Below are 279,971 nucleotides of genomic sequence, written 5' to 3' on the forward strand. Positions count from 1 at the left end.
TTTTTAAGAACATTGAAGTTAGGCAACGTACATTGTGTATCATGGAGCTTTTTAAAATATATTTTGATATGTTCTGCATGTTAAAGCTCTCTGAGATAATGTTCAAGTTCGTAAAGCGCTTAGACATAATCCTTAGGGACGGAAACTTCTACTGAGTAGCTCTATCTGTCTTAGCGTTTAAAAAAAAATATTAGCAGTGATACGTACATTATCAGAACATGAACTCAGCTTTAAATCGTGCCGGCTTAAATTTTTGCTATTTTATTTCAAACTCAGTACTGTCTTTTACAGCGCAGCTGCTGGGCGCCCGTTTCCGTGTTTCACGGCGTCGCCGTCGGCATAACCGCGCTAAATTTAGCGGAAAATTGACGTCACGTGATCACAACACAAATCCCACTCCCCGCTAAATTTAGCGGGGAATAAAATTAATGTTGAGGTCACGTGGCGTCAGTTTTCCCGTTAAATCTAGCGGAGAAACCGAATTTGTTCACAGGTGATCTGACACGAAGTCATGTGACGTAATTTTCCCCGCTATATTTAGCGGGGAAATTGAATTGGTGTTTGAGGTCACGCGGCGTCAGGTTTCCAGCTAAATTTAGCTAGAGGAGGAGGGGGAGAGGTGAGGGTACGGAGGAGGGGCATACCCTCCCCCCCGCACACTCCCATCTTCCTCCTCAAGAGCTGCGCTCGAATTTCGCGATTTGTAAACGTCTTTCATTTTTTTTTTATTCGTCTTTTAGATTTCTCATGCATTGTAGCTAATGATATAACACAACCGATTGTGTGTTTTACGGCTAGGAATGGTTAAAGAGTGTAATTACCTCAGATATGTTCTTGTAAATAATTTATCAAATAACATCACACACTCTTACGAAACGTTAAAACACGCTGGAAGTTTTTAAATTGGATTTGCTTCGTTATATAAATAAGCAAGAACAGTATTTGCCCAAACGTCATGTTTAATTGAAGAAATTGTAGTATCGTTTTCTTTACACAAAGCGATTATAACTAAAATATGTTGATCAAGTAACTATACATTAAGATATGCATATGTAAATAAGAATATCAATATCAGAGGATAAAATTAAAAAAAAAAAAATTAGGCAGATAAAGCTTATTGAAAACACTTTAGAAAGTTAGACGACTTATACCCGTGCCACGCGGGCAACTCGATTACCATTTACAACGAATAACATTTGTGTGATCGGCGAATCAGCTCGCAATCTGCCGCGCGTGGATTGCGCTACGCCCGGAGTGTCGCGCGCTGATTGGCCGTTCGCTCAAATGTCATTCGTTGTAAATGGCATTCGAGTTGCCCGTGTGGCACGGGTATTAAACTCATCCTGATTAAGCTAAGCCAACGTCGGTACTGACTGATGAGTACAATATAATAGATATTTGTCACTGAGCAGTTTGTTTCGTTTTAAGGCTAGAGAAACATATTCTCTCGCTGGGCGTTGGATGCCTAGACTTCCAACGCCCACCGATGTAGCAGTATCTAGTTCTACATAGTTGATCTGGGAAAACACTTAAGGAGGGCACGTACCCTAGCCTATAGGCCGTTTTATTGTGGGTAGCGCCATTTTGAGGGCGAGAGATAAAAGGGGCAAGGACTACCGGCGCTTTCCCCCTTTCTGATTGTGTAGAAAGAGTGAAAGTCCCGGATGAGAGGCTTCGCCGGTGTTGGGTGTCTGCATTGCCCGAACTTAGTTCGAGCTTTCTTCCCTGTTTTAAACTCCCAAACTTCATTAGTACCACGGGCTTCGATGGCTACAGTACTCCGGTCATCGGGACACCATTGCTTGGTTACAGGGTGCTCGAATAACGACAGAAAGCGTCGAATAATGTGGGAGGACCTATGTCGCTTGCACGGAATCCGGCAAGGCGGGCGCGACTGTTTCCTCATAACCCCTATCTCCGGCAGCATCGGGTTGCGCCCGTAAACCGAAAAAACTTTCTTCCAACGCCATCCTCTCGACTGTGCTCGGAGCATTTCGTGAATGGAGCGCGCACCGAACTTAACGCTGTACTGTTGATGAACATTGGGTACGCTCGCAAGGTGCGTGCAAGTTTTCTGGTGCTGTTTCAGCTTGTAACTTTTTGTAACTAAATTTATCTCAATATTGATATTTTGAAGTGTTGCCAATGACTAAATTTTATCAAGTACAACACTTAGTTGAAGGATAATTCCCGCCACCGGGTGTGGCTGGAACTTGCCGAAAAGTTAGTTCTATCTGTTTTCCTAAATCGTGATCTTTTGCGCGATAACAGAGAGCCGTGAACTTATGTTGACCGTCACAACGCGACTAGATTCTTCTTGTTTTTAAAACCAGTACATAATGTAGCCGAAAATAAACCATCGATTTCTGTTGCTGAAAGTTAAAACATGCTCATGCATCGATTTCGAATCGTTGAATCATTGATCGACTGGCTCCGGCAATAGGCCCATGTCGACATTGCTGTTTTCAGTTCTCGACAAAAGACACACTCGTCGGCACAGGATCCTCAAATAAAATGTTTAAAGGAATACTGAACCAAAGATTTAGTGTCCATAATAAGTGGAGCACGTTCTTTCCACGAGCCAGCAGCCGCCGGTGTGCGCGAGCACACGCAACGAAAATGACGTCAAAAACCTCCATTCGCGTTTAAGAGGACAGTGAACTGCATGGGCTTCGTGCCAAAGGAGAATAAAGACAAGCTTTTCGTCTCTACAAGTGAAAGCTACGTGCTTGTTAGACAATTTAATCGCTTACCTTTAACACCAGACTCCACTGTGTAGATGAAAACTTGAAAAACGCCAGCCGCACTTTAACACGCGAAGAACCTCATGCGGCTCGCGAGCCGCATGAGGCTCTTCGCGTGTTAAAGTGCGGCTCGCGGCTTCCCCCTTAGCCCCCCCCCCCCCCCCCCCCCCTCCACTCCCCACCTCCCTCCAGGTTACACGAGAACGCGTTTTAAATCAAAAGACAGGTTGCGGTTTGGTAGTTTTGTGCTACTGCTACCTTACGTACAGTTGGACTGCTTTTGACTCGGATAGATTGAAAGTAGTTCGAGTTTTGTTTATTGCCCTAGACAAAAGTTCCACCCCCCCCCCCCCCCCCCCCGCGGCTCTTGGCAGTTTCGTGGTTTGGTTTGCGGCTCTAAGGTCGGGCCAGCCTGGCCACCCCTGGTCTAGGCTCTACAAAAATGGTAACTCGGGTGTGATGGCCGGCTCTGAGCCATCCAGACAAGCGTTCTGCACGTCCGGGGCAACAGCAGCGGCTCGACCTTATGGACAAATATGTGAAGATGAATACTGCCCTTCACGTCAACGCCTTCCGCATACGTAGCCTCTGCCACTGCCACTGCCCGTCGCATCTGCAGGACACCGGCATTGACCATCTTTCTCACCCACCTGCTCGGGGTGAGCGTGGTGGTCGGGGTGACCGAGGATGAACATCGGCCAGATTTGCATCGTCTGGTGTCTTCCTGACTGACGGGTCTCTATGTGTGCGGCACGGTTACGTGTACCCACAAGATACCGCACGAGTTTACTCTATGAGCAAGGCAAGTGGCAGTGCACCATACTGTCCTCAATAAGGCACGTCGCGAATGGACCAGAGCCTACTCTCTGCTACGTCAGATGTCTCATCCTGGCTCTCTGCTTAATGCCTGAGGTCCCGGAATGACTCAGGTCCCGCTACTGGCGGGCATCTCCCATCCATACCGAGGCCACTCGCTCCGAGTTTGCAGACTTTGCCAGAAATCGGTTGCAAGTAACGGATTACTTGTAATCAATGGCCCACTGACGTAAGGGGGGGAGGGGGGTTACCCCCCCCCCCCCCCCCCCATTCCAAAGCTTTTTTTTTTTCCTTGACGCTGAAAGTTGATAGGGTGAGAGAAATAATGAGATTTCTGCGTGAGGGCTGGAAGCTTTCCGAAATTCAGTCCGCTCACTTCACTCGCTATCATCATCGGAGTGTTGGACATTTGTGAGAACATGCTATGCCTCCTTATTGCTAGCAGAAGAGAAGGATAGAGAAATTTCGGTGCCCTGTATTAAGGTTGCTTCTTGGGGCCTCCATGATGATGATGATGATGACGACAACACCGACGATGATGAGTGGTTAACACAATAAATTTTGGAAAACCTAAGTTTTTTTTTTTTTTTTTTTGCATCTGGACTTTTTTGAGTTATTTTTAGGGCAATGTTATAGCTCAAAAAAAGGGTAAATTTTTAAATCGATTTAATTAAATTTCTATTTCAGGGTGAACGGAACGCGGCCATCTAATCACTACCGCAACTCTTTTCAATAAGCGCTCTGGGTCAGGAGCTAAACTAACTCTCGGCCAACGTAGTAGTAGTCCTAGCAGTAGAGTGAGCTGGCCATACAATAAACATATTTCGATTGTCTACGTTCTCTTCATCGGCTATCTTTTCTTCCGTCCGCTTTAAAGCCCAAAATCCATGTTTTGCAAAAAAGCACTCAGACTGTTTTGAACCGCAACGATTTGCACACGAAACAAAGCACAGACACCTTGGACCATGCAGTGTTGTTCGAACGGCTTCACACTATAGTCAGACAGAACATAAAAAAGGGGTAAAAGGGTGCTCATGTACGACAACCGAAGTGGAAGTGGGCGACCTCATTTTCAGAACAGATTTTCTCGTGTGCGTCCTTTCCCCCCTCGCCCTGTCTTTCTCATGTTGTATCTGACTAAGTGGCTTTTCTTACAAAGATTTGTGTCTAATCTCTTTCAGGACTAGAAAAATATTCCCATCGATTTTGAAAGTATCACTATACTTTCTTAATACTTCGAAAGTTATCGGATACAGCGGCAGGGCACCTTCGGTATCGTTTTAATCGCAGATGGTCCTACCTTGAGCGGTCAAGTAGACAATTCCAGGCACTTGTCGAATTCTGCAGAAGGAAATGCAAGTGTTTCTGAGACCATCCCTAGTTTCATGAACAGAAACCGGCTGAGCTTCAGTTGAGTGAAGGAAGTTCCCGATGCCTGAAGAACACTGTTGCGCACGCTGCTGGAGGTGCTCCTTGAGACGGTTCTCTGCGGTTATGACCGCGGAATGCTTGGTGGCCCGGGGCAGGCGCTCACTCGTAGCAGTGAGCGGGCGGAAAAGAGAGCAGACGAACCCTGGACAGCCTCTGTGGCAATATCTACTCGGTGTTTAGACTTCTCGATGATCCAGATGGCAGTCTTCTTTAAATATCTCGGACAGCAGGTTACATATGTAGTGAACTTCGGTAGCCTTTCTTAACTTTTTTTTACTCTACCTTTTAGGTAGACGCCCTAATTAGATGCTTGTGATCTGATATTTTGACTGCGAATTTAGAGGAATTGTGCTACCCGAAGAACAAGGCCTCGTCCGAATTGCCAGTTTTCGTGACTCCAACCAAGGCACTAAAGTAGGCCTGGGGCAGACGAACAAGTGATCTGGTCAGCTACCTTCTACGTTCATTTTCTGATTCAACAAAATCGGTCACTCCGAGACAAAAACACAAAACCCAGTAACTAAAAATAGCGTCCATCTTTTTTTTTTTCAGCGCAGTGTTGTTTTTTTTTGTTTTTTTTTAGTCCTAACAATTGATCTTATATGTAACTTCTTTTGGAAGGCTGAAGGCACTTCTTTTGGTTTGCAATAAACACGGATACCTCAAACCCATTGTCATATGAAAAATATTTATGTTTCATTTTTAATTAAAAATATATATATATTTTTTACGACTCACAGGATGGGGCTTCGGGGGTCGGGCCTCCGAAGGTCAGGGCCCCTGGGCTGCAGCCCCCTTAACCGGTACCTACCTTAATACAGCCCTCGCTAGCAGCATACATTTGGAGTACTTCGTTCTGTAGCACTGAAAGCGGGTGCAGAAGGAAATTGTCTCATAACAACTAATCGCAAGTGCAAGTATATAAAAAAAAAAAATTACGATTGCAGTTTGCGAAACGGTTGCCGAAACGGTTTCCGAAACGGTTTCCGAACGATTTCCGAAACGGGGAGATCCTTTTGTCCTTACGCCGATGCCTAAGGCACGCGACGACACGACCCGTTTGGGGAATTAAACAAAAGGCTCTCGCCGACTTTGCTCTGCGCTTTCTGTTTTTGCATTGACGGTGTCCCTCGTATGGAGCTTTGTGTGGACAACATAGCGGAAGAAGTATTCACCGATGGTCGAAGCCTGCCCTCAAGGTCATGGCGCGATTGTGGGAAAGCGTAGAAGAATGCCATTGTCGGTTCCTTTGCTGCTTATCTTTTTTTAGCTGTTTCTGATTAATTATCTGCGCAGAACTCTACCGACAACGTAAAAAAAAAGGCCGAGAAATGGGCTCCTAACAAAGAGGGGGAGACTTTCACTGTGATAGCTCCCTTAACTAAAACAAATGGTGTATGACTTTGGAACACGTCCGCATTGCATATTCGCGCCGCGAACCGGCGTGCCCTTTAACTTGTCGGGAAACATCATTGAAAGAAACCTGAGACTCCTTCCTTTTTTCCTGTTTTCGTGTGGAGGGGTAGTTATTGGCGTCCTCCTATGGATAAACTCAGCTGCGTTTGAGTTTGTGTGACGTGTTGTCCGTTATTTTATTTGTCCCAGTCTCAGGTTTTCTTTCAATGATGTGACCTTTAGACATTATAAAAATCGGGAGTTTTTAGGGCGTGTGTGGTTCCTGCGGTCGGGCTGATGATGATGATAATACTGCGGCTGCTCCCTTTATAACGGGCGGGCTCGATGAATTGTGCCCAAGCCTCGGGGTGAATTCACCACTCCCCCGTGTTGTGTTTGATGCCACGAATCCTACAGTCGCCTTTTCATCTGCTTGATGGTCTTCCAAAAGGCTCCAGTAGTGCTGGCTCTGTCGTTTGTTGTCGAGAAGCCCAGCGCTGTCGCTAGAGGCGGGACACCTTCGTGTAGTCAGTTCGCCTCTTTGGTGTGAGAAGTGACAGATGGTCGGATTCCGCCACAATGGAGTATGATCTGCTCCATGGTTTCGCTCTCAACCTCGCATACTCGGCATACAGTCGACTGCACATTATTGTCGAAGCGCTGTTTGTACACCAGTGTGCGCAGGGAACCCGCACGAGCCTTGAACAATAGGCGGCTGCCCAAGTCGCGTACAGCCGCGTCTCTGCCGTGATTTGCGGTTTTAATTCAGCATGCATTGTACGGGTTGACTTTGACCGGACAGCCTCTAGCCATTGCACATTCTCCCTTTCGCGAACCCTCTTGCACACCACAGACTCCCATTCTTTCTCTGTGGTCGCCTCCACAGGTTCTCTGAAGAAGCCGAACTTTTTCTCAAGATGGTAAAGGCGCTTTTGCCAACGGCTCTGCAGAGAAGCCATGTGTATTCATAGGAACAGCCTCTTGGTCCAGTGGCACCGGTTCATGAGTCGAAGCCGCCCGCCGTAGGAAACCTTGCTTGTCGCTTCCCTCGCTTCGAAAGACGACCAGCCCAGGTCCCCCTGCGCTGCCTCATTCGCCACCGTGCCATGGCAGCACAGCGCTTGACGTCCCACTTCTCGTTGTCTGCGCTCCAAGGTAGTTCCTATGTCATCTGGTACACACACCACTGCGTCGGCGAACGCCAAACCTGGCACCACCTCCGCCTACCATAATTCGCGGCTCACTACGAATCTGTAAAGGCCGGTTCAGACACTTGCGTTTGAGTGCGTTTGACTGCGTTGCGTCGAGTGCGGAAAGCTAGTCACCGGCACATCTGTGCTTTGTATGAAGCGTGGAATCCAATTGAAGGAATCATCTTGGCACGCGACATAAGCAGCAGGGACCTCCTGGTTTCTCGCGGCCGCAACGCAGTCAAACGCAGTCAAACGCAACTGTCTGAACCAGGCTTTACAGCTCCATAGGCTGCGCTTACGGAGGATGTTAGCTCCCCGTGTGGCGGACTGACGGAGGTGGACGTAATGATCTTTCAGATAGTCTGCCTCGTTGGACAACTCGACACCTAGGTACTTATACTTGTTCAGTACCGGTAATACGTCAAGGCCCAATCTGAGGCTATCGAGCTTTTCTTTCCCAGTGCCCGCGAATTGTATCACGGCGGACTTAGATGTGTTGTACTTGAGACCAAGCACGGCAGCCTCATCAGCACATATGTCGAGAAGTTGCTGCATCTCCGTTACACAGCCCGCCGTCAGCAGAATGTCGTCCGCAAAGGTCAGACCCGGCAGCACCCAGTTCACGGCCTCTTCGTTTTCCACGTGCAGTGGCGAGAAGCCCAGTCCCGATTCTGTCAACCGCGCCTATAGTCGCGCGACATACAGCATGTAGAGAAGCGGCGAGAGTGGGCATCCTTGGCGGCAATCCACGTGTTACAACGATTTCTTCTGATCCGACCTGTCCCACCTGGGTTGTCATCGTGTTGCCTCTGTATAAGCGATTAATAAGCTCGGTCCACAGTGTCAGCATATCGAGCTACTCCAGCCTTGATAGAAGCTTGTCGCGTGTAACGCTGTTGTAAGCTTTGGCGACGTCTAAGAAGGTGCATATCAGTCTTCTCTCCTCTTTCGAGCCACTTCAATCCAGTGTGTAAGTGTATACACGTTGTCTTCCAGTCGCCGGCCACGACGAAACCCTCCTTGGAGCTCGGTGAGAAGACCTTCCTTCTCCGCCCATATTGTCATGCGCTTACTCAGGATGCATGCGAAAACCCTGTACACAATGCTGGTGACTGTAAAGGCTCGTTCCCACACTTGTAACTTAGAAGGATCGAGAAAGACAAGATCGGTTTTTAAGCCTCTTGCGACGTCTTGGAACCGAGTGCGCTGCTGCGGAGCTCGTCCTAAGACGTCGTAGGAGGCTTAAAAACCGGTGTGGTTTCTCTCGGGCTTACTCGGTCGCAGGAGTGTGAACGGCGCTTTACGGTCGTTCACACATTTACAACCGAGTACGACCGAGAGAGACAAGACAGGTTTTTAAGCCTCTTACGACGTCTTAGGACGAGCTCCGCAGCAGCGCACCCGGTCCTAAGACGTCGCAAAAGGCTTAACACCCGGCCTTGTCTCTCTGGTCGTATTCGGTTGCAGATGTGTGAACGAGCCTTTAAAGGGATGCTGAACCGAAATCTGGATTCTCAAAAACACGCAGCAAAAGCATGCAACGAGATGCTGCGAACACCAAAACATCACTCGTACAGTGATATCTCGAATGGATGACCTTATTTTTCTAAAAAAAGAGGCGCATTTGGCAGGAATGTTGACCTCATGTTTTTTTGAGAAGTAGAGGAAACGGCCTCGCGCCTTCTCCGTCTCGCGGCCCTGAGGGAGCGAATCGAAGAGAGGAGGAAACTAGGTATCTTGACGGTCACGCGCCTTGTCGGCCTGGTTCAATCTCGACTTCTTTTTCCAAAAATACGGCCGTCCATTTGTAGATATCGCCTTACTAGTAGTGTTGTCGGGAATGTAGCGTCCCGCCTACATCTCCAGCATTGTTTTTTTTAAATCCAAATTAACCATAATTTGGAAATCCAAATTATGGTTCAATTACGGTTTAAGGGGCGTGTAGTTCCGGAGGTAGCGCCGATCTCCTCCTTTCTTTGGCACAAGGACAACCTTACCTCGCCTTCAGTCTCTAGATACAGCCTGTCTTCCGATGAGAATGTCCGTGAAGATCTCAGCTATCCCGCGACAAAGATGCCGCCTGTTAGTCCGACGTCGCTCTGAAAGCCAAAGACCGCCCGGCAAGCACGGTAATAGCTCTTTTTTTGTCAAACGCAAGCTCGGACGCTGGCTCGCAGACACCATCTGGAATGTCGCTCTCCTCAAACTTTGGCAAAAAAAAAAAAAAAAAAAACAGTTTGGAAAAGGCTTTTTTTTTTTTTTTTTTTCCGGCTAGGAAGAGGGATTAGCCCATTGAAGTTGCACATAGCGGGGGCAGCTATGATTGGGTAGACAAGCAGCCTCTGAATTCGCTGAGATTTTAACGGCCCCTATAAAAAAAAACCAAAGCTACTGCGTGTAGATATTGTTGACTTTCTTCTTCCATCTCTGTCTTGTTTCTTATCGCTATCTTGTTTTCTACTTCCCTCTCCGTATCTCTCTCGCTTTTTTTCCCCCTTTATTTTCGATTGTTCTCTGGATCGTTCTTTCAGAGCCATCAGAGCGCTAAAACGTGTTGCGCAACCATGTCGTGCACTCGCTGCAACTTTTTTCCCAGCGGGATTCCTGCGTCGGAAATCCGAGAGCCCAGGATGAGTTACACAACCTAAAGCTGCCTGCTTCTCAAGAAAAGAGTCGAGATTTGGATTCAACGGACTTTGCATCAACACCGGAATGTGGAACTTCAAGTATCCGCGAACCGGCGATTCAGCACACGCTATCGTCTCCAGCAGAAACATTTATCAATCCGTCAGTGCCGAGCCTTTCCCAATCCCTTAAGCCACTCATCCGAATGACCTCGGGATATGCGGACTATTTCGGAATGTTTACCCTTCCGTTGCCCAAAGTTGTGTGCTGAATTCATCAGATTAGACTACAATTGGGTATTTAGGTTGATGATGTTATTAATCTTCAGGTAATTATATTACCGAATTTTTTTTTAGAGACTATTTAAATTATTTTTGCTTCTTAGTAGCCGAGTTTCCTTCTCATACACGATGGCCATGGGAGGCGCGGCCATGCGGCAATACAGCTCCGGGAGGACACGTGGTTGGCTCTGGCAGCTCGCATTGGGTCTCAGGAGCCGTAGCTTTTGTCGTCTGCGAAGTTACGTGGAACGGAGAATGCGGTAAACAACTTGGTTTACATAAAGATCTACGTTTCGCCAATTTCGTGATTTCAAAATATTCACGAAAAAATTAGTCCCGTGGTATCTAACGACTAAAACACGGATCATGAAAATTTGTACCGGCGAAATATTTCCGAAACTGGTTGATTTCCGAGTTGCACGTGTAGCACCGCAATCTCAACACGGCACGTCGAAGTTCGTTTAATCGCAAGCTATAGGGTGTTTTCACTGACGTAATTTCGTCCACCATTTTGTTGTTGTGAACAGTCTTGCGTGTGCCGAAGGTGAGCATTCCAAGGATTTACATGACTCCTCAAATGCGTAGAGCACATAAGCTTTTAAATCTTACTAGGTTGACATACCCTCAACAGATTGCAATGTAATCCTTTAAATTAGTAATTAAAAAAAAAAAACAACTAAGAACCAAATGGCGGATTGACGTCATGTGAAAACACCTCATAACTCGGACTCTCCTCCCCAGACGAAACGAAAATTTTGGGTGCGCATATGCTTGTAACTTTTTCAAGTTTTGTAATTGCCACATTACTTTTTTCCGGCAGTAATATGTAACGTAGTTTCGTTACAAATATTGGTAACGAATTGCATTAATAACTCCTCACTTAAAAAACATATTACCATAATACAGCAACTGCAGCAATATGGCAGGCAATTCCGCAGCATAAATATAGCAAGTCGAACAGAATAGAAAACATCGTGAAGAGAAAAATAATAAAAAATAACACGATTTTCTTGTATGGTTGGTCATTAGCATCACTAGAAAAACTTTTGAGGCATATACAAATACGCGTAAAACAGAGATGAAGTAGACAACGCCGAGTAGAAGTTGTCTTCTTTTGATCTCCTAGCGGAGTTAGACGCTTGAGCACGCGCACCGCTAGCTTTGTCTGCAGAATTCCGGAGATTATTGCCGCTCGCCGTAAGCTAGCGGGTATAGCAGGTGTGGTTGCAGATTTCGCTGCCTTGTCAGCTTACAATTGAACGGAGTGCACCTACATTCTTTCACTTAAATACAATATTTAATTTTTACAAGGACTATCATAATGCAAGCGTATGAGAAATGCACAGTATAGTGATGCAGAACATTCTTGAAAACATCAAAATATATTTTATTGCTTTCTTGATAAGTGTAGGGGAAAAGTAACGCTAAAGTAATTTGTAACGCAACAAGTAAAGTAATCCGTTACTTTTCAGCGAAGGTAACTTGTGACGGTAATCCATTACATTTTAGGCTTGGTAATTCTTAATTGTAATCCATTACATTCTTCAAGTAACGGGCGCAAGTCTGCCAGTTCGTATCGATACGGTGCCCAAAAACGCGTCTTCCGACTTGTGTCTTTACCGTCCTCTCCCATCAACCTATAGAAGGTAGCCCCCAAGTGACAAGATATTGCGTCCCAAAAGCCGAAGTGTCTTGTTATAGAATTTTGCGATCCTGTTGGCTGGTCGTAGAAATGCTGACAAAAAATGCGAGCGAGGGAAATGTCGCCGCCGTCACGGCGTTCCACCTCGCGTCTGCTCCGATTTCCGTCGACAATCTAGCTACAGAGCGCCGTGTACAGAAGAACAGGCGTGTGCCGCTTACAGCCGTGCTGCTGGCACACCGCAAGGATCGCGGCAGGCTACAGCGTGATACGTGTATGACGTCATCAGGCGAAAATCGAGGGTATACACTTTTGAGGACTCGGTAAACAGCCCAGTCGGAGACGCGCTCCAGGCACGTGCACAGTACCGAGTCTATGCCTTTTTGAAACCGCAGCGTGACCGGATAACAACAATACGCCCGTTGTTTTGCCTGGAACCTCGTAACTCCATTCCACCCGAGCTCCTCCTCAACTATCCTGCACGGCTCCCGAACGCTCCCTTTTTTATTTCCAGCTCTCCTCTGTCACGTCTGGCCGCTCGCCGCACAAGCCGACGGCAACACCGATCTCTCCGTGGAGTTGCAACAGCTGCAGCTACATCGGAATCGCTCCACCTCCCGCAGCCTGCACCGTGAAAGCGACGGCGGCACGAGCCTATACTGCGTTTACATGCAAATGTGAGTGTAGCAAAAGCTACAAAAGCGAGCTTTGGGCTTTCAGCGTCCCTGACAAGCAAACGTTCTCGTGCAGTGGAATCGTCGTTCTGGCATAGCCTCTTATGCTGACGACATGAGCGACCAAAAGTGTCGCTGTGGTCGACTTTCCACGATTGGCAAAACGCTCACGACGACGTTTTGAGTAATTTTAATTATTTTCTTATAATTGAGATACAAGGGATTCCAGACTGTCAACTTTGATGTTTTTGTTGAAATTTTGTCGAAATTGTCGCTGGCAATTAATAATCTTGGTCGTGACGTCATAGACAGGCGCCCTAAGAAAGAGCTACCGAAATATTTCATCGCCAATACTTGGAAACCCCTCTTGGCAGCCGGGAGAGAGAACGAGACAAACCTAGCAGCGGACTTCTCGACGGTGGTCTGCGCGGGGCCGCCATGGGCTGTTGACTTTTAGCGGGCCAGTCTCGAGCGCCTGGCTAGGACTCCCTGCCTACTCCTTGCAGACGAGCTGGCCGAATTCCCGGCGACGCAGGAAGTCCAACACACCCCGTGGTGGGCTGCAGGAGTTGACGCCGGTGTTGGTTGGGCGACTGTCTTCGCGAAAGCGGGCCTTGAAGTCTCTCAGCTTACGGTCGAGCTTGTAACCGAGCAGCCTGAGCACCCTGTCGATCGAAGACATGGTGTATGCTACTGGTGCGGCTGACTCTCTGACGATGGAAGGGACACGTCTTACGCCTAGCTGGCTTCCCCTTCCGTTCTCCTCTTTCGACTCAGCGCCCAGAGTCGGGCCCACCATCTTTCCCGCCCCATAATATCCAACGCAGTACACGTGGTTATTAAACAGGCAACACAATATTGAAGAGAATCAAGTTGTGAAGCGATTCAGGTGTTGAAAAGCTGTGTGATGCTGCCCCTCTAGCGTCGGGTTCCGCTTTTTTCAGGGTTGATGGGTGAACTTGAATATTAACATGGAGGAGCGCAGGCTCCCTAACATTTCACTGACTGGTCAACATCTCAATTTATTTTGTTTTATTATACAGCGAATAAAAGCCCGTTCACACTTTTACGACCTCTTAAAGAGGACACACTGTCGCCATCTATTGGGTAGCAGTGCAAACTTGCCGGTCCGGCATATTTTCTATTTCCCTCGCGCATTATTCTGTCTTTCTTGGCTCGAAAACCTTTTGTCAACATTATAAATGAGCCTTTCGTATAGGTATTACGCACATTTGACTTTGGAAATCCCGCAGAACCAGCGCTCTTGTGAAATGCAGTTCCAGGGTCACCGCATAGATGGCGCCAGCGTGCCAGTGTGTTCTCTCGTCCTAAGAAATTTTAAGAGGTTTTAACAAGTCTCGTTTCTCTCGGTCGTACTCGGTTGCAAGAGTGTGAACGGGCCTTGAGACGCAATTTCTCGAATCATTGTTTCACAAGCTTTGGACTCTGAAGGCACCATTTTTTTAACACCATTGGGAACACGCACCTACCAGTCTTAAAGGAGTCAAGGTAAGTATAGCCACCTGTATTAACTATTCTTACAAGCGTATTTTGAGTTTATAGTATTGCTTAGCCAGGGTTAGACCAATTATCAGGTTTTGCTTTCACTAAAGATTTCAGAACAAGGAATGTTTACGTTACGGCTCTAAACTGATTCTATAGGAAAACCGAGGGCTCAGGTGAGGTTCCAAATACTTATTTAAAAATATACAATGAATGGTCTTGAACCAATTTTGTTATTATTATATTTAATACAATTTAACTGACCGGACCGCAGGTGTAGGGATAACATACTTTTATACAAAAATAAGGTCGCTCGTCTGGTGTATCAAACTGTCGACCAATATCTCCAACACACACCAGCTATAAGCCACTTCAAAAAGTTAAATGTCTCCGTTCCTTCTATAAAAAGTACAGCATATTAAAAAAAAATAATCTCCAACATGAGTTTGAAAAGGGCTTTACAATGGCACAGCTGGTAGTGAAACAGCTTTTCAGAAATGTTAGAGAAACCTAATCACACAGACGTCGTTTTTTTTGGGGCCAATTTTTATTGTTAGAGCACGGAAAGATATTTAATTAGTACGCCGTGAAAGAGAAGCGATTTGTCAGCAATTATAAGCACTATATCAGTCAGGTAAATGTAGCGTAAGGTCAAGGGTTTCACAAATGTCTTTTCTGGTCCACTTCTGTTTACTTCTAAAATTAATTTGAAAACAAAAAAAAAAAAAACACAATATACCTGTGTGAAGAAGGTTATGGTATAAAAAAAGTTTTTTTCCCCAATATATGCCACAAAATTGCGACTGAATACCTGTTTATATGAAATTAGAGGTTGGTGTCTCAAATAGCAATGAGCAGGCCTAAATACTGAAGAAATTGCGTCCATACTCAAGTAACATTGATACGTTGTGGGCATGCTGTCAGAGTGCTCCAAACAATGCCCATATATATGCTGACAATGTTCGCGAAACGGCCACAAGCCTGTTTTCATGCCCCAGTGACTGATTCACCAAACCCCTAGCGTCACGTAACTGTTAAGACCTGAATGCTCTCTGTAGTAATGCTTATTAATTACTGAGATATGGACGCGTCCATTCCTTGACATGAAAAAAAGCATTTGAAGAAGAAATCAATCAGGCATATAGTACATAAAGTTGACAGATTGGGTAAAAAAGAAAACAAGCTACACTCAGGAGTTAGGATTACAACCATAAGGCCAAACGAAGTTGTCAGCGGGGACATAAACATAAGGAGTTCAATCACCGAAAAGATATGACAAAAATAGCGGTGTGTTGCTGTGAACTTACATCTAAAAGATAATGGAAAATACAAGTAAAATAAACACACTTCACTCAAAAGTAGGTACTGTACAAGATGTGAAATGATATTGCATGAATTGACATCTGGAGCAGCGTTTCCGATAAAGCATGTCTGGTATGTTCCCGGAACTTTGTTCCAGATATTTGAAGCCATTATTGTGAACCGTCATAGAATGTCATTCTATACATTAGATGAAAACAAAAATTTTTAACTAAAATACTTCTGGCTACACGATTTTTTTTTTTCGGTTGCTATGGTATTTGCTTTTTGTTAGAGCAAATCGGAAGAAATCTAGAGGTCACGGTATATTACAAAATTAGAGCGACTACAGCCCTAATTTCTACCGGATAATGTTTTAGGACAAGTCTAAAATTACACAATCACAAACTATTGCGGCAATGACAGGCTTCTAAAATGTGCCATTGCTACATATATATGATTCTAACAGTGCATGTTTGAATTTGATACAACAAAACGATAGAAATGATGGTTATACAGTTCTTCTACTTGGTTAAAGAATTATGACAGCTCTGGATTTGTTTCTTCCTGGACTAACAGAAAGTAAAGATGACAGCAGCACAAACATTGATGTAAAAAAAAGTGTTTCCTTGCGGCTTTTTTGTTTGTACATGATGTCTGCAGCGACATTCTTGATGGTCTGCAAGTCCGGCTTAAAGACATCCAGAATAATACCTTGCCTCCTTTTGGTCACTGACAACTTCCCTGTTCCAAACTCACGCTAAGATTCGCGCTATTGTCAGACAGGTAAAAGACGTCCCCGTCGTTCCTGTATTTCTTCCGAACTGATGAGTGTGCGGAGGTTTTAAAATATTCAGCAAGCTTTAGTCATGTGCTTAAATCCGATAGAACTTCGAAGCATGCGGTAATCAGACCAGGGGAGTTCATTTCGTCTATTGTGTACTGATGTTTTTCTAGACTCCCTTCAAACCTTTCCTTGTCCCTCATTTACGCGACAGAAACCTTTTGAGTCAATCTGATTACCCAGCAGTTCTGTTTGGCTAGGGACAGGTAATCAGTGCAACCATTGTAACAACAACGTGCAGTCACGCCCACTTCCAACTTCCAAGCAAAACACGCGATTTTAGCTAAGCAGTTTTTAACGTATATGTTCATTTCTTCTCTGTAGAAGTTTACTTCACCAAAGGCATCGTTCAGGACTGTTTTGACAGTAACACTATACATGTGAACATGGCATTCAAAAAGGGATTTGATGACTAGTGCTTCAAAGAAACTTGTATTTTTTTCTTTGCAAGTCCCCATTGAAAGGTGCGACCGTACTGTTCCGGTTTGTGTATCCGAAGCAATTCCAAGTCACAAGCTGCGAGAGAAGGTCTCCATTGTACCAATAAATGATATATTAACACATGGAATTAATTCTCTTTACAATTTAAGGTTTCTGACGAATCAGGCATGGCCAGTGCCTAGATGCTAGTATAGGTGCTTCAAAGATGTCAATCGGCGGAAGATATTGGTCCTATTCATCTGGAAGCGAAACCCGTTTGTAAAACCAGCCCTCGAATGTTCCAGGTATATTTCCAGTGCTTTCAGTGTATTAATGAGCCTAGTTCATTGTTTCTAATGCAGAGTAGTCTCAGGTGATAGGCTATCTTTCTGTTACAGTGATGTTTCTTTAATATAAACACCTCCGTTCCCCCAAAAGTCGTCCATAAAACGAGACAAAAATGCATGTATTTGCCCAGTTTGTCCCTGAACCCTGAAAATGGTATCCATATTAACGGCGTCCATATTTACGAGACATGACTGCACTATGTGTGAACCGCACTTAGATGATTTAGTGTGCCCAATGAGTAGAAGTCGCTTGTTAGTTGATGCACAGATGGCTCATAACTTACGAAGGACTTGCGTCATTCTGATAATTTATTTCAAGTATTCTGTAAGCCTCCAGTAAATGTGATTTTATCACTCGATGAAATCATTCCGCGTTTCAATCCTGGAACTATTAATGTCTGTCAAAACATCTTTCTTATTTGTTGGTTTGTTGTGGTTCTTTATTAATATTTGGTGTTCGTTAGAGGTATTGCCATTTGTTACTAATTCCTGAGCTTTCCATCACATATGTCTTCTCGGCAATTCAGAATCAAGGGTGTTGTGAGATTAACATGATGCAGAGAGAGGGGGTGAATTAAGATCATCTTATTATTCATTCCATATACTATAAGTGTCTGCCACTGTAACACTGGAGCATGGGGAAAACATCACAAATGCAAACCTTCAAAGGGGTGTTCAGAGTTATGTCTGTGCTGACCCTCCCTGTCCTTCAGGACAGGGTTATAATGTCTGTTCTCAACCAGCTTTTCTGCGTACTCGCTTTGACTGTATATCTTCAGTTCTTGAATCAAAATGTATACTTTGCCTTAATCTCAAACTCATTTTCTTCCAAAGGTGACACTTTAAGTCTACAGTGAAGACCCACAATCAGAGATAAGCAAACAGAAGGACGGGAAACACAGAGGTCTCAAAACACAGCAAACAGCCATTGGGCTTCTCTGAAGATGTCCAGCTTTCCTTCACTTCACCTGACGTCATTGAGTAAAATATGGAAAACTAATTTGCTTGATGACACAATAATTTGTGTACACAATCGCATGTTGTGCAAGAAATGCACCTGGACCGAGGGGCAGTGCCGGAGAGGGAGCGAAAATGCAAAGTTTGGAGATGTCAAAATAAACGCAGCATATCTTGATCAAATTATAAACAATCGTGCAGTTAGTGGACAGTTTCAGCGCAAGGAAAGGAACATTACCTTGAACGTTATTATATAGAAAATCATCGAAACGTTTGCACGGTCTCTTAGAATAAGCAGGAGTCTACTTGCTACTCACACTATATGCGCCGGAAATCTTGGATATTGTGAAACCAAATTAAAAAGGATCTTTTGTTGAATAAGTCACCACGCAGTCGAGGAGCTGTCAGCTGACGAAGATTGATGCGGACAGTTTGAATTTCAACAACCGAAGCGCTGCGTTTCTGTCACATGCCACACCGCGAACATTGCAGCCCTTCGTCGTACGATTGAATAGCAATGTTGCAGCAAACAGAGGGAAACATTACACCACTATGCGGATTGACGAATCCGACGCACCGCTGTCGACGGAGAACAAATCCTGGCTTGTAATAGCGCTTTATAATCAATACAATAGCTCTTATCGCCTTTAAAGCACTTCCCATGGTTTGAAATACTTTTTCGTCTTTCAGCCACATCACAGAAACAGTTTGAGCACGTTTTCGACAGATGAGCACGCAAAGTGTGGACCTCGAGGAGCAGCTCACGTCTTGCGCGACCAAAACAACGGCGGGGAATTCAAAATACGCTGTTGCCAGTGTTGTCCGGCGCTCTCTCGGTTCAAACAAAACCAAAGCAACAAAAACAAACGTTCGCAGCTCAACGGTAGGCAGCGGGCGTTATTAAAAACAAGCGCATGGGGCTCGACTTTCCCGTCAACTCTAACCTAAAAAGCTACAGCAACATCTGTTTCCGTCTTTATTATGGCCGCCATCACAGAGCAACACAAAAGGGGAAGGAACGCAGAGAAAAAAAACAAAAAACAGCACGCCCCCCCCCCCCTCCCCCCCCCCCCCCCCCTGCTTCTGCCGCGCACGCCGAGTTCCGCGCCGTGCCGTGATCATCAGCTCCGTCCCTGAATCATATCACTTCCGACAATATTTGCTGTTACGATACTTTCTAGATACCTTCCCCAATCTTTCGTTATAGTAAGTGCTTTTCTGGCGCTGACCATCTGCAGCAATACGGCGAACTCCGCCATCTCATCAGCTTACTGAGGTGGGCCAGCTCAATCGAACCCAACGGTCCTTAGCGGTTCAATGCCAGTTGGTGTCGCCATGTAACTCCGGCCGATCGTGGTTGAGTAAACTGTCGTTGGTTCAATGACAGTTAAGAGCGCTCGTGTAACTTGTGTATACGAAAAGAATCACTTAATAGGTTATTATGTGACTTTATCGACAGGAATGGTATTCGTTGATACTACTCGGCACACCTCGTTGTGAGGTGTGCCGACGAGTAAACGTGCTACCTCCTCTGGGATTTCAAAGACTGACCTCTACTTGCGAAAGCACATTACTAATTTCGCTTTTCAATTTAAGAGGGCAGCACCGTCTAGGCACTTTGATGGAACAGTTAGGTGAGACGCGTGGATCACCGGTGAGTCATGGCACTTCTGTTCTGCGTAGAACTTGGCCATGACTAATGGAATCTGATGCGAAGGATTGTTTTCTCCTGCGTTCATTTTCCACCAAAAATATAGCTCCCATCCGCCGCTAAAAGACTGAATATTCGAAGCAGCACAGCTGGCAGATGCCCGACGTGGTGCACCGATGACAAACAACGCAATAATCGTGTAAAAAAAAGAGGTGTGGCACATTTGACGTCAACGTTTATCCACTCCTGCTCTGAAATATGGCGGTTATTGAATGGTTTTTGTCGCACTCATTCGTCAACGACGCGAAAGTTCAAACAAATGCCGTGGATTATAAGATCGGTTACAGGATATCAGCAGAATTGTAAAACATATTCCGTACTTCTGTAGAAATACTTACTCCACCAGATTTTTGTTTTATTAAACATTCAGCATGATTTTGATTAAAACAACTCGAGTACTTTATTTTTTAATTTTTTTTTTAATTTGAGATTGAGTTTTAATTGTTTACAACGTCCGGTTGTATGTGGGACGTCTTCTGCGAAAACCATAAACACTAGCCTGTCAGCCAGTCATGATGAACGAGGTAGTGAACGTGAAAAATATAACTGGACCATTTTTCCAAGGGTATGAAGTTTAGACAGACGAACAGATTAGAGCTCGCAGGACGTCACGTCGGGGGAATGATTTTTTTTTTTGTAACTTTATGTCTCGCTTTAACATATATTATAGCTTTATGCATTTCAATATTTCTACTTTATTCGTATAATATGCACGAACGTAATCTCATTGGCATTATTAGTGTCACTTCCATTTTGCCTATCGAAAATGACATTCTTCTAGGTTGCATAAGCGGTGCACAAAAGTAATCAATATAATAGCCGCTTTAGTAACACAACGGAAAGATCGTACGCAATGAACCCCCACCCCCCTTTTTTTTCTCCTGCCAAACCTAAGAAGCAGGCACCATATTCAAAAGCTTAAAAAAAACTCAGTAAAAGACAAAAACAATGAAATTTTTCCTTTAATTGATACGCAGAATTTTTCGATTTCTTCCAGAATAGACCTTGTATGACTACGTCCATATTTTTAAATGAAGTTACAGTCCTGAGTGTGATTTCAGTCACAATCCCTATTGTGATTGTAAACGGAACCGCCCAAGTGGCTGGGAGTAAAGATGTTCTTGCTTCGAGATTGCGCTGGAACCCGACGACGGAGGCAGCTGATGGTCGCTGACAAAAAAGAAAAACAGCCAGGTCTCCGCGGATAGGGGAAAAGAAAACACGTATATTATTTACATGCGACGCTATTTTCCGAATTCATACCAAAAGGTCATCCTCGTGCTGTCCTTTCCTCTTCTCCTTTCCCATAAAAATCTCTTGCGGCAACCCGCAGAAGCGCCGTCAGTCCCCCCCCCCCCCCCCCCCCACACACACACACACACACAAGGGCACACGTGCAAAGGAGAACACGCACAAAAAAGAAAACGAAAGTCAGTTGCTCCCCTGCGCCCTCCCACGGCGATGACGGGGCCGATTCTGACAGTGGGGTCATGCGATCGTTCCACTTTAGCAGAGGGAACACGGCAGAGGAGGCGAGTGGACTCTCACCTTCTCTCTTGCCTCCTCTCCAGCGTTCGCTCTGCTACAGTGGAGAGAGTGGAGGGCCTTGAGCAAGGAGCTTGTCATGCTTGTCTTAACCCTTAACGGAATATAGTAGTTTATGGCTAGATAATAAATATAGGAAAGACATTCGATAGTGACGCCGATCCTCTCCGATAAACTCCTACAGTCACTGAGAGTTTAAGAAACTCAGAGCGCTGCTTGTTACGTGATTCGGACTTTGTGATTGGTTCTTCGTCATTCTTCTCGGTCGATGTCGTGACCTTATTGGCTGGGGAGCGATGATGAGATGCTTTAGACTTGCTACGCCCCAAGTTTTTAAACTGCCAGTTACTGTAACGATCCTCAGATGTATCCGTGAAGCGGTAGTTACTACCTCAACACCGATTTCATCGGTTGTACGAGTTGCACGGAGCTAAATCGGGCATTGTCTTCTTACAGCAACATATGACGTTTTATAGCAGGTTGGTTTTTATTTCTCGAGTACTTTTTGAATTCATTTCGGTCTCCACAACATTCATTAATGATATCCGTATTTCTCTCTCTCTCTCTCTCTCTAATTAGGCGATCAGTCATAGCGGCTTCGTAATAAAAATAAAAAGCAATGTCTCCATATAATAGATTTGAGAGATTGCTGAGTGCCGGACTTCGCGAGTCTGAAGCTTCGGAGTCAAGGTGAGTATGTGGTGTGCCAACATAGAGGGGGTGTGCAAATAAGGGGATGATGAGGAACTTCGTCAACTGAGCCGTCTCATTTTTTCTCTCACACGTTCTCTACAATTTGCAAACTTCCTGACATCTAACTTTGTACATCCTTGTCGGCAAGGGTCCCGTTCTGGCCTTGACTTACAAGGTGCTCTCCCTAGAACTGTCGTAGGTACTGTAAATGTTTAGCGATATCCGCCTTAAACGATCATTTCCAATTCTGGCTTTCTCTATGTATCTGCTTTTCCCACAGAAACGAGATATATCGCCTCAAATACAAACCGTCTCTGCAACGTCCTTAACTATTCATAAAATATTAAAGAAAAACCGATAAGCAGCAGAGGTGTGGAAATATTCGGGAGATGGGGAAGGGGAGGGGGGGGGGGTGATTGCGCCTTTTAAATTCCTGATCCTACGTCACTGATAACCAGACAACGTCTAACGAACGATTACGAAGCATACGAAGTGTCGTTTAATCAATTTTCTTACCAGGACAAAACCGTCGGCCGATACAACTGATAGGGACCACCAGGCGTGAACGCAGACGCCAGTGCGCAGGTGGAGAATTCGTGGTAAAGTCGGTCAGTCCTCGCGGACGTTCCAACCGGCGAGGTCAGCGGGGTCCTGGCACGATGACGCCGCCCAATGGCGAACCGCGTGACCAGAACCAGCGCTGACCTCGCCTCCGCGCTCAAGCAGATCACGCCGGTCCCGTCATGCGTCCAAGGACACCTCTCGCATTCGGATGTCTACCATTGAAGCAATTTCCAGGATGGCACATTGGGAGAAAAAGGAAGTAGAGCATTGTATAAGACAAAAGCGTTAAAAAGCCGACGGGCAAGTCAGAATGACGAATTCCACGACGCGCTCTTTGCGATGCTCATTATTTTTCTAGTTGTATACGTCGTTTCCCGTGATTGTATCCTCTACAATGAATCATCAAATAGCCCATGTACATATCTTCTAACAGTGGAGGAATCTATGCGAACTTCAAGAGAGGTGCCATTATTCGGGATTTCTGTCGATCTTATTTAGCGTATACTTCTGGACCTAAACTACTGTAACAAAACATCGAGTCTGCTGACTTGGGTCCCAAATCACAGGGCTTGATCTAAAATGGACTGTAAAAATCGACGCCAGCACGTAGCAATCTAAACTTTTCGTCAAAGGTGTCTTTCACGGGTCGGTTTTTTCTTGTAAAATTACGAGGCGTAGCTCCCTTTCTGAAAAACATAAAGCCAAAAAAACTTGCCAGGATCAACGGCGGACGGCGACGCAGACGACTGAATCGTGTTGCGGGGTGCGCTTGGCGCATGTATTGATAGATGGCGTCGGGAGCAGCGTCCGAAGGTGCAGCCGACCGGCGAAAGAAAGCAGACGACACGCAGACGAAATCCGCTGGCAGCAACGTTACTAAAACACTCAGTTGGGAAACTCCCATAGAGACAGCTTTAAAAAAATGGCCCCAATCTTTCTCCGAGCACCGAGCTAATCACGAACACAACGCCATCATATCTCCCGCAGCGGCCACTCGAGGAACTGCACGTGACTTCTATTTTGGCTTTAAGAACAGATACAGCGGTAGAGGTTGCAGGGGTGCCACCCCCGTCTCCCCGGCGGACGCGCCGCGTACAAATACTGAAGTTAAAATGCACCTAGGGCGGGACGCGCTACCTGAAAGGCCCGCTGAGGCATGGTTGTATGAAAACAATACTAATTGTTCCGCAAAACCCTGCGAACTAAAGATGATAAAAACATCACGCGCCCATCATTTGGTACTCAACTCCAATAAATTTCATACAAAAAGAGTCTTTTCCGTTTGTTTTTACGCAAAAACAGGCTTTCAAAAAGCTCGAGGTGACCATAGTACAGACAAACGAAAAAGAGTGGCGCTGTTGTCGCATTTAGCTCTGATTTTGCTCGGTCTCGGTGGACGCCAGCGGCCCAGGTTTCGACGGCGAGTTTCCCAACTGAGTGTTTTAGTAACGTTGGCTGGCAGCAAAAGCGCCGTCGTTATGCAAACACGTTTCTTTTTCCTTTAAGTTTTGCTTTTATTGTTCGCATTTATTTCTTAACCTAAGGTACCTGAAAAAAAAATATGTTAATTAATTAAGAAACCACGGTGGTCGCAAGCAGTCTCGACAAGGAGGTAGCGCCATCTATCAATACGAGCGCCAAACCCGTCCCGCTACTCGCCTTGGTCGTCTGCGTCTCCGCCCGACGTTGACCCTAACAAGATTCTTGGCCCCATTTTCTTACAGACAGAGAGCTACGCTTTGTACAAGAAAAAACCTACCACTGAAATACGCCTTTGACGAAAAGTTTAGATTGCTACGTGCAGGCGTCGATTTTTACGGTCCATTTTAGATCGAGCCTGGTGACTTGGGACACCCTATATTTTGTTGTGTCCCTCTCTTTCTCTCTTCATCTCTCTCCGTTCGGGTTTCCAGCCACAGTCACACTACTTATACATAATACAGCAGGCACGAACTTTCTCCGCAGGCATGATGGCCGAATTATCCGTGGAGACGCCTGAAGCATTTTGAAAGCATGTTCGTCTCATACGTATGTATACTTCGGACACGTCTGCGGACAATTTTGTATTACCAAAGCAACATCACCCATTATACAAGAAAGAAACAGGCCTCAGGCGGCGTCTGCTGACTCTATTAAGTATGATGTATAAGCAGCATGACCGAATTGATGATGCCAAGTATGCCCGATCAAGAATCTGATATATAGATTAGCGAAAAGGGTCGGAGGCCCCGTGTTGCAAATGCTGCGCGTGTGAGGCAATGAAATAGGACGTTTGATTAAAACAAAACAACTGTATTGAGCATCGTTACAAAAAGGTCCGTTCGTTTTAGCAGTTCTGTCGGCGTCTGTCTTGGTCCCGTTCCCCCCGTTTCTTTCTCGGTCTTTTTCTCCCCCGATTCTCCGAATTCTTCTCCCTCGTTCTCCAGTCTCGACTCCTGGCCTGTCCCCCGCTTTCCTCCTCCCCTCTTGCCCTCTTCCCAGTTCCCATCTTCGTGCTCGGGCTACTGGGGATGTCGGCTCGGGCCTCACCCGGCACCTGCTTCGGAGGACGCGAGCGGGGGCGGAAATGGCGTTCTTCACAATACGCAACATCCTCCCCCCTCCCCCAGCGATGAGCAGAATTCGTTCACTCGGATAGTTCAAGGGGGAAGAGGAGCTGGACGGGGCGCCGAAGTGTAGCCCCTCCAGGCAGGCGCACCAAACACGAACGCACGTGGTTGTCCCGACCCCGCTGAACTTGTTCTATCCGCCCCATCCTCCACATGAGCCGTGGCGTTTTGTCTTCATGGACGAGGACGAGATCCCCGTCCCGCAGGTCGTTCGTGCGTGTCTCTGTTGTCCGGTGTGCTGAGCGGAGCTGGAGGAGGTACTCTTTTTGCCACCTCCCCCAGAACTGATTCAGTAGTCTTTGTCGGTGCCGCCACCGTCTGGTGACGTCCCCCCTTGTCGAAGCTGGCACGTTTTCCAGACTGGTCGATGGGAGAGCCGTCAACCGCCCCCCCGACAAAAAGTGCGCAGGCGTCAACGCCTCCTGCTCGTGTGGAGCGTCGTGAACGGGAGCCAGGGGTCGAGAATTTACGACGGCTTCAACTTCCTGTAGGATGGTCGTCATTTATTCGAATCCAAACTTGTTCCTTCCGAGTATCACTCGTAGGCTCCGCTTCACTGTCTGTACCATCCTCTCCCAGAAGCCGCCCCACCACGCTGCTCTTTCGGCAATAAACCTCCACTTGATACGGTTTTGTGAGCAGTGGTCCAGGAAGTGTGGGTTCCTTAGCACGTCCCACATGCCGCACAGGTCCTTTGCTGCCCTCTTAAAGGTGAGGGCGTTGTCCGTGTACACGACGCTCGGTAGTCCCCGACGTGCAGTGAACCGCTGAAAGGCCATAATGAAGGCCTCAGTCGTCAGGTTGGAAACGAGTTCCAAGTGCACGGCTCGTGTAACGGCGCAGGTAAACAGAGCGATGTAGGCCTTTTGATCCGACGGGAAAGCCCTCACCAGTAGTGGTCCAGCAAAGTCAATTCCCACCACCTCGAAGGGGGCGGCCCGGTTGACGCGCTCTTCCGGCAGCGGAGCGGTCGGTGCGAAGCTGGCCTCAGTCTTGCTCGCCGGCAGGCGTTGCAACGGTTTATTACTTTCCTGGCGAGTTGACGCACACGTGGTACCCAGTAGCGTTCACGTACTTCGTTTAAGGTATCTTGGACACCACCGTGCATCGTCCTTCGGTGCGCGTCGTTTACAATAAGTTCAGTGAGGGGGTGAGAGGGCGGTAATAACAGCGGATGTCTGACTGTCACATCGGTCTGTGCATTCTGAAGCCTCCCACCGACCCTCACTCGTCCATCCGCATCCACAAAGGGCTTCAGTAACGCGGTTTCGCTGTTCGTGCTTCGGGTTCCACCCGCTGAGCCCATTTCCGCTCTGTATGCTTCTTGAGCCTTCACAATCCAGTAATTCTCGGCCTGCTCGAGCTCCTCTGCAGTAAGTGGACCTCCGGCCCGTTCTTGCCTGTTTCGAATATTCTTGATGAAGCGAAACATCCAAGCGGTAACCCTGAGGGGTCTCATTATGCGACTGTAACTGCTCAGATTTAGGAGCTCCGGCCGCTTCTCCTCCGCTGTGTGCAGCACGTGGTGTTCTTTCTTTCGTTCCTCTTGTACCTCGGGGACGCTGTCGTAGAATGCCTGACCCTTAGGCCAGTTGCAAGGTTCCGTTGAAAGCCACTCAGGCCCTTGCCACCACTGTTCGCTTTCCATCAATGTCTCGGCGCTAATTCTCCTCGTCAGCATGTCCGCTGGGTTCTGACTTCCAGGACAGTGGTTCCAGCTTGCGGGGTCGCTTGCGGACTGAATCTCATTCACCCTGTTTCCTACAAACGGCTTCCACTTTGAGGCTTGGCCTCTAATCCAGTGTAGTGCAAATAGTCGAATCCATCGAATAGAACGTCTTCATCTGGAGGTTCATTGTGTCGTTCAGATAGCGGGCAAGACGTGTCCCAATCACCGTTCCCATTAGTTCTAGACGAGGGAGTGTCAGTCGCTTGAGCGGCGCTACTCGTGACTTCGCGAGCACGAGGCAAGCAGACGTGTCTCCGTCTTCGCCCTCCACTCGAAGGTAGGCGCACGACCCGTAGGCGAGTAAGCTTGCATCGCAAAACACGTGAAGTTGAACCGACCTGGCGCCTTCTGCTGGGCACCGCATGGTGCAGCGGCCGACGGCCAGAGCCTTCAAGAGTGGCAGTTCCATGCACCACCGCTGCCACAGCTCAGAAAGGTCGTCAGGCAGCTCCGCATCCCAGCCGATTTCACGTTCCCACAGCTGCTGGAATATGATCTTGACCCGAATCATGTACGGAGCGATAAGGCCCAGGGGGTCGAAAACTCGAGCTGATGCCTGTAGCACAAAACGCTTGGTGTTTGCTGCAGCGCTGACGAAATGCAATACTCCTTCCATGGGAATCAGCAATTTGTCTTGGTTGTGCTGCCACACGAGTCCGAGAATCTTCCTTCGTTCTTAAGATGCTTGTGGTTCCTCGGTCTCATCAAATCCACACTGTAGTTCCGCAGCATTGGACGTCCACTTGCGGAGTCGCATTCCGGCTTCAGCCATGATTGCGTTGGCCTCATCGTGAATCTGTCTGGCTTCACCAACGTCGGAGGCTCCGATTAGTAAGTCGTCCACGTAAAAGGCATTCCGCAAACGATCAGCTGTCTCCCTGTGTTGGTCCTTCACGTTATCCAGGTGGTGCATTAGAGTCGCGGTCAATAGAAAGGGGCTTGAGGTGGTCCCGAACGGCACTCTGGTCATTCTCCATTCTTCGATATTTGCTGCTGCTCCTGATGTTGGCTTCGTTTCGAACCACAAGAATCGGAGAGCATCTCTGTCCTCTGTGCGAACGCCTATCTGCAGGAACGCCTTCTCAATGTCAGCTGTGATGGCGACCTGAAATAGCCTGAATCGCACCAAGATTCCCACCAGGTCGGCGTTGAGCTTGGGGCCCTTTTCCAGATGTTCATTCAGTGGGCTGCATCCCGGCCTATGCGATGACGCATCGAACACGATCCGGAGTCTCGTGGTGCTGGAGCAGCTGCGTACTACTGCCTGGTGCGGCATGTAGTAAACTCGTTGAGTGTCAGCTTGAGGTGCCCGCTCGGGCACCTTTTCCGCATGCCCTGCCGTCATGTAGTTCCTGATGGATCGGTCGTACTCATCAAGAAGCTGCTCGTTGCGGGATAGTCGTTTGAGGAGCCCCTCCAGTCGTTTCTGAGCCATGACTCGATTGTCTTGGAGGTCTTGTCCAGTCTCCTTCCACGGCAATGCAACTTCATAACGTCCGTCTACCTTCGTGATTGTGCGTTCAAACTGGCCTTTTACAACCTCCAGTTCCTCGCTGTCGGTTTTCGGCTCGTCCGTAATTCCGAGGCTATCGAGCTCCCAAAAGCGACGGAGTGTCGCCTCATTTTCGTCGTGCTCCCGCGTGCTGATCTTTAGGACGCAGACCATCGTGTTTGTACTACCCGACAGGGTGCTGTGCAAGGAAATTGGACCCTGGAAGGTCCAACCGAAAATTGTGTTGATGGCAACCATGCTCTCATTCTCTCTGAACCGACGAACCTCGCCTCGGGTGACCTTCCAAAGCTGGTCCGATCCAAGAAGAAAACTGATGCCACGTCGAGGCTCCGTACCTTGGGTCAGTGTCATGTCCGCGATGGGTCCTCCGTCAGCCTCGATGCTCCTCACGAAGTCGTGGTCCACCGGCACTTGCAGGATGTCGTTGCAAATGAAAGGTACCTCGATGGCCTCGAGGACACACTCTTTTCCGTCATGCTGACTACGAAGGCGCACCTCAACCAGCCTGCGTCGTTGGGCGCGAGTCGATGTTTCCCCGAAGGTGTTCAACTCAAGGTTCGTCGTGCCGATCACTCGGAGATTTAGCTTTCTTGAGACGTCCGTGTGTATGAAAGTTCGCTGGCTTCCTCCGTCGATGACGCCCCGCAAGTGGCTGGTTGCACGATCTCCTACGGCGGAAGCTCGGAACGTCTGCAGAAGCACCCCCGAGTCCATCGTAGCGTTGGAGTTAACGACGCTTGCGGTGTTGACATTGGTGCCAACGCTTTTCGGTGGGGTCCAGTTGGGGTCACACATCGAGCTTGCATGCCTTCCCCCACATGACGCACACTTCAACTTCCGTCGGCAGTCTTTGGCGCGGTGTCCTCTGGTTGTGCATCGGAAGCACCTCATGTCTTCTGCCAACCGCCTTTTCTTCTGTTCGAGTACGAGGTCGCCAGAGCAGGACTCAGTTTGATGTTGTGCAGATCGGCAGAAAAAGCAGCCGGCTGCTTTTGCGCTCAGTACAGTTGCGGTTGGCAACGTCGGGTGTCCCCGCCGTTCGATGTAGCCTTCACGCGCTGGGGTCTGCCTCGGGTGGCGAGTCTCCGCGGCAATTCCGGCTCTCTCCCTGCCTTCCACCTCGCTTCGCAGGAACTCTAAGATCTCAGTGAGCTCACCATCGGCTGCTTCAGATGAGAGTGACTGGAGCTCCGTCCGCTCTGTCTCAGATGTCCGGCCGTAGTTGCTGGTTTGCCGATGGTATTCCAGCACTAGATCTCTTGGTAGAGCCCTGCGAAGGATGTCGGACATCATCGTAGAGTAGGTTGCCGATCCAACTCCCAGGCCCCTCAGTCCACGGATGTTTGCCTGGATGTGATCGTACATCCTGCGCAGTCCTCTCGTGTCGCTCGATGAGCCGACGGTTGGCAGTGCTCGCAACCTCGCCAGGTGATCCTGTTCGATCCGTCGTTTGTCGCCGAACCGCTGCGTCAGTATTTGGATGGCGTCGTCGTAGCAGGCTTCCGTTGCCTGCAGTCCGGCGATTGCAGCCGCCGCCGGTCCGGTGACGAGATTTCGCAGGTATTGGAACTTCTGGCATCTCGTGACGCTGTCGTTATCATGAATCGCGCCACTGAATTGCTCCCAGAAACTCTGCCATCCGCAGACGTCGCCGTTGAAGGTTTCTAGCTTGAGTTTCGGGAGCTTCACTCCGATCCGGTGACCGGGGTTGGTACGAGTCTGTCCCACCTCCGTCGGGGCTGTTCCAGATGTTGTCGCAGGTGCGGTCGCAGATGTGGTCATCTGGGTGGTCTCGATCATTTTTTCCTTTTGTTTCAGCATGTCTGCCTTGCAGCCCAGCAGCGCAATTACTCGGATGGCCTCGTCGTCGTACTCGGTGACTGTAGTGTATTCCGCAACGAGGTCTTGTTCCGATACACGTTCTTCTATCTCCTGATTCAGTGCTTGAAGTGCGCTGTTGTTGACCTTCAGCCTCTCCAGCCAGGCCGTCAGCGTGGCTCGGTCTGCTGTTTCCATCCCCGCCGTCGCCTCGTTGATGATCTTCGTGTTTTGCGCACGTTTCACGCCACGCTTCGTCTTTATACGGTCCATCTTGTTCGTTCACCAACACACACACAACTTTTGCACAGCGTTCCAGGCGGTCGATAATGTTGAAAGTTCCGCTCACCTCTTTTGATGTTCTGCGTTCCCGGGTTTCGGCACAATAAGTTTCTGTTGCAAATGCTGCGCGTGTGAGGCAATGAAATAGGACGTTTGATTAAAACAAAACAACTGTATTGAGCATCGTTACAAAAAGGTCCGTTCGTTTTAGCAGTTCTGTCGGCGTCTGTCTTGGTCCCGTTCCCCCCGTTTCTTTCTCGGTCTTTTTCTCCCCCGATTCTCCGAATTCTTCTCCCTCGTTCTCCAGTCTCGACTCCTGGCCTGTCCCCCGCTTTCCTCCTCCCCTCTTGCCCTCTCCCCAGTCCCCATCTTCGTGCTCGGGCTACTGGGGATGTCGGCTCGGGCCTCACCCGGCACCTGCTTCGGAGGACGCGAGCGGGGGCGGAAATGGCGTTCTTCACAATACGCAACACCCCGTTTTGTATCGGCGAAGCACGTAGCAGGTAACCCGAGGGTGTCTCGCGTCTCCCTTATCTCGATATGTGGGCGCCCTGGATTCTGCCTTATCGTTCCCCGTACCCGGAGTGTATACAATGCCCCACCAGCCTGCGCACCTCGCATTTCCTCCATTAGCATCGGTCTCCGCGGTCGGAGGATGTTCAACTCGAAGTAATGGCACGAGAGGAATGCCGGACTGGAGTACGTAGTCGAGCAGATGGATAGTTCACGTCTTGATACCAGGGTAGAAACACAAAAGAAAACGAAAAAAAAAAAAATTGGCAGTGATTTTTATTACCAAAGTGATATAATGTACGGAAATGCATGCGAGTGAATAACATTGTATTGTTTATCAATTGACATCATCCTTCTCTACAATATCATCATACACTACGAATACTATCGGCATGCAGTAATTGCATAGGAGAGGTAGGGCACACTCCTCAGCTGCTGCACGTGGAAAGCTGCCCACCTGGCGCAGAGCGAGATATATATATATATATATATATATATATATATAAATGGGAGCATTTGGTTGCAAACAGAAAGGTTCTGGGCTCGATTCCTGGGGGGGGGGGGGGGGGGGGGGGCGAGTGGGTAGAATTAGTATGTAATTGTCTAATTCTGAGAAACTGCTTGTGTGTATCGGCTAGCTTATAGACGCTTTGCAGCAGCTGTGCATGGGCGCCGCCATAACTGACCTTCAGTTTTTGTTTCCTCTTATTTCGTTTATTTCACTTCATCATTACCATAGCAGGCCAGGTTATTGCCACATTATATTCAAAGCTGGGTCCTTTTCTAAATCATCGGCCTTTGTAGAGGATCGGCAACTAAAGTTTCAGTTGTTCGGCATCTCGGTGAGACAAAAGAAGGTCAGCAATGGCGGCTGTAATTTGGCGCGTGTGTAAAGCGTCTATATGCTGTCATTGTAACCGCACCGATTGTACTGACATGAGAATCAATTGGGGGGCTAGTTGGTTGAACATCTAGACGGTGGTTTTAAAAGCGCAAAGGACTAAGAAGAGAAAGGAGGAGACAGGGCAGAGCGCTTACTTACAACTGTCAAATTTAATAATAGAGCATCTAGAGAACGACAAGGTAGAAGTGAAAAAGAAGAAAAGAAAAAGAAAATTAAATTAAAGCCACTGCTGCTACAAAGAACATATCTGGTTTTAGAAATCGAAACAAAAATATTTTAACTTCAGCTAAAGGCAAAGTACTTGTCACGTAAAAAAAACGTTCTGCACAACAAAAAGAAAAAAAAGAAAAATTGAAAAGAAGACAAAAAGAAGGAAAAACATTACGCAGAGCAACCGGGTAAAAAGTCTCCAGGAAAACACCGCTAGAACTGAAGTTCTTTTGTGTTTCAAGTCTTTAGGGGAAACACCGAAGGAACTGAAGTTCTTTCTGTGTTAGGGTCACTGATGGCGTGCTCATACACTTGTCGCCACTGGTGAGGATGACTTGAGCCTCGTAGAGCTCTCTAATGTTTTTGTCACGGAACCGCTTCAGAACTTTGGTGTTGCTGAATGTTGGTGAGCATTTGCAGTCTCTAACATGCACCGCAAGATGTCCCGATGGTGCTGAGTTCAATGTTTGGGCATGTTCTCTTAATCTCGTATTAATACATCGCCCCGACTGACCTACATACACTTTGCCGCAAGTAAATGGTATTTGATATACCACTCCACTTTACCACTCCCCTCCTTCTCTTCTTAGTCCTTTGCGCTTTTAAAACCACCGTCTAGATGCACTGACATGCCCTGCCATGGGACATGCGTGAACGCGCTGACGGACGAACATGCTTCTGGGAGTAGGGAGCTATAGTATAAGGGAAAGGGGGGGGGGGGGGGCATTCTAAATGCGACGAACGCGAACGAGCGCATGAAGACAAACTTCGTTAGTGACCGTTCTTGCTTATGCCACGAGATTCAAGTTTAAGACGCAGGAAAATGTAAGAAAAATGAAGTAATATTAACCTGGCATTGATACGTTGCATTGGATGAGTGCTAGGTGTCCAGGTAAACTAAAACATGAATGCCCTGATTCAACTACACAATGGCATACAGAGCTGGGATCACGGTTCGCATGTGAACGTTTCGAGCGAAATTTTCAAGAAAGTTTTCAATTTTCACTTACGACTGCTCATGCCTGAGTACATTACGACCTCTAACGATATCTTACGGTAAGTGAACACACACTGGCACGCTGGCGCCATCTATGAGATGGCCCTGGAACTGCGTTTCACTAGAGTGAACGTTTTTCACTGTTTGCGAGATCAAATGTGCGTGCTATCTATGATAAATGGTCGTTAATAACACTGTCAAAAGTTTCTAGAGTCAAAAATAAAGGACGATGCAAGAAAAAAATAGGTGGCACCAGTGTGCTTTCTTGTCGTAAGAGGTCACAAGAGGTCGTAACGCACCGAGTTGTGAGCTCTCGCAAGTGCGTGAACAAACCTTAAATGGCAGACAATGAAACCTCCTTGGGTTAGCATCCATCCCATGATCCATGTCCTGGCGTTTTTCACCACTTGTTTTCGCACTTCCTTTAATGGCATTGCCTTTATTCCGCCAGGCGATGTGAATATCAGTAGAGTAGATTGTTGGGCCAGTTGGTTTTAGATCTTGGAATGCATTTTAGCGCTCAAGACACAAGGACACAAAGACGAGGGTCAGACACCACACTGCGCTACTAACAACTGATTTTATTACATAAAACGTCACTTATATACCATCAGTGTGTCTGATATCACCCCATCACTAGCCAACCCGATGCCAGGCCACATAATTAGGGAGTTTTAGAATAACGTACGCAATTTCAGCGTGTTGTCCCAAAGACAACACGCCGAAACCAACACATCTCGTCGTGCTTGCATGCGGGCGAGAACTCATTGCCCAGAAGATTTTTCTGTCGATCCATAACGAATGCCTAATTTAGTAAAAGAACGGCACCGACGCCCCCGTGTTAAGCCCGGGCTGCAGAGATCGACGTACAACCTATACTTTATATATGGGAAGCGTTCTTTTTCGCGTGAAGATGACCTGATCGGACTGACAGCGATATCAGACCCATAACTTTTTTTTACCCGACAGGGTGCACTGAAGGTGCCTGATTTATTTTCGATCACAATCAATCCACAGATGTTATCTCGTTGCTAAAGTGTAATGCCTGTAAGTATCAGAATGCTGTTTACTGGGATGAAATTATTTTTGCAATTACGACATGGCTATTGTTCGTATATTCAGAAAGATATTACGTACACAAACTGTGATAATGCAACTGAGAAAAAAAAATCATTTATAATGACTGATTTTTAGCTCGGAGCACGTGGAGCGAAAGCTCGCGCTGCAGAACGCAAGGATCCTGCTCACTAAAAAAGGGGGTGTAGCCCTCACACCCTTTGTCACATATTTGATACCCCTAAACTGCAGTTGGACGTACAGCGCACTGACGTTCAACCGACGCTACGAACTTTCGCGAGCGGCTTGATAGCCGAGTTGTGCAACTTGTAAAAAAAGAAATCGGGGTGTTCTTGGCCCTACTGAAAAACCTCAGTTTTTTTTAACTTTTTGATGCGTACTTTAGCATTTTAATATCTTATATCGCACCGTCATCAAGCCCCTCGTAAAAGTTGGGGCCGTTAGTTTGAGATATCAGTGTGCTGTACGGCAAACTGAAGTTTTGGGGTATCTTATATTTGACAAGAACTGTAAGGGGATACGCCCTTCTTTTTAAAGAAGTGGTTCTCAACCATTCATCCTCTGCAGACCCCTTGTGGATTGTCGCAGATGATAGAGGACCCCGCTCTTGGTGATTGGAATGGAAAGGTGTAGGTTAATTCTCATTGTGATTTAATAAATTTATGTAACTAAGGGTTAGTGTGAAGTAGATTTGTCTTATTGACATATTCGCGAGAAAACTTACCCGAACATTGGAACGTTTCCTTCCAATCTGAGAAAATACCTTTATTACCGTGTTTGAGTGATGAAGCTGGGCTTCGCGCACCCCTAGAGTGCCTTCGCGGAGGCCAATAGGTCCGCGGACACCTCATTAGAGAACCACTGTTTTAGAGGATGGGTTCAGTATCCTCCCCTGCCCGTTTCGGTCTGGATGAGCATCGTACCGGCGTGCGGTCGTGTATCACTACTGCGTGATGCACGATAAAGACACCAGGCTAGCGGTTCTACTGCACTGGCTAAATTAGACGAAAATGATCCCTGGAGATGGGGAACAAGAGGGACCAAGGACAAATGCAAATCTCCAAACACAGCAAGGTGACTCGTGCGCGACCGAAAATATCCGCCTGGTCCGGGTATCGAACCCGGGACCACTCCATTTCTAGTGAAGCGCTCTACCAACTGAGCTAACTAGATGTCAGTAAAGCAAACATGTTTGATCAGCTGCCAACACTCTAACACCAACAAGGGTGAAAGCCTTGCAATTTAAGGTTATGATAACAATGCAATTAAATGCAAAGGTGCCAGCGAGCTGGACAGAATGATGTAAATAATCCCTGGAGAAGGGGAACAAGAGCGGCAAAGGACACATTCACTCTAAAAAATGCCTGCGCGTCTGCTTACCCGACTGTGGAGAGCTGTTAAGAGAGTATGCCGGCTGCCAGGCACGTAGCCAGGATTTTGGTTCGGGGTGGGGTGGGCGCACATGACAAAATACTGTCTGAGGGGGAGGGGAAAAAGGATGTTCCAGCAAAATGAAAGATTTCGGGGTGGGGGCGGGCCCCATGGGCCTCCCCTTTGGCTACGTGCCTGCCTGCTACACTACAAACTCCCAAACATCCTACTGTTAAAGCTGCGAATTATCTTCCATCAGGCTTTTTCTGGACGATTCTCTTATTTAGCGTTGTATTGCTAACCCCTATGAATTTATTATAGCAGGATTGAAATATACTTTCACAGTGGTGCGATACAAGGCAAATGAACTTATACGTGAAAACGTGTAAGCTATTAACATTCAGCTGTCAACGTAATCCAGCAATGCGTAACTACTTCATACTAACGCTGCCCCTTAAGGATGTATAACTATAAATATCTCGGCGCAGCGGTTTCTGACGACCTCACTTGGAATACTCATATTAATGCTATAGTGGCAAGTGCTTATAAATCCTTGCGATATATTAAACGTGCCTTGTACCTTACCCCGCCTTATGTTTAACTGCCTACAAAACTTTTGCAAGATCTAAATTGGACTATGCTAGCTTTATCTGGTGGCCTCGTCAATCCTAGCTTAATAACAAAGTAGAATCGGTGCAAAAGAAGGCGAGTCGTTTCATATCACATGATTACTCTCGAAAATCTAGCATATCGGCACTAAAATCTGCTCTCGACGTGTGCCCTATGTCTGAAAAAAACTAATCTCTCCAGTCTTGTCATCTTTAATAAAATATTGTTTTCCCCTTCCTCTTTTCGTGACCCATACAACCTCCATTTCACATTTCCATGCGCCCTGACCAGAACCTAAATATTAAGCCATTACTCGGGACGACTAAAAAAATTGAAGAGCTCCAGGCTGGCTCTTAACATTAATAACTGGAATTCTCTTCCTCAATTCATTGTAAATGATACTGATCACGATCATTTTAAAGATCTTTGCAAGGCACACATCCAAACTGTTAATAATTACCATGTTTAGTTACCACCACCTATTGTTCCTTCTTGTTTAGCATTTTTTTTTCATTTTTGTTGACTTGATTTGTACACACCATGTTCCTAATTAATCAACTTTTTTTTCGGATTTACCTGTTCGAATTTGTCTTTCGTCCCTCCCCCCCCCCCCTCCTCATGTAATGTACTTTCCATGTACCTTTGAGGGATAATAAAATGAAATGAAATGAAATGAAATTCACCAGTTCATTCGTGTGTCGCTAGAAACGAACTACAGCTGTGGTGTTTGCGCGCGCAGCGCGTGGTGCTCATGTTGAATGCAAAGAATCTCAAGAACCACTGAGCTCAGGGATGTGCGGAATCTGTCTTCTGCCTTTTACAGTTTATCGAAAATAAAAGGTTGAAATCTGCTCCTCCTTCTTGAAACGCACTTTCAGTCAATCAATCGGAGCGCACAGGCGCAGGCGGATGAAAGAGGCACCTGCAGCTAGCTACCCGTTGAACCGACAGCTAGCGCAATCTATGATCCGCGGTGTCAAGTAGCAGGCCTACACGTGCCGGCGGCGGAGGCAGTGGTCGTTCATGCAAATCCAATTTTGGCCTCGGAGTGACGTATTAGACTGAAACCTTTACCTTTCACATCCTGCTTTTAGCACTGGCACTGCCTTCCGGTGACGCGTCGACGTCTGCGATGCTAAATTCAATAATGACCTGCGAAAAAAAGAAATCATTAACAGTTTAAACGGTTAAAGTGCAGGCGAGCTGGTGTAAGTTATGCATGATGATTGAATACCTGAGACTGTCGTTTGAAAAACGGAAACTCGTGAAGTAGAAGTTTCCGTTTTTCAAACCACCGTCTCAGGTTTTCAATCATCATGAACAGTTTCTTTGGCAGAGCAGGTGCACACTGACAGACATGCGAACTACACTCCATTTTGCCCCTACGTCGATGGACCTGAAAGGACGCGACGCGCCATCGAAGCCACGCCGTGCGAGTGTTACGTGGCCCTCGGGAGGGGCTCGGCGACGCGAAGAGAACGCAGTCACGTGATGCTATTACAGCGTTTTATTGGCTGGTATGGCTCGTAGTGTTCGCTGAGGTCCATCGCAAGGTGAAACTGAGTATCGAAATTCTGCGACACCTGCGAGGAAGCTGATGGGACGACGTGCCGACTATTCATGCCGAATACGTTGAATAGTCTACAGTGAACAGCAGTTACAGAAACGCCTTTTCTTGCTTTGAATTATTATAAACATTATTTTTTTTAAAAAAGGAAAGGCGATCGTGGCTCTGATGCATGTAGTAATAGGATCTGCGGAGAAGGCTATAAATGGGTAGAGCGAGTTGGTGCAAGCTTTTACAATGTGTTTTTATTTACATCTTTAATGTATACATAGAATAGCCAGCCGGCTATGCTTCTACGGCGGCCAATAAGGCCATCAATCATTATACAATATATTTAAGCAAAAGAGGGAGAATCATTACGCTAGATCATATTCGCGTATGTTTGACACTGTCCGTCACACGTATGCAACGGTATTCCATTCGGACTTTGCCCGGTGGTGGTGACATATTGGGTCCCAGCTAATCGTTATTTGCAGTATACCTTCTTTGCAGTCATGTCTTGTTCGATACACGACGCTTATATATATCACGAGTCCTCCTTCCCTCGACAGTTTAAAGTAAAAATGTCGCATAATCGTCGAGTTTGACTTTTGCGAACCTTTAACTCAAAGTTCAATGAAAGTTTGATTTTAGTGGGTATGCGAAAAAAATTGCCCACTTTCTTTACCACTTGGTGAAGGAAATGGGCAACATTTACTGTGTATATTTGTTTCACACTCCTGCGGTATAGGGTATTTAATGGGAGTGCAAAAACAGCGTACTGAAACTCCTGATAAGTTATCGGGGAGCCATAGCCTATATATATACATATATATATTTTTTTTTTTTTTTTTGCGTTTAAATAACGGTACGCGATAATGATACCGTATTTTAGTATTTCAAATAAATGAACCGAGGCTTGGCGAATGATCGAGACCTGTTACTGAAGTTATCGGAACGGTCTGCTAAGAATGCCACCAACTTACGAGCTTTCCGTGTCAGGAAAGATAACTTTAAAAGTCACCCAATCTTTCCGGGGAAGAGAGGAGAAAAAAAAAAGTTGGGGCTCGATTCAACCCACGTTGTGATGGTGGTTGGACAGCGAAGCTGTGGTGTCACCTGCAACGATTGCCCACTGCACTTTAGACCCTTTTTATGGCAAACGCCACCAGGTGGTGGCGTTTGCCATGAAGACAACTTCCGGTTTTTAAAACAAAAATGAACAAAAACCACCTTAAAGGCGCATTCACACTGAACACAAAACGCGCGTTGCGGTCCACGTCGACGCCGCCGTCGGAAAAAAAAAACGATGCAGTCGCGCAGGGCCACCCGGCGTCGGCGTCTTCTCGGGGAACCTCGCGTTTGTCGAGAGAACGCGGAATTTTTTTATTCGTCTGCTTCGTACGATTGTTGCTGACGTGGCTTCCCTATTGCATATGCGCTAGGAGACAACCGTCTTCACTGAATAGACAACGGCGACGATTATACATACGTTTACACTCCAGTTGTATGCAGCATATGTGAGAGACGCACGAACTCGAGCGCGCAGCTTGAGAAGGTGCCCTTTTGACGCGTTTTTGTGCAAATAAAGCTTAGCACAGTGCTACGCCCACGCGTCCGTAGTTTTGATAGCACTGCACGCAGCTTGTGCGATAGTGTTTTCGAAGGAGACCTGCTGTGTTCCGTAGTGGTGGGTGCACACAAGAGTGCGGAAAACACACTGGGAGTGATCGCTCCCGCAGAGTCGGAGGTCGGCACACACTGCGAAGTTCGGTAGCGGCTTTCGCGCAAACGATAAAAAGTACACGGCGTCGTACACGCACATAAAACACTGCCCACAGACGTTCCGATCGGCATGCTTTTTTACACGCTGGAATGCTTCCAGCCACGTTTGGAAACTGCGTGCGTCCCTCGAACCCTCTACCTTTTGGACTTTCTTCTGGATCGGATATAAAAACAGCGAAAACATGTCCTAACCGGAAAAGGGCGACACGTCACATCCAGTCGCTCGCTGATTGGCTCAAGCGTGGCTCAAGTGTGCGCGTCAAGGGAAAAACTGGGTCCGGAGACGTCGTACCCCTGCGTCGTCCTGGGCGGCGCGCGACTTTTTTTAATACAAAAATAAAATTAAAAAAAAAAAAAAAAAACTTACCCCACGACGCGTGCTTTTCAGCGGTGTGAATGCGCCTTAACACGACCGCTGCTTGAAATGTAGATGAAACGCATAACCACCGATTCTCGAGGTGAACGACAAAAAACGATGGAGTGCGAGATCTGTTAAAATGTTTCGAGTATTCTTATAAACCAACCTGCCTCCGCCAAGATGTAATATTGTACAGCCGAAGGCCCTCGTTAAATCTCCAACTTCGTTGTCCGTGCAGCATTTATGCTTTCTAGCACTGGTGACATAAGCAAGCTCAACAGGTTTGCAAAGACGGTGCGACAAGAAGTTGCTTGGGACGCAAGCGGCAGTTCATGTTTGTAAACAGCAAAATGGTCTATACCAGGGGTGGCCAAACCGCGGCTCGCGAGCCGCATGCGGCTCTTTGCTGGTAACGGTGCGGCTCGCGGATCCCTCGTAAGAGCACCCCCCCCCTCCCCCCCCCCCCCCCCCCGCCCCTTTCTGCGTTTCCCCAGGAAAGAAGAAAAGGATTTCAGAATAAAGAACTGCTTGCAGTTTGACAGCCTTGTGCCCCATACGTACAGTTGAACCGCTTTTCACTCACATGTTTCAACAGATCCTGTTTCTTTCATTGTTCGAGAGAGTTTGCCGGACTCCATGCTCTGTTTCATACTTAGCGTGCAACGCTGTCAAAGCTACTGGAGCGAGCGCGTGGCTTCATCTCTGGTTTTGTTTGCACGAGAACGCGTGCAAATTATCAATGAGATCAAGCCCCATGCTCGCGCCACTAGCGTTGACAGCGTTGCACGCTAAGTATGAAACTGAGTATAGGGGGAAAGTCATCAAGGACAGGGATTCTCAAAACATGTATGCACTTTGGCTTCGGGTCGAGGAAATGTTCTTTCTTGCGGCCTTTGGCACTCGCCGGTGATACTAGTCCCATTTAGGTAACGGATGTTCCCTCCATATCGTCTCTTGTTGGCGGTCGCGAAAGCCCGGGTTTACCTCATTCATAGCCTCCACTAGTCACAGACGTTATGTTCAAGTTCACAAAAGACCAGGAACATTCTCATTGCTATTTTTACTGGCTTGCAGTTGTGACCCGCAAGCTGCTTTTTTATGCTTTGGGGGTAGGGGGGCTAATTAGGTAGCGGTTTTTGTTTCCCCCCCCCCCCCCCCCCCCCCTTTTCGCCGGCTCTTAGAAGTTTCCTGGTTTCCTTTGCGGCTCTTAGGCCGGGTCAGCCTGGCCATTCCTGGTCTATACTAAGTGACTGGCTGAAGAAAAGTAAATTCACTGTACCAAAACTTTTTTATATGTGAAAGATTGCGTGATCTGCAACTGCCGCGGCATCTTAAGCAACCGCACTCACTCTTTACCGAAAAACGCATGCGGGGTGTGCTACGTGCCTCGCATTTTTAGCGGGGTTAGTGACGTCAGTCCCCACTTCGTAGGCTGCCGTTGCCGCGGCAGCCTACGCATTGTTCGCACACTCTTTTTCATCTATCTTGTGGTTTTGACACCTGTTTTGTAGTTTTCTTATTGAAACAAGTGTCAAAACAACAACATAGATGATAAGGCGCGCGCGAACGCTGATAAGGCGCGCGCGATGGTTTTTTGTCGACTATTCTGTTGACTGCTATTCTGTCGACGGACACGAAACAAACCGACGAACAAGTTGCTTATAGCAACCGTGTAAAAAAAAAGAGTAATCTCCTTTTTTCTGTATCTTACAGCGAAAATGGCATTTCCAAATCCTTGCCACTCGTGTGCTACGTCCCCTGTGTCCCACCGGGCAAGCATACAGTCAGTAAAATTCGCAATTCTTATCGTTTTAAGTAAATGATAAAAAAACACGCTGTTCATTGCAGACATGACGACAAAACTATCTGCAGTCACGCCTCAAGCGTGTTCAAAACATGTTTCTTTCACACATACGTATGCTTTAAACATGCTTGCGGAAAGTGTTTTTTTTTTTGTTACCAATGTGACCGTCATACAAGGAACAAACGTGCCTCAGACCAGGCCTCCTCTTACCCTTCCCCCTCATACAGCATTGTGTCATGCCCCCCCCCCCCCCCCCCCCCCCCGAAACGAAATCCTGGCTACGTGCCTGCCTCAGACAGTGTCTCTAAAGACTGTCTTTTGAATGACGTGTTAGGCAGTGTGACCGCGATTCTAAAGTCCCTTTAGTTTTGCAAAAAAAAAAATTTGCCGTACCCAATTTTTTTTTTTTTTTTTTTTCAGTATCTGTTTCGGTTAGAAAAAAAAAAATGACGGTTTGATTCCGGAGTACAGAAAAAAAGCGATTTATACCGATTCGAGCCGGTTCCTAGATATCCATCTTAACGAAAGAAGTGAAGACGGTAAGAGAGATTTTTATTTCTATCAAAATGTAACAAGCTCAAAACTGTTCGTGCATCGTGGACGGTCAAGCCGTCCACGATGCACGTTCATACTGCTCATAAGTCACACTAAAGACAGTCTGCAAACACGAGCCACCTCAATATCCGTGGTTCGAATGTCGTGTGCTGAGATTTCTCTTCGAACGCAATGCCACGCGGCATTCGAAGCACAAATCTCGCAGTGACTCACGTTCGGATCTGAGTGCAGATTGTCTTTTGCGTGATGTATAAGCAGTGTGACTCCGGCTTAAAAGACTTCAGGCGAAGAACGCTGACCTTTTGTTTGAGTGTGCAGAAGATTCAACGGTTCTTATGTTATCTAATTGGTGTAGGGTGTGCTTGCCGGCTTTGCAGGTGTGAGCTGGATAAACTTAATAAATCAAAGTCGCCTTTAAAAAAAGAAACAATGCACACGCTATCAATATTGGCTAATTAAGAAGTAATTTTTTCACATCTGGAAAAGCTGCCCCGAAGGCTAGGCTTGTCGGAGGTAATTTGTTGCTTGCCTCACTGGAAGCCTTCGATGGCGCAACGTTTGTTGCGGCTACAAAACATTGCCTGCCGATGAACAAGTATGCTTTTTTTTTTTTTTTCATTTTTATCACCAGCTAAGGTTTCGGAAAAAAACAGACTGCGGTAGCAAAAAACAAAACTCTTCGAAAAAAAAAAAAAAACAGAGAGAGAGAGAAAAAAAAGAAGAAATGTTTGCTTCCAGCTGCGAGTTCGTTCACTTGGTATGACGTCTGGACATCTGGGGTACAAACGATTGTTCTGGAACGCCGGGAAACCGCCACCATCTGCAACGCCGTGTCAAAAGGTATTTAATAGTTGAAAATGCAACAGCTTTTTGTGTTATCCTGTGGCTGGCGTTATTTTTGCGCTCAGGACAATATACAGAAAAAACATATCGCGGTATATGTCCGTACAATGTTTTGTGTTTCCTCCACGGAAGTGCAGCGCCACCTGGGGTGCGCAGAAACGTCGGCTTGACGTTGTTGTCCTTCTAAGTCAAATATGGAGGTTTTACGTGCCAAACCTACGACGGGTATCAGCACGCCCCAGCGGAGGGCTGAGGATTAATTTCGACCACCTGGGGATCTTTTGACGTGCAATCGAAAGCTCGGTTACACGGCGCCTCCTCCGCAATAGGCCTCCGTTAGATTGCGGGCACCTCGGCCGGGATTCGAACCCGCCACATGGGGATCCGTAGGCCAGCGCTCTCGCCTCGGAGTCACCGAGGCGGCTGTTGTTGTCGTTCTGACCCGTGCGGCGGCAAGAACATTTACTGTATACCGATATCATTTTCGCCCTTCTTACTTATGACGGCGTTTCCTCGGAGTCACGTAGAATTAACAAGCCCGTTCATTCTTGCTTTAATATGATAACAAGCTAAAGAAAAGCACAGATACCGGTAATGGACCCCTTCATCAAACAACAATGGCTGTCGGCATTTTTTTTTTTTTTTTTGGGGGGGGGGGGGGGGGGAGAGGGAGGCAGGGGGCGACACGAAGCTCGTAATTGGATTGTAGTTTTCTCTGAACGCTGGCGCTGCATTCGTTTTGGATACGAGCTAAGCCGGGCCTCACACCGAACGCTGAGGCCGTCTTCGTATCCGATACATAGCCAGAGGACGGGCCCAAAGCAACGGCTTACTCGAATAATTGGCGCAGCAATTACTAGATGGTGCTCACTTTTAAAGCAGGGACTATCGGAGAATCAAGAGCCCTCCACTACAAGGCATTTTTTTTTCAGTGCAGTCTACTGTACGGAGCAGCATTTTTGCTACCGGAACATTAAGCTGCCACTTCGAAGTGTGCTCTCAATGTACGCGCCAGGAGCCGTATACTGTGCCCGCCGTAACCTTCACGGAGCGAAAGTTCGTCTGCTTGTTTTGCAGGCCTAGGGGTTGTGGCGACGTCAGAACGCCGGGCTCTCATTGGCTCTGATTGAAGGATAGTGGGTAGACCTCAAGACACGCTGCCCTGAGGTCTACCCATTATCCTTCAGTCAGAGCCAATGAGAGCTCGGCGTTCTGACGTCGCCACAACCCCTGCAAAACAAGCAGACGAAATTGCGCTCCACATAGCGGTAACGCATTGCTAAATCACCTTAGTAACAGTTATTTGAAAGTTTTAGCGTTAGAGTCACCGAAAAACACTATAACCGTCACCGCAATAGCACTATTAGAGAATTTTAGTGGACCGTACGCTAGAGCTTTGCGTTTCTCAGAGGGAATTCAAGCCGCCACTTTGAAACATGGATCGAGCAAGCGCCGTCTGGGCGCGCAATCCGCAGAGTACGGTATACTAAGATGTTCTATTGTCACTGCTACTCCAGAGAAAGTCGAAATGGTAACCCCTCCCCGGGGAACGTCTTAACCCACGTGCTGCCGGATTGATATGCTTCGCTTAGCCTCACGTCCGAGCACGGTCAAAGCCTAAAAGACGAGCGAGTGTATACACGCAGACTAAGCGCAAAGTCACGGCGCGCGCTCTGCGCTCGATACGATTGTTGCACAGTTCGCGACAAGACTGCACCGAAGTGTCACGCGTCGTAAACGCCGAATTCCGCATTTCTAAATATGACGGAATTGCGCCAACATTGGGCCGAGGGTTCATTTCACTTTCTCGTTGCGAAGCCTAATAGCTCGGGCCCTGCTGCACTGCCAGATTGCTAACATAGAAGTTTGTGCGAATTTTACAAACTTTCGGTTATTGCTCGGAATAAGTAACTATATCGATTTGATATTCGCATGGAACACTGATGGTACCGACAAGTTCCGCCACATTTCTCATTGTTCGTGGTCTGGTCCGTCCCGTTGAGTGCGCCACCCACCGCGCATTGGTGCGCTGTGGTGAAGCGACACCCCGCGAAGTAGGCGAAACGATTGAAAGTTGCTCGCTTCACCACAACGCATCCGCGCGCGTAGGGGATACGCACTTGTCAATACACTGTTTCACCTCGCACAGACCGCGGAGGACGTTCTTACTACGTAGGGTTTTAAAGCCCTTCCAATGCCATGTGAGCGTCACATGACATTCGAAAGGGTCATGCGGTGCGCAAACATCTTACATATCATTTCAACGCACCATATATATTATTTACGTGCAGTAAATAGACCGGTTTCTCAAAGATAGCCTACAAAATATTTTTTAATGTTTCAAATTCCCGAGCGATGTTTGGCTTATTTTTTGCGCATGTGGTTTTTTATTCTTTTTTTGTTTGTTCATTATTGAAGAATAAATGCGCAGCTCCTCCTGGGAATTATTTTCGGATGCACGTTGCATTACGAAAGGAATCGGCAATTTTGCGGCACACCAGATCTATTAGTAATAAATTCCACTCTAATATAGTACTTAAAAAAAGTGGTATGTAAAAACATCTGTTTTTGCGGCATTTTCGCAAACTTTGCAGAACTGATCTTTTCGTGGGAAGGTATAATTTGTTGGCTGTAAGAACGATGAAGCAGAAATTCTCGTCTGTTTAGGATTAAAAAAAAAACAAAAAAACATCAAAGAAAGCTTGAGTCGGAGACGTCTACGGCGCTCCTCCCAAGAATTCCGGTCCAACACTCGCTTCATTTCTGTTGTGCTTAAGAAGCAGTCATACCTCCCCGGGACAAACCAAACAGCGGAAAATTAAATGCGCTCAAGTATACTGACATGAATGCGGTAAAGCTGGACCAACACAGAGCAAGCATATTCTAGAATCGGCTTAACGTGTGCTTAATATGCGGCTTTTTTCACCTCGCTACTGACATATTTGAGGTTAAGCCGCAAAAAAGCAAAGCGACCTGCCCGCCTTCCCAATGACGTTATTTACTTGCGTTCACCATAAACACTCTTTAGAAACTATTACGTCTGAGTATTTGTATGTTGATTTTGTTATCATTGGTTCACTGTCAAGGAGGTACACTGAAAAGTTTATTTTATTTAATTTTTTGCGAAGCTTACGCGAGTGCGCTTGCCAACACTTAGGGACATTCTAGTACACACACCGGGTCTCAGTGCATCCAAAGTCACGGAATCCGTTTCGATAGACACTCTTCGATACAGTACGTAATCGTTCGCGAACAAACGTATTTTAAATTGAATTTGAGTAAAAATATAATTAATAAAAATAACAAAAAAGAATTGGTCACAGGAGGGACAATTGTGCCCCTCCAGTTTTCAATACATTTACTTGCAGTTTTCTTAAAGTCAAGTAGTCCCTAATCCCGTTCATCATAGTGAATATTTAAACCTTCATGTTTTTGCAGTAAGTGAAATGGAGTTTCAAACGCGTTTCAAATCTAAAACTTAGGGGTGTGTGAAATAGGGGTTCGTGGTACGATAATTCTGGATTCACTAAGCCCAAACATAAATGAAAGTAAATCAATTGCACTTTTGCACTCTGTAAAAAACAATTATTTAGAAAAGATGTGAACCGTGAAGTTATTTTAATTTTATTTGTGTGGCACTATCATACATGCCAGGTAAAACCCGCATCCCTTATTTATGTGCCTACGTATGGATCCAGAACTAGCCACAATTGCTAAGGATCCAGACGCAATATACAGTGCTGGTATAGCCTACTGAGTATGAATCAATATTGACTTTATTTATTTATTTATTTACTTATTATATTTTGATTTTCGAATTCGATTCGAATTTTGATTGTTCAAATAATCCGATTCGAGTTTTGGATTTATAGTATTCGAGTTTTCGAATAATTCGATTAATCGTATTTCAGTACCGTTGGCAAAACCTCGGGTTTATTCGGGAATGCTGTTAAAATGGGCAAATAGTCCCTACAGATTTAGAATTAGCGCAGAGATGTAGGCGAGTTGGTTCATAATGACACAAGAGAAAACAGCGCGCAAACTCAGAATAAAAACAAAATCGGTAACAACGACCACGTCGGTCATGGGACGGTCGATCAAACGTGTTTAAAGAGGCAATGCTTCTGATGTGTAAATGTAGCGACGTGTGACTCGCATTTTGCATCCCCCTCTTTTTTATTGGAAAGGCTTCTAAAATTTCGCTAGTCATTCGGTCTCTACCCTTGCCCATCATTTGTACATTTTGACGTGAAACGTTCTTTGGCTAGCTGTCCTCAGCATTTCGTGACGCCTGATAAGTGAAGACTTTTCAGCGTGGCCGCGAAGCTCGATGCTGGTTGGTTAACTAGGGAGGTCACGTGATCGGAGGGCAAGGCGAGGATGAGCCCGACCCTCTGTGCGCACTAAGTTAGAGCAGTTCGAGAGTGTGGAACACTGTGGAAGATCGCCAGGTTGATCAGGCCAGCATACGTGAGACTCGTACTGTTAAACGTTTGGAATGCTTGAGCGTTTCACGGATGCAACACAATAGACCTTGCGCAAAATTACTTGGTGGTCTGACAACACTGAGAGCTGCGCCATTTTATTGCGTTCAAGCGTCGTCGGTAGGAGAGCACGATGGAGGCATTGGAGACAATCGTACGGGCCGTGTTCGATGGCGCGGCAGCTGTATTTTCCGCCTTACAACCATGGAATGTGGACGAGCAGTTTAAACAACGTACCGCAATTGTCTGACGAAACTCTTGGAGGCCTCTCCGAGCCAACAAACTCGTCCGAGCGAGCTACAAAATGAACGCAGAGCGCTCGTGCAACACGGGCACAATACACCCGCACCCATTCGAATACCAACTATTAAGCACAGCGCGTATTTCCGATTTTAAACAAAAAGGCCACAGTTTACGTACCTTGAATCGCAGACGTTCGTCCGCGTCGAAGAAGGCAGTGCGTAAGCTTCCACAGCGAAGGCATGACTTGGTCCGCTGCTTCGACGAGGTTGTCGCCAGCGTGCACAGGCCTCCCAGAGTTTCGTCAGACAGCTGAGGTGGGCAGAGGTAGCCCCATGGTTTTAAGCCATGACGACTTTCGACGTTCTGCAATAGAACAGCACCGTTGTACACACTTTCTCGGTTCTAGAGAATATGTCTTTGGAGCTGACGTCATGCGGTCAAAGGCCCCATAACGAGGACAAGCTAGCTCGATTTGAGTGAAGGTTTGTTGCCGCTTTTCACAATTGGAGTTCATATACTGCTCAATATTTCGCAATCACAAGTTATTTCAAGTTACTGCAAGAAGATGAGGACAGTTTAGAATAAATAAGAGATGAAGTTTTTCTTCTTTTTTTTTTAATATTCACGTGCAATTTTGCTACTTTCAGAGAAATGACTTACGTTTCTGAATATATAAAAAAACTATAATAATGACTATGCAAATATATTTTATATATTCATAAGCTGTATTTCAAGAAGCACATTATGATATATTTTGCGACGTTTTGATGGAAGTTGTTTCTTTGTAAATAATTTGAGAAATGTCTCTAAAACGTGTTTTTTTTCGAAAGTGTTTCGTCATTTATAATGCATAGAAAAATATCATTGTGATCTTCAATATTTGGTGTGCACGCTGTAAATTATGTATAAAATAAACAAAAAATGAACTGCGTGCCTGCTTTGGTGTGCCTTGGCGGCTGTGAAAATTACTAGCTTCTCAATGGTATATGTCTGGGGAAAAAATAGCTCCTGAGCTCGGATATAGCTGAATTTTCCTCTGAAGAACATGACTTTAACATAACATATAACATAAATATTGAAAATATGACCCGGACAGTCATTGTACGATCTGACGTGGAAACAAACACCCTACTCTTGACAAAATTTCCCAAGGACGCAGAGGCTTTCGATTTATCAATATTGTCAAGCAGCTTGGCAATATTATTAACAGAGATGTTAACTTTGCTCCATTGTAGCATGTTGGTTGCTTACAACTTCTGGGGCTACAGGTTCACCAGGAAGAAATACTGACTGGAAAATATAATTAGAGTAGCTTTATCAGAATCATTTGCCACTCATGTCCCATCACGCAGCAAGTTGGGGAGCCCTATTTTATTTTTGGGGGATCGGTGGCCGAGTGGGCTAGCGCACCTCAGATCGCAGCACGGTAACGAGTAGCAAAAGCTCGCGCTGCTGTATCCAGGGATCCTAGATTCAATCCCCACCCCTGCCTGTTTCGATTTGGATGAGCATCGTTGCGGTGTGCGGTCCTGCATCACTACTGCGTGGTACCCGTTAAAGACCCCAGGCTAGCGGGCGGCACTGGCTAAATTTCTCATCTACGGCTGCGACACCTCACTCCTGTAAAGACGGATTAACTTCCGGCTATATAAACATACATACAACGTTATTATTTTGTTTTAGCACACCCGCTCAAGTACCGCCAAAGCTCTTTTTTTTTGTAAGTCCTAGGTTAAACCTTGAAGAAAAAATATTTTAGAGCGCAGCTCTTAGGCGCCCGTTTCTGGCTTGAGCGGCGTCGCCGTCGCCGTCGGCGTAACCAAGGTCACCCCAAGGTCACGTGACCCCCATGTCACGTGACCTCCCAGGTCACGTGACGCCTCCCAAGGCCATCCCAAGGTCACGTGACCCCTCCCAAGGTCATGTGACCCCCAGGTAACGTGACCCCTTCCAACGGTCAGCTCATGGTCACGTGACCCCCCAAGGTCACGTGGCCCCCTCCCCGAGGTCACGTGACCCCCCTCCCCCCCCCCGAGGTCAGGTGACCCCCCCGGAGCATATTAAAGAATGAGGGGAAGAGGAGAAGGAGGAGGAGGGATCTACCCGCCCCTCAGTACCCTTCCCTCCTCCTCCTCAAGAGCTGCGCTCCAATTCGGCGTTACAGGGAGTTGTAAACGGCTTTCACTTTTTTTGGCAGAAGTTTGGCTTATTTTTGACAATTATTTTAATGTATACAGAGACGCTAAATTTCTTAACTTACGGAAATTTTCCGCCGATTTATTTCGACCGTACTGCCCACATGCTCTCGATCACTTACGAATCATGCGACTAAGATCGCCAATGACCGTTTGCTTGTCCCTCAGTTTCGTTTAGAGTTTAATATACTCCGTATTCGTGAGTCAGTGAGGCCGAGGACATTTTCCTTAAACACTAGCCATAACTAATTAACTCGTAAGTACTCGGTTAAACACTCGAATGACTGAAAACGTTTATGCAGTTTAATGCATATTTTAGTTGCTCGTGCGACGAAAAAAGCGTGGTGGAAGCTGCGGCGCCCGACGTCGCAGCCACGAATTCGCAAGCAAAATCGCAACATGCGAATTGAACTTTACAAGAGTGCCGGAGGAACAGCATGTAACAACCACGGCTTGATCCAGCAAGACTGCGGTGTGAACGGCCTGACCGCACGGTTTGCGGTAAAACAATGGACTTTTTTTTATACGTTAGCAATAAACGTTTGTCATTTGACGAAAACACGGCGGTGTCTGTCAGTCTGTCAGCGTCGGGGAGAGAGGGAGGAGGGGGAGAAGGTGAGGCATGCGACACTCCCATTGGTTCTAAGCGCAGACGTCAGCACGCGTCACTCTCTCCCTTTCTCCTCGGCGCTGAGAAACTGACAGACACCGCCGGGTTTTCGTCAAAACTAGCTTTTCGTTTTTGTCAAAGGAGCGTCACATAGGTGACGCGGAGGCAGAGAGGAGGCGGCGCGACGCAACACCTCCTATATATGAAAGCCGTAGTGCTGATTGAAATATCGTCATCAGAGAAGGTCACAGCTGGACACAGATAGGAAGCGAGTGCTGCGTCAGCACTCGGCTTGGAGTCAGGTTTCAGCCGATCGTTGACGCAATCGGCGTGTCACATCTGTACTGTGCCGAGAGTTGGCCTTCTCTGATGACGTCATCTCATCCAGCACTACGGCTTTGTTATCTAGGTGGTGTAGCGGTTCCTCCCACGAGTGGTATGGATGTAGTTCTTTCCACGAAACTAATGGATAACCTATCCAAGGGCGTCGACGTACTCTGACAGGCAGAGTACAGAACAGGGGTTAAAAGATTACAGGAAGATCCATCGGTGAATTCTTAGGGAATGCGTCAGCGTGACTCTTGGGAAACGCCACGCACATCCCCCTTTGGGAAACGCTAACACCGACCCCGCAACAAGGCCGAAGAGCGGCAGCAAAAAAATAGAGGAAGCGAAAGGGCAAGTCAAAACCGAAAAGTAAAGGGGTCAGCTTTGACGTTTCCCAAAGGGGGACGTGTGCGGCGTTTCCCAAGGGTCATGCTAACACATTTCCTAAGAATGTCCACCAATTGATCTTCCTGTATTTTTTTACCTTTTTCCTCAGACTCCTGCGTCCACGGTAGCGCCGCCTGGATCGCTCCGAAATAGTAGGTGACTTTCTCAAGTTGGAGTCAAAGCGCAGTCAAAGGCTAAAAGAGGCGAACATATACGTAGACTAAAAACCCACTGCCACGGTGTACATTTCATTTCATTTCATTTATTGTCCTCAAAGGCATCTGGCGATGCATTACATGAGGGGGGACAGCAAAAAAATGGGGAAAAGTCGCGATATACACATTACATGAGTAAAGAATGATCTTGGACTAGTGTTTACATAAAAAAAACGCAGCAAACGCCATACACACAGAATGTAAACCAACAGTTGAACATAAGCGAATTTCATACTCTAAAATACGACAAAAATAAGAATGGGATAGAAGGCGATTATTATGAATACAAAAGGATATCAGGGAGCAACAAATTAACAAAACAGTTCTTCACACCTCTGCTTAAATCGATTCGGGTCAGATAAAATTACAACGTCGTTAGGAAGACTATTCCAGTCTTTTATAGATCATACGAGTGGAGAAAACACGAACAAGTTGGTGCGTGATTTGATGGGTTCCACTTTGCACGAGTGATCAAGCCTAGCAGACGTAAACTGTGCGGGCGAACATAAGAATTTGTTAAATAGTGTTTCGTCGTAATATATTTGATGAAAAAAACATAAACGAGCAATTTTTCGCCGCGTTTATAACGGGTATAAACCCAAATTTCTTTTTAGACCAGTGGCACTTGTTACGGGCGAATACTCATGACTGATAAAGCGTGCAGCTTTATTCTGTAGACCGTACAATTCGATGAGCCGCGAAGAGTACGCTCAGAGAAAGAAGATGAAAGCTGTGATGTTCCGCTTTCGACATTACTTGATTGGTGACATGGGCTCATGGCGTCCACTGCGCTCGACAGCAGGCATTTCTCCTCTCTCCTCGTAAGACCTGCCCTGCGTGCACTCTTTCATCTTTTTTATTTGCCCTTTCGCTCTCGCACGCCGGCGGTAACACCGACTGGATCGCTCCAAGACAGCTGGTGGCGTTCTTCAAAGAATGTCATTACTTTTTCGTATAGAGTGGCACTATTTGTTTTCTGAAATCTCTCGATACTAGAAAGTTTCAGTGTTGTGTATGGGAGCAAACGCAATCACGTGCGTAACGGCTCGAGCTTTACGTACCTACGCTCGCTATCCATTTTTGCGTGAGTACGCAGGGTCCCCTGCATTCACGTCTCGTTGCTTTCGCCGCGAGTAGGCCAACGCGAGACTCAGATTGGCTTGGCTATGGTGCCTGAAACGCGTTCCTGACTGCTGTGCTTACCGCGTCCAAAAAAGTGGTCCCTCAATTTCCGCCTGAAGACGCCATAGAAGTGTCATGATGTTACCAGTCGTGATCCTGGCAGCGTCCCGACAGCTGTGGTATATGTGGCAGACGCCTGTTCTGCTGCAGGTCACTCTCCAGTGTGGCAGTCCACGGAATCTTCGGCAGCCAGAAGTTGGGGCGCCATGACGGCAGCGACACTCGCGTTCGGTTGTGCTACTCCCAGCTTCTCGTTAGCGTTTCTACGACCAGCCGCCATGATCGCGACATGCAGCAGCATAACACTTCGACCTCTGTGACGTCATTTGTTGCCACTGCGGGACAACTTTTTATGTATGGGTAGCATAGGACGCTAAACGCGCCAGTCGAAGACGCGCTCCAGGCACCATATTATAGCTTCGCCGAATACCGGCCTTAGAAGTTAGATTGCTTGGAGCGATTCCCATGGTCACATCTAGATGGCAGTGCAACCGCTTTTGCTTTAAAGTCCCTTGATACTTCATTTACAAGTAACGACAACCGATACAAATGACAAAGCACGTTCCGCTGGAACAAAATGGAGTCATGCAGTTCATTCTGCTGTTGTACGCCGCCATTCGCTTCCTAAAAGCTACACTTACGCAGTCGGTGATTCAAAGAATGACGTTACTTTTAGAAAGGACAACGTGCAACTCTTATCGGGGAACTTCAGCTTTTCGAGTAACGAGCGCCGTCTGGGGAGTTGTTTGCAAACTACAATTCCGGGGCGGCTCAGCGTGCCTCCACCCGTCAGAACACAGCAGACATGTACAAGTTACTCAAAAAAAGTAATTAAGTTAAGTTACTGAGTATTGACGTCAAAAGTAATTTGAGTAGAGTAGAAGTTACTCAGAGAGAAAGTAGTTGAGTAAATTGCTAACTACCGTGACAAAGTAGCGAATTACTTTTAAAGTTACTTTTACATGTTTTTTTGTGGTAAAAAAGTACAGACGTTTTGATACGTTAGCGAAATGGTGTTAGCCAAATATGAATTGGCTTTTTTTTGTTTTTTCACGGATATGCTTTAATAGCTGGTTCTGCTTCTGCGTGCCTAATTGTTTTGTACCTTCTTGTTTGTTTGGTCAGTGATGTACTGCGAATGTGTCATTTCTACATGGAGGTTTAGCACTGCCTGAGCTTAAATTGTGTTGCGTAAAGTACATCTTTAAAGTACTTGAAGTAAAGTACAAAGTAAATGCGACGTTATGTACTTAAAGTAAAGCAGTAAGTACGCCGGGTGCAATGTACTTGAAGTAACCTACTATAAATACAATATATTTCAAGGTAAAGTACAAGCAGTTTTAACACAATCTTTCATGATGCCCTTTCATTCCCTATACAGTGTTTGTTTAGCAGGTATGCATTGCTCCAGGGGTAATCGGAGGTGCAACAGTTTTTTACGGAAATGGCAGCAAATATTGTATAAGGTCAAGTCGCCGCAGAGTAGTTGTTTTACTCTCGCTGACGAGCTATTTGACACAATCAACTTGTAAGGCACTTATTTCCATCGGTCTTACAGCCGCCATTACTTCACTCAGAGGAATGACCAAATGACGTCTCGAAAGAGCGCGTTTTCACACGACGGTTCCGCCATTTTTTTTTTTGTTTTCAAAGACGGGGAATGTGAATTGAAGTCAAGAGTTTTACTTTCCTCGGAAAATATCAAGTACATGTTCAAAGTATTCACTTCAAGTAAAGTAAAAATTTTCTAAACAGTAGTACTTTAAGTACCACGTACTTCGAGTACTTCCCAACACTGCTTGTTTATTATTTTTATATAAAAACGTTCGGGGAATTGCTACAGGTTTCTCAAACGATCTTTAAATCTTTGAAGATATGCATATTCTGATTTTTGGGAGGAAAGGCAACGGCAAAAAGGTAATCTTTGCGTTGCCCTTTAGCACGCGATTCATCGAGTACAGCCCAAACTACGGATGGGTTTCAGAGCAGGTGCTACATTTTGTTACTTCCTTTGAGTGAGGATGCAGTGTGTGCACCTCCTGTAGTGGGCGAGAGTTTCTACGTTAGGGTAGAAGCGGGGACCAGCCATTTCTTTAATTGGGTCAAGTCTCCTTGAGCTTCGAGACACAGAGACAGTCTTCGGCACTGATCCCGCAGTTACTCGGCCTCTCTCCCCGCGCCTCGTAGCAGTGTTGTGTCGGGAGGAAGGGGGGGGGGGGGGGGGGGGGAGGTCTTGTGAAAAGTTTGGGGGTTTCGGATTCTCCAAACCATTTTCTTCCCGTCCCCCCCCCCCCCCCTTCCTATGTCGCATGCTTCCCCCTCTTTGCAAATGCCAGCTGATCTTCCAACATCTTATCTCCTTTGTGCAGGAATGTTTGTAGATAGGCAAGACAATTACTAAAATTCGAAAGTAACTTGTAACTTGAGTAAAAGTTACTCAAAAAAGTCATTAAAGTAAACTACTAATTACCGAATTGAAAATGTAATTGAACGTTACTAAACTACTCAGAAGAGCAGTTAAACTACAGTAACTTGAGTAGAGTAGTTGAACTAAGTACAAGTCTGGAACGCAGTGACACCGGGATGTTGTGTAATCTTTCACCGCTTTTCCACCCAAACCCACGCTGCCAAAAAAAAGAAAAGCAAAAAAAACGATATACGCGTTTTTACGATAATGGCAATAATCACGGCAACTTCTCCAGACCTTTTGCGACCTAGAACGACCCCTCAGGCCACCCAAAGCTAGGCTCCAAGAGTCAGCCTGGCTGTTAGAGGAGCGCTTTGTCTGCTTTCTATCTGCTCCTCAATCTCAGGAATTTTGTATTTATGAATTGTCACCAGCTTCCTTGTTTTCAAGTATAATTACCGTTCTCTTGTTGGCAAGTGGACCCCTTTGTTAATTCAAGTGGAACTATATAGGCTTTGAAAACATATGGGAGAAAGTAGTATTAGAAAATAGAATATGTTGGTGCCTGTGACGTCTAACACGTGCCAATGAAATGCGAGTCTAAACGTTTCCGACGTCGCGAAACAAATGGGAAACATTCACGTTTGAGAATGTGCGTCGAAATGTGTCCTCGATTTCCCATTTGAAGCTTCGTGTGATTACCCTTATTGTAAAATATAAATTAAACATTTTCGCGTTATTACCGCATTTCCGAACGCCGCTTATCCGGGCAACTGGTGAAGCGACGAACGGCGGCGATGGGTTTAGATATTGCCGAGAGATGGCACCACGTCCCCGGCAATTTTGATCCATCGCATTTCGAGCACCACCACGCGCATTTTTTAATCTTTTGTAGGTACCATTGACAGCACTCAGTGTTTCCGTCAAAGAATACAGTAGACACACAGTGAATGACGCTTATAGTAAAAACTAACGAAAACAAAATGTATACATATACAACTCACAGATTTATAACGGGGCCAGCAGTTCTTGTTTACTCGTTGAATTATATTTTCAGGGGTGATGTCTGCTTTCTGTCTCCAATCGGGTACGCACTTTGGCACTTTGATCAGGTTCCCGGTGCTTCTAGTTGACCTCCTGAAGACGCCAACGCAGCAGACATTGTTCACTAGGAGGAGCCGCTGCAAGCTGTTGTTTTCTGCCATTATATATACTGCAGTCTCCAAACGTGACCGACCGAGTCGAAATCTGTGTTGTAAGTTTTTGTCTCTTCTTTGTTCATACGGACTCATTCCACCAACGCGCCATTCCCCTAAATTTCACGTAAAGATTCGCGTTTTTGGTGTTAATTTTTTTTCTTTCGAAATAGGCGGTCGATTTTCGGTTTTCATTTGCAATATTTAGCACGTTTAGTTCTCTAACAAAAAGCAGATTTATACAATTTCTCTCTCTAGTCAACGTACGCATCGTATCCGCTTTAACGCAATCCGTGGCACCACTAAGAAAAATAAAAAGAACGTAATTTATTTTGTTATACGTTGTTGCAAAAGAGGCGCCAGTATATATTTCCTAAATCTCGTGACCCGGCTGGCTTCGCTTTTTTTTTTTCTTTTCATTATATCATAATCAAAACTGTACAAAACGTAGTACTCTCGGCACCTCTCACTGAAGGCTATGCAGAGAACAAATCGTCTGCTGCTTGCACAGGAGTTGCGGTGACGTCAGGCTGATGCCGAGCTCTGATTGGCTTTGAGTGGAAGGACAGTGAGTAGACCCCAATGCTAAATGCCTTGAGGTCTACCCACTATTTTTATTTTCAATCAGCCAATAAGTGCTCGACGTTTTGACATCCAGCAACCCTCGTGGAAGAAGCAGACGATCTTGCGCTCCGCATAGGTAGAGCCCCGATGCTGCTCAGTATACCGCGTGTAACGAACCTGACCAATCGAACCAATGAAGCAGCTCAGAAAGTGCAACGTCACAGTTCTAATCACGATTTTGCGATTTCTATCACCGACTGAGCCAATCATGCACGGTAAACGCGCCGCAATCCTGCGTTTTTTTTTTTTATCAGTTAAGGTGGAGAAAGTGAATTTACGGAGACACGAGCGTCGTGACGATGCACTTTTTGGCACTGCTTGATTGTCTCTATAGAGTCGTAGGGTCGGCTGGGGTCAGACTTGAAAAGGAGTACATAGAACATACCAGCAAACTTACGTTTTTCTGATTTCGAGTACGTTACCGCCGCGGACGTCTGCGTGCAGAAAAGCGAGAATACAAATTAAAAGTTCCTTTTACACTAGATTTCGATGGTCTTATTTCGGAATGCTCCCTCTATACCGAAAAGAGCTTGGATGAACGTTGGAAGTGCATCTCGCGTGGCAGATTCTAAGCCAGATTGCCATTTGTTAATCAACCTCTATCGGCACACAACAAAAGAACCGCGTTCCTAATCTGCACACTTGACGAACAAAAAGTCACCGAGAAATATTGCGGCCGTCATTGGCCGCCGCCGCCGCCCCACTTGACCTTGGTTTTCGCTGGCCGACGTGTTCGCCGAGTGTCCAGATGGCGCTGCGGCTCAAGGATGCCTGCGTCATGACTCAGAAGATGCTCTAAACGAAACACTAGGAGGCCATTTTGCGTCAGGAAACAAGAGTTGTATTACACTAATAAAAGCGAATAAATGTTGCTTGCGAAAACAGCAGAAGCGCGAAGAGCCCCGCATCTATCTGGCGCGCATTATTCATCCTGATGCCATCAAATCGCTATAATCAAAACAAACCCCTTTTCTTTCTTGCTTTGTGGCAGATTTGCCGTCATGTTGATGAGAATGTTAAACTCTTCTGTGTTCTCGCTCATTTTTTTCTGCTTTCGAAAATATTTTAATGTGACTGCTTCAATTGGTACTTCAATACAGCTAGCTGCTGTTGCTTTTTCTTTTTTTTTGTGTGTGTGTGTGTGAACACCCCCACCCATCTTTTCCTGTTTTTAATGTCAAAAGGGTGCCGTCCCCCCCCCCCCCCCCCCTCCCCCAGCAGTGGTGACAAAAAAATACACTTCAAAACACCTATTTTTCTTTATTTAAGGCGTCAGATGTTCGTCACCTCGGTGCCTTTCGGTAAAAGTCGAAATTAAAAAAAATAATAATAAAAATAAAAAAATACATTCGCTGGAAACGTTCTTTTTTCTTTGTCGGTAAATGTTTTTTTTTTTTTAATTTGAATTTTTTTGCACGTAGCTGAAGAGGAGTAATTACACACGTTTACTCGTAACACGCTCAAATAGTAATGAAAGACGTTACGGGTACCAATTTTCAAAAGGACGACTAATTTTCACGTGCTGCGTTCTTTTAAACTTTTCAGGTGGAACGTGAGGTGGCCACAGTGAAGCTAGAAAAATAAAATGTTGTACAAAGGGGAAAAAAAAAACGATGACTGAAAGGTGAGCGAAACAAATACGCTTAGGCTTACGTACTGCATTTCTGGCTTGCAAAGGGTAGTTATGAGGAATGGTTTAAAAAGTAGCACCCAAACAGCACGCCAGAGCAAAACCTGACCTTGCCCAAGTTTAGCAATCCTAGGAGCAGGCACGTAGCCAGGATTTTGTTTCGGGGGGGGGGGCGCCCATGACAAAATGCTGTATGAGGGGGAGGGGGAGAGGAGGCCCCAGTAAAATGGAAGATTTGGGGGGGGCCAAGCCTTATGGGACCCCAACCCCCTGGCTACGTGCCTGTCTAAGGGCCTAATTAAATTGTGCCTAATAAGGTTTGGCTTCAAAACCTTAGTTAGGGGCAAGTTGTTTTCTTTTGGGACTATACTCGGCGACAACTTTTCTTGGCAATGCAGTGGAAGGTACAGGAGCGCGTCCCCTCTCCCATTTTGAGTGTGCGCGGGCTCTCCTCCTCTCCCCGGAAATGGGGGAGGAGGAGAGCCTGCGTACACTCAAAATGGGAGAGGGGACGCGGGCCTGTACCTTCCACTGCATTGCCAAGAAAAGTTGTCGCGGAGTATAACTAGCCAGCCAAGAGTGGAGCCTAATTCTAGCATTTGCTTAGGAACTGAGGCCTCTTATGAATGGCCCCCGGACCACGTTCACAATGTCTACATCGGGCCGTTTGTTTTCGTCGAGCGCCTCCCGCGGGTTCAAGGTCATCTGAATCAGCGAGCCTGGCGCAAGCATCGCTTCGAAAGCACGCCTGCCCCGCGGACGCACCAGACGGGCGCCGTGATATAGCCAGACTTTACCGTGTACAGGTCTGGATATAGCATCCGAAGAGGGAAAACAACATCTCAGGTTTCACACCAGGGCACGATCCGGGGCGATGAAATCATCGGGACGCCTTCATTCAACGCGTAGACACGAAAAGTCGAATGTTGGCACGTCACGTCTCGGCCCCGGATGGTGTTTTGACCAGCTGCGTGAATTACAACAAGCCGGTGTTTTGGTGAGACTCTCGGCGCCGTCTAGACCGACGGTGAAGTGTTTACGGCGGCTCAGTGTGCGTAATAATGGAATGTGGGGCGGGGTTTGAACTGGACACCTTTCTGTGATTGGCCGACTATCCGCCGATGTAGGGGTCCCTACCTAGGGACCTGGGGAGAACCAAGTGCTTAAAATGAGCGAACTTTGACAAGCAAAGATCTTCTCTGGTCTTGAACCAACTGTACATCATGTAAATAAACAGTGTACTTTTCCAGAGAGATCGCGGCTCATCGTTGTTCCCGCTGAGCTCCAGCCCAGTGCCTGGCTCGAGTCGCCCCTCCACCACCACGGACCCCGCTCGATCAAAACAGGCCCTAAGGTATCAAATCAGAGCCGACGAAACAGGCAATGAAGCCTGATTCTGGCACTTGTTTGACGATTTAGGAGCAAAATTTCCAGATTCTGGCCAAAGAATATCAAACTTGGTCATACCTTGGCGACTCCGGGTTGTGAAGGGCCTAATGTTCAAAAAAAAAAAAAAAGCTTTTGGCCAGAAGAGTTGTGCCACTTAGGTATACCGCGCGACTTTATGAATACATTTCCTCGTAATATTCTTGATTTTTCTGAATTGTGAGCCAAGCAGGGTACGGTCGTGGAACTGAACGCACGGCTGGTGTTGTACACGATCCTTGGAGTTTCTGGAACTTCATGTTATTCTGCGCTACTGAGGTTATTCCTACTTACTGCTCACTTCATGAAAGTATTTCTACAGCGAGAAATTAACGAGGCAGACGAAAATCTCGAAGCAGTTACCCGCATAGCATGGCAGACCAACTTGCCTAAGTGCGGGCACCGGGTAGTGTACATTTTTACTCGTTACTCAGTAAAAATGAACTAAACTTCGCTAATTGGTTCTTCACGCAAAAAATAAATAAATAAATAAAGAATGAATATTTTATTTTGAACCTATAGAGTCAAGTGAAAGTCTGACCTTCAAACCCTGGGATGTGCGACACCAAGTATTAGACGAGTGCGCTTTGTAATTTCGAAACCAAGGATGACCAAAAAATGGAGAAAAAAAAAAGTTTTTTTAGAAATGCTTCGAACCTCAAAATGATTTTTTTTACATGTTGCATATATAATTGTGCTTACCCTTACGTTGACACATTGTGTACATGTTTTCATGTCGAAATTAATTGGATTCCTGGTAGGCAAGTACAGCATCATGCGCAAAAGTTAGAAAAAAGATTCACACTAAATCGCACTTAAAGTCCGGCATTTATTCTATGAGTAGGATTTGCGTCTATGAAAGCAATTTGTACCACCTCCTCGCCCTGTTTACGGTACTTGAAAATGACTTCCGATACTCTTCGCTCTCCGATGAGAATGTAAGGAATACTACCCGGATTCAATTTTTTTTCTTTCTTCGCTGCTTTTATTCAGACGCACTTAATCTCAAACGTAACGGTTAAAAACTTTTTTTGTTAGTAAGGTTAGCAGACAGCACGTGGTCCGTCCACAAGGCCCTAGGCAGATAATACGTTGAAGATCTCATGAGTCAATATATTTTGTATAATGTTTATAAGTCTTCCTAATAGACGACGGTCGTCAGTAATCGAACATTAAAGTGTCTCCTGTGACGCTCGAGAGTATCTGTGCGCTTGAATACCGTGATCCCGTGTGCCCTGGTCGTCGTCGTCTTTATGCACTGCGCGATCCAAACCGAAACCAGACCCACGAAACATCTCCCCTCTTTAGCGACAGTCACCGTATCGTTCAAGAGGCTGACTCGGGCGTCGAGATCTGCATAATCTAGGAACGCTGCGTGGAAGATTTTTCTGGGGAAGAGAGGTGTCCATATTATTGAGGCATGACAGTCACTTGAACGTGGGAGCTCAAATAAAACAAACTGCTTCGTCTTCCCCCTTCGTAGGTATTAAACGAGTCAGTTTTGAACTACGTTAATTGGAGTTTGCTTTTCAGCATGGTCCTAGCTAGCTGTTATATTCTTTCCGAAAAAAAAATATATGAAAAAGTTATACCGGGAACATACTTGTAAGCTTCAAATGCGTGACGCACGTCACTTCAACCGGATAGCAGAAAAGCAAAACACAAACGCAGTGAAAATTTCAGTGAATATGTATAAATTTTATGACATTTTCCTGCAGTCAAACTTATGTTCTTGAAAAACAAACTAGCACACATAGAACTGAAGAAAAAAAATAGCCAGGAAAGTGACGACACCGACACAAGGTTCATTTGGCGTTAGTATTATGCGGGCATTTATTACTTCGTTGTGACACTGCCTGTTCTCCCGTCAAGCATTTATTTATTTATTTATTTATTTATTTACCCTAAAGGCCCAAACAGGCATTACATAGTTGCAGCCTGCACTTGCAGCCTGCAGGTGTTTCCCGCTCAAATAAAATAATTATGCTTTATTGAAGGTTTAATATATAATTTACTTTAAACTACTTTAGTAATGCAGAAGAGAAAGTTATTCCTAATCCCGTTCAGTTTTTTTTTAATTAAGGCGATTATGATTTTTTTTTTGTGTCTACGTTTGATTGCTGACTGACCCCACATCAAGATTGTTGTACTGGGGCAGAAAACTAACCAGTCCTTGCGGCCTTTTGCACCTGTTTCTCTTTCAAATGTACGATCAAGAAAATGTTCAATAAATTTTAAATTCATATATAAAAAAGTAAAACTGAATACCCCTGAGCCCTAAGATATTCAATTGAGAAGCTGACGTCAATAAGCATTAGATTAAACAGTCTTTGCAGAGATCAAAAAACGACCCCCCCCCCCCCCCCCCCCCCCTTGACAAGTTGCTACGAGTACGAATTGATCATTTGAAGTAATATGCACCCAGCGTTTTAGATTATTGAAGACGATAATTTATTCCTCAAAACCAACTATTGAAAGCCACTCGGTAGAAGCATACTGCAACATCATAATATAATGTTGCGGGTGACCAGGCAGAGATATTAAAAACATCGCCTACCTTTCTAAGAACTGTTGGGTTGAATGCAATTCCAAACCCGATTCTTTTTGTTTCATCCGTGAAGCTTGCAGTTGGTATTTCCAATACGCGGCACAAAGTGTCCAAAACTAAAATTGTCAAAACAGCCTAAACCACAATTGACGAGTTCCATTTCAAATGCTTAAGATTCATTCAGAGTTCGAGATTCATCACCGTTACGAAGGAATGTAAAAAATTAAGAATGACTGAATGCCTAAAATTTATATTTTTTTTAATTACGAGTGTTGGTGGTATTAAAGTAATCTCTAATACTAAAGTAATGACAGTGAGCAGGGAAAAGTCGTAGGGACTGGATTTTTATTATTATTTTATTAGTCTCGTTTTTTTTATTAGACCTAAGGTCAATGACAGCGAGTAGGTTACACCATCTTATTGTAAACCTTTCTGACACATAATTTTTACCTTAAACATATCTAGCAGCTCCATAGAAGTGCCAAACATCCTTAATCGATCACTGCAAAGATATAAACCATTGGCCACGATTTCAACAATCAATAATGTGTAAAAGTGTATTTTCTTTATCCACAGTTCCTTGTAGTCACTCTGGTAATTATCTCGTTCTGGCACAGCGGGGAAAGATGATGCATCATTACAAGTATGAAAAATTTCTCTGATGCTAGAGGCGCCTGCGGGCGCAGAATACGGAAGAAAATTTCAGCGCACCAGTGAACTGAGCTATCAAGGCACCATGTGACCAAAGCACGGAGCTGTCAAAGTAGGTACGTATGTTTATTCGTGATCAACTGAAATCTTCCGAGCACCTGATGGTGAAAACAAAAGACTGTGAAAGGCTGACAAAATATGCTTTTCTGGCTTCGCCAACCCTACAAGTTCATCGCTATCAAAATCACCAGCGTACGAGCGTAGCTCTGCGCAATGCTTTGTTTGCGGAAGCATTTGACAAAAAGCGCGCTCTAAAGCTATATGCGTTCAAGCTCGTGCCTTCCTCAACATTGCACAGAACTTAGACGAAAAACTGACCATTTCTGTGCAAGTTCGTACTTTTACAGCTTCGTGGTTTGGTCGCAAGGTGCTCTGAACGTTCCGTAGTGTCACAAATTGTCGACAGTACTTATTTTGAAACCTTCGTGATTTGGCGCGATGACACGGAAGTAGATACAGGCAGCAAGTTAGTCACAGCAATGCAAAATTTTCACAGCGCCTAGTGGTCAAAAGACGGAGCTATTAGGAACGTAAGTTGTATAACTGTTTAACTGCAACCGCCAATAATTGCGTGCTACAACACATTCCATCATTATTCCGAGAAACATGAGACGGGCCACCGAACTTACCAGGCGCCATTACTATACTCCGTTCACGATTAAGCTGGCGTCACGGTGGAACCTACGTGCTCGTTGGATCAGCCATCCATCGATGCCTCACATGATCACGCTTCCGCCCATAACCACGCGAAGATCGATGGTCAGGCAATGAGAGGCGTGCTGTTGATTGGTCCGGCCAACTCCTTCCACTGTTCTGACAGCTTGGCGGTGAACAGATTTTACAAAAGATAGCAGTACGGAGAAGTAATGTTAAGAATGCCACGCTATTTCTTCAGAGCAAACAGAGCACTAGGAAGTAATGGAAAGACCAACGCGCAGCAGAGGCTAACGAAGGAAGCATACGATGACATAAAGACATATACGACCATAAATACATTTGAAACGTAATAACCTATGAGTCAATAAAACAAAGCGATGGAAGCGTCCAATAACGATTCGAGGGTACATTAACTTTTTTCTTTGTTTTGGAATCTGTTCAAAACAGTGCGGAATTTTTGCTTCCCTTGCCTAATTGGCCCACCGTTGAATGGGAGGGTACCTTTAACGAACACGAGAACCACAGATACGTGCCACAGTACAATGTCGGTCATTGTGGAGAAAGAACAGGTGGAAGCGCTGCGTTTTAGAACCCGCGTCTCAGGTACACACCGGACAAAAGTGCAGAAACGCCTACACTGAACAGGACTCATAGCCGAAGACGACCATAGTGACTCCAAAATGCAACACTTGTTTCACAAACACATCAACCACGTATGACCACTCACTATGCTAGCACGACCAGTTGGGTCGAGCGCTAAACACTGTAGACCACCCACGGCGGCAACCACCGTCACCAGAAGAAAGCATCCGCACGTCACAACAATCGTAATGAACTTGGGTAAACTGTAGTCAGTAACTTATTTCATGGCCTCCTTTATACCGGCCAAGCCTGGCCGATCGGCAAAACAGGTCACCAAATATGAAAGGGAGACTTTGGCGCTTCTTCAATTCCACCCAGAAGAAAGACTTGGGGAGGGGGATCTGGGATCTACTACCGATGATATTTTGCGCAAGCCTGGTCTTCCAGTTTGTATTGGCTTATTGCGCCATGCCACGGCAGGGGACCCTCTCCGGATCACGTTTGTTAGAAACACGTTTCGCGACGTCGTTACACGGAAAATGGACGCACGCTATGGCACGGCGCGAAACGCCAAGGCACTCGTTTAACGTCCTCTCTTCCTCACTTGTTTACGGCAGCTACAATCTACTGATGTGGGTGGCGGCGAAGTGCAGGGCCCTTTCCGTGTAGAGGAGGCCATGTTCTCCTCTACACGCTTAATTACTCGTTCCGCAGACTGCAACAAGCTTCAGATGTTGTGGGTGTGTCCTGGGTCTCATTATCGAGGTACTGATTTCTAAAACAATAACGTCATGACGTGCAGGAATGACTAACACTGGATGACTGGGGTAATGCCAGCACTGCGCTGTCGGGTGGATCGAGTGACTAGGCGTTGGGAACCTAGTCCAACTGAGACTCTGGAAAGCTGTCTTCAGCAGTGCATTCAGCAAGCTACCTCGAAGCGAGCTATTCGGGCTACATCAGATGACGAACCCCAAAAAATATTCAGAGTGAAACAGGGATAATCTCTGCTGCCCAGTATCGGATATGATATCCCCGGCCTGCACCCTATGCATTCTTGATTGGCTGATGGCGCTCGTGTGGTGTTCGCACGAGGTATGGTGCTTTAGCTTAACCTGCCTTGCAGTGGGAGCTGTTTACGGGCGCAGGCATGCTGCGTTTCACCATCGGGTGCCGCGGTATCTCGTTTCAACGCCAGTACCGTGGTAATTCGCTTGAGCCAGAGAACGAAATCCCGGGAATCTCGATTTTCGGCACATATTCAGCAACATGCAGACATGTGTGCACGAGCGTGTTGGTAAGTAGCCGTGACCGCGAAAGAGCAAGACACAGACTAAAAGAAAGAGGGTAAGGGTGCTCGAAATACCATCATCAGACACACCGTCGTCCATTTGTTCAGAAACCAGAAATGCGGTATATACATTTTTTTTTCACCCATGAAAAGTGTATGCTGACACAAGTGTGCGTGACTAGGACGATTTATCGCGAGCCCTTCAATGTGAAAGGTGATGTTAGCATTCCATCGTTTGATTTTACGGTGGTACAATCCAGCACCGTACTGGCTGCTGCAATGCGCTGTCGAATGCCCAGAGCATGCGACTGCTGGGCGTCCTCGCACTTAACAAAAATCTGATCAGTGCGCACACGGGGCGCGCATTTTGCTGTCAACACATCCAAACAGCGCACTGCAAGGCTACGGTTGGCCTTACGCCCCTGTCAGACGGACTTCCAAACTGCTTTAGAGGAAAGGACCGCCAAAGCAGGAGGATGACCTGCCACACTGTAATAAATGTATACTACGCCTATGAGGTCATTTTTGAGAAAGGAGCTTGCTAACGGCCTTTACGAAAAAGAGTACTGTCGACAATAGGCACTAACGGCATTGCTAGTATATAAGCAATATGCATCTGTATAGATAACGCGCACCAACTCCGAGAAGATGCATATTTTCTTTTTCTTTAATGTTTTTTAGGTCTTCAGAAACAGGAGGAATTTTAGTATATTCTCATCAAGGCTCCCAGTGTTACGTTTTCGTATGTTATGCAATTAAATCTACATTATGAGAGAAGGCTTCCACTCTCGTATTTTAATTATACGCGCTTTTTTTTAATTGTTAGTAGGATTAAGATTACAAACCCATCATATTTTAAACGGTTATAAAACTGTTTTGGTTTCTTGAACGCAAAGGGGCAACAACGGACAAACAGAAAACACGACAGAAACGAGTCCATATGTGCATGCCGTGTTTACTGTTTGTCAGTTGTATCCCCTTTGCGTTCCAGAAACAAAAACAAAAAAAAAATTCTAATCCACATGCTCTCCTGCTTTTATCTATAAAATTGTGTCGATAAATATCTTCCCTTTAAGTTTCATTTGCTAGCGGTCTCCCGGTCAACATCAGAGGACGGGGCATCTTGTCGGCCGTATGACGCAGCTCTTTTAGCGGAAAGGACATTTACTAACAAGGTCGTTTAGGTTGTCGTCTGACAGGGGCATTTCACAGGCCAATGAGAAGGTAGGGACACAACCACCCGATGGGGACGTCGCGGAGCAGCGGAGCTGGCCTACAAGAGGGCACACATAAAGGCCGCGTCCTGCATCATGTTCTGCAGCGGCAGTTGTGTGTCCATAGGAAGCAGTTCTACGGTAAGCGGCCTCTCGGAGCGTGCCTGCTGGCACTTGCGACAGTCACAGGGCAGCCTGTCTTCAGCGATCGAAGACAGCGTATCGTCGTCGTCCTCATTCACAACCCCGGGGATGGTGGTCGCTGTTCGGTGCGTGCTGCCGTGAACGCTAGGCAGCTGCTGGTCGGCGGTCGACTGTTGCTGCGCTTGCTGCTCTCGCCGCTTGGCCTCCAGGGCGGCCAGGAGATGCGGATTGCACTGGGGGCAGTTGGGGTCCAGCTGGACAGGTTGGGACTTCTTCTTGCCGAACAGCCGGAACTTCTGCGCAAGGTGTTAAGTGGAATATGATGGACATCACTTGTAAGACGCGTGAACGCGTCACTCGCAAGGGAGCTACCATCACAAGAAGCAAGTGTCACAAGCTGGTTCGACCGCATGGTCTTAGGTGAGAGCATCGGGTAATTTTGTGGCATTATGCCTCTTTTTCACTTTGTTCTGGAGGGCGTGAAAGACCTTCTCCGGGCTCAAGACTATAGCTTGCGCGTTGGCACTATTTTTATAACACTACTTAGAATTATTATTGCAACAAACAATGTGTTACAAGGCTGAGAAAAGGGACACGTCTCGCTCGAACGAGACGCATGTGAAGGTCATGTAAGCGATTTATCCCCGTAGGAGCTCTATTGCTGTATCATCTGGGCTCTTGCACGACAAACACGGTGCCCAACTATAGACCCCTTTAAAAAAGTTTGCGCCCACTAGTGACTACTTCGCCAGTCAACCAAATCCGCCATTGCTTGGGCACGCACTCTGACCATCTCTTGGACACGAGGGGTGCCTTAGCGTTTGCGTGAACTCGGCTGAGCTCGTCAGGAGAACGAGCGCTGCGAAAGCATTCGGCGAGGACTCGGGTCCAATCACGTGCTTCGTGCCCCAGAAATAGCGAGCGCCAGAGTTGCTTGGTCGGGTTTTGAACATTTTTTTTCCATTCCACAAACAAAGTTCAACGCACACGTCATTTGGTATGTTGGTTTCGCGCTTCCATTCTCACTTTATTTCGAACATTGTCATTTCGCACGTGCCTACACGTGCGAAATAACAAGTCGACCAGATGTAGTTAGCCAATTTGGCGACAGAAAACAGGAATCTACAATCGGTCGAAGATAAATATGTGGAAGAAAGATGCTGCCCCGTCCCCCGCTGCGGAGAAGAGCGGAACCAAGATCCCTTTTACCCTAAAGCTCCAAACGCACTAAATAGTCTGTAAACGACGTGAAAGCTTTGGAACGCTCCGGACCTGGAGAATAGCTGGAGAGAGGAAGCAGCTTTCAAGGATAAGAGCTTGCGCTTCCAACCTGTTCTGTGCTATGTTTCAGCGTGCATGTCTGGTCTTCCCTCGTAACCAGCGAACAAGTAATGACCACATGGCCCATAGCTTAGAGTGTACGTGTTCTCACAGATCTGACGAAATCCAAGGCCAATCATATATAAACATTTTCACCATATTCATCTGTTCAACAAAACTCCGATCGACGGAATCCTGGCTCCAAATGAATGATTTCTTGTCGAATTATTTCCATCTCTAAGCATCACCTTGATGTGCGTCGTTACAATAAAGAGACAATTGCAATGATTTGGCGCAAGGAGATCACCCCATCCAATGACGAAAAGCTGGTTACGACAAATCACACGTTTTTATTAGAGAATATATAGATGGGAGGTAATTACATTCAGAATCGCGGACCTATGAATCCAGAGTTTGCAAATCCGAGCTTTCGGAACCAAAATACTCAAGAAAACTAAGTGTAGACGACACCAAAATAGCACAAACATAGCTTTAAATACTACTGATTAATTTCTTATCGACGTGCTAATTTTGTTTAGAGGAAGAAGTTTTTTTTATTCCGAACTTTAAAAATACGTGTAATACATCAGCACTGGCAGGCCCCCGCGGTGTGGGTCGCCAATATGGTGATCTATTACTGGATTACACATTAATATGAGCCCTTCCCTAATGAGCAGAAAAATGTTTTGATATGATGTGTCCATTAAACATATCAGAACTTATACAACGTACAAGTGGTATACAAGATTTTATACCATCTTGTGTGTTCTTGTATGTTTTTGAACATATTTATATAATGTTCTTCACTAGTTTGCTTTGTTTAATTGCTACATTGTAGTTTTTTTACACGCACTAATTGGCAGAAAAAAGGATAATATCCTCCAACTCAAGAATTTTAGGGACAAGAGTCTCGTGCGCCACGAAAAAGAGGTGCGTCGTATTTGGTGTTAATTGTCCGTTAAAGTTGCAACAAGGCGGGTTGAGACACTTGTGCGCGAAAAAAACCGAGCGAATACGAACGAAACGCGAGAAGAAAAGGGTAAACTATAGCATGAATACGGCTTCAAAAAACTCTCCGGCTTCTGTATCCTCTTCTTGTACAACGCAAGATTGGAGCGTTATACGAACTTCGCAAGATCGATAAAGGAGCGAATACAAACAGTTGCAGGATTATTTGGAAGTGAAAGCTTTATATAAATATTTTATTTTGCTGACTTTTTTTTTCGGCAAATAAAGCAGGTTTCCAAAGTCGACGAGAGGAAATGTGAAGGAACTCCCGCTTCGGTATGCAAACATATGGGCACATTTTGTGTGCTCAAGCCGCACTGAAAATGAATAAGGCGGCGATTTCATTGGACTGTACGTACCTTCGTGCGTATTGACAGACGAAATCTACGAACATATACAACAAACCGGTGAGAGTGTCGTGCAAATCTGAACAATGAGGAACAGTGGAATGATATTGGGCTCCCTGCACGTGGATGTAGAAGCATATTATTGATTCGAGAGCAATAGGATTATTCGCAGCGGTTACGTACCGCGGATTTGGGAGAGATTACTTTTAAAATCTGTTGTTGACGCCAAGGCAGCACGTCCTGGTCCCCATTTCATTATTACCGTAGGCAGACGAAGAGTTTTGATATCAAAGAGATTGGATGAGTGGGCGCTATTAATCCTACTGATATCATACACTCCTGTGACAAATGCCTTCCAAGAAACAAGAGCAGAAATGCAACCCGAATGCATGCTGTATCACATCCGATGCCCGTTTTGTGTCACCTGTCTCTAAAATACCCCCCCAGATGGAGCCATCTGGTTTCCCGGCACTCAGACGCACGGTTTGCTGACATCGTCAACGATGGAGGGGGAAGCCCAGCGTCCAGGCAGCGCTCCTAACTTCCAGGCTGTGCATCCCTGATGTTTGAAAACTGCTAACAATTTGCGTTGTGCTCGAACAAAGGCCAAAACTGATTTCGCCGTATCAATAACTCATGAGGCACCAATGCATCCTGTATCAGATATAATACACAGATTATTTCTTTGTTTTTGGGTCAAAAATTTAATAAACTTTTTTAAATCATTTTTAGAATCATGTGTTATAATAGCAAGCATTCCTAAATAATTTCGTGTAAAAATACGCAATGTAAACTTAACGCTCCCCCTTTATTATATTTATTTTATGCTCCAGCCCCAACCACACACACACACACAAACACGCACGCACGCACACGCACGCACAGTGGTGATGTGGACTTTGGGGAGTGACCGCGAAGTGGAGAGTAGTTGGTGGACTTAAACCGAACAACAAGGGAGATGTGTGAGTGAAGGCACGAGACCAAGAGAATGAAATGACACCGGCGGATTAGCCAGCTGAGGCACGATTCCGGACAGTCGTTAAGGGCTGTAGGGACGACGCTCAGGCAGGTCAAGATCACCGTTACTGCCACAGAGACACCAGCAAAAGCATGGACATGATGGCTGCGCCCAAGGAGCCTTCTAAATATATTTTCTTTTGCCAGTCAGGCTCTTCTTGTTTCACATACACTGTTTCCAGAATTCGGACTCCTCAACATTTACCATCCTCCTCCCAATTCTGGCATCCGCGACAGGACACTCTCTAACATCCAGAGAGGTGAACTCTAAGGCGAGGTTGTGTGGACATGGAGCTAGAGAAGGTAATTAATTGCCTTAGGAAATGACTAGAGACTTCAGAATGCAAGTCGTAAGGAATGGCTGGCAAGACGTCTAAAGTTTTCCAAAGGTGAGCTGTAGGAAGTCCAAGAGTGGTACAAAGTCGAGCGCGAGCGGCCTCTTATAACTTGTAGGGCAGAGGAGAAACCACTAGAAGTTGAAATGGAAGTAGGGGGAGCCACAGACGTTGCAAAGCTTGAGAAACAGTGCAGGGAACTGCAAAGAACGATTAGGCGAAATTCAAGAGGACCAGGATAGGTCAAGCTACGGATGAGATGGGAATGAAAGGGATTGCAGGACTCGCAGCTATATAGAAAAAGAAATCAAGGGAAAACAAGGAGGGATCACTGATCCAGTGATCCCTCCTTGGACCAGTGATCTTTGCCATGGAAAAAAAGCTAGAGTGTCAGGAAACTGAAAGGTGCCTTCTAGAGAAAGAGAAAGAGGTAATGACGGATGGAAAAGTAAGGGAAAGGCTATGTTGGTGGCCAGTTGTGATTTTCAAGAGATGGCAAGTCATAGAAGCCCAGAAGGTAGCGGCGGCACGCACGCCGGTGTAAAGATGAAGACGCGTAGAAGGAACAAAGTCGCTGGAAGTAGATCTGTAACGAAAACAAGTTTACTGAGAAACTTGTTCAACAACATTATGAACGGAAAACTACGACGAAGAGGTGGCTCCCAGCGTAGCCGGTATCTGAGAAAGAGCCGAGTCTTTCACAACGCAGCTCTTATGAAGCGGTCCTAATTGGCCCAGCCATATTGTACGGCAAGCACAACGAACAATTGATCATAGCGCCCACATGGTCAAGTCCTCAGCGCTAAGAAGTTAGAGATTATATGCTCAACGCCACAGCGGAAAGCCTGTTTGCGTCAAGAGGAGCATCCTTTGAAGACGCAGCCTGTTGACAAGGACGTACAGAGCTTCAAAGACAGGGTGCACAGGTCGAGAAGCGAAGTGCCTGTTGCTGTTGATCCGATGCAGCGTCAGCAGGACAGTCATAAACACGACCATGAATCACTTGATGTGGAAAGGCCTTCGATGTGCCATGCGTGTTATTTTTGGTTGAGTGTTATTTTTGGTTTTTGGTTGTGCGAATATTCGAAATTTCGAATAGTATCTCCGAATAATACAGTATTTGATATTCGCTTCGAAAAGAACTGCACTATTCGCGTTTTTCGAAACGTTGATTGCGCCGGGTTAGCCCCGTTAAGTGCGCTTCTTACCAAGCACCAGTGCGCTGCGGAGAAGCAAAACCCGCGGAAGTGAGCTCCGCGGGTGTTGCTTCTGCGCATTACACTGGTGCTCGGTAAGAAGCGCACTTAACAGGGCAACCCGCCGCGATAACCAAAGTCGTAATTGCGTGATTGGAAGAAACGCATACATTAAAAGCGGGAAGGTGCACCCGTGCCGACTGTATCTGAAAATATACGGAAACTTTGTGAATGTGCATATCTACATTGTAATAGATGTTTCAACATTAAACTTTTATGCAAGAGTATACTATGTTAGGCAGAGATGCTTTTCCAACCTGTGTTCATTATGCACGATTTTAACTTGAGATTAAATAGAGAATATTTTATATTGCAAGATTTGTAAATTCATTCAATTGGTATAGTTGGCCATCTCTATAGGATTCATTTCATGTCAAATGCGTCGTTTGCTTGCCATCCCAAAACACCAGACCTTCTGAGGTCACAGTTTTCTCTTGATAATGCTTTTCAAGATATCCTAAAATTGTGTGGTTGTTACGTAATTTGAGTGTGAACATTGTTGCTTCTCTTTATTCTGTTTATCTCGCTTTTTCTGTTAATGCTGTAGTCTGTATGGTATGTTGATAATTTTCTTTTTAGTGCTGCAAATGCCAATGTGGGGGCCTGTGGCTTTGTCAAGCTGGTCTTGTGACCGCTTTTTCCACAAGCCTCCAGTATCATGTACCCTGTATTTGATGCAAATAAAAACCAACAACAACAAAAAAAAATAGATAGATTAAGGTTAGCTTATAAATGAACAAGTGAAATAACCTTCACAGGTTTAGTTGGGTTTTCGTCTAAGCATTATGCAATGGTAGTGAAAGGCGTGGAAAAACTATTCGATATTCGAATCGAAAATATTCGGCCAAAACCACTATTTGCTTCGAATTCGCTTCGAGCTCAAAATCCACTATTCGCACAAGACTATTGAACATACGAAACGAACATTGCCTTGGAAACTGAATGAGCTTTCTCCGTGTATTATGTCGAAGGAATGTATGTGGGTGCGTTTTCTTTTAATGTTAACTGTGTTTTCTCGTATTGCGTCCTTTGCTGCAGCTATGGTGTTCTTTATTTTTTGGGGGTCGGTTTGACAATACGCGAGAGCATACTCTAGAGATTCGATTGGACAGGAAATAACTAAAGTCCTCCGGGGGTTCGCTTTTAAAAGAATTTGCTTGTAAACTGGTTTGAAGTTCAAAATGCAAAGGTTTTGAGACGAGTTGAAAAGCGCGTATTGTAAAACGTACTGGAAGAGTCCTGAAATGTTTTGCACTACGAAGTTAATTTTAAGGTTTGAGTACCCTGAGTGCCGATATAGTTTGAATGTGTATGTGTTCGCAGTCAATATTTGTGTGCCGCAAATTTTACGCGATAGCTTTAAGCAGCTCGTGTCACAGAAAAGCCGTGTGCGTGTGTTGTGTGCGGAGCGGGCTCCTACACCCGTCTGTCACTGCGCCGTGAGAAAAGTCGGCAAGTCGGCGTCGGCGGCGTTTTGATGGGAAACTCCTAATTGGTCGATTGGGTCATGAGGTCACAGCACATAACCTCGCGCGGGAATTTCAAACAAGCCACAACGCTCGCGTGGAACATGACGTTACGCGTGGAATGAAAGGGATGAGAAAATATCACATGTAATGCGAATTAAAGGCCGCCGCATGTCTGCAATAATTGAACTTTTTAAAGTCATGTTTGAAGAATTTTAGGCGGGATTCGAACCCACGACCCTTCGGTTGCGAGCAAGACACGCTACTATCTATACTCTCTTTCACGATAACGTAGCGAACTGTGGAGGCTAGGGCCCCGCGACCCAATAAGAGCGTAACACCTACCCTTTCACCTAAGTACACGCATACAAAACGGACGCACACACACGATTACCGAGGGAGATTGCAATTAACTGATTTATAACAAATATATGCTTGTTTTGGAACGAAGAAACATTTTTATTTATTTGTATGACAAGGTTTACTTGTTTTGCTTGGCTACGTTACTCTTACTACTTGGCATGCAGATACTTGGCAGAAGGATCATACACTATATGTACCTATCATGTCGTTTAACACCTGAGTCTGTGGTGCACAAAAAAAACTTTTAGTCGAAGGAACAGACATAGAAGGGGCGGGACGTTCCCTTCTTTGTTCCCTTCTGTGTCTGTTCTTTCGACTAAAAGTTTTTCATTTTCTGCACTACAGTTTCAAGTGTTAAACGACATGATTAGCTCTCACCAGCTCGCCTGCGCGCTCAGTGTTTTCACTAAATGTATATTCATACAGCAATTTTTATGAAGCTAACGCATTTTTCGGAAAATAAACTGAAGCATTTTTAGAATTTAGTTACTATATATTACAAATGGTAGTTGAATGTATAAAGTTTTTCGAATGTGCCGCTTAAGAAAAGAGAAAGAAGAAATTCACGGGAAGTTTATTAAATGTGTACATTCATAGCCTCCTCCGTATTGACAAAGCCTGGAAGATTGCCATGTGACGGGGCCGCCGAAAGTGAAAAGGTAGAGCGGCAGACAAGAGTAATGTAACGGGCGCCCCGCTGCGGCGAGACGCCGAAACACACTTGTCCCGAGCGATGGAATGTCCGCTCGTGCTACTTGCGTTCCTCGGGCTACCGCTTCTTTTTTCGTCGGGTTTGAAAACCATGTTTCCGGTCCTCGCCGCTGCAAAAGCTGTGCACTGAATACCAGACTCCCCGAGAAATGCTCTGCGCTACAAGATCCTGGCGCTCCAAATCTGCCACCGGGCACTCTATGGGTCCGTCATTGAACTGCCAGGCTTTGTGAGTATAGAGGAGGCTATGGTGCATCAGACAGATGTTGCAACTGTACTGCCGTACAATCGTTCCCTTTAATTTATAAACGTGCAGTCAGTAAACCATATTATGCTCTTTAAATCTTAATGTTTGAAGGCCTAGGCCCGACAGGCGCACGTGTAGTGATGCCTGCGCTGATCAAAATAATTAGCAATAAAAATAAAACCCCTCTTTTAATGCGTAAGCATTAACTGTCCCATGGAGCGGGCTGACGTCATCAGTTTGAAGCTCGAAAACGGCACCTAGTTTCCGCGATTTCGCCTTCGGTTTCATTGGCTGGCTCGCGTCGACGGGGCTCCATCGGCCGCTGCGCTCGTCCGTTTCCACGAACGCTCACCCCATGGCGCTGCGTGTCCATCAGCACGCCGTTAACACGCAGCGTCCAAGGTCACCAGGGGAGCACGCGCGCTGACCGGCGACGAAAAGTATGCAGCCGACGAAAAAGGGAGCGGACAAGCGGACGAGCGGACGAGCGGCATGCATGCTTTTGCATTCTCGACTCATAAGAAGTGCTTAGGTGTACCACAAACTAAACGGAACATTATGGTTATTTGATAAGCTAAAATTTTAAAGCGGTGGCTTTAAGGAGCTCGTGTGGCAGAAAAGCCGGCGTTGGTGGGCCGGGAAAATCCTGATTGGTTGAGAAGTAATTCATTTGCCTTCAACAAAACATTCGAAGATTTTTAGACGAAGCGGGATCGAACATACGACCCTTCATTTACGAGCCAGACACGCTGCCGACTAGGCCACGCAGACGTTTTTTCTTTTGTGTTTTTTTTTTATTTATTCAGTGCTTAAAAACAGACTACCCAGATCTTTTGGGTAGCTGTAGAATTAAAATTCCTACATACACAACAGCACACGCAACAGGCTTGCCCAATCAGGCGTTGCCTCCGTACACTGAAAAACACTCTTCACCTGAGTAACAAGTTTCGTGAAACACTCTGGAGCAGATTTTGGTTTCTCTACAGCATGGTGCACATCCATACGAGATTTCCCCAGAGCAAACAAACCAAACTCCATGAGGATATCGAGTGGGACCCTCTCTTGTTTGTCTACAAGAAGGAACCAAATAGAATTTGATGTTATCTCTTTGTCTTTTTTACAGTGCGCTTTAGGACGTTTCAGAACATGATTGCGTCCCAGCAGTCTATGAATATATAGTTAGCACCCCAAGGTAAAAACATACCTCTCTCAGCCAACCATACTTTAACGGGGAATGTGGCACTATGCAGCCGGAAAAAGAAGGATTTCAAGGCTGGGGGGATCCACATCTTCTTTAGGCGAACCAAGAAATCATCCCCAGGCATGTTAATGAACAAAATTCTGTACAACGGGGCGGGAAGAACACTATCAATAAGATGTTAGGTCAACTTTTTTCTGGTGACAGCTAACAAAATACCCCCGAGAGTAACGCGCCATTAAGAAGTCTAAAGCATTCACCACCTCCTTCACAAAACCGACCTTCCCAACGGGAGGGCCAATGGTAGAAGAGACCAGAAAGGAAGGCAAGCGAGAAGTTACTTTTGTTTTAAATATTGCTTGTAAAAGGGGATGTTTTTTTGTTTGTTTGTTTTTTGTTTCTCAAGAAAAGGCAACGTGAAACAATTTGTCGGACAAATAAGTGGAACCGGCCGAGTCCTCCGTTTGTCACTGGACAAAAAAGGTTACCGCGTCTCATTGGTTCCCCCGTGCTTTTCGATATGAAAACAGCAAACACTCTGTGCATTTTTTTTTTGTATACTAGTTCGTGTACAGTCTAGGACTTGTATTACATACCACAGCTTGGCAATTAGAAAAACATGGCAGACAGTGGCTCTAGTGAATATTGACATGTCACGGGCACACCATTTGGTTGCCCGCTCTCTTCAATCCTCAACAACGTTGTTCCAATATTCTGAATTAGTTTGCATATATTGTAGCGGGGTTCCTAGGTACTTGCTCGGCCCGCAGCTTCAATTAAAACATCTCTGAAATATTGAGGGGTGCATCCCACTCACCGTACTAGGTACCATTACATTTGCCAACATTAACAACGGCACGTGTTGCTTTGCAAAATTGTGTAAACAGTTCTAAAACACGATCAACACTCTCTTTGTTACTACAGAACGCAGCAATGTCATCTGTATACGCTAGAACCTTAGTTTCTACGTCACCCATCCGAAAACCTTGAACTTGTTTCGACCGAATAATACTTAAACACAGTGGTTCCAAATAAAGAGAAAACAATAAAGGCGACATTGGGCAGCCCTGACGTACCGAGGAAAAAACATTTATAGCGGGCGACAGTGAATTATTTAAAATTGGTTTCGTCGTGTACCCTTATAGGCTATTTTAACACCTTCGATTATAATCTCTCCCTCATTAGCCCGACCCAAAACCTCCCAAAGAACGTCATGAGACACCTTGTCGAATACCTTTGCTAAATCAATTTGCAGCATTGCAACTGAACTTCCTTCAGCTAAAGAGCTTCCAAAATAGTCCGCGTCACGTGAATGTTTGTCTGGATAGACCTGCCTTTGATTCCAGAGGTCTGGTGTGTTCCGACCAGCCAGTAAATCACATGCTGAAGTCGTCTCGCTAGAATTCTCGAAAAAAAGTTTATAGTCAACATTAGAAAGTGCTATAGGTCTATAACCAGTTACACGCTGTCGCACACTTATAGCATCGGATTTAGGAATGAGCACTGTGTGCGACCGAAGGAACGATGGAGGCAAAGTTTGATACGCTTTATGTACTACCCCAAGGAGAAAGTTCGTTCTTAAATTTCTGGTAAGACTCTCCTCCAAGACCATCCGGGCCAGGTGTCTTGTGTAACGCTAAGCCGTCAATCGCGCTTTCTACTTCACTCAACGTGATAGGTCCCTCGAGCCACTCGTTTTGCTGGTTTGATAACTCGGGCGCTTTCAATAGCGTCGTCCTAACATCTGTCATACTCGTCGGCATATCGTGGCCTCCAAAAAGTTGCTCGTAATACTTGACGAAAGCGAGTTCAATTATATCTTTATCATTGCTGATAATACCGCGATTCTCAACGGCAATGTTTTGTTTATCTAAAGCGTACTTCCTTTCATCAGCCAAGGCGCGGCTCGTGGGCTGTTCTCCTAAGAGAAATTTGCGTGCTCTTGCTCGAATTATCGCACCGCGATAGCGCTCTTGGTGAAAGCCGTCAAGCCTTCCTTGTGCTTCTTTAATCGCCGAGTAATGCAAACCGGGATGTTTTTGTTCGTTCTGCAGTAGGTTAATCAAATATTTGCTCATCATTTTTTCTTTGTTTTTAGCGTGGAACTTTAAAAAAGACGACCTTTCTATAGCCAGTGATTTAACTTTTTGCTTAATGTTTTCCCACATTTTCATGCAACTGATGGTATCATCTGCGAACACCGCCTCAAAAGCTTCTTTTATTCCTTTACAGAAAGTCTCGTCATTCAACAAATCGACATTTAATTTCCATGGCTCGTATTTGAAATTCGGTGCCCTCTTCATTCCGCACCCCAACGTAACTGTGACAAGAGTGTGATCGCTAAAAAAAAAAAAAGCGGTTTCAAGTGATAGCCTGAGACGACATTGCTTATCTCTGCCGAAATATGAATCCTATCCAAACGCGCGTGGGACGACCGCTGGAGATATGTAAAACGAAATTCTTTCCCCGAGTTGTCGAGATGGGCTACGTCTTCCAATTTATATTAATTTATGAGTTCATTCAAAACTCTAGCACTCCAATCGAAATTTTTCTTGGCACATACCCTGTCCTCGTCGCTACATACACAATTAAAATCTCCCCAAAACACAATAACCTTGTCACTTTGTAGATACTGCTCCAAAAACAGAAAAAGTAGGAATCTTTCGCTGACATTATTAGGCGCGTATAAACACATTACAAGTACTCCTTGGTTTAGACACTTGAAATCACAGATAATGAGTCTGCCTTGATCATCTGTAATAACGCTGGAAACGATGAGCTGTTTGGACTTTTTAAGAAATCAGAAACACCCAGCGGACGCTCCAACGGAGTGACTTACGCAAAACTCGTAGCAGCGAAGGAAAGGTTTCAGTGCTTGTTCAATGTGATCGCGATTTTTCATTTTTGTATCCTGCAATGCCAGAATATCTAGCTTTTGCTCCTGTACTAGACGCTGCAGTTGGTCCTGTTTATTTGTCGAGTTAAGTCTACGCACGTTGAAAGTCGCAAAACTGAGAGGCTCAAGAGGTGCAAACATACTTCTACACGTTTGTTTTTAAACTAATAGACAAGCGTTTCCCTCTACAAGGATCAAAAAACGTTGTACTTTCTCATGAGCAATTCGTTTCGCGTCACTCAGTGAGTTTTTCTTACTGCGATCGTCTGTGGGCATCCGAGGGTTGAGCACAAAGCGAGCTTTCTTATAGGTCCTTGAGTTGCCCATGACGTTGAACTTTGCTCCTCTTCGCCAGGCGCGTCCGGGACGGGAGGTCGGTCCGGCTGGCTTTTCCCTGTCGCGTTGGTCTCGTTCATAGGCTCATGTTGCCCGGTGATTGGATAGAACTGTTGCCGCTGGTCGCCCTCGGCCGCTGTACAGATGTAGGTTTCCTTCGGCGCTGTCTTTTCTGCGTGAGGGTATTCACGGATGTCGTCGTTCTCAATCCAGTGCTTTGTGAACTCGGAGGTTCCGTCGTGAGACGCCTCTGCTCCATCGTCGTTCCCCGCTCCAGTGTCCGGCCTTTTCGGCGTGTCCTTTGGCGCCTCCGGTGCAGCGGTCTGTACAGCTTCCTCTGCCGCGGTTGCGTCCATGAACATCTCTGACTCATCCTGTTCCTTGCAGTCCCGAGCGATGGAAGCATACGTGGTCACACATTCCTCCGTCGCATGTCCGAAACGGTTGCAGTCGGTGCATCGGGGAACGCGACATTCTAGCCGGATGTGCCCGGTTCGTCTCCAGCGCAGGCACAGAAGTGCTCTCCCTGGCACCAGGACCAGGACTCTGCATCCCTTCAGTCGCACTTCGTGGGGAATTTAGTCGACCCTCATACCCTCATTGCGGGTCATTTGCACGAGACGCGTGTTGGACTCGACATTTTCAAAACCTTGTTCTCTGAAGCGCTCCCTGGTTGTTCAGGACACGTTCCTGAACTTTTCCAGCTCCTTTCGCACTTTGAAGTTCGGTACATCACATGGCACCCAGTGAAGTTTCAGCTAGAATTCATTGCTCGCCGGGTCTATCACGAGGCACCGCCCTTCCTTCACCACAAGTTCTTTCGCGTTCACCAGCTTTTGCTTCGCAGCTAAAGAATGCAGTCTCAACATCCACACATGGTTCACCTGGTACGCACCTGCTGATGCCAAGTCTTTCATGATGTCCAGTTTTTCCAGCTCGTGTCTGAAGTCCTGTATGCGGTAAGGGCGTTTCTTCACATCGCAGTGTAAAAACACCACGTTCGTCGCGATGTGTCCAGCGGGCAGGCATGGCAGCATAATCTGATAATATTTTACAGTTTCCTTCGCGTTATCTGCAGAAGTACCACGGCCAGAAATGGCCGATGTAACCGCCCCTGCGGAGCGCATGACTCGACGTCCGTCTGCTATCGCTGCCGGAAGAAGAATCCGACTAAGCCACGCAGACACTTATTTTTCTTTATTGCTTTACTTTGACAGTGAACAAAAAACCACAATCCACGATACACTGTACTTGAACATGCAAAATAATGTATTGAGCAGAGATGACGATAAAACGCCGCCTTCGAGGTATTGAGGGGCGGTGAGAATCGTTAAAATTTTCTTATCATCGACAGCTTCAAAAGGCCATCAACCACTCCAGTTTCCGACATATCTTCTGGTACACAGCTGCTATCAAGTTCGCATTTTCAATAAAATAATACCTTACTGGACGGGCATCCAGATCCGCGTGAGGAACTGCAATTCTACACATCTAAATAGCACGGAGACCAAGTAAAAATACGAGGTTATATCGGAAAGGCGTCTCCTCCACAGACTAGAAACGTATTCCACGAGCCTTGAACGGTAGGCCTTTTTTTTTTTTTTTTTTTTTTTAAGGTGCGTTGGAGCACATCTCAGAACAGGATAGCATCTTAGAAGTCCAAGAACTCGTGCTCCACAGTGTACAGCCTCTTGCAAAAAAAAAAAAAAAAAAAAAAAACTCGCCCCATGGTACAAACATGCCCTTTTTCGCTACCATGTCTTTACCAGCAACGTGTTCGTAAGCAGTTAAAAAAAATTCTATAGATTTGGAAACTAGTATTCTTTTCACGGGGTAAAGCACATCACGGTAAGTACTGCCGAGACCAAAGAGCGATACAGTGTGACAGGAAACAGGCATCCAACAGGATCTCGCGTCAGACGCTTTCGTGTGCTTGTACTCTCATCGAAATCGCACATTAAAAAATTGGTTTGCAGAAACAAGCTTTTGAAGGAAGCCCGTTACTTTGCCTTCAGATGTGTCACATATCGAAACAATGAACTTGGGTCGCTCTCTGAACAATCGTGCTTGGATGACAGTTCTCAGAAAAAATCAACCTGGTCTCTCAAAAAGAAAAACAAAAACGCAAAACAAGCTGTCGTATGAACAAAGGCGACGAAGTAAGTCCACCCGACTTCACGCGGCGAAAAAGATTATCTCGTCTCGTTCTTTCCCACGAATACTTCCATATGTACACGGCCATCACACGGTACATACGCGGAAAATGCACACGAGAGCATTGCAAAAACTGTAAGAGGTACCAAAGCTTTGCAACAAAGAATAAATTACACAACACTGCCCTTGCAAAGATTGAAAAATCCTGGCCACCCCACTTTGCGGCTTTAGAACCCATCTCCTCTGTTTTGTTACACCAGAGCACGTTGTTTTCACGGTAGTTGTTCAAAGGTACTCCCATGTGTACACCGGGCTCTGTGAACCACTGAACAGCTTCAAACACATGCGGAGTCACGTGCACCAGCCGTTTGGGCGCAGAATACTTTAGTGAGCTGAACAGCCGCTGAGGCGTCCTCTCTATAAATCGCAACATCATCTGCGTACGCTAATATATTTTAACATCAAATTAAAACTCCGTTACACTTTTTGTTCGTCCATCAGTGGGACTAGAGAAATCTAGCGAACGACAGTGGGGAAAGTGGGTACCCCTTCCGGACAGACGATAACACGGAAACGCGCTTGGTTATTTGTTCGTTAATCACAAGACTGTTCGTGCAGATACTATAGGCCATGTTTACTCCATCAAAATAGTTTTACCCACGCCAACATGGTTTAGAATGCCAAAAATAACATATGGGACACTCGATCAAGAGCTTTTTCAAGATCGACTTGCAAAAGAGCAACTTTCCAGAAATCAGCATCACATAGTTCCAACACGCTACGCGCAACATGAAGGTTACTCATAATCGTACGCCCCTTGATACCGCACGTTGGATGTTCTCCACCACATCCCCAATCACCGATGGCATTTTTTTCGCAAGGATTTTTATTATAATCTTATTGTCAGTATTAGTTAGAGTAATCGGCCGGTAATTTGCCAGATTACGTAGTTTAATAGAATCTTCATTTTTGGAAATAGGGACTGTGTGGGTAAACAAAAACGAAGGCGGAAAAACTTCATCTTTATAACACTCGCGATACAATTGTAGCAAAATACAAGCTAAATATTTTTTATACCTTTTCATAAAAGGCAGCATCCAAACCACTAGGGCCCGGTGATTTTCTCCTTTGCAAACCATCAATGGCTCTTTCTACTTGGGACATACCTATCGGTTGTTCTAACCATTCTTTTATTTCACAACTTATCGTTGGCAGAAGGGGCAAAAAATTATCTGTGAACCAATTCTCTTCTTGGGCTTTGTGACTCAGTAAGCTTTCGTGGAATTCAACAAATGCACGCTCAATCATGCTAGGTTCACACGTCGTGGTATACTGATAAGTAATTTCAGTTATTTCGTTGCCGCGTGCGTATTTCTTTCCTGTGGCGTTTTGCTGGTGCTTCGCCCGCGAGAAACGTTTCTACCCGGGCACGTATTATTGCGCCTCTGTGGTGCTCAGCATCTATAAGCTTTAGCTTGCTCTTGATTTTATCAATTCCATCTAGAAATAACCTTGGGGGTTTGCACTCTTCCTGAACAAGCTCATTCAAAGTCGAGCGCAGTTGTTTTTCCTCTTTTTCCTTCTCGTACTTAAGAGTGATTGATTTTTCTATGGCGTCCATTTTAACTACTCGCTTAAATTCTTCCCCTTCTCCGCTCGTCTCACTCCCGCAAATGTTCCCTAAATTTTTAATTCGTGTATTTATCTTGTCGTTAAACACCTCGCCATCAAGGAGCTTATTGTTCGTTTTCCAGTTGTGCCAATTACTCTTAAATTAGTGTCGGTCTTTTCTTTTTGATCCTAACCAGGCAGTGGTCGGTCGCTAAAGTACACCTTCTCGACAATACAGTGCTCACACAGCGACAGAAGCTCAACCGACACGTATGCTCTGTCTAGCCGTGCGTGGCTGCTTCCCTGAAAATGGGTGAACGGCGCGCCCTTGTGCCCTTTCCGCAATGTGCCACGTCCTGCAAGTAATGCTCATTTACCAGTTCATTTCAAACATCGCCACTGCTATCCCTCCGGTGACCATGAGGGGTCCTGTTTTCTACAGTATATGTACTGTTAAAATCCCCCACCACTACATGCAGTCGTTCACACTTTGAATATTTCGATATACTTAAAAAAAAAAAAATTGGCATTGCTCCGTTTCTACGGTCGGTCGTAAATACCGATTTTACAAAATTTCTGACCTGACAAGAAAATATCAAAATACACGACTCTCACATCTTCACGCGAAGCAACATTGTCAACAATAATACCTGCAGAATTAAAAAAAAATGCATGCACCTCTTAAACTTTTAGACCGCATGGCTGACGCATACATCGTATCGCGACTCAATTGGCGCACCATCTGCTCCGTCTGCTCCTAGCTCTCAATTTTGGTTTCCTGTACCGCTATCACCGTCGAGGTCGTTTTCCAAGAACAACCGCCTGAGCTGGCACTGCCTTCGCCTTGGAGACAGTCCTTTTACGTTTAGAGTAGCTATATACACAATGCGACCTTGAACTATTTCATGATCTCGAAAAATTAAGACATTATGACCCAGCATCAACAATCAGACAATCGCCACTCAGGGAGGTAGCGGGGGAACCACCTTACTCTGACAGCCGGTTTTCACGAGCCGTGGAAGGCGATCGGCTGCATGTCGTATAGCGTCCTTTTTTCTAGGCCAGCTTCCACTGATATTCCAGGCGTCGCAGTGCCAGCCCGCTGGCGGCAGCACTGCTTGCACCCAGGTCTTCCAGTCGCCACTTCGACGTCATCGCGTCCAGGGTCATTTTCTCGCTTGGGCTGTTTCTAGGCGCCACTTCCCTTTTCTTGAAGGTAGACTCTAGAAGGTAGACATCTTCTCCGCTGCCTCTACTGTAACTGCATCCGAACCTGTCGAGTGTTCAAAATACCCCGTGGTGTCCTAGAGCTTTGCGGTCAGCGCCTCGGCGGCCGCTGTGACCACAGAAGGCCCTTCTTTTTTCATTAGGTTACCCTGAGCATTCCTTGCTAGAGGTTACTGTTGCTGTCGAAGACACAGACGCCACAGACGCTAGCGTTGAGGGCGCCGCCTCCTGTTTCGCCTCTTGTTCGTCCATCACAAGCTTGTACGTGTCTTCCTCAACCTGGCGTCCCCCTGCGACGCGAACGTAGCATCGATTGTATTCTTCGCGTTCGTGACCACAGCCACGGCACACCCTACAGCGAGCGGCACCCTGCAACCACGGTGAATGTGTCCAGACCGTTTGCACCGGAGGCAGAGTGGTGCACGTCCGGGAACAACCACAAGTACAGGGCCTCCGGTGAACTGAAGCTGGTGAGGCAGGCCTTCCAGCGTCATGTGTACCTTCAGCGACAGGCGTGACACCCGGGTCGACGACTCGACGCCGTCAAATACGTCGATGTGTCATTTTTTCCGGATTAGACTGGAAGAGTTCACCGTGGCGAACTCTTCCAGTGCCCTTTTCAGGGTGTCATTGGGCACGTCGAAGGGTATCCAGTGAAACTTGCGTCGGACCTCTCGCCGATCAGGGTCCATTGGCACACACCAACATCTTTTCACCTTGAGCATGCCAGACATCATCGGTTTCTCCTTGGCAGCAGTCGACTTGAGGCGGACGATCCAAACGTGCCCCATATGGAACACCCCCTACCGGTCGCGTCGCTCAGGACACCAAGTTGCCGCAGAGGTTCAAGAAATCTTCAATGCGGTACGGCCGCACTCCGATGTCAGCGTGCAGAAAGGCCGTACATTTTGAAGAGTCACTCGCCGGTAGTGTCGGCAGAATAAACTGCTAACCAGCGGGAAGATCCAAAAACCTATCCCTGCGGCCAAGCATGGCCGCTTTTTCAGCTCCAACGGAGCCCATGATTCCGCGTTCGATATCGACGACGTTCGAAATTGGAATCGGCCATGCAGACACGCTTGCATGGCCGGGGGACGAGCGGAGGTTTATATTTGGCCATCGCAATTCACTCTTGAAGGCGAAGCTTAAATGTCCTCTAATAATTTTTTCTTCAGAAGAAAAATACACACACACATGCCTTGATTTCGTACTCAAAAATAAAATCAGGAAAACGCGCAGCTTCTTTTCGGACTTGAAGTCAGAACAGAAATTCCAAGGATAACAGGCGAGGATCCCAACGTTTTATAGGGAATGGCTCAATTATCGTTATTTATCCCAGCCTTTTTTTTATTATTATTAATATAGTGAGAATCTTCTTGGAGTGAATTTATCTTTCATAGATTCATCTTTCATAGGCGTCAGACGCGAGAAACGTGCAAAGGTGTACCCGTATACCTAAAAAAGAATTTCGGATTACAGTCACGAGGTTTACGTCCTTAAAGGGACCATGAAATGATTTTAAAATCGAATTTCATCCACCGCACGTCGTAAAAGGTGTGAAAAGGAACACAAAAACACAAGACTAGGGAGCCAAAAAAAATTATTTGCTATAGAACTTTTAAAAGAAAACTGGACTCTTTTGCGACTTCTTTCCTTCGAAAGCTCTGCCTTTTCACTACGATGCATACGCAGAATCGGTGCACGTCAGCCGAATCCACATCGCCTATTGGGTAAGAGCCTACCTCACCAGCACCGCGATCGTAAACAATAAATAGCCGGCGAATGTTTCCTAAAAGTTTTGTTAAATAATATTCAGATCAGAGTTCGAACCGATATTTTTATCGGTTCGGTTCGGGTTCGGGTTCACGGCTTTCGGTTCAGTTCCGGTTCAGTTCCGGGGCGCAAAAAATAACGGTTCAAACCGGTTCGAACCGGTTCGAACCGGTTTGAACCGCTAAATTGAGAGTATATTTTCCGCGTTGTTCTGTCAATAGGCAATATCTAGGCCGTGAAACTAACTGCTGTAAACGATCTGATTTTTGCGAGGACCTATTCTTGAGATTTTCGCAAATCGCCTAAAATTCGCGAAAAATGGGTCCTGCGAACAATTTCGGTAAAATGTAAACGCATTGAAATTTATATTGAGATTCCACCGCGGTCGAGAAAATTACAACCCGCGAATGATTCCAAAACTTCAGCTTTGACCTAAATCGCGAAATATTGAGCCCACGAAAAATAAGTCGTTTACAGTAAATAGTTTTCTTTTTCTTTTTTATCGTTTGTTCAATCCAGTTTTATTTTCAGGTACCAAAATTATAAAATTCTGTTATTTATTCCTACACAACAAGAAAAAAAATCTACATTAACATACAAAACGTCGAGTTTATACGACTCAACATCCCTTCGTTTACCAGGGTCACATGCATTGTACCTGAATCGAAATGTTTTCGCGAAGTGAAGTTGGTTGCCTAAAATACCCGTGATTGGTACAAATTTGTATCGAAGTACCAGATGTTGAATCGTGGTTTTGCCCTTGAACTAAGGAATTAATTACAGTGAATAAAATCATGAAATGGGAACCTCGTCGCCATATATACCATAAAATGTGTTTTACGGAATACGTTTCACAATATATATATAATGACGAGACGACTGAGCTTAAGGCAATATATCTTTCAAAATGTCACGAAAGTCACGGGACAAGTCCTTCCAGTCTATATTTTATAGAAACACTAAGCGACTATCGCAATGCTTGTTTTTCTAACTAGCATTGTTTGCTCTCAGCACCATGACGCGGGCGACGAATCATGCGAAAAGGAGTGGCTGAAATTGTTCATTCTAATCTATGAGCACCTTCGTACTGATATCGAATCTGACCTAAAACAGTGCTTACCCATGTGTACATTTTCTTATATTGGATAAAATGGCATAGCCTGGATGTTGAGGTTTGCTCGTGACAAAATGCCGGTCAATTTAATTTGCAAATGAGCATCGCCCTCGCTAATTGATGATTTTTGTTAAATAGAACAAAGTGGTATTTCGTGCTCTACTCAATTCGGAAGCTACTTAATCGGACACTTTCTGAGAGTTTAAGTGTGCAATCGTCATAGTTCCACCATTCGGTCCAGTAAAAAAACGCGATAATAGAAACGCATAAAAAAGGCGATACTAAACTTCTATATATTTAAGAAGTTATATATGCGTGAGTTACATATAGGTATTTAAATTAGCTTCAAAATAAAAAAAAATATTTAAAGCTTTTCCAAATCACCTATAACGTGTCTGTAATGATAAAAGCGCCGAAAAAGATTTGCAGAACATCTTTCAGATAATTTAAAGGTGCATTTACTTATATATCTTTGAGGTGAGGATCTTCTATTTATGCTGCCAAATATTCAGACAGGAATTAAGTATATTTTTATTATCATCGATAAATTTGACTTTATGAAGTTCACATAACCGCCTGAGACCGAGACGGAAGGACGATACTCGAAAATACGCCAGCTGTTGAGTCTTCGGCAACGTGTTTTTGTTAGCTGTTTTGCAGTGTAAAATACTGGGTTGCAGGGTATGCCAAAAAGCACTGTGGTCACATGATATATCGGAAGGCAAATACACGAAATGGGCAGAAATAAGGAGATGACACGCAATTTTTTCAAAATAATCCCTAACAAAACGCTGTACTGCAAAAAGAGATGCATAGAAATGCATAAAATGATTTTCCTAATGAAACATAGATTCCGCGCAGGGCAAACGAAGATTTTATAAATCCTAATATAAATCACTTTTGGGCATCAGCTTGCCTCAGCTCGAAACGTCACGAGATACTAACTCGGGAGGCTAATGTTACCTTAGGTTTTACGTGCACTTGTTTTGGGACCTTACTTCACGACTCTATTCTTTATCAGTCATGTGCTCCAACATCTCATTAGGTTGCCGTATATCATCGCGAGACTGCTATAAATACTACACAACTTAACACCTTGGACGTCTACTGCTGGTGTTGCGAACGTCGCACTTCACCAGAAAGCTGAAGTATTTAACATGGTTTGCACGTGACGTAATTGCACTAGATAGTGGTTGTCATTGCGAGTTGTTCTTGCTGAGAATATTAAATCCGGTGGGGCAAAATTCACGCTGCAAAAGTATCGCGCTCAGTGCAAGCTGTGTATTTGAGAGGCACACATTTTTCTTGTTGGTGCATCGTCGTTAGGCACGGCGCGAGTAACTCGCACGACGAAAACGTGCTTTCTGGCAAGAGTGTTTTTACAAATAAAAGTTTTACCAACTACCCATCTGTCACTACCGTTTCCAGGCCACGCTTTCTAGTCTGCGCCGAAAATGCGGGGCAGAGGAATCTTTACGACACAGTGTGCATTAAAACTACCCCCCTCCCCACTCCCTTTTTGTTTTTAGTTGCTCCTCAAGGTACTTTTTATTCCTCAGGGATTGCCTGCTCCGTATTGAGTGGTGTTCACTCGACCATTATATTTGTGTCACTTGTTAACAGTAATTCTTCCTTACTTTTACTTTGCACCACACTGTGAAGTTTAAACAAAATACAGGGCGGTCGAAACTTGGAGAACTTGAGAACGACACTCCTGTGAGACTTAGAGCAGCTGCTATCCCCCTGAGGCCACTAGGATCTTTCTTTTCAGGTATCCCTCCCGTACACACTAAGAGTTCCATGTAACGTCGGACTAATACGTCACATTTAGACCCTTTAACACTTCTATTCTCGGGACAACTTTTTGAGGCAGTTCAGCAATAACGAAAACATGTTTGGGAGCCTCAATGGTGTGCATACATGTAAAATGGGTCGTGCAGCATTTTGTTTTTTACCTTAAGTTCAATAAATACCGCTAAGATGTAATCCCTGACGTTGATAACTTACAAAAGCATCCATTAGTTTGCCCGTCCGCAAAATGGCAGACAGTCGAAAGAAAGAAATGAAACAGCATTCCCCTTCTCAACTCGCAATTAGAACTATCAGCCACGTGATCTGATCCTAATGTACACACCGTCAGTGTTTATCATAGTCATACGCAGGGTTGGCAAAGCAGAGAGCATGGGCTGATCTTCAGATATAGTTTTAGTTGGGCTCCAATGCCCGAGCCCCACTAAAGCGACAAACAGAAACAAACGACAGCGGCTAGCCTTAAACCAGAGTATTTCGCGATGTGACAGGCTTTGTAGAATAAAAAAGGCTATGCTCAAACACGAGTATCATGCACACGATGGTACCATTTGCAGGCTTGTAAACGCTCGTGCGAACTTCGTGAGCACCGAACAACTCAAAGCCGTATAAAGGTACCATCGCGAACATGCTGCATGTGTCTGAGGCTTGTCGCTGTCGTTTGTTTGTTTCTAGTTTTAGTGGGACTCGGGCCCATCATTATCTTTGAGTTGAACACGAGCCGTCACCAGAATGTTTGGCGATACTGGTTGTCATGAACCAGAGCATTCAACTCGGGATCATGACAATGGGGTACATCATGATGTCACGTGACTCGCAGTGCGAAGTTGTGATGTCATGTGACGTCACGGTATCAACAACGTTAACAGATCTAGCGACGTCCTCAATTTGAATCTACGCGGTGAGTCACGTGACGTCACGGGGTCACGTGATGTGACAATACTTGACAGCATGTCTTGACATCATGACGTCACGTGACGATGTGACACATGGCTAATCATAGTGCCAATAAGAAAGCGCCGCAGAAAACCAGGATTTATTATACATTGCAATTCTGTATATGACGGTTTGCTCAATATAGAGATACAGCTGCCAGTTTTTTTATTCCCAAATAATAAATTTGTAATACTAACAAAAAAAAATACCGCGAACCGTTTTGAACCGGTTACCGTTATATTTTTTTTCCGGTTCAGTTCCGGTTCAGTTCCAAGATGGCGGCGAAGATTTCGGTTCGGTTCAGTTCCGGTTCGGCTAAAAATAACGGTTCTGTTCCGGTTTTCGGTTCGGTTCGGTTCCGGTTCGACACCCTGATTCAGATCCACATTTTGTAGCATAATTAGAGATGTGTGGCGAAAATTGCCAAATTTGATAATGCTGAGAGCCAAGCGCCATCTATCGTGTGGTAAACGAAGCAACTACTGCGCGTGCGCAGTAGGGCAGGGCCAAGTTCCTCTCAAAACTCTGACTGACTGAACGTTTATTTTTCTACGTGTTCATCTCGCGCGTGCCGACTTCAAGCAGCAAGAAAGAAATGTACTTAAAACAAACCACGACGAACAAGAACGCTGGATCCACAAACACCCGAGAAGAGCGACAACAGCCGCGAATCCCGCTCCGACGAAACTCTCAGAATATAGGCCTAGCAGGCACTCCGACTCGGCGCAGCGTTGCTTCGTCGCAAGACCGTCTGCCTACGACCGGCTGGCGTACTGAATGGAATATGCCCGCGCTACCCTTGTGGACCCTTCCGTATTATAGTTTGATCGCTGACCTCAATTTTAGGTTAAGAGGTGAGGTCAATCTCTTCCCCTTGTTTTCCGAGGCAGTGTTGACGAACACTCGTCGAAAAGGGACCCTCGTCGATCCTCTCCTTCTTTGTGTGATATAGAGCTGAAATAAACGCTGTATGGATTACCTTCGTAGCACGGTATGTACACTTGGTTATTGGTATGCCATTTTTATTCTGACAGACTGCACGCCACTGTCGAGCTGTAACAGTTCGTGGGAGGTATACGTGCAATACCGGTCCAACCTTTCTTTGCCGAGTGTCGCGTCAGTATCGAGTTGCAATTGTAAAAGATCGGTCCCGAAGCGCTTACCAACAGCGCGAATACAGCACTTCATCAAACGCGCGCGTCCGCTCCGAGTGTGAACAGGTATTTACGTGGCTCTTGCTGACAGTTCAAACGTATCTTTTTTAACGTCGGCTCGCTCCTGCATCTCCGAGACCGCGAAAAACGCCGCGGCAAATTGTTCCCATCTGCACTTCCCAACAGGCATACCGGCGTATGGGACTAGTCCCATGCTGTCGCTGTAGCGCAACGTATCTCATTGAATTTCGTTCAGCTGCGATGCGGCGATGAGAGGCGCCGATTCAGAAAATACGTCGGTGACATCGGCGCAGTAAAACCCACCGGCGCACCCCAACTCGCTAACGCTCCCATCTCCTACTGCAGAGAGAACTTCCGGTTCCGGAAGCATCGTACGTCACGGCTTGTTTTGCGGTCAAGAAAAAGTCGATATTTCATTAATTTTTTGTGTAGAAGTTAATAAACCGAGACGAAAACGGATGCGTGTTCGGCATTCAGTGAACATTGACGGTTTATTGTAAAAGTTATCTGAAAAAAGTAAAAAAGTCATTTCATGGTCCCTTTAAGTTAATAGATTAGCCTTACTAATTTCTTTCGTCAAAAAGAAGCTAAATACCTTCCTCGTTACGTTACAAATCACTTTCACATTACGTTGCCCCGACACTTGCCAAAAATAAATCGACACATAATCAAAGCTTTCAAAAATGTAGTCCATGCAATTGTACTACCAATTTTCCATAGCCCAATATTTGTTCTGGTCGTTGTAACAAATTACATAGACAAAGCGTCAAGGTGATAAATGTGATCTCATTAAATGTGTGCAGTAGTGAAAAAAAATATAAAAAAAGACCTGGGCGCTAGTGCGCAAGTTTGGGATGCTAGCGCACAGCTTCGCGCGGATGCTCGTGCACATTAAAGCACTTCTGAATTGCACACACTCGTGCATCTCCCCGAAATGTGTGAGCCTTCTCACATAGAGTGCATTGCAGTGTTTTAACACGAAATGTGTAGTAGGAGTAGTGGGTTTCTATAGACAAGCGGCACCTTACGGTTGACCGACAAAGAGGTCACATGACATCATGACGTCATGTGACTTGACGTCAAGTTCGGGTGTCTTGTGACGTATCATGATACCATGGCGTCACGGGACGTCACACACTCATACAACATGGGCCCACTTCATTCGCAATATAGTCTTACGTCTCCGAGCTTATCAGTTATGATCAAGCTTACATTTTACGCACGCTTGTTAAACGCGACCTAATGAAGCAGAACGAAATTTATGTTACCAGTTTGAGTCATATGACTATACATTAATTAACGTTGCAAAGATAAGGTGCTTACATGAAGTATATTTTTCAAACCTTGGCTCTCTAAGCAAGTAAATGTTCCGCGCAGCCTTTAAAACGGAAACAAAGTATAGTACGTGTATACCCTGCTGAAGCCATCCAAGAGACAAATAACTATGGTAGGTCGCTCCCCCTTCAGTTTTCTGTCATTTTCTTCTTAATTTAAAGTGCTTCACTTTCGCCTTAAGTTCAACGTGCTTCCTCTACCCCGCGGCTCCTTGAATCGTAATCGATAGCTCAATTTATTGTAAATATACGCAACTCGATCCAGATGAAAAGCAGACTTTGCCTTAGTCCTGTGACAGCAATACGAAGCCAACAAGTTCGTGAGGCTACTACCACCTGTCTTTTTTTTATGTTTGTGGTTTGATTTTATGCCACAGGCTGTACTGCGTTACATAAGGCTTAGTTCAATAACCGAGATACCAACGCTGTTTGACTCAACCCTAGAAAATGCCAAGGTTCGTTTGCATCACATTACTAGAGTACCCTTCTCAGCGATAGTTAACTGCATTCATTTCCTCAGAAACTATAACTTAACCTACAGGCCACTTTTTTCTGACATATATAACGAGCCTTAGAAAAACTATATAGCGTACGCTAACTACACTTAAGAATGCTTACGAGTAGGATTGCGAAAACATTCCTACACGCAGCGCATCCCTACAAGCAGCGCGCCATGGCTTCCTTTTTCACACGGCGCTCCAGCGGTGAAATCACGCTCCCCCACTGCGCAGGCGCGGCGAACCCCGCCGGCTCCACGGCTTCCGTGACGACGCATCTGCGTTGCTGTGCTTTTCTTTGTGTGTTACTTCTGAGGCGCGTCCGCTTTGACCTGGAGCGCCCCGCCGGCTTCCGTCACGAAGCATCTGCGTAGATGTGCCTTTGGCAAATTTGAATTCAACTGCTGTTTCGCTGCTATACGGACAGTTATAGACAACGCCGGCTTCGCTCCATGGGACTGTTAATGTTTCCGCATTAATACGATTTCCGTGTGAGTTTGTAGCCAAGTTTAGAACACTGCCTGTCACATTTTTTTTCTGTAAATTTTACTGCTTTAACTATTTCCAACCCGGGTCTCGGGATTCAGCATCACGTTACAAATATTCAAATTATTTTTTCCTTACAACTGTAATGTTCTTTTTGTGTCCCAGTTTTGGTTAAATACTCGTGGAAACTCTCAAGTGAAATAAATCACGATCATCAACAATAATACCGAATGCTGTTAGTCGGGAAACAAACACGACGTTCCCTGACTCCATTTCTGCGGCTTATTGAATCCAAACCTGATATCGTTATAGGTCTCCACGAGCTGAACCTATAGATGCCGATGGTGGTGCCAAGAAACCCGCTCTGTTCTCGGGTTATATATGGCAACAGCGTGTAACTAGACGAACTAAAGAAATTCCTTAAAAAACCGGGGTTCATGGTCTCCCCAGGGGTCCACGAGGAACAGACAATGATAGTCATGTTAAAAAGAAAAAGGGAAACTAAGAGAGAAGAGAAATACCTTTCTCAAACACAGGCAGTAATTCTGTTCAAAGGGATACTGCAACAAAATTTCGGCGCTCATTTTTTTGGTCTATATGTCTTCAAAGGAGCAGCATCACATCGAACATACCAATATCTTGTTAACAAAGTCACGAAAAGGAATTTAAAACGAACTAAACGATTAGCAAAGAGCACCTGGTGGATGTCACTAACGCCTCGCTTGTAATGCCCGTCTAGGAACCTTGACAGCTAGTGACGGAGGTTGTCTCGCCTCCGGCCACGACGAGAGAAGAGGAGCAGGAGGCATTCTCTTCCCGAGAATGCCTTTTGTGTGTCGCAGAAGTCGCTATTGCCCCCCTACAAGATTACAGAAGATTAACCCGTCACTCAAAATTCGTACAAAGGCAGCCGCTTCGGTGGCTGGGCTATCCTCTCGACGTCAGCCTCGCCGTGGCTTTGCTCGTCCTGAGACGACCTACGTCACGATTGCGTTGGATGTCACGTGGTCTCCGCTGGGCCTTCTCAAAGCGCTTGCCAGGGTGGGCCGTTTATAACGAAAAATACAGCCACCAGGCTCAAAATACAAGCGTGCGATTGTCATTTACGGATATTGTGGATCATATTCAACCTATTTTTGAACACGACGGGAATATTTCAAATTTCGTTGAAGTATCCCTTTAAAGCCCCGGCAATAGAGCATTTCACTAATGGCCTTCTGCGCGCCCCCATCTATGTATAGCGGTCTGTGGAACGCGTTGTGAGCAACCGCAGTAGATCTCTCTTGCGGAATATCAATGCCTCCGCGGCCCAGCAGCAACCCACCAATATGTGCACAAATGATAAGCGGTAGAAAGGTGTATAGGCACGAAACTATGGCATGCTCATGCATGATTGCCGGACAGACTGTACACACAGAGCTCACATCAACCAAATTGAGGGTGCCCCCGTCTCCATCGGCAACAAGTTGAAGCACTGGAATTCGAATTCAGTCGACTCCTTTTCTCAATTCCGGACTCTCTGATTGACGCGCGAAGATATCCGTGGTGTTTGATTTAGTTTATAGAAAAGTGAAGCGCAGTGTTATTGGTCGTTTCTGGAAGCAGACAAACTTTCTATAGAAGGAAGTCGTATATTGCGCAGAAGCACGGCCGTGTGGTCACTGCCCCTACGTTACAATCTGCCCCTTGATCGGGAAGTTTTCCTGGGTTTATCGGTGGAGGCGCGGTGGCAGCTAACATTCATGAGGCTTTAGACACGGATAATACTTTTGCGCTGCTAAGGCCTCACGCCGGTCCCGGTCATTCGCCGAGCTACCAGGACCGCCGTTCAGCGCCACCAGGCTTAATAGAATCACGGAAACGCACTGCGACCGCCAGAAGAGTCCTACACCGGACGGTATGTCCCCTGCCTCCCTCTTTTCTTGTGCTTTTTTTATGGATTTCCTGTGTTTTTACTCCCTGGATATCTTTTATATTTCTCTCTGTCTCTCTTTCTCTCTACCTATAGTCGATCAAAACGTATAAGTATCACTATCAACAAACGGGAATAATTAAACGCTCGTTTCAGAACACTCGTTCTTTTTCCTTACGTCTTCCGTTTTTCATCTAGAGTTTTCTATTTCATTATCCGGTGCTGTCGTGTTGAGTGCAGCGGTCGATCCAATTAGGACTGCGCTTAAAATTAAGAAAACAATAAATAACGGTGATGGCACGATACGTTTTCCTTTATCAACAGAAATCGTCCAGTCGACTCGAGTGCTGTCCAGGGCTAAATTCTTCAAAAAAAGAAGAAGAAAAAAAAGAAAGTGGGGTGAGTGGGGGGAGAGATTGAAAAGGAAGGGGAGAAAATTGCGGATGAAGTCACGACGAAAAGTCAACAGTGAACTGCGGCTCGAAACAGTTTCCTAAATTGATTAAGGACTCTAACGTCGTTTCGCCGCGTCTGCTGAACGAACTTGGTCGATATGGCCTCCCTCGCTTGACCTAGAGACGTGACAAGGTTAAGATCTACACACACACACACACACACACACACACACACACACACACACACACACACACACACACACACACACACACACACACACACACACACACACACACACACACACACACACACACACACACACACACACACACACACACACACACACACACACACACACACACACACACACACACACACACACACACACACACACACACACACACACACACACACACACACACACACACACACACACACACACACACGCATACGTCTCTAGAGAGGCCGATCTGTTGTTGGAGGATACGAAAGCAGATGTGGGGACCAAGTTAAAAGGACGGAGGCTGTATGCGGTTGAATTACGTGTGAACAACGTAACGAAAGCAGCTACACCGCATATATCAATAAAGCAAAGAAAACAAAAAAGAAAACGAAGAAAGCACATACGCTTCCTAAAAGCGCGTATACATATGCATCTCGAGAGCGTAAATTGCATATTCCCTACTTCAAAGCCGTTTTTGTTTCATTCACCTAAAAAACAAAAGGGAAAACGGTTGCCGCCTTTAGAGTGTAAAAAAAAAAAAAAAAAGTAAAAGCGGTTGAATAATTTATTTAGATGGTACGCTAAGTGGTTCTTTAGATTGGTGCTTTGCAATTCTAATCTTGCATAAAAGACGAGGGCCCTTCGTGAGCATGCCCTGCAGATTATGACTACCTTTCGCCAGCTGATTGCCTTTGTTGGCTTTGCCCGAGTGTCACTAGAGCGACAAACAGAAACGAGCGAGAGCGACAAGCGAGAGCGACAACCAGAGTCTTTCGCGATGTGACAGGCTTTGTAGAATAAAGGAGGCTATGCTCAAACACGATGCACGTAAGTGTATCTTTGGCAGGCTTGCAATCACTCGTGCTTACTTCATGAGCACCGAAGGTCTTAACACCTGCCAAAGGTACCATCGTGAGCAGTGGGGACTAGAGCGGGGGGTGGACTCCACCTAAATTGCGCCTAACGTCCTAAATATTACGCAAAAACATAATTTTTTGCAATGAAAATTAAGAAAAAAATATACACGTCCCATTAAAGCCATTAAATATTTTATTATTTTATTTTAGTGATTTTGTTAAGTGGACAAGAAGGCAGTTTACAGGAACATATCTGCATTTAGGAAAGACGAAAGAAAAAGGAAAAAAGACGTTTACAACTTCCTGTAATGCCGATTTAGAGCGCAGCTCTTGGGGAGGAGGAGAGGAGGGTGTGCCCCTCCTCCTCTCCTCCTTTCACGCGGCGTTTCAGCGCGGTGCCGAAACGTCACGTTTACGTTTCGGCCCGTGACTTCCACCGAAACGACACGGTGACGTTTGGTCACGCGGACGTTGCCCCTCAGGCGTTGCCCCTCCGGCAACGCCTGACACGAGAGCGGCGGTCGAGCGCGCACTCTCGTGAAGCAGCCGCCAATGGCAAGCTACAGGAGCCGTTTTGTCAGCCAATGGGAGAATGAACATTTCTTTGGCGTGTCTTTGCGATTACAGACGCTGCCGGGCTCCGCTCCATGGGATAGTTAATGCTTTCGCATTAAAGCTCGACCATCCCACTGAAATCTCGCGCAACCTACGTCCCTTCTAAACTTTTGTGTGGAAGAGGAGGGAAGCGACATTGACTTTTACGCAGGCGTGTAGTCCGGCGTCGAATCCCCAGGAATCGTATATTATACGACAAAAAACGCACCAGCGTACGTTATCGCGAAAGCTAAAGTGAGCGATATATGCACCGAGAGAGTGAGGGAGACGAGAGCGCGCGGGAACGTCAGAAGCCGAGCTCTGATTCGAAGGATTAGAGGGTAGACCTAAAGCTAGAGTTGCCTCGCGCAATTTACGAAAACGAACCACCAAGCTGGAGGTATACGTAACTTCATAGGGAGCAACACACTGTCCGCAAGTAAGCTCGCGTTCGCCCACACGTGGAGTGGGCACTGCGCGTGCACAGAAACCAGACTCGCGTGAGAGGAAGCGTATGCGCATGCGCAGTACCGACTGCAGCGCCACCGCAGCGGAAACACGCCAAAGGGTTGAGTTGATGTACACACGAGATGGTCGCTCTTGTTCAGTTACTCCTGTTATTTGTGTGGTAGTCGAAGCAAGAAAGAAGTAGGGTGCCTTGGTTAGTAACCGTTCGTTTGCACGCCTCCTGTGGTAATTCATGACGGCGCTCGCGCGCTTTTAGTCGTTCTGAAGCCGCAGCTCTGCTCTTTGGATGCAGCGAGTTTGGCCTTTCTGAAGCGACGCGTTCCCGACGGTGTGCGATAAAAGTGTTGTTTTTTTTTTTGTGTTTTTTTTTTGTAATTTCGTTACGGATAACGTTTTCTTGCTCATCTAGGTAAAGCAAATACTTCTGGCGTGGATATATCTGGGGGTAAAACAAGAGTCAGCCTTCATTATGGTGTGCTTTCTTAGCCTCCTCGGACTTCACGTAATAAGACAGGTAAGTCCTTTTACCGCGAAAGTGCCATTACCGTCGCCCTCACGCCTGATGAGTGCGGATAATAAAAACTGAAAGCGGCCGTTGTGGATTCGATTTTGTACGTGCATTCGTGTCTCGTTAATCTGGGCACCTCCGTTTCCCCCCCAAACTCGTACATAATGTGAGTTGTCAGTAATAACGATACAAAATTACAGGCATTTACCCAGCTTTTACCACGATACTTTTGTCGATTTAGCTGGATGTTCGTTTTAACGGGGTTCATATTTATAAAACATTACTGTATTCTTCAACAGTGAAACATTACATAACGTAGTTGGATAAGAACGTGTAAAAGTTATTTTAATGTGCTAATCGTTTGTATAACCTAACGCTTATTGTAATCTATTTAGTTTATAATGCGGAGTACTGAGAGTACTCGCCTTTGAGTGTATATTGTATGTAACTACCTTACCCTCTTATTGCGTCTTAGCGCAATTACTGTAAGCTAATCTTTCTGATTGTTTTACGATGTGCTCTTACGCGGTGCTTGCTTTTGCCGACAACTATGTGTTCTCGAGTGAATGTACAGTGTTTCTTTTCAAATGCAATGTAGGAGGGCACTGCTAAAGGGCAGCCAATGTGTATTTTTATTCTCAGTTCATAAATGAAGAAAAAAAAAAAAGAAAAGCTATTTAGAGAGCACCGTTCACGCACTCTAAGAAATTCCTGCGCGTCTACTTACCCGCAAAACACTCCAAGAGCTAATATCTGCGATCTACGAAATGAACTGAGCGAATGATGAGGCAGAACATCTGTATAGAATTTAAAATTAAGTCTGCGCTGTGGCATTACGCGATGCAAGCATGACGCTTTGCATTGCGTAATGCCACAGCGCAGACTTCACTTCTTGGTCTAAACGAATCTACCTCCTCATCATTCGCTGAGCTGATTTTTATCGATCGCAGAGATCGCAGAGATTAGCTCTTTGAGTGTTGTTTTATTTATTTATTTTTTTGCGGGTAAGATGCGCGCAGGCATTTTAAGAGTGCGGTGGATTGAAACATGGACGCAGAAATATTCTGAGATTTTGACGTTCAATAATCCTGTCGCAAAGGGGTGGCAAAATAAAAGCTAGGTCAGTGCCGCCAGGTTCCAACTGATATGTAGGTTAATGTGTCAGCTTCGGGGCAGCTGAACTATGCGATGATGATCGGTCGCCCAGTGAGTGAAAAGGAGGTCAGACGCTATATAGGACGCCTTTCCATTAAGCTTCGGAAGAGCTGATCTCTATAACGCAAATAAGATGGTGTGCATGGTCTTCAACATTCGTCAAATTGAGCTAAGTGTCAAATAGTGGCACTTTGTAATAAGAATGATGCTTTTGTGAATTGTTAGTGACAAATTAATACAAAAAAATAAGTATTTTGGCAGCATAAAATAGTTTTGTCATATATTGAATACTTGGCAAGTAACATTTTGTATCTTGCTTAATGCAAATTTGCTTTGCTATTTGCTTGGTTTGTGGTGACTCTTGGGACTAAACGCGCGCTTCGTTGTTTTTTTTTTTTACAAGGGGGACGCAGTTCCTTGTTTATTTCAGCTAGATATTTGAAGCAAAATGTACTTCCTATAGAGAGTAGTAAAATATAGAGGGGCATTTTCGGCAGAGATCGTGTCCCTACGAGATTTAAGGGGAGTCTATCTCTCCTAATTTGCGCGGACGATGCCCCTCTGGGAAAGCGACGGTGGTCTTGAGAGACTACCTTCCTTCCACTTTTAGGAGGGGCATTTCTTAAAGAAAGCCCCTCTGAGTCAGAGGAACCAAATTTAGAAAATGGATCCGTTGTCAAAAACCCATATCTAAAAGAAATAAAATAAAAAAAAAAGTATAAATCCCTTTGATTTAATCCAGTTTAAGGGTGTTAGGGTTATTTTCAACAGGTACGATCAAGATTTCTCAACATCGTCTGATGGTAAGCTTTTGTTTCTTGTTCAACATTAATTCATTTTAATCGCTGTTTTTTTACTCCTGCAAGACCTCAACTGAGGTCGCCGTATGTATAAGTAAATATATAAATAAAGAGGCTAGCGGATCACGTACTCCCCTCATGAATTCCATCAGGACGCTAATTAAACTGTACGAAATAAATAAGTAATAAATTATCATATCAAGGTGTCACATGCTCCGCTAGTTTCACGTATGATAAGAACATTACCAGTTGTTCCCCGAAACATATAACAGAGACAGCCCTATGTACAATTTGCGCTGCGATCAAGCGTTCCCTTTGTGTTTTCATTTTGCGGAATATGACTGAAATGGCCCGAGTCGTTTATGCGGTCGCCCTTGAACGGCCCTTTCCGGGTTACAATGGCGCTAACGATTTACTTTAAATGCAATATATCTAAAATCACTGACAGCTTTTAAGAAGCTCAAGGGAGTGGCTTATTACCTTAACGCTTCATGATTCGTTCTTTGACGTTCTTATTGGCCGATGTCGAAATCTAATTGGCCGCAGACGATATAATCATATGCTCCAGACTGCCAACGCCCCACGTTTCTCAAGTTGTCACTGTCACGATATAGGGGGCGTGCAAACGCTGACTCCAAGCGCCATCCCAAACTTCACCACTGCAAAAAGAACCGATATTTGTTCGGCGTGAGGCTTAGCACCGTGAAGGACGCACGAACGACACAGCGGAGCTATTCGATTCTAACCACTATTCGCACTCCCTAAAGTCCCAGGTCACACTCTGCTAATACATCGTATGCAAACGACAGCCTGCAAACACTGTCCGGGGCGTACGTTAACTAGGTGGCACAAAGTGCCGCCCGTTACAAAGGGTATAGCCATTACCATCCATCCATCCATCCATTCGTCCTATCACACTGGTCATGCAAAAACAAAAAACTCTCTTTAGACAGGTTCAAAGCCTACGCGTATCTATGTGAAGCACACGTGGTTCGAGCATGCTTGAGGGCTGTCCGCAGATAAATTCTGTCGTCGTGTTCTGCAGCAAACACCGCCTCTTTCGTGTTACGTATACAGAAATATAACCCTTCACCACGTGCCAAAGCGCTTTGTTCCCGTGGAATCGGCGTATCGTCGCAAACAAACAAACACCGCCACCCGCGGTCGCCCCCAAAACCGGGACCGGTGAGACGAATACTGCCGGCGGCATAGATCCATCCCACGCTTTGATCCGACCCGCGCGATTTCGCCCTCGCTGCGTTTTCGGCCCTTCCGTTCTCCCGCAGAGACCATGCAAGCGGCCCAATTTAGAAGACCCGCTCGAAACGCGGGAGAACGTCTTTGTCGACAGAGACAAAGGAAGTCACCGTAACGGTGAATCTGTAATTACCTATAGTTTAGGTGTATGCATTTATGCTCGGCGTGTGTGTACATATGCAGCGAAGGGAGACAGCCTGGAGGGATGCGGCGTTAACGCTCAGTCAGTTCTTTACGCCGTGCAAACTCTCCTTCGGGGTATGTGCCTACTTATACTGACACGCATAATCAATGGCCCGACTGTCAACCGCTACCCCCCTTCCCCTTCCCCCCGAAAATAAATAAATAAATAAAGGTGGTTTGTCAAAGGCAGTCTTCGACCCTCTTATTCGCCATGTTAACAAAATAAGAAATACTCACTCAGGTAGCTACATCTGCCAGTGACCTTTGCCTTTAAAGTCGTATAATGCACAGAATTCAGTGTTCAAAAAGGGATCCTTCAAATTTGTATAGGAGACATTAAACAGTCGCTTCTGGGAGTGTAGTATATCTTTTTTTTTATATCAATTTGCCCGCTAGACGTAGCAAAAAGCTGACGTCACACGACATCATGGTATCACGTGACACGACAATCTGACAGCGTGACGTCTCTCGATATTATGACGTCACGTGACGTTACCTCCTCCTCTAAATTTAGCGCGAAAATTGACGTTACAGGATCTGACGTCACGCGACGTTAAGTCACGGTGTCAAGTTGCGGTGCAGGTCATACCATGACGTGGCATCACTACCGCGTCATACCATATGACGCGCCTCGTCATACCATAACGTCATGCGACGTCAATTTTCCTGCTAAATTTAGCGGGGTAATGCACGGATGGATGAAGGGAGGGACGGAAGGATACTGTTTTTTTTTTTTGTTTTTGTTTTAGTGAGTTACTTTGAAAAGCCATCCATCGAAATATCCGCGGAGGAATAAGTTATACCCGCACGCAAAATATCTACAGAGGAATAAGTTATGCCCGCACGTCAAAGACGCGCTACTCACGTCTTTGACGTGAGAAGCGCGTGGAGCAATGTACATAGTCGTAGTTTACACTCCTCCGCGCCCCAAGATCACATCATCACCGGACGAGTCGAAGCGTATTCCTACACGTGACGAGCAGAGCCCCGGGCCACATGGCTCGGGATTCTGCTCGTCACGTGACTTCACTGGGCAAATAGCAGCGCCGCGCGTTGGCGGCGCCCGGCGCGCTCCTTCTCCTACTTTCCTGGAAAACATTAGAGGAAGAGGAAAAAGCAGGGGAACATACTCCGGGGCGCGTGCGACGTCGGCAAAGCGGCCGTATACGGTGGCTTTCCTGCACGGCACTTGGATTTTGCTCCTCACGCGATCGGATCTCGGCTAATGCGGAGGGCAAGTTCGTCTGCTTCTTGCGCAGGGGGTAGCGGTGACGTCAGAACGCCGAGCCCTGATTGGCTGATCGCGACCCCCCTATCTGAGCGTCGTCTGCTCCTTTGCAAAGTCGTCTGCTCGCAACTTCGTCTGCGTCTGTCTTACCTTTCCTGCGGCTTTCGGAAGTGCAGAGGCCAGAGGCCAGGTTCACAAAACGATCTTACGTCAAAAATATGCGTAAGACAAAACTTGAGAACAAATTCGTATACACGAAACGAAATTTTCGTAAGTTACGAAAATTTCACAGGTTACGACGAAATCCTACGACAGTTCCGAAGCTGTCTTAAGCTCTTCTTACGACCAAATCAGCATGGCCGACAGCGTAGCGGTCGCGACGACCAACGGACGTTTATTTTTCTACGTGCGCTTCTCACGCGTCCCGACTTCAAGCAGCAAGAAAAAAGTAAAAAGTACTTCAAACAGACCACGACGAACAAGAAAGCTGGATCCACAAACACCCGGGAAAAGCTCCAACGGCCACGATTCCACCGACAATGACCAAGCGAGCACGGCAGATAGGCCTAGCAGGCACTCCGACTCGGCGACCGTCTGCCCACGACCGGCTGGCGTGCTGAATGGAATATGCCCGCGCGACCCTTGTGAACCCTTCCCGTCTTATACTTTAATCGCTGACCTCAATTTTAGATTAAGAGGTAACTCTCTTCCTCCTGTCATCTCCTTGTTTTCCGAGGCAACGGTAACCCTCGCCGGTAAAAAAGGGGTGAATCTCCGACAGACGCAGGAAGGGTAAAGCAGCCACCGCTTTGACTAGCAGACGTAAAGCAGACGACGTTACCTGCGCCAACCTGCCAAAGCCGTTAAAGAGTGAGGAGTCTCGCCGCACACGAAAGAAGGGAAAAAGTATTTGGGAGGGAACTTGCGGACGCTCACTCTCGGTTCTTAGCAAACTAACCTCGGCGCCTCGGGACACCTCGCCAGTGAGTCCTTTGACTTCCCTACATGGTGCGCGTCTGCTAGTTGTTAGACAAAAACAACGTACCGCTCGAGTTATTTCGTCTGCCCTCTCTGAAAGGCAAAGTCGAGCTCGATCGACTTCCGAAAGTCGCAGGAAAGGTAAGACAGACGCAGACGACGTTGCGAGCAGACGACGTTGCAAAGGAGCAGACGACGCTCAGATAGGGGGGTCGCGATCAGCCAATCAGGGCTGGGCGTTCTAACGTCACCGCTAATTCCTTTCTCATGCGCAGAAGACGAAAATGAGCCCACTTGCGAGGCGTATAGCGGCGTGGCGGCACGTTGAAACTAGACGCGCAACTCTGACTCCCGTAGGGAGCCTATTCAGGAACTCTGGTCCTCGCCAATTGGAAGGCCAAGAACGCGTACGGTGGATGCTTATTGTAGGGTATTGCCCTGCCAAGTCCGATGGAACTTTCTTTCGACGTTCTGCCGGCGTTGTCTGCGATCGGCCACCACGATGGAGACCGCGTTCTCGGGTGAAGGAGAGAAGTCAAGTTCAACTAGAGGGGCAATCACGTCAAGGTATCACCGGCAACACCACCAAGATGGAAAACTATATTTTTTTATTGCCTACGTCACCGTCAAAGGGCCAGCGTGGGGCACATACAGGCTGTATCAGTTTAATTAGAACAGATTTAATAACAAAGTGTATGAGAGTTTGACGAGTGCCGTCTTCCCCCTGCATTTACCAGGGCGGACATTAGATGAGGGGATTATATTGTGAAAGTTGGCTAATGAACCAGAATTTATTGATTAACATTTTAAATATTGGTTTTAGTGGCCATATTGCAATTTCATCATTGATGTCAATTACTCTTAGAGGCCAGTTCAATTTAAATAACTTACAAAGAATGACATGGTTTACTAGAACAATTTTGGCGTTTTCGAGCCCGGTTCAAGAACTGCGCTCAGAGAGTGTCCCGCAACACCTGTTCACAATGACGCTTCGGAGGGTGACGTACGCAGTCGTTGCAATCATGTCGTCACTCTCCCGGCAGCGTGTCCTTGAAGGACGCGACGACGACGCAAGTGACGACGTGACCGGAAGCGTCTACGTGACTTCTTCAAGTGTCATTGTGGGCAGAGCTTGAATCGAAATCAAATTGTATGTTTAGTGATTTATACAGGGTGAAAAAACGCCAAATTTCTCACTTTTTTTTTTTTTTCATTTTTTTTTTTTTTTGGGGGGGGGGGGGGGGGGGTGTTACGTGCTAAACCAATGACGGACACTTAGCACGCCTCAGCGGGGATAGGGGATTAATTTCGACCACCTGGGAATATTTTGACGTGCAACCGAAACCTTTGCGTACGCGGCACCTGCTCAGTCAGATGGCGGGTACCTCGGCCGGGATTAGAACTCGCCAACTGGGGATCCGTAGGCCGGCGCTTAGCCTAAGATTCACGAGTTTTCTTTTTTTTTTGTTTTTATTGCCTATTTTATTTGTTTTTTACCGAGACGGCTTCCCTCTGTCCTAGTATGAACGAGACTATAATACTGCGTCTATTATATTATGTCACTGTAGCTACCGAACGATCCGCAGGAAGAGAATGATGCCGAAATCGCTGCCGTGGTATACGCTGATTCTTGACGAAAAGCGTTAGTATTTAGAGTAGGGGATTATACTCAGCAAAAGATAAAAATTTTAACCTTGCAGCGTTTTTTTGTTGTTGTTTTTTTTTTTTTTTTCGCTTGGACGGTTCGCTTACTGTTGTCTATGGAGAGCCCGTCTGTTCTCCCGGGCGTCGGCGGTTTCGAATGGAACCAAATCAAATCAAGTTTTATTTGTTGTCACGTCTCGTTACATGAAAACAGGGGACTTGGGACAAAAAGCTGCTGGGTAGCAGCTTGACGAAGGTCCCAGCCCCCATGCAGTTCGAAACAGCAAAAAGGTAAAAAAAAAAAAAAAAAAAACGAAAAAACAACAACTAACTATTACATAAATGTAGACACATCTTCTACAAATGTTTGGTGTAATGAGCACTTTAGGCAAAAAAAAACAACAACAAAACAACAATACCCGGCAATAAACCACGAGAGCGGTCAGCAAATACACAAAGCAAACAGGATAAAAACAACGCCAGTATTCAAAAAGTCAAAAAGAAAAAAACAAATTTACTAACCTTTATGTGAAAGTGCCTCTAAATTTATACTATTTTTGTACAGAGCGTTTAGTATGGCAAACAAATGAAAATGGAGCGTCTGATCAAGGTAATTTGTGCGGGATGGACGGATTACCCAGGGCTGATTTTGCCTAAGGTCGCGCAGGATGATACGATGTTTTAGGCTAGCTAAGTGAATGTAATGAACGTTGTTTTGCTGAAGAGCCCTACGATGCATTGTTAAAAGTTTAAACGTACATATTTGCTGAATTGTTTTTACTTTTGGGGTCTTAAATAATGATGCAGTAGGATGGAGAGAGGGAACAGAAGATATTGCACCTACAGCCCTTTTTTGTAAAAGGTGCAACTTTGTAAGGTTTGTTTTGATTATGGTGGCCCAAATAAGGTTGCAGTAAATTAAATGGGAACAAACTAACGATTTAAAAATAGTTAATTTAATATGAATAGAAAGTATTGTTTTACACTTTGTTATTAAGCCAACGCTCTTGGATAGCTTTGCTTGGACATAATCTATGAGAGCATTCCAGCTCATGACTTGTGAAAACAACACACCCAGTATTTTAATACAGTTTACAAATTCAATTTGTTCAATATTGATTTTAAGACAATGTGGATCGTTTATCCTTTTATTTCTAGGTTTAAACAAAATATCCTTGGTCTTACTACAATTTAACTTTAATTTGTTGTTGAGTGTCCAGACAGTCATTTGTTCTAAAACCTCTCGCATTGCGGAAATGGAAGTGCAGATATGGCCATGGGAAGAAAAAGTGGTGGTATCGTCCGCGTAAATGACCAGTTTTACATCAGTGTTTTGAGCCACGTTTGCGACGTCGTCGATGTACAAAATGAATAACAATGGGCCTAAGATGCTGCCCTGGGGAACTCCCGATGTTATGGCTAGCCTATCTGAATGAAAATTTGGAAAAGACACGTACTGGTTTCTATTTAATAAGTAAGATTTCAAAATATCATGCGGTATTCCTCTTATTCCATGAAATGGTAATTTTGCAAGTAAAATGTCATGATTAATTTAATCAAATGCTTTTGAGTAATCGAGGAAAACTCCCAATGTTATCTTTTTTGAGTCGAATGCTTTTAAAATGAGTTATTTTTGATTCAGAAATGCTATTTCAGTAGATCGATGCTTACGAAATCCAAATTGTGATTCAGAAATTAAAGCATGTTTATCGAGATGCGTTAGGAGTCTTTGATGTAGAAGTTTCTGGAGTGGTTTAGAAAAGACAGGAAGAATTGAAATGAGCCTATAGTTGCATATGTCGAACATATCACCACCTTTATGTAGGACACTAACTTTTGATACCTGCATTTTAAGTGGGAAAACCCCGGTTTCAAGAGCAAGGTTATATACAGGTTTTTTTTTTTAAGCTTAACAGATTTGTTTAAAAAAAACCGTGAGAGTTACACTTATGCCGCTTGTGGAGGTGAGTTATACGGCCAGGGGGACATATTATAGAGGGCTAATCGTAACGATCGGTCGTCTAATTAATTAAATTTCGTTAATTAACTTTTTAATTGAAGAAAATAGACATATGGTTCCAATTAGAAATTTGCTCAGCATCATCGAAAACTACTAAATTAGTCATTTTCTCAAAGACTTTCGACGCGTGAGAAGCGTAGTAATGTACTAAAGTTACCCCTCGTGGAGCAGGTACAATGCTGGGGCTAGATAAGAGACGGAAAAATCGCGCGGGCGCCTTATCGCAACCACTTGCTTTGTACCTGCTCCACGAGTCGCAACTTTAGTACACTACTACGCTTCTCACGCGCTCAAAGTCTTTCATAAAATTACAGATTTAGTGGTTTTTGATGACGCTGAGCAAGTTTCTAATTGGAACCATATGTCTATGTTAATTAATTAAAAAGTTAACTAACGAATTTTAATTAATTTGTCGACAGATCGTTACGATTATCCCGCTATAATATGTCCCCCTGGCCGTATAACTCACCTCCACAAGCGGCATAAGTGTAACTTTCACGGCTTTTTTTAAACAAATCTGTTAAGCTTAAAAAAAAAAAAAAACATCCTTTATATATACGGTATGTGTCAGATATGGTGTAATTTTATCAATAACATATTTTAGAGGTTATTTATAACCACCACCGCTTCCCTCGATTGCCGCCTACGGTCCGCATACAGTTGTCCTCGAAGAGCCAATCCTTCCTCTCGAATGTCACCGGTTAGGCGTAAACGGCGTCGTCGCTGCGCCTCAGTTTTAGGTTGTCGCGTACGTTGTGCCGCGGCCGTTCGATTTCCTCCTCTTCCGCTCCCGTGGCTCGTCATTGGAAGTGTGCGAGAAGACTCTTTCCCTCTCACGTAAGAGGGGAAGTGGAGGTAATAGGGAGTTTTAGTAGACCGTGTTTCCCCCTCCGCTAAGCCCCTCCGCCACCCGGAACTCTACAGCGAAGGCCATCGGCACGCAGGCGCAGTGGTGGTTTCTTCGTTGCAGAGGGTTAGCGAAGGGGGAAACACGGTCTACTAAAACTTGCTAATAGGGAGTTTTAGTAGACCGTGTTTCCCGCTCCGCTAGCCCTCCGCTACGAAGAAACCGCCACTGCGCCTGCGCGCCGATGGCCTTGGCTGTAGAGTTCCGGGTAGCGGAGGGGCTCAGCGGAGGGGGAAACACGGTCTACTAAAACTTGCTAATGAGCGAACGAACGGAGCGAAAGAGCACGCCGGGAACCGCGCTGCGACCTCTCGAGCCAGTTCACGGTCCAGTCAAAACCACGACCGTCCAAAGCAAAGACGGCTGCATACACGGCGTCCGGGGGGAGGTGCAAAAGGGGAAGGGCAGAACTCTCTTTTCTTGGAATTCCGGATGCATTGGCTACGAGGTATTTCGATGGCTGTGAATTACAATGTGTAAATATTGCTTTTATTATAAATTTAAAGAATAAATAAAAGAGAAAGAGGGATGCAAGACGCATTGTTAGTCACCCATGGAGGGGTCTGGTTCGTCGTCTTGCGGGGATCGGGAGAAAAAGAGGACAGGGTAGGAAGTGACAATGGGGATGGGCGTATTTACAGAAATGAAGGGTATAGCCGCCGATGCGATGGAAGGACAGGTCGCCTCCCACCGCCGCCCCCAAACGCAGCCGGAGCACGCGCTCCCCTGCTGGGCGCTGACTTCGAGAAGCCGAAGCGCCGGGGCACGAGCGCTCCCGCCACGATTAGGACGACGGAACGAAGCACCCGCCGCTTCGACCCATCGGCGACCATAGGATGAAGGCATGTTGTATGCTAGTTCACAGTCTGGATGACAGGTTTGTCTTTTCTAAAAAGTCAATGAGGGCTCTCAGTATATTTGTTCTTCTCGTCCGGGATCCTGATGGGAAGAGGAGAGCGTTGGAATCCCCCGGCGAAACACGGAGAGCCTTCAGTGTTTGCGTTAGTGTGGTTCGCTCTGTCCCTAGCGACTGACACTCCCAAATAATATGGTTTCTGTCTTCGATGATGTTGCATGTGGTGCAGTTGGGAGACTTAATGCGCTTGATGAGGTGAAGTCTCTTGTTGGTTGAAGCGCAGTCGGCTCGCAACCTGTGTAGGAGTGATTGTTGAGGCCTGGAGAACTTTTTTCGCGGAATCAATGCTGGAATGGGTGTTGAATTGGTTTCAATATACGGGTGCATGCTTTCTATTGCCGTTTTTATAAGAGATTTTGCTGCGTTGTACGGGTGGACAAAGATAGTGGGACTTTGGTCTGAGTGGGCCTCTGCTGCCAGCGAATCTGCTCTTTCATTTCCGGGTATACCTACATGTGATGGGATCCATTGAAACCAGATGGTTGTTTCCTGTTCTGCAGCGCGCCTGGTCAAATTTGCGATGGATCTGGCTAGTGGGCACGCTTTTTCGAGGCGTGTTAGTTGCTGTAAGGCGCCTCGAGAGTCCGAGAAGATGGCGATGTTGGATAGGTTGGTGTGTCGTAGAGTTTGGGTAATTGCTAACCAAATGGCAGCAAGCTCTGCAGTGGTGGAATCAACGCAGATATCAATTCGCCCTTTACCGTGGTGTCCATCTTCAGGCAAGACATAGGCTGCAGTGCACGAGCTGTCTTTTATGCTTCCATCGGTATAAATGTGCGTCATGCCGGAGTAGGTATTTTCTATTGTCTCAACGGCGATGCTCCGCGCTACCACTTCAGAAACGTGCTTGCGTCGGGGGAGGTCGGCTATCTCTGTTGAGACGTGGAGTTGACAGTCGTCCCGATAAGGGGGAGGTATCGGGCATACATCTGTTGGGTAGCCGATAGTATCGCGGAATGTTTTTACAGCTTTTCCAACCTGAGAGTGGTGTCGTGTCATGAGACGTTCAAGAAGTGGGTCCGAGGATGGAGCATCTGATAGACGGCTGACATATCTTAATGCTTTCTCCTGTGCTTGGAGCTGCAGTGGAGAATCTCCCGCCTCGGTCAAAGTTGGAATGTTCTGCGCGGATTTAGGTAGCCCAAGGCAGAAACGGAGGGCCTTCCTGTGAAAGGTTTCTAAATATTTCCATTGCGTTTGATTTATATTTAAGAACGGCAAGGCGTAGAGCATACGACTTATTATTAGTCCTCGGTAGACTGTCGTCATCGTCATCTGTCTGGCACCCCAGTTTTTTCCAGATATTCGATGGAGAGCGCCGAGGAGCTTATGGGACTCATTGAGGATACCTTTTACCGCAGGGCGCCAAGTGACGCGGTCGTCAATGATTACGCCTAAGTATCGAACTTGTGGTTCACGTCGAATGACCTTGCCTCCAATTTTAAGTGCAGAGTATTTTCCTTTCATTCTGCCTTTAGGGCGATAGGTGAGAGCTTGTGTCTTAGACGTAGAGAGTGTCAGACCGGCATGGTGGAGGAAGGAGGCCGTGCGATCTAGAGCTCGTTGTAGCACTGCGCGGACGGTAGTGGACAGTCGGGTAGGCCCAGCGCACCATAGCGCGACGTCATCCGCGTATATGGCACAGTGTATGGGATAAGGTCCACCCACAGGAAGAGCAGTCGGTAGTCCAGCCATTACGATGTTAAAAAGCAGAGGACTCAAAACACTGCCCTGTGGTACCCCCTGGGTGCTGCTTCGTATCGTGCTCAGGCGGCCAGCCAGTCGGACAGCGAATGTTCTGTTGTAAAGAAAAGAAGTAATGAAGCGAAGGGCGCGCCCTTCTATTCCTGTGTTCTGTAGTCGTTCTAGGATTACAGAGTGTGGCAGAGCATCAAATGCTCGATGGATGTCGAGAAAAACGGTGTGGATGAACTTTCCTTCTGCCTTTGCTTGCTCTAACGACGATACGATGTCGCCGATGGCATCTGTTGTTGACCGGCTTCTTCGGAATCCTGACAGCTGAGAAGGAAAGGCTTGCGCTCGTTCCAATTGCCAATTTAAACGGCGGTGGATCAGGCGCTCAGTCAGTTTGCATAAGCACGAAGTCAAAGAAATCGGACGGTACGAAGATATGTCAGCTGCAGGCTTGTTAGTTTTTTTGATTGGTACTATTACTGAGTGTCGCCAGGTGTCAGGGACATCCCCAGATTGCCAAATATTGTTTATAAGTTGTAACAGTCCGGGTAGGAATGACTCGTCTAAGTTTTTTAGAGCCTGGTTTGTGATGCGGTCAGGACCCGGAGCTCCACGTCGAGGGCATCGGGAGAGGGCATATCGGAGCTCGGACAAGGTAAAGTCATCGTCTATGTTAATTGTTGAATAGGTTGGAAGGGGGGGCCTTTTGGGAGGCGGATTTCCTTGGGGAGGGCTTATGGGGCGTGAGAACTCGTCTGCAAAATGTTCAGCCAGTTCTTGGAGCGATGTTTGATTTCCCAATGCAATTGCTGCATAGGGGCATTGGGGAGTCACTGGTTCTAAGAGGCATTGCACAGTGGTCCAAGGCCGCCTTGACCCAGTATCTGTCGATAGACTTTCACTGCGTTGGTCCCATTGTAGTCTCCCCAGCCTTATGGTATATCGACGAAGTGCTGCATCGATGCGTCGAGATTTTATCCAATCTTCATCTTGGTGTGTGCGTCGGGCGATTCGCTGTGCTTGTCTGGCATTGGCGCGTATTTGAAGATACGTAAGATCGGGTACGGGCTTACTTATTGGGAGGGTGATTTTTGTTGTAGCTATATTTAAGGACGTTAGTATAGCTTCTTCTAAGCAAGGGGCCTTTGCGCTTTTCATCAGATTTGAGAATACTTCTCTGTACCTGTCCCAGTTGGTAATGTTGTGAGCCCTGGTTTTTGGTTGGGTGCCATAACGTGGGGTTAGTCGGATTGGTAGGTGGTCGCTCCCCCAGGTGTCTGGTTCGATGTCCCATAGGAAGCTTATTTCTTTTGATACAAAAGTGAGGTCAAGTACACTCGCCTTTTGTAGATTCGCGCGAACGAATGTTGGAGCTCCGGAGTTGAGACAACGCAGTCCAAGGTCTCTGGTGACTTCAAGCAGTGCGGTTCCTCGTTCCGTCGTTGTGTCACTTCCCCAGGCGTAATGATTGGCATTAAAATCTCCGCACCAGACTATAGGCCCTGGGCATCGGTCTCGTATTACTCTCAGCAGGTCTGGGTCCCACGATTGGGCTGGTCGGATGTAGGATGATATAACTACGATTGTTTGATCAGCGATCTGTAGTTTGACGGCAACATGTTCGGCAACAGTGGTGTTCAGGTCAGACAGGTCTATTTCTCCATGCAGGAAGTGTCGCTTGACTAAAAGGGAAGCCCTTGATTTTCCATCGGGGTGAGCAGTGACGCTGTGGTACTCCACGTAAGGGGAGATTCGCTGGGAACCCTTCTGGGTGTATGTCTCCTGCAGAGCAAGTACGTCTGTTTTAAGTTCGATGAGTCTACGACGAAGCTCTGGCAGGCGACGGTGGAACGAATTGGTATTCCATTGGATGATAGATGGAAGTTTTTTAAGGTGTTTTGGGGTTTGTGATTGTTTTTTGGGGATCGTTCGGGTATCAAGCATGGTGTTGGTATTAATATCTGTTAAGGCTCTGGCAGTTGCCTGAGTCTACTTGACCCAAGAGTGGACGAGAGGTAATGTGAAGTCAATTAGGGTAATACCTGCTCGTGCGAGCGGGTGCTCCAGTGTGGCCAGAAAGGTACGTAGTAGCGTCGCAAGGGTGTACACCGCGGATCCTAGTCCTTGAGGTTCAGTATTATTGTCGGAGCCTTGGGTACGAGATCGGTACGTTGTGTCGCTAGCCCTTTGAGCAGAAGTTTTTGTCACTCTTGCGAAGTTGTCCTGGCGTTGCCGCGGTGATGTTTCGGGTCCAACGCTAGTTGATGCTGATGTGGACGCAGCTGACTGACGTGGAAGAGCAGGAAAGTGATCGTCGTCTAGTGGCGGCATCATAGCATCCTCCACTTTCTCGTTCTGGCTGTTCCTGGAAGATGGATTCAGAGTTCGAGCAGTTTTGTTCTTGTTGTCGGAGAGGACAGCTGATTTCGCTAGTGGGTAACTGACCTTGTGGGTGTGACGATAGCTCGATACAGCGGCTTCCGTTTTATAAAAGGGACAGCTTCGAGAGGTCGCCTCATGCTTTCTTTTGCAGTTGACGCACTTAGGTTGGTCGGCTTGGCAGTCGACGCGGTCGTGAGTGCCGCCACAGCGGCTGCAACGTTGCACAGGGGGGCATGCGGTCTGAATGTGCCCGAACCGCCGACATTTGTGGCACTGTCGTGGTTTGTCGGTGTACTGCAGTACTCTGAAGCGTATATGCCCCACAACGACGTGTCCTGGCATGGTCTCGGTTGCAAAGACAAGTTTCACCGTTTCTGAAGCGCCTAGCCTTTTGACTAAGATGACTGGCGTAGTTGCGCTTATAGCCTTTTTGAGGTCGCTTTCTGTGATGTCCTTGTCTATGTCACGAATGATTCCTACGGCCGAAGATCGTGGGTGAGCTTCGTAGGTCTGGACTTTGATCCCTAATAGAATTGTTAAAGTAAGGATCGTTTGCATGGAGCTGTTGTCCCGCATGTCAATTGCAAGGAGGTTCAGTCTGTAGTTCGGTCGAATTTGAATCACTCCATGGGGTGTGATGGAATCTAGCTCTTGAGATAGGGTTAGAGGATTAAGCTTCGCGATGAGCTTTGTCGGGTCTTGGGGTTTGACGATGACCGTCCGGTTCTCGCGATGGGCATCAATGATGGTGGCTTGACTTGAAGCAGAGCCCCCGGAGACGTGGCGTCGCTTCCTATAGTTGAGGGTCCAGCCGGAACCTTCTTTTTCTGCGTCATCTATATCGTTGTCATCGAAGCTCTCAGAGCCGGGGGTGGATTCGCTCATGGTTGCGTCGCTCGGAGTTGGGGCTTCGGTCAGGGTGACTGCCCAAGAGGTTTTGCGAACGCTCCCAGGGGGTTGTAGTTTAAATTACCAAAATAATAGTAAAAAACTGATTTACTTGCAGAGGTGAGGAATCAAGCATCCGTTTAGGTGCGTCGTCGTCGTCGTCCTCCTGTGAATTACAAGTTCAGATGTGAATTGCAAGTTCGGTGGTGAGTGTAACAAGCACGGTGGAAGCTTCAAGTCACTGTTTGACGTTACTCTTATTTCCGTAATTGTCAACGTGAGTGATCGAAAGTGTCGCTGTGGTCGGCCTGCCATGATTGGCCGAATGCTGACTATGAAGTCAGCAAAGGATTTTTCATCGACGGAACTAAGAGGAATGCGAGCATTTTAGCTTTGACGGTGATGGCAGTCTTGCTTTAAGAGCGCAATGATTTCAAGCTTCCACCATGCTCATTACAAACACCGTCGAACTTGTTGTTCGCAAGGTAATGACGTCACGAGAGGAAACCATAGGAGGGTGCCCTCAAAGCATCTCGCCGCTAATAGGGAGTATTAGGGTGCCTCAATGTCCTTTTGTTTAGGATGATGCCACCCTTTGTAGTACCCGATGCCGACAGCACGCGCTAACGGGTAAAATTAAAAGAAATCGAAGAAAACAAAATGTGCGCCATAGCACGGTTAGCGCCAGAAACGTGTGCAGGGACACGCTTTTTCACGCGCATCTGAACAAAAAAGAACAATCAATGTGTGGGACGAAATGGCGAAATGCCACTACCTATAGGGTGCCTTTATGTGCGCTTTGCTTGGGGTGATGACATCTGGCCATTTTGTTTCGTACGCTTATTTTTATTTTTTGTTCTCAAGCGCGTGAAAGAGCGTGTCCCTGCACGCGCTCGTGGCGCTGACTGTGCTACAGCGACTTTTTGTTTCCTGCGTTTTCTTTGTTTTTCTCTGCGAGCGCGTGCAGTCGGCATCGGGTACTACAAAGGGTGGCATCATCCTTTGCAGTAGGACATTGAGGCACCTAGGGTGCCTTCATGTGCGCTTTGCTTAGGGTGGAGACATCTGGCCATTTTGTTCTGACTTTTACATTTATTCTTTGTTCAGAAGCGCGTGAAAGAGCGTGTCCCTGCACGAGTCTGTGGCGCTGACTGTGCTATGGCGACATTTTGTTTTCCTCGATTTCTCTGTATTTTCCCCGTGAACGCGTGCTGTCGGCATCGGGTACTATAAAGGGTGGCATCACTTTAAACAGAAGGTCATTGAGGCACCCTAGAGGCACCCTAACACTACCCTAAGAAAGGCGCACATGAGGGCTCCATTCACTGGACGCTATATTTCTGGGTGCTGTTTAGAGCGCGTGCTCAGAACGAGCTCACATCAATAGGCTGCTAAGACCGGCACTTTTGATGGTGCGGAATGCACGATGGAAAAGAACTGTGGAAGCTCGCCGTCAGCACGCGCTCAGCATTCGTGCACACAGCTATGGCCGCTAGTGGGTACTCCCTAAAAGGAGTATTCACTGGGCGCCATATTTGAGGGCGATGTCTAGAGCGCATGCTCTGAACGAGCCCGCATTAATAGGCTGCTAAGACTGGCCATCTTGAAAGTGCGAAATGCACGTTACAAAAGAACCGTGGAAGCTCGCCATCAGCACGCGCTCAGCAGTCGTGCACACAGCTATGGTCGCCAGTGAATACTTCCTATAGACCTTTTCTGCAAGTGCGCCGCCATCTTGAATTGACGTCACTTCCAGTATGGGCGAAAACATTGTTTTGCTTTTGCCACGCCAATAGAAGGAATTTAAGATATAAGCGTAACCGTCACACTTTCTCTTTTTGCCTCCCCTTTATTTTTTTGCTAGTTACAGGTCGAAACGTTTTAGTGTTTTTTCGTCGCCCATACCGGATACGCCTAGTAGGTGGCTGGGGACGAGAGTACACAGAAAAGGTCTATAAGGACTCAGATCCTACTAAATTAATATAATCGTAGCTTTCACAATGACGCTTTTGCCCCGTCATTACAAAATTGCTCCCGTATAGAAACGAAATTGCCCCCCCCCTTTTACCACCACCACCTCCTCCTCCTCCTCCTCCTCTCCTCCTCCTCCTCCTCCTCCTCCTCTCCCCCCCCCCCCCCTTTAGGGTGTTATAGGGCATGCCCCGCTTCGAAAAAGCCCTACGGACGCCTATGATCAGGCCCCAGGGCAATAAAAGCTTACGCATTTAAGAACTGCTTGGCCAACGAAGGCGCGGAACAGTTCCTCGGAAAACGGGCCCGCTGTCCTTCTGTTTAAAAGTTGCTTCTTTATTATTCACGGTATCCATTAAAGCACAAAGAAACAAGCGCTTAAAGCGCGGACCACAAATCCCCGGGACATTGATTACACAGCGGCCCGCTTACGTAAACACATCCCGCAGGGCTGGTGCAATGCGAGAAGCTGTACTCCTCTTCACTTTCCGATGGACCGCAGAGGACGCTACGGGCCGTCTAAGCCAATCGGACGCCATGCTAGTGCCACGGGATTCGTCGAAGCAGCGCAGTGACGGGAGGGCGCGTAGGCACGTGCTATGCTTACAGCGCTGGATCGGCTGGCATACCTCGTAGCGTCCAGTGTGGTTCATCTTGAGGTGAAACGTAGTGTACCAGCATATATGCTTGAACAGACCTGCCCGAAGTTCGACAAGCACGATGAACGTGCAGCAGTCGGCGTCCTCGCAAAAAGCCCGTTTATTTCAGGAAACACGGGCTTGCGGTGACATTAGTTCGTGCCAGGGCCGCACACTAAGCGCAGCGCGTACCGTGCGAGACCCTGAATAAATAACCGCGAGTTCGGCGAGGTATACGTGGCGTCTGTTTGTTCGCACTGGATCGGTCCGATGAGGAGGGTCCTAGCCCGCTCGCCTGATACGGAACTCGGGGGTTTCCCTCGCGATTCACAAAATCGCTGTTCCTGGCCGGCTTCCTACCTCGTTGAAAGAAAGGGCTCGTTGTAGTTTAGGGTTATACGCTTGAGCGATTCTTTCTATGGCAGGGTTTGTGTACGGTCCTAAGGGTATGTATAGGGTTTTTGTTTTCTTCTAAAGGAACCCTGTTTTGAACGCAGTCACGTACGCGCGTTTGCCGCTTGGCGAAAATGAAGGCACCAGTAGGGTGATAAACTCTGCAACAAACAACGTGAAAAAAATTAATGTCGGGTGTTTTTGTTTAAAATAAGACTAAAGCAACCTGGACTAACTTTCCTGCAAAACACCCAGAGATCTGATTCCTGCGATCTAGAGAGTGACTGAATAGCTCCGTAAATCAAATTCTTTAAAAAAAAATAATAATATTAAGCATGGGACATTGAGCATTACGATAGAATGTCAAACGCCATTATCGTGGACACACTTCAATCTTTGTCTATTTATGATGAAAACAGCTCAAACGACGAAATGAAAAAAACATACACGGGAGGAAGCTGCACTCGCAACTAAAGTTTTATTAGTGAAAAATATTTAAAAAAAAAAAAAAAGCTAGCCAAAACAAAGCAACCGATGAGGCGTACCCCAGCTGGAGTACGCCTCATCGGTTTGGAATCCCCATCAGTTATTCTTAGAAGAGATGTTAGAGGCCGTCCAAAACAGAGCGGTAGGTTTATTCATAGAAATTATAATTTCACGGCTAGTGTCAGTAATCTTAAAACTCAACTTGGCCTCCCCTCTCTTAAAAAACGTAGGACGATATCCGCCTTAACCATCCCACTTAAATTTTACTATCATCTTCCTTTGCAGAGATCTTTATACTGCATACCTGCACCTCACACCTCCCGTCGCTTAGATAACTCCTGCAATTAAGCTTCTTTAATCCATTCCTAGGACAAATGTATTTAAATTTTCGTCTCTGCAGCTTTTTATTAATAATTGGAATAAATTACCAGACTCAATAGTAACAATATCGGATATGTCAAAATTTAGAGAACCACGTACTTGCCACCTTTTACGGCCTGTAGCCCGCTTGTGTATTATCTTTTGTTCGTTTTTTTTTTTTTCTTCTCTTTTTGTTTGTACTGTGTACCTGAAGTGTATAAAGGCTGGCTGCCCCCCCCGCCCCCCCTTATGTAAAGCCCCCAGTGGACATTTATAATAAATGAAATGAATGAATAACATCAACAGTCACCTACTCATCCGTCAAGCACCACGCTAGCTTTGGAACTGAAACTTTGAGCAACGCTGTTCATATTAGCTTGCAAAAAGCAAACCACTTTATCTGACAGAGCCACCGACGGAGCGCTGACGCATAGGTCCACCCGAGTGGAAATAAAAAAATGCTTAAATTATATTTCTCGTTATTTCTTTGTGTTTGCCCAGGACAGCATCTTTACCGAAATCGGGCACAGACTCGCACCTATCGCAATGTGGAGGGTTCTGATCCGATTCCCCCGTCCCTTATCTCTGGATGAACGTGACACAGCAACGCATAGCTCTTGGCAAAAATGATTGATTCCCCTCACACTCTGCTGGGGGGTTTCGGGATCGGGAGAAGTCATCGAGAAAGCCTGCGAGGGGTGCGCCACCATTATTTGCTATATGCCGATCAACCCGGTGGTGCTAGTCCACACCCCATCCTCGGGACGTCGCCGGGGTCTAAGTCCGGACCATATCACCGGGCCGTCGCTCGACTCGACGTCGCGGTCGCCACCACCGCGAACGTCCCTTGTGGCCCGTTTCCCGCACAAGCGTTTCTTTCAATCTTCCGTCTCCCGCCCTGCCAACTTCCCTGGTTGTTCCCGCGGTCGCCGAGCACCAGACAGGCGGGAGCCTCTGTCTCCCATCGTGGGTGGTCCGCCGCTGGAGCTCGCCGTCCGGCTCTGCCGCAGCATGTGCAAACTCCCGGGCGCCGACGCTCTCAGGGAAGGGGGTCCAAATTAAGATGTCTACCGCCGCCGTCGCCATTGTCTTCCAGATGAGCCCCGAGGGAGGAGGCACTTGGGCACCAAACTGTGAGCTCTTCGCCACTGAGGCGGCCGACAAGTCCTCAGTCGCGACGGGTGCAGGCACCGCATATAAACATGATGACTGGGATAACTTTCTTTTAGCGGTGCAAAAATGTCCGAAATGCTTCGAGATCATCCCCATGTTCTTTAACGCTCGCGGTCTTTCCTGGGTTTGGCAGGCCTAGCAAACCCAGTGAGCCGAATCTGACGAAGTTTATTTAGTGGTATTAATAAAGCAGATTGTCTCTTCGCACTCTGCGTACTTCATATCATTTTGATGCGAAACTCTTGATATTCCCGGTTTAGATGACAACGTTCGGCGAAATTCTCGTGAGCCAATACCTCACAGGTTTCGCGCGTCAAACTCCACATGTGAACAGGCCGATTTCGTGAAAATCTAGGTTTCGCTAAACCGTGGCGCGTTGAAAAGATGTAACTCGACTACCGCCTTTGACTTGAACACCCGGTAAGGATCTCCGATGTCTAAGGGCGATAGTTGCTTCTGGAGATACGATACCATCTGACGCTGCCAAGTGCCCCTCTAGGTAACAATGGTCCTAAATGGGCACGGGTCCTTATGGGTCTTGGCACTGAAAAACATGTAGAGAAGCAGGCCTTCGGATTTTTTTTATCCTCCCTTCCAGCTGCTTCAGAGCAAGGCTGTCAAGGAGTTTCATTGCCCGCTCTTTTACCTTCTTCAACACAACGTTTACTTGCTTAAAGCTTTTGTTGACGGTAGCACTGGCTTTTTCACTGAAAACTCCCCCTGGCACAACGACAAACGAACCTTCCTTGTCAGACACCAAAACCGCAACTTAATGTCCACCAAGTAATTAACTAAAGGCCTCAGCCCCACCTGTCCACGGGGCTTGCGACAGTCTAGAGAGCCCGTGCACTTGGAGATACATCGTAACCGGTCGAATCTAATTTGTTTCATCTTTCTTTTCTCGAAGGTGTGTGTGTGTGTGTGTGGGGGGGGGGGGGGGGGGGGGGGGGGGGGTAGCCAGTTCTAGAGCTAGATAGTAGTGAATGCATTTCTAAGTGATGTGCGGGAATGTACACTCTTAGAAAAAAGGGTACGTATAGTCCTCCCTTACGGGAGGAACGGTCTTGTAACCTATGTTCCTTTAGAAAGGGAGAAACCTTCGTCCCTGAAGCAGGGGAGCAAAGCTCCTCCGTCGCTTGCATCTCAATATGGCGGCCCCGAATCGAGCAAATCGAGCCCACTAAGGCTTAGCGAGGACGCTACGTCTCTTGTACAGGACGAGAGCAGCAGCAAATAAAAGCGTAACACGAGCTTTCCGCAAACTGTGTTTATTTCCGAAGCCAGATTCCCACCACAGGTACAGAAACTTGCGTTTCGAAAGCAGTTACTCAGTCTGCTCGTCGACAGCACTGCGATGTTAAACGGAGACAACCGACACCCAGTTACTTCGCGCACTTCGCGTATTACCTTTGGTGTTCCTCGAGTCACAATTCCTTCGTCAACCACACATCACAAGGAAGGGCAACTCAATCCGCGAAACCAAAAGCCGCTCTCGGAAGAACGAACTCGAAGCCGCTGTTTATCGCGTAGCGTGAAAGAAGGTTAAATCGCTAGCCACCAGATGGCGGGGTCAAGCAGAGTAATTGCAAGTAGCTAGGCTAGGTGGCGCTAGGTACCGCCCAATTCATGTTCTACAAAAAATTATTTGCTTTTTTTAGGCCACTACTGCGCTTGAGGACCCTCTACTATACACACTTGACACCCATACACTTATTACAAGCATCAGGTGAACATACATTAAGCACATGCACTGCACACACAAATATCAATACAACGGAACACCACACTAACCCGAACACTACATCCGTGCTCTGCGTTTCCGTCTTTTATACTGGTCGTTTTGAACGTGCGGAACTTTTCGGTGACTCCCTAAGCAATAAAAAATATTCCCAGCATGTTGATTTTTTCCCTGCAATGTCATACCTCTGAAAGTATTTTGAATGGCTCAGGGGTTGAATCTCTTATTAAAAAGTAAACGCTCAATCATGCCGTAATTATTTGAAAGCCAATAAATCAAGCCGCTCCAATGCGGTTCGAAGCCATGAGTTTGTTTCCCCACACGGCATGTCGTAGCTTGTATTTCTATTTGTTTTTCTATTTGTGCTGTTCGCGCAAAGCTGCAATTGCCGTTTGAATCAATCTCTGTAGAGCGGATATTCAGTCAGCTGGAAGTGATGCTTCACGGACTGAGAAATTGCTTTTCGATCAACTTGAATGTAGTCAAAGCCGCGACTTGCGGCAGGTTTAAGTGTACGGAACTACGCCGTGGCGAGCCCGAAAACTTCTAGCGCTCATCCCAGCGCGCCACGGAGGGCAGTTTCTCCAGCAACCGTAGTATAATTAAACAGCAAAATAAAGGGCAGCTTTTTTTTTCGATTTTACCTACTATTGTTTTTAATGCCGAAATTCCATACTGTAAATATACGTACTTTACGTCACGATTTCGTACTGTTCAGTCCTTGCCCCAGAGCGCAATCGCTGTCGGGGACGAGACCATTCCGACAGTCACATTTGCCACTGTACGATAGGAGCTTCTACTGTTCAGACCAGCGTTCCAACATGACTATCCGCACGTTGATCGATTGCACGTAATCCCTCAAGTGGTATTAAACTTTTTAATGTAAAGCGGAATGTCAGCCTGCGACACCCCGCACCCTCCGATCACAGCCCGACCAGCGGCATCAATGCCCAACAGTTTACGATCTCATCTTCTTGTTACACCACTGATACGCGAACACAGGGTCACATCGGCGATAATTCCAGTCTTCTGTTCACAACCCAACACTGTCATCACGATGTTGCAGCTATGTTGCTGACACGCACAAACACAAAACCACGTTGAACGCCGGTTGCACTCGGCATCGGAAAACAGAACCGAACTCAGGGGGGAAGGCACCCAGGCAGCCGGCAGCAAAACCTGCCTGTCTTGGACGCAGTTCCTGCGGTTTCCATAACGTCGAAAACGTCGACACAGTTCCACGTGCTTTCGCTACTGTATGTAGTCTGTAGTGCTGCAGCCTGCAGTGACTGTAGTTCCGTGCCGCGCAGGGGGGGGAAGGTGCCGCCGCTTCCAATGCACCCTCCTCAGAATTTACGGCGCTCCGTGGGGGCCGCCATGTTAAAACTTGAGACCAGTGTTGCTGCATCTGTAGGTCGTCTTTAAGTTAGAGCTGACGGAGAAAATCTGGCCACGGCGCAACGCCGATGTACGCTGGAAGCTAGATCCGGTTTGCTTTCGTTGTTTTTGTTTGGTCGGAGAAAATCTAGCAACAACGCACGTTCAAGTTTCAACATGGCGCCGGTATTGCTTCGGCGCTTCAGTTTGACCACGTTTGACGCGGTTTGCCAGCACCTGTAGCGAAGACGTGACCGGAGAAGTGCCCCTGTGATGGTCCCGGAAGACGGAAAGTATCATTCGTAATCGTCGTGCGTGCTTTGAAAGCGAAGGGAGTCACAGGGTCCACGAGTGCGCAACCACAAGCCAAGGTTCACGACAGCGCTCCGTTGACTTCGGCGATCTTGTTCTGTTTGGTGCAACACGGCGATGCGACAAAGAGTTGAAACGTTCGTGGTGTGTCGTGTGGTGCTTGGAGGTAGAATCCCATAGTAACACGAAGCGCAAATTGGTTATTGTGGCGTTAAAATTCAACGGGTTCAGTTCCGTCGTTGTCGTCAGCTGATCCGGTCCAACTGGTCCGGGAGGACGCAGCGAGCACTTTTAAAAGTAAATCTTCCTTCGTTCCGTTTCAAAATGTGGAAGATTCGCGACGCATACCGTGAGTAAAAAGCTGCGGGCGTTTTCAACAAAATTACGTCGTTTTAATTGAACAATGGACTACGGATTCTTGACCTAGACCTGCCGTTGTTATGCTTCGTGTTGTTGGCGTTTGCACAGCGACGCACACCGCCCGAGTAGATGATTCGGTCCTGCAAACGACCGGTCATACAGAATTTCAGAGAAACATAAGTCACCACTGATATTTTCTTGTAAATCTCGTGTGAATTTGTTGCGCTCGTCATGCGGTGTGAATAAATTAAAGCAACATTTCCTACCTGCCTGCGGATGCATAAACCATTTTTTCCGTAGTGAACATAGCGTTTTTTCTTTATTTTGGAAAATGGTGTTGGTGAGTTTGTTATGGTACAATCACTTGAGAGTTCAGAAATTGGAGAGAGCGAGCATGCTTTCTCAACATTGTCACTTTTCTCTCTGGCATTGCCCCTAGTTTCAAGTTGCAGTTTCACTAAACATATACCTACTAGCAGGTACAAACTGCTCTAAAGCAAATAAAAGACTGGTAAGTCAGGGCGGTGCGGACTCCGTGTTTCGCGCTTTTTGCAAGGTTACTGGGTAAGTGCTTTTGCGAGGTATGCGGAATACGCAAACGATTTTGTTATGCCCGTCGGTTGCGTCTCTCCAGCAAAACGAATAAGATGATCTACAAAGGCGCAATCACAAGCTAATATTTACGATAACAGTGCATTTGATTCGGTGGTACGTGTAGTTGTATTTTACCCTGCTTTCTGCAACAGCGTGTCATGACGAAGAGCTGGAACGTTCACGCGGTTTGTGCTGGGCTACCGGTTGACCCAGGGGCGGATCCAGAACTCCGTTTCTTTTTTTTCTTTTTTTTTTTTTTTGGGGGGGGGGGGGGGGGGAGGGAAAATCTAAACTTTAAAGCAAGATAAACAGGACTCCGGTTGCGCCTTTTGTTTTAACCGCCGCAGAACCACACTGCGCCGACGGCCCCTAGATGTGCGCCGCTGCGCCGACTTTTGGTTCTAACTTCTGCCGTGCTTTGAAACCGCCGCCGCGGACTTCAGTCTAAGCGACGGAGTGGTTCTCCAAGTGTGTGCGCCTGCTAGGGTGCGGCCTGCCCTATTTCGAACCCTCGACCTTGAGTACCGATCCTTCCTACCACCTGGCAGGACGGGAGTTGGTTTTATTTCGAGGAATCCACCCATGTCAAATCGCCCTCCAAGAAGGGGGCAGGGGGGGGGGGGGGGGGGGGGTCGACTGTTTGGAGGGTAGGCGGCCGCTCCCGTCGCCTCCCGCCTCCCCCTTGGGTCTGCCCCTGGATTGACAGAAGCCCGCGTCGCCCGCATCGTGACTCGTGAGTGCACTTGGGCTGTTGTAGTGGCTCTAGGCTGTTGATGCTCAAGCCTTTCATCCGCGGCTTGCCGTCAGCTGATCCGGCTGCTCGACGATGAGGAAGCGGCGAAAGTGACCTCTGAAGCAAATCTAAATCCTTGTTCATCTTGTGGGATGCTGCGTCGTGGTGACGAGCGAATCCCAACGTAGAAAAGGAACGGCGGTTTTATTGCCTCGGCGGCGTCGGTCGACGGACGTTCCTCTGTCCCGCGTGAGTGTGTAGCGGGCGGCCGTGCTTCCCTGAAGCAGACGACGACGAGGTTTTATAGCGCCAAAATGCTGGTGATTGCGCGTCGCCACAATCTAGTTATCCGGTGTCAAAGTGTGTAAGGTGTCCAAAGTGTACTGAGGGCGGGAACTACGAGCGTTTTGCCTTCCTTTCGTAACCGAAACCAGAACAGCGAGATAACTGCCTTGCGTACTCCAAAATGTTGGAAGCAATAAGTTGCCGAAACCTGTTTTTAGGGTTTCAAGCCGAGTAAACAAGACAAATATAATTAAACTTCGTTATCTGTATGCAGGAGGACTTATATAACACAACAATACATTATTTCCAAAACGAAAAAGAAAGTAAAACTTCGTCCGCCGTATATGGCAGCAACTTCTCCACTGCGAAACCTATGCTGGCAACGTAAGCGGTTTTAATATGGCAGCCTCCGCTTTGCGCCGCGTTCCCTTTCCCTCCTTCCCCCCCCTGGTGCCGCGCGAGTCACGCAATCCGGAGACGGCCATACCCCAGTGTACGTGGCGCTGCTGGCACTGCTCCGGAACTTCGCTGTTTCTAGCGGCTTCGTTTGCTCGTTTGATAAAATTAGTGATAAAAATGTCAATGCAACCGAAATGTTCTGGACGTTTAAACTGGAAGACGAAATTACAGGCGGCCTTCGCTGCTGCTGAAGCTCAATCAACTCAACATCAATTTATTAAACAACGTGTGCGATGTGCTCGAAAAACGAAACCGAAAGAAGATGAGTCGGGAGGGCGAAAGCTTTCTCCCGTCTGCCTGGAGAAGGAGAAAAACATTTCGTTCCTCCCCTTTTCTCGTGTCCGCTTGGGGGCGCGTCGGTAGAAGGGAGGAAGGCGCGCCGTTGCTACTTTTTTCCTCCATTTTTTCTTAGAGTGTAGGTGCAAGGTGAGTCTTCAAAGCCCATAATTTGTTTCTTTCAGACTCGTAGACGCTCTTGAGCCTATACGCAACACCTTCTAGAAATAAGGCCGTAAAGCTCCGAGTGGTTACGTCACAGTGTCTGAGGAAGGAAGGTTATGGCACAACTACGTGAGAAAATGTCTGCTTACGACACTATCGACGTGAAAAAAAATGCTTCTTCTCGAGCGGCGCGGTGGTGTTCGTGAGCGTTTATCCGACATTAATATACATTTTAAAAGCGCAGTTTTGTACAATTTATTATATATATATATATATATATATATATATATATATAAACTTAATATACAACGCATTACGAGGGTTGAAAGTATCAAATTTGTATTTATGATTATCCTCGTAACCGCGGGACTACGCGCAGTCCCGCAGCTCCCCACACTTTTCGAATGAACCGGGTGCGATGCCACATCTTTCCTTATACGGGCTCTGATTCTCGTAAACTTATATTGTGTGTGAGCTGCTGACCGTCTGAAAAGGAACGCTGCTACATTTCAAAACAGAAGGGAACCGAAAAAAAAAAATCCAGTCATCGCCGCACGGAGCGGACACGAGTAAAGGATGTGTCGACAACGTTAAGCCTCCATTCGTCCTGCTGCCGGTGCCTCCGCCTCGTGTGTGGTTCTTTTGAGACTTGTTTACTTCTTGCCGTCGTTTTTCTGTCGTCATCGCAGTCTCGGGTAGTTTTTTTTTTTTTTTTTTTTTTTTGCTTGACATTACGGCTTTTACATGGATTCGTGGAACAAGTCCTGGTTACAGTTTGAGTGACGTGTGTGGCAACCAGTCAATGATGACACTGGTCGATTATCGATATAGGCCTCTCTCAACAGAGAGAGACTACTTGGAGTTCGGGTTCAAATATTTTCGTCACGGATATTGTGGGACGTATGGATACACTCGACAGGTGGGAAACAACTTATTTACGGGCTTTTTGGTCATATAGGACGCAAATCAAGTGCTGCACTCGTTTCATTTTTTTTTTTTTTTTATCTTGAGATAGATTGTAATTTTGTACGTCGTTATCCGTGTGCTATTGCGTCGACACTTGTAAATATGCGTGGTAATATTCTAGTTTTTACTGGAAGGTGAATAACAAGTTTGTGCGATTATTGAAAGTGCGTTGTTTGTGCTTGTGTTTATTTATACCAATGTTTTTTTTAATTGCCTCTACCACGTTTATAATAGAATTTTAACTGTAATATTCTATACAAAATAAGTTATATTTGGTTCTACTGCAGCTCGAGCCCATAGGGAAAAGTACATTAGTTGACTAAATTGTAAGTTTAGTACCCCTGCCACGTGGAAAAGGTGATACATTTTCATTAAATGATATGGGGTTTAATCAGCTCGCGGACTCGAGTGATTATATGAGCCTCGCAAGCTGATTTGTCAGCCCCATAATGTCATCGATCGAAATTACATTATTTTGTTATTATTATTATTATTGGGGTTTAATGGCGCAAGAGCGACTATGGCCATATTGCGCCAAGAAGGTACATTATTTTGTCAGGTGGCCGGGGTATAATGAAAGAACTTAGTGGCTGCACGGGATAACATCGCTTACATGATCGTGACACTTATCTAGCCGTGTCCGCGTTGGCTACGTCTACCTGATTTTTAACAGTGATCTGTTTGCTGTGTCCGATCACTGCGCCTTTTTGTTGAAGCATTTCTGTATAAAATATGCATTCCTACAGCAATAAATTCGTGATCCAATGTTTTCGACCTAAAGCAATCACATTTTTTTCTGGACGTCTTATGCGCATTATTCGTGCCATTTCGTAACGAATATTTAGCAGTGTAATATTTTGCCCGTGTTATAAAATGTTTACTAGACCCGTTTCTATGTGCAGCTTTCAGTTTAGCTAATAAGACACGCGCGTATGTGACTAAAAGCGCGTTACGACGGTCGATCCAAGCGCGTTGCCTTCGCTTTGACGCGCGCCCCCCGATGGCCTTCCTTTGCGACGTCACGAGAAGAGCGCTACGGCCTTATTTCTAGGAGGTGTGGGCGCATGAGCGGTGTACACCATATATGAGAAACGAGAGTTATTGTGCAAGCTCGGCACGTGATCCACAGTCCAACGAGAATGGCAGTACGCTAAAAGCAATTGCTAGGATGGTTTATACTTCCTCACAAACACGAGCCATCTAAGCTGTTATTGTATGGTGGAGTACAGAACCTTAACCACTGAGTGCTCTCGCCCCTAATAAGAGCAACCACTGAGCATCAGCTTCAACCGACCGTAAGCGCAAGTACTCGTACATGAGTCTTGTCGACCGGCATATTTGTCATCTTTGCGAGTGTGACCACTCAGAATCGCGCACATTTACTTGCTCGCTGGGTTACTTCGGAGCATTGGCGTTATACGCGGACCGTCCGCCAAAATGACTTGCGAATGTCATAAAGTACTTTTACTGACACAAAGTTTCCTCCTATTCGTTGATGTGGCTAGTGTCGGTGCTTACAATTCAGTTGAGTGCCGTTCACGGGCGTCGCGGATGATTCGTGGCATAAATGGGGCACTGAATCATCGTGCGTCCCCGAGACACCCTTCTGAGACTGATGAGGTCGGTTGATACACTCGGAGTTTGTTACAGTATAAACGCCGGATCGCGCTACACCAATGTTATAAATTCATAGGAGAGCTGTCCTGGTATAGGCGAGTTTACAAATTAGCCCGCTTCAACGAGTCTTCGACAAGCTCTGTCCCTTCAAGCTCACCAAAACGCCTGATGGTTTTGCCACAGAGGGTATGGACGCTTACGCGTTGCACGCTCGCTTGCTAAGGTTGCTGTCGATGTAGCTTAGAAAAAGAGTAAATGAATGATGTATCGTCCGTTTATCATAAGAAACGTACGGAACATTTAACACAAGCTGAGCAAACATCACTTCTACTCGAAGCGTAAAATTTAGAAACAATAAAAATAAAAGAAACGGGATATACCGTGTGAAGCCATAAGGGAGCTGGTGAACGAGCAACGTTGCGAAAACCGAAGCCGAAGGCACACAAATAGAGAGAAGAACACAAATACACCTTTGTGGGTGTTTCTCCCATTCGCAGCATTTTGTCGGTCTTCAGCTCTGGCATTTCTGACAGAAAAGTATTCTAACGTATTTAAGGTCTTGACCATGCCCTCTTGCTTATTTTCCTCGAGTGTGCAGTCTCCAGTAGTACAAACGTTGCACCGAGACAGGCGCACTTGCCCTTTTATCGAACTGAGCCCACGTATATTGAGCATTTTTTGCTGCGGCTTTTTGTGCTAACCTAATCCGCTAACTTATCGTATATTTACTAACCTTGGCCTTCTTCTTCTGCAGAGAGGCATCTTCGTGCTCGCTACCCAGGGTCTCCATTCTGCTCCAACTTTCCCCGATTTCCTCCGGTGTTGGAGCCCTGAATAGAGAAAGAGCAAGAACGCACGGTTTACATGGCAACAAATTGTTGAAAATTGCTCCCTGGATATCATCCTCGTCCGACAGCGTGAGCCGGCCGATATCGCTTCGCTCTATACTTAATTTTTAAATCAGAGTGCAGTTAACGGTTACAAGACAGACAAACACAAAAGAGTAGAAGTACAAGGGTGGCGGGGGATGCACTGCGCATAATCGCTTTAGCCCGCTCTAATATATATACGGAGACACGGCGAGCGACGTGACGTTCCGCTTTCGGCACTTCTTGATCAGCCCCATTTGATCGACCCCATCGAGTCGCAGTCTCAACTCGTAGTCTCGACCTTCCTCTGGCTTAAGGTGAGATGGAATATAGAAACGCCAAAGGATTTTGAAAGTTAATAATCTTGCTTGTACCTCAAGTTCAATATCAAGATTTCAAGGGTATAGCGCCGTCCCCGATGGAAACAGGAAAAGCGCTTGATCAGAGGAGATTAGTTGCGTTGCCGATGTTTTCCCCTTGACGGGTCTTTTCCTCGCAGCGTGGTCGAGCTACACATTAGCACAACTAATGGCCATAATAATCGCTAAAAAATAAAAAAAACAAGGGGGGGGGGGGGGGGGCAACTTTGGACGTGAACTTGGTTTTAACTTCAAAGCGATCTCACGGATAATGTCAACTTTATTTTTCCACGAAAATTGAGGTGGTCTTTGTTCTCTTTTGTTCATCTGACGTTTTGAAGGTCGTATCTCGGCTCTTATTTTTGGGGAGGGGGGGGGGGGGGTGGGGGGGTGGAAGCACCTCGTTTCGCAGTATCCGAAGCACACCTCTCGGTGATTTTTTGATAATTGAAACAAGTTAGGCCAAATTCCGCTTTTACCGCAAATGGGCGGAAGTTAGCCTACCACTCACTTTTATATAAGAGGTCGGAGACTGCTTTGACCTTTTCCAATACGCTCCGCCCCAAAGACCTTCCCACACACGTTTTGTTTAGCGTTAGTCAATGAACGATGCTGTCAGACACCCACGCAACTCACGAAATTGGACGTCACTTTCATCGCAATCCATTTCCTTCAGTGCTAGTCGCACTAATCTGGGACACTACCGGCGAATCAGGAAACTCTGCTCTTCATGCCGAAACCAATGAGCAAACCTGTCGCCACGCTGCGCCGGCGTCTATTTAGCGCGTTCCGGTGATGGACAGCAGAGCAACGCGCAAGGATGGGTAGACGTTGAACCTACTTCCTCCAAACTTTCCGACTGTTAACGTCAATGACTGTCTTTGTTTTTACTAAATATGTTGTGTGTGTGCGTGTGTGAGTGTCTGCGCGCGCGTGTGTGCGTGTTTGCATGTGTGTGCGTGCGTGTGCGTGCATGTGCGTGTCCGTAACAGACGGGGCAATATCCTGTGCTTCGTTCACTACAAACTTGATAATAGACGCTTTTCAAAGCCCCATCGAGCAACAGTGGCGGTCGCCATTTCTTGAAGCGCGTGTGATTGGACTCGAATCTTCACCGAACGCTGACGCAGGATTCGTCTTAGATTCGAGCTAAGCCGAGTTTCCGCCGAACACCCAAACAGTGGCGAACTCAGATAAGTCAGTGGCACGCACTTTACATCAGGGTGCATTGGGCGGGAGTTTTATCACTGGATGGATGAATTATTATTCGGGCGGCGTACACTGGGCGAATGCACCCTCCGTGCGTGTATAGACGGAGGACATGATATATAGACAGAGGGCATAACAATGGCGTAAAACTACCAAGTCCGAGCGAGAAAATAACACGCGGTTTTTCGGCACGCTTATAGTATGCTTCGCAGAAAACGGAAACTCAATGAGAACGTGGCGGCAGAGGTGGTAATAAAATGCGAATGTTTTGAGAAATATTACATCACCTGAATCAAAAGATACAGGTATAAAACAATTATCTATGTGCCAACGTCCAGCTAAGCCTAGTACTCGTCAAACCAAAATATTACATTGCCAGCGCCAGTAGCGTTTATTCCAGTGACAAAAGCTTGGCTGTACGAAAGAAAACAATGTCATAGTTCTTGCAGAAAAAAAATATATATATTTTTTTTTTTCACTTAAACAAATGCTGCGTGCGCCCACATTGTTATTTCTTTTTCGGTTTGGTGAATGGCATGGGTGAACATCGGTTCATAAAGAAATTGTGTATATTTCTCGTAACCTCCAGTCCAGGTAACGCCATGCACATTCACCACCGCTAGCATACCATTCTCGCGGGGTTTCAGCTTTCTGCAGTGTGAGCTTTATGCGGAATGAAAAGCCGGGTTTCGTTTCCTCAATTGGACAGGGTAGACGCGGATTGCCAGAGCTGCCGTTTGTCAAGTTTAAAGTTTCCCATAGATACGGGTTCTCGTCGAAATCTGTCGACAGCGTTCTTGGAAAGAAACGTGCTCGAGGCCTTCGATAGAGCCTCACGGCTCGGACAATGATTTCCCAATTCCGAGCTTTATCGACGCGTCGAGGTTTCATTCCCAGAAAACCGATTGAAAACAGCTCGACTGAAATCACGTTTCCCAGCCATTCAACAAAAGTCTAGTAGCGGTTTTCGCACCTAGATGGCGTTCCGTGTCGAGGACTACCATAATCCGGGCGTATGAGAAATAGAAAGTAGCGTTGCGGAACATTTATGAAAACATCAAAGTTGTCTCTATTGTTTTCTTGATAAGTGTACTGAAAAAGTAACGTGAAATTAATTTGTAACGTAATGAGTAAGGTAATCTGTTACTTTTCAGCGAAGGTAGTTCACTACATTTGAGGTTCGGTCATTTATAATTGTAATCTGGTATAGAACAGCGTCGCTTGGGGACGGAGATGAAATGAAACGAGACACCCGCCTGGGAGAGCCTCGACCACCGGCACAAGCGGCCGCCAAGGCCCATAAACCGCAACGGACTGGTGGCGTGAGGCTGAGGAGCGTCAGGCCCCATTTGCCGAAACGTTTGGAGGCGCGCTCTCTTGATTTCCCCCGAGCTCGAATCAGAGCCGCAACTCGCCGAAATGTGTTCGGTCTCGTGTGGAGAGGACCACGAAGCCTCGCTCTATCCCACGGGAACCAATGATCCGGCACGTCCGTTTCGTCTCGTCTCGTATATACAACACGTCAGAGTATTTTTTTTTTCTTCTTAATATGGCGACGCGTCTTTCTCGCCAGCAGTGTGTAAACATATAAATATATATTTTGGTTTTGGTTTTTCATTCCACTTTTATTTATTTTTTTTTTTTTGGGGGGGGGGGGGGGGGGCGAAGCATTTGTTTTAAGGAATGAGCATATTCGTTACTATTTTCCACACGACACACACAGGAACGATCTGTGTTGTAATGAGATAGAAAGTGCCAATGAGAAATAGAAACAAGGAACAAGAAGGCAGGTAGTCCTTCGGCACCAAGGGCTCACAAAAGGGACAACCGGCCTTCTGCGGACAGCTTTCAGCTCCAGTACAAAATACTAGACCACAGTCGTCCTGGCTGAGTCTTTTAATGATTTATAGTGTTTGACTTTCCCATGCAAAAGATGAGTGGCGCCCTAAACCAAATTGTGTATTGAGAAAATTAAAAAAAAGGAAAACGGGCATTACATTAGTTTTTGCGTATTCAACACGCTATGAAGCCCGTGACATGACCGGCTACAGACAAAATTGAATATTCCTTATTGTTGGGGTATTCATCTGTTCATCGGGAATGCAATGATGAAATATTCCGATCGCAGTCCCGCGCCGCGGACCCTCTGGCTTTACTCGATGGCAATCGTTTTATTTATTTAGCAGCCAGAATTTATTCTGAGTACATCTCTCTGCCGCAGTTATAATCAATTTTATAGGAACCGTCGAAAGAGTAGGCATAATCATCATTATAATATTAATGAAGATGAACGGACATTTCAAACTTCGGCTGTCTCCCGAGCTGTCGCCGTTCATTCTGATCATTATACATATTAATGACCAAATGTCGGAAGTAGTGCCTGAAATCCCATCAAAGCTTGCCGCGTTTAATTTTGTTACCTCAATTGTATTTTATAGGATAAATAAAGCGTTATCAAAAAAGTTATTTCTTAAAAAAAAAAAGTTTTCAGATAAAAACATTTTAATTTTTTTATCTATACAACATTGCGTTCCGGGGAACATTAATAAATTCATTTTGAGGGGATTGCTTTGTGACTACACTTTATATATGCATATATTTCTACATAAATATAAAGGCGTTTTCCATTAATAGTTGGTTGAGCACCGTCCGAACGGGAGATTACTTCAATTTACGGTCAAGTTAATTTAAATGAAATTCAGAACCTTAAAAGAAAGTCTTCGCCAGTACTCTTGCCCACACAAGGAGCAGGAACGTATCCATAAAGGAAAAAGGGGGGGGGGGGGGGCTCCCCCGCCCCCCCCCCCCCCCCTTCACAACCCGAATCAAAATCCTGGTTAAGTACCTGACAAGGAATGACGGTCAATAAACGGCGCTAGAGTCACTGACAGTTCAATTAAGAACAGCAGGATGTGGCGTCTCATGTTACACGCTTCTCGCTTCGTGATTGGTTCTTGGGCGCTCTAATCCCTCAAACCGGCAATCTGATTGGCTGCGGAGCAACAATGACACACTCGGGACTCTCGCCACGAATGCGCTGCGGCACTGGGCCTGACGTTTCACCGCGTTCAGTGCCGCACCGCAGACAGTGATTCTATAAGTGTCAAGATGTTTTCAGCCCCGTCACTGGCCGAGCATCCTCCGTAGGGTGCAGAGATTGGCTCTCTCGAGTGTTTTTCGAGAACGTAGACGCCCCAGATTTCACAGAGCGTATACAGCTACGAGTTCTATTTCCTCTTTACTTCCGCGTTTCCGGAAGTATAAGGCGACCGGCACCATGAGCAGTCGGCCGAGGAGTCCATCCATCATATCCCTTAAAAAAGTGGGATCGATTTCGGCGTTACGTATAGACGCGCATCCGGGCCGGGGGAAACCGCGATGGCAGCGAACCAATCCACCCTCCACCCCCCCCCCCCCCCCCCCCTCCTAAAAAAAAAAAAATTGTTTTTTTTTTTGGAGATACAGCGATTACTATTAATCTTGGGCGGCTGAAAGAAAAACAAAAACTGCTAAAAGTTAACGATGGCCTCGACGGTCTTTTAAAGACAGACCCTCCATAAATCCCTTCCGGGTTGTTTATTTTGAAATCCCAACTTGCAAAAGGTTACCGACTATAGTGTTTTTAGTGTTCCCAACTCAGGCGGAGGAAATCCCCAGATGGTTCCACTGAGCTCGTCGTTGTTTCCCGGACCTTTAATGAGCCGCAGCCACACTACTCGTACATCGTATACAAAAAGACACGCTGCCAGCGTCAGACATAATGACGGAAGTGGTGGCGGAGATGACTCAACCATGTTCGAATCACGTTTGCTTGATACACGTTTGCCGTCAGCTTCTGTATGACCAATCATGCATGATCAGAGTGAGCCCGGTCATAAACCGAATAACAATGTATTTGGGTTTACTAAATTCTGCATAGTTGCAGTTACTGGAATCAAAGAGATTTTTATCCGAGAAAAAAATACGCACTTTCAGTTTGCGCATTAGTCGTACAACTTGTTCTTTCCGACTTTTTTCGTGAAGCCTCAGTGCTTCGTCGAGTTCAAGCGTGGAATATTCCTTGTGTTCTCCGAAAGCTCTCCTACGAATGCGTGATATTTATATTTCTTAATTAAAGAAAAAACAAAAACAATATACCTTTTAGATACGACAGTTATAAACAGCTGCTAATTACACGTTTTGCTGGTGCGCCCTCTTCGTTTTCTTACCTAAATTTTGGCCCCTCCACCATTTTCAGTGCGCACAGTTTTATAATGCAAGCACTGGTTTAGCTGTCGTCCCCCTCCCCCTCCCCCTCCCCCCCACGATAAGCAGTCGTTTTCCTTCCATCTTGCGCAACAAGATAGAAAGTACTTTCATGATTGTCTACAGACTGCGCGTCTCGATCTTTTCGTGTTTTTTGTTTGTTTTTTCTTCTCTTTTTTCGACTAGACATAATTGAGTATTTCTACACTTACGTTCGAGCCATTTAAATCATATTAGACCGCCCGCTCCACACCTGTTAAGGGCCGTCTACGTAAACAAGTAAAACGTGGCCCGCTCCACGTCTACGGCAAACTTGATGGTCAGATATGACGTCAAGTTTGCCTTACAGGCGTTACGTGTTTGTGCTACCCTTTAATGAACCTAAATAAACGACTCGGGCAATTCATGGGACGCGCCTCGCTAAATTTTGCTACGCTCATTGCTATTTTATGGCTATGTGTGGCTTCCACATCGACGTCATCGCATGATCTTGGTAGTTATTCCTATTTCTTCTTACTGGGGAGAACGAATTCGGTGGTGAGAAATGCGGGCTTCAGAAGGTATCGCACTCCGCATCAAGACCATCACAATGGCAGCAGATGTGATCCCAATGCAAAGCCATGTTGCGTACTTAAGATATGAAACAAATTGCACTCAAGACATGAACTAGCATCACTATCATTTATTTAGGGTAGACGCTGTTCTCTGAGCGGGCTCTGGCCTTCCGTGGAAAGCGCAGATTTTTGCCGTAGGCTGTCGGTGCGCGTTTAACCCTACATCTTATTAAAAAAAAAAAAAAGCTGCTCTAGGCACTTTAGAACGGCTGTCAAAATCGATTTATAATAAAGTACATATTTCACGTTTGTCACAAATAGTTCGGAGATGACATGTCATTTCCATAGAGGCTGAGAGGTGAAGTATGCTCAATGAGGAGTCAGGGTAGCATTCGCAAGAAAACTCGAAGAATGGCAAAAACTGTCATCTTAAAGTCGGCGTCTAACGCTTATCTGGAATTCCATCAGTGGAATTCAAGTATGAGAAGCGTCGGATTCCAACAGAAACATAACGTTGGAACTCAATGTAATCTCGCCTAGGTCCTACAACGAATCAGCACTTAGACGAATTAATTGAATAAACAAACGATGGGTTGATGGTCGTCCCATTGTAACAAACAGACATAAGTTCATCATTTTGATGATCTGTCTTACTTTGGGACATTGGATAATTTGCGAACAAAAAGTTAGGGCGCAAACAAGCTGGTGAAAGTTTAACATTTTAGACAAAAACCCAGAGACTGGGGGGAGGGGGGGTGGGGGGAAGACAACACAACACAAAGTCTCAAACTGTTGAGACTTTGTGTTGTGTTGACCTTCCCCCCACCTCCTCGCCCCCAAGTCTCGGGGTTTTGTCTAACACCGATAATTTGATAGGTTTAACAGTTCGATGACCTGACGGTTTGATGGCCTAATAGTCTGTGTAATTTCAGAAACTCATTGATTGATTACCTGGACTAAATCCTTAATTGCTAATAAAAAAAAATTTAAATATCTGAATAACTCTGAAAATTCTTAAGCACAAAATTTCAGGGGGTAAAAAAAAAATAAAACCTGAAAGCAAAATTTGTAGCATGTTTATCAAACGCCGTTTTTTTTTTTTTTCTGATGAATGGTTTAGTTTATAAAGCCTCAGATATGAGCAAAACAAAAATTTGTGTCAAATCAACTCATGCAGATTTCGGATCTCAACAACGTTAGATTCTAGCAATGCTTCCTATTTTGTGTGCCCACACCCGGTGCCGTCGTTCATACCGTGCCTGACGGTGGCAAGGGAGAGCATTCGACGCTCGAGGCCCCCAATTCCCTCCAAGACACGCCAGGCCTCGTCCCACCGACGAAAGTTGCGACGTTTACAACGTATTTCTCTCCTCCCGCAGTTAACACTGTGCGCCCATCCATTAAATAAGTTGCCAAAAGGACGTTTTCAGTGATAGTCCAGAGCGAAAGAAGGTTTGCGCAGTTCGAAGCAAGTTCACCTGTAAACGCACGTTATGCTATCTGAATCTTCACGGGGTTGTCCAGGTGATTTCGGTTTTAGGAGTGAACTATCACAGAGTTGATTATTTATTACTGCCCGCTTTCAAGAAAAACGCTAGATATGTGACACCCCCTCGAAACGTTCCCTTAACGACAAAAAGGGCATCAAACTTAAAAAGAAAAAAAAAAGCTGACAAACACCGCCAGAAATTTTGAATAGCGCGGCAGGCTCCATCAGTCTTCTTGGCGTTTTAGGGTCCATCACTCAAATCAAGAAAGCAATAGATAGTACACAAGGAAGCTTTGACGGACCATCAGGCACCACCAAAACGTTTGATGAACGATCAAAACGTGAACTTTTCTATCTGAATTGCTCAACTAACACATGTTACAAGACCTCATATAATCAGGGACTAGGGGACTAGAGGGGAACAAGCAGGTAGTATAAGTTCTGGTTTTTAAAAGCTAATTTCCAGAAGGCTGCTCGTTTCTGAAGCATCCTTTAATTACTACCTTGCCTCAAACCAGTGTTGTACGCGATACCGAAGAAGTAACGAAATATGTTACTCGTTACCTGCAAATAAAAGAAAACGCATTACCGACCTACGTTACGTCAAAATAAAAGGAACACGTTACCGTTACGTACCGCTACGTACCTAACGCATGCTACTCTCGCATTAGTTGTATACACGAATAGAAACGTTTTAGCGTACGTCGCAGGCATTCGTAAGCGCCATTTCTTTTTTCAAAAAGCAATATTGCCATGCAGAAACTTAACATAATCACTCGATGTATCTTACGGTACATAAATTTTGCCTCTCTTGGTCACGCCAAAAGAGGCGAAATTGTGAAGGTATGCAGGATGAGTGCAAGAATTCGTTTAACACCTTGAAACACACAAAAAAAAAAAAAAAAAATAAGCGTTTCTTTTTTTTTTTTAGTTTTAAAAAGTAAGGAGTAACGTAACTTCGTAATACGTTACTGCTTTGAAAAATGTAGCGAGTCCGTTACTGCATTAACGGACTAAAGGCGTTTCTGCTAACGCCTTTAATAAATGTAACGCTTTACGCCAACGCCGCCTTTAACTATAATCGATAAGTTGTAAGTTCGCGAAGCAGAATAAAGATGTCTGGAGTAGCTCGCGAACCGCCTTCGCACAATCGCTTTCACCTGTCAGGAGCACACCATTCAAAAACCGTCATTTAGAAGGGACCGGCCTTAGAAAGAATAAACTCACCAATCGACGATCGATGCAGTATCAATCGATTGCTTCGATCGAATAATTTCGCGCGAGGCATCGACTTGGAATCTCTTTCGTTTCGCATCATCAGGTTTATGAGATAATCCAATTTGCAAGAAAGAGTCCATAAATTATGAGGATCAAGACGAAAGAAAGACACTATAAAAACGGCAAGAGAGGGTAACTCGGATATCGACGCTAAGAAGCGGTGGGTGGGGAAAGTATAAAGACGCCGGCTAAAAGAAAATGAGTGTAGTGGTTAGGGAGAGGAAGCGCCAATCTACTGGGCCGGGGCATTACCAGGGCGCACCGAACAAATGCAAAGAAGCACAGCCTAGTGTTCTATAGAAATCAGGAAACTCCTTGACCAAGCGCGCGTGACACTATATTTTACGGCAACATTCTCCTTGCTGAACATATTGAATAACCCATAGCTGTGCGCGCGACTGCTCAGAGCGTGCTAATGGCGAGCTTTCACAGTTCTTTTGCAACGTGCATTCCACACCATCAGGATTGCCGGTCTCAGCAAACTATTAATGTGAGCTCGTTTTGAGCATGGGCTCTCAATAGCACCAACAAATATTGCGTTCAGTGAATACTCCCTATAGCCAAATGAGGATGCTCCGTATGATAGGACAGAAACAACTCTTCGTCAGTACGGTCACAATGAGCAACTTTTTATACACGCGCACGTTAAATACCGTGAACAACAAAAGAAAGCAATTCTCACTCCAGAGTTCCAACACGGCCATGCTATCTGGAAGACCCTCTGCACTGACCAGGGCTGGAGTTCCTGAAGGACTCTCGAACAAAAACCAAAACATCTTCTGGAAGATTCCATATTAAATTTTATACAATATTTGCTGACTATATCCTGCAAAAAGAAAATAATCATATTCCTGTTCCTCATACTTAGATTACCTGGAAAGGTTACTGTTCCAAATGTCGCTGGACGCTATCGCAATTTGAGCCCCACAACTCATCAACAAATTAATTGTCTTCTTATCGCAAGTGTCGCCAACTGACGGCGCAGAAGAAGGAAAAAAAGGGGGGAGGGGAAGGGGGGGAATCTAGACACTAGTCTACTCGCGAACTAGGACCAAATGCTTCCTTATCTCACTCTACAGCATAGACAGGTCTGCTGCCGGAAGTAACGCCTTCGATTCTTTGGTATCTGGAGCAAACTTTCATCAGCGCCACTAACTCAATGACACAGCTGGTTAAACATACGACCGTAACTGGACGCGGGTGGAATTTGCAAAGAAAAGCTACACCAAAAATATCGTTCGAGTTTACCATACTGTTTATTCGCGGATATGCCATCTTGCTGCTTTTATTATGAACAAAACTGCATGGTAACCGAAATCAGTCATCTACCCATAAAAAACGTACGCGTCGAAATTTTCTTTGGATACATGAGGTAAAACTGCGTTACTTTTCACAACCCATGGCCGCTTTAGCACGTTTCATCTTTCATCGACGTTTAAAAGAAAAATCAAGCTATTCGCCGCAGAAATAAGTTACGCCAACTCCAGTGTTATTGAAGATTATAGCTTCGCAAAGTCCCGAGATATAAGGGGGAAAAAAAAAGGTAAATGGTTATTGCAGGCACGCGGACAATCGTTTATTAAAATTCCTACAAAATTTTTGTCAGTGTTTAGGAAGTATTTCAATAATATATGTTTGAGCGTCGCAATTATGGTTTTTTTACTAATATTTAAAAAAAAAGGTAAGCAACAAGATAGAGGTAATTCTACTCAGATACATAGGGATCGCGCAAAATCCTCAAATACACTAAAGTAATTTGCATCTTAACGGACGGAATTATTTTAAGTTGAGTTCGCCATTCGTTTGGTACGCTCCGTTTGGCATTAAAGGCTGCAAGACTGAGAGCGTGATAACCGGTCTGTAAGCCTCTTGGGACTGCTTACAACCGGCTGCGCTCCGGCACAAACGGTCGTAAGCGATCGCAAAGGGCTTAAAAAACTTTTTTTAGCCTCTCCTTACGTGAGCAGTCGCAAGTATGTGATTCCAAGGAGCCAATCAATCAGCAACAAAAGTACATCGTCACGACGTTCAAGTCTTCGCAGGTTTGCAAACACCGGCTACAAACCAATCACGCGCTAAAACAAGCGCAGCATCGCGGCGTATTTACTGAGCGGGATTGGTTGAGTCGGTTGTAACCGCGAGACTTGTACGCTACTCGTTTAAAGTAATCAAGTTACCCGTTACCAATTCCGTCTCTTACCAATTTTTCAAATCTTTTTAGTACTTTTATTACGAAGTAATTACGAGCGTAATCATATTACTCTTCAAGGTACTAAAATTACTTGTAACTATTTTCCTTCTTCCTTCCTAAAGGTGCCCATCGTTCCTCCAAATTTATTAAGAAAAAAAAAACACGTACAAGGTTTTTCTCAGGAGGATGGTCTACCAAAATGAGTGCATTAATACGATGAGTACTTTGTAATACGGTGATTCTAATTCCATAATGGCTGGTACAAAAAAAAAAAATCTGTTTTCAAAACGGGGGCAAAAAATTGATCCTTTAGCTACCTTGGGTCGCATTCTTGGCTGCGGTCGGACTTATATGGCACCTTTACACAGGAGGATTCGCGGGCGGATTCGCGCAGGCGGAAAGTGGATTATAAGGCGGGTGGCGATATCGACTCGTTGCTGGCGGAAAATCTGGATCCCGGACTTACCCAGATTTTCCGCCAGCGAGGAGTCGATTTCGCCCACCCGCGGCTCCGAAATCCACTGACTTTTCCTCTTGTGCGGATCAGGCCGCGAATCCGCCGGTGTGAATGCGCCGTTAATGTGAACGTAGTACACCTAAATTGCGGAATTCCGTCCGCGGCCTAGATAACTGAAACCGCCGAGGGATATCGTCGTGGTTGGGGATGTCGCGACCCTGTCAAGATTCGACAAGGTTCAACTTTTTCTACTTTAAACGCCAAGTTCGACACTAAAGCCGGACTTTTCAGCGCATGCGCGAAAACTGAAAACAGGCTGACGGGACCTGGCTGATTAAAAGTACAACAAAAATTGGGCACGTCATATCATTACTTCACCATAATAACCCAACTCGCGCATTAAAATAACACATATTTGTTCTCGTACAGTGCGTTTGGTTTTAAAACGATCAGATATATCACGAAAAATTCGTGAAAGGTACACTAATTCGGTTTGTGCAGGGCGACATAGTACGGAGGCTAGTCCTCACGACCAGTAAGATAATTATCTAGAGTCGGTTACAACTCAAGAAGGTAGGAGAAGCTCCTCCCACAAGTGTGATGCGCCCGTTTCAAATCTCTCCGCAGTCGAGAGAAGAGTTCACTGGAAACGCTCCTTGTTCCGCTTCAATGGATTCCCACTTGTCTCCAATCCCACTTTTTAAGAAAGCGACCTTTGTATTCATCGGAGAGGGAACCGAGCCCCTGAAAGCAGTCTTTGTATCCATCGGGGGGGAAGCTAATCCCCGAAAGTCGTAATTGTTTCCGTCGGTGGGGGAGAACTCTAATCTCCCTCTCGTGGCTTCCACAATACTAAGTCAAAGTCGAAAGATAAAACAAATATGTACAGAAAGGCAAGACCCTCCTCGCGCGTTGTCCGCGACGTCACGAAAACGGTGGGACGCTATTGGATGCAAAGGTGGCGGAGGGATATCTGCTTCCCTTTGAGGGGCATTTGCCGCTACCTTCTTAACCTGTGACTGACTATAGTGCTTTGTTTTTTAAATAACTTTTAACCAGCGGAAATAAACATATGGTTCCAATCAGAAACTTGCTGAGCGGAATTGAAAACCACTAAATAAGTATATTTTCTATATCAATTTTATAATGACTTGAGGCATCTGGGAAGCATGGGGTGGGCCAAAATTACCACTAGTGCAAGAGGCGCAAAGCTAGTGGTGGAAAAACGCGGCTAGCTTCTAGCAGAAAGAATAAAACAGAGGACGAGACACAGACGGGCGCATCCTGTCTACACTTTTATCGTATTCCAGAAATCGACCGTCTTATGAACAAAGCCAATGTATTCATCTTTGGTGCTTAAATTTTACTTTTTTATCATGTTTTCTGAATGTCGCCTAGGTGACAAAACCACGAGCGAGTGCTTACTTAGGTGTGCACTCAGTCATGATCCTCGAACGTTTCGGAGTTGCACGCTAGAAGCGAAATCGCTTGCAATCTCATCGGAGTCTGCCTTACCTTGAGCTAGCCTTATCTTAAATTTGCCTTATCTGAAGATATATACGAACACGGTTCCGGCGTCGACAATAGTGTCCGCATGAGGTATGGCTCTAATTGGGCTTTCAATAAGGCCCATCTAGATGAAATTGACCATTCGTCATATGACACGGGCAAGCCGAACATACACATGGTTGATTAATTGAAAGCGTATGTTTGGAAGGATTTCTGCCCAGTGATATGTGATTCAGCGGTAACATAATCACGGGTACTATATTTGTTTTTAAAAAAGTTAGCGACGAACAAATATAAAAAAAAAAATTCGAAAATCTTACATCAAAAGCTGACTGAAAACATTCGATCGAATCTGATTTTGAAATTGGGCGCGAACGCATACCACGTCCCTATCAGGCCTAGACTTTTGTTTGTTTGTTTGTTTGTGGGTGCGTGTGTGTGGGCGCGTGTGTATGTGTTTTCTCATTAAACTTGGAGATTGCTTTTGCCCAATGTAAAATTCCGCGTCAATCGGACCATCGGCACCACGCACTTCGCCGGTCTGTCGCATCGAATTCAGTCTTTCAACTTCGACGAATACAAATACCACCGAAATTACGTGCTCGATACATCATTTTAGAATGACACCGCAAACGTTATCGTGCACATAAACGCGGAACGACGCGCAACAACAACAAAAAAAAACAAATTCTCCAGAATCGTTTATCATGACCTCCCACCCCATTAGAGAAAGGAGCGGGAACTCTCAGCACGAGCGCGGGGTGAGGAAATTCTGACGGCTCAGAGTCCACGCTGGAGAGGAACGAAAGAAAGTGCCGAGTTCCTGGGGCACAGGAGCCGAAATCATTAACCGGAGTTGGAGGACCGAGCACCGTGTTTACGTAGTAAAGCGAGGAAAGCTTTTTTATTCTTTCGTTTTATTCCCCGGAGCAATTCGACTCGGGCCTTCATAGGAATTGTGTTCCCGTGGAAGAACCCTTCATTATTCTAACCGGAACAACTCCAGGCAAACTCTTCCTGCCCTGGATTTTGTCCGGGGACAGAAGCAGCAGGCTTAGTAATCCTTTTTCTTTTTTTCACTTCTCTCTCTGTTTAGATATTTTTTTCGGTAAGACCGCAGATAATTGAAGGCTTACCTAGGCTTACAGAAAAAAGAACATCAACAAAGAAACGTAGAGGTTAGAAATAGAAACGCTGGGGCGCAAGAAAAATACGCACAGCTTTAAATCGTCTGAATTGAAAGGTGTTTTTTTTTTTCATTGAAAATGCAAACTTGAATATAGAAAAATCTCTCTTTTTAATTAGGTTCCTTTCGAAGGAACCGTACCCAGGAAGGTAGATACACAAAAAAGAAAGTATTCATATTTCGAGCAGGCGAAGTTCTGCCCCCTTGAAATTCTCGTGGAGCCAGAAGCTAACCCGAATCACAGTACAAAAAGCTATCATGAATAGACAATGTTCAGCGAATAAAGAAACTGCACAGAATGCACCTGAATTACGCCATGGACACGCGTTCTCTTAGCACGGAGATAAATGACGGTTCCAAATACAATGGCCATTGCGTAAAACGCGCGATTTTTTCAAGCTCAAATTCAAATTATTTTTCCTCAAAAGCATCCGTATGATGTATTACATGAGCAAAGGGGCGGAGATTAACGAATTGTTACATAAAAAAAGTTACAACGAACATGTTTAGGCGCGAATAAACTATTTGATAAGCAGTGCACAAGAAAGCATAAGACAAACAAAACAAAAGCACAGCATGTTTAATGAAAAACCAGTGAGTGCGCCGACGAGCTGGTGGATGTCGATCATGATGTAGATTACCTGAGTCTGTGGTAAAATCTGGGAAGCATGACGGAAGAAAAAGTACAGAGGGAGAAGAACTTCTCAAAACATGTTTAAAACTTTCTGCATTTAGAGCGGAATGGAAGATGATTGGTATCAGTTACAATATTTTCCGTGAAAACGTTCTAATCAGTAATGCACAAAGGAAGTTAGGAACATTTATGTCGATAAGTTCGTGATTGCAATGGTTAAATTTTAAGAATTTTCGTCACACCATTTAGATATGTAAGGAGGATAATTACGATACACAAGAGCTTATACGAGTCAGTTTTAACACTGGTTATGAAGGAAAAATTGTCGAGATAATTGTCTATGTGTTACGAGTGTCGACAGATTTAATTCTGATTTGAGTTGGGATATACTTGTGAGGGGCGAGTAGTTCTGGAGGATGAAACGTGCCGCTTTGTTTTGCAGGGATTCAAGACAGTCTCTCGAATATAGTCTTGATGGGGGCTCCAAATTGTACTTCCATATTTTAACAAAAAAAAAACGATCTCCAATTTCTTATGTACAACGAGGCTTATACTTACATTTCATATATGCACAGTATAGACGCTTTGCAGCAGCTGCCAGCTGTGCATGGGCGCTGCCATAACCGACCTTCGGTTTTTGTTTCCTCTGATTCCGTTTACTTCAATTCATCATTACCCCAGCAGGACAGAGTATTGCCATTTCAGTGCCCACTGTGTCCTTCTCCATAGCACTTGTCCTTCTGGAGGTTCGTGAACGCCCACTTTATTGGCTCGGTATCTTGGAAAGACAATAGATGTTCAGCGATGGCGGCCGTAATCGGGGACGTGTGCAAAGCGTATATAGTCCTCCTTAGTCAATTTCTAAAAGAAATTAAAAAAAGAAAGGTAAGTCCATTTGGGACAAACACACGTAAATGTTAGTAATAGCTGTTTTCATGAATCAATCTAAAAATGTAGTGTCTATATTTTTTTTCAACCGTGTCGGCTTTGTGAGCGAAAAATAAAAAGCTATATCCTTACGTTTCCGACATCGACCACACCCCTTGCGAGAAAAGCCTCCGTCAGCAAACCGAGATACCTTTCTACCTCACTTGAAATCATAAAGCAGTTTAAAATCTGAGAAAGAAATAAGAGTTGATTATTTTGAAGTGTGGCGGAGGTCTATTTCCAATGAACGAAGTTCTGTTTCTGAGGTGCTGTTGTAAAAAACACGCACTGCCTCCTTTTTTTTTACTATTAAACTAAAGCAGAGCTTTTGCACTGCTTTACTTTCTTCGATGAAGGTCACATTCCGCTGATTCAATTGAGACGACACATACAGCGGATAACTAAGCATCGAATGTCCGCAAACTTTCGTTCCATCGTAATGCTTTATTTCTTCACCTTTTTGTTTTACCTCGTTACTGTATCGATTAAAGATAGAGCATAGTCATGGCGACGGTGTATGCCATGCCCCATTCACAAGGCAAACGCTGGTCTCTCGTTTCCGGCGTCTCTATGGCATGACGAACAGGCCGAGCCTCATTGCGTAGCCGCTTCTGTTCAACGACGTCCTCTTTGGTGGATTTTCTTCTCTTGCGAAGCAGTGTGAAGAAAACCGGGGCACTACCAGCGAGTGCCTCGCCTTTATCATAGAGCGGGGTGAACGGCGAGATGCGCTTATCCACCGGGACAAGTGCGTATCCCGCCACTCCTCGTCCGATGGCGCACACGCGGAGCAATACCTCCCCGATAAGAGAGCCTAAGTGCCACATTTTCCTGCGTCACCGAAGAAGGTCACCTTTGGCCAAAGATTGGGCGTGACTAGGGCGTCAGCGCTTGGATCTAACTCGTGTCGAATCAGTGGGAACACAAGTCCCAGCCGAATGCTGACACCGTAGTCGTATCCAATCTCTGGCCAAGGGTGGCCTTGTTTGGTAACCCAGGAAAATTCGGCACTACACTCTAAAAAAAAAGCCCGTGAGTCTGCTTTCCCGCACAACACTCGCAGAGCCACTCACCGCAACTTACGGAGGCAGATCAGCGAATGACAATGCCGAAACATATGTTTAGACCAAAAAACGTAGTCTGAGTTGTGACGTTAAGCAATGCAAGCGTGACGTTTTGCATTGCTTAATGTCACAACTCAGACTGCGTTTTTTGGTCTAAGCATATGTTTCAGCATTGCCATTCGCTGAGCTGGTTCCGTAAGTTGCGGTGATTGGCTCTCCGAGGGTTGTGCGTGAAAGTAGACGCACAAACTTTTTTTAGTGTGTATAGGCTTCTTATCTAGGAGGTGTTGTGCGGAGCGACCGATGACCCGCACATGCGCGCGATAAGGAGATCAGGATGCGATAAAGAGAGAAGGGAGCGCGATGGAGGAGAGGACACCAAATCATTTCGTGGTAGAGATAAGAATATTCCAGGGCGAAGGAGGGGGGGGGGGGGGGAGGGAGGAGACAAATACTGTCGTTTTGAACAATAAAATGCCATCAGCGCCCAACAGCTAAGAGACCGATTACCCGTTGAGGCGCATCTCCATCAAGGCTGTATAAACATAAAGAGCAAGCCAATTTTTTTTTTTTTTAAGAGTATTATTGCTGGAAAGTAGTAAAGGTCCACAACCATTTAATAGCTAGGATATAGACCTTCCCAAATATAACCTCCTGCGCGCTGCCATATTTTCCTGCTGGGCTATGGAACGCCTTCTGAGCATGCGCTGCAGCTGTGTTGCGCGTATATCAGACGCTGCGCATGCGTCCACAGCTCAGTGACTCGGCATTTTTCGCGCGGGTGATAAGCCCTGGAAAGGTACTATACATTCTTCACATACACAAAAATAAACTTCGAAAATTTAACGTCATAACTTAGGTCCCGACGTTTCGAAGCAGAAATAAACACAAGTGTGCCAACACTTGTGCAATATCATCGGAACTTGTAATAAAAAGTTGACAAGAATTGCAATAAAATACCGATAACAAAATCCAACACAAGACAAGTAGAAGTCGCACATCCTCCCTCGTGTAAGCAATTTACGCGTGGTTCAGGGAATAAGGGTTTGGAAAGTGCGCTTTGCTAGCAGCTGCTGTTTACGAAACCTCTAGGACGGACAAACAGCCATATGGCCCGTGGGGTAACACGTTGTCTTCAGTGTGTGCGTTATCTGCTTTTTGCTTCTAAGTCACGAGTGTTCAAGACGTGGAAAGTTCCCCAACTCGCCTGCGTATGTTTTTTTTTTTTTTTTTCTAGACTTCCCTATGTCTGCACGATATTTCAGAGCCCCGTGTGACTATTCTGAAGGCAAAGGCAATCGTTTTGCGGTAGTCGCCGACGCCAGCGAAATCGACGCCGCGCAGCGGCAACGCTGAGAAGCTCAGGAGAGGAGGTCGTTTCGACTCTGTCGTCTGCTATCGCTGCTTAGTTCTCGTAGGCAGCATAAAAACAAACATCGTTTCCAGCAACTTTGTGATTCCGCCGTGTCATTCCTACGCACTGACTAGAAGTAAAAGGTTTTACCGTCGAAAAATTGCTTCTGCTTTCACGTGTAACACCGATTTTACGCTGCAGTGCAAAAAATTTGTGGTGATCCGCGTGCTGGACGACGAGAAAGACCTCCTTTCGTCCGCCATTTATTCTGATCAGCGCGCCCCCTATAGTTCGCTGGAGTCGCGAAAATGCGATGGAAACCCCGTCGATCTCTAATCTCATGATCGCGCTTCCGTCCATAATCACGTTCCATCGCCCTGACTGCTTGGGGTTGGAACGGAGAATAGAATTTCTTTCGAAGAGGATATCAAGAAGCGTCAATAGACTTCTTCCAAAATTCGAAGCGCCTCACCGCGGCGAAATGCCACGCAGTGCACTTTGGGAATTAGGCCACTTAGTTTCGGTTTAGACTGAGCAGCTTCAGTTCATGCTATCACGGCGTGACCGAATGCACTGCTTCCGTTTTTGAATATCTGACTTTTCAGGAGTGTACAACACCCTCATTCTCGAGCGACATAAAAGGAAGACTGGGGCACTTGGCTTTCGACATGCCGGATATTGTGCGTGTGTATGCAAACGTAGTAAGACGTGGCTTAGTCACCTCACCTCACGATTGCATCTTTGAGCTCAATTTCAATAATTCTGTCTAGTACTGGTAAGCCACAGCTGAAATTCGGTAGCTTTGAGCCCTACACGTATTTTGTTTGCCAAACGTCCGCTTCTTGTTACTTCATTTAGCGAGAAACAAGCCACATCCTCACGGGAGTTTCAAAGTTGAGCCCAGCGTTGGCGCATTAACTTTTAAGGAAATGCAATGCATTCGACCTCACTACTGCACAAAAACTCCTATGAAATCTTCCTCGTGCCATCGTAAATCCCCCCCTCAAATACAACGCTGAATGGAGACTAAGTTTTCGCAAACGCAGAGATCAGCTAGCTACGACAGAGGCCCTGACAAGCGTCCCCTACTCCTCGCTAGGCCTCTTTGAAAGAGCTTTCACCGACGAATAGTGCGTCTGAAATTATCTCGGCATATTCATTCAGCAAGAAAGCAAACACAAAACAAATCGCATGGCATTAGCATCCGTCGAGTTCGCTTTGAATAATGTAGTTCGTTTGGCGCGCTGCATAAGTGTTCACGCCCGTATACGTGCCGTCCGGCGAACGGTGCGACATTCTTCACGCAAGTGCTTGACTTGCTTTCTTAAAAGCGGTTTGTATGTGCGAATCTGCCTATAGTATTGCAGGATAACTTCATGGGCATACGCGATATTGAATTAGTAGGATGCAAACGGGTGGGGAATTCACTTCGTGCAGTGCTGCGGGTCAGTACAGGTAAGGAGTAAGAAACTGCTTGACTTTAGCTTTTAAATGGCGTCTCCAATTTTTACTTCACGTACTCGGGTGTATTAAGAAAAACACTAATTGCAAAAACGTATATTTCGTCCATGCACTAAACAAGTAAGAAATTTCATGTCCAGCAACAGTAAAGGTGCGAGCTCGGTGTACGCGTTCTTCTTGGTTGTTACAGCGTGTTGACTCGTACACAACAAGATCCCCGAGCTTCGCAGCGTCGAGATTCCCGGCACTGGTTCGTCCGCATATGTCGAAACGCTAACAGAAAGGCTCGAGTACAAAAATACAACAAGCATGTGTCAAAACAAATTTTACGTATGACTCAGGCTTGTGCTATTGTTTCGAGGTCTAGCCATTTATGTTAGTTTAGAGAACGAAAACGATACGCTTAGGACCAGTAAACATGAGATAACGGCTGTTAATAGTCCACGCTGTATGTACGATCTCTTGTCTACGTGTCGATCGAAACCGAAACCATGCCACTCTCCTCCCTGACTAACTCGTTCCCAGAGTGCAACGCGCGCAGTGTTGCATGCAGTGATTCAGGGAAGTAGTGCATTCTTACTGCCTAAAGGGGACCACCGGTTGTGCACATTTTACCGTACTAGTATCTTAGCTCGAAAGGTTATAAGTAAAAAAACCAAGGGGAAAAAAAAACTGGCGATCGCTTGTTTGTTTAAATTGTGTCGAAAACTGTAGGTTGACACAGTGGGAAAAAGGGCCGGTTAAACAAGTGCTAGAAGTCGCTTCGCGCCGGTCACTACCACGGTGGTCAAGACAGCACACAGTACACAGGTTTCAACTCGCGTTCGTGTGGAAGTGTATTCTTCTAGCATGGGGTGCTGCAATCAACTCGGTGAAAGCTTACAACAAAAAACGTGGTTTTAGTCGCATTCGTTCTAACGTTGTTAAAAAATGCACATAACCTCTAGGTGTACATCGCGCATTTTACGGCAGACGTCTACATTGTTTATACGAAACTCAGAAATTGCGTTGGGAAGGCACGGTGCGAAATCAATGCAGATACCTTTTTATAAATTGGTTTGGATAAACATCTATTCTCTTTTTTTACACAGTCTCCGTTGAAGGCTATACGCTCAGGGCAATACGCTTCATATGGGCGTCTGCAGCGCGCTTCATCTTCAGTGCATGCTCGGCCGCGTTTAAACTCATTTATTCAGAAATAAACCATCTCTAAAACTGGCGCAGAGTCTCCATAATTTTCCTCCAGATCGACTTTGACCTGCGCGGCCGTCAGCTTCTTTAAATAAAAATGTTTAATCTCCACACAAATCTTTTCTTTCTTTCTTTGTACAATTGTCGTGTTTTCGGCAACTGCCAGGATGCTCGCTTTAAAACGTCTGCCGAACGTGAACAGCGCGTCGCTTCTGACTCAAACCTAGCCCGAGCTAGTTTCTAGAGTGGCAGTTGCTGCCGCGACGTCACCAAATGAACTCTAGCACACTCTCATATAAATCTACTAAGCGCATTAAATGATCCTTAATAATGTCTACTTTTTAAGACGCGACGTATCGTGACAATCGTATGCGATTCGACGACGCATTCCTCGCTATACTTTACGCAATCTTCCGAAATAGAGTTAAGAGCGATTTCACGGGCGATTCTTTCCGATTCGAATTTGAGCACCTACACAAACGCCCACACAGAGACACACCAACAAGCACAACAAGTATCGGGTTTGTGTTTCGATGGTATAAAACCTTTCGAGATCATTCACCGCATAACGCCCTGGTGCGCGGAGGCCAGGTGCACAAACCCGATACTTAGAGAAGTGCTAAAAATTACACAAAAAACAACAACCCAGAAAAGAAAAAACAAAAAAAAAAAACGAATCTGAAGGCTTGGCCCAAAAAAACTGGCCTCTCCTTTCTGGTTTGTTGCTTCGGGCTAGAGGCATCGGGAAAGCGACAAAATAGGAGCCAAAATTGTCGGTCGACTAAGAGGTCCTTTCTACCCTCCAGTCTTATATATACTAGCTCTGTTTCATACCACGATGCACCGGAGCGGACGCTACGAGTACATCCCAGCCAATTCAGCAGTGTGACTGCACCACGTGACTAAGCGCTCTGCACGTCGCTGCGCCTCTCTCTAAGGTCATGTGACACTCAGACGACGTTGGATAGGCTTCGACGGCTCGTAAAGTCCTCCGCGGTTCATCGTATAAGGTGCAACGGAGTGTAGCACCGGACTCTTGGAGTGGAAGGAGCTCGGTGTACCTGCTGGCGTCAGCGACCCGGAAATTTCCACCCAGAGCCGTAGTCGTAAAATACGCCACTATCCACCGAAAGGGCTCTGCAGGCACCAGTGCGCCTTCTTCTTGCCCGTGAAACGTCGGCAACAATACGCTACAAAAACAAAAATCCACCATACAAAAAAAAAAACGTACAAAAGTGCTTTCTGAACTAAGAGCCGTAAGCATACCCTATGCATTTTGCAACGCCTGTACCAGCGTGCACTCTAAGAAAAAGTGGGTGCACACGGGTACTCTCCTTTGTCCCATACGTAACTCCCCCAAAGCTACATTTCATCGTTCTGTCCACTGACGTCGAGCTGGCGATACCAACGTTTACGAGTGGCTTGATAGTCGACCGATACAACTTATTAAAATAGCTAATGGCTATATTAAGACAATCAATTTTTTTTCGGCGCAGCTGCAAAACCTCAGTAATCATTTTTTTTTTAGTCTTTGATACGCACATTTGCTGTTTTGTACGTTATATCTAACAGCTATCAAGCCGCTTGTAAAATTTGGTATCACCAGCTCGACGTCAGTGGACAGAACGACGAAATGTAGTTTTGGGGAGTTACGTATGGGACAACCCGTGTACACTCCCTTTTTCTTGGGGTGTGCCCTTTTTCTTGGAGTGTGTTCTGTATATCTTTCTAAGTACTCGCCTTCAGCGCGCCGCCATCTTTGCCTACTGGGCTGTGGAAGGCGTTCTGAGCGTCTGCAGTAGCTCCCTTCCATAAACTACGAAACGTCGCGCATGCGTCCACAGCCCGGCGACTCGGCATTCTTCACCCGCTGATAAGCGCCGGAAATGTCTATGCGGAAAAAAAGTCGTCTGCTTCTTGCGCAGGTGCTGCGGTGACGTCAGAACGACGCCGATCTCTGATTGGCTCTGATTGAAACGATAGTGGGTATAAACCTCGAGGCAAGCTGCCTTTACGCCTACCCACTATTCTTCCGTTCGGAGCCAATTAGAGCTCGGCGCCGTTATGACGTCACCTCAACACCCGCGCAAGAAGCAGACGAACGTGCGCTCCCACGGTCACCGGTAGCTTAAGAAAACGCACGGCGTGGCTTGTGACATTCACGATTCTTGATCTGCGATTGGTTCATTCTTGGCATTCTCTCGTACCGAAATCCCATCGGCTGCGAAGCAGTAATAAGAAGTTCCGGACTCGGCACGCCCAGCGTTTCTTAAAAGCTACCAATGGACCTTTTCCGAGAAGCGTTCTGCGCACGCGCGAGCGCCCGATGCCAAGCGGTGGAAGTCGGCACGAAAAAATCGAGGAAATTCGGAATGAAGCTGTAAATCGACGAGTAGAACACGTAATTGCAGCATATATATAATTGTGTTACACAAAAAAAGAAAGTGGACGGAAAGAAAAACACGACGTTTGGGTGGACGCTACGGATTTCCTTCTTTAAAGTCGCGCTAGGCCTACCTCGTTGCATTGGGCACGCGACGCTGCTCAGAGAGCGAAGCAACTGGTAACGTAGCTCCCATTATTGATTGGTAGCGCAGGTCACTTCCTCGATTTTTTAGTTCGCGCACCCACCGCCTGGTGCCGTCGGTATATGGAAAAGGTCCATTATTATAGAAGCACAACTTTGTGAAACACCGTAATGTCATCTGACAGACAAAGAACAACACAGCGGGTCCTTAGCGGACTGCGAGAACCGCATGCAGCGGATTGGCGAATAGAAACCGACACATTCGTGTGGCACTCTTTTCATTTCTGTTCGTATTTTATCCCTCTCATGACGTAGCGGACTGATACGCGGAATTCTAGAGCCATATAACCTTCTAGACTCAGTTTCGCATTACGTCCGACGTCCAAGGCTGCACGATCCGACACTGCCAATCAAGCGGTGCATGAAGTGCACGACGCTCGTTTTCCTTGTGGGGTTTGCTGTTGCTAAATAAACCAATCACGCGAGAAAAAAAAAAAAAAGCTCAGGATGATTATGGCGCCTTCATTGATTGGTTCAGGCGGTGATGGCAAACTTACAAACATGATGATCGCCGTTACGATATTCGATTGACACAATCGAATCGTAGCGTCGACTGCGGTCAACGGACTCAAAGGAGCACTTGCGGGGTATTTATGCTCGCTAAGGCTTTTATTTGTAGCTGACACACGAAAGCCCGACTACCCAAAACCGCAATTTTCGGCTCGAAATTCGTTTTCTTTCCGCCCGAAAAAACGCGCCGATCGAGAACTGGCCGGTTTGAGTCGCGCTCACGCCCTTCTTCGTGGTCACGTGCCGTTCCCTATGGTTTAGACACAATACCACCAAATGTAATCAAAGTTGCGGAACATAGAAGGCACGCACTCGATATTAAAAAAAGAAGAAAAAAAATGCTACCCATTTTTCGTGACTTCTAAAAGAACTGCAGAGACATTGATTGAAAAAGAATAATAAAAGTTGCAGAGTCACTTGATTTCCGGAAACTTTCTCCTCCTTTATCTGTGTTCTGTCTGCCCGGTCCAGCTTTAGTTTCGGTTTCAAGTCAGTATACATTTTGTTTACTTTATGAAAGACATACGTGACGCAGTAGCCAACTATTGATTGGGTAGTCTTCTGACACTATACTTCGTTTCAGCTTCGGTCCGAGCGCGGCCGATGATATGAGCCGAAGGGCCAATCAAACAGCGAAAAAGGCACAACGTTATGGCGTGCTCTCTGAAGTTGATAGGACCAGCCGATATTCGCCGTGTCTCTGTGCGTGCTCCTCCGCCGGCTAGTCCTATCAGGCACAAACAGCACGCCATGACGCTGCGCTTTTTGCGCTGTTTGATTGGCCCTTCGATCATAACATCGGCCGCGCTCGGATCGAAGCTGAAACGGAGTATATAAGAAATCGCCTGGCGAAAATTAAGCAAAAATTGTGTGTGTTTGTGTGTGTGTGGGGGTCCGCAGGCGACCGTCGGCGCGCGCAGTTGGTTCGCGACGAGGCGTTAGCTCCCCACGTGAACTCACATCACAGAGTGAATCGTAACGTACCAAAGGATAGCGCAGCCGGCGTATGACGTCAGAAAACTTCGGACAAAAATAAATTGTTGGAGTAAAGGGCGCTATTTAAACCTCCTCTATCTGGTGATTAACTGCAATTGCCACGAGGGGCTCCTAAAACCCAGGAGTTCCAAGAATTCGGTGCCGTACACGCTCCCATCAAAGAAGCAGAGTTGCCACGGTAAACTTATCATAAAAAAAAGCATGCTTGTGACACACAATAGGCCCGAACAAAATTTACACTTGTCTCGATCATTCCGATAAACGCGGAGATCACGAGAGTGTCGTGTATGCAGCACACCCAAAACCACCCAAAGGTCCTCGCACCACAGCATAACAAATCATAAGGTAGTCATAGTGAGCCAATAGAGCAATTCTTTTTTAATCGAATAACAACGAAAACTATAAATGTTTTGTCAAAAAGGATCACAAAGTGCGAAAACCTTGTCTTTAATAAAAACAAAACAAAAAACAAGGCCTTTTTTATAAGTGACACGGGTTAGAGACCTGACTTGCCGCCTAGAGAAGACACAGCCAGAGAAGAAGAGAGAGAGAGAGAGAAGAGGGGGAGAGAGTAACACAAAATTTGAGGGGGGGGGGGGGGGGGGGGGGGGGGGGGCTTCCGTCGGTTCTGCGGTGGAACGTCTAATCGCGTGTTGCATCAGAGCTGTCTCTCGGGGTTCTGAACCCGAGACATGGCCCTTTCTCATTCAGTTCGCGATATCTACCCCTCCCGGCTGCTTATTTCCTCCGCTGTTTTTGAAACTCTATTTTTGTGGGAGTAAATCGCTTTTAGATGTGGACACTAAGTAACTTGAGCGCTTTCTGTATACGATATATTTTCATTTGCGATGGACGTGACCCTCTCTGTGTGCTGGGGGAGGTCAAAGTGCGACTACCAGGCGACTCTTTCTTTCTGTAATTAGATTAGGGGCGAACGAATGGTTGTGAGGAATGTTCCTTTGTTGCAAAATTCCGGCTCATGGGCCATCGTTATTCGTAGCTCAATGTGAAAGAAACGGGAGCAAGTTAGCTTAATCTACTAAAACTTTCCTTTTTCTTATTTTTGATGCGAATTCGTAAACTATGAAACTGATAATATTTTATTTATATATATATATATATATATATATATATAGAGAGAGAGAGAGAGAGAGAGAGAGGGAGAGAGAGAGAGAGAGAGGCAGGGTGACGGTAGAAAACAAACCAAGAGAATTTTATTCGACGTTTCGACCTGAGGCAGGTCTTCGTCAGGAACTGAACTCATTCCTGACGAAGACCTGCCTGAGGTCGAAACGTCGAATAAAATCCTCCTGGTTTGTTTTCTACCGTCATCCTGCATCTCTGTCTTTTACGCCTTCGGCCTCCAAGCCCAACATGCCTATATATATATATATATAAGATTCATCATGCTGAAAAAGACTGGTGAGCACAAAATGTTTGATAGGCCTTCCAGCGAGGGAGGTGAAAGGCGTTTGAACGGCAGCGATTACCGAAGATTCGCTCCCATTACGGACCCACGCCGTGAGATGGTGCTGCCCGACAGGAAAGGCCGCGAAGCGAGCGGCTGCGCTTCCGCATGCTGAGCGAATTAGTTCGCTATTGCGTGCTTCGACTACCGACCCTGGGAAGCTCAGTTGGCAAAGCACTCGGTTCACAACCTCGAAGTGGTGAGTTCGAATCGTACCGGGGGACTCAAGTCTCTTACAGCGCAGCTGCTAAGGGCCAGTTTCCCCAGGATCGTGTCCGTCAGCAAACAAGTGTTGACACGGAACTCTGGACAGCTACCGCCGTCTATGAGCGACGGCAGTAGTCAGACAACAAACGGCGGCAACCAGACAACCAACCGGCTTGCCGGTTGTCTGGTTGCCGCCGTCGCTCATTGATGGCGGCAACCTTTCCACTCTGGCTTGTCGACTTGCGGCCAGGCATTACTTCTATCCCACCATAGTACAGCTTCGCCGGTCTTCCTACTTCACCAGAGTGGAAAGGCTGAAAGTTTTTATATGGTTCTGTATGTGTGAGCGTAACGTTTTTCGGGTGTCGGTTTTTTGTGGGCCAAACGTTACAGAACTCCATGACTATCAGATGATAAAACACATTCTGTGTTAAGAAATTATCACAATGCTTGCATATGTAGCTTGCAGCCTCATGTAAAGGATCCTAACAAGCAAGTACACATAATGAGTCGTTAGTAAAGCACACCGATTGTTTTCAGACACTTTAGTTAAAAGTCTACGTTCCGTGAACGAAAGAGCCCCAAGGTCCGATATGGTCCCCACGAGAGCGAGATCTTAGTTTTTGGGCGGCTCGTCCACTGCGAAGTGTCACTTGCAGACGGAAATAGAACAATAAAACGCCGTACGTCATCTGCTAACAGACCGGGAAAAAAAAATGGTCGTATGCTACAAACCGCGCGCCGCGGTTAAGCGAGGTTGGGTGTAGTGGGAAATTGTCGTCGTCCGCTACTTCACGCTTGAACCAACTGGCAATCCGTGCTTTCTTTGCAAATCGCGAGTTGTTCCGCTATCATACACACACTGGCATGAACTGGTGGACGAATGAGTACTAGAGACAAGCGAATCGGAGGCCATGAGACCTCTTTCTTTATTTTAACTTTTGCGAGACACTCTCACAAAACATGTTGCGCGATTCAAGGGACTCGCGAACTGGTGAAAGATGTCTCATGGGTCACCTACACCCAAGCTGTGGCACCAAGTCCACAGCCGAGAACGCACTCACTATCACCTTGACCAAAATTGGACCCTTGAGCTATTGTTCCGAACTTCTCATATTCGGTCGTCTTGACAGACCCAAACGACACGACGCGATTTCTTTAAAGTGTCCCTTATTGTTCATGCGTTAGACAGACATGTCCGCTCGTGTATAGATCCCTCATCGCACGCCTTCCAACACAAACAGTAGGACCCCTTTCAGCTTTGCAACACACCCCCTGTCGACTCGATATGACAGCCAAGTATCAATTAAAAAAAAATGTCACAATAAAGAAAAAAAAAAACAAAGAAAATCAATCTTGGCACTAAAATATTCGGAAAGAAAGCTTCCAGTAAAGCCTCGCATTGGAAACCGGTGTTTTTGCTAGAACATTTGGCTTCATTGAGAAACTTAAAATAAACTAGGAGGCTTATTTTCAAGTTCCAGTATAAAAAATTGACAGCCATTCTCTCAGCGACGACCAAAGCTTAAGCTCAAAACACAAATAATAAGCTTTTTTTTTCGGAAAGCAGTGTTTACGCGCGAATCCTCAACCGAACTGTCATAGAAATTGCAGCCACCATCAACATTTCCCTTCCCGTAGGATGAAGTACGGTGAATCTACGTGAGTACGCAGTACACGAATGCCAAAGATGTATTAAGAACTTTCGTGGCTGCGCTCGCCGGTGTAAATCACATCACCTTACGAACCAATAATCCAACAGAATAGAATAGAAGAGATACCAATATAATAGAATATTGTTTACCCACGCGAAATAGTAGATACAAATTGTGTTTGCGCATGAAAACAGAACATGGTTGCCTGTAGAGTCAGACATGCTCTTTTAAGCATCAGTTAAAATTATCTACTAAATTTTTTTGTATCCGCGTTGCTTTATAAACTCAGAAGAGCAGGTTATGTAAAATTAAAGCAGGTTAATTTTAGATCCTCCGCTGATTTAATTATTCGGTGTGACGCTACAAAAAACGGTAACTGCTTAGAGTACGAGATAGAAAGAGAGAGAGAAAAATTGGTTTATTTAAAGTCGAAGAGGTTAATTAAACTTAAATGCTGGTTTGATACTTCGTGCTGAGAAAGGGGGAGGTGGGATAAAGAAGGAAAAGATATGTACAGAGAGAAGTTAAAATGAAGGAATTATAAAGACACGTAAACTAATAGACGTACAATATAAAACGAGTCACACATAAAATCACAGTCATAAAAAAAATTGCTAGAACATGTGCGTCCTATCAAGGAAACAGACAAACAAAAAGACATAGGCACATAATCATTATTCACTTTCTGTACCCTCGTTTTTTTCATATTTAAAGCGTCCTGTTTAGCCCTGTTGCCTTTGAATATTTATTCAGTGCATTGGCTCAGCTTCTCGGCAGGTTTGCCACGGGCCGAGGAGCCATTAAAGGGATAATGGTTGTCCGGAAAGATTTGCTGCTTGAACCATAATAGCACGTTTCTTGTCATGAATGGTGCACTCACATAAGAGATGATGTTCACCTTCAACCGATGAGAACGTTTGGTAACGTGGTGACGATGTCCTGCCGATCATGTGAAGGAACTTCTAGGTGTACACGACATGAAGGCGGATGCGGCGAAGTGTGGTTTCAGGGCATTGGTTGAGTCCTCGCGGTACACGGAACTAGAGTTGAAGATCGATGATGTCATAAAGCCGCTTGCAGTGATATTGTGGCTTAGACGAAAGAGAAAAGCAAATAGTGTCTCCAAGGTGATTTTCTTATCGCCTGAGTACGGAATAGTGATGATAAATTCTTCAAGTTTTCCATTTTGGCTGCCAGGTCTGCAAAATCATTACCGGCGATTCCGTAATGGCTTGGAATCTATTGGAAGATACCTGTATATCCAGAGCAGATCGCCTCATGATGCAGATGGCATACGTGATGTATAATCTGCCAGTTCAAATTTAAAATTTTTTTTTTTTTTTATGCTTGAACTGGATAAATGTTGTAGTGCCGATTTTTAATCTGTAGATATTGCCCAGTGGGCTGGTGTTTCTTAAATGATGATACGTAGAGCTTTCCGAACCCCGGCAAGCTCAGCCGCGGTAGAAGATGTAGCGTGGCTTGGTCATGCTTGAAGGGTCAAATTTCATAGATGGTACGTATAGTCCTATGCCTGTGTCATCTGACGTGGTGAATCCATTCGTAAAGAAATGTCGGTTGCTAGAATAACGCTTTTGTATCACGTGAAGAGTGTGCTTTTGAAAAGTTGATGACGCACACTCTTTCTTTAGCTCATTTTTGGAATGTCGTGATAAATCTCAAATACCAAGTATAACCAAGGTGGCGTCGGAAACAGTCTGATATATTCTAATGCAACAGGTAGCTCACCATTGAGGATGTTTAGGAATTGAGCAAAACAAGGAAAAGTTTTTCGTGCAGCCCATTCTGACGACATGATGAGTCCTATTGCGTGTACAATGTTGCAAGTGTGTACATATTGCTTTCTGAGTCCTAATGACCGTGAGGGGACTGGCTCTGGCTTTTAGTGTACGAGAGGAAACCAGTGCAATTATGGGACATATTGCAAATCACATGTCCTAAGGATTCATTTACGAGAGCACAGAACTTAGAATAAAGACGAGCGTTATAAGCGCACTATCACTTATGGAATTTATAAGAATCTTGCAATTCTAATTAATTATTATAAAACTATTTTGTGTATGAGGAAGGGCCCAAAGAGGGATGGCGATATTAACCATCACCAAGGAACTAATTGCTGTACGAAAGAAATATGAAACTACGTCCCTTTTTTATTTAATAGTTTGGCAGTCCTTCTCTAATTTTTCATTTTTTCGTGTAGCTATATAAAAGTAAAAGAAGGGCATCACGCGCCTGCCTTGTAATCAATGTGGATTACTCATCTCTGACATTCGATTTTTCGGCGTTTATATATATATATATATATATATACTACGGGCATGGTGGCGGGAGGCCGAAGGCGTGGTACCCTTGGTGAAAACAACAAATACGGACGATTTATTCTTAGACGTTTCGGCCGGACTCCGGCCGAAACGTCTAAGAATAAATCGTCCGTATTTGTTGTTTTCACCAAGGGTTTTTTTCTTCTCAGTTATATATATATATATATATATATGACGTCTTACAGATTTTGGTTTTCTCCCTGGTTCAATATACAATCCATATTCGTTTGCGTGGCTGAGGGCGTCCATGTGTGAGTATGTGATAAAATAAAAACACCATGACAATCATTTCTACATTAATCCCATTTTAATGCCTGGTCCAGATTGCGATGTCATCTAGCCTTCCGCACCCGGTGCTCATAACTGTTCGCATTGTTTTCGTTTACTTTTGTTCAGGAAAAAAAAAAGATTAAAGAGAAATCACCCTTCGAGGCTAAGCTTTTTTTCTTCGAGTGAGTTGTTTTGTAGCAAAAAATGTCAACCAAAAAAAAAAAAAAAAAAAAGCAAGCTGAAATAATTAGTCTCTTGCGTGTGTGAGGAAGGGAGCACATTGCATGAATACAAGGCACCCACACGAACACCACACTTCGTTTGAGCTTAAGCACAGACGCAGCCGGTGCTATGAAGTAATGGAACCAATCAAGCGGCGTCAAAAGCGCAACTCACTATAGGCCTTTTCTGCTTAGGACTGGTTCTAGAGATGATAGCAGAAACACGACGAACACCAACCACAATGGTCCTCTTTTTACGATGCCTGATCGATTCCATTAGCTCGTATCATCGGCTGCGTTTGAACATAAGGTGAAACGAAGTATAGTGAGGCAATACCAGAAATGTCTTTTAGTTTAAAGTGAGGCAATACCAGAAATGTCTTTTAGTTTAAAGAAAGTAAAGAACAACTTAGTAGAGCTATTGCACGTCTGGCTACAATGAGAAGACAAAATCGTTACAAGTGCGACATCCGAGTCGCCAACTCGTCGGAGAAAACGATGGCCGAAGAGCCGGCATTTCGTAACAAAAAGAAACATTTTCTCAGCACCATTCGTTCGCCATTTTAATCCAAATAGAAAAAGAGTCGCCAGGAGTCGCGTCTTGACCTCCCCTAGCACACAGGGAGGGTCATGTTCAGCGCCAATGAAAGCAGACCGCGTAAAAGAAAGCTCCGTTTATTTACTCTATTTCCACATCTAAAAGCGATTTACTCGCACAAAAAATAGAGGTCCAAAAACAGCGGAGGAAAAAAAAGAAAGCCGGGAGGGGTAGAGGTCGCGATCTGGAATGAGAAAGGAATATGTCTCGGGTTCAGACACCCCGACGTAAGACGATTAGTCTTTCAACCGCAACCACAGAGTCAACGGAAACAAAGGTAATTCTGTTCCACCCCCTCCGCCCCCCCCCCCCCCCTCCTCCCTCCCCTCTCTCTTTCTGTCTCTCTAACTACGTCTTCCACGGGCGGCAAGTCGCAAGGCCTCTAACCCTCGAAAACTAATCTAAAAAAGTATACAGAAGAAAAAATTGATTTTCGGATTCCCGAGCAGCGTGCAACGCGCCGGATTTCGACGACACTGGGGCTTGCGCCACACGTTATTAAGGATAGGGATGAACCGCTTCTTGTATTTCTGAAATGGCGATTGCGAAAGTGGTTCGGTTTCTTGAAATTCGAGGAATTCATACCAAAGAGGCCCCGCTTACTTTTGAGCCAGCGAACAGATTCTATTAAAAATAATTCTTTTTTTTTTTTTTTAGAAAGAAGGCGGACGCGAAAGATTCGCTATGTACGCTTCGCCTGAGAAATGATTAAAAAGACGCCGTTTCGGTTGTCCGCAAGAGCGAGAATGCAACGACTAAAATTGGGAAAGTTTGCTCTGCTACCAATCGACGTGTAGTTACAAGAAAATGTATTACACTGGAAACCAAGTTGATAATGAACATCTGTTTAGACCTCAAAATTAAATCTGCGCTGTTGCATTATGCAAAGCAAGCACGACGCTTTGCATTGCGTAATGCCACAGCGCACACTTCCTTTTAAGGTCTAAACGGATGTTCCACCTCATCATTCGCTGAGCTGATTTCATAGACCGCAGAGATAGGCTCTTTGAGTGTTTTCCGTGTGAGTAAACGCGCAAGCATTTCTTAGAGTGTAGAGTCACTTTGGTTTCTTATCTCCCCAATGCTTGCGTCCTTATTTATTGTTCGCCGTTCTTATCGGCCGATGCCATAATTTGGTTGGCCGCGCAGTGCTATGGACCTTCGCAAAAATTGCCTTGTGCGCGCTGCCATCTTTGTCTGCTGGGCTGTGGGACGCTCACTGAGCATGCGCTGTTGCTCTGTTATGCGGGATATCGGACGGATCCGCACCCGTCCACGGCTCAGTGACTCAGCATTTTTCGGCCGGGGTGATAAGCGACGCCAAAGGTCTATACATCTAATGCGAATTAATTCCTGTACGGAATGCCATCGACTGCAACAAACACCCAAATAAATTAGAAGAATTGGCCAAAACGTTGTCGTTATTTCATTGCACGTGTGATTCTTCATTTCCAAAGGCCTTTCGAGTTCGCAGCAAAATAAGGGCAATTGTACTGCATATGCAACTAAAACGGTCACTTCATTTCGACCATTTCAACCATTGGGTGAAGTATGTGGTAAACATAGGACAATTTGGTTTAAACTAGAATAGACTCTTGTACGTGAGTATAATATTTATAAACCGTGAGCGTACATTTTGTGTATGGTCACACGCGACCTTTCTACTCGTCGTACCAAATCTCCTCGTTGTCTTCCACACGGAAATGTATTACCCCCCCCCCCCCCTCCCCCAACGTTGCATCAGGCTCTTCTTCACCTGCAGGTATGTTTCTCCGAGGTTTGTTCATTCCTGCAAAATAGCCCGGCCCAAATGCAGCTTCACGGCCTACCTCTATTCTGCCCTTCCCGACGTCATTGTGGACTGGAACGACATCCCGGAGAATATTGTCGCCATACATGTATCAGTTGCGTAGTAACACACAATGTTCTGTGCCGGGCAGCTCAACTGAGCCGGTGTTTATTGCGTTATCGTTTATATACAATGTAGGGGCGTAGTTGCTGAGTCAAATGCCGCGCATTATCATGCCACTTCACACGATGCATCTTCTTGTTTAGAAACATATTACAACTATAAACACGTTAGGACATCAGAAAAACACATTGTAAATTCACGCGCACAGACTACGGCACTTGCTCAAAGTTCCGGTCGTACCCGAGCCGAGAGGGTGGTTGAGTCTGCCGACCGGAACGCCTTGGAGGCACTGTCAGTTACCTTTTCACAGTACTGGGCGATTCCCGATGACGTTGCAGTGGCGTTCGTGGCGCCGGCTCATTGACTTTCGTGGCGCCTGCGCAGTTACACCGCAGGCGTTGATGTCGAGTATACTGAAATCGTCGTCATTTACGTCATCTTGCACCGTGCGGACCTGAGTCCTAGATTTGCAACAAACTGCGAAATGGTTTCTCTTTTTGCAGGCGTTACAAATTCGTTCGAATGCTGGACAGTTCCCCGGCTTGTGCACTCAATTACATTTTCTGCAGGGGTGCATTAGTTGTCGAGTTCCATGTATACCGTGCTTCTGCATTTTTCCTCGTGGCGGAATTCATTCGCGATTCTTGCTTTCCCCATTCCACATTGTGTAGCACACTGGCCTCGGCTGCATGGCATATTTGCTATGCTTTAGCCAAGGTCAAGTTTTTTTTATTTTTTATGCAGCATCGTTTCTTACAGTTTTTTGCTGTTCGTGCCCAAAAACAATCTGGTCGCGAATCAAGGTATCACATAACTCTTCGAAGTGACAATACCTAAATTGTTTTCTGAGGTCCCGAAGAGAATGCTCGACAGGCTCTGATTCGCCCTGCATCCTGGACAGGAAGATGAACCTCTCTTAGTCTTCGTTCTGCTGTTGTGCACAGTTCTCCTCGAACTTGTCTACAACTATGTCATAGTCCTCGCGGTTTTCCTTCTCCAAGAACTTGAAGTTGTTGGATACTTCCAGGGCCCATTCCCCAGCATTACTGAGCAGCAACGCCGACTTAGCAGCTGTGGACGTGACCACTGCCGACGTGGCCGCTTCAGGTGTGGCAGCTGCAGACGTGGATTGCGACTTGCCACCAATCACTGTCGCCTTGAGAAACAGTTCAAACTTCTGCCTAAAAAGGCTCCAGTTTCTTTCAAGGTTTCCCGATAGAACAAGCGGGTCCGGCGGCTTCAGCAGTTCCATAGCGTTCAAAGTACGCCAAAGTACGCCCCACTTCTGACACCACGTATCAGTTGCGTAGGGACGCACAATGTTCTGTGCCGGGCAGCTCAACTGAGCCGGTGTTTATTGCGTTATCGTTCATATACACTGTAGGGGCGTCGCCGTAGTTGCTGAGTCACACGCCGCGTCTTATCATGCCACTTTCACACGATACAATATGTTCCAACTCGAACTCGTAACGTTCAAGTCGGCGCGTACGTTCCAACTGAAACGCAAAGCGCCGGATGCCGGCGTTCCGCGTTTGAACGTGTTTGACGAGTCCGCTGGAGACAAAGGCAGCTTTGCCTCTACTCACTAATCATTACAACCAGAGCACGGCGCACTGGCGTACCCTCGCCCTCTCGCGGTTAGTTATGTTATGGTGCCTGGAACGCGTCTCCGACTGGTGTGTTTACCGCGGCCAAAAAAGTGGTCACTCGATTTCCGCCCGATGACGTCATAGAAGTGTCATGCTGTCGCCAGTCGCGACCCTGGCGGCGTTCCAAAAGTTGTGGTACATATGGCAGACGCCTCTTCTGCTGCAGGACGCGCTCCGCTCGGACAGTTTACGGAAGTTAAAGCAGCCGGAAGTTGAGACGCCTGGGACGCCGTGACGACAGCGACACTCGCTTTGGCTCGTGCTTTTCGCCAGCATTTCTACGGCGAACCGCCAGGATCGCGACAGGCAACAGCATGACACTCCGGCTTCTGTGACGTCATTTGTTGCCACTTGGGGACCACTTTTGATGTATGGGCGGGATAGGACGCTGAACACAGCAGTCGAAGACGCGATCCAGGCACCATAGTTATGTGTTCTTATCGGCTGACGTCGCAATCTTATGCGGAGCGGAGGTTCGTCTGCTTTTTGAGCAGGGGTTGCTGTGACGTCAGAATTCGCCGAGCTCTGATTGGCTGCGATTGGCAGGATAGTGGGTAGATCTCGAGGCAGCTAGCATTGAGGTCTACCCACTACCTCGCTATCAGAGCCAATCAGAGCTCGGCGTTCTGACGTCAGTGGAACCCCTGTGCAAGAAGCAGACGAACTTGCCCTCCGCATCGACTTCGGAGCAATAAGAAAATGCTCGGGGCTCGACACGCAATGCACTTCTTAAGCTATTAGTGACCATAACCAAATACTTTACTAGATGGAATACAGGAAACTCCTCGAGAATGCAATACGGCCTCCGCGGCGTCTGCTTTTTTTACCTTCTTAATCGGTCGGTTACCAACGCCTTCTCTCTGACTATCGGCGGGACTTCGTCCACATAGAATAGATGAACGCTATGTACGCGCAGCTTCAAATCTGTCTTGGGGAGATCGGCGCACACCAGCTCGGAGCACGCGGAGCGAAAGCTCGCGCTGCAGAACCCAGGATCCTGGGATCAATCCCCACCCATGCCCATCTCGCCCATTTTGATCTGGAGTGAGTGAAACGTGTCTTTAATATGCCAAGGAGGATCGCCTGCCTTAGCCGAGAAGGTCTTAAGCAGGAGGGGTAGGCAGGCGTGCGGTCGTGTATCACATCTACAGCTGGAAGACTCGTCGCCCGTTGAGGCAGACCAAGTTCTAGGCTGTATAAACATACACACAACCCAACTTTTTTTTTTTTTTTTTTTTTTTTTAATCCGTTTTCGCATTCGCAACCCCGGCAAACCGCACCGCGTTCCGAGGCGTCGCCCGGTCACGTGTTCTGGCAGTGAGAGGAAGGGGGAAGGGGGGAGAGGCGTCGCTAAATAAACCCCTTTAAGAGGGGGAAGACCCGGCGCGGCCGTCGTTCTGTCTTTTGCAAATGAGGAAAGTGTCCCGTATTCCCTATTGTAAAGTATTTGCTAAAACCCCTTTGATTTTTTTTTTCATACCGCGTGATACTGGTTGATGGATTTATTTGCGTACTTTGTTTAGACTGTTGTAATCGTTTTCAGTGAACGCCAAAGCGTCCAGGTCGTCCTGTTTCCCGCTCATTCACCTTGTCACGCGATTCATTTTCTCAAAGTCGGCGGAAGTTGTCTTCTAGGTGGTTTGGTACGGTCCTCTCGAGTGTGACAATCCATTACCGGGACAAGCGCCCGAGGTGGCGCTGGTGACAAAGTACACTGAAGTACAAGACCGACGGCCGGACGGCATCATCTTTTCTGCGTGAACGCCCCTTCTCCCGCTGACGGCGCTAGCACTACAGGCACTTTTCATGGCACACGCCAACAGGCGGTGCTCCAGTATTTGACGTCCCAGAGAAATTCATGTTCATAAAAAGAAATTAACAAAGCCTACCTGGATACCGATGCTTGAAATGTCGATGAAACGTTTCACCACCAATTCTTCGGGCGAACGCCCAAAAGACGAAGAAGCGGGAGATGTGTTAGGTGGAATTTTTCGAATATTCTTGTAAACCAAGTTGCCTCCTTCCGGTCTACAATTTAACGTCTTGAAGAGAATAATAAAGTTCATTCTCTCCCAGATGTTAAACTGTACAACCGACGGACTATCTACAACTTTGTTGTTCCTGTAGCATTTATGCTTTCTAGCACCGGTGATATGAGCAATTAAGCTCGACAGCCATGCGAAAACTGAGTGACCGGAAGTCGCTTTGGACGCAAGATGCGGTTCATGTTTGGAAACGGCAAGAAAGTATATAGAAGACCGTTTTGGTGCCCCCACGAGCGGTGGCGATTCTCACCGCCGGCAACTTCCCAGATATTGAGAGGACGACATCAACGATGACGACGTGCTAGAATAACCCTCGACAAATAATACCTTCGTCAGAGAGTTTGACGGTTCCAGGCCCTGCACAAAAAAGTTACGATAATCTCAAAAATAAAAACAGCAAAAAAATCCGTTGGTGGAATTTCAGGGAATTCCTTAGCATGATTCTTGGAAACACCACACACGCGCTCCACCTTGGGAAAGGCTAACGCTGACCATTTTCCTTTTCTGTTTTGGCTTTCTCTTTTGCTTCCTCTATTTTTATGTTGCTCCTTTCTGGCATCGCTATGGGGTTAGTGTTTGCGTTTCTTAAGGGGAGACGTGTGCGGTGTTACCAAAGGGTCACGCTGTTCGAGTGTTTGTCAACTTCATTTATTTATTATACAATGCCCGATGCGGTATTTCCCTGCAAAGTACGCTAGAAAATAACTAGGCACAGAGATTGCAGGTGATGCTCCCGCTTCTTTGTGCACAGTATAAAACGTCGCCAGCGATATGGGCCCATCTGAACCATCCACTGCCGCCACCAACGTCCGCGTCTTTGCGAAGCCGCCGGAATGCCAAGAGACCTGTTCCTCTAGGTTAATCTATTAACTCTACGTCGAGAGTGGTCCCGAGGTAGCAACGAATCGCGTCACGATAGCCGGCGTGTCCCGCTGTTTAATGGCACGAATCTGGCGGTTGGCTGCTGTAGAAATGCTGGCAAAAACAAAACAAAAAAAGGGGGGGGGGGGGGGTGCAGACGCAAGGATCGTCGTCTTTGCCTCGTCTCATCTCGTGTCTGCTTCGGTTTCCGTTGACTATTTGGCTGTAGAGCGAGCTGCAGCAGGACGGGCGTCTGCCACAACCACTGCCACTGCTGTGACACCGCCAGGATCGCGGCCAGCGGCAGCGTGACACTTTATTACGTCATCGGGAGGAAACGGAGAGGCCACTTTTTGGGACGCAGTAAAGACGCCAGTCGGAGACGGATTCCAGACACCATACCCGCACTGCACGAGCACGCGTGCTTGGCAGAGACGCTGAAAGCCCGCAGCTTGGTCTTTTAGCGTCTTCTAGCTTCGCACTTAAAATGACACGGAGTAGAGGCTTCGCTCTAGCTGTCCCGCGGGAGTAACTCGGATCCACTTGAGGAACGTTTGGACAACGGTTAACATAACGTAATTAATTAACATTGTAATGAACCGCATCGATATTCATTGTATAACTAAGAAAACATTGCGTACTTTTTTGTGTTGTTAAATTAAGAAAAAAAATGTTCTCTAATATCGGTGATTTTAAAATTTTTATTGGAACATTTTAAATTGTTTGATTTGAATATTGTAAGAAATATTTAGGATTGTTTCAATATGATTGTGTTCCCTGTACATGCAAGGGCACCGGACCCAGTCAAGCTAGCTTCTGTTAGCTTTTTGTCCGGTGTCCTCGGCATAATGTTGCTGAAATAAATTTCAAAGTTCAAAGTATTAAGGTGGCGATGCAGGCGAGATGGTCCTTGACTAAATCGAGAAAACGACGCAAGGAACACAAATGCGAGTGGAAGAAATGGACGGGACGAGTGCTGACTGACGACTTTCAGCTTGTCTTTTAGGTTGTCACTTGCGCTTACTGCCTTGGGGCTTTTATTCTGTTGTTCTTAAGTGTTTTTTTTTTTCAATAATTTTTTTATGGCGGTTGTTGCCAGCTGGTTTTTATGCATTTCTTCCATAAGCTTTGAGTTGTCTGTCAGCTCTCGTCCCGTCCACTTCTTCTAACCGCATTTGTGTTACTAGCGCTATTTTCTAGATTTAATAACGTAGTCAAACGGTGCTGCGCCAAAAGGCCTCAACAAGAGCGAAGTGCTAAAATTTTTTTATAAGCTCACGTGCCGGAGTTTTCAAGCACGCGACGCAGACTGGACAGCGGTTTCTTGTGCCAGCAGTAGACCAGGATGTTTGTATTCGTACAATCAGTGGTGCCACGAGAGCTGCGCCAACGTTCGGCTAAAGCTCGTGACCAATCAGCGAGCAAACGAGTTTCCGCGACGCAGCAGTCGTGTGACGATTTTTCGTCCGTCAAAGAAGTTCGAAACAAAACAAAAACAGTTAGGTGCTAGCCACGTAACACAGTCGGCAATCAAAAAAGAACACCCAGACCTATAACGGGTTTTTAAACTTGCAAACAACGATCCCGTCACAAGACGTCAATTCTTAGATATCGGTCAACCCCTCGACGTAGTAACTAACAGGGAAGCTTTTATTTTCTTTCTATTTTTGTTTTGTTTAATTTGCTATTCCCCCCCTCCAAAAAAAAATAAATAAATAAATAAACGTCTTCAAAGTTCGAGATGAAACAGAAAACATGTGTGGTTCTGGCAGATGGACGAGGCAATGGGAAAACTTTAGCTGATGCCGTTCTGAACCGTTGCTTGAAATCGCAACGGTGCCTAGCAGGAACGCATAGACCAGTTTTTTCTAGACGGAGGTATGTACGAGTTAGGCCTCTCCTTTTATCAGTCGTCCGAGATTCGAAAGGAGTGTGCAGTGCCTTACGAGCAGTGACCCTGTAACACTGACCTCAACCTCCGCTATGATACCAATGAAACGATGCAAGCAGCTTCAATAGCGCATCCTCACGGCGCTAGTTGCATTTTTCGCTTTTTATCATTAACTAAACCAATGAAGCACAGAAAAGAGAAAGACGTTTACAACCCCTGTAACGCCGAATTAGAGCGCAGCTCTTGAAGAGGATGAGGGGAAGGAACGGAGAGGAGGGTATGGCCCTCCTCATCTGTACCCTCCGCTCCTGCTCCTCTCCCATTTGGCGGGAAATTTTCGCAAATTTCCCGCTAAATTTAGCAAAAAAAGGTTTCCCGCTGAATTTAGCGGGAACATTTTTCCGCTAAACTTAGAGGTAAATTTAGAGGGAAATTTTCCGCTAAACTTCGCTGGGAAATTTACCCGAGATGCAACGCGCGGTGACATCACGAGTAACCCTCGTAACGTCACACGTGACGACGCGTGTGACGTCATTATGAGAAACGTCCCATAATGCAACAGGCGGTTACGCCGTCACCGACGCTGCTCAAGCCGGAAACAGGCGCCTAAAAGTTGCCCCCTAAAAAACGAAAGGTCGGAAATAAAGTGAAAGTATAGCTGGACTCCGACCAAATTTCTGTAAGGTATTTGACTTTCTGACCATCGTGGCCTTAATCAATGATGTTTAAGGATAATGTTCAATTAAAACAGATGTCATAAGATAGTGTGTTTTCTTCCTTTTTTTTTTGGGGGGGGGGGGGGGGGTTACTCATAAGTATGGAACCTTATCTACGTCATATAATGATTTTATCATATTTTTATAACCTATTAAATTAGAGGCAATGAATCCGAACTGTCCGCCGTGCAAAGAAAACAACGCACCACCGCCACCCCCACCCTCTTTTTTTTTTCTAAAAATGTTTTACTTTTATTTTCTTCTCGCAATCATGTGCACAGCGAACCGTATCGATCTAACCTAACCGTTAAAGTCGCCACCCGCGTTCTTCCCGCGATTCTTCGTCTCTCGGAACTTCCCACTCGTCGCCGCCTGAACACGACGCTAAAGAGAAAAATTTGGCAGGCGAAAGCAACTGCGACACGGCGCACCGTCCATCCACCGTCGCGCCGGAGGCAGCTAATGAACGACCGCTGTCGCGTCCCTGCAAACAAGCGGTCGGCATTCCCGCATTCAGCCTACACCTGCAGAGAAGCCAACCATCAAGGAACGGACAAGCGAGACGCCTCGTCCGGGAACATTCATTCCGCGAGTGTTTCCCGTCTCTGACACATCGACCCCTCCGTGACCAGGCCAAAAAGAAGTACTTTCGGAACGCCGGGAAGGCGGGGGGAGGGAGGGGAAGGAAAAAAGAAGGGTGGCCTTTTTTTTTTGTTTTCTTATCATCGAAATAGTGTCTCGAAGTTGAGGTGGTGGCGCCACGCGATCGATAGAGAGTGGGGGCAAGAAGGAATGATGCGCTCCGCGGGGCTCCGTGATAATCTCATCTCTTTTCCTTCGAACGAGGTTGTTGAACTGCGCAGCTCGAAGTCACCACGCTCTGCGTAAGCGGTAGGGTGTCGAAACCCGGGGTCGCTTGCTCTGATTAATATGATTGCTCAGTTAGCTCGCACACCAGCGAGCACGGGGTGGAAATATGGCGGCTTAGCGTGTGTGTGTGTGTGTGTGTGTGTGTGTGTGTGTGTGTGTGTGTGTGTGTGTGTGTGTGTGTGTGTGTGTGTGTGTGTGTGTGTGTGTGTGTGTGTGTGTGTGTGTGTGTGTGTGTGTGTGTGTGTGTGTGTGTGTGTGTGTGTGTGTGTGTGTGTGTGTGTGTGTGTGTGTGTGTGTGTGTGTGTGTGTGTGTGTGTGTGTGTGTGTGTGTGTGTGTGTGTGTGTGTGTGTGTGTGTGTGTGTGTGTGTGTGTGTGTGTGTGTGTGTGTGTGTGTGTGTGTGTGTGTGTGTGTGTGTGTGTGTGTGTGTGTGTGTGTGTGTGTGTGTGTGTGTGTGTGTTTTGGGGGGGGTCGTATGGTGATGTAATCCCAACTGGCGCCGTGGTCAATGGGTCGAGGTCTGCGAGTCTTTGCCGACGGTAAGCGCTCGTGCTCCCATCGTCCCGGATACATTTAGCGATACATTCCTACAGAAAAATACAAATTTACCTCCGCGCTATTATAGGACCTAAATGCGCAATAGAGTGCACGTGTATGAGATTCTTATATAGATAATAGAATATACATATACTATACCTCAATAGGAAATTTAAAAACATTTCGGAATCTGAATAGAGCCTGCTATGTGTCGTCACCAGAATGGCGGCGATAAGCGATGTTATACTATGGTGGCACGTCACCTGTCCAAAACTGAGTGAATAAAATATAAATTTTACCTTATTGATTTTGGGCCGCTAATGGAGGGCAGAGATCTCTTAAGAAGTCGTGCCAGATACTTATGTTACTAGAATCCATTACAGATCATTATATGCTTAGTAAATTTGTTTCGTAATCAACGCGCTAGTTTTATTATTCGATTTCTTTACAGCCCCTTATGTTCTACCCATTCAGCACGGCCATCACGTTGGAAAGCGCTGATGAAGTTATCCGCTCTCTACCCGCTAGTGTCTGGTGGCGCCTTCTACTTTTCACTGTGCGATGACCACTCGCCACATTTTTCGCCCAATGAAATGTCTGTATATCTGCGTTTCGAATAGTTTAACGTTAGAAAACGTATAGTTACAACACTACTATAATGAATTGTACATTTAAATCAACACCGTCGCTCTTTTCTTTTTTTTTTTAGTTGTTTTTACAAACGTTTATGCGGAACTTTTCTGCTTGCTGTGAGAAGGCAATACGAGGGTTTTATGTTGTGTTTTGATGGGTTTATTTTTTTTTTTTTTTTGGAAAATGTAAGCGGTGATGTAAATTCGATGGATTACTTACGGTTCGCAGATTTACAAGCTCTTGGTGATAACGTAATTAATGCAAAGGTGCAAGCGAGCTGGACAAGAATGACAATAATATTCCCTGGAGAAGAAGAAGAAGGGAGACAAAGGTCAAAAAGGAGTTTTTCAACACAGTTAAGTGAAATGGTACGCGACCGAAAAAATTCCCCTTGTTCTGGTATCGAACCAAGGTCCTCTCCATTTCCAGGGGAGTGCCCTGGTTCGATACCAGTACCAGGCTGTCTTTTTTTTGTTGTTGTTGTTGTTGTTGTTGGTTGCGCACGAGTCATTTAGTTGTGTTTAGAGTTTTCTTTTAGTGCTTTGTCCTCCTTGTTCTTCTTCTCCATGGATTATTATGGTTATTCTTTTCCAGCTCGCTTGCAAATTTGCAATAACTGCATTATCATCATAACCTTAAAAATGCAGGCCGTTCACCCTTGTTGATGTTAGACTGGTGGCAGCTGATAAAACCCGTTTGCTCTACTGACGTCTAACTCCTAGTCACCTTGTCGTGTTTGGATGTCTGCGCTTGTCCTTTGTCCAGTAGAAGAACTTGTCGTCGGGCTAGTTGGTGAACGCTAGAAAATCATGGTGTAAGGCGCAAAAAACTGCGGACACAAGAGAAAAAACGCCTGTATGTCCGTTTTCTCTGGTTTTTTTTTTTTTTTTTTTTTGCGCCTTACGCCATGATTTTCTTTGTCCACCTTGTTCTCCTCCTTCAGGGATTATTATCGCCCTTCCATGTTTTCTTTTAATGTCAGCCGGAACATAAATGCTTTTATTTGTCATGTATGTCCTATTTGTGCATTTAATTGAGGATTCAAGTGACGTTTTATGAGGTACGTAAACATAAACACAATATTTTTATTTTTATTCAAGGTTTTAGGTTGCGTGTGCGCGAACGTCTTTGACCTACAATTCGCTTAAATGGAGTCTCGCGTTATAGCGCGTGTTTTGATGTCTTTGAGTATGAAACTATGTTATGTGGACCCTATAGGGTAGAGCGAGAAGTTCTTGTGTGAACCAAAAAGAAAGAAATAATCATATGGTTATTAATATCATTACGGTTTTGGATACGCATACTTCCCTCTCCTACACTGTACCTCATTTCACCTTAACTCAGATAACAGCTCTGCGCTGCGAGCCGCTGGAGCAAATCGAGCGGCGACAAAGGCCCAACATCATGGCGTACGTCATGTTTGCGTACGTGCGCAATCGTCGGCTGAGGCAATCAAGCCCAGTGAATAAGTTGTCACCGCGTACCTTTAGTATATGTGTGCGCGTTTGTATGCCTTCTAACCTTTAACGGCGCTCTGATGCCGCGCTCCCTTACATACGATAAGCCAAAGGGAGTGTGCAAACGGAACAGCGCGACACGGCAAGTTGGTTCCTTACGATGAGGTCATGAATTCGCCGGAGTGACAAAATGTGTTAGAAGTAGGGGTCTGCGACTAATGATTTGAATCAAATAGAGTTGCGTCATTTATTCCTTGCTCCGTATAAAGGAACGACAAACGCTTTTCATCGCAGTGTTGTAGTTTGTGATAATGCTGCGCCATTCGATTCGATGCACTATTCGCGCACAACTTTGTCCGAGAACTCGCAACCCAGAAAATGCGCAACTCATATCACGTAGCACTTTGTCGATTGTGTTGAAAGTTATGGGAACATGGCTGTCATAGTTCTTCCATGTAGACCACAATAAGTCGTGGCGAAATTATTTTTTTCCCTAGAAAATAGACCCTACCCGGCAGTGCTAAAGCTCCTTCGTTACTACGCATTTATCATAAAACCGAGAACATGTTTGGGATTACATCCTCAAACAGGATCTGAGCTGATGCAATGACGGGCGGCGTAGATCAATAAACACTAACCTATATTTTTCACCTAGTTTCCGCTCGTGCTTCCAACACCGCTGCGTCCTTACGCAGCAAATCTCGCATCCCCGACACCCTTCGCTGGGTTACTGCACATTCTATTTTCAATTTCTGTTTTCCTCCACGAAGCCCTTGTCTCATCACTTCCGTTGAGCTTGCCCTTCCAAAGTAGGAGCACGGTTGACGCGCGAGCGCATCCTGCAAACTCAAAATAGGATTATCCTCGACAGGTCTTTTGCGCCCTGAAGCCCTGCCCTACATTTATAAGCCCCTGAGAAAACAAGAGATTAGCGTCAAGTCAGCGACGCAACTCAGAAAGTTCGAGAAAGTCCTTCCAGGCCAGCTGCGTGTGACATGAAAGTAGGAGGTAGTCTGAACTCTCGCGAGGTTTTTCGCTGGAAATCATAGTCTTTACGATAAAGTAAAAGGCAAAAATGTGCTAAGATAGACGAAGCACACAAGGAAGAGGTGTACACACACAAAGCGCTGTGTGTTAGCGTCTCTTTTTTGTGTGCATTGTATATTTTAGCGCTGTTTTTCTTTTCTATAATAATTATGTACCAACTATAATGTCTCGGTATAATCTCAACCTCTCCACAACAGCTGGCGTCTTATGTGTACTGACCTCTTTCGCAGTTGCACAAGCTCAGTGCGTTAATGTTTGAACCTTACCCAATGATGAATTCAACCCGAAGCACGTTATCATTTCGCACACTTCCCAGAAAGCGCATTATCAGCCAATCATTGAATTATGTGCATAATAATAATATTAAAATTAAAATAACACATATTAATAATAAAATTGTGGGACTGAGGCTTTCGTCAACTTTCTGTTGAGCAGCTTTTTATCCCAAGTCCCCTGTTGTCATACGCCTTTTGTTACCACGTGACAACAAATACATTGCTTTGATTTTAATGATAATAATATTGTTAATATAAAGACAATGATTATTCATTCTTCCAGAGTGCCTCCTCACGTGTCGTACGCTAAAGTTGCAATTTGTCAAGCAAAATCTATATTAAAAAGCGAATTCACAAAACTATGAATATCTGATACCAATAGAAAAAGATGCAATAAACTAAGCGAGCTCCAGGGCGGAGGTTAACACTTCTCTAAGGCTGCCCTAAATCTCAACAATGATCACTAAAAAACATTTATAAAGTTCATGTAATTTTGTGTTGTTTTTGTTTTTTCAGTCTTTTTTTTTTTTTTTTTTCCTGTTTCGGGGTTTAATTTGTATGGCGATTCGCCAGGTCTTTAAAGGTGGTCCGCATCCCGGGTAATGGTGACACTACACATAAACTTCAGGAGGACAAAAGGCGAGAAGGACAAAAGCTCTGGAAAATCAATAATACAAATTTCTATCTTAATTTTAACATGCCCATGCGATACCTCGTGAAGAAATATGAGGTGAGTCATTCGTGGGATAAGACTGCGCTATAAATTTCCTTAGCAGCGATTCATAATTAAAACGGAATGTCCGATCTATGCAACTGGCACAAATGAACCCTTTATTAGCGCCTGCACATCTTCAACGATTGCGACTCGGCGGATCAAAGACAGCGTTTCACGTAAAGGAACCGAACTCCAAGCCTAGAATGAACAAGGCTAAAAGGTAGGCGTGCCATAGAGTTTGGCGAAGTGAAAGAAGCGTGACCACAACCTTACTAATAACTGCTACAGTCACCGACAGCTCGAGAAACCCAGGGCGGAGAAAGTCCCGAGCATCTTATTATCGCTCGTCGGGCAATCAGAGTGCAGCATTATCTCCTAAGAAACCCAAAGAGCCAATCACGAAGCGATAAGCACGAACACAAAACGCCACGGATTTCTTATGGTACGTTTACACTTGCGGGTCCGCTAGCGAATCCGCCCAGCTTTTGCCGCTGGGGTGAAACGCTGGGCGGAAAACGCGGCGGCGAGCCGTTTTGGTCCAGGACCCATTTCTGCCGCCGAACGAGGCGTTTCGCTGACCGGAAGTGACATTCTTCCGCGGCGCCACGCTGCCTACGTCACGAGTACGCGTTCTTCCGGGAGCAGCAACGCCCGGGAGAGAGAGCCGAGGCGGGAACTCTCGCGCCTTCTCGTAAGATTTGACGAGATGTTACGGGAACCGCTGCCGCATTCGGCGCTGCCGCCGCCGCTCGAAGGAAATAGATGTAAACACAACCCGCTCGTCGCCGTCGCCGCCGGGAGCGGATCCGCTCCCGCGGCAGCGGATTTCTTTTCAGGTGTAAACGCGCGATTAGACCGTCGCTGACTGTAGCGCTGTTTCATAGCAAACGCACGGCGAACCGTTTTTAAGAAGAAAGAAAGAAAAGCAAACAAAAAAGTAATCGCAGCATTCAGCTTAAGTATCTTGGATTGTCGAGTCATCGAGAAAACAAGAATCTGCACCAGCTGGCTCCGCGATTCATCGGATCTTTGCTCAACGGAACCTGAAGTCACGTTCACATCGCATCTTCGAAAGTAAACCTCGCTCCAGAACTCCCTCCTTTCGATTCGCCGCTATCCGCTTTTCCAAGCTACTTTTTTTTTCTTCGAAATCAAAACTTGGCAGAGCAGGAACCATTCGTTGAAAGCATGTCGCCAGTGACATTCTATTTTAATGTCTGCGTAAAAGAAATAAAGAAACGTAAAAAAAAGGTATTGGAAAGAAACTTCCTGGAAGGCTTATCTTGCGTCTTTCAATCCACTCGCGAGCTGGCATTGTTATTCAAAGCAGCGGGCACTCATGCCAGAAATTGAACTCCTTCCGCCCTCTTTTCACATTCTCTTTATTATTTTTTTTTTATTGTGATTGCGATATAACCTCTGGTGAGTTAGAAACCGGGTGCCTCTTCCTGGATTGAGTCACCTCTGGAGGATCGCGTCACATCCGACAGCGCAAAGAAGGTCAAAATAGGATCAGTAAAACGAAATTATAAAGTCAGCGCACGGGTTCTCAATGCAATTGGTATATCACTCGACCATGCACCATAGTCATGGTTCAAACCGCAAGTTTAGTATACTCCTTTTTTACTTAAAGAAACGTATTAAAAAAAAAAGAAAAAAATTCCACCTTTTTAAAGAGCATTAATAAGTTCTTCCTTTACACTCTAAAAAATCCCGTGCGTCTACTTTCCCGCACAACACTCAGAGTGTCAATCACCGCAACTTACGGAGGCAGCTCAGCGAATGACGATGCCGAAACATATGTTTAGACCAAAAAACGCAGTCTGAGTTGTGACATTGAGCAATGCGAAACGTCACGCTTTCATTGCTTAATGTCACAACTCAGACTGCGTTTTTGGTCTAAACATATGTTAACATGTTTCGGTATCGTCATTCGCTGAGCCGCCTCCGTAGGTTGCGCTGATTGGCTCTCCGAGTGTTGTGCGGAAAAGTAGACGCACGGGCTTTTCTTAGAGTGTATGTGTAGAAATAAGATGGGCGTCGTAGGTAACATATATGTTCTGCTTACTACGCCAGGCATCAGCCCTCCTCGATTATCTATACACGCAATGCACTTTGCTTTTCTCAATACTTTCTTCCGGAGTCACCGCGTCGGTCCAATAACAAACTGTAGACAACACGACCACCACGTCCGAACTCGCGCCACGGTCTCTTCGTACACTCAAAGAAAAAATGGAGGAAAAAGGTAGCAACGGTGCGTTTTCCTCCCTTCTACTGACGCACCCCCGAGCGGACACGAGAAGAAGGGAGGAACGAAACGTTTTTCTCCTTCTCCAGGCGGACGGGAGAAAGCTTTCGCCCTCCCGACTCATCTTCTTTCGGTTTCGTTTGTTGAGCACGTCGCGCACGTTGTTTTCTAAATGTTGTTGAGTCGATTGAGTTTCAGCGGCAGCGAGGCCGCCCGTAATTTTGTCTCCTAGTCCAAACGTGCAGAACATTTGGGTTGCATTGACGTTTTTATCACTAATTATATCCAACGAGCAAACGAAGCCGCTGGAAACAGCGAAGTTCCACAGCAGTGCCAGCCCCGCTACGTACACTGGGCTAAGATGGCCCCCCACGCGGAACGAACGCGGTACGATGTCTCGACGTTGAGGATGTTATGGAAATCGCGGTTCGGTTCCGTTTCCCAATGCCAAAATTATAGAGTTTAATACTGATTGAGGGATTACGATGTAATCGATAGGCCTGCGGATAGTTATGTTGTAATGCTGGTCTGAACCGTAGTTCCTATCGTACAGTGGTCAATGTGACTGTCGTCTGCGATGTCCTGTTTTCTCCTCCCCCGAGAGCGATTGCGCTTTGGGGAAAGTGCTGAACAGTTAGGAAATATGACAGAAAGTACGTATATTTACTGTTTGAAATTTTAGCATTAAAGAAAAATAATAGGTAACAAGAAAACTATTCTTTATTTTGATGTATAAATATACTACGGTTCCTGGAGAAACTGCCCTCCAAGTGGCGCGCTTGGATGAACGCTAGAAGTTTTTGGGCTTGTCATGGCGTCTCCGTACACTGAACACCTGCCGCAAGTCGCGGCTTTGACTGCATTCAAGTTGATCGAAAAGCGATTTCTCTATTCGTGAAGCTTCGCTTCCACCTGAGTGAATACCCTCTCAACACAGATTAATACGGCTCGCAAGTGGGCTCATTTTCGTCTTCTGCGCATAAGAAAGGAAGTAGCGGTGACGTCAGAACGCCGAGCCCTGATTGGTGAATCGCGACCCCTTATCTCAGCGTCGTCTACTCCTTTGCAACGTCATCTGCTCGCAACATCGTCTCTGTCTGTCTCACCTTTCCTGCGAATTTCGGAAGTGCAGGTCTTTACGAGCGAGCTCGACTTTGCCTTTCAGAGACGGCGGACGAAATAACTCGAGCGGTACGTTGTTTTTGTCTAACAACTAGCAGACGCGCATCAAGGAGGGAAGTCGAAGGACTCACTGGCGAGGTGTCCTGAGGTGCCGAGGTTTGTTTGCTTAGAACCGAGCGTGTGTCCGCAAGTTCCCTCCCAAATACTTTTTTCCCTCCTTTCGTGTGCGGCGAGAGGTTGGCGCAGTTAGCGTCGTCTGCTTTACGTCTGCTAGTCAAAGCGATGGCTGCTCTACCTTTCCTGTGTCTGTCGGAGATTCACCGCTTTTTCACCGGCGAGAGTCACCGTTGCCTCGGGAAACAAGGAGATAACAAGAGGAAGAAATTGACCTCTTAATCTAAAACTGAGGTCAGCGATCAAAGTATAATACGGGAAGGGTTCAGAAGGGTCGCGCGGGCATATTCCATTCAGCACGCCACCCGGTCGTAGGCAGACGGTCGCCGAGTCGCGGAGTGCCTGCTAGGCCTAACTGCCGAAGCTCGCTTGGTCGCGTTCGGTAGAGTCGTGGCCGTTGGAGCTTTCCCCGGGTGTTTGTAAATCCAGCGTTCTTGTTCGTCGTGGTCTGTTTCAAGTACTTTTTTCTTTTTTTCTTGCTGCTTGAAGTCGGGACGCGTAGAAGCCCACGTAGAAAAATAAACGTCCGTGGGTCGTCGCGACCGCGACACTGTCGGCCATGCTGATTTGATCGTAAGAAGTGCGTAAGACAGCTTCGGAGCTGTCGCAGGATTTCGTCGTAACCTGCGCAAAACTTACGAAAATTTCGTTTCGTAATGCGAATTTGTTTTTAAGTTTTGCCTTACGCACCTTTTCGGCGTAAGATCGTTTCGTGAATCTGGCCTCTGCACTTCCGAAAGTCGCAGGAAAGGCAAGACAGACGGAGACAACGTTGCGAGCAGACGACGTTGCAAAGGAGCAGACGACGCTCAGATAAGGGGTCGCGATCAGCCAATCAGGGCTCGGCGTTCTGACGTCACCGCTACCCCCTGCGCAAGAAGCCGACGACCTTTCCCTCCGCATTCAAGACGACAATTGCAGCCGCACGCGAACAGCACAAGGAGAGAAACAAACACTTCAATAGAAATACTGGTTACGACGTGCCGTGCGGGAAAACAAACACATGGCTTGGAACCGCATTGGAGCGGCTTGATTTATTGCCTTTCAAATAATTGAGGCATGCGCGTTTACGTCTTACTAAGAGATTAATCCCCTGGGCCATTCAATATACTCTCAGGGGTGTGACATTGATGGAAACAAATCAACATGCTGGGAATCTTTTTTATTGCTCATTTAGTCACCGAGAAAATCCGTACCTTCAAAACGACCAGTATAAAAGGCGGAAACGCTGTGCGCAGATGTAGTGGTCGGGTCAGTGTGCTGTTGTATTTTGTTTGTATTTTCCGATGTGCCGTGTATGTGTGTGAACTCATATGCATATATTCAGCCGTTAAGGTTCCCAAAGTTCCCGATGCGCAATCGTGGTGTGAGTAAATAAAAATATTTTTGTAGCACATAAATTTGACGGTACGTAGCTGATCCTCTCGCTCCGCATAATACACTTTTAAGCACTATTGAGCTCGACTTGCTCGATTCGGGGACGCCATAATGAGATGCAGGCGACGGAAGAACTTTGCCACCCTGCTTTCAGGACGAAAGCATTTCCCTTCCTAAAGGAACATAGGTTACAAGAGCGTCCCTCCTTTTATGGAGGAGTATAGATACCATTTTTCTTGAAGAGTGTAGCCGCTCACCCGAAATCCACGAGGTGGCCCCTACTTCGCCAGAAACTGCGAATGGTTTGAGGCGACTCCGTAAATGAATGACGTGCATACGTGCCTGCCGTTCCAGCAGTTCTCGTCGCGATCGTTCAAAAGACGTTTAACATAATGTAACCACAATCCTAAACGACTGGTTTTGAACAGCAATTTAACATGGTATTGCGGTTTCGCAGGACAATACTCGGTTTGTTGAAAAGGAATCGCCATCGCCGCGATAAGGGCCGCCCACACTAGCGAGAAAACGCGCCCGGCGCGCCGATAAATCGGTTAAGCGGGAAGATAAAGGGCGTGTCTCTGCACGCGCTCGTGGCGCTGACTGTGCTTCGGCGACATTTTGTTACTTGCCCCGATCGGCGTGCCACGCGCGTTTTCTCGCTAGTGTGGGCGGCCCTATAGACTGTGAATGTCCAAAGAACAGAAATGCTATGAATCTCGTGCAACGTTCACGCACGTAGCATTCACCAGAATCAAGTTCAGAGCGCAGCCCGTGAACGGGTACTGAAACAGCCACACTTTGCAGTCACGCCGTAACCTACACCGCCCTGACGCTGCTAAACACGGTGCTACAGCGCGGCAAAAATTGCACGCGGAATTCTATAGGATGCTTAGAGCCCGCAGAGTGAGTTATCAACATATACAGGCGATCACAGAAACCTCCTTGGGGAACCTCTAGGGAAGCAGCATGTGGGGCAGCGGTACCTCTCTCTCGAGTTGCAAAGGCCCGGGTTTCGCACGTAATCTTCTTTCAGTATTGCGTGACATCTTGTAACGCAGGTATAAAATCTACAACAAACAATTCCTTTATCTTAAATGCCTGTAAAATCAGAGCACTCTACCGAATCACGCTTGTTTCGTGTTTTTTGTGTGTGTGGGTGTGTGTTTGAAAGCTGTGTTTAACACGGCACGCCGACCGCTCGTCCCAACATTTGACGAGCGTCAGACACGCCATGTTGGGCTTGCCGTTCGACACTGCGGGGAAAGGAAGAGGAAAGGTATGGCCAAGCGTCGTTGTTATTAAAGCCAAAGACCTCACTAGGGAGTATATATATATATATATATATATATATATATATATATATATATATATATATATATATATATATATATATATATTCCACTTCGCTCGTTTGCATCAGACTAGAGAGACTGTATTACAGAGAGTTTCTAGCTGCTCCATAGGGATCACGCGACTTATGGGGCCGCCTTTGCAATACGAGCTCCAAGGAAGTGCCGAAAGTGTTGATCGTCTGCAAACGCATACGCCTTTCCGCCTGCTTTCCCCCTCGCCACGCGAGAACGCAGCACATGCGCACTAGCACCGAATCTCCGCAGAAGGCGTCCGCCATTAAATTGTAAACGCTCTCCATGGTTTGAGATGGACCCTTTCTACAATCTAGGCTCTCCACATCAGACGGCCCACGTATACAGCGCCCAATCCTCATCTAACGGCGTGAAGCAGTTCGCGTCCGAGAGAACGCACGCGCGATGCGCTGTCCACGCTGCCGCGCAGTGTCGCGGTGCCGAAGGAGGGTGCCGCCAGCGCGGCGGCGCACCGAGATACCGAGTTCGCCGAAACAGCGGAGACGGCCGTCTCGACTGGCGCTCGGGTGCCCACGATGACAGAAGGCGTCCGCCACCCGTCCCAATTCGAGGCGAAAAACCCCGAGGCTGCGACGCATCGAGCCGTTCTGTTTTGCGATATATATATATATATATATATATATATATATATATATATATATATATATATATATATATTCGTTGCTCATACTTTTATAACACATTCTATCGTCCGAAAAGAGAAAGTGGAATTTAAAAAAATGCAGTCCCAAGAGTGGTGAATAAAGAAAAGACTGTAGATTGTTCCCGTGCGCGAAGTGTTATCAAGGTGGAGAGAAGTCCTCTCAAGCGTTAAAGTAATGAATATCACGGCAGCTCACTGCGAATACGACGACGCACATTTTGAGTAAACACTTTATTTTAAGAATAATTTACGACGTAATCAATGACGTCAGCTCGACTGCAGCGCGCCCTTTCGAAACTGAGAGATTGCTTCGTGTCTGTGTAATCGTTTAATCTTCTGCCTCTGCGTAATCGTTTAATATTCAAGCCGTTTCCCCACCATCATTGCAGCTTCGTGCGTGTCTTGTCCTCTCTCTGTGTAATCGGTTAATGGTCAAGCTCTTTCACCACCAACATTGACCATGTACCAACTAGCTCCACTCAAACCGATAATTGCTTTGTAGCTTCAGCGCAGATGCGGATGTATACAAACAGCTGCTCCGTGCATGCACGACGCGGTCTGCCTGCGTCGAGTACGACCTTTAGGACGACCTCTAAAAAGATTTCCAAGGGCGACCTCTAGAACGACATCAAAGACGACGTCTAGGACGACATTCAGGGCGATCTCAAGGGCGACCTCTAAGAAGGCCTCTAAGACAACCTCTAGGACGACCTCAAGAACGGCTTGTAGACAGACGTCAAAGACCAGGACGAGAACGACTTCGAGGGCGACGTCAAGGACTTCAGGACCTTCAAAGAGGGTGCGAATGTGAAAGAGTGCGCACTGCCGCTCCGCATACGCGGAGCTCCTGCGCATGCGCGGCGCATACGCGCGCCGCACATACACACGGTGTATGCGAGGCCAGAAGCCGTATCGCGAAAACCGGGCGAGGTAGCTAAGGGATGCTATAGCATCAAAAATTTCAAACCCATTTCTGCGAAGAACGGGATTACAAGACCAATGAATGATGCCTGCAAGTTTTGTTACAAAATAAGATAAGGAAGATATGTATGGCGTTAGTTTCATCCTTTTTAAACAACGGTTTCAACATTTACGCACAAAAATATAGAATCTGAGCAAGATACTTAGCGATATGCGCCGGGTCATCTCGATTTTGCTAAGATTTAGAAGCATAATTGGCGGCGGCTGTAAGCCAGACATACCATTATTCATTTTCCGAAACAAATGCCTCCCCCCCCCCCCCCCCCCCCGTACTTGTGGATGCCGCTGGTGATAGAATATTCATCAGGCGTTTTCCCTATCCCAAAGCAACAGCAATAAATAATGTATGCGGCGTAAAGCCGGTACGAGTCGCAAAACTCGTTGCATTGTAAGTCAGTTGACCTTTTCCTTTTTCATGCACCCCTTCCATTGGCAGCACTCCAAAAAAAAGAAAACAGATTGTTGGGTCGTTAGTTTTTAGACCCATAGAAAACGAATTTTTGATTGGGCTAAAACTCCATTTTCGGATACAAAATCCTCAAGAGTGTTTCGAAAAGAGGAAACGTGATATCTCCTTTGTTCTAGGTAATGAGCCTCCAACAACAAATCAAGCATAAAAAAAGAATGGGAGTAACAAAACTCAAATTTTAAAATGTTGAGAGGAACCTGATCTCATGCGAGAATGCTTTTTTTTATTATTATTATTTTCAGCGAACATCAAATTAACTACAGCTCTGTTCCTCCCTTAATAATATAATGTCATTGGGCATGTCGGAATAAAGTTTCAATGTCATCAATATCGGTATTACAATAAACGAGATACGAACGCTTTCAGAAACGGCATGCTAGGTCATGGGTTTCTTTGTTCCGAATAAGATTATGATTGTTGCACGGAGAAAGGAATAATTGACGAGACGGTGCCATGTTGTCTAGAGCTAGAGAGGTTTCACTTACGTACGAAAAAAAAAAACAGAAAATCCAAGATTATAAAAGGTGAATCTATACAGTATTGCGAGTTTACACATACTACGTACCATGAAAATTGTAATATCACCGGTTCATTATTACGAAAAGTATCGCGTACCAATTTCAATGTTTGTTCTTATCTGGTTTGATAATTTTTCTTTCTGATCATAAGGTTTGTAAAGGCATGCCAACGTACATTTCGCTATACTTTCAAATCGACCGCTGTAACTATTTAAATAATTGTTTCTGATAATTCAATAATTGTAAAAAATAATGATACCAGCACGATTTATAAAACTGGGATCCTAACAAACTGTGGAAACAAACTAAATAAGAAAATAGGAAGCCTGACATGCAAAAAGAATTTGTCTTGACTTAAACAGCGCAAAAAAGTTACGTAAGGAAGAGACAACAAGAAGGAAAGAGCGCTGACTCACAACTGAGGTTTTAATAATAATGTAGTGAAAGAGAAGGAAGGTGTCAAGTGCTGTAATATTATTAAATTAAAGAAAATTATAATTATTAAGGGCCATATTAACGGAATGACAATTTGCAAATCTAAGTAACTCAAGTGAATATATCTACGTACAAATATTCAGATGTGATCTACAAAGTTGTCGGTGACCCAACGGTTACTGGTTGTCACAGCCAGAAAAAAAGGAAGAAGAATCACGATGTCGACGGTGATCCCAAGGGCGTTGGCTTCCACAGAAATGAAAATTGAGAAGAAGGAAAAGGAAGAAGAAAACAGGAAGAAAAATAATTTAGGGACTAAAATTCAAAAATTGGAGCTCTTTCGCCGTCAGAGCAATCGAAGGCGTACTTATGCAGGCTAGGCCCTTATTCGCGATCTTGCACGCCTCGTACACCTCTCTAGTCTTTTGTTCCTTAAAATGTTTAAGCACCTTAGTCTCAGAAAACCTTGGTGTGCACCCGCAATCTCTCACATGCACAGCAAGATGGCCCGCTGGCGTTGAGTTCAGTGAAAGTGCATGTTCCCCAAGTCTCACTTTGATGCACCTTCCAGATTGTCCCAGATACACCTTCCCACATGTCAACGGTATTTCATATATGATGCCGCTCTGACATTCCACGAACTTTCTTGCATGGTTGATTTTACATAGGTCGTGTGTATCCCGCTGCTCGTTGATTTTTAGACATAATCTTTTAAGTTTGTCGGGCGCTGTGAGGAGGATAGGAACCTCAAACTTTGCGGCTACTCTTTTTAGGTTATGGGAGAGACGGTGAAAGTCATTGCCACAGGTCGGATCTTTGTTCAGTTTGGACTTCCTCTTTGACGTTGTTTTAACATGCTCTCCACGATGGTGGAAATAACTGAAGTCAGGTACCCTGAAGCGCGAAGTCTCTGCAGCTGGTTGTTGAAGCTCTCTCCTGCTGTGTGGTCGCAAGACTTCCTCACTACATCATTATTAAAACCTCAGTTGTGAGTCAGCGCTCTTTCCTTCCTGTTGTCTCTTCCTTACGTAACTTTTTTGCGCTGTTTAAGCCAAGATGTCTATCCAACTCGCCCAGCAACTCATTTTGGTAGAATTTATGTCTCTGGAGCAAGCTGCGTTGGACGCTTGCCGTTCTTCGTAAAGCAATCAAGCATATGTCTATTCGGGAGATAATAAAACAGACAAAATGCATAATCTTTTTGGAAAATATCCACTACGCGGCCAACCTCTATCTAATCCGTTTTTTACTAGAATATGCTGACATCTTATGGTACCCTCATTGAAAATCGTATATAGAACAGTTGGAGGGGGTTTAAACAAATCTCTAGGTTCCTTTATAATTCGATCATATCGCAAAAAAGTCACACATTTCACCATGGTAAGCTGCATCTGGACTGCCTTGATTGTCATGTCGAAGTGCAGTACCCCCATAGCACAATACATAACAAAACTAGTTCAAAGTTTGATGACTTCCTTCAGTGTAGCGTGAGCCATGACAAGACAGAAGTACGAGCAACTGATTCGTTAATTCTGTTGAAAAAAAAAGTTTTTAAAATATTCCTCTTTTTTCTTTTTAACGTGTACCGTTTGCGAGTGGAAAGAGTTTCTCCACAGCATTGACGGGTATTGTCTCTTTTGCTATATTTTCTAGCGCAATTAATGAACTTTTCTTCGTTAGAATGGACTCCAAGCACTAAAATGCTTGCTCGTTTTACTGAATGTTTATGTGTATTTATTTGTTTTGCTCACTTATTTTATTGTTCGGCCTACACCATGCCTTGGCTTTGAAGAGTTGGCCAACAGTATCTTCAAAAGAAATTAGAAAAAAAAATCTACAATAGCGTCAATAGCGTCAGCTCAATATTATATTTAAAAACACGGGCAATTAATAATCTTATAGCTTAGCCATATAGCGCGCACGGAACCCAAAAAGGTCCTTACACCTTGGTGTAAGGTTCCATTCTTACTATATACTTAGAAATGTAATTTCACATGCGCAGTGAAGGCAGGAGAAAATTCAAGTTCCACACTTTCGCCCTGAAATTTGATGGTTCATCGAGCGATTTGAGAACTGATAAGATTGCGATATTTGATTGTGGAATGGGGTGCAGAAAGCCGTTAAATCATTTTATGTTAGAACAGCGGATCAGTCATTTCTCCTTATGTTGTTTGCACAAAAGAGGGGCGCTCAGATCGAATAACAGCCCTGGGATTTGAAAGGAAATAGGGGTAAAGGAAAGGTAAAGGGTGAGGAAGCTTTCCCGTCATTGCCAAGTAAAATATTCGTCTTTTTGTATGGTTTTAGTTTTGAGAAAGTATCTATATGAAGTACACTAGGCAGAAAAAAAACAATTATATCGCGACAATTCAGCGCCTGCAACAACAAGAATGCGTACACATGTATCATAAAGACGCGAAGGACAAAGCCCGGTACACATTGATGCATGCTACGTGAGCGTTTAGCACTTGCCCGTCCTGCCCTCCCTCGTCTTTTTTTTTTTTTTTTTTTTGCCGCGTTGATTTTTTTGAAGTAGTGGTATAATGTCACAGGTCTACGCACTGAACTGCGCCGCTCTTACTTTCCATAAACCAGGTTGAGCAAGCACACGCACCAAAGAAACAGGTCGAGAACCGCAAACTATTTCTTGGAAGGGCATTTCGATCACGTCAAATTCCGAAGCAATTGTGAACATGAAGCTGTTTCTGACATCTAAACGTAACTTTCTTTATCTTAACGCAGCATTTTCTAATATTAAAAATGCATCTCTTCATGTCGAAGTCTAAAAAAAAAATACAGGTAAAAACAGACACGCAGGAAAACAAAAATTGCCGCCCTACATTTGCATACATATTGGGAAAATCAGACTTCCAGAACAGCAAATTTTAATCTCGCGGATGGAGTTGAAATTATGTAGATTACATCTCTATTTATATCTCGAGTTCCCTTTATCCCGAATTACGCTTTCATTTCTTCGTAGTTCCGGCTGGTGTAAACAAGCTTATGCGCCGAGAAACTGAGGGAGAGGAGGACACGAGAGGGTACGTCAGAACGCCGAGCTCTGGTTGGTAGGATTAGAGGGTAGATCTAAAGCTACCTCGTCAACAACACTTTTTTTTCTAATCATTGAGAGCTCGAGAAAAAGGTCTGTGCGTATACTTTCCCGCACAGCACTCGGAGAGCCGATCACCGCAACTTACGGAGGCAGCTCAGCGAATCACGATGCGTAAACATATGTTTAGACCAAAAAAACGCAGTCTGAGTTGTGACATTAAGCAATGCAAAACGTCACGCTTGCTTGCTTAATGTCACAACTCGGAGTGCGTTTTTTGGTCTAAGCATATGTTTTGGAATCGTCATTCGCTGAGCTGCCTCCGTGAGTTGCGGTGATTGGCTCTCCGAGTGCTGTGCGGGAAAGTATACGCACAGACCTTTTTTTTTTTTTTTAGAGTATACGTATGGGGTTTTAGGGAATTCAATTTCGCGAAGTAGCGAGAAGAACGAAATAAAAGAGAGCGTGTACAACTTTCAGACACGGTTTCTCAAACATGTCCTCGTTTTCTGAGCGACAAAGACTCTTGGCACCCGGAAATGTCTTTTGGGCTGTTTATATCGATTTTTAGGACGCCGGCTTTTCCTCGCCTGCTGGTTACAATGCCACTGGTGATAAGTGTGCACGTGATGAACGAGCAAAAAAAAGAGAAGCGAAGTTCTGGAAATCAGCCAAACCTTTCACATCGTATTGAAAGCGACTCTAGGAACCCAATAGGGCGTGCAACAATACAGTCTTTTAGGTTTGAAAAAAAAAAAAAGTGTTACTGAAAAAAAATAATAAAAAAAGATTGCCAAGTGTCACGGTAAAAGAAAGTTTGTATGGGTGGTTGGACGTCAACTACATGTTTAACAAAAGCTCGACTCATTTCGTTTACAATCACGTTGGTTTCTAGCAGCACTCCTGTTTAGAAAAACGGCTCTTTGTTTTTACAACAAAAAAAGTCGTTTTTAATATTTCCGTTTTCTCCTTGTCAGTTTACCAAGACAAAGTACAAAAAAAGCTTTCAAATTGCTACGCAATTTGCAAGAAAGCCTAGATTTCTTTTGTGTCTGTCAGTACGAAATAAGACGCGCGAGTTGCAAAAATTCATTGAGCAAATAAAGCATACCGAAAACACGCGCACACAAATAAGCAGTCTACAGTTTTAACTACAAGCTGTCTAAGTTTGTGCTAGTTCACGAACGCCAAGTGAGCTTAGTTTAGTTGCTTAAGCAATTACTTCCGACTAAAAACATACTCCCGAAAAAGAATTTATCCTATTAAAAACGCATTAAGATACGTCGATGCATTCTTCGGGAATGCGTTCGCATGGCCCCTGGAACCGCTACACACGTTCCGCTTTAAGAAACGCTAACGCTGACCACGTCACTTCTGGCTTTTGGCTTTCTCTTTTGCTTCCTTTATTTTTGCTGCCTGTTTTTGGCCTCGTTACGGGGTTAGTGTTAGCGTTTCCCAAAGGGAGACATGTGTGACGTTTCCCGAGCTTCATGTTAACGGATTCCCCAAGAATCCACCAATAAATCTTTCTGTACTTTTCCCTTTTTTTTTTTTTTTTTTTGTACACTGAGTACGTCGACGTCCTTAGATACGGCCATTCATGTCGCTCGTGGAAGGAAACACATCCATACCACTCGTTGAGGGAACCGTATCGATCGTTTTAACTACACACGCACACCATAGCCCACGCAGCACTAGTACGGGAACCCAGAGTCAGGAACAACCTTCGCCAGCAGAACGGCAACTTAGCACGCCTGTATTCCACCGCGGCGCGGCGCAGCACCTCCTAGATAACCAAGCCGTATAGTGCTGAATGCGGCGTTGGCGATGATTGGCCAACGCCGCACTTGACCTTGGCGCCGGCCAATCATAGGCGCCAGATTTCTCGCCGACTTTTCCGCCAAGTGTCCAGATTAGGGCCCTAGAGCGAGAAAGCGAGGTTCGTGCATAATTCCTATCGCCTCGAAAATCATGCGCCCGTTTCAGTAAAAACGATGTCGAGGCGCCGACGCAATCTGTTTCTATCACCCGCCACCAAATCCTTCGTGTAATCGGCGAAATAACGATGTGGCGATGGGCTCACGTGGAACTCGAGTCCGCCAAAATGTTTCCTCTTTTTGATTTCATTTTTTTACTTTCGAGTGAGTCGAAGTCGTCGTGCTCGTTGCGAACCAATTGCTTTCGATCAATGTACCGCTGCTGTTTTTTTTTTTTGTTTTGTTTTTTTTTACGATTATTTTAATTTCGTCTGACGGCGGCAACAGCACGATAGAAATGACCCTACCGTCACCGTGATCATTACGAAACCTTCTGCCGCGGGTATTGTCACGTTTAAAAACGTCGTTTGAAGCAACCAAAAATTCCATTTCGGCTCGCTTCTTTTTTTCTTTTTTTATGCTGGATCGAGGCAAGTTTGGACTAGCGTTGATTTACTTTGTACTTTATTTTTCGCATCCATATCTTCTTTTTCGTATGTTTCTTTTATTTTCTTTGCGAGCGCAGGTAGGTTGTTATTATATTAAACATTACGGCAAATTGTAGAAAAATGTTGCCTGTTCGAACATAAGGATCGATTTTATATATATATATATATATATATTTAAGTCACTCAACATTTATTCAGTTTTTTTTTCATTTTTAATAACAAACATAAATGTGTCTTTACTGATATTTTTCGCAATTTTTCTGAACACTGACAAACCTCATAGAAGCATCCACGCATCGACGCCTTTTTTTTTTCCCCTGTTTTTAGCACAAAACGTTTTTCCCGCGAAAGCCGATAAGCGAACATTAAATTAGTATTCGCGTCGTTACAACACAGACATATTGCAATCATACTCTACGGAACATGGTCCCGACACAAGAAAACAATCCGCGACCAGACTCCGCATTTAGTCTTGAAAGAATCCTCCCCGCAGAACACAAAGCCAGGCCCGCGTACTGTGCGAACGCCTCAATTCGCTCGGATGCAAGCTCGCATCTCGAGCAACCGGCAATTTCTCGCACCAAAATAATTGAACCGGCGCCTTTCCGTAATAATTGGATCCGCGCGAGATCTTCGACGAACATCGGTGGGTGGGCCCGCATTCATTATACGCAGCAGACGGCACCGCAGCCCTCTCTCTCTCTCCCCCCTTCCCTCCCACTTCCCTCACATCAACAAACTCCGCACTCTCCGACAAAAACGCGAACAACGTATGCTAAGTCGGCACGACTGCCGTGATGCGAAACAAGCTCTCGACGATACCGCGTCTCATTCTACGATGGGCCAGAGAGGACGCACCGAGTTGTAAAAGCCAGTCCAATGCCACGTAAACGCACCACGTGACCTATGAGAGGAATTAATAACGACGATTGATACTAAAATAACCGCTGCCTCATATAAAAAAAAACACGTGAAGAGTGGCGAGAAAATAACGCATTATACTTTCAAGCTGAGGTAACGGGTACCATTTAAATCCCAGTAACAAGCAACGTCCTTGGTTACTATTACTTTTCGAGTGAGTAACGAGAAATGGTATTTTGCTGCCTAATTACGGTTATGCGTACACGTTTGATACGTTCCAGGCGTTATTGATTTTATTGGTACGGCTGAAACGCAGTATCCGCAAGCGGTTCATCATAAGGTAGAGTACGCGTCAACCTCTGTTCGAAACCGACTGTTACCCGAGAGAAAGTCTCAATCGGGGCTTACAAATCACCGAGGTCTGGAAGTTTTCTTCACGCAGTGTCTCTCCGCCTCCTCTCGCTTCCCCCCGGCCCCATCGGCTTCCCAACCGTCTGCCCCCGCAATCGTCGCAGTTTGAGCGAGCTCCGTGTAAGAAAGCCCAACTTGAAACGACAGTGAGGCAGCCCAAATTGTCGGTTGGAAGAAATGCCATTCGGCAAACAGAGAGGCGAGAAAGTCTAAAGCAAGCAACGCAGACGCACAAGCCGTCGAATCTCTCCGTCTGTGTTTGTGTGCGGGTATTTGTGCAGAAAAAAAGGTGGGGGAGGGGGGGAGTTAAACGGGGCGAGTTTCTAGAACAAACGAGTGGGTATCGGAAAGCCAATTTAGAGAATACCGGCGGAGCCCGCACGGTGAAGGAAATAAACTAATAGTAGAAACGGCGGGGATTCTTGGCAGAGTAAACTTACTCGACCCTTTCGCCACCGTCTTTCTAGCTGCTTCAACTAAGTTACGGTCACCGCGCTTCTCACCGCCTTCGCCTGTCTCTGTGCGTGTGTTCTTTTCTTTTTCCTTATTTCAGTTCTCGGCATCTTCGCCGTTTGCTTTCCTGATGGGCGAGCATCGCCGGTTTGGCAGTTCCTTCCCGCGACTGCTGCGAGTTGGTCGTTTAGCGAGGTGCGACGCGAAGGATGGGGCACGAAAAACAAACACCCGAGCGACCGCCGGGTGCGGTTACTGTCTTCTTCGATTATTTTTCTCTTTCTTTCTTTCTTCCTTTTTTCGGTTTTTGTAAAAACAAGGAGAGAGAAAAAAACAACATTTATTGGAGCACCAGTCAATGAACGTCATGAGAGAAGTCCATCTCCCCCGTCGCCACTAAGAGCAAAACAATCATGATGTTTTAATCCTGAGATTGGCAAGAAAACTTGAAAATATATTATAAGAAAAAGAAGAAAGGTGGAAGACGAGTACCTGCCACCATTCAATTGAGACGCTTGTCTGCCTGCACGTTTACCTTGTTTGTCTTTTTTTTTGTTTTTTTTTCACAAGTTCGCATCGGAAATTGCGAAAATTTGCTAATGATTGATATATTAAACTCCAGAAAAAATGCTGGAACCTCGATAAGATCAGCACGAGCAGTTAATATAACGAAGCTGTGGAGAAACTCTGAATAAATTTTGGATTATACAAGTAGTGAATATTGGAAGAATATTCGGACATTCTTTTATTATTTTTATTCTCGCGACAAACAAATCTGCAAGATGTCGCATGCGTTCAAACTTAAAAGCCAAAAAAAAAAAAGAAAACATACACGATTTAAGTTAAACACCGAGGAGATGCAAGAAATGGTTTAATTTAAAAAGGGCATAGAAATAACGCATCATATTTGGAAGCATTAACTATGGAGATCCTCAGAATAAGTACATGTCTGAAAATTTCGCTAACACACAGAGACAAAAGTAAACATGCGAAGACACCTCGAAAATGTCGCGTCCAGAAAGTTCGATTTCACTTCTTTTTTTGCTTTACGTTCGTCGGGCGTCGAAGCTATCATTATTTCTTAGTTTTTTCTTGTCGTCTTTTCGCACGCCATCTCGTCCACAAAAGAGTTGACCTCGCTGCTCCGACTGGACTGGTCTTTCCATGACCACGTCCCCGAACCGGTAATCCAACAAAGGGTTAAGTACACATGCGCGTGGATGTACACACACAACAGCATAAGCTTAAAACACATACTATAGACAGGTGCCTACAGGGATATACACCGGGAGGGACGGTGCTGTAAATGCGAAGCCAACGGCAAGTTTAAACGAAGTGAAAAGAACTTTCGCAAACAAGCACTGCGCAGCGAATAGGTAAAGCAGCGCTGACAGTCACACGCTAAGGCACAATAAGTAATGTATGCTTTGCTGTTGTTGTTTGTTGTTGTTGATGTTGATGCAATGCTAGCGACACACCACGCGTTGTGTTTATTTGAAATTGTCAGTGAGGCGTTTCTTGGAAAGCTGTTCAAATATAAGCACGCAAGTGAGGTCGACCGTTTCGTGAGGTGTACGTAAATACGTGTTTTACGTGGTGCCCGTCTCAGCTTCAATCCACGCTGTACTCAAATTGTTTTCCAAACGTGAGGTGCAACTTTTGAAGGCTGTAATTGGGATTTCCTGTTATAGCAAAAAGCATCGATAAATGTGCGCAACAGCTAGACTATTTCCATGTTTTGACAAAAAACTAGAACGCATTACCTCAAACCATGCGCACTATTTATGTGTTTAGTAATTCCTTATGTATATACGTATAATTGCATTCGTGGCATTGTTTGAGCAACCATGTTGACATTGATACGCGCTGTTCAAGTATACTCGAATTTGTGTTCTTCGCGTCTCAACCCTTCCAGAAGAATAGGTAACATACCTACGATCTTGCCAATCACAGATGTTCATCCTTCCTCGTTTGTATTACTTACCCGAACTATGGGGATTGATTATTTACCCAAACGATATTGAAATATTCGAGATTATAGACAAAAGTTTTTTAACGAAAATAATGCTTTCCATGTTAGACAAGACAGTTTCACGTTGAAGCGATGAAGTTCACCATGGGCCACTGGGACCCATCATTCGGCATAACAGAAAATAAGATCATAACAAAAATCAGTCTTTCCTGCTTTCATTTAATAACTAATAAAATGCCCCAAAGACCGACACTTCTTACACCTTTGATGCAAATAGGACAGGCTCTCGTTTTGATATTTACATATGCTATAAATGTGCTGAATGCACTACCTTTAAAGAAACTTACAATGCCGTACTTCGAGGAACAAAAATTTGGCGGCTTATATGAATTTACCTAAAACATATTGTCTTAGTGATGTACCTGGTTTCCCATTTGAGACGCAGTTTGTGATAACCTTTAACTCTATTCATCTTACTTAATGAGTAAAGCGTACTGAGTAAACAAAGTACAATTTCAAGACAGCTTGTAAAAAAACATTTTTATTGTTGGAACGACTTTCTAATGGCACCTTTCGGCTTTTGACTTCAACCCTAACTCGACCGAGATGGGGAAACGTTGAACAAGTCACCAAAACTTTTAAAATCCAGAACTGCTCTTGAACCGGAACGCAACCGTTGTGATTATTAGGGATAATTAGTAGATCGTTGCGATAACTCTGGTAACGCTGCCCGATAACGATACGTTGCATACGCAAAGGAGCCGGCAGAGTATCAGCTATCATTAACCTAATTATCGGAACGATCTACAAAAACTCATTATTAAGGTTCCGTAACCAAAAAGAAACGGTTACCATGTTTGGCCGTGATTCCCTGCTTGCAGAAATTTTGGCAAACCGGATAAAGTTGATTATTTATCTCCTGAGAAATGATCCTTCTCTATAATAAAGGACGTGACTTTCCATTGTGAGAAATAAAACGGGCGTTTGAGCGGGAAAAAACATTTTATACGTGTTTTCGCCTAATAAACAAGAAGTACTTGTTTTGAGAACTCGTTCTCCAAACCAAGCATAAATCGTTTCACGGTGCATTTGACTCGTCGGATGCTTCTGTCCTCTGAGGCGGTCCTTTGATCCCGGTAAGCCAACAACTTGGAAAATGGCTTCGCAACATGCGCTCTCGCCTTAAGGAAAACCGTATCAAGCACGACCGAGAGGTTTCTTTCATTCGCCGACGCGTCGAAACGAAAACGATTTGTCGGTTGTAAACAATATTAACTATTACAACAAAGACGCCGAACGGGGAGTAAGAATTTTCTTTTTCTTTCTTATTTCGATGATATCGTCGTTGTACACGGGCGCGCTAACAAGCTCTCCCATATTGACGCGCAGGCGGAACACAAAAACCAAAAATGGCCGTCCGCGTGAGGCATTGTCGGCAACTGCTACAACGAAATTGTTCGCGTCGCGACACGGTCCGTTCAGGGCGCGAGAAGAATGATAAAGCGAAAAGTTGCCCAAGTCGACGCCTCCAAAGTTGTCCAAACTCTCAACAACTGTCGACGCGAGAAAAAAAAAAGAAAGAAAACGTGTGTGTGTGTGTGTGTGTGAGGGGGGGGGGGGGGGGGGGGGGAGTTTCCGCCGCTGTCCTTGTAACTCGAACGCGGGCATCCAACCCAAATCGTGCCTCGAGGGAAACCGTGCGGCGCGGTCCCGACCCCGGCCGGCATAGCGATTCGATGTAAACCGTCCAGTATTTACCCATGGAAGCGTCAGAATGCCGTTAAGAAGGAAGACTACACACTAAGACATCTGGATCGTCTACTTCCTCGCAACACACCTAAGAGAGGTGATCGGTGTCACTTACAAAGGGATTTCGGCGAATGAGAGAAAATTGAAAATATGTTTAAACATGAAAAAATGAAAACTGTCTGCGTTGTGGAGCGCGGTGAAACATCGTGCTCGGTGCAACAGCGCGTACTGCCTTTTGTTTTTAGGTCTGCACTCCGACACCAGGAGCCAACGCTACGATTCGATGGTACCAATCAATGCAACTCCAAAATGTGCATCGATGCGGCGCACGTCGTCTTTTGTGTGCGATCGCTATCACCGACTAAACAAATCACCCACGGTAAATGCGCCGCGATCCCGCAATTTTGTTTTCTGGATGTGATTGGGTTAGCAGGTGACAGCGAATCCACAAAAAACAAGCGCCGTGATGATGCACTTTTGGCGCTGTTTGATTGGCTCAATCAGACCGAACAGCGTTGGCATGCGGTCAGATCTGAAACTGAATATGAACATTGGTTTATCATCGTCATTGGCCGAGTTCTGATTGGAATGATTAGTAGATACAGCTAAAGCTATAGCTGCCTTTGTTTCCACTGCACTCGACGAGCGCGTGGTGGCGCGGAACGCCGGCGTCCGGTATTTGGCTTTCTCATTCGAATGCGTTCCACGAGTGCAGTGGACATAAAGGCAGCTATAGCTTTAGGTGTACCCACTAATCGGTCCAATCAGAGCTCGGCATTCCGATGTCCCCGCGCGTTCTTTCTCGCCTCCTCCTCTCCCTCAGGTTCTCGCCGCATACACTCCATATTTATTAGACTGTACACCGAATCAGATATGTAGACAGAATGCCAAGATTAAGAGACAAAAAATGAACAGACAAACTTTTGAACCAAGAGTAAGTAAATAGGCGAACTAATTTGTGTTACACATATTTCAAAAAAAAAAAAAAAAGAACGGAGACGACGGACGAAGAAGGCGACAAATACCAAACGTCTCAAACGCAGTTACTAAATGCAGCTTCGTTTGAGAAATTTTGTGTTTGTCCTTTTCTTCGTCCGTCTTCTTCAGTTGTCTTCGAATGTGTGGAATATACTTTTGGCTGGTTTATTTAAACGACATCAATGAAAATGCTGGAGCTATCATATTTCATCAAATTTTTAAACATTCCTTCCCCGATTCATTCAAATCGCCAGTTCTGAGCAATAAAAAAAAAAATAAGACTTTTTTGACAATTAGCGACAACCCTCAAATCAACACATACTCCGGAGCGCATTAACTGTGGAGCCGGTCTCTTCTGCGGGAAAACGCTATAATTTCTGGACAGTATTATCGAAGCAACGCGTATTTAGACAAAATTATTTAGTTATTGTCTAGGCATTCGCGCAAGGCGCCATAGAGTAAAATATATTTGATCCGTTACGGGGTTTGACTTCAATTCGTATCGTTCACGAATCATTTTTCTTTTTTTCATCAACAAACTGATCTCGAGACACTTAACTAAAGCAAAACTCCACCAAGAATCCACTACGAAGCGCTAAAACTAAAAAAGCTTTGCAACATGTTTTACGTATTTTTTTTTTAACCTTCATTCAGTATTGCTCGGAATGAATCCCAGACGCTCAAAACCCAGAAAACGCTCATCTGACCAACGTATGTAATTTGCAAAATGAATACTTACGACTCTGGGAAGATAGCCTGTTACAAAAAGCATCCGGCTACTCAATCAAAAATGAAAAAAAAAAAAAAAAAAAAAGCCAGTGCGGAGTGTTATAGAGGAAACTGGAAGAAGCAAAGTAGCAAAATAAAAATAAAAAGAAGGTTCCTTTTCCTCTGGAGCACTGCCTTTGGCGGGGATTTCTTTCGAGTGATGGTACGCGCAACCATTTTAGCGCCGTCTAAGCATAACTTACGAATGAAGTTCCTCTGTGCAACATCGCCGCGAAGGAACAAGCAGTGCATTTTGTACCGCCCCTTTACGTTCGCCTGATAGGGCGGGAAAATGCTGAATTTCGTTATTTCCTCTTTGTATATGTCCGCTCTTTCGTTCCCCCCTCCTCCTTCCGCTTTTTCATGGCAACTACGAGCATTACTCTGCCTGAATAACATCTTCGTCTTTCCAGGAAACCTGCTTTTTGTTTTTCTATGGAAGCTTAAAGTGATAACTACATTTATACTCGTATTCCACCTCAAAAACGACAATAAAAATATGTATAATTTTTTTTGCTTACATATATTTTTTTCATTTATTTACAATACCACGGACCCTACGGTCTACGCAGGAGAGGCAACATCAAAACACATAACAAATACACACTCACGCACTCTGTGCGAGTAAAGCGTGCGCAGGCAATTCGAAGTGCCTGCACATACCTTTTATATGCAGTACCTATTTAAAAAAAACTCAGTTAATTGGGTTCTAAAAAGCTCAGGGCTGCAACAACTGACAAGTTCCTTCTGGCAGAGCGTTCCAATCAATAAATGTTTTGCAAAAAAATGAATATTTGAACAGATCATTCTTGTATTGATGATACGGTGCAATTGCTTTGGTGTTGCTCGTTCTTGGCATAGAACGGGCTGTCAAACGCAACAAACATTTTTCGGAATCAACTTTTGTCAGTCCGTTTACTCATTTCGAATAATTCTTTCGATCTACAAATTTTTCTTCTGTTCTCCAGGCTATTCAGCCGCGTTTCAGCTCTCATTGCAGTAACAGACGACGTACGCCTATATATTATGAGAAAAAAAAAAAAAAAAGAAAAAAAAATCGTAGGGCAAGGTTTTCAATTCTTATTATTTGAGTGACCCGTTTTGTCCTGTAGGGGTCCCATACGCAACTTGCGTATTCCAATATCGGACGCATATAAGCTTTATATGCAGTTAATCTAACATCTTTATTAGCATATCTCAGGTGCCTTCTAAAAAACGCTAGTTTTTGATAAGCCCTTGCACTTATATAGTCCACGTGACTATTCCCAGTGTAATGTATAACTAAAAATCACACCTAGATACTTACATTCATCTAGTTTTGCAAGTTCTGTGCACTCTATATAGTATAACGAAAATCGAACACTTTTTCCTTGTTGGTAATACTACAAAACACTGTCCTGTTAAAATTATCAGCCATGCCCCATGTAGTACACTATGAACTGATTACCCCCAAAGACGCATTTAGTAACTCTTGATCGCGAACTGTAGTAATTTTAGAAAAGAGCATACAGTCATCTGCGAAACGTTTAACATCTACAGAAGAAGGCAGATTCGAAGCTATGTCATTAATATAAACTAAAAATAAGAGTGGTCCCAAAAACCGAACCTTGAGGTACTCCTGAATAAATTGCTAATGGGGAAGAGCATACATTGGTAAAACTGACAAACTGCGTTCGGTCACTTAAATATTAACGTATCCATATTAACAAACTCCGATTAAGTCCTACTTTGCGTAGATGTATTAAGATATAGGTGGGTAAGTTTTAGATTGGCCAGCCGTTATCTTAGCGAGACGTAGAGGTTTCAAACGCCAAAGGCATCGTTTCTTCTTCCGACAACCAAATCTTGTAAGGACTACCTCGTACAGAGCAAGATTAATACGCAAAACTTCCTTCTCCGATGTACCAACCAGTATTGTTGGCCTTGGCTTCATAATCTCCAACACCCGTAGAAGTGGAACTTAATAGAGAGTTTTAGACCAGCGTATTCAAAAGCTTTTCGTGGGCAAAGAAATCGCGGCGTCGCCAAGCGCCAATCCAAAACGGGAGTTGGCATAGCCTCCTCTATACTGAGAAAGCCTGGCAGATCGCCACGAGACGCGCCCGCCGAAACTGAAAAGGTAGAGCGGCAGACAACGGATAAGAGAAGAGCCACGTGACGGGCGCCCCGCTGCGGCGAGACGTCGAAACACACTCTTCCCGAGCGATGGAATGTCCGCTCGTGGTCTACGCGCTACCGCTTCTTTTCTCGTCGGGTTTGAAAACCATGTTTCGGGTCCTCGCCGCTGCAAAAGCTGTGGGCTGAAGTCCAGGTTCCCCGAAAAATACTCTGTGCTATCAGATCCTCGCGCTCCAAATCTGCGACCATGCAGATTAGGAATTGCCAGGCTTCGTGAGTATAGAGGAGGCTAGGGGGGTGGGATTCGATGCACGCGCAATATCGACGACACTATTTTGTTGGCAACGCAATTTTTTGTGTACGCTACTCTCAAACTCTCTATTCATAAGGTTTTTTTTTTTTTGCTTTTTTTTTTTTATTTCTTTTAACTGGCTTCGTTCTTCGGAATCCGCAGCGATGAAGACATTTGAAACGCCAACCGACCGACAAGACGCGTCAAAAATAACGAAACTCGCAACTCCCGACAGACTGGTTCACACACTTGCGTTTACTTACGACCAGGGTTAAGCAGTATCGCGATACAAATGTATCGCGATAGTATTTCAGAAATACATTCTGTATCAGTATTTCTGTATCGCGATACCTTTTTTTCACCAGTATCTGTATTCCTGTATCGAAATACATTTTGAATGTTTCTTTGTATCGCGATACAATCAGGGTGAAATGTATTTCGTTACATTTCTTGAGAAATCCCCCCCCCGCAGAAGAAAAAATACGAATCCGAAAGATTTTTTTTTTTTTACTTCTGAGGACATTAGGGTCAACGAGATGTTGGGGCATTTTTACCATGCTGACCGAAATTCCTTCCGATTCTCACACCTGTTTTTCTATCCGTCCTCTTTTTTCTTCTGAGAAGTGTTGCGTAGTCGGGGACTCGAACCAGGTAGCGTGCCAGGAGTGCAGTCAGAGCATCTTCTGCCGCAGGTCCTTAGGTAGGGGTTTCTTGAGTCATTGTTTGCTGGCATCCAAAGCCCGCTGCTAACCGTCTCGCTCGCCTTAGCGTACACAGTTCACCCAGCCGGCAAAGCTAATTCACAGTCCATTTCAGCACGAGCCTGGCGGTGGTTGACTTGAAATAGTAGGATGACTCAAGCAGTGAAGTTCAACACATATTCGGATGCGTCTGCGGCTGCGCCCGTAATATTGCACGGCGCAAGGGTGCGTCATCAACCGACGTGAACGAGACCCGCTGCTCTGGTGATCCGAAACCCAGGACGAAGGTCAGACGTGGCCTCGCTGTGCCGACCCAGACTTCGTACACCTGCGACTCGTCTCGAGCGCGCTGTTTATCAGAGAGCTCCCACCTGTGCCGGCAATGTCAGGTCGCAATCCACGGGGTCTCTATCTGGAGTATGCAAGACGAAACTTGAGGACTGCAATCCATCCGTTGGTGGCGGAGGTTCGGTAGGAAGGACCTTCACAACAGGGATGCCACCGTATCGTTTTATCAACCGTAACAGAAGACATGTTCCAAGATGCTTCAGGTGGTCCACTATTCTCGAAAATTCCAAATGACACTGCCTGCATGATGTTCAACAAGGTAACCTACAACGAAAGCACGTATTGTCCTTCCATACAAGAGCGCGGTAAAGCTCCATGTTTAAGGCCACACCTACAGACAAAGAATACCAGTTCATTCCACTGTGACGTCATGTGATAAATGTTGACAAGGGCGTCCTTATCGGACAGGGGCATGGTGACATTTTGATGGAATTTAGGATGACATAGAATTTATATACAGGTCTAATTCTCTCCGCATCCCTCGTCAGACAGACAGGATGTCAGGGAAGGGACCGCGGTCAGTCCTTGACCGAACGTTTTTTTGAGCCCACTGAAGACTACTCATCGTCCGAAATCACTACCTTCAAGGCAAAGTGCCAAGCCTATGGGAAATTAATTTCAGAATCAAAAACTTCCACCTCAAGCTTCATCTCGTTTGGCGTCTCAAAAAAAAAAGGTATTGTAGTATCAGTATTTCTGTATTTGTATTTCTGCCCTCCCTAAAATGTATTCCTTTATTTGTATTTCCAAATACTTTTTGCCTCTACTTAAAATGTATTTCCGATACGTATCGCGATACACTTTTACAGATATATTTCAGTATCAGTATTTCAGCTACTATTCTAATGTATCCCAGTATTTGTATTTCCGAATACATTTTTGAGTATTTCTGCCCAACCCTGCTTTCGACCGAGTTCTTGTGATTTCCGACGACGAGTGAACACCCTGGCACGCTGGCGCCGTCAACGAGGTGTCCCTGGAGCTGCACTTCACCAGAGCGAAGGTTTTGTACAACTTGCAAGATCAAATCTATGCACTATCTATAAGAAATTGTCGTTTATAACTTTGTAACACGTTTTGCGAACCAACTAAAAAATATTTTATGCGGCAAAAAAGTAAGAAATATACGGAACTGCCAAGTGTTCCACGGCCACCCGACAGATGGGGCCAGTGTAGAGAGGGTCCACCTCGAACCACGGGGAGCGTTTGCAATTCAATGGCGGAAGCATGCTGTGGAGATTGGTCGCAAGTGCGCATGCGCGGAATTGTCGCGTCGGCTAGGATGAGAGCAGGAGGAAAGGAGAGACGTTCGCAGACGATCAACGCTTTCGGTACCATCTTCGTAGCCCGTACTGCAAACGCGGTCCCTAAACCACGTGACCCCAATCGAGCAGTTGGGCACGCTCTGTAATACGAGCTCTCTACTCGGCGTAAGAGATCCCAAGGAGTTTTAAGACACGCGGTCGTAAGCAGTCGCAAGGGTGTGTGAACCAGCCTTAAAGGCCGACGACCAGCTCGTGCGTTCCACTTTTCTCCCGCTTCCTCCTCTCCCCCCTTTCTACATGTTTGTCTACCGTTGCCTGTCTCCTCCTCCCCTAGGATCAGGAAGATCTTCTGCCACGCAGAATCTCGTGTCTGGTCGTCGGCCTTTAAGCCCAGGATAAAGAGAAACGGAGAGAGGCTGCATCGACTTCAAGAATTCCGGCAGCGCCATCTTAACTGGCGCATCACGTGCACTTTTCTGGGGGCGCAAAGTGAAACTCGATTTCGTGGCTCGTCACAAAACGCCGCCGCGTAACGAAACGAAATGGGAAAAACTAAGAACATTATTCATCCCGTCTATAGGATGGAATCCGTTCACTGACTTTTTTTGTTTTGTTTTGTTTTGTTCTGTATGCCCCAATATCAATCGCTTCTTTAGGCTCTTCAGAAAAACGTAAATCGAGCAAAGAAAGCGAGGTATCCTAGTCAAGCGTAACTGATGGGTACGCTGAAAGTAAAACCAAATCCAACCAAAAATACGAATTAAAAATAGAAAAAGACCACCGGTTTCTAGGCAGGAAATTGGGTTCCTGGGGCTATCGGTCTGATGTCAGGGAAGCCGTAACGAGGCAAAACAATAATGCAGAGTTCCTTCCTGCACGCAAGCCACGATATATAACCACGCGCGCAAATAAAAAGAAACAAATAAAATAAGCTGACTATTTTACCAGAAAAGCAACAAAAACAAGGAAAGAGAAAGAATTGTTTTTGTGCGTGTTTGGGAGCGACTAACTGAATACTCCGAACTCGTTTGAACCGAAACATTCGTAATTCTGTTTTCTGTTGTCCCAGCTATTTTTCCTTATAGAGTGGTTTTTCTTCGTGCGGTTTCCCCAAAGCCGCAATACCGAAACGGGATTACGGAGCAAGAAGATTGCATAAAAATACCGCGGTCAATGGATACAGACAACATCTCGTGGAATCTGCTTTCGTAAGCGGAGCCCGGACGTCGGAGCTCCGACTCCGCGCGGTGCGCGCGAGGCCCTTCCGGGTTGTCGTAAGAACTTTCAACAAGCTGAAGAAAATGGATCCACCAATTGTTCACGGAGGCCGTAAAACATAAAGCGGTCATTACCGCGAGAATAAAATAAATGGGTAATAAGTCGGTTACATCAAAAAACCACACTCAGAAAAACGAACAAGGACAAGAGATGTTCAATACTCTTAAGAAATCTGGCGCGTCTTCTACTTTCCAGCAAAGCTCCTAGGAAGGTCAGTGGGTGCAATCTACCGAGGAGACTCGGTGAAAGACGAGGCTAAGAATAATTTCATGTTTTAAAAAAGAAAAAAAACAGTCGGCGCTGTGACAGCAAGTATGACGTATCGCGTGTTGACGTCACGCTCATTGCAACGCCGTCTCAGACACAGTGGCAAGTTTAATTTTACAACTGTTTCTTGTGTACTACGCAAACCACTTTAACGTTGCCAGCAGCCACAGCCGTCAACCCGAAAGTTAAGCACTGGCTATGTTAGGAGTTACCTTGGGCTCAGCATCGCCTGCGCGTTCACTTTTACTAAACAAGCCCCTCCCCCTCCCCCACCCCCCCCCCCCCCCCCCCGAAAAAAAAAGAAAAAAAATATACATATATACATATATATGTATATCAATGCACAACAATTATATTATCTCTAACGTTGCATTCATTATTCACAGTCCCTTTGGAACACTAACCCTTTCATGTAAGTTTCTTAATTGTATTTACTTTTTTTCTTTTTTTTTTTTTTTTGCTTTTAGAGATTTTATTTCTGATGTGCCGACGCGGTACACTGATTATTCGGGTGCTTTGCTTCGGGATGCGTTCTTCGCCGTTGTAATGCATTAATGCCGCAATCTCCCGGGTTGCAGAGCGATAATTAAATGCTGAGGATCGTCGTCATTCTCGTGCCCCATATGGAAGCCGGTAATGATTAAAAGGCCCGTTCACACACTCGCGTTCGACCGCAAGCGACAGCGCAGCCTGCCCTAAGCCGTCACTAGAGGCTTAGGAGAGACGCGTACATTTTCTTCTTTCAAACAGGTCGGCTTGTCTTTCATAATCTGCGGCAGCAAATTTTTACAGACGAAAAAAAAAAAACTTTTTTTTTCGTCCACAAAGTCCTTAAATTGCTTATACACAGACAGCAGATCAAAGCAGCTGCCTTCTTGTCACGCGGCGGGCGGTGAAGGGCACACATATTGCTCCAGGTTTTCGTATCCTCGCAAAGAGCGCTCTCTCTCTGCGCTCCCCGAGTATATTATCCCCTTAGCTGGGGACGCGTGCTAATTAGTCGGGACCTTATTACAGATTAGGAGTGAGTCACCCTCCACCGCACACGATGCTTCCGCGTCAGTGTCCCCCCGAGACTCCTCCACATCGAAAAGAACTCACGGTTCCAGAGCAAGATAACCTACCCTGCAAAAAACTCAAGTTAAAAATTTTCATAATCCGGAGACGTCGTTAGCGCCAGCTTACAGAGCGACGCAACCCAGTGGCGTAGCCAGAAAGGGGGGAGAGGGGGAGGTTATGAAGTTAGATTTCCTCCCCTCCACCCTGCCGCACCCCCCAAGTCTTGGGCACCCCAAGCACCTCAGTCCCCCTCCCCCCTTTCCAAAAAAAACCTTCCCTGGCTCAACCCGACTACAATGCTAATTTGTGCTCCGCAAACTCCGAAGGGAATAGACACCGAAGTAGAAAAGTATCCTGCGAGGAGTCTGAGGGGCAGGCTGCTCGTGAAAGTTCCGCGGCGACACGCCTCCTTGTACGCGTTTATTTCCAGGGCTGGGCGTCGATGATTAACTCGGTTAATCACCACCTTTTAAGCGATTGATTAATCGATCAATCGGTCTCGTTCATTTCCAGTCATAATATGTTTTTAAAAAAATTGCCTCGTTCGCCATAGCCTCTTCTGCACTAAACGGAAACTCGAACGGCGTTGAAGTGGCTGGGTTAAAGCGGCTGTAACCTTCTGCGATTCTCTGGACGGTTACTAATCTCGCCCCTACAGTTTACTTTAGGCTAAAATTTCACCTAAAGTGTTTCTTTCCTTCATACAGGTGTACTCGTCCACGTACGTCTGCGTGGGGAAAGCGTTGCATTTTTTACGTTCTTTTGGATCGTCACAAATATATACCGATTAACCGGTTAAACACAATTAATCGCGATTAAAGCAATATTCGATTAATCTGTAGTTCAATCGATTAGTTACCTAGCCCTCATTTCTAGGCATGAAACAGAAATCGCTCGTCGTTTCGAGCGAACATGAATAAATCCTTCTTTTACGGGTTGGGAAGCAAACAAAAAAAAAATATATATATATAAGCGCCTTAAGTTTTTCTCTTTTTTTCTTTTTTTTTTTTTGTGATGCTTTTTTGTTTTGGAATCTAGCAACTATTATACGAGATACTGAAATAAGGGCGCTTGCACAAGCTTAGGGTAAAAGAACATACTACCCATAGAAGTTTAGGATAATATTTTGACAGAAAACGTGCAGTGAGAGCCTCCCGCAAGACCTTTAGCTTTCTCAGTTTAAAACCTCAGGAATTGGGATTCTTGAAATATAACTCTTCGGGACGAGATAGGAATTATATCTGGTTGGGTCTTTATGGTTCACCTTATTCGAAAAAAAAAAAAAAAAAAAGAAAGTCCCTTCCTCCAACGTACGCGACATAAACGAAAAAGCGGCTTTTGTCACATCAGCGTTCTGCAAATATCTATTCAGCAAAATGCCTTACAGATCCGGTTAAAAAGAAACTACACAGTTGCAAACTTTCCGTCGAGCTGAAACTCCTCCTCGATGCAATTTTCTTAACCCCCTCCGAGTGATCACGTGACAGCGGGGACCTTTTTGTGCCGAAGTTATGTAAAGAGTTCGTCTGCAATCGATTAATAGGATTATTCCCTCAAACGTACGCCGCCGTCCGGAGAGAAAAATCAGAGCGGGCTAGGAAGGAGTCCCCAGCCGTCCCAACCCTGATCGTCCTTAGTCTACAACCGTCTAATTGATCCGAATACACGAATTCGGTTAATTAGAAGCACGGTCTGCCTAATCATGGCGGAACACGTTCCATCGTCTGGTTAACGAAGAACATACGGAAGTAGCTCTGATTTCTCTTCATCGTCAAAAGCACTAAGATTCGCTTCGCTCAACTTTTTTTTAATACTTACTTGAATGGCGTTGTTTATGTTTTTGGTCATACCGAAAGGCGGGTTCTGAAAGAATGTAAAGCAAATGTTTTAGCTTCATTAGGCTCCATAAGCACACTCAAACTACTCTAAATAAATTCTACCAAGAAGCAAAAAAAAAAATAATAATAATAATAAGCAAGCGTTTCTTTCTTCTTTTTTTTTTTCTTTCTTTGCTGCGGTTTTGTTGCATAACTATTCAATCCGTGCGACGCGACGGGCGCGCCGCCGCGCGGCCTTTACCGAAGTTAGGCACTGAGTTGAGAACCCCAGCGAAACGAAAGCACTCCGCGTACTTGGTATGCAATGAATTCGAAGCTGTGCGGTTACGCTGGATTGACAGCATGAGCTGCTGCGTCATCAAGTGCTCCAATAGTTATGCGGTGTGTCTCCTGTGGACAAAGTTTCATCATTTTTCAACTCGCCGTTGTTTTTGTGGGGTAGCGGCAACGATGGATCCGTGCAGTATAGGATGCAAGAAATTTGGTCTCCCGAATCATGTCTGCCACGTATCGGCACGGCTGACATATCCTACACTGCTGCTTTGGGCGCTCTGTTCGTTATTGTGCCAGTAACGCCTACAGGTGTTAGCGCCGATGAGACGAACTGAACAAGCATCCCACCCTCGCGGGTATTCAGTGCCCATTTCGTGTGAAGACGTTTCCCTCCAAAAAAGTTTCGTCCCCACAGTTCTACGTGTCGATGATCTTTCCAGAACAGTATGGCTGCAGTCAGAATACTTTATAAAGAAAGATTCGGACAATACAAAACGGGACAAATTTGAATCTAAAGCAAACTAGATTGGTGCTTGGAATCACTGGACAATCGACGGTTGAGTATGGCAGTTTAAAAGATGTGCTTTGTTTTCGGGTTTTTTGTTTTTTGTTTTGTTTTTTTTATTAGGTTTTTTTTTACTCGGAAATTGCTTTTTTTTTTTTTACATGTGGGGTTGCGGGTAGGCAGTAGGAGACCACAAAACGCCGGAATTGTTTTTGATCAAAGTATTACGTCTCAATAAAAAGGTATAGAAATTATAATTTCAAAACTTCAAATACATCAATATTATTATATAAGTTTAAATCAAATATAAATCTGATGTATATATTATTTAAATCACTTTACTGAAAAAAAAAGTCATTCGTCTGTCATTAGTCATTTTGACCACGAGAAATGGATTCTTCAGTCCGCCCAATCACTGAAAACAGTGTAAAAAGAAAAATTCGCCGTAAATTTAATTATATCGGAAGGTGCATGTTAATTCAAAACTGTTTTCTTGATATAAGCCATGTCATAAAAAAAAAAAAAAAACTTGATTTCCTTTTTTTTTTTTTTTTGTAAGTCTTATTTGCTGAAATACTTCAGCAAAATAAAATATCTCCGAAGTATATATGAAAATGCCGAGGAAACAGCTCCTTACCGCCAAATCGTTTTCTATCAGCTTCGTACACACGGTGTCAGTGTTGCCATTGCTTCTGAAGCCGGTTCCAAACAAAATATTAAGGGGAAACTTAAGCGGTTCTGTATTTGAGGCAAAACACCTAAAGTGTCTTTCTTTGGCCTTCAGGATCACGAATATCGAGATTATTTTTCAATATGGTGCACGGAGGCTGTAGAAAATATTTTTTTATAGTATCGCTGAAGCCCCTTCTTCCCGGGGCGTGACATCATATTAGTAGTTTTCGGAATCTCCGCTCTCGCCTATCTTCACCGTCTGTCAAAGCTGCGCACGCGCACTCTCGCTATTTTCAAAAAGGTCAGAAAAAGGCGTCACTACTGGTATCAGTGAGGGGCAATATACCTAACAAGCTTGAAATTGCACGCGCTGCCCACACGAGGAACACGCGCTTGGCGGCCAAAAGATCCTAGTATGACGTCACGACTGGTCGGAAGTTTTCCGTGTTTTCTCGTGTTTAGTTACATCTTCGGGGAAAACGAATGTGATATTGTCACGAATGGCAAAAGACCTATTGCTCACTTACCCAAGCATCAAGGACAATGCAGGGATTGGTGTTCCACGCGCCACAGGCGCACGCCTTCCTCGTTAGAAGATTCGAATAACCTTTGACGAACGCGCGTGCAAGATGCCATTTGTTTTAGGCATTTGCTTTAGAAAAATTACTACTGTTGAGGTCAGCATGTGCGGCGCGTGGAACATTAATCTCTGCATTCTTTTTGATGCTTAGGTAATTTAGCGATAGGTCTATTGATGAGGCGACGAAAACAGACGAGCTAAAGGTTAGATGGAGTGAACTTGTGCCCAAAACAAAAATAGAGAAAGGCTAGCGCCACCGGTGTCGAAAGCGGCGTCGCAGCAGGATCGAGCGTTGGGGTGAGACCACGGTGTAAGATAATACTCTTCAGGTGAGAACAGCGCGCTCCTTGCGCAGTGCAGATAAAGTTCGCTCTTCACTATCTCTCACTATGGTTTCAAGCGGCGCCCGCAGATGACTCGTCGACCCGTGGGCACGGCAAAGACGGCTCGTGCCGCCTTATGCTTCACACGCGCACAGCTCCAGCGAGGTTGTCGCTCGTGCAGAAAGACCACGGTGCACCGGGGTGTCGTGGCAACGAGATAATTTTGTTCGCTCTCACACAGTTTCGCCGTTCGGCCGCCGGCGACACTGTCAGCCGCGGGCAAGGTGGCCGCGGAATAGTGCAGCCTTTTGGATGCCCGTCGAACGAACGCTATCTGATTCCTCGCGCCGCGCGTTCAGCCCCGCCGTGTCCTCACCTCACTGAGAGTGAATCTTACACCGTGGGCGAGACTGACCTCGGCTTGCCACGCGGAGCCCCTTATGCAAACGTGTAGGTTTCTAGAACAATCGGCGTAGAAGGTTTGGCGCGTAGAACATTCTAACCTCGAATAGGTAACAGGGTTCTCGAATTTACCAGAACGCGAAATTACAAAAACAACAAAAAGGTGTATCCGCGGCAACGGATCAAACCTCGGCTTTTCGCGTGGGAGGCAAGCACGTCAACCGTTAGGCCACGGGCGCACTGCCTACTTGGCCAGCTTCGTTCGTGGCAATATTTAGATTCACGGGATAAAAATACGCCAGAATTCACTTCTAACTCGTTATTTTTTTTTTTCTAAGAAGTGTTTCAGCTTCTCTCTAAAGCTCTCTCAGCCGCACTAAAAAATGTAAAGAACAAAAACAATATTCAACAACGTAGATGTACATTCGTTTAACCCGAGCACGGTTCGAGAGTTGTTCAACTACCGTGACTGTATCTTTTGGTTTGAAACTCCGGAAGATGATGGCATAATTTCACGAAAAAAGTGGCAGGCTCGTGTAAGACAAAACGTATATACTTATACTGACCAATGCATGGTCAACCTTGCATGTACCATTAGATTTGTCTGTACCTGCACCTCTCAGTCACTCTCTTTGTCGGTCTGTGTGCGTGTGCGCGAACGCACACAGATTTTTGTCTGTTCCGTTCAAATTCTGATGTGCTTGCCTAAGATGCAAAGTAATTAACGAAAGAAGTGGAAGATAGAAACAAAGCTCATTCCTCCTATTAACGCAGAAGAGCATCGCATTCGGCTCGTGTTCAGCATGTTATAATTTCTATTTGCCTGATGTTTTTTAATAGAAACAATATAAATTTACATGAACGTCATGAAATAACAGTCAAGCATTAATAAAAACGTAATTAAGGTATTAGCTTTGCGGGAAATTATTATTATTATTTTTTTTTTTTTTTTTTTTTTTTGTAAAAGGTGTTTTCGTGGAAAGTCATCACACTAAAGTTAGGTGTTGCTTGAATCACGACTTTAAATCATCTTGATCTTAAATCTCCACCTTGAAGTCAATCATTTCGTGGTAGTTTCATTTCAGGATCAATGCCTCGTTGATTTTACGAAAAAGAGCAGTTGTTGCACCCTCTAGAAGCCGGGAATGTTTCTCGTCGGAACCCAGCCTGCATGATGATTATTAGAAGGCAATATATTTATTTACTGGGATCTATAAGAAGCGGAAAACAGATAAACAACCTTCTTATCTGTGCCCCAGTCCTCATGCAACTTCATCCTCAATGTATCGGCTCAAAGAACCAAAGTTCCGTCCGTGGGCGCTTCCGCCGCCGCAACATCGCACGCGAAAAGGCGCCGCAGCCTGATGGACGCGTCTCATTTTGGAATGCCAGCTCCTCCGCTAGCGGTGCTACGCGCGTTTTCTGAAACGCCCCCTATAGCCCCCACACGGAGTCTATCCTCTGTTTTCAAAAAATCGTGATCGAAATAGAGGTTGCTCGCTTCATATGGAGTTGAAGCATACTCTAACACTTACTGCATAAGTTGTGAAAAAAAAAAAAAGAAATGGCACTGAATTTGTTCTTACTTCCAAATTTACGTGCCGGAAACTGTGGGAAAGGAGGAAACGACAGCGCGCGGGCCTGGTCGGAAGGAATAGTGGGTAGACCTAAAGCTAGCTGCCTAAGTCAGCGCTTTGCGTGCAGGACGGCAAGGCTGGCAAGCTACCCTACGAGAGACGTTTATAGCCGCTTGGATGGCCTAGACTTGACAAGCGTCGACTGCTCTCCGGTGGAGCACTTGTGGACAAGTACCTTCATGGTATCTACCCCACCCCCGACGGCTACATACGAAAGTCAAGGCGGGATCATTCGAAACTCCACCAGAGCTTTGCGCGATCCACTAGCGCTCCCTCCTCCCTATCCGTACAGGCCCCCGGACTGCGGAACGATCCTACCAGACGATGCTCGCCGGGGGACTATAGTGTGGTCGAGTTCAAGCATCTAGTGCGGCATCACGAGTGAATATGCATCTATTTTTTAAGCTTCGCCTTCCACAAGGCTCGTCTATTCTTGTATTTAGTTATTTTATTTCTAAATCACCCATTACTCGTTGACGTAGGGCCGAGGAGGCAGCCAGCACTTGTATGTGGTATGGACGGGCTCTGGCTTTTTTGATTGCCTCAGACTCACAGCCCTACAGATCTTAATGCCAACCAGCACTTTGGCTTTGACTTACCCCGTTTGTGAGAAAGCTTAGCTCATTCGACAGATACATTAAACGATATTAAAATGTTTCGTTTTTGTTTTCTTTAAAAAAAAATATTTTTTTTTTTTCTTCAGATTTTAGAGCCGGACATTCTCTGGGTAGGCAGCTAGCTTACCCAGAGAATGTGATCTCTTCTTTTTTTCTTTTTGAACTACTAGAATAAATGTTTATTAGCCTTTGGAGGGAAAAAAATAGGAGTACTCCATTCTTTCATTTGAGAAAATATTCGACTTTGGGAAAGAAAAAGAAAAAGCGGGTGATATTAATAACTTTTCGTTTGTTTTATAAAGTCGACTTTACACAACAGAGGCGTACTCTAATACCTGAGTTAAAATGCACTGTGCAACGTCAAGAACGCAAACAAGCTTTTTAACTCTTTTTTTTTTTTTTTTATTCGAGAGGCGACATCTGCCGTGCGTTTACAGAGACGAGTGAACGACCTCACCAGTCCCGTGACTGCAAATATCAGGCTCGAATCAAATATAACTTTGACATGTTTAATTTCACTCGCGCAACAAGTGTTAAGAACAGAAACTGTAGACAATGAAGAAATAAAATGGTAAACTATGCCTGCCGAGAAAATTTCATTACCTTGGTTTGCCGAGCAGCACGCCAAAAAAATGCCAAACTTGGTTCAAGTTTGGCAGTCCTAGGGGTTTAACACCAGCCCAGACTTGTGCTCATTACTTGAAAAATGTAATGGATTACAATTACAAATTACCGAGCCTCAAACGTAATAGATTACCGTTACAAATGACTTTCGCTGAAAAGTAACGGAGTACTTTACTCGTTACGTTACAAATTATTTTCACGTTACTTTTCCATGCAGTTATCCAGAAAACATTAGAAACAATTTTGATATTTTTTTCAAAAATGTTCCGCAACATTACTTTTCATTTCTCATAGGCCCGTAGTATGGTGTCCTTGTAAGAATAAACTATTGTCTTTAAGAAAATTAGTGTAGGTGCACTCTGTTCACCTTTAAGCTGACAAGGCACCAAAAGCTGCACCCCACCCGCCATCCCGCTAGCTTACGGCCTCTGAAGATGATCCCTGGAATTGTGCACACAAAGCTAGCGGTGCGCAGGCTCAGTAGCAGCGTTCACCTCCGCTACGACAATTGGAGCTAAAGAAGCGATCTACAAAAGCTCCCTTTTGACTCGGGTGTTTCACCTGTTATTTACAAGAAAAACTTGGTTCCAACGTTACAATGTATAGCCAATGCAGAATGCAGGTGTCCCAGCAGCTTAACTTGATGTGTTTGCGTACATTAGAGTTTGTTGTTCTTGCTGATGGCATATTGCGTGTTTTTCTGGTAAGCGAAATTTGCATTGAAACTCTAGGTCTCCGTTCTAATGCCCTGAATTGGCGGTTGCGGGTTATCGATCATTCCTCGGTTCTCACTTTAATACCAATATTCGTGGAGGCCAGGGGAGGGGAGGGCATAAAGAGCGAGAGAAGCGGTGGTCATCGGTCTCAGCAAACAACAGAGGGTCCCACCACCTCTACGAGTTCTCTCTCTCTCTGTCAGCACTCTTCACTCTTTAGATGCCACCCCCCCCCCCCCCCCCCCCCCCCCCCCCCCGTTTTACGTTGACAGCTGACTGTAAAGTGAGAAGGGAACTCGACCACCTTGCACAGAGAACTAAACCAAAAGAAGTATCGTCCATTCCCTCGAAGACGGTGCTCTTAGCTTCGCGCTTTGAGCTTTTTAGCCGTGCCTCAAGAGCGTGCTAGTATGAAGTAGCGCACATCGAAGAAAAAAAGAATTCGACCCCCTCGCGCGGGGCTACATCATCTGTTACGCGAGTTGTGAACCCGCGAATCGAAGGGGTACGGGCCCGCCTTTGATGTCCGTGCAGGTGACGGGAGACGTCGAAGAAGTTGGAAAGGGTGAAACGGTGTAAATTACAAAAACAAGTAAACACGAAGAGCTTTCTCCTGCCCGGGAGAAGAAGAAAAACACGATGGAAGGCGACGGAGAGCCTACTCGGCGTTGTCTTACTTAACATTTGTCTTTCGTTTATTTGTATATGCCAGGGGTGGCCAAACCGCGGCTCGTGAGCCGCATGCGGCTCTTTGCTGGTCCAAGTGCGGCTCGCAGATCCCTCGACCCCCCCCCCCCCCCCCCTTTTCCCTCCCGCGCCTTTCCGTGTTTCACCAGGAAAAAAAGAAAGGATTTCAGAATAAAGTACGGCTCGCGGTTTGGCAGCCTTGTACCCCCATAAGTACAGTCGTACAGACTTGTGCCCCCATACGTGCAGTCAGACTCTGAACAAAATTTAAGTTTGCCCCCCCCCCCCCCCCCCCCCCCGCGGCTTTTAGAAGTTTCGTGGTTTCGTTTGCGGCTCTTAGGCCGGGCCAGCCTGGCCACCCCTGGTATATGCCTTGCCCGTTTTCCTAGTGGTTCTAGTGAACGGTCATACAAAAAATCGTGTTTTCTTTTCGGCTATTCTCCCCTTCTTGATGTTTTCAATTTTGTTGACCTTGCTCACTTTATGCTGCTGAATGTTCTGCTCGTATTGCTCCAGTTACCGTATTGTGCTCATATTTGTTTAGAAATAACGAGCAATGAAAGCAATCATTACCAATATTTTGTGACGAAATTACATTACAAATTACTTCCGAAAAAAAAAAAAGTAACGTGGCAATGGACTTTTTCCGAGAAGCGTTCTGCGCACGCGCGAGTGCCCGATGCCAAGCGGCGGAAGTCGGCACGATAAATCGAGGAAAATCGGAAGGAGGCTGTGGATCAGAGAGTAGAACACGTAATGGTAGCATATATATAATTGTGTTACACAAAAAAAGAGAGTGGACGGAAAGAAAAACACGACGTTTGGGTGGACTGCACGGATGCCCTTAAAGTCGCGTTGGGCACGCGCCGCAGCTCAGAGAGCTGAGGAACTGGTAGCGTATATAGCTCCCATTATCGATTGGTAGCGCAGGTAGGTCACTTCCTCGATTTTTAGTTCGTGCAGCAAGCGCCTGGTGCTGTCGGTATGTGGAAAAGGTCCATTACAAAATTATTTGAAAAAGTAACGGATTACAAGTAATCAGTTAGTTGTACCGTATTACTTCCCAAGTATGCTTAAGCCTAATAAGGTTTTTCTCCAAGGCATTAGTTGGGCCCAAAATACTTTTATTTGACCCTCAATTCCTAGACAAATGCCAAGCCTAATTTTTTTCTGCTTCGCTATACAAGTACCAAAGTTGCAGAGGTGAGCCAAAGATGCCACGTAAAATTTAAATAACCAGCATTGAAGCTTAATTCTGGCACTTGTTGGGCAATATAGAGCCAATATAGACAGACTCTGACCAGAGCGTATGAAATTCGGTGACAACTTGGTTTTTTGGTCTTTTAGGGCCCCAAATTGTCAGTCAAAATACAAATGTCGGCTTAAAGAATTGTGTTACTTGGGTTTAGATTGGTTCAAGCAAATACCATTGTCTGACCACCATTCGTAGAAGGAACATCCGTTTTTTGGGAGAGTGCTGCAATCCACTAGTGCTGTGTTTCTTTGTTATTGTTTTATATCATCGGCATATTCGAGACATGAAGAATTTGAAATAACAGCAGAGAGATATTATACAAAGAGAGTGAACTTAAAAGCGTACGCCAAAGCTTGCCTTGTACAACGAAGAGGCCGCATCGTTGACACGAACACGGGCACTCCTGACAAACAACTCGTACTCCGTAGGCGGAAAGTTCTGATAAGAAGATGGTGTGATTATTCATGCCAAAATACAAAACGCCTAGATGACCTCTGCTACAAACTACTCGAGATTCAAAATACACAGAAGTCACGAAGTTACCAGATTCTCTCAGTCACCGACCTATCGGACAAAAGGCCATGCTGATTAAGGGAGGTTAGACTCCCGAAACTTAAGAAACAAGAATTGATGCATGGTCATTTGTAATACTTTGTAAAATGAAGAGAGATGGAAAACGGTCTACAGTTAAGACAATAACCACTATTTCTTGACTTCGGGACCGAAAAAACCATGACTACTTCCCACAGATAGGGGAATATTCCTGATCTTAAGGAGCTAATGAAAGCTGTGCATACAGTATAAGCGTTTTTCGTTTCTTTTTCATCTCAGTCACGCGGTCTGGTATGCGGGACGAAGAAATAATAAAACATTTCAACCTGGCAGATGCGAGAAAATATAGGTGAGGTAAAGCAAAAATGTGTGACAACCACGCATGCTTCATGAACACCTTCCAGCGGCGTGAAGAGATCAAAACAATGTTTTAACGCATACCCGAAGTGACGATATTCAAGTTTTCTACGCCCTTGTGGAAAAGGTGTATAGACGCATACTTCATAAGATTTAACAATCACAAAAAGCTATTCTGTCGTGACCCGGCCGCAGGATAATATGGGTCTAATCCTCTTAATAGATAGCTCGGCACATTCATCATCGACATAATAGAACTTGTAGGTTACCAATTCAGAAAAAGCGAACGCGGACATCAATGCACAAATGAACAAAATTGACGAAAGCTTATTGCGGAGAAGGCTCCGTGTAACCGATATTTCGATTGCACGCCAAAGGATCCTCAGCGGGTTGAAATTGATCCTCAGTTCTCCGCTGCGGCGTTCTAGACGTCCTTGGTTGGTGTGGAACGTAACTCTCAAGATTTTGCACTTGACTTACAGAAGTTCCCTACCGAAAAATCCAGTATAACTTTTCGCTATCCGGATTATGGAACTGGAAATCTATCTGGATTCTATCTGGACTCTATCTGGATTTTAGGTTTTCAGAAATTACCAATCCTTTGTCTGCAATCTAGATTTCGGGTTTCCAGAAACAAATTTCCGGTTCCATAATCCGGATTGTGAAATGTTATACTGAATTTTTCGGTAGAGTGCGCTTTTATGTACCGAATGCAATCACGGAATGCATTGAAAGCCTGAAGAGAAAACAGAAATGCTAGCGTCACATCAACATAATCCTGTCATAGAAATATATAAATGTATAAAAAATGAAACGTATTTCTGAACACCACTTGCGCAATGCGTACCATAAACGCTTAGAGAAATAGGCGCACGCAGCCAAAGTATTACCCATCGCCTTCGACTCCAACAACTTGGAATGTCCACCCCCCCCCCCCTTTACATACATACACACACACACACACACATATATATATATTATGTACTAAATGCCTCGGATGCTATAAAGGCCCTACAGATGGAAGCACAACAAAAACGAAAAAAAGAAAGTGACGCAACAAAGCAGCACTTCTACTGGGCACCATTATTTTTGTGGACTGCATGACAGATGATCCAGCGCGAAAGCACCCCCTGATCCAGCCGGTGAAATAAGCGTTCTGAGTTCGGTTCCTTCGTTGCTAGTAGTAAAAAATAATACTCACTATAACCGGTGATTTATCCCTTTCGTGGATAAATCACCGGCTTAAAACAGTTGAAAAAAGAAGAAGACAGGTTTCGAAAACTGTTCGTGAAGTTTAAGCAATCTCTCAAGACTTTCTATCGTTATTTCGAGGCTTGAGCTCGCTTCGCGAGTTGACGCAGCAAAGCAGACACACTAATTGAACTACTTTCACAAAGTCGCTTTACCTAAACCTCAAACAACAAAAAAACAAATAGTTTAAAGTCACTGAAGGCTGTTTTAACACAGAGTGAGTTATATGGCTGACATATGCAGAGCGATAGGTTGGCTGCCTCTCGCACAGGGGTTGCGATGATCTCAGAACGCCAAACTCTTATTGGCTCATGGAAAAAAAAAAGGATAGTGGGTAGACCTCAAAGCATCTAGCATTGAAGTCTATACCCACTGTTCTGCCAATCAAAGCCAATCCGTAGTCGGCGTCGCTCTGACGTCACCGCGATTCCTGCGCAAGAAGCAGACGAAATGCTCTCCGCATAATGGCTTCCGGTTTCGCGCTGCAGCGACGGAAGCCGTCACACGAGTACTACGTCAGCGTTCGGATGGAGCTCCTGTCCTCACTGATTGGGCACGAGTACCGGCCCAACTCTGCCGCAAAACCGGTGCCCGATCTGTGCCCCACGCTGGCTTCCGGTAGGTTTCCTGCACAAAATGCAGCCCTACGTCTTTATTAAAGGGGAGCTCCATCGGAGTTGTGACGGTCGGTACCTCGCCTCAAAATTTGTTCAACGGGTCAATAGAGGCGGCACCTACTGTATACCCAACACCTCCTTTTCGATGCTGAAGCCTAAGTGCGCCGAATTTTCCCGCGTCACTAAAGAAGTGCCACAGATTGGACATGGCGTCAGCGTTCGAGTCCAGTCTGGGGCGTGTATACGGCTACCTTCCTTAGCGACGCAGGAAAGCTTGTACGCTTTCTTATCTCTACAGGGTGCTGGTATACCCCGCAGCCGACGCTACACATGGAGACAAGCAGCGGTCAAAATACATTGTTGCGGCGCTCGTGGTCTTCGTGCGTTTGCTATCCCCGGTCAAACGAATCACGCACGGTAAAAAACACCATGATCCCTCGGTTTTTGTTTTTTTCGTGCGTGATTGGTTTAGTGCGGATAGTAAACTCACAAAGACGACGAGCTCCGTGACGATGCACTTTGGCGACGCTTACGGAATGGCTCTATCCGATCGTAGCGTCTGCTCCGGTCGGACACACTCGGGAGTTTTAGGGAGCCCTTTTCGCACATCCGATGAGATACGATGGGCCCTCCGGTATACGAACTGGGCATGTGCGAGTATTCTGCGATAGCGCATGCGCAGTTCCTATCGGAGGGCGCATCCTACCGTATCGAATATGCAAAAACGATTCCCTAAGCCTCTCTAATGTGAAACGGAGTAACCCAAAGTATAGGTCAAAATATTTTTGTTCGCAAAGTTGTAAAATTTTCAAATTTGGTTATCAATTTTCTTGTTTTCTTTTTTGTTTTTGTTTTTTGTGTTCTTTTTTTTTTTTTTTTTGTAACCGCAACTCTTTTATGGCGACACTGCAAACGTGACGACAGATATAATTTGGTCAGTTCTACTTGTTCCCGACAGGCTGCAAGGCGTTTGATGGTGCAAAATGGCTGCGGGAGAAGATGACTTCAACAGACCGAAACAAGTGCACGGAATACCGTGTTTGTTAGACTGTCTGCTCGACCTGCAAGATTTATAACGTGCGACGTGTAACCCCAGGGAAAAGCATCTAGCTCGGCGCTGTATCATAATTCTGTGTTACCAGGGCCTATGCCAACCACGACATTGGAATAATATGTATATATATATATATATATATATATATATATATATATATATATATATATATATATATATATATATACCTGATTCGCATAATTCCGCACATTTAACTCATTGGAGACTGCGAGTTGATTTTTCCCTAAAATCTTTAGGAATGCACAGCACAGCGGCAGAATGTTAAATGGTGATCTGGCCACCAGCGGAATCAGCGGAAAATATTAAGAAATATAATTAGGAGGAATAAAATGGTATGACATTCTACTCTTCATCGGCCGTATTTTCAACATACTAAAGATACCCTTAAAAAGGTACCTTAAATACATTACCTCGGGCAGAGTATCTGAAATAAGCACGCATCTAATTGATGAGGGTCCCCTCGATGGGCTCGATTTTTCAAACGTTTAATATCCTTCATTGGTGGTTTAGGATTTATTGATAGACCTCTGGTGAAAAAAGAAAATGTTCTCGTTCGCGTTATTCGTAAGAACGTAAAGATGCGTGTGTTTACTACAGAATCCTAATCGCGTTAGGGAGAAAGGGATGTGCGACGAAGTTCAGATCGATTTACTAAACTGCTCAGCCAATATAACGACAGCTCATATGTCCACATATTGGTTCGATAAGAAATGCGATATTACACAAATATGTACACGGATTATTCACGTACTTGTGTAATATCGCATTTCTTACCGCACCAATATATGAATATATGAGCCGTCGTTATGATGACTGAGCAGTTAAGTAAATCGATCTGAACTTCGTCGCACGTTCCTTTCCCCCTAACGCGATTAGGATTCTGCAGTAAACTAACGCACCTTTACGTTCTCACAAATAACGCGAACGAGGATTTTTTTATTTTTTATCTTTTTCGCTAGACATCTATTACTGAATCCTAAACCGCCAATGATGGATATGGAACGTTTCTGCATTCGAACCCATCAGGGAGATAACCATCATTCAGATCTGTACTTATTTCAGATACTGTGCCCGAGGTACTTACTGTATTTAAGGTAATTTTTTTCGCACATCTTTAGTATGTTGAAAATACAGCCGATGAAGAGTCTCGTACCATTTTATTCCTCCTAATTATATTTCTTGATATGTTCCGCTGATTCCGCCGATGGCCAGATCACCATTATAATGCTTGACGATGTGCTGTGCATTCCAAATTATTTTAGGGTAAAAATCCGCTCGCAGCCTCCAATAATTCCCATTAACTCGAGGTCACACTGCTCATACTTCACAGAAAAGACCTTATGGCAAAAGTATCGGCAGACACTTACTTCTAAACCATGTTCCAAACGTGTTTGCTCCTTACATATGTATGCTTCAAACATGTCTGGAGAGTCTCTGTCTAACGAATGAAACAAAACCGAAAAGAAAAGAGGAAAAAAGAAAAAGAAGGAACGCGCTTTAGAGTGGAGTGTTTTAGGAAACCGTTTTTGCACACAAGATACGATACGATGGCTTTCCGGTATAAGAACACCGCACATGTGAATCTTCTGTGACAGCATGCGGAGTGCGTATTAGAAAGTCCATCGTATCGTATGGGATGTGCAAACACGGTTCCCTAAAGCTCCTCAGCGTGTGCAGACCATCGTTTGTATAATGTTTTCGCAGTATGACCGCGGTTTTACTCTGCTGCATACCTTTGATTCGCCCTGCGCATACGCTTCTTATCACCCCCCCCCCCCTCCCTTTTCTCCTTCCATTTTTGTTTTACATTTCAATCGTTCCTTTTCGTTTCCTTCTTTTTAGGAAGCGACGGATGGCTGCACCATTGACCGGACGTGTACACTTTACCCAAAAACGTAACTAAATACGTTACTCGTTACCGATTTGCAAGAGAAACGCGTACCTCAAAAGTAGCTGGTTACTTTTCTCGTTACTTTGACGACCAAATGCACAGCTGTTTTCGCTTTATGGTTTATTGTTGTTGTTTTGTTTCGTTAGTCGTTGAACTTAAGCAGTAGCTGCCTCTACAAGTTTTCATCGGTTATGTTTCCCCGCTTCATTAAGATTACTTCTCCGGCGACGCTGAAGAGTCGCTCTATACCGACGCGCTCGAAGGAACGGCAGTGTTGTGCTTCAGGAAGAGCTGGTGAATCTGGGGTTTCTATCCCTCGCTTTTGTTCTCTCTGCTTCTAGACTTCCAAGTTGACAATACGTTCCTTGCCTTCCCGCGTTGGCAACCTCCGGGTTTACTTTCGATCATTACACGGTTCTAGAAGATTCAACCGAAAACCTTACTGTGTTCTCTGGGTGCAGAACATTCCCAGCGCTAGAGATCGACTGACGTGTTCAGCGACAAGCTTTGCTATACTGTCATGCTGTATAGTTGTTTTTTTCGGGTTTCTCATCTGCCTTTGTCGCAATGGACAGATACTCAGGTTAGAATTAAAACCAGACTGTTTCAACATTGTTGTACAGGTTACTCCTCAAAAGTAACGAAATACCCTTACTCGTGACTTGGCCTTAAATGCCCCTAATTATGTTACTCGTTCCTTTTCCAGAAGAGTAAGTGAATACGTTAGTCGTTACCGAAAAAAGTAACTAGGGGGAAGTAACTCGTTACTAATAACGCGTTAGGTACATGTCTGGTTACGACGAGATACTACTACAGGTTGCTATGGCAACCAATAGTCACAAAATACTTCGCGGTGGAACGCAACGCAACGTAGTCAACAAAGAAATGTCCCAAACCAGAGGATGTGCTTCAAATGTTATATGGGTGCAGTCCACCCTCGTGCACAGTCTGACAATTGATTAATCAATCGCGATCCTTAAGTGTCAAAAGATTATAGGGAACACAAAAATGCGGCGTATCACTTAACCACTTTTGTCCATCGTCATAACTAGGGTGTGCATTTTCCGGTTTTAACCGAAAAACACCGATAAACATCCGTCGGTGACTAAAATATAAAATCGGTTAAAACCGAAAAACACCGGTGGTTTGATATTTTCGCCCTGGTTAAAACCGAAAAACACCGGTCGTTGCTAGTTTCCGACCTAGCGAAACCCTTTCACCGTAGAGGTTCGTCAAACGTGTTATCTCGTGGATCCTGCATTCTTCCAGTGTTTATACATGGCTTGCAGGTGGCGTCAGTCCGCCCTCCTTTCTGGGGGTCAAAAGCGTCTAGTGAACGCAGTGGAAGCTAAGCTCTCAATGCCTTTCCCCTGTTGTGTCTCCCATGGCACCCTTTTGTGGAAAAATTAACGCAGTGGAGGATAGGCTCTCACGTGCCTTTTCCTCATTGTGTATGGCCAAGTGATGTTGGTGCAAGCCATGTATTCAGAGGTTGCTGTGGTTCCTGGAAGACACTGCCAACGTCCGTGTCGTACAGGACCGTGCGTTTTCATAATTGCGGGTTGCAAACCGCAAGGAACGTGCTGCCATGAGGGCAGCACGTTCCTTGCGTGTAGATGCAAGCATGAAAGTATGCTTGCATCGACTATAATAACCAAGTGTGAGAAATAGTTGCTTCCTAGAGAAGAAGTGTATGAACTATGTGAATAAAATTGGAACTCTCTGTTTCTGATCAATCGCCTTTTTTTCACCGATAATCACCGATTTTAGCCTCGTCGTGAGACGTTCCACCGAAATACACCGGTGTTTTGAAAATAAATAAACACCGAAAAACATCCGCCGATTTTTCTCACAAATAAACACCGGAAAGTACACACCCTAGTCATAACGTAGACGTTCTTGAAAATCTTGGACCGTCACCCCGCAACTTTTCTTACACAAAAAGGGACAAACGGTCAAGGACAAAAACGGCAGAATCAATCTAACTGCCCGCTTCGTTCGTTTTCATGAAATCTCGTGCGTCGTGGAAACGGGCATTTATGTGGCAGTACCAAGTTCAAGAATAGATTCTGTTCCCCCCTCCGTTTTCGTTCGCACGCCGGCCTATAAAAGAGATCTCTTTACCAGGGGCACTGACAGATATTTTTCTTTTACTTTCACTATTTTCCTAGTTCGCATTTTATGTCCGTTATTTGGCTTCAATCGATAAAATACATAATAGCTTTAAAGAAATGACATGAAGCCATCGTCAAGAAATCATTCCGACTTAGAAGTCCGATTATTTGAACAAAGTTGTTCCATCTTGTATTGTACTCGATAGCAGTCTTTTTTTTTTTTTTTTTTAAGTCTAAGGCGGTGGTGTTTTTTTTTTTTTTTTTTTTTTAGATTATATTTTGCTCTGTTTTACCCGATTATATTTCGTTTTATTCCAGTGTTTAGTACCTCTACTCGCGGAGTAACGGTTACAAAACATCTCGGTAAGTCTGCTCCATTGGATGGCAGTGTTTCCTGTGGTCGGAATTAAAGTGTAATGGAGTATAACGCCACATCCAGCTACAAGCCAATCACTCACGTGAGCAAACCACACACATACGCACACACACACACACACACACACGAAAAAAGAAAGGAGGACCGCAGTGTTCCGTTCGATCGCGGTCGCGGCCAGAACTTTTTTGTTGTTGTTTTTGTCCCAAAGAAGGCGAGGCGCGCGACAGAGTCCAGGACGATAGATATATTGGCGTCGTCTAAGCCCGGAGACGGGAAGATGGCGTACCGGACAAGATGTGTCGGCAGGCCGGTGTCCGACGCGTCGATCAGGGCTATCGATCGGCACCAGCACCAGCGGGGCGGCGGCGGCTGCTGCGGGACGCCCGGACCACGTCCGTCGTCGCTCCAGCGGCCCAGCCCGCGTCCGATCAGCCCCGGGGTCGATCAGATGCGCGGGAGAAGGAAGGGCTCCTGCCCAAATCGCACGCTGGCGGGGCCCTGCAAAGACCGCAACCGGGCTTGTCTCGTCGCATTCCGAAAGAAAACAAAAAAAACTTTATTCCCTTACAGACATATATCTCGAAGGCAGCCTCTATATACATCCTGCAAGAGACAGGCTTCAATAGAGGAACTGTCCGAGGCGTACTTCTTCCTTGAATAACAATCCCGTCCCATGCAGAGCGCAAGTTTGTCTGCTTCTTTTGCACGGGTTGTGGTGACGTCAGAACGCCGAGCTTTGATTTGCTCTGATTGAAGGATCGTGGGTAGACCTCAAAGCAAGCTGCCTTGAGGTCTACCCACTATCTATCCTTCAATCAGAGCCAGTCAGAGCGCTACGTTCTGACGTCGCCACAACCCCTGCAAAAAAAGCAGACAAACTTAAACTGTCTGCGAACAGTGCTTGAGGCGTCTTTCCGCACATCATTTTGTCATCGTGCCTGAAACAAACTTTTAAAAGTCTGATGTACGAGCGACATGTCACTGCGTTAACATTGCCCCACCTTCTGGTTAGTGGGCATCACCATGATGAGACTGCCTCTGCAGTGCACATGCTTGTGCATGGGGTGCAAAAAGGTGTCACACTGCTCGTACACGTCGTGCAGCAGACACGGTATTCGCTGCACACACGATGACGAAATTATCTGCGGTCAAGCGTCAAGCATATTCGAAGGCTGTTTGCTTCATGCATGCTTCGAAGATGTTTGCAGAGGGCGTTTTGGATGACCAGTGTGACTGGACCCCCTAATCCATAAGGAAGATAACCTTTTTTTTTATGGTGTACCACCAGTGCATTCGCGGCTTTAAGTTCTGAGAAGAAACAAAAAAGAGAAAGAAAAATGAACTTGCGCATCTAATGATTGCGGGGTACGAGATCAGGAACTAATTAAAGTTCCGTTCTTAGAAATGTTTCTTAATACCCGTGTCAGACGGTGTTCCAGAGATCCTTTTCACTAAGCTCCTTTATTAGATCGGCCAATCTGCTCGCGATGATGAGTGCGTGCACGTGCCCTACGGCGTGCGCTGGTTCGCCGATTTTGTGTAGAGGAGCTTAGAGGGAAAGGATCTTTAGAACGCCGTCTGACATGGGTATTACTTCCTTTATTTTTGTACTTTATTATCTTCCCGCCTCACATTGTTTTCGCGTGTTTCTTCATAAGCCCGCACATAGTTCGTGAGGTGTAAATGCACATAGTACCAGCTTCTTACTAAACCAAGCAACTGCAAACACCGTTCTTTTTTTTTTTTCCTTTATTGTGGCACTTGTTGTCTGTGTTAAGTTTCACTAAATCTTAAGTCTCAGGTAATTGCACTACACAACTTCTGCTTTTTTTTTTCCTTTAAATCTATAGGTGAAGTCGCGTCGAACACAGTACTGAAAGAGGTTTATTATTGGCGGCCGAAATTGATAAAATTATATCCAAATGCGCCTTAGCGGTCAATAACGCGCGAAACATTACATTTTTTATTTGTAAAATAATTTTGAAAACTTTGTCTCTTTAAAATTATTTAGTTCATGTTAAAATGCTAAAATAATACATTTAAAGTCGTCCAAAAGTAACGAAATGTTTCCAGGATGATGTTTGCGAAAGTTTGAGAGAAGGATACAAATTCTAAACGTAAATATATATGCTGTCAGAATAGAGTATACGTAGATTGTCCTAAAAACGCGTCGAGTATATATCTGTGGTTAATATAGTCTTGGATCGAGGGCGAAGCAAAGATGACACGGACGACAATCGTGAAAACCCTGCCGTTTCTCCCCGCTCTGCGGATTTTATTTCTTTAAAGTACGCATCTGAACTTCCAACCATGAAGCGCGTTGTCTTTCGTGCGGTATGCGTCACAACATATACGACTTCGACAATAAAACACGACAAAAAAATACGATGTATCCCACTGCCTAAATCAAAAAACAAAAAAAACCAAAAAAAAAACCGCCAGGTTTAAACATATTCGCGGCCTCATGGTACGCCCAAGTTCCCTCCGTTCATCGCATGCAGTGATGAACATTCCGTGTTTTCTGCGGAAAGTACACACACTGACATTTTTTTAGAGTGCATCACTGCCGTGCGCATTTAAAAAGCACAAAAAAAAAACACAGGAAAAAAAAAAAAGATGTGACTCGAAGATTGCGCTGACCCCAGACCGTTGTTGTCAGGTGCTGCAGTCGCGGATGCTGCAGTGGCAGCGCGTGATCGAAGCTGGCAGAAAACGATTCCGTGTGAATTTTTTAAAGAAAACATATGTAAATAAATTGACGCAAGTAATGTTCACAACGTTTTCAGATATAATATCAATTCACATTTTCGTTAGCACATGTGCGGAACAAAATCAAGTTTTTAGGATAAAGGCCTGTTCACACATGTAGCGGAGCGCTACACTCGTAGCGCTGATCTCTCCCTAAGCGCGTGCTGACGGGAGCGTTCACCAGCTTTGTGTCGCACCGTCAATACTGTTGTTCATGGCAGACAATAAGTAGCAGACGACACGTGAGAAGCTCTACATTAGCGCTTCGCTGCATGTGTGAACCGGCCTTAACGCAGCTTTTGTTCTAGCAAAACGTTTTGCGTGGTTTACATTAAGAATAAAACTATATTAGAATATAAGTAACTTTTCTGTTAAATTTGTCTTCCATACTATTTTCGGTGAGTACACTCTAAGAAACACCGGCGCGTCTACTTAGCCTCAAAACACTCGAAGAGCCAATCTCTGCGATCTAGGAAATTACCATGAGGCGCCACATCTGTTTAGATCTCAAAATTAAGTTTGCACTGTGGCACTACGCAATGCAAGCATGACGCTTTGCATTGCGTAATGCCACAGCGCACACTTCATTTTTAGCTCTAAACAGATGTTCCGCGTCATCATTCGCTGAGCTGATTTCGTAGATCATAGAGATTGTCTCTTCGAGTGTTTTGAGGCTAAGTAGACGCGCCGGTGTTTCTTAGAGTGTAGGGCGGTATTAAAGAAATAACCTGCCGTGTAGAAAAAAATATTAGTGACAAGAAACTCGGCCTTTTGAATGAAGTGTATCTTATGAACCTGATTTATTTATTATATCAATCTGATTTATTTCCTTTTTTTTTCGATAATATTCTTTTTCCATCCTAGACGTCAGGATAGCAACAACGGTATCAGATCTAGTTACGTGGGGCGTCAATTCATAATGTAACGTAACGTTTCGTAACGCTGTCACGACGTCACGCGACACCACAATCGACATCCAACATCACGTGAGATGTGACGCCGTGCTGCGCGGATTTGCGCATATATCGCTGACGTCACTTCAATGACGTAGCATCCACAGCCATTGCGGTGCCTGCCTCCCACCATGCAACTTGCGTTACTTCAAAAGAGCAAGTAGGAATGACCACCAGCGTGATTCCATGACGTCACGTGCAAGCAACGTGCACATTTGGGCGATAAATCAGAGGAGTGCCACAATTCTTTATTTTCTAAATACCAAACGACGCTGACAGCCAAGATGTTCTTTTGCTAACTTCACCACGCCGAACTGTGGGCCGAGCCTTCAAAGCCGTTCTGAACTTTCTGCCTGGTGGACCCTCTGCGAAGGGGCATCACGAACAAGGAGCCGAACCAATTCTATCCGTTTGGAGGCTATAGTCGATCGGAACTTCCCACCGTACCGATAACTCGAACCCCCAGCTACATTTCCACCGTATCTCTTTTTTCCATCCTCGGTTTCCCGATCCCCCAGCCGGGTAGAGGCTTGCCCCATAAAGGACGCCCGCACCTCTCCCGGTTCTCCCATTTTTCTCCGGGCAAAACCAGACAAACAAATAACAAACAGATAGGGAGCTTATCCGCAAGGAAGCCTCCATTCATGCTAGCGTTATTTATTTTATATTTTTTCTGCCGGCATTACAAATTGCGATCTGTTCGCGTGCACGGCTTCATCAAGCTCCGCATCTCACACCGGTTCACCGAGAACAATCAACGCGCATTGCAGGGAGGACCCGAATCCGGCGCTGCTGTGCATCTAATTGCCTTCCCTGCCAGTACAAAGCCCCTGCCGCCCGAGAACACGGCCCGTTTTTAGAGGCTGTCGTCATCCCGCATGACAGGCTCCATGCGCCTGGTCTTCGCTGTAATTGGCGTTGGCCCGAAAGCAAGCGTTGCTGTAGCTATACAATGGCTCTATTCTAATTAAAGTACGCCATTGAGAGCAAACTATGTAGAATGCTTGGGGAGATAGCATCTGAGGAAGTAGTTTACCCTCGTTCGTCGTGACACACACACTCAGAACCTGCAGCCATAGCTAAATATTAATTAGAGGCGTGCAATTATAGCTTCGAGGGCGGGGCGAGTTCCGAGCATCTCATTATCGCACCACAGCCAATCAGATTGCGGCATTAGTTGATAAGAAAGCCAAGGGACCAATCACAAAGCGGGAACGTAATAAGCCAAGTCCTCACGTTTCTTGGGCTATCCGAGAGTATGAGGAGAGCAAGTCGTCTGCTTCTTGCGCAGGGGTTGCGGTGACGTCAGGACGACGCAGAGTTCTGATTGGCTTTGATTGAAAGGATAGTGGGTAGGCCTCAAAGCTAGATGCCTTGAGGCCTACCCACTATTTTCCTCAATCAGCCAATAAGAGCTCTGCGTTCTGACATCATCGCAACACCTGTGCAAGAAACAGACAAACTAGCACTCGGCATAGCTTCCACACCGTGAAAAAACATAAATATATAGGGAGTATTCACTGGACGCCATATTTGTGGGTGCTGTTTAGAGCGCATGCTCAGAACGAGCTCACATCAATAGGCTGCTAAGACCGGCACTCTTGATGGTGCGGAATGCACGTTTCAAAAGAACTGTGGAAGCTCGCCGTCAGCACGCGCTCAGCATTCGCGCACACAGCTATGGCCGCCAGTGAATACTTCCTATACTACGTTTTACCTGACAATGGGCCACAGTGGATGGTATGCGAGCCATCGAAGCCACTGAAAACCACGTGTCACGTGACATTTGAGAGAAGCACAAGCCTGGCCTGGTCACTACAACCTCTAGCCTGGCCCTGGATCGGCTGAGATGATTCGTAACCCCCGCTGCGATCCACCATAATGTGAAACAGAGTAAAGATGTCGCTCTATGAACTGTGAAAGCTACGAATGATTCTGCACTGCTCAAATTTGTGCAACTATCGTATACGCCCCTAAATGCAAATTAAACAATGTACTTAACAAACACTATGGAAAAGCTCCTTTTGCCACGGTAGGTGACAAGCCCTTAGGACGGGAGTGAGAAAATACTAACAATAATATTTAACGACTGTCGAGTTAATAAAGACTAAAACTTAATTCGCCTCAGCCCAAAACGCAAGCTTTGTGTCCTGAATAGTGTCGCGTGAGCTCCGAGACAAACACGCGTGTTCAAAGCTACAGACGGGAAGTCGGCACTACGCTTCTGGACGCTGGAAAATTGGAGGCTCTTCTCACAGTTTATTGTCGTTCCAATAACTATGGCTTATTATCGCTCTTCTACGTTTGGTTTTCAAGGCTGTTTTATTGTGCTTGTCGTGCACGTAATGCGCAAGCGATACTCACATTTCTTTTTGTCGTGCCCTAATCAAGGTTCTTAAGGTGATCAAAGGCAAGTTAAAATTAAAATTTTAAGTCGGAAAAGATTGAAAAGATTGTTATGAATTTTCTGAATCTTATGTTTTTCTGAAGCTCAGAGGTCGACTGACGTAGCCCTGGTTACACAGAACGACACATGGCAGAAATCGGAGTTCGGTATCCACGCCAACCAACCAAGAATCGCCTCTCATGAACGCTATGAATAACTCAGGTGTGCATTGTGCACATGCGCACCGTACACATAACAGCTTATGTGCTTTTTTTAATTAATTTTAAACCTGCAAACACGGTTTTACATTACACACTTAACCCAGTCGTTAGGAAGTACCGCACGGCATACCTGTACCCGACAGTTCTCCCTGTGGAAAGCATGTCTCGTACACTCTCTACGAAACGAAGGTGTTGCAAAACTTCGCACAAAGTTTCTGAGCTTTCTCAAGATACATTGTAATGCAGAGTTCACCGGGGCAACCGCCATCCTTTTTTCACGCCAGCTTTATCGTAACAAAATGAACGTCGTCACTTTGAGAGAAAAAGAGAGTGCACTCGAGATATCCGGAGCTCTAAACTGAGGACCACGGTCCTCAGTTTTTGCTCTTTTTGCAACTTCTGCAACCACCTTCATCAATCACGACCAGGAGAGGTAGCCGGGTCCCTTCTTTCCCAAACCTAAAATAGAAAAGCGAGGAGCCGGAAACTTTCAAGCGCGCCACGCATCGTAAGACAGTTATGGGTCCTGCGTTCTCCCAGTTATCTACCCTCGTGCTGTTCTTACGAAAGAACGCTATTTAGAAAAGACTCTCGGAAATTCAAGCGTTCGCGCTGACGCCATCTCTTTCCTGCATGCGCTAAGTTTCCAGGCTAAATGTACCGTTTCAAAGGGCTTCAAAAATAAAACAACAAAAAGAACGGAGTATTTTTTTCATATATATATAAGACGGGAGTTCATCTTTTGTTGTGAAGTATGCTTCTGTCGTCAGTGCTGGCAAAGACTGGTACACTTCTGCCGAATCTAGGTTCTTTTGACGAAGCGGTAAAAATAGTAAGCGCTAAAAATTAAAGCTACTCTTCAGTGTTTGGTATTGTTCTATTTTTCCTACCTTGTACACCAGTATACAAGGTATCGGGTACGAGTAGCAAAGGATCGAACCGCGCACCTATGTATATATTGGACACCTAAAACACCGATTCGATCTCATTTAGATCATTCAAATTTATTAGGCGAAATCGTGTCGAAACTAACATGGGAACACGTGTAGCTGAAGGCTATATTAATTCTAGTCAAAAATAAACATTAATAAAAAAAATTAAATCCGTAGATCTCTTATTGTTCTTGGTAGTATCGTCGTTGAAGTTGAGTTAAACATTTTAGAGGTGAAGTGTATAAGTGCACACCTTTGGTCGATGACCAAGGAGTACGAGCGCACTGCACCTATAGCTTTGAATATTGCCACAGAAGCCTGGCATCGCATTATCTTACGTTGCATTTAAAATACAAAATGTACTTTTTATATGAAATTTCATATACTCTAGGTTCTAAATGCCATATTGGGAAGCAATGTCACTCACGCTATGCATACAACTGACCTCCGTGTAACCATGGTTATCCCTAGTCATTTTACCGCCATGTCCACAGACGGCTATGACTACTTAGTTCATTTGTACGTGTATATTTTTGGCTATATACAACTGGAAGTGGAACTTTGTTTAAGGATAAACTATAATTTTAGTAGAGGATGTGTAAAATCTTTAGATTCGTGAGACATATAACAAACATTTGAAATACAATTATTATATAAATTAATGTACCTGCTTCGGGAACAAGACAATAAAAGAATGCCGAGTTTTAACGTAAGTTCAGACACAAGGCTGTTCATTCAGTTATTGCTTGTGCCATCCAAAAACTTGGCAGATTGTGTGGAAAAGTGGGACGAGGGGAGACACGCGTCGGTTTCTGTCAAAAGAAGCATAAGAACAGGTATGTGGAGTGTAGCGAGGGCGTGGTGTACAAGATTTATTTATCATGCGGCAAAGTATACATAGGCCAATCGGGACGTTGTATAAACGATAGGCTCAGGGAGCATGCACTGTCAGTCTGATCGTCACCCTCGGGGAAATCTGGCTGTGCATTGTGACAGATGTGGGTGTGTCCCGAAGTTTGACAACACCATTATCTTGGCCCGAAACCGAAACAAAATGACAAGGGAAATATCCGAAGCTTTTTTTATATCTGAGTGCGTTGAAGGAACGTGTGTCAGCGCTCCATCTATAGCCCCGTTTGGCTCTGAGGTGGCTTTTTTAAGATCTTTTGTAAAGTAGATAGCAGACAGATGAACGCTCATGGGGTGATGTCGCATTTCCGAAGTACATATCGCGGTTTCACGGTGTATATATATGTGTGTTTCCTGAGAATAAACTTCAGTTGCAAGTAGCGCTCTGTGTTGTACGTTTCTTTTACTTGTCCGTTGTTTTTAGCGCTTTTACTTTCACAAACTTGTGCCATCCCTCTTTTTACCGTGCTTTCACAATCCGGCTTTTTGAGTGGAAAGTGCCTGCCTTCTTAACATCAGGTTGTAAACAATGTGCTTCACATCGCGCATTATGGCCTACAGTAAACTAATATCGGAGCAAAATTTTATACTATCTTATATACATATCGCAACTGAACTTTCAACGGAAACGCGAAAATATCCAGTTACATTTTACAAAAAGTTGCGTTCAATGACGAGTTAACATTTTGCTTAATATAAAGGCTAAGCTTTTTTTTTTACGTAAAACATTAAGCACTATAAAAAAAAAAAAGAAACGCGCGGTTACGACCCTTTCTTTAAGTAAAAAGAAAAACGGAATAATAGTCACCCACCCAGGCAGGAAGTGGATGGGGATGAACCTTGATGTCACCCATAGTTTCTGTATCGCTACATTCGTCTTGAATAAAAAAAAAACACATACAAGTTGTATCTGCGGTAAAACTCGCACCTTTTTGGACGGACATCTTGAGTATCAAGTACTGAAGGTCTGTTCACAGATACTGGAAACGACTTAATTTTCGCGAGGGCCTAATTTTCGCGAATTTAGCGAATCGCCTGCAATTCTCAAAAAAACAGGTCCCGCGAACAATTCCGGTAAAATGTAAACACATTAAAATCTATATTGAGATCGCACCGCGTCACGAAAATTAGAACCCGCGAATTATTCCAAAACTTCAGCTTTGACCTAAATCGCGAAAAGGTGAGCACGCCAAAAATAAGTCGTTTACAGTGCGTGCGCTAACCCAGCGCTATAGACACAGCGCTGACTTTGGGCTATCTCAAAGCTGAAATGCCTTTAGTCGCATAACATTTTTTTTTATTATTATAAAATTTATGCCCTGCTTTTACCTCAACAATTAAGTAATATACCCAAATGTAATATGTGTCAACAATATGATGTCCCGACTCTTCTTCTCCGGCTATACAAGGTAGAGACACTGAACGTGTGAAGCAATGCACGCTTGCCGTTCGTGCCTCTTTTTTTTTTTTTAATGCGTTAGCATTAATATTTACATGGGTGTGAATATAAAGTTTATACAACCTGAACTTAGCCTCAACGGGCAACTTGTCTCTCAGGTTTAGATGAGTAATTTAGCCGGTGCAATACAACCGCTAGCCTGGAGGTCTTGAACGGGCACCACGCAGTAGTGATACACGACCGCACGCCGGTACGATGCTCATCCAGATCGAAACGGGCACGGGTGGGGAGTGAACCCAGGACCAGTAACCACATGACAGGGGGAAAATCTGACGGCGTCCGTCTGTGTACAAAGCAGTGAGCAAAGAACTAGCGCTGATCCAAGTAGGCGGCAAAAGAAGACAGATTGTGGACGAAGGAGACGGACTGCCGAATGCGGTCAACAGCGAAAGCAGCGTCAGGGTACGGATGCCGTTGTTGAGCGTGCAAGGCTGACGAACGAGACCGAGGAACGGAAGCAGCGCCTAGCTCGGCGGGCCGAAATCAGACGTGTACGTATACGCGTTACTGGTAACGAGTTACTTCTACCTAGTTACTTTTTTACGGTAACGAGAAAGCTATTTAGTTACTTTTAAGACCAAGTAACCTGTAACGGCATCACGCCACTTTTGAGGAGTAACGTGTGCAACACTGTCTCGTTGTAATTCTAACCTGAGTATGCGGCAGGGCTGGGCAGTATCGTGACACAATTAAATGTATCGTGATATTGTCTCAGAGATACTTTCGATTATCTGTATCTCTGTATCGAGATACATTCGAAAAATGTATTCGTATCTCGGCAGTGAAATACATTTATAATACATCGCTTGTAGCGCGATACTCTGCCAGACTTAGGCATCTGGTTACATTTGTTGCCGTTCTTAAGAGAAATTTAAAGGATAAAAACATCGGTTTGGTGCAAGTTGCTTCGGAATTTATATGAATCCGCCCTATAACATGATCCATCTCGGTCACCTACATCAAAAAGCAAATAAAAAAAGAAGGTTACTTGCAAGAAAAACAAAATCAGCTCCTCTAAACAAAGCTTTCCACTCTTTCCACTTTAGCAGAACGAACGCTGTAAAGGAGTGGAGAAAAAGTACGGCCCTGTTGTCCAATCGCCCACCACTATGGGTGACTCAGAAGCAGACTTAATAAATAATCCGTTACAAGTAACGGATTAGTTGTAATCAGTTACTTTTTCTAGTAATTTTATAAACGCCACGTTACTTTCTTTCGGAAGTAATTTTTTTGTAAATTTTGTTACAAAATATTGGTAACGAATTACTTTATTACTCGTTACTTTTTTTTTTTAAATATAAGCGTAATACAGTAACTGGAGAATACGAGCAGAACATTGAGCAGCATAAAGAGAGCAAGTTCAACAAAATATAAAACATCAGGAAGCCGTGTATAGCCGAAACGAAAACACGATTTTTTGTATGACCGGTCACTAGAACCACTAGAAAAACGGACATGGCATGTACAAATATATGAAAGACAACGCCGAGTGGGCTCTCCGTCGCCTTCCATCGTGTTTTTCTTCTTCTCCCGCTCAGGAGAAAGCCCTTCGTGTTTACTTGTTTTTATCTTTTACACTGTTTCACCCTTTCCAACTTCTTCGACGTCTCCCGCCACCTGCGCAGACATTACAAGTGGGTCCGTACCCCTCGATTCGCGGGTTCACAACTCGCGTAACAGACGATGTAGCCTCGCGCTAGCTGGTCGAATTCTATTTGTCTGATGTGCGCTACTGTATTCTAGCACGTTCTTCAGGAACGGCTGAAAAGCGCCCGGTGCGAGGCTAAGAGCATCATTTTCAAGGGCACGGGCGATACTTCTTTTGGTTTACTTGTCTGGGCATGGTGGTCAAGTCCACACCTCACTTTACAGTCAACTGTCAACATAAAGGGGAGGCGGGGGGGGGGGGGGGGGTGTTAGGCCATCTAAGAAGTGCTGACAGAAAGAGAAAGAGGACGCGTAAAAGTGGTGTGATCCTCTATTGTTATGTGAGACCGATGGCCACCGCTTCTCCCGCTCCCTATGGACTGCCCTCCCCTGGCCTCGACGAATATGGTCACGGGTGGTAATCAATAAACAAGAAATAAACAGAAATAAATAAACGTTTAATGAGGCGAACTTGTGCCAAAAATAAAGAAGGAAACAGAAGAAAGCAGAGCGTCGCGGTCGTCGAAGTCGGCGTGTCAGCAGAGTCGAACGCTGGGGCGAAACTGACTCGACAAGGTCGCAGGCGGCCTCTTATTTAGAGTGAGTCACTATCTCGAAGATTCGGCGGGGAAGGTTCGAGCGTAGCGCACTCGGGGCGAGAATGAACACGCACTTTCTAGAACAACAAAAGCAGGGATAAACGATAGAAGTTATGTTCACAGCAAGAATAAACAAGAACCTTTTGCAAGTCCTGCGCTCGGCAATATTGTTATGAGAATGAAAACCGGTGAACGATCAACGACTCGTAACCGCCATTTTTTCTCTGACTGGTCGAGCTTTCGGTCATGGAGTGTCCGTCTTCTCTATGGCCATCTCCTAATAAGATGTTCAAAATGCAGGGAATTAAGGAGAACGGAACCCTAGAGTTCCAGTGCATACTCTGCTTGCCAAAACACACACACAAACACACATTGTCATCAGCAAGAACAACAAACTATATACGCAAACATATCAAGGTAAGCTGGGACACCTGCATTCTGCATTGGCTATACATTGTAACGTTAGAACCAAGTTTTTCTTGTAAATAACAGGCTAAACCCCCGAGTCAAAAGAGAGCTTACGTAGATCGCTTCTTTAGCTCCGAATCTCCTAGCGGAGGTAGACGCTGTTAGTGAGCATGCGCACCGCTAGCTTTGTCTGCACAATTCCAGGGATCCTTTCCGGAGGCTGTAAGCTAGCGGGATGGCGAGTATGACTGCAGCTTTCCGCGCCTTGACAGCAGGTGAATGGAGTGCACCTACACTCTTGCTCTTAAATACAGTATTTTATTTTTACAAAGACTACACTGTTAGCAAAAATAACACGCCCAGACGTGTAAACCGTTGTCCCATAGCGGACACGTCGAAGCGTGTTCGTTTTACACGCAGCCATCTGTGTTTTTCGTCTACACATGAGGTGCTGTGTAAACTTAACACGCTACACCGTGTCTGCCTTCCGCAAAACCGTTTCGAGCGTGTTCCTTATGAAACATGGCGGCCAGCGGCCGAGAACAGGCGAGAGACGAGCCCAGCGAGCCGCGCGCCTTTCAGCCGAATTGAAAGCACACAGGGCGCGTTAGTTCTCGTTCGATGTCTTTTATACAAAGTAACGTCTCCAAGCGGCGGACGTAGCTTCTTGCAAAGGTACGTACGTGCGTTGTCGGCGGTCGGCGGCGTCGGTAGCTTCAACAAGCCGCTAAACAAAAAAAAAAAAAAAAAAAAAAAACGAATGCCGAACTTACGTGGATAAATAACTTGAGCAAACTATTTAGAATCGGGCGGTAACTTGCGCCACCTATCGCGATTTCTAGCGGCCTGTTTTAAAAAAAAAGACGAGTCTGTTAACACTGCGAACGACCACGACTGCACAGCAACCCTACATACAACGCAGCCAACACAGCTACACAGTTACACAGCACCGACATGTACACAAACACAAAAACCGACACTACGCCCGACACTTCCTACTCGATACCCATTTCTCCCCGCGGCGCATATAAGCTTGACATGTGCGGGTAAGCTCTTTGGTCGCTGATCATTACAGATTCATAGAAGAATACAAAAAACACGGCGCAACGGACAGCCGAGTGTTAAAACTGTTTGCATTTAAAAAGTATGGAGGCAAAAGCTATAATGTTAGTCCGTTGCAATAAATAACGATATGTTAACAATAAATTTTAAACCGGTCATAAAAAAGTTCAAATTTTTGTTATTTTCTTGCTTGACCAGTGTTATGAGCAGTCCGACTAGCTTGAATCAGATAGGAAAACAAATTATTGGGATTTTGTCATGACGTATACAATAATAAATGAAAATGATCCTTGCGCGAAGGATTTTTTATATATTTTTGTGAACGACATCCGGACATCCGCCCAACACTTCACTTCCGCTAGTTGCAGCAGTTGCAGTACGGGAGCAGACGGCTTCACTTTTGGGGCGTTTTGATGCAGTTCGTTGTCGTATGTCGTGTCGGTGTCAAGGAGAGCGATGGGGCTTGGGAGTTTGTGACCGGTGTTATTCGTGAACACTGGTGTGGGGCGCTGATGCGTCTTTTTTTTTTTTATACTGCCACCACCCCGAACTTTGAAGATACACGGGCCCGTAGCAGTGCATTATGCTGAATCGCGAGCTCCTTCTCTGTTGACGTCGCTTTCCTGGTACCACTTGTGGATACTGCAAGCGTTTAAACAGTGTGCACCGTCTCGCCTACATCCCCGGTGACGCTCCTTCTCTGTTGAAACTTATTTCTTCCGTCATTTTAGAGTACGCAAGGCAGTTATCTCGTTGGTCTGGTTTCGGTTATAAAAGCAAGGCAAAATGCTCGTAGTTCCCGCCCTCAGTAAACGTTGGACATCTTCCACACTTTGACACCGGATAACTGAATGAACGAGGATTTACATTCACTTCCGAGGTTACTCTCGCCGCTTCCTCACCGTTGAGCAGCAGGATGAGCTGGCGACAAGCCGCGGATGAAAGGCTTGAGCATCAACAGCCCAAGCGCACTCGGTGCCGATGCGGGCGACGCGGGTTTCTGTCAACCGGGAGGCCAGCACAAACCGTGACCGTTCCAGCTCTTCGTCATGACACGGTGTTGCAGAGAGCAGGGTAAAATACAGCTACACGGATCACCGAAGCAAACGACTGCTATCTTAAATCTTGGCTTGTGATTGCGCCTTTGTAGTAGATCATCTTATTCGTTTTGCTGGGGAGACGCAAACGACGGGCATAACAAAATCGTTTGCATATTCCGCATATCTCACAAAAGCATTTACCCTGTCACCTTGCGAAAAGCGCGAAACACGGAGTCCGCACCGTCCTAAGCTTCCCGTTTTTTACCTGCTTTAGAGCAGTTTGTACCTGCTAGTAGGTATGCCTACTGAAATTGAAACAGGGCAGTGCCAGAGAGAAAGAGACAAAGTTGAGAAAGCTTGCTCGCTCTCCAATTTCTCAACTCTCAAGTGATTGTACCATAATAAATGCACCAACGCGTCTTCCAAAATAAAGAAAGAGCACTACGTTCACAACATAAAAAATGGTCTCAGTACATGCATCTGTTGGCAGGTAGGAAACCTTGCCCTAATTTATTCACGCCGCATGATTGGCGCAACAAACTCGTTGCAGGACCGAATCATCTACTCGAGCGGTGTGCCTCGCTATGCAAACGCAGTCCAACACGAAGCATAAAAAACGGCAGATTTAAGACAACAATCCGGAGTCCATTATTCAATTAAAACAACGTAATTTTGTTGAAAACGCCCGCCGCTTCTTACTCACGGTATGTGTCGGGATACTTCCACAGTTTGAAACGGAACGAAGGAAGATTTACTTTTAAAAACGCTCGCTGCGTCCTTCCGGACCAGCTGGACCGGATCAGCTGACGACGACGGGACTGTACCCGTTGAACCTCCACCACGCAACAAACAATTTGCGCTCCGTGTTAAAACGTGGTTCAAACAGACCCGGAATACAAAGCACCGCACCACACACGACGAATGTTTCAGCTCTTTTTCGCATCGCCGGGTTGCACCAAACAGAACGAGATCGCCGAAGTCAACGCCGCGCTGTCGTGAACCTTGGCTTGTGGTTGCGAACTCGTGGACCCTGTGACTCCCTTCGCTTTGAAAGCACACACGCCGATTACGAATGCTACTTTCCGTCTGCCAGGAACATCACAGGGGCACTTCTCCGGTCACGTCTTCACTATGTGCTCGCAAACTCCGAAGCTCTATGCGAAGCTTCTCGCGTCCCGTCAAACCAAAACAGTAGCGGCGCCATGCGTACTTGCCAGATTTTTACCGGTCAAACAAAAACAACGAAAGCCAACCGGCGCCTGCTTCCAGCGTGCATCGGCGTTGCGCTTGCGCCGTGGCCAGATCGCTTGCAGTTGAAGGTTAAAGCAAAAACGAAACCAACTGCAATGTCACGTGTTCACATCGAGGACACGCTTTTTATATCCATTTTAACTGTTTGGAACGAATAATTAGACCCACAACTTTATTTGTGGTGTCTAAGAAACTGTTATCAGGACCCCTAAACTAAATACAAACATGGGCGACATGAGGGAAGCCGCATTGCCATCGACCAGAAGATGGCGGCGAGCACGATAAGCGTCGTAAGCGTGGGTTTCGCCAACGTCCTGCGGCATGGCGCAATTGCTTTTGGTGCATATCTGTTTCCGAGACATGTTTCTTTCCGCGGCATTTGTCTCGACGGTCCTTTTCAAGTGTGTCCCCAAGCATTCCGGTGCTTCGATAGCCGGCAATGCCGCGGTCGTCGCCGGGGGCGATGCGTGTTATCGAGGTCGGCTACACGGGCATGCGTGTATGACCGAACCAAAACACGTTTTTTACAACCTCGCATGATTTCTGAACGAATTATCCGTTACTCATCGTGTAAATTTATGGTAATTTGTGTAAATAGCGTGTTTTTCACCCCAAATATTCGCCAAATACACAGGACTTGCTAACAGTGTATCACTCTAAAAAATCCCCGTGCGTGTGCTTTTCCGCACAACACTCGGAGAGCCAAGCAGTGCAACTTACGGAGGCAGCTCGGCGAATGACGATGCCGAAACATCTGTTTAGACTAAAATACGCAGTCTGAGTTGTGACATTAAGCAATGCAAAACGTCACGCTTACATTGCTTAATGTCACAACTCAGACTGCGTTTTTTGGTCTAAACATATGTTTCGGCATCGTCATTCGCTGATCTGCCACCGTAGGTTGCGGTGACTGGCTCTCCGAGTGTTGTGCGGGAAAGCAGACGCACGGGCTTTTTTTAGAGTGTACCATAATACGGGCGTACGAGAAATTAAAAGTAGGATTGCAGAACATTTTTTTAGATGCGGAGCATCTCTTGCTTGGGTCTATGTCCCGCGGCGTCGTAGTCCGCACTCACACTACGCATGCGCAACTCTCCTCCTTCCCTCTCTCCAACAGCTGCGCGTTACTCTCTCCGCTCTCTCTCTCTCTACCAGCTGCGTTCGCTTCTACTCACACCACGCGCGCATACGAAACTCTCCTCCTCTAGTCTCCTCTCCTTCAAGTGTGAATATAAGCAGCGGTAGCGCGCTGCGCGCGTTCAGTTTACCGCTGTTGACTCCACTTCACTCCGTTCTTCCGATAAAGTGTGATGGAAGCAACAGTCCCGTCAGTTAGTGGGTTGCCGCAAGCAAGCGTCAGCACCACCCCTCAAACAGCAACGCTACGTCCACTGAAGACAAAGCTGCGCAGCGAAGGACACGCGACGCTGAGCGCAAACGCTTGACGCGACCGGCAGACCCTGAACTACGGCAACGAGAAGCGGCGACCATTCGTTAACGTCGAGCGGCGGATGCTGAACTACGACAACGTGAAGCAGCGGCGGTTCGAGAACGTCGAGCAGCAGAACCTGAGGTTCGGGACCGTGAAGTTCAACGTAAACTTACGAAGCGAGCGGCGGACCCCGACCTTCGAGAACGGGAAGCCGCGTTGGTTCGTGAACGTCAAGCAGCAGAACCTGAGGTTCGGGACCGTGAAGTTCAACGTAAACTTACGAAGCGAGCGGCGGACCCCGACCTTCGAGAACGGGAAGCCGCGTTGGTTCGTGAACGTCGAGCAGCAGAACCTGAGGTTCGGGACCGTGAAGTTCAACAACGTTACTAACACCGTTAATAACACCGTTAATAACGATCCCCGATGCTCCGCATCACCTCATGGTTCCCCTCGGGAAGATGGTGTAATTTTTTTTTTTTTAATATCAAAATTGTTTTTATGGTTTTCTGGATACGTGTAAGAAAAAAGCAATGTGAAAGTAATTTGTAACGTAACGAGCAAAGTAACCCGTTAATTTTCAGCCAAAGTAATTTGTAACGGTAATTTATTACATTTAAGGCTCGGCAATTTGTAATTGTAATCCATTATATTTTTCAAGTAACAAGGAAAGTCTGCTCAGAAGCATATAAGACGATAATCTGAGGTGTGCGCTCACGGCAAAAAGGGTTCATTTCGGGCAGACGCCTTTCGTCAAGTATGGCACGCTGTCTTCACCGTTCTGTAATTATGCGGCTCAACGGGGGTGATATGTTTTCTTTAGCGGAATTAACGATAAATAAAAAAATTCGAGGTAAGGGGTAGTGCATAAATTAGAACAAAACAAGGAGCACAAAAATAAATTACCATTCCCATTTGCCAGGAACTACACCCATCCACGTAGCACCGTTCGGGAACAAATATATTTCTATAACTATCTGTATCTGTATTCCGGAATACATTTTCGCCGTTTTTGCAGAAGTATCTCAGGGATATCCCGTTACATAAAAGAAAAAGGTATCTCAGTACCTGTATTTGGGCCTTAAGACACATGCATCTCAGTATTTGTATTCCCGAACACTTTGCGATGAATTTCTGCCCAACCATTGTATGCGGCTATTGCGACAAAGGCAGAGGGGCAACCCAAAAAACAACTAAACCATATGACAGATAGCAACGTTTGTTGTTGAACACGTCAGTCCAGATCTACAGCTGGGAATGTCCTTCACCCAGCGAACACAATAATGTTCGTTGGTTGAACCTAACTTCTACAATCGCGTACAGACCCGACCGAATGTAAATCCGGAGTTTGACAATACGGGAAGGCGTAGGACCTATTATCATCTTCGAACTTTATAATCAGAGAGGACAAAAGAGAAAGGGGAACCCTTATTCACCTGCTCTTTCTGATGCACAACGCTGCCGTTCCTTCCAGAGCGTCGGTAGAACCACTCTTCAGCGTCGCCGGGAATGTATTATCAAGGAAGCGGGGAAACAACTGATGAAAACTTCGAGAGGTAGCTACTGCTTAAGTGCATTGACTACTGAAAAGAAAACAATAACGCATGAAACAAAAGCAGTTGGGTATGTGGCAGCACTGAGCAGTTAATCGATTAACCTACCGATTAATCGATTAATGCATTAATCGCGATTAGTTTTTTTAGAGCGCAGCTCTTAGGCGCCCATTTCCGAGTTTCGCGGCGTCGCCGTAACCGCACGCGATGCATTATGGGAATAATGCAAATAGGCGTAACAGCGCTTTGCATTATGGGAAAATTTCCCCTCTAAATTGAGAGAGAAATTTTACAAAAATTTCCCCGCTAAATTTAGTGGGAAATTTAGCGAAAATTTCTTCGCTAAATTTAGCAGGAAACTTTTCACTGAATTTCCCGCTAAATTTTGTGGGAAAATGTCCCAGCTAAACATAGCGGGGAAATTTTCTCCCAATTTAGCGGAAATTTTAGGCTAAATGGAAGCGGAGCAGGCGAGGAGGAGGGAAGGGGGAGGAGGGCCATATCCTCTCCTCCTCCTCCTCAAGAACTGCGCTCTAATTCGGCATTGCAGAAAATTCTAAACGTCTATCATTTTTTTAACCGGTTAATCGGTAAACGTTTTACGAACTGAAATAAAAAATGTAATGCTTTCAGCACACAGACGCTAACGGGTACAACTGTATGAAGGGCAAACGTTAAGTGAAAGTCTAACCTAAAGTAAACTGTAGGGGCGATATTTCTAACTCTAGAGAAGTGCAGAAGGTTACGTGTGTCCTGGTCACTCTTGCCGGAGAATATCAACGAATCCTTTTGCCTCAAGCAACTGAAGTAAGAATCTGTGAGTGTGAATGTTTTTTTTAGAGCGCAGCTCTTAGGGGCCCGTTTCCGGTTTGAGCGGCGTCGGCGTCGCCGTCGCCGTCGGCGTAACCGCGCGGTGCATTATGGGAAATGTCCCATAATGCACCGCGCGAGCCCCCCACCGGGGTCACGTGACCTCGTGGGGGGCACGTGACCCCCCCCCCGAAGTCACGTGACCCCCCGAAGTCACGTGACTCCCCTGAGGTCACGTGACCTCGAGGGGGTCACGTGACCCTCGAGGTCATATGACCCCCGCCGATGTCGCGTGACCCCCGATGACGTCACCGGCATCCACATCGTCATCATCACTGATGACGTCATTAGTGACGTCACTGATGACGTCACCGGCATCCACATCGTCATCGTCATCATCATTGATGACGTCGCCGGCATCCGCATCGTCATCGTCATCATCACTGATGACGTTACCGACATCCGCATCGTCATCGTCATCATCACTGATGACCATCAGTGACGTCACTGATGTCGTCACCGGCATCCGCATCGTCATCGTCATCATCACTGATGACGTCATCAGTGACGTCACTGATGACGTCACCGACATTCGCATCGTCATCATCACTGGTGAAGTCATCAGTGACGTCACTAATGACGTCATCGGTATCCGCATCGTCATCGTCACTGATGACGTCATCAGTGACGTCAGTGATGACATCTTCGGCGTTGGGGGGGGGGGTCACGTGACCCCCCCCCTGGTTAGTTGAACCCCCCCTTCCCAGTACCCTTCCCTCCTCCTCCTCAAGAGCTGCGCTCTAATTCGGCGTTAGATGGAGTTGTAAGCGGCTTTCACTTTTTTTTAACTGTTCTCAACTACATATCAAGGTTAATTGATAATCGACATTGCACTGTCCCATTTATCACACAATCAGCGAAGTCAAAAGCAAATATAATTGTGACGTTGCAAAAATAGTATGCCTTGACATAAGCGAGACAGGTTAATCGATTAATTAATCGATTAAAGGGTGGCGATAATCGGGTTCTTTTTTGTTTTTGTTATCGACGCCTAGCGTCGGCTATTTGGTTGTCAAAGGAACGAGAAAAGTAACTTGTTATATTTGAGCTAAAATAACGCGTGCCTTTTGAGCATCGGTAACGAGTAAGGGTGTTTAGTTACTTTTGGTGAGTAACGTGTACCTGTCTGGCCGAAACGCGGTGCATGGAAGCGGAAAGCCGACGCGAGTGTGCGTGTGACAGAGGCCGGGGCGAGGCAGGCTTGGCGGAAGATGTTGCAAGTGTTTCGCAAAGGGGAACGTGTGTACACCGTTTCCAAGGGTCCTGCTAAGGCATTTCTAAAGAATCCACCCATAGGTATTCCTTTGTTTATTTACTTTTCTTCTACTTCTTATTTGTGCATCGCCAATGATGACTTGGATAGAGCGCATTGTGTAATGATGAGAGAACCATATACGGACGATGGTAAACAACAAGGATCCTATTATCCCTTCTACTGTAGGAGCGACCTCCACGGTTAAACATTGCGATAAAAAAGGCAGCTTGAAAGCGAGAGCAATAGCAAATAATATGCACGCGAGCTGGTGAACTTACGCCATCTTAAACAACCGAAACTCAGGAACAAAAAAAAAAAAAAAGGGAAACACGCACACGCGCGCGCGCGCGCACACACACACACACACACACACACACACACACACACACACACAGGTATTATTTTTCTCCACATTTTTTTGTCAACTTTTCGTTCTTAAATCTAGGGGGTTCGAGATGTTGAAACCGAGACTTCGCGAACAATCCATTTCTACGCAAGTTGCTTTCACAAAGTAAAAAAGCAATACATATATACATGCATAACAGAGGAATATATACATGAGCCCCATGTCTCTTTCTGCTTTCCGCTGATGACAGAAAGTTTTCCGAATTCCACTTTTCAAGAACGGTTTCCGCAGGCACAACACTTCACTCGACACGCTCGGCTCGGGAATTCGATCGGAAAAATTCAAAGCGAGAAGTACCAAACATTTGCGGCCCAGGACTGCCCGCGTTATCGAATACCAGAATGCGTGCGCGTTTTACTGCATCCCACATCATTGTGTGTAGCATCCCGAAATCCTCTTTCTTTACGAAGAGGTAAAAAAAAACCACACTTTTCGACGGAAAGCACACTTCAACAACCCGAAGCAAGAATTCTAGATAGTGACTGGTAAGGCCTAAATAAAACGAACAAACATATTTAAACAAAAAAGGTGAAGGACCAGGCAGGTTTTTTTTTTTTTTTTATTGGGATGCTGAAACGGCTAAAACATGTCAAGAATTTTATTTATTTATTCTTTTTTTTTTTCGGATTCGACACACATCAACGAGGAACGCATCGACCGAAGGCTCGTTTGACAGAACGGAGGTTAAGGCCTCAAGGAGAATTCAAAAGAGTGAAACGGACGTTCCTCGGTCTGGGCCTCAAATGGCGACGCATTGTGCGTTCACCGCACATTTTTTGAAGTTGTATTCCCCCTCTCCTCCGCTCAATAAAAACACGAAATATCAGCGTCGAAGAGGAGCGGGCGGCCGCGACTTTATTGTGTAAGCACTGTGCTTAGAGCGCCCGACAGCCGAGCACGCGGCCTTCTTATGAGAGACTATATTCAGCTCAAACTGCACACTCTCTCCGCATTTGCATTCTGGAATAACAATAATATTAATATTATTACTAGTATTATATTCATCAAAAACAGTAATCAGAGAGAGAAAACGGTTAAGAAAGCTAGATTCAGTAATGATTTTCCAGAGAAAGAAAACTGTATTTAACCAATTTCCTATACCCTTTCACGTACACTCTAAAAAAAAGCCCGTGCGCCTGCTTTCCCGCAAAACACTCGGAGAGCCAATCAGCGCAACTTACGGAGGCAGCTCAGCGAATGACAATGCCGAAACATATGTTTATACCAAAAAACGCAGTCTGAGTTGTGACATTAAGTAATGCAAGCGTGACGTTTTGCATTGCTTAATGTCACAACTCAAACTGTGCTTTTCCGCCTAAACATATGTTTCGGCATTGTCATTCGCTGAGCTGCCTCCGTGAGTTGCGCTGATTGGCTCTCCGAGTGTTGTGCGTGAAAGTAGACGCACAAACTTTTTTTTAGAGTGTACAGTATTTAAAAAAAACTGTGAGTTGACGACGCTCAAAATACGACTAGATAAAAAATAAAATGAGATGTGCGCGCTGACAATGAGCGTGACCCTTCACTGTTTCTGCGCATATCGCATTTTTCAGGTTTAATCGTATTTTAAGCTTCGTCATCGCTGAGATCAGTACGTCTTGGCTGACTCTCTCCGCGTTTTGCACGAATGAGAACTCACTTAAGTTGTCGTTCATTTAGAATTTAGTGTCTAGATAACCTCATTTAGATCGCCTTTCGCTTTAACAATGTGATTCCATTTTTAAAAAAATAGCGATATGCGAATATCTAAGAGAAACACAAATTATACGCGCCTGACCTGCTTTGCGCTTTTGAAGCGCCTTCGCAGTTATCTCATCAAACTTAAGGACATGAAATCACAGATTCAACATATTTGAACATATATATTCAATCGGAAAGCCTTCAGTATTTTTTTAAATATATATTACTTATGTAATAGAAGCTCGAAAGACTGTGCTAGACTTGCGTTCAGGCCAGCAAGCATTCTATGTCAATAACATTTTTTATCTGTTTTGGCTTGAAGCTAAATATACTTAATATTTTCGCACGTTCATTCTTACAACAGCCTTCGTGCAGATCTAGGAACAAATGAACTTCGCTTTGAAACTTGATCGCAAGATTAGTCTCTCACTGTACTTCGTTTCAGCTTCGGTCCGAGCGCGGCCGATGTTATGAGCCGAAGGGCCAATCGAACAGCGAAAGAGGCACAACGTCATGACGTGCTCTCTGAAGCTGATAGGACCAGCCGGTACTCGCCGGCTGGTCGTATTGCCATTTTTAAAACGAAGACGACGTCTTAAAACGTGAACGACCAATTAATGGGCACACAAGAGAGCTGCACGCTTCCCAGCGACCTCAATGACCATGCAACGTATACATGCGACGTAGCTTAATTTCTTTATTTTTGCTGATTCGATATTTTCAAAAATTATAAACGAAAAAAAAAAAAACGCCCTGACTAGATAGATTTTTATTTTTGGAAATATAACGTCAATTTCGTCGAGTGAACCCTGCTGAATAATTGAGGTTGTGGGGATATTTATACGGCGTGTAGTTGGTCAGCCATTTCAAAGCTGCGACGAGTCACTCGCTGTAGTGAGAAATTTAGCCAGTGCAGTACAACCGCTCGCCTGGGGTCTTTAACGTGCATCACACAGTAATACAAGACCGCATGCCGGTGCGATGCCCATTCAGATCGAAACGGGCAGGGGTAGGAATTGAGCCCGATATCCTGGGTTCTGCAGCGCGAGCTTTCGCTTCATGTGCTCCGAGCTGCTGTGCGCTAGCCCACTCGGTTACCGATCCCCCTTTAAAGTTTGCTTAATATAAAGCTGAGTTTGTTTTTCTTTTTTTACAAGAAAATGGTGTGTGTCAGACGACAAACAAAAACTGCTTTTTCGACGATCGTTTGTCGGCGTCTGTCGGTCATGTTCGTCGCTACATTGGGACAGTATCAACGGCACACAACTTTACCTTATTGCCGGACAAAAATCGGTTTTAGCCGCTCTAGTGGGGCGAGGCTTTAAATTGCGCGCACTTTTGATAACGGTTTATTGTCTCCGTTTGTATATATTTAATCGGAAAGATTATTCGTACAGTACTGTTCGCTTACGTTTTATTTCGTTCCGTTAGGAGTCACCAGTAACATTCATCCTCCGAAAGACAAGTGCAAAGCTACTCCTTTAATTGGTTGTCACGCTTCGTACGACGTGGGAATGTTCGGTTGATTTTCGATGTAAGCAAACTTAATCTTCTGTCACATGACGTGAGAAAACGGTAGCGTTGGAACCTTACTCGGTAGCGCGATTTCCGAGGACTTTTGACGGGCTTAGAAGCAAGCACACGATAAGTGTGATCATTGAACTTTCTTCAGCATATATGACTCCATATGTTAAGCGTTTTAGAACATGCCTACACGCATATTTTTATTTATAATTCATTGGAAATACTTCTGGCTCCACTCGAAGAGCCATGGTAGGAGTGGGTACAAACATGTAAACAAGGGTGCAGATTTATAAATAAAAATTCAATTAAGTACAAATTTAACAGCAGATACAAAATTACCAACATTTGTGTTAACGACGACATCATTTGGTAGCTCGTTCCATTCTTGCACTGCCCGAGGGAAAAAATATAATTTAAAACAGACGTTTTTGAACCTGTATTGTTTTAACGCTCTTTTTTTGGTTTAGACGTGAGGACCCGGTCGATAATGGTTTTATATAGTTTGAGCTTTAAACATGAAGAGTGCTGTTAAGGATATTGAACAGTAACCTTAATCTATCAATTTTCGCTCTCATTTGCAACGGCTGAAGCTTCGCTCTTATAATTAATTCAGCGGACGATGTTTTCTACGATAATCATTAAAAATAAACCGAGCAGCTAACCTTTGGATACTTTCAAGCTTGTTAATACCGTTTTGTGTCAAAGGGCATCACACTGAACTAGTATATTCTAGCACAGGCCTAATAAAACTTTTATAAGCAGTACGTTAAGTGTCAAAATCAGCAAATTTTAATTCCCTATGACTCGCAAACAAAGTGCCCCTCGCTTTGTTAACCGTTAATTCTAAGTGCTGGTTCCAGGTCAGTTTATTGTTAAAAAGAAGTCCTAAATACTTGTACTCCTCGACCCGCTTTACTGGTTGTCCATCAAGTAACTAAATTGAACTGACTTATTTTTACAAAAGACTGTTATGACGGCTGTTTTTTCCGTAATTTAGCTTTATTTGCCATTTTTCAGTCCAACGCAGTATCTCATCCATACCTTCCTGCATTCTAAAATTGTCGGTATGTTTTTTTATTCTTTTATATATAATACTGTCGTCAGCGAACAATCTAAGTGGGATATCAAGATTGGTTGGAATGTCATTAAGGTAAATCAAAAACAAAAGTGGCCCAAACACGGAGCCCTGGGGCACTCGTAAAGTAACGGGCGGTTTGTCCGTATCAACTTTGTTAAAGTGAACGTACTGGCTTCTATCTTATCAATAAGCGGTTATCCAATTTGTAATTTGTGAGTTTTTGAGTATATGGGAAAGTTTTGTCAGCAGCTTTGGATGAGAAACCCGGTCAAACGCCTTAGAAAAATCTAAGTATATTACATCAGTCTGGCCCCTCTCGTTAATGGCTTCAGCCAAGTCATGCATAAATTCTTTGAGCTGAGTTGTAGTCAAAAGTGATTTTCTAAAACCATGCTGATTTCTCTATATTAGGTTATGCTTATTTAAGTGAAGTGATATGTGTGTAAAAATGATATGCTCTAGCAATTTGCACGTGGTACTAGTTAAAGATATTGGCCTAAAGTTTAATGCTGTACTCCAGTCACCCCCTTCATGTATCGGAATTATTTCTGCTGTCTTCCAGTCATTTGGTAATACTGTATGCTCAAGAGAAAAACAAAACAGAACATGTAAATATTTAGACATCCATTCTGCGCACCATTTCAAAAAAGGTGATTGGTATAATATCCGGCCCCGTACTTTTCTTAGTGTCTGATTTATTTAAAATTTAATTAAAAATTCCCTCCTGAGTTACGAAAATGTCACTAATTACGACCGCATCGTTAACTTCGATGCTCGGGGTAACTCCGTTGTCAGTAGTAAACACCGATTTAAAAAAAGAATTGAACTCAGCCGCAGTAATATTACTTTAAACAGAGGACTTATCCTTAGGTGAGACATCACTCCAGACCTTTTGTGGCGCACTTCTCATGAAAGAGCGGAGCGAAGTATTAAAGTATTCTTTCTTTGCTTCTGAGATTTCAAGTTTAAGTTACGTTTAGTTCCGAAAGAAGCTGGCGACATGTTTCTGTCCAGTTAGATTTATAATTATTTCTAAATCTAATAGTAATATTACGTAATTGTGGTGTTCAGTAAGTGCTAACCTTCGCTTTGATAATGAGTTTTATGCTTTCATATTTAACGGCCTCGAAGTGGCACCACGAGTGGTGTGTTCAATGAGAACCCGATGCAACCATTATCTTTATCGTAATCTGTATTTGAGAAAAACAATGACAGCATCCGTATAAGGCTGATACAACTGAATATATTTTTGAATAAACTGTAAAGGCACTTGTGGTCGGCGACAGGTTACAATCTCAGTGGATGATCTGCCTCCAGTACGGGCTCCTTGCCTTCCACTGGGCTTCGACTGCGCGTGCGATGAAGTGTAATCAAGGCAGAAAGCTCTAACCGTAACCAAACACACGCGAAAAATATGAACCGCAATTCAGTTACTTTTCAGCTCAAGAAACTGTAACTCTAAATTACTTTTCGATGGCGACTTTTACAGCTCTGAACTCCTACAACGATCTGGGTCAACGGTGTCAGTATGGAATCTGTTCAAATTCGTCCTATACTTCAGTCGGGAACTACTGCCGGAAACAGCTGATCAATGAGAACTATACCTCCTTCTCATGCAGTAGAGTAGATGGGGCATGTTTCGAAACGCTAAAAGAACCTCAATCTTAATATCGGTTGTCATTCTGACGTCTTCCAGGGAGCTTCTTCTTCACGAATCGCCGTCCCTTACCCTGAGGCCTTTCATTGCGCGTGACAAATGGAACAACATCAACCACTGGCGTCCTCTTCGCCCAACGACGAGACAAAGCGAGCTTCCGTCTGGAGGTTGTTTTGTTTTTCTGGAGCCTAGTCGCCTGGTTCCCGCTGACAGATTGCCCCGTAAAAACCAGGACCTGTGAGACACGGCCCTCCACTTGACAGCTCGCAATTCCGGCCAGCTCCTCAGTCGCATCAACGTTGACACAAAGCGATATTGAGGCTAACGACACTATGCGAGAAAAAAAAAAGTGTTCACATCACCCATTAAAAAACGAAAATTCGAAAGAAACCAGCATGGTCAGTAGCGAAAAGAAAGATAATAATAATAAAGGCAACCGGACGGTTTCTTTCACATAATCAAAAAGGTTTTTTTTTTTTTTTTTTTTTTTTTTATTTAAGTTTTTGAAGCCCGAACACTGCCTCGCCTTCCCGCGAGTCAAGCGGTTGACTGTACGGGACTGTCCAAAGAAGCTTTACGGAGCCATATACGCTTAAAATGCATCGATAGCACGCACATGTTGGCGAGGCGATGGTCGATGCACGACACGTTTCATCTAGGATTTTCAGAGTGGGTGACATTTTATTTTAAAATGATAGCTTTTTATGGGAACCCTGCACGGACCTTGCTCACTTGTGTTGGCCGCACCGTAGCAAGGCCACATTAGTGTCAGCAACGAGGCGCAACTATTGGTTTGACGTCACAGTGCCCGCGACCAATGGCGTACGTTGCACCGCTAACATCCCCCTCCCCCTCTCTGCTACGTAGGAATGGGAGCTATACGTAGTAGGAACTGCGTATTAGTGCTATTGCAGTTTTATTGCATTGGACGCAATTTCTAAACCAGGCGGCTTTTCGTGTGATAGATTTCTGGTGGTGTAAACATTTTCTCTCAAGTTTCGTTTAGGATTTGTGCTTACGTTTCTATCTCGTCCCCTGTCAAAGTAACATACAGGCAGGAACAATAACTGTATTTAAGCTGTGCTCGCCTGCGCGCTAGCTCTTTTTACTGAGCTATCCCAGGTAGCACACCGCGTCGGCCGGTATCGGGACTACGCCGGCCGGTCCCGGTAACAGGATGGCGGCGCCCGGCCATTGGCGCCGGTGAGCTACCGGCCCCGGCCGGCGTCGGGGTTTCGTCTTGCTCACTGGCCAGTTCAGCCGAAGAAGTTACAGTGACTGGCCGGCATCGGGTTCTTGCTGTCTTTGCTGGCCAGTCTTTCCATGGAGGTTCCAGTAACTGGCCGGCAGCGGTATTTTGCTGTCTTTGATGGCCAGTATTTACATGGAAGTTCAGTAACTGGCCGGCATCGGCACTTTGCTGTCTCTGATGGCCAGTATTTACACGGAAGTTCAGTGACTGGCCGGCATCGGCGCTTTGCTGTTTAGGCTGGCGCGCCCCGCCATGGAAGTTCCGTTTACTGACCGACATCGTTTTATCTTTTTTTTTTTTTTTTTTTTTTTGCCGTTTTTACTATGCAGTCAAGTCATTCAGATTCTGACGAACTGTGGCAATTCATGAATAGCGAGTGGAAATATTTGCATAGATCAATCCTTCGCAAATAACTGCCGACGCTGGTGTATTTGATCCCAGCATGGCAAGGCTGGCGTGTTTTATCGCGAAAACGCGAGAAAAAACAATGCGGCGAGGAACATTTGCAGTTCAGGATTCGAGACTCTGACCACCTACGCCATGAAGAATAAATTACACAACGCCGGACGATACCTTTTCAGGAAGCTAGTTTAATTTGATGCACTATACTTAAGGTCGGTGATATACGCACGTGTTTGGCTCTGATAAGAAAAATAAAATAAAAACGGTATAGCGGAGAATCCGAATGAAGAAGAACAACAACCACAATTAACAAACACGTGGCATGATTTAGCACGCGCTTTGAGTTACAAAAACAATAATTTGCATTGCATTGCAGAATCTGGACAAGAAAGAGATGTGTGTATTGCTTATGACGCTACCAGAGGTACACAACTCTCCTGAGATCGTGTTATTGGTGATTTTAATTGAGTGTGAAAATATGCTATTTCAGTCAAGAATCGGCTGTTTTCTGTGGTAGTTACGATCAACTAACAGAAATATTTCAAATTTTACCATAGCCAGACGATCTGTCCCCCGATAGCTTATGTTATACGACATACCGCTGCCGGCGGTATGTCGTATAACGTAAAAAAAAAAAAAAAGAGTTCTTTTTTTTTTTTTTTTAACACGATAAAGGCGTTGTGGATGTTTACACTGCCGGGTCTGTGAATGTGACCCCTTGACGGCCACGAAACATAAATATTCTAATACCGAACGATGCCGTTTGTGAAAGCTAGTTTAATTATCCGCACTGTTCTTAGAGCTCAGGAATAAAAACATGTCTAGGCCTAATAAAAAAGTAAAACTGCGGAGCGCAACCTCGATAAGTAAAATCAGGCGGCAGGCGAGGGAAATATCACTGATGTACCAGAAGAAAATTAAGTACTCCTTTCCGTAAGTCAGAAAAATAAGAGATATGCTTAATACGTACCGCGCTGTGAGCTCAGCTAAATAACTGTCTTAAAATAGCGGTATTTCTGTTTTAATAGTGGGTAAAGTTGACCACCTTCAGACAAACTTCGGCTGCATCACTGTCGCAGTTTGACCGCTTACTCATTTTCTCATTTTGCTCACAATATTCCCATTATTATTACCTTCTTTACTTCGTTGAAAGGACTTGCGCTGTTTGCCTACTACACTGACCCAGAAATTAGCACGGAGGGAGCGAATTATCCCGGCAAAACAAGAGGGCCACGGCTTGTGCATTGCATCAATTTAAATTTGGGCTCGCACTTCCTATTTTCACATTTTGCGTGATTTTTACCCTAAAGTAAGGGGCCGGCAACTGCAAAAAACATAGAAAATATTAAAAAGAAATAGAAAACGTAGTAAAAAAAAAATAAAAAGCCGTTCTCTAGCGGGATTCGAACCACCGACCACACGATCACTGGCATCGCGCGTTAACCACCAAGACCAAACCGCCAAATCGGAAAGTCGTTGTTTTCAGTAGTTTATATGCCTGCTGAGTTCATTTGAATACATTGTACGATTAGTTTCGTATGTAATTTTTTGCTACGTGTTCAGGACGTATTTCTAATATTGTGGCAATGTTTGCATACTCAATGATTTATTATTACTGTGTCTTTTAATAGTTTTTTAATGCGCTTTGATGATCATTTTATTGCAAGCGTGTTGAAGATACGCGCGATACGCGCACATAGATTCCGTAAAGTCGTTAGACATCCATAATAGCCAACGAACGCGATCCAATCCAATCCGCAGCCTTGTTTTGCCGGCCCTGTTGGGCGCGTGTGTTTCACGTCTCTGTCTTGAGGTCAATTTACCGATTAGTCGTGATGCGTGGAGTTTAACTTAGTTTCAAATGTGTCCGAAAAAGAAGGAAGCGACTGTGAGCCGTGGAACTACGTCGAATCTGCTCAACAGCCAAGATCATGGCACGGTCGTTTCAAAGTACGTTCCTTTCTTTGCCCGTTAGGGCTAGATTATTCTTTTTTCCGTTCAAAATGCTTGTTATTGTCTAGATCGCTTGCTTTCACCAGTATTACTAATTGTGCGCGAATGGTGTTTTGCGAGGCTGTTTTGCTTCGTTCACAAATAGGCTGTGTACTCGGTCCAGGTCCATCAATAGCGGCGGTACTTTTTGGGAGATTGGGCGGGGGGGGGGGGGGGGGGGGGGGGGGGGGGGACGGCGGCGCCGGCGGCGGTGGCGGCGGCGGCGGCGGGCGCCTGCGGGCGCCGGCGCGCGGGCGGCCGGCCGGCGGGTGGAGGCGGAAAGGGGAGGGGGGGGGGGGGGGGGGGGAGTTTGATTGCCTCCCTGCACCGTATTGTTCACTTGTAAACTAGAATGTCTGGAAGAGCGCGGTGCCCCTCCATCGCCTGAGCTCTAGGTTAGACACTACGGGTGGATTCCGTGTGCGTATTTGCGTCCGGAGAGCTGGGCCAGGCAAAAGGCAGAGATTGATTGATCGAGCAAGTCCGTAGCTTCCGCCGCGCAGTCGTCTGCAAACGACTTTATTTTCGTGATTCGTTATCAGAAAAGAATTGTCAAAACTTGGTGCCGCGATGAATTCATCCCATGGTGATTTGCATAGCATACCGCTCCTGATCGCAAAAATTTGTGCCCACGAAATAATTTTTGATGCCGCTTCTGGGCTTCTGGGGAAATTTACAAGCATGTCCTGAATTAAGGTAGTGTCTCGCCAGTTTATGAGAGGTATATTTAGTTCAGTGTAAGTATATAGTGTTAGAGATACCTCACCCAATCCCTGTATTTTTTCGTTTGGTACTGCCTTGAGCGAATGTTGTAGGTTGTAATTGTTTTTACTTGTTGCATGATTGTAGTAAGGTGGTGAGCTTTACTAATTGAACACCTTGAAAAACAGTTCACCATAAAAGGCAAGGAGACAAGCAGAGTTATGCGTAAACCATACGCAAGCGCAGACTCTCGACTCGCATAAACAGAGAAGGAAAAAATAAAGAATGCGGAGGGAGCTCAAGCACAGGCCCAAGTGGAATGCGCCGATTCACCCATTAGCAAGAGCAGATTTTAAAACCATAATTTCCTGGTCTGTTAAGGCAACATATTGATGGCCAATACATAAAGACAGCTCAATCTCTCTCTAAAATCTACAATGAATTGTCACCTACTTATGCACTATTTACGCTGCTCGTGTGTCATCCTTATAGCCTCGTCCCACTAGAGCGACAGACAGCAACAAACGACAGCGACACACGACGCACGCTGTCCCACCTGGCGGACACGACGCAGGAAATGGGGACGAAGAAACTTCTTTCCTAGTGGGACTGGAGTTGTCAACAAAACATTTCAAAATACACAGATAAACAGTCTGGCAACACAGTTTTCATATTTTGCTCTTTGGGTATTAAATGCGCCGACAAACATGGTGAAAGTGGAGACGATTACTTTATTTCTTGATTAAAGCTTCCGCTTCTCTTCATTTGCCGTTGGCGACTTTCCACAAACAGTCGTGACAATTGACAGCAAACTTTTTCTGAACTAGAATACCCGAATCGTTCCTTTTTTGGGGGGGGGTCGGGGGGTCGGGGGGTCGGGGTCGGGTCGGGTCATTCGAGGAATTCTAATAATAATAATAATAATAATAATAATCTTTATTTGCTCAGGAGAGCCGCGGCACCGCAGAAAGGCAACAGCCCGTACCAAGGAGGCCCGCGGTGCCGCGTCTAGTGAAGGGGATTATAAGATGATGTAATATACAAGATGAGAGTGCTTATGATTAGGTATGTGCGTTAGGCCTAATAGCATTCTTCGCGGTTGTGGTCTTCGCGGTGCTGCCATTTGCTGCTTACTTCTAGCAGGCCGGTCTCGAACACCTGGAGTGGGCTCCTCGCGTGTCCGACTTGCATAGTAGCCGGCCGAATTACCGGCGACGCAGGGAATCCATCACCCCCGCGGGCGGGCTGCAGGGGTTGGCGCCGGTGTTGGCCGAGCGGCGGTCTTTACGAAAGCGGGCCTTGGAGTCTTTCAGCCTGCGGTCCAGCTTGTAACTGAGCAGCCTGAGCACCATGTCGATCGAAGACATGGTCTGTGCCACTGGTCCGGCTGGCTTTCGGATGATCGAAAAGACACGTCTTACGCCCAGTTGGCTTCTAGGTTAGGAATTCTAGGTTAGCACCAAGGAATTTCACCCCGATTTTGAGGATGTTTAAAACTTCATATCCGAATGATCGAGGGCAGGCGTTTTATGGGCGACAATACGGCGTCCCGATTATCACAGAACGTGATGACAAGTCTCGTCTGCCGGAATGGCTTGCCGCGGAACATCGTGTCCTACTTCGTGGTGAGCGGTCTTTGGTCAGTTCTCGAACATGGGTGTATCCATCCTGATGCGGGGGCGTAGACCTCGGCGTCTTGAAGCACCAAATCGCGCACCAAGTTTTTGCGAGCAAAACCAGCCACAGACAACCCTTTCGCAACATGACTGCCCAGCGCCAGCAAGCAAGCCGCGCCCGCGACCACTATGAGCAATCGACGGACTGGAACTGCGGGAACGAGGAGAGGCCGCCAAGGGCTTCTCTGAAGGTCGAGCGGCGGAGCAAGCCACGGGAGGAAGGGTGGAAGGGTGGAAAGAGAGGAAACAGAGGGCACAAGCGGGCGAGGAGGATAAGTTTGTATCCGAGAGATGTTCCTCGGTGGGACTGCTTGCTGCGCTTTAAGTCCAGCAACAGACAAGAACTCGTCTGTCGTCGATGGTTTGTCGGCGATTGTCGCGGGTGTTGGCCGTTGCAGTGGGACAGCATCGGCGACACGGAACTTTGTGGTGTCGTCGGACAAAAATCGGTGTTTGTCACTCTAGTGGGACGAGGCTTTTAGAGAAAACGTGAATAATTAGCAGATACTGTGAAAAACATACAAGGGAATTATTTTAGGCCTTTATTATTCATAGTATGGGCGACCAATGTGTTCGCACATCCGTCTGTTACCTGAGCTGCCAAGAAAATCGTGTTTACAGTCTTATGCATATGGGTGGGAGCACGTTCCACTTGGACCTGTTCAAACTTTTGCTAAAGCTCCTTCCGCATTCTTTATTTTTTTTCTTCTCCGATTTGTGAGTTGGGAGTCTACACTCGTATGTAGTGTATGTTTTCCTCTCCTTTATTCCTTGTTTTTTGTCTGTTATTTTTCAGGATGTTCAATCAGAATGAACTCGCCACCTTATTACATGGGAAGGCTGTTGTTAATTCCGAAGTGTCTGTAAAACAATCTACCTGACATCTTTTGTTCACACCCCGGTTTCTGAAGCTCACGTTCTCCGAACACAGCCTTTCTGATTTCTCTGATTCTTTTTCTTTTTTCTTTTATGTTCAATAGATCCAGTTGTGAGTGTGCACCAGTCTGCGTCCTCTGTGTTCCTGTCCTTTTGTGCTTTTTTTTCAAGTTGGTCCATGATATTTTTTATTGTATATTCTAATCTGTTTTCATCTTTATACTTACTGCAGTCCTTACCGAGTTGAAGTTGGCATTCACTTTCGCCGTCCTGATGTGAGTGTCCTGAGACGACACAGAATGACAGCTTCCTCTGCTGAAGGCCAGGCTTCATGGAAGACTGCCAAGGCTGTTCATGGTAAGGTGCTCTATATATTGAGCAATATAATAGCAACTTATTGCTGATAGGATTATTTTTAACACAGACTGTGTTTATGGACTGGCCTTTAGCAATTCCGATGCCACTCACGTGGAATAAAATCCTGTAGGGGAATTGCGCATCCCATTCGTAAGCGGAATGCTGAGTTTACAACAGAAGTGCGTCTCAACTTGCTGCCAGTATTGCTGTGTGTGTTGTGTTTGTATTTTTATTTGTTTATTTAATGTTCCCAATAATGGCTGAAGCCTTCCCATTGGAAGTGGCAACACAGAAACACAAATGGACGGCAAGAGAGGTGAACAGCGCCAATCACGCCGTTCACCACCGCACCCATTGGTTTTCGGAGAGGTTTGCAGTATTGGTCTCTATGGTATTTGGTCATATATCGCACATGAACACAACCAGGGCACTGTGCCTACAATTCAGCACTCGCAAGATTTGCGTGAATACACCCTGCAGCTGGTCGCACTTTCAGAGTAATTTTAATGTTGCAAAAATGAATAATGACATTGGCATATTTCTCGTGCCAAATCCTTCATGCCTGTTCCGAACTCTGATCTCCACAAGATCACAGTAGAGTCGTTTCTGCTGTACAGTAAAACCTCGTTAATTCAACCCCCGCTAATTCGGATAATTTGAACTGTCGATCCGGTCTCGTTAAACGTATGTATTAGTCAATGGCAGCAAACGCTCATTAATTCGGAGAGAACGCGGCGCACTATGGTTAATTCGGACGAATTCCGCAGGTGGCGCTAGCTACCGTCTGTTCCAAAGGGTGTGACCACTATCCATCCGAAGTGCGCACGTGGTTTTTCCGGTTTTCCCATGGTTCTTCGCTCTTTCGGTTCTCCGTGTTTCGAACCAGTTTTGCTCTGGATCGCCGTGCTTCAGCGCGTTACTCTCCTGGCATGGAAGCGGCAGAAGCATTGCTGCAACGGAAAAAGGGTAGCACAAGTGACCGACGACCGGAATGACAAAATCGCGACACACGGGGCTATTCTTCCCGAGCGTGCCAATAGCGAGAGTGACAGTCACGTTTTAAGCCTCTACGCGGGTATCCTAAAGCCCGCCATTTTAACAACTATTTTATCCCTCAATTTTTCGCCGGCCACCCCCGTATTGAAAAATGCAACATGACTGGCACTCTCGCTATCGGCGCTCGGGAAAAATAGCGCCGGGTGTTGCGATTTCGCCGCTCCGATTACTGGTCATTTGTGCTACTCGTTTTCCGTTGCAGCTGTACTAGGCTGCTAAGAATTTAGCGACGAAAGTGGAAATACTGAGGGCCTTGGAGGGCAGCGTCTCTCGACATGTGATGGAAAGTTGCGACATCAAGAGAAGCACTTTGGCCACATACGTAAAAGTTGTGGCCGATATCTACAGGCTTTCGAGAGCGAGAAGTTCAACGCGAAAAGAAAGCGGCCTTGGAAGGTGGTGCACCCGAAACTAGAAGAGTCCTTGCTGTACTACATTGTCAGCGCACGGGATGCGTAGCTCCGGCAGTGCGGGTGCGGTGGAGCACTCGACCGCACTAAGGAAAGCTGCCGTCTCCGCCCAAGTGTCGTCCAAAAAGCAGGCGGTAATGACGTATTTCTTCTCAAAATAAAGTAAACATTTTCGCGCAGCTTTTTTTGTCCTTTCGATATTTCGACTTTCGGATAATTCAGACATTTTTGCCGGTCCCATGAGATCCAAATTAACGAGGTTTTACTGTAGTGGCACGGCAGACTCTATACTTGTTTTGCTTCAATCTTTGTAAGGGGGACGCTGTAATCCAATTCTACTCATCTCTGGTGTACTAGATAGCACCATATTTGCAGAGATAGTCTTCAGATTTTGTAGTTCCATCAAAATATATTTCAGCTTATAAAATATTTGTTATTTGGCTTATAAATTTTCAAGCAGATCTAGATTGAAGGCAGCAAATATCTTACCTGCAGTCATCGTATGTGTCCGAAGTATATTGCCTTAACATAATTGACCCAACCCCTGATTTTTGTTTTCAGTGCCTCTAGCGAATTGTGGATGCTAGGATTGCTTTTGTTTGTTTCACACTATCTACAACACTTTTTTCACCTTTATACTCAGTGCAGCCCTTGCCGAACGGAAGCTAGCATCGACTAGGCCAATTCGTTCCTGCTTCACCAGCCGAGTTGAGGATCAGGTCCATGGCAGTCTGCAGAGGTTGTTGATGGTAAGCTGCCTTATATATACAGCTGTGTAATAGCAGCTTGTCCTGGATGACAATTTGAAATGCGTGTTTATGTTTTAGAAAGTGAAATTCGCATGGGCATACTTGCAATGTGAAAGCTTACCAAGCCTGTTCTGATCTTTCATCCTTTTGAGATTTCAGTACAGCCGTTTCTGCTGCACACATACTGCCTACTTCGGCCAGGTAGAGACTTGATACATATGAAGGTAAGCAGGTGATTATCAACTGCTCAGTGCTGTCCGTGGTGACGTTCTCTCCTTATCAGATGACTTACCATGCTTGGTTCGCAAGGCATTTTAAAAGGAGAGCAAGTCCGCTGGTGCATGATGCTCCCAGTACTGAGCAGTCGACGATCGCTTGTTCACATTCGTAGAGATCACGACTGTACTTCAAGCTCGGCAAGTGTGACACTTATGTGATTCAGCCTAGCTGTGGTGTGCTGAGCGGTATATGTAGAGCTAGTTTACTTGTGCACGCACAGTGGCTGTGCGGTATAAAACGTGCCCAATTGGCAACTTTAATGCAGTCTCGTGTAGTCCCATTGATGTTTTCTTTTGGCGTGCATGATATGTGTTCACACTTTTTTTTTCCTCGCTTACCGACTCGCTTACCGATTATATGTGTTCACACTTTTTTTCCTCGCTTACTGCAGAGAGTGAGTGTGAAACATGCCAACAAGTCTAAAGCAGTATGCAGTGCAATTTTGGTCTATTGTGCAAGCGAGGAAGAAGACTGCTCGTTTGGCTGTTGAGGCTGCGACATAGACATTAGATAGTTTTATCTGAGCGTTGTTACGACCCGCTCCACTTAAAGGGAAAGCACCTGCATGCTCACAACGCTCAGTCAGCAACGACCAGTCGGAGCGCAGATGCCGATGGAGCAGACAACTCCTGCACCCCCGATGACCACTGCCGACTGAGCGTTACGTGCGTGCCTGGTTACTTTCCTGCTCAGTGGCTGAGCGGAGCGGGCCGTAAAAAGCGCTCAGCTAAAACTTTTTCTGATAGGGGGTGGCTGACGCATAGATATTTCAGGCAGAAGGATGGACGACATTGGCTCACATCAATTCTCTCATCGCAATGCGGAAATTATGATTCAAACTTCCTCTACCCCTTTCTGAAGGTTTTGAAGGTACTCCTAGCAGTATTGTCAGGCTAGACATAATCATACCCAGATCCACTCCAATAAATTCTAAGAGGATGAAGTCAGTTCCCACATAGCTTGTGCAAAACTAAATATGGAACTCACTCCTCCTTCCTGTTTTTCACTGTATTGAGAACCTTGTCTCAGTATGTGATGGGTCTGTGAAGAAAATTGACCAGATAAACAATATTACTCAGAAAATAGATGTCCCATACATATTAACCTGCACCTATCAGCCACTGTACACCACCTCACTACTGATTTGTTATCTTTCTATTGATTTGCCTGAACTGTTCGCACCTGTAGATATTAATGATGATCACGAGGGAATGTTTCTTGTCATATGATGTCATATGCTTAAAGTAAGTGAGGCTTGCGGGCATTTTCAACGGCTATGGGGCATGCCGATGGTAAACACTCAATGTGAGTTTATGGTAGACGCTAATAATATATACTAGTTTCTGTGTAAGTCGCTATTTTTTATTTGGTGAAGTTTGCAGATGAGTTTTAGTCAGGTTGCCATTATGTGGGAACACAGGGGCCATACTCTGCAATATATTATATGTTTACATGTGTCTACCCAATCTCATTAGTATGTGTACAACAATGAGCTGTATTCGCGACTCCAACTATCTATAGGGGGCGCCACCGCCAAACAAACATGGCGGCTGGAAACAGGTCGCGTCGGCTCGGCCGGGCCACCTGAACGGGTAGCGCATTCAATTTAACAGATTTTCTTTTGTTTAATGCCCTATTTTATAGGTATTTAAACTGCGACGGTTACGTGTAGCCGGTGCAGATAAACTTGCAGAGCATAGTTTTGTTTTCCCGGTGCTTTGTTCTTTTGTTCTTGTTTTGTTCTTTTCATGTCAAACTTTTGTTTCGGAGGTTTCGTTCATTACCGAAACTATGGGCTCCGGAGAGACGGTAATAGACTCTAATCAGTTTTGATCAGGTAAGGAAAGCAGCGATGACTACTGAATTGTTCCACCGACAGTAATTTTCAACTAACTCGCATCACTCGACCATACGACTTATCTGTCGGCGAAATCGAGCTTTTGTGCGTATTAAGAAACAGCTCCAGTCGTCTGCTCGATCAGCAACACAGGCTGCAGGAAAATTACGAAAATTAAGCACGCGCTTCTTGAGCTAAGCTTGAGCTTCTTGAGCCCCACTAAGCAGCTGATACTCGTATTTCAACTCGGGTTTTAGTGACAATCGAAGTCATTTTGACGAATGTGCGGGTTATGCATTATTTACGTACCATGTCCCACTAAGGGGATATTAGTATATTATTTGGGCTGAAATATGAGCTTACTTGACAAGCTATTTGGTGAACTGCTGAATCAAAGTATATTTGACAGACAGAGAGATACTACCTAAACTCAGCCATATGGTTCTAGCCGGCAGCACGGATATGATTGCGGACAAATTTGAAGAGTCTTCATCGGAGATTCACGCAGAACCCCTCTGCATTAAACTGGACTTCAAATCCTGAACAGAGAAATAGAGTATCTTTTGTGGCCGGACAACCTGAGCAATGTAGACGAATATTGCTGCTGGCTTCAACGATGGTATATTATAAATATTGGAGGCGCAATAGATCATAATGTCGTGACAGCTTCTAACTTTGCGAGACGCGCCCCCCACCTTTTGAAAAGCAGACAATATCCCTCATTAATCGTATGCAGCGAGCAGGTTTTCCAGAATCAAGTAGATTTGAAATCAGCCCAACTTTTTCGGTTTGGTCCAGAGGCTTTTTCGGTGAAAAGCAGCCAAGATGAATAGCCAATGCGCCGACCAGCGTGGGTGGCTCAATCTTGACGCTAATCAAACACAGCCAAATTCAAGAAAAGCAGCTATTGAACCTTCCCAATCACTTGACTGCAGCATTGGGGTTCCCTCCAGTGAAACACCTCGTCTGTCGTCCTCAGTCCACTGTTTTACATACCACTTATCAGTTACCGAGTAGTCGTCACTTTGAATGTCATTCGAGACAGAGAAGAAATCAAAACGTTTTTCCTTGATTCCTCCCCATCCAAGAAATTGAAAGCACGCAATCGTGTGTTGTGGAGTAAACAGGCTTTCAAACACGTGATAGAAGAAAACAATTTACTGAGGCTTCATCACACTGATGAACACTCAGGCAAACTTGAGAAATATTTGGACCTTCATCAAATTACATTGTTTGCCACCGCGTCGACAACACGTGTCCGCGAAAGCCGCCAGAGACGTGGAGAGGCGCAGAGCCACCTGTTCTGGCTGGTTCCCGGTTTTCCCGCTTGGTGCTGTCCGTTTTGCTGGAGTCATGAATATGTCAAGGATATGATTTGTCATTGTCTCAGTAAGACTAATGAATCGCTATATTTACCTAAAAATGCTGGATCTCTCGCACCTATCGGGACAAACGGCAATGTTAAACTACATGCCAACTACTCCGGCGAGTTTGCCCGTCTCTCGACGCGCCCTTTTGAATTAAAGTAGATGATTTCCACAAGTCTTTCTCTGAAGTGGGCCTTCTTCATGCAGATAGCTGACCTTGATTATGAGATAACTGGGCCATTTTTGCCGCTTGGTCATCCAGTGTGTTGTAACAGGTGTCCCTTAGGGCAATCAAAGTATTTTCGTTTTGATATAGTTTCCAGATTGAAAATGAAATGAAGACAACGCATTGGTTACAAAAAGTTTTTCTTTTACATGGGCTTCTTGTCTCATGCCTCTGGTTTTCTGGCCACTTGATTAGCTTGGTTTATCTTTTTAGAGGTGATACTTCGTTTTTGTGCTTTTGTTTTGGGTGTTTTTCAGGCTGATTTTCTTCTTTTTGTTCTCAATAGTGTGTATATATTGCACCGTTGAGTTCAATGAAAATTTGGTTTTGAGTCAGCGCTCTGTCCGTGTCCTTTACCCTGTCCGTCGTCCTTTGCGCTGTTTTAACCTTTTAAGCCCTCGCCCCAGTTTGGAATTTCTGGATTATCATGTGCAGCTGGTATTGATTTACCCTGTCATTTTACTGTGCTGTTGATTCTCTTTGCAGGTGCTCTAATGAAGGACTCCCCTTCCTGGGTGCATGGTCGACTTGCATCACAAGCTGCATGAAAAGTGTGAAGAACATTTCCTAGGCCCGTGACATGCAGCCTCTTTCATCCAGCGCACTCCCCTAGCGACAAGCCCATGATGACCAGCCAAGCTGTAGCTTCACTGGAGCTGACAATAAACAATTACGGTAACAATTTTGTATGTTTTATTCGTTATCATGTGTATGAGCGACAAATGGCTGTGGCAGCCGCTTTACCAAAAAGGTGTATACCTATGCCAGAAATTTACTTTCATGTACAGTGCGACATAATTGTTTACACTCATTTGTTGTTAAAATTACCCTTCTTATGAACTACATCATTTCTATTCAGGTGTAAATTGCACACAAAACCACATGTTAGGCTGTAAGACAAGACCGGGAACTGTACGATTTTAGCCTGCTAGCCTGGGGTCTTGCTGGTATCTTGCGGTACTGCTGGTAGTGCACCGGGGATTTGTGCTGGCAGCAGCCCGGGAACTCGCTGGGACAAAACAAGCCCGGGAACTGTATGGCTTGAGGCCGCTAGCCTGGGGTCTTGCTGGTATCTTGCCGCGTTACTGGTACTACGCTGGGGATTTGTGCTGGCAGCATCCCGGGAACTGTATGGCTTGAGGCCGCTAGCCTGGGGTCTTGCTGGTATCTTACCGCGTTACTGGTACTACGCTGTGGATTTGTGCTGGTAGCAGCCCGGGAACTCGCTGGGACAAAACAAGCCCGGGGACTGTATGGCTTGAGGCCGCTAGCCTGGGGTCTTGCTGGTATCTTACCGCGTTACTGGTACTACGCTGGGGATTTGTGCTGGCAGCATCCCGGGAACTTGCTGGGACGCCCAGTGCCGGGCGTCCCAGTCAGTTCCAGTCACTGGCCGGTGACTGGCAATCTCACTGGCCCGTTGTCGCCCCGCGGTGCATTTCCAGCGTCGCCCCAGTAGGATCTTACCGGCAGACCGGTACCGCCCCAGTCCCAAACCGGCGAGTTGTGCTACTTGGGATATTATAAAACACGAAATTGGCCGATGCTGATGGCACCAGAACTGAAAGGAATCTCTTGGGAGCTTCGGGGTTATTCGTTGGCCAAATATGACAAAGTTTGACTTCTCAAACAGCGCTGCCTGACTTCTACACAAAAATATAATTTTTTTATAAACCCTTTATAAAACAGTTTGTCTGTAAAAAAACAAATACGCAGGGTATTTTTAAAACGCGAATCAAATCGCTCCTGCGAAAACTACGCATCGCACAGGTAAAAAGGTTGATGCCGTATTGTCTATGCCCAAAAGGTCAATTAAAACATTATTAGCGTTCAGTATAATTTTGTAGTCAATGACGTTTTTGTAAATAATTTTGTAATTATAAATTTTAAAGGTGCGGTTTTCAAAGAACACTTGATGCAAATCATCCAAACCTACAAAATGTACCCATATGATGAGACACGCGCAGCATTTTATAGCCTTCCGAAAAATTGCTCAATTTATTAGACGCGTTCCTAGGTTTCGGTTTCTTATCGGAGCTGCATTTTTCGCGCTAGCAATCTCGCTCCTTATGGCCAAAACGGGCAAAGTGCGTGCTCCGCAACGCTTCGCAAGTAGAGGTGTGCAGTAATTTCTCTATCAATTCCTGGGAAACCCCTAAAGGTGAGTCTTCACAGTGGCACCGATGTCAAAAAGGCAAAACTTCAGGCGGCAGTTCGTAGGCTTTCTTGTCTATAGCCTCTTCTATCTGCGATGCGTGGCGGTAAAGGTAAGTTGTGCGTTTTGACCGCCGAGAGCGGGATTGCTGGCGGGGAGATACGCTTTTACGTATGTGAAACCGAAACTTAGAAACTCGTCCAAATAAAGCTTTTTTTTTTTTTGAGAGGGGAGGGGGGGGGGGGGGGAGGGACACCGGTAATTGTTGCGCGTGCCTTATATCATTGCAGTGTGGGGGGATTTAGTAGTTTTGGATTATTCGAATCAAGTTTCTCATAAACCAAACCTCTAAAAATAATCATTAAAAATTAAATTACTCAAAAGTAAACATTTGTTCAATTCTACGGAACGCTAATCATTTTCCTCGATCAGTCCTTTCGCACAGACCATTACGGCATGAAACTTTTATTTGTACAATGCGTAGTTTTCGCATGAAAAATTTGACCAACGTCTCCCCTCCCCCCCCCCCCCCCCCCCCAAAAAAAAAAAATGCCCTGTGTATATTTTACCAATCTTTGCAGAATATTACAGCGAGCAGATTACCCTGCAATGATTTATATATTTTGCTCATTTGAAGCAATATATATATATATCATGTGACACTGACGTGGCACTGGATTGGGTCAGGTGGCCCGTAGCGTCCTCTGCGGTCCATCGAAAGACGAAACGGAATACATCCCACCCAAAGCGCGACCCTAAACGACGCGACTACAAGTGGCAATTCTACTGTCATACCAGAGAACCCGAGAGACCAGGAAAGCGGCTGAAGAGGAGGTGCGTGGGGTGAGAGAAGAAAGAACGGGGCCAGCCCACGCCCCGTCTCTTCGGCGTGCGCCGGGCACCACATCGATCGTCAAAAAACGAGCGCGAAGGAAGGTGCGGGACAGAATTTCGGAGCCCACGCGCGGGGCCCTTCCCCTCGCTGAGCCCGGGTGCAGTACCCTGTAACGGCTTTCGGCCGCTCTTTTTACGCGCCCCTCAGGAGGCGTACATCAAGGGCGCCGACAACTCTTTGTCCCCCCGCTCTCTCTCTTGCGCCGTCGCAGCTCCTCTTCTTCCCCGCTCCGGGAAGACCGCGCCTCCTTCCGGCACTTCGGGTCCTCGCACAGCGGTCGAGACGTGGCGGTCCGATGTCGAGCGTCAACAGGCACGTTGGGTCTCCGCATTGTCGGGGGAGAATCGAAGGACGCGAAAATAGGGTCGGCCGCCGGCCTGCTTTGTCAGGAAACGTCTGGGCCGAATGATCCTCCGGATGGCATAAGTGTAGCTCCTCTGACAGCCTCATTCATTCGGGTCGGTGTATAGATTGTGACCGCATGCAGTGATTGCTTCGTGTATCGTCTGTCAACTTTGCGAACGCAGACTTGTACCCCCAAAATACTAGCAAAAAGTATTGAAGTTATCAAGTACCAGACAGCACAGTAACTGAGTATACTACTAATAAACACGAACCAAAAAAGTATAAAAAAGTTTACTCAATACAAAAACAAAAAAAGTAACTTGATATCTTCAATATATTCTGAAGCAGGGGCCTACTTACCGATAGGCAGAGCAGGCCTAGGGTGGCAAAACTTCGGGTCGGTAATTTCCGCACAATGGCTGTGGCGTCAACCCTTCCGAAATTCACTCTAAAACGGTCTGTGAGTCCCTTTTCCCGCAGAACACGCAGACAGCCAATCACCGTGAACAATAAGATGGCCCTAGCGAATGACGAAGCTCGAGGTACGATTAGATCCGAAAAACGCCACGTGCACAAAGCCACTGAGCAAACGAAACATCATGTTCGTCATCCCTAAGCACATTTTTTTTTTTTTTTTTTTGTCAATGCTGTTTTGATTTGAGTTATTCACTGGGATCCTTCAGTTATTCGCCCTGGTTTTCGGCCTCCGTGTTCTTTGAGAAAGTAAAGCCAGAAACTCTTTCCAGAGCATAACTGTGAAAAAAATGCGAACAAAGCAGGATCCTCTCAAAGAGTTTCCTAAAAAACAGACTGCAGATATAGGACGACACGTTTGTACCTGACATTCAATAGAATAGAAAAGAGAAGAAAAAAAGGGGGGGGGGGGCGCAGAATTTTTATACATTACCCAGGTCTTCGAAAAATCCCGCGTCCGCCTTACAAACCAGGTCAATATTTTGTTTCTACAATTCAATCGCAGAACTAACAACGACAAAAAAATCCGGAATACTATGAAAAAAGAAATGTGTCCGACGACTACCCCCCTCCCAATAGCAAGGGCGAAATTAGATACGAAAAAGTGTTGGAGGTAACGCGTTACTAGTAACGACGTTACTGGTAACGCGTTACATTTTTCGCTAACGCAGTAACGTACTCGTTAGTATTCTGAATGACTAACGAGGAAAGTATTTCCGTTACTTTTTTACAGTATCGGCTGTCAAATTTCGTTACTCGTTACTCGTTACTTTTGACCAAAACTGGTGAAATCCTGCACGAGCTTATCGCTGCACGGAACCAGCATCCGTCACAGTAAAGTAAAAAAAAACTCACTTCTCGAAGGCGAAAAAAAACCTTCGGCTACCAGCTAATTCCGTTCATCCTCCTTTTTAATTTTTTTTTTCCATAGTGTCACACCCACAAGGCTTGAACGAACTAGGGAGCCTTCATGTGCGAAGCGCACATGAAGGCACCCTAGAACGAACGACTGCGTTACCGTCCCCTCCCCTCCCTCCTCTTCCCCCCTATCTGCTTTGTGCAGCAGAGGTGGACAGCGGGGAGGGGGGGGGGGGGGGGGGGGGGGGGGGGGGGGGCGAGGAGAGACATCCGTTTACAACAGTGGACAACTAGTGGCGAAGCGATTTGCTCATTTTTCTAGTTTCAAAAAAAGAAAAAAAAGAAACACCTTTTGTGGAATTGTTTTACACTCGCTCTCCCCCTCGCTGCCTGAAAGTTCCTGACCCACTTTTGTAGACCGAATCTTTCGCTTGATTAGTCTTTAATTTCCTATGGTCATGATAAAAAATTTTAATACAAGTTTTAAACCTGGAAAGAAAACTTACAAACACGAAACCTTTTTCTTTCTTTTTTTCACAAAAAAACTAAGAGCTACTGCTGGTAAGAGGCAGCAAGTGATTATAGCCAGTGTGCTGGTAACCGGTGTCCTGTTCCAGATAGTGAAGTAAATCAGTCTCTGGTAATAGTATGAACCGAACTGTTACGAAAACCGGCGTACAGATGAGGGGTGTTGGTTGGCTGGTTTTGTTCTAGCAGTCCCTGTTCGCATGTTGTAGTTTATAAAAGCCGATTGACTAACATCTCCGACTCATTCTGCGCGTGAGATGGGCATGAATAACGAAACTCCGTCGCCATGGTCATTCATCATTCAGACCTAGATCTGAATGAAATATATCAACTAAAGGAGACAGAATCAGGTAAATTACAGTTTGAATGTTTAATCTGCATGCCGAAAATTAAGCTGCTTCGCGCATCAAAACACTATGAAACCACTCTGTAAATTTTTATCTTTATCCAAGCTTGTTAAGGAGGCTTACCATACATCTCTGCCAAACATATGTACTCGAAGAGAAAAGTAACGTAAAAGTAACGTAAGAGTAACATTCCTTATTTTTGAAAAGTAACGGTAACGGTATATCGTTACGTTTGTAGAAGAGTAACGTAGCTCGATAACGCGTTACTTTTTACTAGTGCATGAAAATATCCGTCAAACCGGTTATCCGGTTAAACCGGAGGAGAGCGAATCCGGTTATGAAAGTCGGTTATCCGGTTAACCGGATTTTCGAATACGAATATCCGGTTTGGCAAACCGGTTGTTCGGTTAATCAGTTATTCGGTTTGATTTCGTGCATCCTGATGACCAGCACATGAAGCAGAATTTCGCACCCTATTTTTATAATAAATAAAGACTAAGCAGATAGATTTTTTTTTTTATGCAATACCATTCTTTAACTATCCACCCCCCCACCGATTTCGCGGACCTTTTTGGCCTCCTAATTCAAAGTTTCCCCGCTAAATCTAGGGGAAAAATTGACGTCACCTGAACTATAGATTAATTCAGTTCCCCCCTAAATTTAGCGGGAAATTTCATGTCACGTGACCTGATGCCGCGGGATCTACAAACCAATTCAGTTTCCCCGCTAAATTTAGCGAAAAAATGACGTCACATGACCTAAGTAATAATTCAGTGTCCCCGCTAAATTTAGCGAGAAATTGGATGCGACGTGACCTGACGTCACGGGACCTACACACTAATCCAGTTTCCCCGCTAAATTTAGCGAAAAATTGACGTCATATGACCTTAGTACTAATTCAGTGTTCCCGCTAAATTTAGCGAGAAATTTGATGCAATGTGACCTGAAGTCACGAGACCTACACACATATTCAATTTCCCCGCTAAATTTAGCGGAAAAATTGACGACATATGACCTTAGTACTAATTCAGTGTCCATGCTAAATTTGGCGGGAAATTTGATACAACGCGACCTGACATCAGGGAACCTGCACACCCATTCAGTTTCCCCGCTAAATTTAGCGGGGAAACTGAATTTGTATTTAGGTCATGTGACGTCAATTTTTCCGCTAAATTTAGCGGGGAATTCGATGCAACGTGACCTGGCGTCACAGGACCTACACACCAAGTCTGTTTCCCCACTAAATTTAGCGGAAAAATTGGCGTCACATCACCTAAGTACTAATCAGTGTCCCCGCTAAATTTAGCGGGAAATTTGATGCAACGGGACCTGACACGCGGGATCTACAAACCAATACAGTTTCCCCGCTAAATTTAGCGGAAATATTGAGGTCATATGACCTAAATACAAATTCAGTTTTGCCGCTAAATTTAGCGGGAAATTTGATGCAACGTGACCTGGCGCCGCGGGATCTACAAACCAATTCAGTTTCCCTGCTAAATTTAGCGGAAAAATTGACGTCACATGACCTAAGTACTAATTCAGTTTCCCCGCTAAATTTAGCGGGAAATTTGATGCAACGTGACTTAGCGTCACGGGACCTACACACCAATTCAGTTTCCCCGCTAAATTTGGCAGGGAATCTGAATAGTCTGTAGGTCCCTCGACGTCAGGTCACGTGACAACAATTTTGCTGTTAAATTTAGCGGAAAACTGAATTGATGCATAGGTCACGCGATGTCAATTTTTACGATAAATTTAGCTGGGAGCCTGGATTTCTCTGAAGGTCACGTGACTTCATGTCATGCGACATCAATTATCCCATCAAATTTAGCGGGGAAACAGAATTAGTGCAAAGGTCACGGTACGTCAATTTTTTCCCTAAATTTAGCGGTGGGCCTGAATATTCTGTAGGTCCCGTGACGTCAGGTCACGTGACATTAATCTTTCTGCCATATTTAGCGGGGAAACTGAATTTGTGCATAGGTAACATGATGTAGATTTTTCTGCTAAATTTAGGGCCGGTTGCACCAACGTCGCTTATCTTAACCCAAAGCGGCGCTTTCCTAAGCCGGCTTAGCGCCCTAAACCGAGCTTAGGTAAGCACGGGTTTAAATTCCGGTTGCACCAAGGTTAAGCCGGCTTTACAGACGCGCCCCTAGCTAAACGCTGGATTTGCGTAGGGAATCTAGGGACAAACAGAGCAAACTAGGGAACGCTCAGAGCGACGAATACGATTGGCGGAGAGGAATCACGTGATGTAAAAAAAAAAGAAAAAAAAGAAAAGATAAACTGCCGTAGTAGTTGTCGTCGGCGTCTGCTTTTGGCTGTATTTCTTCGGTGAGTAACAAATTAAAGGTCTCCAAATTCAATCATTTTTTCGTTTAACTTGCAATAACAGAAGTCAAAGCTTCAAATAAACACGAATGCTCTTTACATCTGTGATTGTGTGTTTAATATCGGTTGATAACAGGATATTTTGACAGTGGTAGTAGTTTTCGTGCTCACATTTTGAGACGAAGGAGCCATCGGGGGCCCCAAAACTCATCGAACGCGAGAAGGACACTCTACTCACTACATCGCTGAAGACAAAACATCATGGATATAAGTAGGCAGTTAAGATGACTACCAAAACTAAGTCAAGCCTGAGACCGATGAAGTTCAAAACAGTGACGAACTCGCCACGGCAGCTGCGAAAATGCCCGGAAATCGTCGAATAGAAGTCGTCGAGAGGTCAGGTCACGAGACCTCGCATCAACGGTACTCGTTGCTATCAGCAAGGTGACAGAACTGCACTGTACCGTCGTTGAACATCCCCTGCAGCCTCAAACGGACTTCAGTTTCACACTGTCGAGTTCAGAAGGAAAAAAAAAAAAAAACTTTCACTAGTGCATCACATCGTGCCGATAAGAACGGTCGTCTCTTCGCATCACCTGCCCCAGCCTGCCCCGATACAGCAATGACCGAATCTAACATAGTAGTCGTTACGATTTGTCGTCGCCACGAATGAAAGATATGAAGCAAAATATTCCTAAAAAATCGCGAAAAAAAGTTACGGAGGACACAACAAGGCGCAACTTTCAACTGAATTTTATTGAAAACGTCTTCCGGTATATAGTCTCAACGATCGTCACAATGACAACAAACGACAAAAGTAAAGGGAAAACACCATCACAGAGCACAACTCGGAAACAACAGTATCTCGTTCTCGGGAAACGAATGAAAGATATAAAGCAAAGTATATAAAATGCGATCACCAAAAAAGTTAGTTATGGAACGATACAGTTTTCTGAAGCCAAGATTCTACTCGCGAGATAAGGAAAATTCACTGAAGATTGTCTCAAAACTCAGAAAACGAAAGAAATTGAATTTTCGCTGTTTTATTACTTAAAAGCGCCGCAAACTAATGAACGGCAGAGGTGTCAACAATCAGCTGATCGCCGAGATCATGTACTGCCACTACTCAACGCGCTGATCAGATTGAAGGATACGCGCTACAAGTGTAAATAAACAAGGTGGTAAATAACAATACGTTACAGCTAAGCGAAAATTAGTAAGTACATACGAATAAGCTCGTTGACAGAAGAACCAACGGGAATACAGACGTGAGCCCCACAGCTCCGTACGTTTCTCGGTTAGGGCTAACACGCCCTGAAAGTGGAGAGCCAACTTGAAAACAGGGGTCGATAAACACTTCACGCGACAATATTTTGCATCCTTGTCACAATCGAAAGTCATTTTGTCGAGACTTTCACGTTGATGTAGCCTAAAACACTTTGCACAACCAATTTCGTCCACCGCGTCGACCGTGACAAACCAGCCGCCATGTTTTTAATCCAGGATTAAGAAACAACCAGAAGCAAAGCGCCCAATGTTGGGCGCTTAAGTTAAGCGTAGTTTAGTGCTAGGTTTAGCGATAAGCGAGTTTGGTGCAACCGAACGAAACCGAAACTAAGCTTAAGTTCCCGGCTAAGCTCCGCTTTGCGTTAAGCGACGTTGGTGCAACCGGCCCTTAGTGAGGAAGCTGAATTGATGCATAGGTCACTTGACGTAAAACCTTCCGCTAAATTTATTGGGGAACCTGAATTCGTAGGCCCCGTTATGTAAGGTCACATACATTAAGTTTCCCATCAAACTTAGCGGGGAAGCTTTATTTTTGTTTACGCTCACGCCATTACGAAACCGGGGGACGGGCCACCAAGAGCGGCCGCCGCTGTAAAAGTTTTTTTTTTTTTTTTATTGTTTTTTTTTTATCGGAGATGAAGATCAAGCTATTGTGTACTGACCTGAGAACAACCAGCCTGTCCAAAATGCAACTTATTTTCTCCTTTTAGTCCCGATTATTTTTAAAACATGAGGACATAACAGGGGAACCCTCAATTCGTAAAGCTAATGGGTTATATATTTAATGACGGAACAATCTCGAATCCAATACTGAATATTGAATAATCGAATATTCGGATATTTAAAGAACCGAATAACTGAGCATCTTATTCGGTTATTCGAATATCCGGTTATCCGGTTTTCAACTTCGAATAATTCGTTAATTCCAATAACTGGATAACCGGTTATCTTCAAAACCGGTTTCTACCGCTGGCACTACTTTTTACCAAACCAACGAGTAACGCTATTTCGTTACTTTTTTTCGGTAACGGGCACAACACTGTACGAAAGACAGTTTCCAGACACGGACCGAGGCGTGTTTCTTCCTTGTATTAAGAGGGTCCCGTCAGATTGGTCAAACAAAAACCGGTTGCAGACATGTTCAAAGTGTACATATGTACGAAGGAAAGATGCTTCGAGCATGCATGAGGCATAACCGCGGATGTCATCATGTCTGCCTAGAACACCGAGTTTTTTGTACGACGTATACGAGCAGTGCGTGACCGTGGTTTTTGGCGGACGACGGACAAGCGGACCCGAGTCGACGACGACGAGACCTGCGGTAGAAGAGATTTTATCGGACGACATTTCGACAGAGTATCGGGGAACAGTCGAGGTCTCATGGAGCGAACCGTCGCGGCAAGAGCGTGTCGTTCAGTGAGACGACGGACCTTTCCGTGCCGGTCGCGAGCGAGAGGTACGTATTAAAGGCCGACGACCAGACCTGAGATTCTGCAAGGCAGAAGATCCTCCTCAACCTGAGGGAGGAGGAAACAAGCAACGGTGGACAGGGTGGAAGGTGGAGAGGAGGCAGAGGGGGAAAAGTGAAAACCACGAACTGGCCGTCGGTCTTTAAGGCGCTTCTTAAGTGACAACAGGAATCAAGCGTGAAATGCCGTCACCGGGCGCGTTAAGTCGGCGCTCCTTTACTCCTACTCCGACGCTCCGAGTTTCATACTCCTAGCGCAGCAACTAAACGGCGCATATCGTACAGGAGCGCGACACACCGAGGCTGCGTTCCAAACCTACTCGAATGAATCCGAGTTACCCTGGCGGATTATGTCATGTGACAACAAAAATAGAGAAACGCTGGACGCGGGTAGGTTTTCGACAACCACCTTTACCCTAGAGTTAGATCGAGTAAGTTTTGAAACACGGCCAGAAACCATCGACGGGCCACACGAGTTTCTTCCGACCGTGGATACGGGTGGCAGAAGCCGAAAATATGTTGAAGATAAATAATTAGGCCCGTGTGGAGCGGCAGAATCTAAAGCAAAAGAGACGGCGACGTTATGAAGCTTCTACGAACGCTTTAATATTCCTGAAATGTTTGAAGACTCGCTTCGTGCACATATGTGGAAGGTTACATTGGCCGATCTGTTTATTGACAATGCATGCTGTTCCGATTTAAATTAAAGACAACATTGAACCCGCTCGTCGACACAGGAAACCCTCAAATTTGTCAGAGATTCCCTGGTTCCGTCGGTTCCGTCTCGCAGCGAGACGAAAGCTACGCCGATACCGGCACACCGTCGTTCGATAGGACGTCAATTCGTTTTTAGGCGGTATGCATGAACAAACCTTTCCCGCAACGCTAACTGGTGTTTCGGCTTTCCAATCTAAGCATCTTTATTCGCTGCGGCTGGGCTGAGCATTCTAAGCAGGGCAGCGGTCTGACTAACTTTTCTGTCGCCAAGCTATCGGCACGCTCGTTCGATAGATCAATTCGTTTTCAGGCAAGACGCACGAACAAACCTTTTCCTCGCCGCTCACTGATATTTCGGCTTTCAAGTCGAAGCATCTTTATTCGCTCGGCTAAGCATTATCAAAGGGACAGAGCGGTCCGAATGTCTCCTCATCTCGACAACTTTTCTGTCGCTGTGCTATCGGCACGCTACCGTTTGATAGATGAATTTCTTTTTCAGGCGAGATGCACGAACAAACCTTTTTCGGAAAGCTAATTGCTGTCCTGGCTTTCAAATCAAATCGTTTTTACCTGCTGGATTAAGCACTAATCAACTGAAAAGGGGCAGCGGTCCGGCTACGCCTTTCGTCTCGACGGTCTCAACAGCAGGTGGCACTCCTGTCCGTTTAGTGGTAGGAGCGCCAAACCCTCGCGCTCCGGAGCACGGACTTAACGCGCCCACTGACAGCTTGAAAAAGCGCGGAGTGAGGCGAACATCTCAATTGTCACTCCTCAGCCCATCGGACATTCGCCAGCAAGACAGTCGAAGAGCCAATCACGAAGCAAGGAGTGGGAAGATTGACCACGGCCGGCATTTAAGTTATCGGCGGCTGCGGTCACACGGATGCGATAGCGGCGTATCGAATTGAGATAGAACCAATCGCACTCGCCCAGTCCCTCTGTTTTTTTTCTTTTCCTCTTCTACCCAATCACACTCGTCGTACATAATCAAGCAGCGTCAAAAGCGCGACTCTCTAGACCTTTTTCGTTTATGATTGGTTCAGCGATGATGAAACGCGTAGAGAAACATGACAAACGCCATGATTGGTGTGCTTTTGACGCTGCCTGACTGGACCCATCTGCAGCTCGCAGAGCGTCGGCTGAAACGAAGTTGACATCTAAATTTAACTTCTCAGCTTGCGGCGATCCGAACTGTTATTACAAAATTTAACTTTCCACGATGTTATCTCGCGGTGTTTACGACCTATTCTAACCGTCCGGCGATTGGTCGAGATTTGAAGTCATCCCTTAACAGCTCACGTGGTAGCGACGACACAGTGATATTATCAGTCTGTTACCGCCACACAACTATGGCGGCTCGACACAAATGGTTGTAAAATTCTATTGTCCCACCCTGCTTGGGCCTGCAAATGGCCCGCAGTATAACGTTCGCTACCTTCCGTCGTACTCTAGCTGCGCGTACACGCCCGAGGCTCACGAGACGCTGAAGCGCCATGGAAGGCAGCAAGGTCGCGTTGGCGGCGGGACAATGCAAGAACCTCCCAGCAGCTCTAACCTAGCACCAGACGAAGCTCTTCATTCCTAAAGCGAGCCGATCGACATCTATCCTTTGTGAAGGACAAGAAAGTCATACGAGCATTCGCAGTTTCTAACAAAGCCTTGCCAAGTCTGACGCACAAAGAAAGCGATTATTAAAGCATACGAGATCTGCCATGACGGAAACGAAACAAATAATAAAAGAAGCGATTTTCCGCCATATGAAAGGGAACAAAGAGCTGCTATACGCACTAAAGAGCATGTATAAAAAATACGCAATTCAATCGTCTAGGAGCGATGCCATGAAATCGATGAGCACGTGGAAGTAAGTGTTGAAAGAAGCGAGCAAAAAGAAAATGACCGAAAAAGAATGACCGTATCTTACCAGCTCCAACAAAATCAAAGGAAAATGTACAAAAAGAAGAAAAAGAAAAAGTTTTACAAACGATGAAAAGCGAGAGGGAAAGCAAGATAATAAAACTTCGTGTGCACTCACTTATAAAGAAAAAAAAAAAAAGTTCAATGATTGCGCTTAAACGATCGATAAGCGACGAGAACATGAGGACGCAGGACGGAAACTGAAAGTTCCGCTTTGCGGTATTTTCCCTCTAGTCATATCGTTGTCGACGCTTGTCGCTTCAAACTAATGTACCAATTACCCTCATTGGCGTGTCTATCGAATACCTTGAGCATTCAGAATTCAGGGGGTGCAGTCTTCACAATACAAAAACCCAACTCTTCTTTTTTACGAGCTCTTGTCACACTTTCAAAAATTGTTTTAAATGTCGCACAAATAAACTGAGTATACTGTTTCGGCATAACTTCGGTGCTAACAAAAACTATGCTTTAAAAAAATGCATTTCTTTTCTTCTTCTTCTTCTTTTTTTTTTTTTTTTTTGCAGAACACGAGAAAAGAGAACATTTCACGGCAAACAAATACAATGGATCTCAACGAATTACGAAGCTCATAACACGATTAGATTTTAAATTGAAGTTATGGTGAGCGCGTGTATTATATTTGAAAATATGCGACGTACGCAAGGTCAATTAGCAAATGAAACGTCGCTCCAGTGTTGTACGGAACGGCGTTCCTGGAACGCGTTCATTTTAGGAGGAACAAAGGAACGCCGCCGTTCCATCTCGGATCGGTGGAACTGGAACGGGAATTCGGTATGTTTTTACGGAAACGGAAAAGACACAACGTTCGGAACTTTTTTTTTCTTTTTTTTTTGTATGTGTGTGCCTGTGTGTGTGTTTTTGTCCAGTGCGGTAATTTTTATTTTATTTCTAAGGGGGAAACTCTAAAAAGTATAAAAACATTCGTCTTTCGGTAACTTTATATAACTGTATATAAACTTTCGGTAACTTTCTTTGTTACTTATTTAAGGTTTATTTTGTGGGGTAACAGTCGGGTGCAGGTGAGCCAGTAAACATTGACTCTTAATTTCAGTGCCTAAAACTGCGGCACAAAAACAAAAGTTTATATACAGGAAAGAACACAGAAAGAGGGATTATCAAACTCGGTTACTTTCTTTGATTCCACGAATCATTCTCATACAACCCGAAATATAAGGCCGACTACAGCCATGATTGAACTTCCACAAAGAAATCTATAGTTAAAACAAAAGCAGGTTACCAGACATCGAACGCACCCTCGTAGCTTGAACGAAAACTTGCAACTGCTACTCTAAAAAACGCCTGTGCGTCTACTTCCCCGCACAACCCTCGGAGAGCTAATCAGCGCAACTTACGGACTCAGCAAATGACGATGCCGAAACATATGTCCAGAAAAAAAAATGCGGTCTAAGTTAACATTAAGCAATGCAAACGTGACGTTTTGCATTGCTTAATGTCACAACTCGGACAGAGTTTTTTGGTCTAAACATATGTTTTGGCATCGTCATTCGCTGAGCTGCCTCCATAAGTTACGGTGATTGGCTCCCCGAGTGTTGTGGGGCAAAGTAGACTCACGGGCTTTTTTTAGAGTGACTGCACCTTAAAGTAGTAAAAAATGGAGTACAGTGAAGCAAATTAAATGTGAATATTTATACCTATATTCGCGATAAAGTGGGAAATTTTCAGCCATCAAGCTTGTTACACTGCTATGCATGGCAGTTGTACGTCCGGCTGAACAAGGTAAACCTTGTAACCTCACTGGCACTTTCAGAAAGATGTCCGTTATTTGTAATTATTTATCGTACAAAAGAAATACATGAAACTAAAAAAGTTAAAAAAAAAAAATAACGAGTAAAGATATTGAGCGTTTGCCCGTGTTGGCAGGAGGGCATCTTAAGAAGTCCCGTCTTTTGTCCCTCTCCAAACCAGACTGACGATTTCCGCGAAGCACTCACCTGTGCTGCAATAATTCCAAAGAGTGCGAGAAGACCGCTCAACTCCGAATGTGGCTACAATTAGGGAATGCACGAACTGAAGGATTTTGCCCAATCCTCTTCGGAGAATTGACATCCCGATCTATACACACTGCGAAAATTTCTCTGCTTGGCCATTTTCGTTTTGTATTTACTAAGATAGCACAAAATACTCTACAAACGCTGTAAGTCGCTGCAAAGGCTGAAGACGTATACACTGTCAAGACGCAACTACACGGGACTGGCAACCATATCGTTTCTTTACGACCGCAGCGCGCGAGTTGTCTAACGATCACAATACTCCGCGACCTCCCGAAGGCATGACAGGAGAGAGAATGAAGGAAATAGAACGCGTTATTAGCTTTTCTGTGAAGCAACGGACAGCAGTCTAAGCACGTGGCAATCAGTTCCTCTGAAAAAAAAAAAAAAATGCACCAGGAAAAAAACAG

At 45.5% G+C, this 279,971-nt stretch overlaps 1 protein-coding gene across 1 annotated transcript; it reads right to left on the reverse strand.

The window, feature by feature from the left end:
• Positions 1-67,065: 67,065 nt before the first annotated feature.
• Positions 67,066-224,403, reverse strand: LOC121046269. The gene is made up of 3 exons (XM_042294082.1): positions 224,245-224,403; positions 129,543-129,639; positions 67,066-67,575 (listed from the first exon to the last, which is right to left on the reverse strand). Exons 2-3 carry the CDS (start codon positions 129,597-129,599, stop codon positions 67,195-67,197), a joined length of 438 nt encoding a protein of 145 aa, XP_042150016.1. The 5' UTR covers positions 129,600-129,639; positions 224,245-224,403; the 3' UTR covers positions 67,066-67,194.
• Between the last annotated feature and the right edge of the window lie 55,568 nt (positions 224,404-279,971).

This window comes from Ixodes scapularis, unplaced genomic scaffold, assembly GCF_016920785.2.
Source record: "Ixodes scapularis isolate PalLabHiFi unplaced genomic scaffold, ASM1692078v2 PGA_scaffold0__279_contigs__length_252992795, whole genome shotgun sequence".
Lineage (NCBI taxonomy): Eukaryota > Metazoa > Arthropoda > Arachnida > Ixodida > Ixodidae > Ixodes > Ixodes scapularis.

Coding starts and splice junctions, on each gene's coding strand:
- LOC121046269 (XM_042294082.1), bottom strand. CDS start 129,599: ATGGAGACCCTGGGTAGCGAGCACGAAGATGCCTCTCTGCAGAAGAAG. Junction 67,576..129,542: donor TGCAGAAGAAGAAGGCCAAG/GTTAGTAAATAT, acceptor CACCTTGCGCAG/AAGTTCCGGCTGTTCGGCAA.